We start from the raw sequence: 288,358 nt of genomic DNA on the forward strand, positions 1-288,358 counted from the left end.
GGGTGATAAAGGATAAGGATGGAAGTGTTTTGACAGGTGCCAATAGTGTGATGGGAAGATGGAAAGAGTACTTTGAAGAGTTGATGAATGAGGAAAATGAGAGAGAACGAAGAGTAGAAGAGGTGACTGTTGTGGATCAGGAAGTAGCAAAGATTAGTAAGGATGAAGTGAGGAGGGCATTGAAGAGGATGAAGAGTGGAAAGGCACTTGGTCCTGATGATATACCTGTGGAGGTATGGAAGTGTCTCGGAGAGGTAGCGGTAGAGTTTCTGACTGGGTTGTTCAACAGGATCTTAGATAGTGAGAAGATGCCCGAGGAATGGAGGAGAAGTGTGCTGGTGCCCATCTTTAAGAACAAGGGAGATGTGCAGAGTTGTGGCAACTACAGAGGAATAAAGCTGATGAGCCACAGGATGAAGCTATGGGAAAGAGTAGTTGAAGCTAGACTAAGGGCAGAGGTGAACATCTGTGAGCAGCAGTATGGTTTCATGCCAAGATAGAGTACAACAGATGCAATATTTGCTTTGAGGATGATGATAGAGAAGTACAGAGAAGGTCAGAAGGAGCTGCATTGTGTCTTTGTAGATCTGGAGAACAGAGACAGGGTGCCCAGAGAGGAACTGTGGTTTTGTATGAGGAAGTCTGGAGTGGCAGAGAAGTATGTTAGAGTGGTGCAGGACATGTATGAGGACTGTAAGACAGTGGTGAGGTGTGCTGTAGGTGTGACAGAGGAGTTCAAGGTGAAGGTGGGACTACATCAGGGATCAGCTCTGAGCCCCTTCTTGTTTGCTATGGTGATGGACAGGATGATAGACGAGGTTAGACAGAAGTCTCCATGGACTATGATGTTTGCAGATGACATTGTGATATGTCGTGAGAGCAGGGAACAGGTGGAGGAGAAGCGAGAGGCATGAAGGTTTGCCCTGGAAAGGAGAGGAATGAAGGTTAGCCGCAGCAAGATGGAGTATCTGTGTGTGAATGAGAGGGACTGTGGTATCTGATCTGTTACATGTATTACTTATTAAGTTAGTAGTATAGAATCTGTTTTGTTTGTTCTAGTATTTGATATGAGTTGCTTGTTATATGTAGTGTTTGCTCTGGTGTCTCTGACCACAGATGGAATCTGCATTATATTCTACCCATGCCATGGGAAAGTGTTCTCCTGTTTACAGAGCCCTGTTGGAGGTGTTTTTATGAGGGTTCTTCTGTCTAAAATACTGATTTAGGGATTCTTCAGCTGTTGTAGACAAGGGGGTTTGTTTGGGGATGCTCTCTGCTTTCCCCATATGGTAGGCAATAAAGAACCATTTGTTTTGACCCCTCCTATATGTTGAAAACCTATAAAAGTGATCGCTGGCTATTGTCAAGCAAGGAGGATTCAATTGGCCGGCTCCTTCCAGGCAGGTTCTGTCTGTACTGATGCTGCTCTTTCTTTTAATAAAATACTTTTAAAGAAAGTCAGTGTCATGGACATTTTCTCCTTCACCTGCACATCATGGACACCAGAGAGAGAAACAACGACAGGACCCAAGTGGAAGAGTGAGGTTACAGGGAGAAGAGATCAAGAAGGTGGAGGATTTTAAGTACTTAGGGTCAACAGTCCAGAGCAATGGAGAGTGTGCAAAAGAGGTGAAGAAGCGTGTACAGGCAGGCTGGAACGGCTGGAGAAAAGTATCAGGTGTGATGTGTGATAGAGTTTCAGATAAAATGAAAGGAAAGGTTTATAAAACTGTGGTGAGACCAGCCATGTTGTTTGGTCTGGAGACAGTGTCCCTGAGGAAAAGACAGGAGGCAGAGCTAGAGGTAGCAGAACTGAAGACGCTGAGGTTCTCTTTGGAGTGACCAGGATGGATAGGATCAGGAATGAGTACATCAGAGGGACAGCACATGTTAGAGGCTTTGGAGATAAAGTCAGAGAGGCCAGACTGAGATGGTTCGGACATGTCCAGAGGAGTGAATTCATTGGTAGAAGGATGCTGAGTTTCCCACTGCCAGGCAGGAGGCCTGGAGGACAACCAAAGAGGAGGTTTATGGATGTGGTTAAAGAGGACATGAAGGTAGGTGGTGTGAGAGAAGAGGATGCAGAAGACAGGGTTAGATGGAGGCAATTGATTTGCTGTGGCGACCCCTGAAGGGAAAAGCCGAAAGGAAAAGAAGACAACTTCTTCTTCTTCTTCTTTAGTCTATCACATCATTTCTTTAAAAAAAGAACATTACAATCAGTTACTCAGTACTTGAGTAGTCTTTTCACCCAATTTTTACTTCTACTTGTGTGATATTATTTTGAAGTAACATTACTCTTACACAAGTACAATTTTTGGCTACTCTACCCACCTCTGGAGTAACGAAATAAAACACACACACACACATATATATGCTTGTACATACATATATACACCCATATGCATATGAACATCGATAGAGATGAACAAAATAAATATATAAATCAAAGTGAAGTAGTGCAGTAATATATATATATATATATATATACATATATATATGAACAAGGCGAAAGCGAACAGGATATTGAATATTGAAAAGAGGTTGCATGTAGATTGTCTGTTGAGTATATTTTTTCAGGTTCAGCAGGTGGACAGCCTGTAGGAAGAAGCTCCTCCTCATCTTCTCTGTGTTTGCCATCAGGCATCAGTGACGCCGCCCTGACAGCAGCAGAGAAAACGGTCTGTGGCTGGGGTGGGTGGGCTCACTAGCAATCTTCCTGGCCTTTAACCTGCAGTGTTTGTTGTAAACGTCCTGCAGGTTGGGAAGGGTGGTTCTGATGGTGCACTCAGCCGAGCGGACCACCCTCCTCAGGGCAAAGAAGCCCTGCTCGGTGCTGCTGCCCATCCAGGTGGTCATACTTCTCAACAAAACACTCACAATGTGCCAAGGAAGAGGCCGAAAACGAGAGACAGAAGGAAAACCACTGTTGATCTTCAGGCAGAGATTACTGCGTCTGGATCAGAATCTGAGAAAGTCTCAAGAATGACCATAAGCAGACAGCGGTAGAGCTGGGTGTCGTCAGCACAGCAGTGAAACTGAATGTTGTGTTTATGGAAGGGAGAGAAGACAAATGATGAAGAGAATGGGACTGAAAACAAAGCCTTGAGGAACACCGGAGAAGAGGGGAGATGGCTGGGATGTGAATGTTTTTAATTGAGTGCAGCCAGAGAGATATGATGAGACCCAGTTCGGGGTGTGCATGATAAACTGCTGGATGCCAGTCTACGGAGGAGGATGGGATGGGAGATGGTGTCAAAAGCTGCACTCAGGTCAAGGAGAATGAGAATGGAGAAGTCCAGAGTCTGTTGCCATCAGGAGGTTGTTGATTATTTTGAGTAGGAATGTTTCTGTGATGTGGTGGCAGCAGAAACCAGAGTGGAACTGTTTGTTGATGTTATTATCAGACAGGTGAGAGTGGACTTGACATTTGAGAGGAATGGCAAGTTTGAAATAGGACAAAGCTTATTGAAGCTGTTGGGGTCTGAACCAAGTTTCTTGAGAGTCGGAGTTAGTGCAGCAAATTTGAGAGGTGATGGGACAGAACGAGAGGTGAGGGAGGAAGTCTCCCCAGAGGCATCCAAATTAGATGGCCAAACCACCTCAACTGGCTCCTTTCGATGCGAAGGAGCAGCGGCTCTACTCCAAGCTCCCTCCGGATGTCTGAGTTTCTCACCCTGTCTCTAAGGCTGAGCCCAGCCAATTCAATTCAATTCAATTCAATTTTACTTATATAGCGTCAATTACAGTCAAATTGTCTCAAGACGCTTTACAGAACCCATATGCCTGACCCCCAGAGCAAGCCCAAAGGCGACAGTGGCAAGGAAAACACCCTTTTAACAGGGAAGAAACCTCGAGCAGAACCCGGCTCTATATAGGGGGGACCCATCTGCCTGCTGGCCGGGCGGGTTGAGAGGGACAGAGGAGGGCAAGGGGGAGGGATGGGAGAAGAGGGAGGGGTGGGAAAGCAAGGAAAACACAACACACATTTGGATACATGTATGACAGGATATGTGACACAAACAAAGTGTAAGCCAACATTGAAAACTGACTCACAGTTTACTCTTATGATGTACGGCTCTGACATTAAACATACTCCATATATAGCTAGCAGTAAAATTCAAGCAGTATGTAAGTTAGCATAACAAATACAGTGAAGGCGATGCAGAGTTGACTGGTGGAAAAGGGGAGTTGGAAGCAGAGGGCTGGAGGAAGGTCAGCGGCAGCATCCCACAGTGGACATGATGGAGACTGGACCAGTTGGTGGAACATCAACCGCAGATCTGAAGCATCCAGCTCTGGGACCAGGGACACTCAGAGAAATAGCACAGGGGGAAACAGAGTGAATGTACTGCAATAACGGTATACATATTAAATGTAAAGGTAGATAGAGAAAGGCTCAGTGCGTCAAGAGAAGTCCCCCAGCAGCCTATAGCAGCATGACTAGGGGCAGAACGAAGGGACGTCCAAGAGGGAGTCAGCTGTGCAAATGAAGACACAAGCCGAACCCCTGTGGGTCACCCAGTCAGCCCTAACTATAAGATTTGTCAAAAAGGAACGTTTTAAGCCTGGTCTTAAAAATAGAGAGGGTATCTGCCTCCCGAACCCAAACTGAGAGCAGGTTCCACAAGAGAGGCGCCTGATAACTGAAGGCTCTGCCTCCCATTCTACTTTTAGAAATTCTAGGAACAAGTAAGCCTGCAGTTTGAGAGCGAAGAGTTCTACTAGGATAATATGGTACTAACAGATCTTTAAGATATGATGGAGATTGGTTTTTAAGAGCTTTATATGTCAGAAGAAGGATTTTAAATTCTATTCTGGATTTAACAGGAAGCCAGTAAAGAGAAGCAAGCCACCCTGCGGAGGAAGCTCATTTCAGCCACTTGTATCCGCGATCTTGTTCTTTCGGTCACTACCCAGAGCTCCTGACCCGAGGCGAGGGTTGGGATGTAGATGGACTGGTAAATTGAGAGCATCGGAAAACTTTAAAACAGAAAGAATCATTGGATTTCCAACTATTTATTGTGTAATGTGCAGGTACACTATGAGTCAGAAGTTTGGACACACATTCTCATTTAATGGTTTTTTCTTTATTTTCATGTCTATTTACATAGTAGCTTGAATGCATCTAAGCTATGAATGAACACATGGAATTATGCAGTAAACAAAAAAGTGTGAAATAAGTCAAAACATGTTTTAGATTTTAGATTTTTCAAAATAGCCATCCTTTGCTTTGATTCCTGTTTTGCAGTCTCTGGATGAGCTTTATGAAGTAGTCACCTGAAATGGTTTTCCAACAGTCCTGAAGGAGTTCCTAGAGATGCTGAGCACTTGTTGGCCCTTTTACCTTCACTCTGCGGTCCATCTCATTCCAAACCATCTCGACTGGGTTTAGGTCAAATGACTGTGAAGGCCAGGTCATCTGATGCAGCACATATGGATTCTAACAGTTGTTAAATTGGGCTGTCAACTGTGTACCAGCCAGACTTCCGCACAACACAACTGATGGTTTGAACTTCATTAAGATGAGAAGGCTAGAAATTCCACAAATTAGCCCTGACAAGGCACACTTGTGAAAACTATGACTACCTCATGAAGCTCATCCAGAGAATGCCAAATGTTTGCAAAGCAGGAATCAAAGCAAAAGGTCGCTATTTTGAGGAATATTTAAAACATATTTAACGTTATTTCACAATCGTTTGTTAGAGCACCCTTGTTTTCTTCAATTTCTTGTTCATTTTAATGCCTGGTATGACTAAAGGTACATTATATTACCTGAAGAATACAATGAACATGACAAAAAAATGCAGCCGATTACATAAAAAGCAGCAATGCACATGGAAAGGCCTAGTGGTTTCCTGCTTACATTCAAGTTGTAGCACAACTCAGAAGTTGTCAGCTCTCACATAATGCCGAAAACAAAAGAATTATGTGAAGCCACAAAGGCAGCCATCTTGGCACTGCTGGAAATTGGCACAAGTGAGAGACAGGTAGCGAAAAAATTGAAGGTCTCCAAGACAGCCATTCATTACACCAAGGAAAAACAAGCCGAACATGGTACTACCAAATTGCTAGCTGGTCGCAGCAGGAAACATCTTCCTACTAGGGCTGGACCCGAATATCCGAATATTCATTCGCTACGGCACTATCCGGATATTAATTTTGGTATCCGAATATTCGCCGCCCCCCACCGTCGGACCTTACCGGGCGGAAAGAATATGCAGCGTTACTGTCTTCCCTCCGCCCCACATCGGCTCATCACGTCCTGTGATCACATAAACATATACACATATGTCTATAACATATACACATATGTCGATGTGATCACCCCCTCCTCCCCCCAGACGAAAATATTCGGAGCTCGTCTCTTCCCTGCGCCTTCGGCCCATTTCGGCTCATCCCACCGTGTTCTTCGGCTCATTTCGGCTCCTCCATTCGTGTTTGTAAACACCACCCGAATGGTCGGGTGACTGCCGACTCTGAAGTCACGCTTCACTTTGTTGCATAAACACAAGACAAGATGCTGAAGACCGGTGTTTAGGAATTCTTCAGTTTAACTAAATACTAAACGAGGGCAAAATGTGAACCCGGCAGACCAGACGAACGGATCTGACTATTCGGGCTGTCTCTGCCACTGCGGAGGCCAGAAACCACTATTCGGGCCAGCCCTACTTCCCACCCCGTGAGATGACCGTGCACTTATCCGTTCCTGAGTCAGAAATCATCGTCAGACCTCCAGGGACCTTAAAAATGAGTGGGCACTATTGAAAAACGTGACTTGTTTGGCGAAGACAGTTCAAAACCGACTTCCTGAAGCTGGTCTTAAGTCACACAGGGCACAGAACAAGCCCTTCATCAATGAAAGGCAGAGGAAAGCCCAGTTACTCTTTGCTGGGGATCACAAAGATTGGACTGTTTATGATTGGGCTGAGGTTCTCTTCAGTTGATGAATCCAATTTTCAGTTGATGCCCACTCCAGAAACTTACTGGTTAGGAGGAAGTTTGGAGAAGCCTACAAACCAGGTCAATTAAAGCCTGGATGGAGAACCAGAACATTTGAACCATGCCTTGGCCTGCTCAATTACCAGATGTAAATCCAATTGAAAACTTGTGGAAAATCACCCAACGCAAAAGTAGAGAAGCACAAGCCCAAAAACAAAGCAAATTTGTTTGAATTTGTGCAACAGGAATGTGCTGCTGTGACAGCAGAACAATGTCAGAATGTGAATGAGAGCATGCCAAGATGCATGGCTGCAGTCATCAGAAACAATGGTTATGCAATCAAGTACTAACTCCTGTGTGTATCATGAGACTAAAACAGGCAGAAAAGAAAACAAGGAAAGCCTAAAAGCACTGTTTTTGGCAGTACAATGTCATGGCTATTGATTTAAGAACTTAAGTGATTTTGGTTACGATCAAGAAAACCATGGAAAATGGCTAGATATCAGCTCTAAAATTAAGCTCTTGAGCCATTTTTGTTATCATTATATTTGCCCAAACAAATGTACCTTCAGTTGTAGCAGGCATAAAAATGAACAAGAAATTGAAGAAAAGAAGGGTGGTCTAATCTGTGACATCCCTACCAACACTTCAAAACTCAATTTGTTTCATAGGCAAAATATTTTTAAATAAGTACGTCACTGACTTTCATTCTTCATGATGTAATGGCAGGGACATCAAAAATAGCAGTTTGAATGGGTTCCCATGGGCACATTTTCTTGTTTACGGTCTGGAGTGTAAATATTACACATTATAATACATGTATGTACATGTATACATTATGGGAGCTGAGGTTAGAATTAAATTTCCCCCAAAATAAACACGTTTACCAAATGTTATGCCACATGCATTAACACAGCCAACATTTAACACCACAAAAATGTTCACATGGTCACTTGAGGGTTAAAGCAATGTGACAATAAAAGATTGAAACAATACTAATGCAGATTGTTATGGAGATGCAACCCTCTCTGTTGAGCTCAGTCAAATTCAAGCCCCACGTTAACCCTTTAAGCTTCAGTCAATTCCAGCCGTTTTCAGTACAAAAAATCGCTAATATTCTATTTTTAAATAAAAACAATTACGAAAAATACAGGGAATATTGGACGGGCATCGCGAGGTGCATTTCCTTGAAAATGACCGATTCGGGGATTTTATACTGACTTCAGGACATGTTTTGGATAAAATAGTTTACTGGCTTGTGTCATCTGGATGTAAAAGGTTGGATTATGGCCGTTTTTTGTGGAATCCTTTTTTTGTGTGTAATAATGAACCCGGAAATGTGAGTCGCGCTGTGTGCGTTGAAGCCGTGTATAGAGAACGGATGGATGAATATTTGTTTTTGTCGGACAAATGTGTTTTTCTCACCCGCTGTGGTAATCACATCTGAAAGTGGTTTATACCGGTGGATTCATGAGAATCTAAGCTTTCCATCGGCGTATAGTGTTTGTATAATCGTGTTTGCAGCCGTCGGACATTCTTGAAATTCCTATGCAAATTAGTAAGTGTACCGCCGGCGGTACACTGAAGCTTAAGGGGTTCCACTCACAACGCGAATGCAGGGTTAAGACAGTGGCGGTTGGAGACAAGGAGAAGGGAATGTAGAATATATTTAAAACAGCACCAACAGCACCTCCTGTTTGGTGTAAATATGATGGTCTCCAAGTAAGGACCTGAATTTTTCATATAATTGCTAGAAAGCTCAAATCAGCAGTATGGTGCTTGTTTTCAGCATTACATGGAGGTTGGTAACACTCAGTGCCACAGCATTTTTGTTTCTTGTGAGTCTGTCACTCTTCAGCTTGTGTCTTTCTTCCATATATCATATATAACAAACACCACACATACCTCTACTTGTTTCACAGTGAAAGGTGTAAAAAGGGAACACTATACACTCCCCACATCTGCACCTTCTGTGACATCCTCTTAGCATCATGCTCTTCTCAATAAATGTCTCTTCCTGTGCATGGCTTCAGACAGACATGTCTACAGTGCGCTCATCTGTGATCAGAGGTTGACTCTTAAGATCTGGAGCCATCTCCTGCATCTTTACTAGTTCAGAGTCAAATATACCCTTCCAGCAGTCTTGAGCACCTGCAAAGGACTTGGTGATGTCGGGCTGCTGCAAGTTGGAGCTGCCTCCTGTAGAGTAAACTCCAGAGTCTCCACTGCTGCTACCGCTGCCCTGGCGACTGTGTCTGCCACTGGAAAAATTGAAAGGAGGGGACATTTAGTCTTTCAGTTTTCCACAGCGATGTACTATCTTTTAAACTGTAAATGAAGATTTCTAAGTAAGTATTGTCTTTGGGAAACAACACAACAAAAGTATCATTACAAACTCTTTTCAGAGATGCAATATGCAACATTGATGAATAATAATATTTATTCTTCTTCTTATAATTATTATTACAACATTTTTATAGGGCTGGACCCAAATATCCGAATATTCGGTCGTGACGGTGGTATCCGAATATTAATTTTGAGATCCGAATATCCCCCTTGCTCCACAGATGGGCACAAAGAAAACAATGCAAAAAATCTACATGGTCCCACTTTCTGTAAGAATTTTTAACTCAAAAATAATGCTACCTATGACCCCAGATTTTACACATGGTCAACTCAATCAATATTCAGTGCTTTAAAAAATCTGTCAAATTGAAGATGGTCAGGTGTGAACTTTTGTTAAAATTTGGTCAACTGAGGTGAACTGACAAAAATAAATTACAAATACGTAATGAAGTAACTGCTGTTGTTTCATGTGGATAAATGTAGGCAGCACTCTCTCTTTGGAGACACTCATATGGATTCTGCTGCTGTTTGATGCTGCAGATATTTAATAAACTCAGAGGAAAGACTCAGACAAGTAGCTGAAGCAACAAACAGCTCCTGTTAATACATTCAGTATTAATCTGACCTTTTACTCTCTCTCTTGATCACAGCAGTTTTCTATTCAGTTTGCATTTTAGTTTGTAATAGAACTGTGGAGCAGAAGAAAAGACAAAGGTGTTCTGTGGTTTTGGCAGCAAACTGTATCTTTAGCTCTCTGTGATGTTTTTTGACCAATATTGGACCTGAAATGTGGAAAAAGTCTCCATTATTGAGATGGTACAGTTCAGATGTGTGTGGTGAAAGAGATACAGCACTGATACTAGGTTCAACCTAGTGAGACTGCCATTGTTGCTTTTACAGGAAAATGAGCAGAGTTCTCACTTAGACATGAAGTTGGAACATTTAGAGGTCATCAGATTAACAGAAAAGAGTGCATGTCTGAAAGGGGTTAGAGATTAAAAGTGACCTGCTGTCTGACTCCGAGCCTAACGTGGGTATTGCAAAGTCTTCAGGTGGAGGGTTATGGATTTCCAGGACAGCTGGCTCTGGGCAGACAGTCACGTTATCACACAGCAGTTCTGATTCTGACTCCGGTGTGAGGAGGCGCGGAATGTCAGAACCCGGAGAGTCACACAGGTACTGAAGGAAGGAACAGAAGAGAAAGACTGAGATACTGAGACATGCTCAGGTGGAATTGAATATGCAAGTGAATTGTAAACAGTCCTTTGAGTATTCAACTACTATGTGCTCTATCATTAATTGTGAATCACATCAGCCAAAACTACATTAATAAGTTACTAAAAAACATAAGCTATATTTGACTTCTTCGAGCATATAGTCAAAACTGCGATTACACAAGTAATACTGTTGCATGCTTGACAGCATACCTCCTTAAAGTGTGTGGGCAGCTGGTTGGAAGGGTACAATATTGTCTTGAAGGTCTTGCAGCACCAAAAAGAGCCATAGAGTGAGAGCAGCATGACGAGAAAGCAGACAACAAGAGAGCCCACGAAGCACACAAAGATCTGCCACCATGGAGTAGCACCTGTTACAGTGTACACAAACACACAGAGACAGAAAACACGCACATCACGCATTATATAATATATAATAATATCTTAGTATAGTTTCATGGTCTATCTGCTACTGTTCACGTGTACTTGACCAGTTACATCCCAACACAGAGCCATGAACGTAGAGTTTCAAAGGGTTGGTTGACTGTCTGTCAGTAATAGACTGCAGGACCCATTGTCTGATCTTTTAGGGATAAAGAAAAAGTTTAGAGATGACCAATGCTCATGTGGTCACTGTTGCTTGATCGACACGATTCGCCCTGTACAACATCAGGAAGATCAGACCTGTCTGAACATGCAGCAAAACTCCTGGTACAGGCTATCGTAATATCACGCATCGACTACTGTAACTCCTTACTGGCAGGTCTCCCCATATGCACGGTCTAACCTTTGCAGATGATACAGAATGGAGCAACTTGTATTAAAATTTTCCACTCCTCATGTCAGCCTCTTTAAGTCCATAGTGGGGCTGGGCGATATGGCCAAAAAATAAAATCTCGATTTTTTTAGTCATCTTGGAAGATTACGATTTTAATCGATTTTTGTTGTTTCTTTGCGGTCTGTTTGCTATGGCTAGTGCTAGCCATAGGGTTGCCACCTTTCAGAAACAAAAATAAAGGACACCACCATGACTCCTCGGGGCCACAGTTCAGTAAAATTGAAAAGACATTCACAGATTCAGACTTCCGGCATCAATAACTCATTAGACATACATTGTCAAAACATAAACGACTCCTCTTTCCCATCGTTGTAAGGCAGACAATGTGCTACAAGCCCAGTTTTATCAAAGTAACTGTCTATCAAGCTGCAGGAATAACACTGGTGTCAACTGGAGCCAGTTGAAGGCAGCAGTGATTCTGTTGACACTACAGTGTATCAGAGTGAGGTTATTGAATATTTGTGTCTCTCTTCGCTGTTACAGCAGTTTTGTAATTTGCAGGCGGTCCCTGTTCACAGCCAGCTGCTCATAGACACCAATGTTATTTCGGCAACTTGAAAGACAGCTACTTTTGATAAAACTGGGCTTAGAGCTCAACATCTGCCGTACAACGATGGAAAAGAGGCATCGTTCATATTTTGACAACCTATATCTAATGAGTTATTGATGCTGGAAGTCTGAATCTGTGAATATCTTTCCAACTTTACCAAACGCGGGGCCACAACCACCCAAGGAGTGGTATATTTAATTTTGAAAAAAGCATTTAGTCATACTTAAAGTTTTAAGTGCTTTATTAACACAAAACTAAGAGTTTTGTATTGTTTTATGATCACAGGTTCTGTCTGAAAAGATGTGGCATCATTTTAAACAGTGAAACCATACTAATAAAATGTAATGGCCAACCAGTGTGTAATACTGGATTCTGCAAAAACTGAATGCAGAATACTGGACAAAGAAATTCTCTACAGATATTTTTCCATCTAAATCTTTTCTTAACACAATGAATGTATTAACTTATTTATGTGTGTATGAATGTATTTACTGACTTATTTATTTAGTACCGTTAACATATCAGAGTTCTGAGTGAGTTTTTCTTTAGATAGGCAAAGGCCATTTATTGATCACATGTTGGCTATTAAATAAATGATATTTTAAAAAAACAAAAGCATTTAAAATATTATTAAACAACTTAGGCATTTATTGAGTCACTAAAATACTGTAGAGTCTACGGCCACATTAGTCTGACTATAATCATCCTCTGGTAAATTCACAACCATGTACTGATGTCAAAAGCTGAAAAAAAATGCTGCTTTTTACAATGCGCTTACAAATGCATCTTAAATAATTAGAATATGGTGGAAAAGGTTGAATGTTTTTCATCAAACATTGCTCAAAGTCAAAAATATATATATGAGACACAGTACACAAACTTTTATTTTCAGCCTTTATTTGTTTTCACTTTGATCATAGCTTGCAGCTCATGCAGCCATAGACCAGTCGGGGTGTCCATGATGACCCCTGTGCACCACCAAAAGTGGACATGTGAGCATCAGAACTGGACTATGGAGCAATGGAAGACGGATGGACGGGTGCATGTGCGCTTACCGGGGGAACACATGGCACCAGAAAGCACTATGGGAAGAGGACAAGCCTCCGGTGGCAGTGTGATGCTTTGGGAAATGTTCTACTGGAAAACCTTGGGTCCTGCCATCCATGTGGATGTTACTTTGACACGTACCACCAACCTAAGCATTGTTACAGACCATGTACACCCTTTGACGGAAACGGTATTCACTGATGGCTGTGGCCTCTTTCAGCAGAACAATGTGCCATGCCACAAAGCAAAAATGGTTCAGGAATGGTTTGGGGAGCACAAAAACGAGTTTGAGGTGTTGACTTGGCCTCCCAATTACCCAGATGTCAATCTAATTGAGCATCTGTGGATTCTGGACAAACAAGTCCAATCCATGGAGGCCCTATCTCGCAACTGACAGGACTTAAAAGATCTGCTGCTACTATCTCAGTGCCAGATACCACAGCACACTTTCAAGGGTCTAGTAGAGTCCACGTGTCGATAGGTCAGGGCTATTTTGGCAGCAAAAGGGGGACCAACACAATATTAGGCAGGTGATCATGTTATGCCTAATCAGTGTATTTCAGTATGTGTGTAATGAGTCTAGAATTTATACAATTTTCACTTCGAGCAAGGTCTGATGAAAAATATTTAATCTTTCCATCATATTCTAATTTCATGAGATGCAGTTTATAAGGACAAAACTAAGACTCTTTCGTTATGTCGTTTTTACAGTGTTTCTAATTGGGCAAGGAGCCCTTATTTCTGTAACCAAGTGCAAAGCCAGCCCAAAACCTTTGCAGCAATATCAGCTGTTGTACAACTAACAGATTCAGAAGAGTAAATATCACTTTTCCAGTGAAATAATCACTGTGCGTGCCCTCACTATCTTTTGCAATAACCTCTTTTAATCACTGTTGTCTAAATATAATGTAGCTACACAGGTTGGGCATTTATACAATAGATAACAAAATCTATGGCTTTATTATTTATAGAATGATTGTTAATTGTACTGTTACGCAGTGCCTTTTCAGCTTTTGGCAGCATAAAAACCTGGTGTTAATTAGAGTCTGTACAATGTGGCACTTTTTTCGAGTTTTAATGGTGTAAAAAGTGCCATTTCAATGTGGACTGCATTCAAACAGAGGTGAATTACAGCACTTTCTACATTCCAAACTTACAAACACGCCTGTAAACATGATGATATTTGATAGTTCAAATAGTTGTACATCAGACTCTATTATTGTTTCTATGATGGCTATTTAGGTGCCAACCTAATCAGATAAGAGCATGCTGTGGACAAGAGTTGCTATACAGAGACAAGATCTGAGGGTTGATTTTAGTCTCTCCTCAAACGGTAGAGAGTTCACAGCTGAGAGAATGAAATCAACTTCACAGTTTACTCAGCTTAATGACAACAATGCTCCTTACCTAAATATGCAACAAAATCTGTCAGTAGGTGAGACAATACAAACAATTTACTGGAACAAGTACTAAACATAACCTGCACCATCTTCACGTTTAATACACTGGTGTTATTAACCACAACATGATAAAGTAACAAATAGGTAACTGAAATAAGGCTATGTCCACACTAACATGTTTTCATTTTAAAATACCATTTTTAAACAAAAAAATTAGATTTTTCACCGGGTGATCCAGTTTCCTCCCACAGTCTAAAGACATAGTGAGGTAAATTCTCAATTGTCCATAGGTGCATATGTGAGTGTGTTTAGTTGTCTGTCTCTCTGTGTGGCACTGTGATAGACTGGTGGCCTGTCCAGGGTGTACCCTGCCTTTATCTTAAGTCAGCTGGGGTAGACTTGAGGCCCCTAGTAACCCTACAAATGATAAAGTGGTGTATAGAAAAATCATGAATGGATAGACATTTAAAATAAATTAATGTATTTCACTTGACAGTCAAAAGCCTTTCTAAATATTTAGTAATGCACATTAAAAAAGTTGTCAAAGTGGAATTTTTCCTAAATATCGTAAATTTTCCAAGAGAGCAATAACAGGTAGATTTCTGAATCCCTTCCAGTCAAATATAAGCATGTTATAAATTGTGTTACCTTCAGTCTGCATGCAATGCGGTGAGGTAAAGTTGCTGCTCTTGTTGTAGAAGTCATAGCGTGTCTGCACGCTCACACAGTACCAAGTCCAGGGCTTCAGGTTTGGCAAAGTCACCACATTGGCATTGCTGTTTACAAGCTGGGTTCTTGAGGTCTGAAAGACGAGGCAACGTAAACTTCAGGGGAACTACTTCATTTATGTATCAAACATCAAAAGTCAATAAAGTTTGAAACTACATTTTGGCCTTCCGACTTCTATATAAATAAACACAATGCAAAGTCGAGGGGTTTTGAACCAGCCAGTGACAGAGTGTGACTGAGGATGGTTACATAAGCACTTGAGTTTTGTTTATCTTGGTCTCATATCCTGATAATTCACATATTCTTCAAATGACTACATCAGTATAGATAAAGAATGTGTCATCTGCCCAAAGTAGATCAAAATATCATCTGTTTAGCATACCATATTTTGATCTACTATGGACCCTGTTCTTGGTTTTAAAAAAAAAAAAAAAACTTGAACAGGGCCCAAAGTAGATCAGAATATGGTCTGCTAAACAGATTATATTTTGATCTACTTTGGGCAGATGACACATCAGTATAGATAAAGAATGTGTCATCTGCCCAAAGTAGATCAAAATATAATCTGTTTAGCAGATCAATGTATGTCCACGACCATCTATAGCAACCCCCTTATATCCTTGTTTTATTTCACTGCTTTTTATCCCATTTATTTTTTATTTATTTTTAACAATGATTCATTTTATTTATGTGGTGTAATAATTAATTTTCAATAGTCACTCTTTACATACGAGATGTGTTATTGTTAGCTTCTCAGTCATCTGTCAAGCACTTTGAATTACACTAACCTGAAGGACAGGTGCTATACGAAGAACGTCTGCCTGATTAATCTCTCTGCAGTATGTGCAATTGTAAAGTTGTTGGGGTGTTCATATAAATCACTTTACATTTGGTTAGTTCTACATCAGCCCTGGAGTATTTTAATACATACTATATTAGCAATCCTCTCCTGCCTCAAACCAGTTTTCTGACAGACCTATTTCTTTCATTTAAAAAAAGGCTGATGTGTCTCAGTGAGTTGCTCAAGTAGCTGGTGCAGTCTCTGGGCTTCAACAGGTATCTTTAGAGAGTGAGGGGAAAATAGACAATAAAATACAACAGCAGCATGGGTTTTTAAACTACGAAGAGCTGCTGTACATACACAGTTGTACAAACACAGTCTGAGAAAGCTCTAACGTAGATTCTGCATGCAGTATAAAAGTTGGTTTAGGGTCATACTGGAAACATGGACCTAGTGATAGTCATAAGGAACAGTTTCCTACCTGTCTGTCTTCAGAGTGTTCCCAGTAAAGAATACGGTAGTATAGCTTGGGAAGAAGTTCCTTCATTGAGCTGTTGGTACTTGTCAGAGGGTCAGAGATGAAAACGTCCAGATCACTTCCAGCAGGAGCAAGGTTAACTTTGGTTGGAGCTCCCACAGCAGCTAGCAGGAGAAAGATGTGAGATACAACATCCAGGAATGGCTAGATTAGTGGTTGTGTTAGTGCTGACATGAAGTTTAAGATTTTTCTTTTACTTTCTCCAAAACATCAGTGTTACAAACCAAGTTCTTAATATTAAAAAATATATATATTTATGAAGGACTGAATCTGGTGCTATCACCGATTAAACTCTTCTTCATGCGTACTTGTCACAACACATAAATGAGCAAATATGGCAGGCATCCACGCACCCATAGTATGTGTATACAATGTTGTTCCATAAAACTTAAAATATCTGCTAAGGGACTAATACAACCCCTTTCAGCTGTCTTCATCTCACCCCTTCTTCTTACCATCTTTATCAGGACAGAATTCCTTCTGCACCCAGGTGGAGTGAAGCCCATTCATGTTGGCTCGCACACGAAGCATGAAAATACCGAGGTAGTGCAGGTTGCATGCTGTAAGATCGCATGACCTCTCTGACGTCTCCTCGCATGACGTAAACCAGTTCAGACTCTTCTTCTTGAACTTCAGCTTGTACTTCCTGGGAAGATGATGAAAAGAAAATGTAAGACCATTAATCATGGTAACTTGAAACATACTGAAGCAGACATCTTCTAAATTGAAACAAGTAATGACTGTTATAACTTTCTTCCTGAAAAAAATATTCTCAACCTGAATTTGTGAAGGTTTTTATTATACTTTCATTGCAAAGCTATCATATTTAGAAATCCGGTATTCTTAGCAGGGATGTCATAAAACCAGAAATTTGGCAGTCAGTAGCAAGATCACTGCCACTGGACATCCATTTTAAATGTTCACATTTCACCATTTTGGATGAGAGGTGAAGTGCCTTCAAGAACTAAAAGAGACGTCCAGGGGCTTTTCCATTGAGGCTCCTAGGATTCCAATGGAAAAGTTGGGTAAAATGTCAAGCTACATTCATTTTCTAAGACATCTAGGTTTTAAAATATTTGAAAATGTAATCAAAATCATTGTACGACACAAAAAAACAACTAAAAAGGTGTTTTGATGTTCAACAGTTGTAAATTGTAATAAAAACTGTTCTTCAAAAAACAAACAAAGAAGTCTTGAGATCAACACATGGCGTGAGCTGTAACATGTCACTTAACTACTTAAAATGAGGTGTGCTTCCCACAGAAATTTGGTTTGAAAAATGTTTCTCCTCTAGTCTGACAAATCAGGAGAGTCCCAGAACATGTGCTAAATTGTATGGGGAATGAATATGCTCCGGTTCCTGCTCCAAATCTTGTATTGTGGATGATCTTAATTTGGCATATGATCTGATTTTCAAAGGCATTATACAGGCTGTGTCATTAAGGGTGCTATTTCTAAGCAATTTTCTTTAAAGGTTCAGTTGATCTTAACCAGCTAGTCCAAGTCAGTCTACTTTAGGCTTAAGCTAGAGACAGTCTTTCCTATATGACAACTGTATGACAAACAATGCTCAAGGTGAGTATCTGAAGTTAACAGTTGTTCCATCCATCCATCCATCCATCCATCCATCCATCCATCCATCCATCCATCCATCCATCCATCCAAATACCCATATTTGAGCAAGCGCATTGCAACTCTCTGAGAAGTCAGAAATTAATCAGGAATAACATACAACGACTTAAAATATTTTTATGCTCATGAATGCAAGCAAATAACTGTAATGTGGCTTCTCAATCAAAAAATTATGTGTTTTACTATATTTTCTGCTTTCTTGTAAAACAGTAAATTACAAAATTCACGGTTAACAACCGCAATTATATTTTAGAATTAAAGATATGTTTGATTAAAGAGCTTGCACGTACTGGCAGATTAACCACTACAGAAACATGAATAAATATTTTGGCAATTTGAAATACTGTTAATTTAGGGTAGCGGTGACAAACACCTTACACTGGGTGGTAGTCTAATAAAATTGTGAAGCATTGTATTTTTGGAAGCTTCTATTTTCTTAAATGACTTTTGGTCTTTCGGTGACATCATTACCTGTTGATTCGTGCTCATTCATCAGTGGAGGTCCCACTGAGGAGAGGTTAGTTCAGACTGTTGTCTCTGTCATCACAAGTGAAAATATGCTAAAAGTGTGCCATAAAGGCTCGAAGTTGATTTCGTTACTAACAGGACGCTGCTTAATCACCTCATGTTAGCTGTACTGGAGTGTACAGTCGATTTAGTGGAGGACAGCACTTGTCTGCAACATGGTAAATTACAGATTTCAAGCTAGGTTGCTGTAGCACGCAAGTGGTTCCTCATGCAGCTCACTGATTTTACCTCTTCTACACCATATCTCAAAGTTTGTTCTCCCCACTGGACAACATGTTTGATTGCCACCAAAATGGGTTACACCTGGTCAATAAAGTACAGTTTGGTTGTTGTCTGGTCAAACTGTCAGGTCCCAGTATATAAATTTCTAGCTTGGCCAAAATGCACATGGACGTAGCCCCCCAAACCATACTAAGGGCACTGAATGCACTTGCTCATAAGATGGTACATTTTCACAATCATCTGTATAGATATGGTTGTTTTGGCTGTTGGGTGTCGGAAATAAGTAAAGAGGACATTCATCAGAGAAAATCCAGTTCTCCCAGTCTTTTGAAGTCAGAGTTATGTACTTCTTTGGAAAAGCCAAGCTCTTTTCCTTTTGAGGTTTGGGGAGTCGTGGGGTACGTTGCCTCTTGGAAGCTTTCAGCCCCAATGTTTCTATTAAATAATGATGCACAGCACTCTTGGAAACATCTTTTTTTTGATGCTCAGCTTTTCAAGTATGAGGAACTACTGACTGTAACTCAGTTTCTGTTTCCTTTTGTCTATACAGCTTTGTGTTACTTAGGTTGTTTCCTGTATTTGGTTTGGATTACCCAAAAAAACCACATACTCCTGCGGGGGAAATGCTGAAACTCTCAATACATTAACTGATGTCACCAGACCATAGGAGATGTATTATTTCTTACTGTAGCATTCAGTTTAACAAACATGACTGAAGAAAAACAAGACTGACAGTGTACAGCTATGCAATTGTGTCTCTGAGGATGTGACGCTCAAAGTAAAGAAAAGCTGATGATAACATGAAAAGAAGTTGAGGTCATTAGCAGTCATGGGGGGAATGATTACAGTTCCTCCTGTAGGAAACAAATGTTTGTACCAAATTTTGTGGCATTACAACTAACGCTTGTTAATGTATGTGAAAACACATTTCACATTAGAGAAAGGCGGCGGACTAATGACAATAAACACCCAAATGTTTACCTGGGAATACCGTTAGAGGTAAATGAATTAACTGGAGCTTTAGAGGCAAATCACTTAATCACAAATTCACTTTACCTTGTCACAAACAAACTTGCTACTTGAGTCTCAGTATTGCTGGTTTCTCTCTCTCATTATGATGCATTTGTGAATGTGTGAGACTTACGCAACATATTGTGTGGTGAATGTGACATTGTGAGAGCCTGCAGCACTCTGATCCCAGTCCCAGCTCAGTCTGTAATGGGTGTTCATGGTGATCATCGTCACGTCCCTTGGTGGGGCAAGCTCTGCTTCAGCTGATGGAACAAAAGACAAAGCCCACATAAAAACATAGCCTATGCCAACTGCTGCAAATGTCATAATAATAAAAAAATGAATTGTAACGAGCAATGATTTAATAAAAAAATCTGGCTACTTATAAGTCATTGAAACAGAAGTAATGAGTGCACTTGTTGCTGACTATTTTCAGTGTTGGACTGACAAAAATTTGCCAATCTCCCTAAATCTTTGTGTAACACGGCATTTTTGGTGCAAATCAACAACTACATATTGACGAGGACTATGTCATCAAAAATAAAGGTATGTAATGGAAGGCCATAAATATTAAAAAAAATTAAAATTTGAATCTTAAGGAAGGTGTACTGATTTGAGTTGTTATTTTGGAGTCAGTATTTTTATTATAATAATCTAAATAGTTTATAATGTAGACATAAAGTAATACAGTTATTGAGTTGACACAATTTAGGATCTTTTCATATTTAAGTGATATTTCACAGAGTTGTTGCTACTTCTATTACATACTGTATCAGTAACAAGTATACAGCACGTACTAAACAGCTGTCACTTTGGTTTATTTTTTTGTTGTTTGTGTATCATGTATCTGTTTTATATAACTTTTACATTTTGTATGGCTGCTACCTTGACCAGTTCTCTCTTGTAAAAGAGATTTCTATTCTTAATGGGACTTCCTGGTTAAATAAAGGTAAATAAAGAAATTAGTGAGATTTATTCAGTGGTCATTTGGCTCTGCACATGGATCAGGCTATAAACTACAAAATTACAGAAAATATTTTTAAAAACAACTATCAAAAATGTAGCATGTCATCAGTCCCATTTCTTAAAGCTTTGATTGTTTAGAAGTGCACAACATGTAAGGATCACATTTGTGTCAGTGTGAAAGAGGAACAAAACCACACAGCACGAGAAGTACAGTAACAATTTCCTGCAGCTTGAGGGAAAAAAAAGTCCCAGCTGTTTCGAAAAATATGCATTTAGTAGATGCACTCAATAACCAAAATAAACAGATAAACACAGACTATATGAACAAGAATATTATTATCAATTATTCGATACAGAAAATGAATAGGTGACCAAAGTAGAGAAGAAGTATGCTAATTTTGTCTTTGTCTGCTCTAGAATGAGAAACAAAAAGAGGAACAAATCAAAAGCTAAACCAAATCACTGCTGGCTGTTCAGAGGCTAAGACACCTGCATGCTTGGTGAAAATCTCATCGTCTGTATTGCAAGAATATCATAAACTCAAGCAATCCAACCTGTGAGTTTAGAACAGGGGAAAGACATGTTTGCAAACATATGAAAGATCTCAGTCCACAGTCCTCCTTTGGCCCCACAAGAACAGAAACGAAGTAATCACTAAACTATGAGCGATCCAGAACGGTTTGTTGTAAACTAGAGGAAAGACAAAATGCATCCTATGACATGAAGTAAAATTTGACAGATACACTGAGTTGTAGGACTTAATATCCGAATCCAACCAATTATTATTTTTTGAGTCCTGCATCTTATTTCTCCTTAGAATATTTTTTTAAAACTAATGTTTGCCCATACTTAGTTCTAAACGTGAGCACATTACATCTGCTAATACTGTTGATAAGGAGTGTGGAAACTTGGATATTTAAAAACGAGAACTAAGATACTTACTGAGCAGGACGTTTGGTACAGTGATGCAATAAATATATTTGCTGGTGTCAACAGGGCCCCTGACTGTGAGTGAAATGGTCTAATATGCAAGCATTTTTGGAGAGTTGGCAAGTTAAAATTTCTCATAGTTGCATTTGTACAAGTGTATGATGATCATCAGGCTGAACTGCATACATTCCAGCTATCAACAACAGATTTCCCCTCGGGGATTGATTAAGTATTTCTATTCTTGCCATTTTATTCTATCATGAGCAGCTACTGTGTCATTTACTGTGACAGAAAGTAGTACTTCTTGTTCTTTATCGGCTCAGTCAGTTTCTCCCTGCCTGATGTGTGAGAATTCCACGTCAGACATACCTGATGATCAGAATGCATGTGCAGTAGTCAGGGAGATTTTTCCTGAGTCAGAAAAACAGAAAAAGGAGCTCACTACACTCAATCCTGTTCCCTAATGCAGTGCTAGGGCTTTAAAGTCAAGCGATCACAATTTTGCTGCACGGTGGCCCCACAGCTAGAAGATCCCAGGTTCACATCCTGGCCTGGTCCTGGATCTGTCTGTGTGGAGTTTGCATGTTCTCCCTGTGCAGCGTGGGTTCTCACTGGGTTCTCCAGCTTCCTCCCACAGTGCAAAGACATGCTGATGTTAATTGGTGATTCTAAACTGGCTGTTGGTGTGAATGTGAGTGTGCTTGGTAGTCTGTCTCTATGTGCAATGAACTGGTGATGTGTCCAGGGTATCTCCTGCCTTCACCTTGAGTTAGCTGGGATAGGCTCTAGCACCCCCATGACCCTACAGATTATAAAGCGATGTATAGATAATAGATGGACGACAATAAGTGAACATCATCGCCTGCAGTACTGCCGTTTAAAATGCAGACTGCTTGTATGAGAGTCCACTCACAGAAAGCAGTCCACTTAGACAAAATCCCGTCAGGTTGGCCAAATCTAATAGTAGAATGCGATATTTCATTCTCTTCCAACTATTTTGCAGGCTTCACGTGTGCACAGAAAATTGAGCGAGAAGCAGGAAAGTTATAAAAAAAGCTACTCTGTCGGCAGTGTTCTGCAATTGTTGCCACTACACAAGGCAATACATTTGTTTGACCATTTAAATCAGCACTACAAAAGCTCTGTACAATAAGAGCAATGCCTGCTCTGAATGTCGTACAAAGCAAAAAACTATTACTGAAGCTATTACCAGTGTTGCACCATATGAGAAACTCCAAACAGCACAGAGAATATGTGATAACTTTTCACCTTACAAAACGCACATTACTAATAGTCAATTACCCCAGAGAGTTTTAAAAACATTACCCAGTCGCTTGACAAGCTATAGGCAATAGCACTACACACGTTTTCTCCAGCTGAAAACCCCAGCTGCCATTGTGAAAACAATGGGAAAAAAGGGACAAGCTGAAACAGAACGATTACAATAAATATTATTTAGCTACCACAGATTTGTGATCTGGTCGGACAACAGAGTCCTACATAAGCCCCCCTGTCCACTTCCTAATCAAGGCTTTAAAATGAAAAGTCAACCACTGCAAACAGCATTTTTCTTAGATGTACTGCAGTTGGGATGAGAAAAGGGTTGGCTGCTTTAGGCCTTGATGAGCTACACCAAGTCTGTATAACAAAAGGCAATGTGGTAAACATGGTGACAGCTCCAGACTGCATCTTAAAATCGGTAAGTTATATCTATAGTGCATTTACTGTCAAGGTATATACTACAGATAAACAAAATGCTGCAACATCAGTTCATTTCTGTTGTGCAGTCATTGTTTTCATCGGCCCTGAAAAAAAGCATGTAGCTCGAATCTTTCATCACCTCTCATACTGTCTAAACTACGCAATTTTAAGCCAGTCTGCTTTCAAGCATGATCCACCTTGTCTGATTAAATGTACGAACAGAATGTTGCAAAGTACAACTGCTGCTTTTCTTGGTGGAGTAGTGGTGGCTAAACGGGGTCACTGATAGGAAAGTCGGGGGTTTAAGCCTTAAGAACTGCCAAGCTGCCACTGTTCTGTCTGCTCCAGGGGCTGGATGACCCTGCGCTCTGCCCATAGCTTTCTAAAAAGCTGGGATATGCGGTAAGATTGTTGTTACGAGACGCTGTATTTGAGCCTGAATATTAGCAAGCCTAACCACGAAGTGAATTATGAGCTTGTGTTGACTCCTAAAGACCTCCTAGGCTGAATGTTTAGACAAAAGACATTTTTATTTATTTAAATGTGGCAGTTATACGTATACTACTATAAAGGTAGCCAATATCAATAAATGCGTGATATCGAAAGTAACAGATGACTAATGCGCTCGCGACTTACCGAAGACTTAGGGTATTTTCCTTCATACCTTCCATGAGCCTACATTGCACTAAAGGAGAAGCCAATAGTATATTTTTTGGCCTAATTCTTTGCTAGGTGTAATGTCGGTTTGTAGCTTCTGAAGATAAAATGGACTAAACAGCTTCACCGTAGTCTGAGACACAACCCGATGAACGTTAGCATGATGCTAACTTCGTTATCTGAAAAACTTACCAGCGCTGTTGTGGAGGTACCAAGACAGAATACAGACACAAAGAGCAACGGACATGGTTGGTATTTTAGCAGGTCCTGACAGTTAATGTTTCCAACGAGTTAATCGTGTGATGATCGCCAAGGAACTCCTCTGGCGGATTTGGAGTCGGCTCTAATGGGCTGCATCTGTAAGAGCGATCTGGATATACTAATCCGGCTGAACTTTCAAAATAATAGCAAGGTCGAGCCACCACTGAAAGCATTTGAAGACTTGATTGAAAATATTTTTCTTTAACACGGGATCGTCATTAAAAAAAATAAAGCCAACTATTTGAAATAAAAAACCTAACAACAGCCACAAAATAAGTTTAAAAATCCTGTAAGGAAAGGTTTTATCTTTAGTTTTTCATACCCACATAAGTGCTGTATGCTGTCACATTGTATCAGCAAACATCATAGGTTAATGTCCAACATATTTCTTTTCCTATTAATTAACAAAACAACAACACAACATTGTACTTGTCAAGTAATTCGAACCAACAGAGGTTATGTTGCTGTAAAGAAGAGTGTTTAAAAGTCATTCACACTGCATTGTCTCACAAAACTTATCACTAATTCTAAAAATAATTCTCAGTAGTGTTAAATTTTACACTTAATATACTCTTTAGGGGTGTCAACTTATCACTTAACAACTGTTTTCAAGCAAAAAAACAAAAATCATTACTAAATCAAAATACTGCTTTTAACAACTTTATTTACAGTTTGTCAGAATATAAAAAAAATCATGGAAAACATAAGCACTTAAACAGACCTACCTTGGCATAAAATGTCTTTATGGGACAATATACAAGGAAGAATCTGTTGTGTCATACCTAATTTGAACATCAAACTGTTTGAAATGACACAGCTCATTTATGTTCAAAACCTTCACAATTCGAGTTAACCAGATTTTTATTTCAGTAACGCAATTAGTGAGGGAGGTGGGCAGGAGAGTGGAGGATGGTTGACTGGTGAGGTAGAACTGGGTGTCATCCGTGTAGCAGTGGAAATGAATGTTAAATTTGCAGAAGATATTGCCAAGGGCAAGCAGCTAAATGATGAAGAGAAGGGGCCCCAGGACAGACCCCTGGGGCACAACTGTGGTGACGGGAGAATGGATGGATTTAAATGATTTGAGTTGAGTGAACTGAGCGCAACCAGAGAGGTAGAAAGTGAAACAGTCTAATGGAGTCTGGGAGATGCCAATAAAAGATAGTGTGTTCAGTAAGCTGGTGTGACAGAAGGTATCAAAAAGCCAAGGAGGATGAGGATGGTGAGGACTCCAAAATCAGCTGCCATAAGGAGGTTGTTGGCAAGGGCGTCAGTTTGTTTTTAAAAGTGGGGGGGATGGAGACCACAGCACTTTGAGAAAATGTCGAAGAACGGCGGCAAAATGCCACAAGCTGGGCTTGAACTCACAACCACCGCATCAAAGGCAGAGGCTCGAGCTGTTGAGCTATCGGTATGTACGGGTAGAGGGGTCTGTGGGCCGCTATAGTACTAATTCTCCCGGGCCGAAATTTTGCCCCTGCACGCCTCTGGTCGGAGCTTCCACTTGGCACAGGCGCAAATTTAGCATCTGAGCGTTTTTTTGTTTTTTTGTTTTTTTTTTAACCTCAGGAAGGTGTGCTGCGTGTCTGTGCCACTCTCGGCCGAGTGCGGATGGTGCGTTCAGGAGCGTCGGAATTTTCTATACTGCTGAAAATAACTGGGTTTACAGCGGCTTACATGTGAAGAATTTGAATGTGTTGGAGACAAAATGACCCCTGACAAAAAGTGGGGGGGACACGTCCCCACCGTCCCCCCCTAAACTGACGCCTATGGTTGTTGGTGATTTTGATGAGTGCTGTTTCTGTGCTGTGGAGTGGGTGCGAAACCAGACTGGAACTGTTCATACAGGTTATTGCCTAACAGGTGAGAGTGGAGTTGGGAGGCAACTATTTTTTCCAGGATTTTTGGAGATGAAGGGTAAACTGGAGATAAGATAGTAGCTATTGAAGTTGGAGGGGTCGGCACCAGGTTTTTTCAAGATTGGGGTGATGGCAGCAGTTTTGAAGAACAAATGATGAAGTCACGTGTTTTATGCACTTAGCAGAAAACACACTGGTAGAAAATGGAACTCCCAGTTTTAAGGCACTCTCTGGGCCTTCTTTCAGTTCAAAAAGAGCCACCATCTTTCCTGGCCTTAAAGAAGTTTGGATTAACCTCTGCAGACCTGCCGTCCACATATGTGGGCATGTTTTTGTTTTTTGTTTTATTTTTCCAAAAGAGCTTATTGTTAATACTAATAATAATACTAATATTACGACTTCTGTTACTAATACTACAGCAACTACTAATAATAATAACAATAACAATGTAAATCTAGTAAAATGTAATGTAAATGTAATAAAGATAATAATCAGGTATTAGATAGTATCCAATTATTATATTTATTGGTTACTCCTTATCCCAAATACCGAGAAAAGAACTAAAAAGCAAGCCCAACAAACACTGGGTCTTAGGAGGTTAAGTTTCTGTTTTGTTTAACAGAACAAGAGGTAAGACAATACAAAAAGGGAAACCAGACTGAAAGGGAAACAAAACCTAACTAAATAATACAAAATATGCAAAATTAAGTATTCATTCCAACACCACAGTCCAAAGGAAAAATCCCAAATAATAAAAACTACACCAAGCAAACAGAGTACTCACAAACCAGGAGAGTGAAACTAAAGGGCCAAGGAAGCAGGGTATCCGAGAAGAGACTCGACAGGTGAAGAACAGGTTGAAGACAATACTGGCAGGAATCTAGTGCAAAAACTGGACCTGTGGAACTTCAACAAAATTCATTGTATCTGCACTGACTGACAATTTTTTTTTACAAAGTACGCCCAAACTACAGAGCAAATTAAGATTGCAAACACTGAATTAATCTAAAGCTATATCCGTATTATAACTGAGCAGCTCACCAGACTCATCATCTGATTCAGTTACTTCTTCAGTACAACTGCCAGCAGGAGTTCTTCCAGCTCATTGACAGAAGGGTCATTCCAGGTGAAATGACTGGATATTCCTTGGGGGTGTTGCTGCACCATCTTCAAATTAGTCCTAAATTTGCATGCCATTAGATAGTCACAAAAGTACTTTCGATGCAAAATTGTAGGCCTGTAGCTCAAATAGTTTCTGAGTTGTGGGGGTCTGAAATTTTCAGAATTTGAGCTATATAAAGCCTCGCCAGCGTTTTTTTTTGCATCTTTAAGTGGTTATTTCTCAGCCTCTAGACATACCAGAGAGCTGTGAGTTGGTCAACGTAGATGGAACTGTCTTGTAGAGAAATTTGGGGTCTCTGGTACCTGTCCCACACTAAGATTATTGCCACCAAAAATAGCCAATTAAAAATCTCGTCCAACTTTGGGAGCTCATATTTTCCAAACTGAGGTACCTAGAAAGCTCCAGTTTGCTAAGTTATCACCATAGACTGTATATAAAGTGGACGTAGCATCTGGCTCCAAAATTGAAGCCCACCTGGAAGTGACAAAAACTTGCAATATCATGCCGTCTGCTAGGGTTGGCTCCAAAAAGCTTTTGCTCCATAGACCCCAATTCATTTTTGGAAAAAATAAAATTTGATCGACTGATTTTCTACAGATCAGGATTTTTTTCCCGTTAGTTTTCATGGTCAAAATGAGAGATCAGGTGGCTGATCTTAAAATAAATCAATACTGAATTTTAAATAAATCGTTAAAGTTGGCGGAGCCAGGGGGCGTGGCTATACTTGATTGACAGTCCCATTGACTGGTCCTGCCCCGAGTTGCTCTCCGGTCCAGCCTGTTTGATGACGCTTTTTACGTCACTGGCTCCAAAAAATCCAAAATGGCGACCAGGAAATAGCAAAATCTGGGCTGCATTTTCTCAGCATTGAAACCAACGGGTGACGTCATGGTTAGTTTACGCCTGGTTATCACACAAGTTTGTGTAGAATGGAACCCAGGGGTGTTAGAACACTTCTGTGCAGTATTTCTAGTACTTTTAAGGTCCCAAACCCCACTCGTGAGTAGGTATCTCTTAATTTTTAGCATTTTTAGCAAGCCCCCATGGCCTGCAGCGTGTAGGGAAACACCTGGGGGTGTTTGTGGGGCACTAGCTACATGCAGAGGCCTTGTTTACCAACTCACAGCTCTCTGGTATGTCTAGAGGCTGAGAAATAACCACTTAAAGATGCAAAAAACGCTAGCGAGGCTTTTTATAGCCCAAATTCTGAAAATTTCAGACCCCCACAACTCAGAAACTATTTGAGCTACAGGCCTACAATTTTGCATCAAAAGTACTTTTGTGACTATCTAATGGCATACAAATTTAGGACTAATTTGAAAATGGTGCGGCAACCACCATCTGGTGACACCACAAGGAATGACCCAGAAGGAAGCTTTCTATAATGTTGCATGATCTTTCCCTCAAATGTTGTTGGCCACCTCTCCAGAAGTTTCACAGATATGTCCTCTCCAAACATTAAAATGAAATCCTGCTCAACCTGAAAATAAGGGGAGAGGACAAATTAAGAATTTTCTATTGTCAAACAGTGTTTGCAACTGTAAAGCAACTAAATCAGCATCAGGATGCCACTAATATCCTAAATACTGCCACTGCCAGATATTTACCAAGCCTTTAACATCTCTGAAGCTGGAAAGTTCGGTAGTATGTTACTTGCCTACTAGGGCTCAAGGGCCATTTCGCGGCAATCGGCAAACGTCAAATGTCAAAGTCATCTTCTTCTTGACCGTGCCTTCATCAGTTGTGAATCGTGATTTTCATCTGTGCTGTCCGTGACCACCCCTGCTCATCCACTTGCCACTTGGTTCGCCATGCTATTCCCACACCGGGCCTGCACTGATTTTCGAAGCCAGCCCAGCTGTGACACCCCATCTGCCACACCACACCATGCTTCTTCCACAATCCCTCATCTCCTCTCCTTACCTGGTTGCCAGCTAAGTAGCCTCCCTCTTGTAATTGCTCCTTTCTTTAATCATTCTGTGTACCTATCAGGGTATTCTCTGTAATTGCTCCACCTCCACAGCATTTCATAATATTATTCTTGTCCACACCCTGAGTACGTTTGTTCAGTCAGCTCAGCTTTCCTAGCTTAGTTGTACCAACTCCCAGTTAGTCGTTAGATCGAGTAAATCTTGCTTTTAAGATCTAGTCTGTCTGATTGTGTGAACAACTGTGCATATTCCAGCATTATTCCAGTTTTCCTGTTACCCAGCCTTCAGTCAGTAGTTGTCACCCTCTAGTATTGTCTGTCTGGTTGCTACTCTTTGATGATTGTCACTTCCTGTCAACCTTTTACTATCCCCTTGTGTATTGATGTAAATACTAGAATTGTAAATAAGTATTGTGTTTCGTCATCCTGCAGTTGAGCGTCTGACCAGCTCTGTAACAGCACCTGTTACAATTCATTTTGTGTGAAGAAATTCATAGGACACAATATGTGGCAAAAGTTGCCATTTCAGCCTGCAGAACTCTGTTTCAGACCATGATTAATGGCATCACTGCAGTTTTTGAAAAACAATGTTTACAAATATGTTTTGGCTTAACCGTGTGTTCAAATATGTTAAATCTGAAGGCAACAGCGGTTTCAAGTCACTTTGTGTGAGCCAATTCAAAGTACACATGATATGGTAAAAGTGGCCTTTTCAGCTCACAACACACTATTGTCGTGGACACAGCTTGGCTTTCTTTGTTTGTAGTGCCAAGGAATAAGTCAAGCTATGTTACGAACACCACATTTGTTTAGATTCTAGACCTTCTCCCACAATAAAACTGCCACCTTGGACACTACACATCTTTATTTTTGATTTTACTGGGCCATATGTTGCAAGGGTACCTGTCCTGGGTGTCCCCTGCCTTCGCCCCAAGTCAGGTGGCATGGGCTCCAGCCCCACCGCGACCCTAATGAGGATTAAGCAGTGTATAGATAATGGATGGATGGATAATGGAGAGGCCATATGTGGTACTCCTTTGGGGTATGCTGTCAGTCCCCTATTCTAACCTCCATTTTCCAAAACAATAAAATATTGCCAATTGAGCACCAAAGATCATACCTGTTCATCTCCTCTCCTTGTTACTTAGTTGTTGGTTGATATCTTTGCTCCTTGTCTTGTAATTCATATCTATTCAAATACAATGCATTGATAACCAGTCCCTTTTTTTCATTATTTATATCATTTCAGTTTTTGTTTTTTGTTGTTTTTTTTTCAAATATCCTTTTATGTTGGTTTAGTTTTTATTTCTTCTTTTTAGTAAGGTGTTTTTAAACCTCACCAGGACAAAGATCTGTCCCAATTAACATCATGTCTCATCGAGCCATGATGCACATCCACTAAATTAACCCTGTAGTGCCTGGTCAGTCATCTCATTTATTGTTAAATCTACCTACAGTTTTCTTTGTGTGGATAGTACTGAGTTCTGTTTGTATGCAACAGTGGAACTTTGTAGAGTTGGGTACTTGTAGCAAGGGGATTGTTTCACACAAGTACACAGGAAGCAGACGGGATAATCAAATGGCCTCTTTGTCAGATTCTATTTACAGAAACTAAAATAAATACAACCATTTACCATTTACCATTTACCAGAAACTAAATGAAACCCTCCACACACATCTTTCTTCGACACTTATTATGAAACCCACAGACAGAACAATCAAGACGGGCTCTAGTCCCATTTCTACAAAATCCCGTGGAGAGTTCTAAAATTCTAAGGTGAAATGCACATGAACTCCAGTCCTGGGTAATTTGGCTTGGACCGATTTATTGGTAACTATTTTTCAGAACAGACACTTCTCCAAACAGGTGAATAAATGACAGCTTTTGCCTTATCTCATAGAGGTACAGGCTCCAACAGACTGAACACATCAGGATAAGCCATCTGGATCTTCAGCCTGGACTCAATTGCCTTGCAAAAATTGACTGCAGGGTGTTTTAAACTTAACCTCCTACATTTCTTTGCATTGTTTTTCAGAAATATTACATGGCCTCAATTTTTTTGAGCCACGAGATGGCAGCATGAATAAACTTTCAATGTAGAAGAAAATCACAGTGTTTGAGAACAGAAGGTGGTCCTAAAATGAGAGGAGAGTGAGGCTGTGGAGAGGGGGACTGGGAGGAAAGAATTAGAAAAGAGTAGAGAGAAGGGACATTGTATTTGGCTTCACTATGCTGTTGCATCTGACAAAAATACTACAGTGTTCAGAAAGTACGACCTCTTACTGCTCTTCTGTACTCTTTCTTCTCACTTTTTCCATCTCTCACCACCTCTCCTTGTCTTTCTCTCTGTCTGTTTTCAGTCAGAGAGATGAGGTTTTCTAGTAAACCTGCAGACAGATTTGGAAACTGCTGCTTCTCTCACCACATAAGGAATCTGGATAGATCAGCCTGGAGCCAAACTACAGCTGCATGCCACCTTTACAGGCACTAAGTCGTCTACGTAAGTAAACTATTGAGATATGTGCTAAAACGCTTGCTTCAAACAATTTCTGTTCTATATATACAAAACCCATGTGTGCTATTGATATCTCTTACTCTGTAAACAAACTGTAAATGAAGATTTTTACACTGATTGATATTCATTTTCATTTCTTAAGTGGTGGCGGTAGAGATCTTCAGATAATCAGTTGAAAATGAGAAAGCTGTAATAACGGAAAAACCAGCAGACAGCTGAGCCATGATGTAATCTGTTAGCCAACGCCACATGATGGCTTTTGCTGCTAGATAGGAATATAAACAGTGTTGTTGTCCTGCTGCCTAGAACCACAGTGCACAAACCACTCTAACTACATTACTTAACATGTTTACTAAATGCCTGTAACTTTTAAAGGAGTAGTTCACCCAGATGATCTCTCTCTCTCTCTCTCTCTCTCTCTCTCTCTCTCTCTCTCTCTCACACACACACACACACACACACACACACACACACACACACATGTTTGTACTTCTATCTTAGTGAGGACATCCATAGGCATAATGCATTTCCTAGAGCCTTACCCTAACCTTAACCATCACAACTGATTGCCTAAACTTAATCCTTACCCTAACCCTAACCAAACCTCAATTCATACCTGTTCTCTAAAAACAAGTCTTCACCCTCAAAAATGGCTGTTTCAAAGTGAGGACCGGCCAAAATGTCCTCACTTTGATAGTTAAATGCAGAAAATGGTTCTCACCATGTAGCAAGTACAAGAACACACACACACACACACACACACACGCACACACACACACGCACACACACACACACACACACACACACACACACACACACACACACACACACACACACACACACACACACACACACACACACACACACAGTACTGGGACTTACCATTGACTCCCATTCATATCTGGCCCCTAACCCTTACCCTTACCCTAACCTTAACCCAGACCAAAACAATGCCTAACCCTAAAGAAACGTTTTTGCACTTTTACTTTTTTCAGTAACAACAATATGAAAAACACTGTTTCCCCTCATGGGGACCCAAATGAAGTCCCCACAAATGACATTTCTTTTGGTTTTCCTATGGCTGTGGGGACATTAGGTCCCCACAACAATAGCCACAACCTGATCACACACACACACACACACACACATCATTCATTCTTCTTTTTTTTCTTCTTTTATCTCAAACAAAAGAGGAAATACATTTGCATTAAATCAAAGCACTATCATATACAGAGTGAGTCCTGTAGTGACCACAAAGAGAAGAAATATACATATTGAGACCACATTCTAGCATAATTACCACTAGAAATTACACTGTGCACATGCATGATACACCTGTTTTGTGTAATGTTTTTGCTATGAATTACTGTATACTGTTTTCAAAGGGAGTGACACCCTTATGCAATATCACTTAATGTAAAATATTTAAAAATTGTATCACCTCACAGTAATTGTTTGCTTTATTAGTAATACAGGCCCCAGATATTCGGCTGTTGACCGTTTTCACAAGTCTGAAGCATCTGTCTGTTTTTCTAAAACTAGACTGTGCCAGTAGTGCACTGTCTGTGGCACCATTTTAAAAGGACAGCCACTGAAGCTCTGATCTCAGGTTGTCGAGCTTGTGTGTCAGTGATGACAGGTTTGTTCACCTTTGTTGCATTGGTTTTCTACTTTCAGACCTATATTTTTAAAATAGTCTTTTAAAGGAATTTGTTTTTGATTGTTCATAGGAAATTTCTCTGTTTATGTAGAAGGAATGTATTCATTGAGAAATAACAATATTTAGTATTTTTTAACATTTAAGTGATTTTGCATTGGGGTATATAACAGCTGTTATATACTGTAGGTTTTATGCTGGTACCTGATATGATTTGAGAATATTATCCTAATCAAATCTCAACTGTATTACAGTATCTGTGAGACCACGACACTGTACTGTGTTCTGACCTAGAAAGATGCAGACTTTCAAAAGTCCTGTTCATTACTGAAATACTGCTCAGACCTGGGAGAAAGATTTTGGGAAAATCACGTTTTGCTCTCATTCTATCCAACTCACCAGAGTGATCTGGAGCCATTTATGAGAACCTGGTTTTTGTTTTATAGCGCTCTACCATCTTTGTGTTGCACAAGAATGAATAAAAATAAATTGCTTGCAGTCCTAATACCAGAAAAATATGTGTGTGGGGTGTCTTCAGCAGCTGCCTCTGTAAATAAAAATGATTTGTATACATTTTAGGTGAAAGCCTGAGAGAGGGTTATCGATACACCATACATTACATGGTCGTCCTGCTGGCAATAGTCATTAAAGCACAAGATGTGGATCAATCTGCCACTTAAAACAGTCCCCTACAAATGCACCATTTCTTCCTGTTTGAGTAGCATTTGCCTAGGACAACAGTACCCACCTTTTTACTGTTTATGCATATAAACACATTTTGACAATGAAAAAAAGGATTGCTCTTGTTAAAAAATGAAAAGAATTATCAGTATGAAGCTCTTGCAAGATTTGTGCAGCTTTCTAGTGAGTTTTAGTTCATTATTTAGCTGTCTCTACTATAATTTTACTGTTCTGGTTCATTCTCACTGCTCAGCTCCAAATGAATGATAATGTCAAGTGTAACTTGTTCCTGCTGCCTCAAAATGGCTGAAAAAAGATATTAGCTTGAAAGAAATATGCTCAATTGTTTTGTTTTTACAAGAGTTAGTTGAGGAATTCTCTTTAATGCTTGTGCATTAACTACAGAGCTAGTTCAGTGAAGCATGTAGCTTAGTTTTGCACCAATCAGTAGAACCCCAACTCACCCAGGACCAATTCTGTCCTGCTATTGTATATTAGGGTGGGCTGGTAGAAACAATAGATGGGCAACTTGGGAGATAGGAAACTCACAAGTTAGACAAATATATTTCAGACCTGAAGGTTTCTCGTTTGACATCAGATGCTAGTATCTTCTTCTTTCTCTTATACTACTGTTTTTGTATGGCCACTGACATTCATAAGAAACTTAAGAAAACATTTAAACAAACTTAAACATTTAGATTGTTAATATGTTCCAAACCATGCACAAATAAGTGCAAATTGGGGCACTGAATATCATACAGTCCTTGAAGGAATATTGTAATCTAATCTTTCCACTTTTTTTATTATCGCTAAATGTCTGCTAAGAAGGATGAAGAAGGAGTGAGAGACTGAGTGAGAGAGATAGGAAGAGGAGCTGAAACAGTGGAGAGAAGTCCACTATTGTGGCTGGAGGAAGCTGACAAGGCTATGAAAGGTATGGTGCTATATCGTCTGTACAGTATTTAGCAGGTTCTACAAATTTTACTTACAGATTTTTCAATTAACATTCAGGTATTTGGTGTGAAATCCATCACTATGGGGGTTTAGGATTAGGGTGGGTGCCTGCAGTGGAGCATGATGTCAGAAGAATGCACTGAACCTCTCTTAAAAAGCTGAAACTGTGTTGAGCAGAGGCCTCCTTGCATTCTTTCCCACACACAGACCCACACTTTCACCCCATTTAACTTTGTGTCACTTCCTGTCTCAACTTCTGTCTTTCGTCTCACTCACTTGGCTGCAGTCTTTGGCTTCCATAAGATCAGAGTCAAGAAGGTTTTGACAGTGTGACATTAAATAAAATTAATAACCATTTTTATTCAACTCACATATGCTTGATACATTTCAGTGATATTACGGTACAAAAATGTTTCATTAAAAAAAAGACAAATGCATAAAAAAATTATTTAAGACCTGTGGAATGTGTTTTTATTGGTCGATTTTCAGCTTTGTTTAACCCTCCCTCTCAGCATCCGGTCCTGCAGCTGCAGCTTGTTGCAGCGATTACAGAGAAGGAGATGTAGGAAAGGGAAGCAAAAGACAGAGTAAATGAGGAGGGGAAAAGCAGTGGTAAAGGGAGCAAGGGCAGACAGATGCAAATAGAAGGAAAGTGACTGGCCTAATATGTGGGACAGCCAGACGCTGGTAACAGCAGTGAGGTAAGATGTTAGAGAATGGAGAGAGCATACTGTGAGTACAGAGAGCAGTTGCTACTGTAAACCAACTACACTCAAGTCACATTTATTTATAGCAGCATAATCATGATACCAGAAATGTGACTTGAATGGCAAATTGTGGTTGAATTTATGTTACAAGGAATCAGAGACTCAAGCACAGACAGGAACCACAACAGGCCAGAGTTAAATAAAAAGAAGTTTATTTCACAAAGAATAAGCACAGAGCAACACAGAGAATTATAGCGACCTCTGGAGTGAACATGAGGGATAATATAATCAATGGGGTAGTACTAGATAAAGACCTATGCCAAAGGCATCACTAACCAAACTACAAAAACTTGATAGAAATTGAGCACGAGGTACAGGGTTTATCTAATGCTACCATTAACAAGAGAATGAGGTGGACTCTACTTAGCTGGCAGGCAGAGGTAGGGAGAGCGGTCAGGAGTTCTGTAGACAGAGGTGGTTTGGGTTTGTGTGCCAGATTGTGGGTCCAGGGATGAGCATCTAGTGATGATTATCCAATCAACAGCCACGCATCCACACAGAGACACTTCACCCACACCCACATGAGGGAAAAAGGGAGAAGGAAGGCTGCCAACTGTGCCGAGATGGAGGGCATGACAATTTAACCTCTTAACAATAACTTTTTCTCATTTTGTTTCCACTTCAATACCTCTAAAGTTGTTAAAATAATCTTATTTCACACTACATGTCTGTATCTCCCTGTTCTAGCAACACTGAAATTAAGTAAAATACAAAAGATTGTAGTTTTTTTTTTAGTTTTTTTTTTACCATGTGACATCTTGCACCTCGCAAGCTTGAAATCTATGTGGGCAAGTGAGAAAACTGTGAATTGTGACCTCATATTATTCAATTAAATTAGCATTTAAATGCATTTCCACATGGTGTAGTCACATCCAGCTCCTGTTGTCAGTTGTTTAATTTATTTCTTGTTTTATTTTGGCATTTCCTCTTATGTGTTTGGACTCACCCTCTGTCTCAGGTGTCTTTACTTGGTCTTTGCTTTCCAGCCTGTGTGATTACTTGCCCTGCCCTAATGTGTTCCACCTGCATGTGATTGTGTTCTCTGCCGCAGTATGTATGTACAGTGGTCGAAAAAAGTTTACAGACACCCCAGGCATTTGTGAAATATTGCATTAAGAATCACTCTTAGGTCTTCAAGTGCAATTTCTTTGAGTACACTCACTGCCAAAATATTAAACAAATCCTAAAAAAGCCATTAGAAACGTAAAATTGATTGGGTCCATAAAAAATACATGAGAATTTTTGAGTATTAGGTCATTTTGGTACCAGTGGTCTACTAATGAAGGTCGTGCTTTTTATTAAAAAATGAAATTTTTGTTGCTGTGCTTCGTGTCTTTATAAAGTCAGCACATTTGAAAGCTCTTCAGGGACAAAGATGACTAAAACAAGGAACCTAACCCAGGAAACACATGTGAAGATACAGATTCTCAGCCAGGAAGGGTACAGTTACTGCCTGATAGCAAGGAAGTGCAAATGCAGTCCTTCAGCAGTTGATATACTCTGCAGAAATACAGATGAACCAACAGATTGGAAGACAAATTAAGATCTGGGTGTCCAAGGGTCTTCTCACCAAGAAATGACTGCATCCTGCGCTGCACGTGCAGGGAAAACTGCCAAAGAACATCACAGGAGCTTCAGCAGCAGTGGTCAAACCAAACTGTTGTCCAGGGTTGCATTCACACTGTACGTGCCCGATTTTTAGATAATGACTTTAAGGCCCTACAAGGCTGTCAAGAAGCCCCTGATCAATGAGAGACAGAGGTTAGCCTGGTGCTGTTGGGCCCAAGCAGACAAGAAGTGGACAGCCAGGAATTGGAAGATTTTGTGGTCAGATGAGTTCCATTTCCAGCTTTATCGTCCTCCTGCTAATGTGAGGGGACGCAGAATGCCTGGAGAAGCATTCTCTCCAACATGTACAGTATATACTGTCAAGCATGATGGAGGCAGTATCATGGTTTGGGGATGCATGAGTGCTGCTGGTGTTGGTCATCTCACTCTTTGTGATGGCACATTGAACTCTGGCAAGTATTATGTCATTCTTGAAACCCACATGCTCCCTTCTGCATGTGCATTATTCAGCTGAGGTCAAAACTGGATGTTTCAACAAGATAATGCCCCTCGTCACACAACCAGGGCCAGTAGAATTTGGGTCCAGGAACACAGTATCCAGGTCTTAGTAGCCATGAGCCCCATTGAAAATCTGTGGTGGATTATCGAAAGGTCTGTTTCAAATCATAAACCAAAGAATTTAGAAGAATTAAAAGCAGTAATTCAAGAAGAATGAGACCAGATTACCCCTCAACAGTGTGAAAGGCTTGTGGGGAACATGCCAGCCAGGATTAGAGCTCTACTGCATGCTAATGGCAAAACTACTAAATATTAATTTAATGATGTGATGGTTTATTTTTTGTTCAGTTTTGAAAATATTCTTTGTTATTTGTTGACTTTGATACCGATAATTTTGAGAACTGACATATTAACTGTCATGAATTTAGTTTTGTTAGTTTTTCTTGTGAACAATAAACAAAAAAATCATTGTAATTGTTTGTGTCTGTCTAATGCAGCCACACCTTTTAAAATGCAAAAAAGATTTTTCCACAAATATTTCAAGATATTTGAGATTGTATAAAATTTTAAGGGTGTCTGAAAACTTTATTCCACCACTGTATAGTCACCCCTTTCCCTCATGTTCTTTGCTAGTTTGTTTTCTGTAACATGAAGCCAGATTTGTAGGTTAGTGAGGTATGTTGAGGCTTTTATGGAGGATGAGAATAGAGAATAGTAGTGTTGATCACTTCCACCTGTTCATGCACCAACTCAGGTGATTGTGTACTGGCAGCACCTGTCCGCATTCCACACACCACTGCAGCGGACTGAGTTATTTCAGAATAACACACAGAGAATCCAGAGACCCTTTCCCAAAGCTATAAATTTGGTAAGACACCATTTCAGAAGACAGCTAACCCAAAATTTACATCCAAATGGAGCATCTGCTGATCAGATGTTTACTAATAAAGGACCACTCACGGTTCTCTTAGAGACAGCAGGATGCCTCCTATCTTCACCACAGTCTGATAAGGGTCATAAAGCGACAGCTGTGAGGAAAACTCTACCTCTGGAGAAAAGGATCTGCATTCTTCATGGTGACCTTCTGATCACCCTACCTAACACACAGAACTTGCTATGCAGGAATGAATTGAACAGCTTCAATGAGAATGTTAAGGAAATGCAGCATCAATAGAGTGATGATCTGGACTCAGTCTCTTATACCAGGTTGATCAGGAGTATGGAAGAAGAACATACTGAATCTGAAGTATCTGGAGAAGCACACACAAGACATCCACAGTCCCCTTCTCTCTCTCATAGACCACAACCATAAAGGCAGAGAGAGCCTTTTACTCTAAATATGTATATTTCTTAGGTCAAATTTTTCTTATTATTGAATATATATTATTGAATATATATGTTTATATTTTTAGCTGTGTTCGAAGTTTATAGTCATGTAGCCTAAAATCTACAATTTGTCAGCTTATTCTTAAGTGTACACTTTTATTATTATCTCAGGAACCATATGAGATAAATATATATTTGGTGCCATTCTAATCCCCTATTCAATAGTATTTTTAGATCTGTGATCATCATAGGTATTTATGTTTAGGTAATGAACTAAAAGTAAGTTCGAAAGGTATTTGGCCTCTGGCCTCTCCTGGACAGTAAAGCTCAATACCACCTCTTGGGAGGAAGACATCCATGGTTGGTTAGACGCTGGTTTGAGTTTGGCTCCAAAACTTTCTATGCAGAGGAAAGTCACCAGAATGCAACTGGCTTGAGAACAAAAGAACAAAGAGAGGAGAGGATCAGGCTAGAGAAAAAAATGGATGTTAGAAACCGGCTTTTTCATGAAAACTTAAAACAACTACAACAACAAAACTAAAGCAAAGGCTGAAAACTATGTTCTTTAATGATGGCTTTAAAAAATGAATAGCTTGACTTTAAACTAGGGCTTTATTTTTCTACATTTTAATTAAAGTTGGACTAAAGTTAACTTCAGCAATGCAACAGCACCACTATTGTCTGTACAAGTAAGAGCTTAGAGTCTTAGCATTTTTACTTCAGCACATTTTTGCAATGCAAATTTGCCAAAGTTTCTCCTTGTCTCTACCTTCCTGAACCAACTCATCCAGCAGATCATCACAGCTTCACATTGTTCAGTGGCCTCCCTCTCCCTCCTACAAAGACTACACAAGTATCATTTTCCTTCTGCTAAACAGATTAATATTCAAATTACAATTGGTTTTCCAATTTCAAAGTGATTCTAAATTCATTAACTTTCTACCAACTGCTTCCAGTGACAATCACAGGTAATTAGTATGTTTATATCCGTCCATTTATTCACTGTCTGTTGTTGTTTATTGTTTGTTCACAATATTAGTTAAAAAATGTTTGTATGTAATTATTGTTGGTTCTACAGTGTATTTCTTTGTTTGGGGAACTGGAGGCCATTGAATTGGAACTTAAAACTTTCAAATAACAGACTGATCAACTTTATTTCAATGAAAGATGTAGTCTAAAATCATCATTTTCTTAGTAAACTGAGCTGAGATGGTGCCCCTAAATTATCGAGTGCAATTTTAAACATAAAGAGTTACTTCTACCGTTAGGTGTTTTGCAGCCAACACTTTCAACTACACCACGCTCACACCTACCTAGGGAGGGAAAAAGGGAGGGGGAATGGAGAGACTCTGCTACCACCTGGCATCAGAGGTGGAGGGTGTGACGGGCACAGGAACTTTTATTTGCAGTCCTACAGCATTCACAGTAGCCTGGGGCCTGGAAAGACTTCTCCCCTGTAACACTGGAAAGCAAGACATAAATAGCTCAATTATGCATGTGAGAGAGAGAATGAGATAACTGGGTTGGACTGGAAATAAAAAGCTGGACTGAGGTGACTGTTGGTCTAAAGTTGGCTGCTACATGATGTGAAAATGCAGATGCAAAGCAGCTACGAAAGGTCACTGAGTCAACAAGAGAATTCCTTTGAGTGTATATGTGTTGGAGTGAGTCATAAGGGGTGAGCTTTCTAATGCTGCTCTTATCTGGTTTTTACTGAGAGTTTGTCTCAAAATGTAAATTCTCTGTTTGCACAGCTGTCTGTCTATATACCAGTAACTCTTGTATTCACATATTCACTGACTTTACTTCTGTAATTTTTGTGTTTCCAGGTTTGTCCATCACTCTACATTCAGCTCACTCCACTTGGTGAAGATGTAGTCTCTTGAATTTCTATGGAGATGTCTCTGAACACCATCTCCTCAGCCTTGCTGCCATGGTCATTGTGCTTGCTGTTCTTCCAGACCCCTTCCAGTCAGGTGACAAGCTCTGTCCCAACATATGTCACTTCTCTGCCAGTCAATACCACATTGTTGTTCGATAGCGGCAACCTTCGTAATTGTAGCTGCTCTACACTGGTTCGGGACTGTGATGAGACTCTAGCCAACTCGATGTGCAGATGCCACACGGTTCTACGCTCCTCCCTGTCCCCTGCTCAACTCAGAGAACCTGGACAACTCACTGTCTGGGTAAAGGAACTCTGGGTCCTAGAAGAGCTGCTAAACAGCAGCATGGTTGGTCATTTATGGTTATCATTTTGTGGAATAAAACCAGTAAACAGTCAGTTTTTGGCTCTGCTAGGTCTACAGACTCTCAGGATACACAGCACAGCACCAAAAGCTTCCTACCCCAACCAGGAAATTATCGTCTCTCCCCCAGCAGGGGTTGCAGCAGATCTGGAGGCCCACTCCTTTGACTTCCTCTCCTCCTTTCACATGACCTTTCTAGATGTAGCAGTGCTCAATGGGCTCTCTGCCCTGAAGGTTTACAGTGTGGCCGGACCACTTGCCTCTGCCTTCTCCCAGCACTTCCCCCACTTGGCCTTGCCCTGCTCTCTGTTATACTCTGCTGCTTCTGATCCTGTGGAACCCAGTGAGCAAACTGCAGAACCTCTACAGGACTTGCTCATTACATTTGTGTACTAACAGCTACTCATTTAAAGACCAGGTCAAGACCAAGGCCAGTTCTTCAGTTCAAGTAACAAAAGAAGTGCAGGAATTATATTTTTGTTCTCCTTTGCAAAGGAAAAGTTGCACATCTGTGTTTGTGGAATATATTGCATTTCGTATGACTGGATGCTCTGCTGTCATTCTGGCCTAAATGTGGAATTGACTTGTGATTCAGGAGAGGCTGATGTATTTGTCTACCTGATGCATTATTATCAAGGAAACAACTGACTTTGATGTTTTACGTGTGCTACCTTCCTGCTGCTGTGATTCTATCCATGAGCGGAATTGCTTTAGAAATTTCTACACCTAAAATGTAGATTGGCATAAGGTTTAGGAATGTTTAAACCGGCTAGTTTTCTAATATGTCAGATCACAACAGATCTGATCTGATTAGAATCACATCTTTGCTTGTTAACTTTCTGGAACAGCTGCACTTACAGGTGTATTTACATATACAAAACATTATCTCATATTGTTCTGACAGTTCCCAGTGACAGAGGAGTGTTATACATGCACGTTCATGTTCTAATTTCAAAGGTTTGTTGCACTTGAGGCACCCAATAATTTAATTTAACGAGTAAATTTCTTTTTTAAAAATAGAAGAAGTATAAGTTGTAACTGATGGCTTCATTAAATGGTTAAATTAATTAGTCTAAATCCAGTCCTTTTTAGATCACTTGGAAGCTATTAATTACCAGTAGTGGTTTGCTAGATTGTCAAACAAGTCCATTTGGCAGATTGTTAATAATGCTCTTCTAAATATTCATTATCGACTGCTTAATGGGATCCCACTTTTTAATTAGTTACTGTATAAAGCATTAGAAATTATTTAGTGGAGATCAATAAAGCCAAAAATAACAGCTCAGACACCCTGTATAAAAGGAGCCTCATAAGGAAATTGCATCAAATAGGTCACTAACAGCCAAACATATTTTAACAATCTGGCATCCCCTAACTTTTCATTATTAGTAACTTCAAACTGAAACATTAGCACATGATTTATTAACCACAAATAAAATCACTAATTACAAATGCTTTATAAATGGTGAATTAGAATTAGAAAGTGGTACCCATATATTTTTGGAGACACAAATGACTGTGTGGAAAAATAGATATAGTAAAAGCAAATGGTAAATGGGTTGAGGTGTCACCATGATTCATTATTGGCAAAATCCAACTGTTGCTTCAGTTTCTCATAGTCTGCTCTTAAATGGAGTACTTCTTGTATCAATAATCTGCAGATGTCTTTGTTAACATTACTCTTTGTGGATAATGGCCTGAAAATATTTGTCAACTGTTTACTGTCTCCTCAACCTACATTTGATCCAGATGACAGGTTGTGAGAAGAAGCTGGTTTTGGCAGACCTGAGAAAGTACCAAAAATCTGCACATTGTCTGTTTCTGAACCTTTCTGATAATGGTCTGAGGACTGAAATTTTATTTAAAAATGTACAAGTGATCTCCAGTGAGCAGGACTTTGTGATCTTTTTCACAGTTACAGTCTTTATGAAGACTTCCAGGAGAACAAGAACTATATGTGTTACTGAGTTACCAGCATACTTGTCACCGAAAATTGTCTGGTATGATGAGATATCAATCAAACATTTGATAAATGATGGCGTAGTGGTAAGCACGTTTGCCTTGCAGCAAGAAGATCCCCGGTTCAAATCCCGGGGTGGGCCTGGGATCTTTCTGCATGGAGTTTGCATGTTCTCTCTGTGCATGTGTGGGTTTTCTCTGGGTACTCCGGCTTCCTCCCACAGTCCAAAAACATGCTGAGGTTAATTGATGACTCTAAATTGCCCGTAGGTGTGAATGTGCGAGTGATTGTTTGTCTGTATATGTAGCCCTGTGACAGACTGGCGATCTGTCCAGGGTGTCCCCGGCCTTTGCCCCGAGTCAGCTGGGATAGGCTCCAGCACCCCCTGTGACCCTAGTGAGGATAAAGCGGTGTATAGAGAATGGATGGATGACTGTAAATGTATCAGCACAGCTGTGCAGACAGACTATGCTCTGATCTGCCTTCTGGAACAATATCTAAAACAACCCACATGCTTGTTTTCTGTGAAAGATGAGATGTTTAATTCTTGCTGTAAAGTGGGTGTTGGCTCTTTCTCCTCTGCTCTCATTCAGGTGTTGTCACATATTACAGAACACCAGGATAGCACTGACAGCAGGGAGGAGGCCTTTGACTGGACCTGGAGTTGAGTTCTTATACTTAACATGCAGTAGACCTGACTATTTCAAATTTTCATACCTTTTTTGATAGTTAATATTATGTTTTAATTAAATGATTCATTGTTAAATTGTGTTATTTGAAATTATCAAAAATTAACAAAAATTGCATCAAAGGGTAGCATTGTTTCTGTGACACATTTGAGTCCATCAAACAAGACTATATCTAATGAAAAGTGAACTTTACATAATATGCTCTTTCAGTAACATTTTGTGCCTTGTGTTACACCTGCTACATGTTAAAATAGTATACAGGACAGTGCAAAAAAGCAGGGTGTACTGTGGCAGCTGACTGCAGTGAGGGCTGGCTAGAACACTAGTAGAGAATCTAAAGTTGGGTCAGAGCCTGCACCAGAGCTGAATAATGCTATTTTGTCTGAGAGGAAGCTCTAGGTGCTTTGTATTTTAAAACATAAATTATAGTAAGTACTGACTGTTGTCAAGATATAAGAACAACAGCTGAAAAAAACATGATTGTATAAAAAGAAAAGACAAAAATAGAGAAGACAAGGACTGTGTCAGTATGCTGTGGTATGAGCCAACTGAGAGGCTCAGTAGGCTCACTGTTATGAAGACTACATTCTGCTGCTGCGTTTTTCCAGCTGGTCTTATTGAATGCAGATGGCCTAATAAAACAAGCTGTTTTGAAACAGGTTAAAATGGACGCCCAATGAACAAGAGTCCCACAGTTAGGATCCTCTGTTACTCAGCAACAAATCTTACTCTGTTTGGATAAATATATTAAAATGATGACTGTGACTCTGTTGACCTGGATGAGTTGTGCAGTTTTTAACCCACCTAAAGCAATGTTAGTGGGGCTCTGTAAGGGAAGAGTGGGACATCAAAAGAGGTATGCCCAAAATCCATGATTTAGTACAGCTGGTTGTCAGAAGTTCAGGAAAGAAACACGTTTTTGTTTTAAAGTACTCTAAGCAAATGAGAGTAGAGTTGGAAAATCATTTGGGAAAAGAATGCAGTTTTGCTCCTCTATGATTTCAAGCTCTTACTCTTTCTCATGCCCTGTAAGAAGGTGTGTGTGTGTGTGTGTGACCTGATCCCTGGTAGTGGCAGATACTTCTCCCTTTCCTCCTTCTCTTTCCTAGGTGGATGTGTGTGTGAATTGTGGTATATGGACAGGTGCTGCCAGTTGCAATCAGCAGAGCTGGTGCACAAGCTGGTGGGAATGATCACTACACTTATCTCCCATAAAGAGCCAGACACTGCCACTACTTGTTGCTGGATTCTAATGATACCTCATACCAAACTCCTGCCTGCTAGTCTAGTCAATTCTTCTGCACCTGTTAACCTTGGATCACTGGATTCTCTCCTCATTGCTGCTTCACCGTCAAGATTCCTGGCTTTCCTGCATCTGCTGCGGCACCTGTCCAATGACAGCGGCTACAGCCTTGCCGCCCGGCACCTTCGCCTGCCTCACATCTCCGGCTCCCCTTTCAGCTATGTTTCCCACTCACTTTCCGAGTCTGTTAAGTCCTAGTACTCAGATTCCTCAGTAGTCCTGAGTTAACTACTGTTTCTGTTTAATTTCATGACTTGGTAGCACCATGTATGGGTTAGTTCAGTTTTCTATCCTAGTTTTGTTATACTAGTCTAGTTCTCCCCAACAAATCTCTGGAGTGAAAAATCTGCCAAACAAAAGAGTGAAAGTGTTAAATTAGTGCAGTTTATTTTTTAACTCTAACTCCAGCTTGTGTTGACTGATGCTGTCAGTATGTTTCGGAGTGCATTCGGTGGGTGTTCAGGAGCCTAATTAAAAACCCTCCTGGAGTTCATGTTTAACTGTCCATGACTCCAACCTGCACACAACAAGCTGAAACTAAACTTTGTAGTGAGGTAAGACTGAGCCTTTTTTTTTTTGCACTTTTTCTTAACTCTTAAAAATTTGCTAGGTACAGCTTGCATAGGGTTTTTGTTGAAGTTCATACACTAAGTATGCTTCAGGGCCATGCAGAGGCCTTTGGAGGGGCAGGTGCTCAAAGATAAAGGGGGCACATGGAGCACAAATTTGAAACATCCCTTACAATATAACTGGCTGAATTGTAGTAACCCATATTCACATAGTATGTAACATGGAAACAGTGGCACAAGGGTTAAGTGTCTGGACTTACTGATCAGGAGGTCAGTAGTTCAAACTCTGATGTGGCCATCACCGATATCATCGGCCCACTTGCATAAAACTCTTCAACTAGAAGCATTCATATCCATTAATGAGTTTGAGAGTTCCATAAAGAATATAGTGGAGGGGGAATGTCAATGTTTATCTTGAGAGATTGCTGTCAATTTGTTTTACTGTTTATTTGTGTGTCATCTGTTTAACATAACTTTAAAATTTTGTATGACTGCTTCCTTGGCTAGGTCTCACTTGCACAAAAGTTTTCTAATCCCAATGGGACTCCCTGGTTAAATAAAGGTAAATCAATTAGTATAGAAAGTCTAAGTGGTTGGTTTTTAGTTTCACATAAAAGCAAATACCTACTACTCATCTTAGAAATAATGCAATATGCTGTAATGTGATACTAAAGAATTTGACATTAAAGTGATATTGCAAATGGTTGTGCTCATTTCTGTTGTATACTGTATATGTAACTGGGATATCTTTCTTCTCCCCTTAATACATTTTTTTTCATTTTCTTGTCAATGATACATAAAACGTTTGTTTTCATTAAAATAACTGAATTTTAGTCCCTCTGGAGCCGTTTAGGAATATTTCTGGGTCTGTACTATTTGGTGTGCTTCTGAGTCATTCAACAAATACCTTGATGTAATGGAACAACAGGGAGCTGCCGAGAGCGTTTAGTTTTCATGTCAGTCAGCGCTCCCTAGCGATGAATAGTCAGAAGTGCTGGTCCAGCAGACACACCCTGCTCCAATGACGTCATTGCCCTGCTCGGTCCAACCGGGAAACTCCGGTGACGTTTGGTAAGTATTAATTATAAAGTATTAGCAACTACATACGAAGATACAACATTTCAACATAGAAGTGCTGTCGGGCCGCGTGTAATTTTAAGTAATTGTATATCAAATTAAAGTCGTTCACAGGAACAATATTAGTTAGTTCTGCTCCATTCTTTTGGGTCTGCATATTTTTTTCGACTTTCACAATTATTAAATGTTGTGATTTATTTGGTAAAATATCGAATTTCTTTCATGAAAGAAGGAAACATTCTCTTCAAGAAATGAGGATGACTGAGAATTTGTTGTGGTCATTAAAAAAAAACTTTTTTTATTGTTGAAGGACATTTGTTTTGAAGGACTGCTTATATTTTAAAAATTTTAAGACGATAATATGGTTAGATTGAGTCACTTCAATTTCACTGCAGTGGTTCTAATCATACAGTCTATGTTCTGATACTGCAACAGGTGTTAAAACAGTCAGACCTTTATTCTGAAAGAGACGCGGTAGGCAGCGGCAGGTTTGTTAACAGCAGAACAGTCATGAAATATGATTTGCGTTGTTTGGCTCCTGCTTGTGTGACACTGGAAGGACTGCTCCAGGCTGTGTGAGATGGTAAGTCACAGAACAGTACATACAGCGCCAAGTTGTATATGTTTCTTTTTTACCTGGCAGCTAACACTGCTGTATAATTGAATTAAAAAGTTCACAATTTCTCGGTTATGTAGGCGCTGTACCGTAAATGTGGGCACAGTGAGCTGTAGTTGCTTCTGCTTGTGGTGTTAATATTACGAAATGGCAGTTTGTTAACAAAGTCCTAATGTCTGTACACGGTGTCATGCTCAGTTTTATCACTCCACGGCTTTAGAATTCATATCAAGTAAAGCCAGTTCCGAGTGGCTCGGCTATGCTTGTCTATAAAATAAGATATCGGTTAACTAGTCAAGCTGTTAGTTTCCGAGCTCTAAACTGGTGCTGGTTAGCATGAGAATGATCACATGAGCCTTGTGTAATTGACACCATTGCGTGGGCTTAAACACAATTTAAACCTAAAAGTTTAAAAGTGTGTTGAGCGTAATATGTCATCAAACCATATCATTTTGACCCATGTTTTAATTTCGCGGTTATCGTTCACCATTTAATTTCAGGAGCATTGTTGTGTTTGTAGACCGTGACAATGCCCAGTACGAAGACCGAGACACTGCCTGCGGCTTTATGAATCCGAAAGGATGAACTGTTTGCTTCTCGTTCTTCATCTTATTTTGCTGCTTCATTCTGGTAAGTGAGCGACGTTTATTCAGAAAAGTTAAACGAACCTTTACAGACAGTTGTGATTTGGTCAGTGCTTGAAATGTCATTCTGTCCAACATACCTACTCACTGGTATCAGTTTCCTGTTCACTGAAGGGCCCTCCCTGCAAAGTGTTTCTGTGTCTTGTGCCCAACCTCCACTGTAAGGCCAAAGCACTACAAGCACACAGACTTTGCTAATATCAGAGGTAAAGTACTCGCTTCACAATGATATGTAAAAGAAAGAATGAGAAACATTATGGACAGCACACAATAATATTGCTTGGAGGCGATTCACTGACATTAAAAACAAAGTGAATCTGAAGTTGTATTTTGATGAAAAAAGATTTCAAAACGATAGATAAAATTAGTTTTTAAGTTAATAATGAAATATGTTCGTTTTTATTTTGTATTTTGTTAGCAGTTTGATCAGCTGCTAAGCTTAACACTCACTTCAAGACACTGTAATGGGTATACATTTTAGCAAACTACAAAAATAAAGAAAACCATGCTGTAATCATATACAGACATGAGTAAAAATATAAACAAGTCACGATAAGTCACAAAAGTGCAATAAATAATCACAACAGCAGGAAAACAGATGCTGTCACTTACAGATAGACTTTGCAGTAGATTTCTTCCCTGCACCATCTGTGCTTGGTTTATGTCCATTTTGTGGAAGACGGTACACCCACATATGTGTCCCCAATTCCACCGTGAACTATGAGCAAATCCCTCAGGAAAGTGTGTAGGTATGTGGATGTGCGGTGTGCAGAATAGTTTCACAGTCAACATCACAGGCCTCAACGCACTTGACCAACAGTGGGACAGCCCTGAGCCTTCACACACTTAGCAGGAACAGTCTCAAAGTATGCAAGTCTGTGAATGTGGGGATTGGGATTGGGCCTTTGAGTCAGGCTGCATTACTTGAACTTCTTGTTCACACAGCGGTCACCTTCCTACCTGCACCAGTCAACGTTTCTGTGGATTCTAAAAACTTCAGGCATATCCTCCATTGGAACCCTGGGCCTGGCACTCCACCAGGGACAGAGTACATAATCTCCAAGAGGTAATTTCTCTATCTACCATCTTGTTGACTGTCTCATTTCCTACAACACAGGGCATGAAAAAATGTCCCATGAAACTGTACTCTGTAGATTTGATGCTGCCCACTTTCCCACAAAGCTGTATATTGAATCTCAACAAACTTTTTCGAGCTGAAGCATGTGTGCGTACCACACTGGACACGTGTAGTTGTGAACAGTTTACATACACTTGTAAAGACCGTAATATATACTCCCCTCCAGAAGTACTGAAACAGCAAGGCCAATTCCTTTATTTTGCTGTAGATTTTCCAGGTAATTACATCTGGATATAATACACAACTTAGAAAACAGCACCTTTTGTTTGAACTCACTCATTTGACTGACAAATGTGTTTTGTTGCCCTGGTGTGTCCTATTACATTATATGTATTATATATAATATTAATAATAATATATAATTTATATTATTAGTGCTGTCAAACAATTAAAATTTTTAGTCAATTAATTATATGGTTGCTGTGGATTAGTATCGATTAATCACAATTAAATATTCATTTTTAATCTATATTAATCACATTTCATTCATTTTGCATGTACAAAAAGACTCAAGAAAGAAGAGAATAACTATGCTCTTAAGGTTTTTATTAAATACCTTTAAAGCTTCATGTTAGAATCCACAACTAATGCATGCTTTGCGCTAATGTAGTATTTCAAGCTGGAAACAGGAGATTAATTGAATCTGTATCATCCAATTCAGTAATAATTTAAATAGCTCTTTTTTGTTGTATGAAAGATGTAATTATATAGGTTTTTAGGCATTCCCTCATATTGTCTATCAGCAGGTGATACATGGAACAATAAATGAGCAGTATGAAACAAAGTGTGATGATTTAACTGGTCCTCGTTTAGTAGTGAGACTGGCTTTTATATATTTGATATTGGATGATTGATAAATATTTCATAGGATAATTTATGATTTACTGTAACACCCACAGATTTAGATTCATGCACATTTGCATTCTGCAGTTTATCCTCATTTTAACATTTGTGTTAATTACCCAATGTCCAAAAATGATAAACTTTGTTTTGCTTACATTCCCTTTTTATCAGTCATTCGGCTATATTCCAGTCTTTGTAGGAGTTGTGTGAGGAAAAACAAAAAAACCCAACCTAATGGAAAGATTTTTTTTTTTTTACATTTTAATCCTCGCTCCTTCAAATTTCACCCTGTCACCACCAGGTCTGGTAGAGAATGTTATTATATCTGTGAATTCCTTATATGTTTGTAACAATCATTGAATTTTCATTTTCATTCTGTTTGCAGTTAGTTCATCAAATTTATTGGTGAGTTCTTTAGCGAAAACAAAAAAGTAATTAATTCAGGAGAAGAAAAATGGTTAGCTTTTTTAGGAAGAAAAACTGGAGCAAACATTAAAATTATTTCTCAAATTGTCCCTCGTAGGCATTAACCCCAGTTTCCAGACCAACGCTCTGCTTTAACTATAAGTTGGCATCCCAACAGTTCTGTGGAGTCAGTAGCTTACTGTGCATTGAAGAATTTCGAGCTGTGACAGCAAGTCAGTTATTTGATTCGTCAATTAGCAATACATTCATTTGCAGATATTTCTATAATTGAATAATGGTTTTAATCATTGTTTATATTGGAAACAACCATCTAAGGACAGACTGTGTTATTTACTATGAGGTTGTCCATTTTGGTAGTTTATGATAAAAGCTAACTAAATTGAATTGGCTTTGAACATTTATTTCAGGTGGAATTCAAAACGGGTTTGTATTTTGTGTGTGGACTTCACCATGAATTCCAGGGTGTTGGATGGTTATTTTTCAACATTTTTCTGATATTTATTGATGAAATGTGTCATCATGAAAACAATTTGTTGAAAACTCTAGATCTAGCAAATAATTGGACTCTGAACAGGGATTGTAAACAAAATAACAATAATCCCAGTTTTTCTATTTACTTCCATCATCTGTGGATGTAAAACCTGTTGAAGCACTTTGTATGCTGTTAGAAAATATACTTCGGGACATTTTGAGCTTTTACTATGAAGACAGTAGAGCGATAAGGAAGGTAGGGAGACATGTAATAGGAGGAAAAAGGAGACTATACTTAACATTCAACAAATGTACCCCGCTGGACTGTAACCAGTGGCATTTGAGTTCATGGTTTGTACTTTAACCCTGTAGGCAACCAGACACCCCCAGCTCATCCTATGGATGAAGCATTACAGGAAATTACATACTGCGTATTTTAAGGTAAACATCAGATATTGCTGTAAACAAAAATCTTGCCAGCAAAAGTTGGTAGAAATGTACACACAATTAGACGATATTGACCGTGTCTTAAACATTAGAGCTATGCTGCTTATTACACTAGTGAGAGATACAGCCAAATTGTGGAAATGATTAAAATACTAAGTTGTAAGATATCTGGATTGGAATTTTCGTGAGTAAAACAGACTGTATTAATACATACACACGTGGACAAAATTGTTGGTACCCCTCAGTTAAAGAAGGAAAAACCCACAATTCTCACTGAAATCACTTGAAACTCACAAAAGTAACAATAAATAAAAATTTATTGAAAATTAAATAATCAAAATCAGCCATCACTTTTGAATTGTTGATTAACATAATTATTTTAAAAAAAAAACCTAATGAAATAGGGCTGGACAAAAATGATGGTACCCATAACTTAATATTTTGTTGCACAACCTTTTGAGGCAATCACTGCAATTAAACGATTTCTGTATTTGTCAATGAGCATTCTGCAGCTGTCAACAGGTATTTTGGCCCACTCCTCATGAGCAAACAGCTCCAGTTGTCTCAGGTTTGATGGGTGTCTTCTCCAAATGGCATGTTTCAGCTCCTTCCACATATGTTCAATGGGATTCAGATCTGGGCTCATAGAAGGCCACTTTAGAATAGTCCAACGCTTTTCTCTCAGCCATTCTTGGGTGTTTTTGGCTGTGTGTTTTGGATGGTTGTCCTGTTGGAAGACCCATGACCTGCGACTGAGACCAAGCTTTCTGACACTAGGCAGCACATTTCTCTCCAGAATGCCTTGATAGTCTTCAGATTTCATTGTACCTTGCACACTTTCAAGACACCCTGTGCCAGATGCAGCAAAGCAGCCCCAAAACATTACTGAGCCTCCTCCATGTTTCACCGTAGGGACAGTGTTCTTTTCTTCGTATGCTTGGTTTTTGAGTCTATGAACATAGAGTTGATGTGCCTTAGAAAAAGCTCCAGTTTGGTCTCATCTGTCCAAAGGACATTCTCCCAGAAGCTTTGTGGCTTGTCAACATGCATTTTTGCAAATTCCAGTCTCGCTTTTTTATGAGTTTTTTTCAGCAGTGGTGTCCTCCTTGGTCGTCTCCCATGAAGTCCACTTTGGCTCAAACAACGACGAATGGTGCGATCTGACACTGATGTACCTTGGCCTTGGAGTTCACCTTTAATTTCTTTGGAGGTTGCTCTGAGCTCTTTGGATACAATTCCAACGATCCGTCTCTTCAATTTGTCATCAATTTTCCTCTTGCGGCCACGTCCAGGGAGGTTGGCTACTGTCCCGTGGGTCTTGAACTTCTGAATAATATGAGCCACTGTTGTCACAGGAACTTCAAGCTGTTTAGAGACGGTCTTATAGCCTTTACCTTTAAGATGTTTGTCTATAATTTTTTTTCGGATGTCCTGGGACAATTCTCTCCTTCGCTTTCTGTTGTCCATGTTCAGTGTGGTACACACCTTTTCACCAAACAGCAGGGTGACTACTTGTCTCCCTTTAAATAGGCAGACTGACTGATTATGAGTTTGGAAACACCTGTGATGTCAATTAAATGACACACCTGAGTTAATCATGTCACTCTGGTCAAATAGTTTTCAATCTTTTATAGAGGTACCATCATTTTTGTCCAGGCCTGTTTCATTAGTTTGTTTTTTTAAATAATTATGTTAATCAACAATTCAAAAGTAATGGCTGTTTTTGATTATTTAATTTTCAATAAATTTTTATTTATTGTTACTTTTGTGAGTTTCAAGTGATTTCAGTGAGAATTGTGGGTTTTTCCTTCTTTAACTGAGGGGTACCAACAATTTTGTCCACGTGTGTATATTGTACAAAAATAGGGATTATTATTATATTTGACTTAAATCCATGTGAATTTTTTCATGTATCAACCTTGTCGGTTTTTAATCAGCCTCTCTGCGGTCCAGGATAAAGGTGACCTTTGATTTTTGTCACATTTTTAGTCAGAGCAGAGACTGTCTGACAATATGTGGCTTAGCTAAACATCTTCTTTGGTGGAATGTCTGACTGGTGGTACTTTTCTCTCCTCTGCTTTCTCTGACTTTTGCTTCTCAGTGGGTTTTATTTCCATCAAATAAGCGTCTAGTGTGTGCCTCATGTCTGCTTGCATGCAGCGCAGCTGTGACCACAGAGAGGATCGCTGATGCTTTTAGAGGAACCAGTAATTCAAGCACTCTCATTAAAAGCACCTAGGATGGGGTTTGGGTGTTCCAAAGCGTGTCTTTTCAGTTTCAGATGATCTAATATTTTCTTTTCACAGTCATTGTGGAGGTTCCCATTTCATTTAGATTTGCTTGCCAATGTACATTTAAATGACTTATTAATCATTTGTCATAAGTGGTAACACATGATTTACCTTGGAAGTAAGTTTGGTAATATGTTAAAAATTAAAACACTGAAACACAGATTGGGGAAAAAACACAAAACCAATAATTGAATCCTGTTTACTTCAATAGATAACTATGTTTTTCCTCTGGTGCACAGCTGGATTCCATAATCACATCTCATATTGACATAATGACGCAAAATGTATGTGCTATAGTTTCTTGTTATTTACCACAAATCTGATGAGCAAATGTAAGCTAGTATTCATACTCTCAACGGACATGTGACAGTTGGTTAGCTAAATAAGATTAACTACATACTACTAAGAGCATTGTAGACATTAACGAAAGATCTGTTTCTCTTTATTCCGGGACAGCTGTGAGGAAAAGGAAAGGCAACACAACTCAACGATAACGTCATTTAACTTGAAGCTACGCCACAAGTGCAGATATTTTCTGAAGGTCCAGGCATCTCACAACCAAACCCTGTCTCCATGGTCCTCCCATGTCACCTTCACACCTTACAAAGACAGTATGTCAGCATGAGTTTTTTTTAATGTGCATGCTTGTTGACTTGGATTTATACATAGTGTGTTATAATTTGTCCCGAGAAAAATCAATCATTGGTACAGCAAATACTTCAGGTTTGGGTGGTGCAACGGAAATATAGTATTTTATAGCTTTTATGTATCTGTTGTTCTAGGTATTTTTGCTCAAATAGCAACACTTGAACTAAGCTAATTGTTACTGGCAGAAAATTGGCAGCTTTTGTTATCTTTTTACCTTTCTTTCCTTTTTGATACAAAAAATATCTGCTGTTTCCTACAATTCTACATTTATCAGACTCTTTTATTCAAAGTGTCGTACATCTGAGAGTAGATACAAACAAGCAAGGATCTTGAAGGTTCCAGCTTCTGCTCTTGATTTTAAATGAAAATAGCTTTGGGTTTTGGGCAATGTAGCTGTTTTTTCTTCATTATTTTCACATTTTGTTGCTATGAAAATGTCCAATTCTTTTCCTTTACTCTGAAAGTAAAATTAAGTGAAAGAAAACCAGACCATAGCACTTGCTATGATAACCAACAACATAATATAGTTCCAGGATGAAGCACCACATGAGCATTTGAATCTAAATAAAATAAATTATTATTATTGTTATTATTATTAATAAAGATGAATTGTAAATAGGGTTGCAAAGGGGCGGAAAATTTCTGGTAAATTTCCGGTAAATTTCCAGAAACTTTCCATGGGAAGTTAAGCTGGGGAATTTTGGAAATATTCCAAATTAGAAACTTTCCATGGGAATTATGGGAATTTATGGGAATTATTGGGAGTTTATGGGAATTAACTGGAAATTGGGGGTAATCATATCCAAACATAAATGTAAATATTTTTTGTCATAAGCAGACATCCATGCATACATGACATTTCAACAGATTTATTTCAGTAGAACTTTAGTTTTTATTCTTGTATGAACAATTACTTTAATGAACAACCAAAACATGAATGTTGAGTAAATACTCACCCACTCCCCCACCCAATCAAAAAGTAAAATGACCCCCCCCCCCCAAAAAAAAGTCCCATTCAAAATGTTAAATGAAAGGAGCCTCACTCCCTCCAAAAAAGTCCCATTCAACATGTAAAACAAAAGCCTCTTCCGTCAAGCTTCGCAAGCCTAGTTTCTGCATGTTCTGCATTTTTGCCAAAACCTTTCAGGCAATGGCCTCTTCCTTGGCCTCATCAACATCCTCCATGTTCACCTCCTCAACATCTGACTCCAATGACTCCTCTTCAGTGTCACTGTCCAGCCTTGTTGAGGATGGCTCTGTCAGGTTCAAAGAGCCTTAGGTTTGCCCGAATGGCCACCAGTTTTTCCACTCTCACGTTTGTGAGCCTGTTGCGAACCTTTGTGTGTGTGTTCCCGAACAGTGAAATGGTCAATGAAATGAAAAATAGCTTTCATTTACCACCTAACTAACCAGCTAGTTAGCTACCGTATTAATACATTTTTATTTAATATTTGCAAGTTAACAGGGCTTGGGTAAATATATTTACCCCATGATATTATCAAAACTTACTTGACTTTATATAGTCCGCAGGCTCAAATGTGTGGCTTCAATAGTCTTGTGCTTTGAGCTCAAAAGTGTGGCCTCCAGGCTTCAAGAAATCACCTGTGCATGTGATGGAGGAATGCACAGTGCATGTAGGGGGCGTGGCCTCAATAGCCCTGCAGTAAGCAGTGTGTTGTGTGCATGTGATTCAGGAGTGTACTTGCATTAAATCTGGTTGTTTTAGTCAAGACTATGCTACAATATATTCCCCCCAACTATATTTAAGTTCCCTGTTAAGGGCCAACCTTCAATGTTGTAAATTTCTTATATATTCCCGTTAATTTCCATGGAAAGTTTCCAACTTTGAAAATTCCCGGAATTTTGCAACCCTAATTGTAAATCATTTTTCTGGTTGAAAGTGTGTCAATCCTGCTCAAAATGGTGTTAAATATTCATGAAAACTCAGCAGCTGCTAAATAAACCTAATATGTCTGAAGTGCACAGGTTCAGATCAAATTAACACCACATGGTTTCTCTGCAACCCTGTTCACACTTAAATGTCTTAGAAAGCAGAAAATGGCTGAATTTAAAAAGCTTTTTTTCCTTCTTGTGACAAGCCATAATAGGCCCTCCAGAACTCTCACTGGCTGGATGTGGGAATTGCATCCAGGTCAACATTTCACTGCCTAAAGCTAAAATTGATATCCAGAAATTCTACGATGCTACTTTCAGAGTCTCGTGGAGGAAAACAAAGGCAGCAACATCAGAGGTAATGGATGGATTTTATACCTTTGTGAAGCCACAGATTTCTTCTTTTGTTTTCTCCTGTATTATCTATGATGAAGTATACAGTTTAATGTTCTTCCTTTAAAGCTGTATACGTATGTTTAACCATATTACTACAGAGTTCCATACACAACCATAATGATAAAAATAAAAACTTCCCCACAGCAGGTCTTGCCTTCAAAGGCATTTTCATGATCCCATAGATGTGGTCAGACTTCTTGAACAATTAAATGATTGTTTCAGGTGAAATCATATCTTGTACGGTGGTTAAATCAAAGACTCCTGGGTTCGTAGATGAAAATGATCTTAACCAAGGTATTTCTTCTTTCATCTGCAGGTCTATAAAACACAGAACAAGAGTTTTATTCTTAGCAACTTAGAAAAAGGAGCAGAATACTGTGTACAAGTAGAGGTGGAGACTGTTGTGAACAGAAAAACTGAGCCGTCTCCTTGGAACTGCACCTTTACCAGCCATGTTGAGCATGAAAATGGTGAGCTGAACTGTCAGTGGATTTTGATACTGTTTCAATAAAGTTAAAGTATTATTAAGATGCTGAAAAGTCTTGAAAGTTCATGTGTACTGTTTTCATGATTTAAAAGGTGTTTCTTGAAAAGCAGCTAAGCTGCAAGTACACTTGTGGCATAAGAGTGTCAGTGAGGTTTTGGTATTTTCCTTGCTAGTATTTTCCAACAACAATAATAATAATAGTAATAATAATAAGACATTTTATTATAGGCACCCTTCAAAACACTCAAGGTCATTGTACAAAGTAAAAGTTAAAAGACATTCACAATTTAAAACTGAAAGATGTTAAAAGATTAAAAGAAGGAAATTTTGCAATTTTAAAAACAAAAGAAAAAAGAGGACTGGAAGTCAGATTGAGTATGCTTGTTTGAACAGGTGGGTTTTGAGATGGGATTTGAAAATGTCCAGCGTGTCAGTGTTTCGGATGTTGGGTGGGAGGGCGTTCCAGAGGCGGGGGGCAGAGTGGCTGAAGGCTCTGAAACTCATGGTGGTCATATGGGCAGGAGGGATGATGTGAGAGTCCGACTAGGAGTGTTGATGTGGAGGAGTTCAGTGATGTACGGAGGGGTGAGGTTATGGAGGGCCACGAAGGGTAGCAGGTTGGTTTTTATAGATGATGCTGTTTGTGATTGGGAGCCAGTGAATTTGTTGGAGAACTGAGGTGATGTGGTGAAGAGATGGTGTCCTGATGATTATCTGGGCTGCAGCATTCTGAACTAGTTTATGGAGTGACTTGAGGGGGAGACCAGAGAGAAGGGGGTTGCAACATTCTAGGCAGGAGGTGACCAGTGAGTGGACGAGGATGTCAGTGCTGACAAGGATGAGGGAGGGATGGAGACGGTTGATGTTATAGAGCTGGAAGTATGCAGACTGAGTGATGTTATTGATGTGAGTTTGGAATGATAGAGTGCCGTCAAGGACGACACCCAGACTTTTGACCTGCAGGGAGGGGGAGAAGGAAGAGTTGTTGATGGTCATGGTGAAACTGTTCGCTTTTGTGAGAGTGGATTTAGAGCAGATGAGGAGAACCTCAGTGTTGTCACTGTTGAGTTTGAGAAAGTTAGAGAACCAAGATTTGATTTCCTGTAGTCAGTCATAGAAGGAAGTGAGAGGAAGGGTGGAAGTGCGTTTGGTGTAAAAGTAGAGCTGGGTGTCGTCCACATAGCAATGAAACGGAATGTTAAATTTTACGTAATAAATGGCTGAGAGGGAGAAGACAAATCATGAAAAGGATGGAACCAAGAACAGAGCCTTGGGGACACCAGAGCAGAGAGGAGATGAAACCTGTAGTTTCAAAAATGAAAGCAACAGCTGAAATATTCTGTGCATGATGTACCTTTTTAAAGTTGAATTCATATTTTTAATATTTTCATGCTAACACACTGTTGCTTTATAAACAAGCAGTACATAGACTTGGCAGACTCATGAATTCATACCAAAGCATCACAGTGAAGAAGTAAACTTGATGCATCTTTGGTAAATTGCCTGTTCACTAGTACAGTGCTACACTTGTCATCCTTCACCTGCACAACAGTAAATCCCCATATGTTCTCACATTTTTTTGTTCAAGAGCAAGGCATTAATGTTTACAAAGTGAGGGATTACTAATATGTGTTTTTTGTCTTCAGGCACTTTTCTTTTAGGTGCAGGTACTGCTAGTCTGATTTTGGCCCTAATCACCCTGACGATGACCACATATTGCCTCTACTACACTGGATTTCTTTGTAGACTGCCGGCAGCTGTGCCCAGGGCAATAATTGTAAGAAATCAAATCCATCCATCCATCCATCCATCCATCCATCCATCCATCCATCCATTTCCCTGTGTTTTCAGTTATCTGCACACTAAATGCTTATGTTTACCATACGTGTTCAGCTTTCTGTTCATGGAGCACTCATTCACAGTTCTTTAGAGTGCACAGAAGCTTCAGTTTAGCTGTCAAGTTTCACACGATGATTAGCTACTAGACTATTTCCAGCAGCATTATTTGATTGAATGAATAGAGGATACCCAGCTACATTTAGCAAAGGCTGGACATCTCTGTGTTGGTATGTATTCTATTATCTCACTGTCAACTCCCCCAATTGTTACATATCATTCTCCCCCTCCTCTTGTCTTTGTTTTCTTGCTCCCTCTTTGCCACTCTAGACAGCCCTGAATGCAGGCTACATCCTGACCCCAGAGAGGACAACCCCATGCCAGATCTCCATTAGCTCAGAGATGGGGAAGCAAATGAAGTATAATCCTGCCATATCACTTCAAGCCACTGGAGAAGCCAACTCAGAGATGAGGGATGATGATGATGAAGATGAAGATGACGAGGACAACATACACATCTACTTGGACAAAGACAGAGAGCTTTCTTCAGGGGATGGGCCTTGCCAGGACTCTGGTAATGTGTTAGGAAAGATCAAGCCAGCTCCCTTAGGGGACTCTGGTAGTTTGATGGTAAGGTCATCAGTTGAGGTGGAGGCACCACACACAGACTTTGATCAAGATGAGGATAAAGCTGTGGAAGCAGAGGTTTCTTTAATGCATGGGGGGGATCAAACTGGAGTCCAGGGAAAAGCCACAGGTGAGGTGGACGAAGAGATAATGAAGGAGGTGGTGGAGATGCAGGACTTCTCAAATGTCAATCTGTTCTCGGTCACCCTTGCTGCACTTGCAGAAGGTGATGAAGAGCAGGAGGAAGAAGAGCAGAGTACAGGCGACTCTCGCACAAACTTTTCCAAAGTGCCCACTCAGGACCATTTACTTACTTCAGACTCAAAACGAATTTTTAATCCCACACACTCACAAACGGAATCAGACAATGATACACTTTTGTCACTGCAAACTACGCATACAGACATCACTGTTACTGGATATGAGGACAGGTGTGCTCATATTTTGATGCAGCATGAATCGACAGAAGAAGAGGAAGAGGATGAATTCTCTGGGTATTTGGGACACAGATGATATGTTGCTCTGACGTGTGCTTTTCTCACAGTCGGTATATTCTTTTTGTAATCAAGATCAAGAATCTTTTAATGCAATTTTTCTAAAAATCTGTATACATAATGAATGTAATGAAAAAATGGTCCTCACCAGTGTAAACACTTAAAACTTGCACTGGCTTGCATAAAGAAGCTGTTTAGCATCCTGCTGGACCTGCAGCAGATGCTCCTGTATCTCTTCCCTGAGTGCAGGAGTGAAAACAGTCCATGAGAGGGGTGGTGGGGTCCTTTACTCTGGTGCAGGCTCTGGGGATGCAGTGCTGGTGGAAATTTTCTGTCAGAAAAGAGTGGGGCAGGGGGGATGTATTTGGATGTAATTCAAAAGGTTAATTTTGTTGTGTTTATCAATTCTTAAAGACACAACACATCCCCCAAAGCTGTGATGGCACTTGTGTTGCCATCTGCATTTTGGCAGTTACTGAAAGCCGAATAGATGTGTCATGGTGTCACTTAACTCATCCCACAATGTTATCGTATTGACCATTTATATTTGAGTATTTATAGAGAACATGTATTTACACCAGTTTATTTCAGAGTGAGCTACGTTTAGACTGCAGGGCTTAATGCTCAATTCCGATTTTTTTGTGAAATCCGATTTTTTTTGCTAGTTCGTTCACATTTCCAATTAAATGCAACTTGTATGTGATCTCCTGTGTGAACCTCACACCGACCCTAAAGTGTCCCGCATGCGCAGAAGAGGACACAACAACGACACGCAGAGAGCGTGTTCAGTGTTTACGGAAGTAAGCATAGACGCTAACAGTAGAGCATGTCTGGCCATTTTAAAGTTGTTGTCCAGCCGGAGTCAGCATATTTATAACTTAATCATTTTAAGAAGAAGGTCAAGAAGGAACAGAGCCAGGATTTTGGCCCTGGCGTTTTGTGCGGCAGTGGCAGCAGCGTCTGTCCAGAGAACTGTGTGGGTGCGGAGTCGCAGCCAGGAGTGGTGGGATAGTGATGTGAGAGGCGTCACAGATGCAGACTTCATTCAGAATTTTCGAATGACAAGGGCGACCTTTATGTACATATGTCAGCGCCTCTTTTTAACACTCTCATGGCAAGACACACGTCTTCGGCAGCCCGAAGACGTGTTTTGCTTGAATGCAGAATAGTGACGTTTGTCGTGTACCAATGACGTATTGGTCGGATAAATGCGACCTGGCCGTTCACTGAAGTCGCATGGCAAAAGATCCGATTGATTTTGCTACTTCCTGGTTGCCATTTTGGATTTTTTGGAACAGTGACGTAAAAAGCGTCATCAAACAGGCTGGACCGGAGAGCAACTAGGGGCAGGACCAGTCAATGGGTGGGCCAGACTGAGAGCTGAAGACTCTCTTACTTGATAGACAAGACTGTCTATCAAGTATAGCCACGCCCCCTGGCTCCGCCAAATTTAACGATTTATTTAAAATTCAGTATTGATTTATTTTAAGATCGGCCACCTGATCTCTCATTTTGACCATGAAAAATAACGGGAAAAAAATCCTGAGCTGTAGAAAATCAGTCTATCAAATTTTATTTTTTCCAGTGATGAATTGGGGTCTATGGAAAAAAAGCTTTTTGGAGCCAACCCTAGCGGATGGCGTGATATTGCAAGTTTTTGACACTTCCTGGTGGGCTTCATTTTTGGAGCCAGATGCTACGTCCAGCTTTATATACAGTCTTCATTTTCTCGGCATTGAAACCAACGGTTCATGTCACGGTTAGTTCACGCCTGGATCCGATACGTATCGGAATTAGGACCACATATCCAAGTGGCCTGGGTCGCATTTGAAAAAATCGGATCTGTGTCGTTCAGACTGTCATGAAAAGGTCAGATACAGGTCGCATAGGGGCAAAAAATCGGATTTGGGTCACTTCAGCCTGCAGTCTGAACGTCAAATGTCTTTTTAGCTTCAGCTATCCATTTTAGAGTCCGAAGGATGGAAAAAAGGCAGATCGTTTGATTTATTATTGGAAAAGCAACAGGGATCCACCAGCAAACAGCATGACATGCTTTATAAAATATGAGGTAGTTATTTATACAAGCCTTGATTGTAGATTCTGCGTGAGCCCACAGTTCTTGTATTAACTGTTGTAGAACAGTGTTCTTGTAGTCTTGTTCAAATATAGTTTACTTATGCAAATTTCCCTGGCTGACAGCACACTATATTTACATACCTATTTTACTCTTGATCTTGATAGACCTTCTTCACAACACGCATTTTATAGGCGGCAAAACTCAACTTTGACTAACATATATAGCAAAGTCATAATAAAATGATTGTATAGCATTATTTATATATTGTACATTGTGTTATTATAGCTGATTCTGCACACCCGTTGTTTTTGTCCACCCATCTTTTTTGTGTTTTTTCTTTCTCTTGCTCTTTTTTAATGTACTGAGCTTTTCCCATCTAATTGACCCTCGGGGATAAAGTTTTTTATCTGATTCTGATTAAACATGGTAATGACACTGTTGTATAAATCTTAGTAAGTCCTGACAGTCAGCTGCAGTGCAGTGCAGTCAATATCCTGAAGTGGAAGCAGCTAAATTGAATTCAACCACCACTTTTTATGTACACCAAATATACAGGTTTGTATACTGTACATAATTCTAAACAGTTTTCTTGTGACCAACTTAAGTCAGTATAAATACTAAAACATATTTGACTTGTGAATGTAAGGTTGACGCACACCAGCACCTGGTAGTAGAGAAACAGAGGGACTGCAGAGTGGTACTTTGGCATTTGATTTTGTACACTGTTGGACATCATCAGTATGATCTCATAGTACATACTGTAGCCATTATTATGTGATATAGAATTCCAGCACAGCCCACTTAACCTGGCTGGGCAAGGTCCTGTATAGGATTCTGATGTGAATATCTCTGATGCCATGCAATGTTAAATGTAAATTTCATACACGCCCTTAAATGAAAACGGTACACACTGAGCAAAAGCGCCTCCCGTCCTGTCTGTCTCCTCCTTCTGCTAAGTCACATGATTTCCTATCAACAGCTTCCTGTGATGGTGCCTTTAGGAACCATCGGACGTTTTACGATTATCTCTACATGCGATATTAAAGGCCGTAGAAAGCGCAAAAAAAAAAAGTTGCACGCCTGACTTGAGTTTTGTATGTTACTGGGAAACATAGTAGCAATAGTTTTTCTTGCCGTTTGCCTTCTGTCTTTGTACGTTGTTTCTGTTAAACTGTAAATGTCAGATTTTTCCCATTTCAACAAACTCATACGCAATGCATGCTTGTTTTGTTGGTTTGTTTTTACCACTGTAACCATGAATTAAAGCAGTCTCGTCAAAAAATGTTTTTAATGTTATTTTGTCACTATTAATTCCGAGTCTAAATGTCAAAAAGTCGCATCAAATTTGGAATGGGGGATTACAACTTTACTAGAGGTCAGTAAAGACATCAGCATGGCTTGAGTGCCTGACGTGCATCCCGCTTTAGGTCGATCAATGTCTGCTGTTGTTCAGTTTGAGGAAGGTGGAACTGTCTATCTAACTTACTGGTACAAGTTCTAGAGAGTTTATAGCTTTTGCCTTAGAACTGCTGTGACTCGTAAGCTTGTTTACATGCTCACAACATCACTGCTTGTCTGATAGTTAGCTAAAGATTGATACATTTCCGGCGAGTGGGCGTTGTGACAGAACACGAACTCAATCGTGAGAAGGTAAAGTAACATTTGAGTCTTCTAATGACAGTAACATTTAGCTGAATGTTGTGAGGTAACTGAGCTTTAACGTGGTCAAAGTGACGGCATTTATAACTGTCGGGCTTACATTATAAGAGCTAACGTTAACAATACAGTGTCAAAATGTACGTGTAAGTTGTCATAGGAGCTTCAGTACAAATCATCTGGATTTCTCTTGAAGGTTCTTGAAGACGTTTCGCCTCCAAGAGGCTTCTTCAGTTCTAAGTGTCTAATGGGGACTTACAGAATTTATAGTCGCTAAAGCTCACGTGGCTAATGGCCCATTAATGACCGAGGACACCCATACCTTAAGGTGTTAATTGTTATGAAATCAGAACCATTGCTGTCCTCAAACGATGCATTGGACTGCATATACAACGTTGCTCCTCCGCGGAGGAGGAAGCGTAATGGTCTGGGGCTAGAACCAGCGTCAGTGACTTCAACAGACTGAGAGGGGAATGAAACAAAACGGCTACCACAGCATTCTGCAATACCATGCAGTACCCTCTGCCCTAGTTGGTCAGGTGTCCATCCCACAGCAAGATAATAACCCAAAACATAAGTCCAAGCTATGCCAGAACTACCTTAGGAAAAAAGAACCAGATGGGAAGCTTGAAAACATGGAGTGGACAGAAGAGTGAAAGCAAAACAACCTACAAGCGCCACACATTTATGGGAACTTCTGCAACAGAATTGGGAAGAACTTTCTGAAGAATATTTGATGTCCATTGCGGAAAGAATTCCGCGAGTGTATTCTTCTGTTATATCTGCCAAAGATGGCTTATTGATGAGTCAAAAGTTTAAAATACATTTTGATTTCTAAATTGATTTTTTTTTAAACTTCATTTATTTGCACCTGTAATGGAGTGATAAGTTCTCTCCCCAGAAAATTTCACCATCTGTAACATCTTGAGTCATTAATGGGCCATTAGCCATGTGAGCTGGAGTAACTCCCCATTAGTCAGCTGGAACTGAAGAAGTCTCTTAGATGGGAGGTGAAACAGTTCCAAGAATCTACAAGAGAAGTCCAGTTTATTTGTACTGAAGCTCCTACGATTACCTTGACCTGAACAACTGAGAATCAACAAAGACATAAGTTATTCACAGACCTGTTTGCAGAAATAGTTTAGCTTTATACCCAGTTGAAATGCAGAATAGCAGAGTAGAGTGGCTGTCTTGCAACCGGACGGTTGCCAGTTCGATCCTCGGCCCGTCGCGCTCATGTCGAGGTGTCCCTGAGCAAGACATCGAACCTCTAATTGCTCCTGATGGGTCGTGATTAGCCCTTGCATGGCAGCTTCCGCCATCAGTGTGTGAATGTGTGTGTGATGTATCATGTAAAGCACTTTGGGTACCTTTCAGGTATAGTAAAGCGCTATATAAATACAGACCATTTACCATTTACCATTTGATCCACCACTGTAAGACATTTAACTGAAAATAAAGGTGACAGTCAGTCTAATTGCAGATTTGTTATGTCATACTGTGTTCATAAGGAAAGTGAAATCAGCTGCAGAGTCCAGAGAGGTGTGGCGACTGCTTGAGTGGCCGATAACATGACAGTGCATTGGAGGTGGTTTGAATGTCATGACTGCTCTTGTTTGGATGCTCTCATGGCTGCCTCTGGTTTTGCCAGGTAAATACAGAGTCAAGTGATATTACCTCTTAATTAGTGTCAGAATCCTGCAACACACTTGGAAGTGCATGTTCTGGCGACAATGCAATTCATCATTTCATGAAAATGCACATGAACTACTCAGTGTGGCTTAGCACAAAATAAGAATTGTATAAAATACATGCTGTAAGGCAGACACTCCTGTATTTTTTAATTCAATTTAATATGCAGACTCTTTGTATTTCAGCTATGAGTGAGCTCCCAATGCCTGTCAATGTTACCTTGACCCCGAGCCACTTCAGTCATATTCTGAAATGGGAGCCTGGACCAGGGACACCCACAGGAGCCTACTATCTTGTCAGGATTACAACAGAGAGGTATGTTTAATCTGTGTTTTAAGGACTGTTGTGTGTATGCCAACAATAACTCCAGAAATCTTTATAAAATTAGTCAGTGGCAGCCTATCTGCTGCAGGCACTTTTGGTTTGGGTTACAACAGGAGAATGATTGCAGATGTTTGTCAGAGTTTTTGCCTAAAATAATATAACCTAAAATAATATAATCTCATGATATTGTGTGTGTTTTTAAAATTTTTATTAGAAAAAAAGAAACATTTAAGAACAGAATTGATATTAATTTATTTACTAATTTCCTCTTTTTCACATGACTCTTTTGACATGACAATTTTGAATGCAAGATTTTTTCTTAATAATAAATTTTACTGTATGGTAACACTCAAGAAAAACGTTTTGAGCATGTCTTCTGATGCTGTCAATACCAATATTAGGAAAGATGAAAGTACGGCACCTCAGATTGATGAATATATCCATACCAAAGGAAAAAAAATCAGCAATCATTAGATGTCTCAGCAGATTGATTGTATTTCTTGTCTTTCTCTTACATGCAAAAAACTTGTGAAAATTCAAAGCATTAACTCTCATGAACTGTAACCATACCACTGAAGGTGTGTGTGTGTGTTAGCGAGTGAGCTGCACAGTCCTTCAGCATGATAGCCAGAGCTGCCACTAACATACAGACTTGGAGAGAGAACTGTTTTGGATTAGAAATAGCCAAAATACACGACAGACGAGTGACTTAATCTTCCTGCAAATCAAGAACAGAGTTAGTAAGATAAAAAGTCAAAAGAGAATGCTTATCTAGCAATAATAAACTGAGTATGTATTTACTTAATTTTGCAAGTTATGAGAGTACAGCCTATAATGACAAAACTTACTGCTACAAAATTTTTATTAATTTTGCCCCAGGATCCATTTCATACCAGTCTCAATACCCATCTCTAGGTTAGAACAAGTACATCTCATGTAATTACAAAGTGGTTGAAAAGGTTCAATAATTTTCATCAGACATTGTTCAAAGTGAAAAGTATCTTCTAAACTCTAATACACATCAACTAACATTACAAGTCTACATTTGTTTTAACTTTCATGCTGACAGCTTACAGCTCCTGAACACACACCCCCATCCCTAAAATGTATCTCAAAATATTAGAATATCACATTATCAAAATATACACTGAAAAATATGTTAATGCATGTTCTGTAAATAACTGACCAGGGCTCCCTTTGCTCAAATTTCTGCGGCTGTGTGGTGTGGCATGGAGGCAATCAGCCTGTGGCACTGCATAGGCATAATGGGTGCTCAGGTTGCCTTGACAGCAGTCTTCAACTCTTCTTTATTGTTGCGTCTGATTCATCCCATTCTCCTCTCGACAGATTTTCTATGGAATTCAGATCTGTTGAGTTGGATCTACGTGCTCAATCCAACTCAACAGATCTGAACTGTTGAGTTCAGATCTGTTGAATGAGAAGGTGTGTCCACAGCAGTCAAGTGTGGACACACCTTCTCATTCAATGGTTTTTATTGAATTATTTTTTTAAATTGTAGATTAATACTGAAGACATCAAAAACTAGAAAAGCACTCAGAGAGTGCAGACCTCCGCCAAGGATAGAGAGGAAAACAGGAAACCCATGCAGTAAAGGATCATGAGCTGGAATTGAACCCGTGTCTCTGACACAGTTCTGTTTATGAATCACCTTCGTAACCCCTTAAGCTTCAGTGTACCGCCGGCGGTACACCTACTAATTTGCATAGGAATTTCAAGAATGTCCAACGGCTGCAAACACGATTATACAAACACTATACGCCGATGGAAAGCTTAGATTCTCATGAATCCGCCGGTATAAACCACTTTCAGATGCGATTACTACAGCGGGTGAGAAAAACACATTTGTCCGACAAAAACAAATATTCATCCATCCGTTCTCAATACACGGCTTCAACGCACACAGCGCGACTCACATTTCCGGGTTCATTATTACACACACAAAAAAAGAATCCACAAAAAAACGGCCATAATCCAACCTTTTACATCCAGATGACACAAGCCAGTAACCTATTTTGTCCAAAACATGTCCTGAAGTCGGTATAAAATCCCCGAATCGGTCATTTTCAAGGAAATGCACCTCGCGATGCCCGTCCAATATTCCCCCTATTTTTCGTAATTTTTTTTATTTAAAAATAGAATATTAGCGTTTTGTTGTACTAAAAACGTCTGGAATTGACTGAAGCTTAAAGGTTTAACCAGTTGAGCTATCTGGACACCTTGCTCCAATTTGTTGGACAAAATACTAACCTATGATGTTTTTGTCCTATTTTGGACCACATACTAAAACATACAAAAAAATTCAAAGTGATCCAGAATCCAGGATCCTTTCCGGATTGCCACCAAAATTAAATCAGCTCTTCCTCTTGCCATAGTCTACAGCCATGGCCATAAGTTTGGACACAAGTACCATGACGCTTGTGAATCTTACAAAATACCACAAAATTGTCACTTACAATATAAATACCAGTCATAGCCATCAACCAAAATGAAATATTTCATTTTGGTTGATGGCTATGACTGGTATTTATATTGTAAGTGACAATTTTGTGGTATTTTCTAAGATTCACAAGCGTCATGGTACTTGTGTCCAAACTTATGGCCATGGCTGTACATTCCCTCAAAATTTCATGTGAATCTGCCCAGGCATTTTTGAGTTATCTTGCTAACAGACAGACAGACAGACACACAAATGCCGGGTGTCACATAACCTCCTTGGCGGAGGTAATGATACCAGTCTCATTTATGCACTCACTCCAGTCCAGTAGGTGGCGATAATTCACCTAACGTCTGTTTACCAGCCATGAAGAAGGTGCACAGGATGCATTGAATGAATCAGCGCAAAAGAAAGTTTGGTCAGCAGTGATGGAAGACCAAGACCGCATTGAGCATGTTGGGCGGAATGTTTTATTTTGAAAAACTTCCTGATGGTTGCTCGAATAAAATTGTGGTTGTGTGCAAGTTGTGCAACGGAGAGTTTACTTATCGCTTACAGCCAATAGTATTACCTCAGTGCAAAACATGTTGCTGTGAGCACCAGTGCCAACATTAACTACGACAGTCCTGGTACAGGCAAACAGTGTGACCAGCCCATAATAGACCACTCTTCAAGACACTGAATGTCCTTGAGATTACAAAAAGTCTTAAAATGTAGTAGAGAGATGAAAAATGCACTGATGGCAGAGATGGCACAGATATTGAGCATGCAGTTTCTGCATGTGCTTCATAATAAATGCACTTAACTGTGAAGGCAGTGGTAGGCATTTAGAGTGAAACTAGAAGTGCTAATAATGAATTCCACAGTCAGCGTTACTAAAAACAGACTTTTGTATCCTAATCCTTTACACATTTTGGTAAATGAGATTAAAACAAAGACTTGGTGGCTGTTCTGACCCCTTGTTTCCCTTCTACTTTGCTACTTTGTCCCTGTCTACTTTTTTCCCTTCTCTCTATTCTTGAAGGGGAACCTGGATGCCTGTGGCAGGCTGCGAGCGTGTCCAGCAGCCACTGGTTTGCAACCTGACTGAGGCATTCTCAGACCCACTGAAGAGCTACATGACCATGGTTAATGCTCACAACAGCTCACAGTCAGCCATCATTTCAGAATATAAACCCATTAGTAAGTGGCACTGTATTATCAATACAAGACATTGAATCTAAAGGATAGAAAAATCCAAGCATCAAACCAACAGTTTTTACCAAGCTGATGGAAAAACAAAGCAAAATATGCCTTTGCTGTTAGTGAATCTTGAACTGTAGAAGTAAGTATGCTAGTTCAGTGTAAACATTACTTATTAATATGACACAAGACAGGTCTGAATAGACAATTTATTGGTAGGATATTGCACTGTGGAAAATGTGATTCTCTCTCTGTCTCTCTCTGTATGTATGTGTATATATATATATATATATATATATATATACACACACACACACACACACACACACACACACGTATATCTATATGTATGTATATATATGCATATATATGTGTATATATACACACGTGGACAAAATTGTTGGTACCCCTCAGTTAAAGAAGGAAAAACCCATAATTCTCACTGAAATCACTTGAAACTCACAAAAGTAACAATAAATAAAAATTTATTGAAAATTAAATAATCAAAAACAGCCATTACTTTTGAATTGTTGATTAACATAATTATTAAAAAAAACAAACTAATGAAACAGGCCTGGACAAAAATGATGGTACCTCTATAAAAGATTGAAAACTATTTGACCAGAGTGACATGATTAACTCAGGTGTGTCATTTAATTGACATCACAGGTGTTTCCAAACTCATAATCAGTCAGTCTGCCTATTTAAAGGGAGACAAGTAGTCACCCTGCTGTTTGATGAAAAGGTGTGTACCACACTGAACATGGACAACAGAAAGCGAAGGAGAGAATTGTCCCAGGACATCCGAAAAAAAATTATAGACAAACATCTTAAAGGTAAAGGCTATAAGACCATCTCTAAACAGCTTGAAGTTCCTGTGACAACAGTGGCTCATATTATTCAGAAGTTCAAGACCCACGGGACAGTAGCCAACCTCCCTGGACGTGGCCGCAAGAGGAAAATTGATGACAAATTGAAGAGACGGATCGTTGGAATTGTATCCAAAGAGCCCAGAGCAACCTCCAAAGAAATTAAAGGTGAACTCCAAGGCCAAGGTACATCAGTGTCAGATCGCACCATTCGTCGTTGTTTGAGCCAAAGTGGACTTCATGGGAGACGACCAAGGAGGACACCACTGCTGAAAAAACTCATAAAAAAGCGAGACTGGAATTTGCAAAAATGCATGTTGACAAGCCACAAAGCTTCTGGGAGAATGTCCTTTGGATAGATGAGACCAAACTGGAGCTTTTTGGTAAGGCACATCAACTCTATGTTCATAGACTCAAAAACCAAGCATACGAAGAAAAGAACACTGTCCCTACGGTGAAACATGGAGGAGGCTCAGTAATGTTTTGGGGCTGCTTTGCTGCATCTGGCACAGGGTGTCTTGAAAGTGTGCAAGGTACGATGAAATCTGAAGACTATCAAGGCATTCTGGAGAGAAATGTGCTGCCTGGTGTCAGAAAGCTTGGTCTCAGTCGCAGGTCATGGGTCTTCCAACAGGACAACGATCCAAAACACACAGCCAAAAACACCCAAGAATGGCTGAGAGAAAAGCGTTGGACTATTCTAAAGTGGCCTTCTATGAGCCCAGATCTGAATCCCATTGAACATATGTGGAAGGAGCTGAAACATGCCATTTGGAGAAGACACCCATCAAACCTGAGACAACTGGAGCTGTTTGCTCATGAGGAGTGGGCCAAAATACCTGTTGACAGCTGCAGAACGCTCATTGACAAATACAGAAATTGTTTAATTGCAGTGATTGCCTCAAAAGGTTGTGCAACAAAATATTAAGTTATGGGTACCATCATTTTTGTCCAGCCCTATTTCATTAGTTTGTTTTTTTAAATAATTATGTTAATCAACAATTCAAAAGTGATGGCTGATTTTGATTATTTAATTTTCAATAAATTTTTATTTATTGTTACTTTTGTGATTTTCAAGTGATTTCAGTGAGAATTGTGGGTTTTTCCTTCTTTAACTGAGGGGTACCAACAATTTTGTCCACGTGTGTATGTCAGGGTAGAGACTGTGATTTGGTAGAATTGGAGTCTCTACCAGTAGAGATGGAACTTTAAATCTGACCCCTGCCCTGACCCCTGACCCTAACCTTAACTGACCCTGACCTTTTAATCTAACCCCTGCCCTGACCCCTGACCCTAACCTTAAAAGTTTAACCTTAGCCCTGACAAATCTCTACTGGTAGGATTGGAGTTTCTACCGGTAGAGACTCCAATCGCAATCTCTACTGGTAGAAACTCCAATTCTACCAAATCGCAGTCTCTACCATGATATATATATATATATATATATATATATATATGTATATTTATAAATATACTATGTGTGTATATATATATATATATATATATATACACACACACATATATATATACATGTATATGGATATATATATACATACATATATATATGTATGTATATATATCCATATACATGTGTATATATATATATACATGCATGTGTATATTCTGATATATTGATGGTGTCATGAATTCATAGATGTACTGCCCTATATTGAAAGACAAAATATCACTCCGTGCCCTTGTTTGTCATGTACTGTCATTCAGAAGGGGAAAGTGATTCAGTGACCAAGTAAACTTTAATTTCACAAGTTTTCATGTTTTTAGTTCTGCTGTACAATGCACAAAATTGCAAAAAACACAACAACCAAAAAGAACAAAAAATGTGTGCATGTACGTGTGCACATTTGCCCAACGATCTTTGTGAGAACAGTGAAGAGTTAAGTGATTACATTTTGGTTAGTCTACAGTTTGTCAATCCTTTAAGTGACTGCTTTAGGTTTAGAACTTTGTTTTTACTGTAGGGTTAGAACTAGGCTAGGCTAAGGCATTTTATTGCGATTTAGACTGGGTAATTGTAGCAATCATGTATAGTGTCAGTGAATGTCTTTGCAACAGAAGAAACCTCCATGTGGCTACCACAAATAAGCATTTTTATTGCATTCTTATTGTCATATTTAGAGCTGATGCTCAACATTTTCATTGATTCCTTATTTTCAGCCCTTTATTAGATATTAGTTGCGTGACAATTTCTGTCATGAGAGGAAAATTTTACTTTATGTGACTAACATGTTAAGTTTGCCATTATTTTTGTCTGTTCCAGTGCACCTGGGTCTTCCACTGCTGACTGTCAGGAATTGTGGCAGACATCTGTGTGTGGCTCTTCAGCCTCCCAAGGAGCACCTTCGTCAGGCCTTTGATAGTCTTAGTTACCAATTAAAGATCAGGAGCAATGATGGGAAGGGATTTCAGGTACCTTACATTCACAATACTGATTTATGTGCTTGTACCACCATGACTGACATGTTTAGGAAAACATTCAGAATAACTCTGCTTAAACAATGCAACTGGCTGTTCTACCATGAGGGTGCTTGATGTGGATTTCTTGCTCCAGAGACAGGTGAGAAGATACCCTGAAGAAGTCAAGTTTTAGCAACTTGTCAGTATGTAGCATGTGTGTGTACTTCAGTTCAATTCAGTTTTATTTATATGGCATCAATTCACAACTTATGTCATCTCATAGCACTTCATATAGTAAAGTGAATACTTGTCCAACCATCTTTGTGAAAACAGTTTAAATTTTGATTTGGTGCTCTGAAACAGGTACAAAATTCACTCCAGAGCCTTCCATTTGGCTCATAGTCTGCAGTTTGCTCATGGTCATATACCAGTGATTCCCGACAAGTGGTAGTTGTATTCCAGGGGATACAGCTACAGTTTCAAAAAGGTACATTTAGACCAACTAACTTTAAAAAATCTGAAATACCAATAGCTGCACAGTGGATCAGCAGTGAACACTGCAGTAGCCCTGTTAGCGCATTTATACCAGCCGTCCCTGTATGTAGCTAAATAATGGATAACATCTCAGTAAAAATGACTAGATTAATTATAACACTAAGTAGTGGAAATGGTTTTAATAGTTCAATTTAGGAGATGAAAAAGTAGTTGAAAAAATTTGCTAAAATAATGGATAATTTAAAGAAGCATCTATTGGTGATGGGAAAATATAGTTGAATATTTATTAAATGTAATGATACATTGCTAAAACAGTTGTGCTTCAAAATGGTTGTACTAACTGATAATTTGCCAGTTCAGCACTTTATTGTCATTTTCATAGTAACACAGCAATAATAGCAAGATTATGTTTAAGCTTTTTAATACTGTCATAGAAAACTGTCAGAGGGCAGCACACAGAACAGATGATGTGCGGAGTGATGCTGATCATGTGGGATGTTATGAACATGGCATAGACAGCGGGTGGTGTAGATGGTGCTGATCTCTGGAAGACTGATCCCGATGATATTCCCTGCCGTTTTCACCACACTCTGGAGAGCCTGCTGTTCAGCCTTAATACAACTGGAGAACCACACAAAGAAGCCGTACATTATTGTGCTACCAATAGCACAATGGTAGAAGTTCACCGTGAGCTGCTCAAGGATTTTAGCACTCTTCAGTTTCCTCAGATCACAGAGATGGTGTTTCCTCCAGCTGAGGTGGTGTTAATGCCCCAAAGTCCCGCATCACAGTCACACCCAGGAACTTAAGTTTTGAGACTCTCCACCAAATCGCTCTCAGTGGAGAGTGGAGTAGGGATGGATCGTTGTGTTTCGTGGAAGCCCACAGTAATTTTCTTGGTCTTTTTAATGTTGATGGCCAAGTTGTGGTTTTCACACCACGATGCCAGAAGTTGTACTTCACCTCTGTAAGTTGACTCATCGTTGTTGGTGAGCCCGAGCACCGTGGTGTCATGAGCAAATTTGACAGTGAGATTAGTTGGAAAGGAGGCACAGCTTGCTGGGACCCACAATGTGGACAGTGACGTGATAGATGTTGTTGAAGACCTCCGTCAGCTCAACTGCACAGTCTTTCAGCAACTGTCCCAGCACTCCATCTGGTGAGGCTGCTTTCTTGGGCTTAGTGTTATGCAGACTAGGGCTGCAACTGTCGATGAATCAATGTAAATCAATTAATTGTCTAAGCATGTTACGGCATCAAAAGCAGAAGTAAGTGCGCTGTGCAACAGAAATAACTGTTCAGGCGGAGCGTGGACAGTTATTTATATGCATGATACAGTGCAGATGTCTGTCCGTGTTTCACCTGGACGGTTATTTCTGTTGCATACCACCCTCACTTCCACTTTTGAAGCCAAGACTACTCTAAGCCACACAATTGCAAGCTGAATATTGAAGTAATACATGCCCAGACAAAAAATCATTCTGAAGAAAAGGAATTATATAGAAAGCCCCACCTTACAAGTTGACAGGATTGGTTCCTTGGATTTGTTGCATATGTAGTACTGCATGAAGGTCTTTAAGGGTGTGTTCTTCACTTGAGAACACATGCATGGAGTGGTGCATAATGTATTCTTTTAGCTAAACAGTTACACTCGCCCCCATACAATAAAGTCCTATGCGCTGACACGAACCAGACTCTGTGTTAAGCTGTAAACCTGAATGATTGCGAAAGGTTAAACATAGCATCCCCATAGTATACTATGTGGAAAAAAGGCGATGTTTTTCAACATGTGGTAAGAGCAAAAGGAAACTCATTGGAGGATCTCACTAGAATAAGTTGCATGATTTCCTATTTACAAATTGATACCTTTTACGCAACCACTTGGCAATCCCATTGAATGTCTTCTCTTCCCTCACCCTTCACCTCAACCAGATCCCTCTTATATTTGGGCCAATGCACCAGTTTATATGTGCTGTGTTATGATGGCCAGCAGTTTGGTCAGCATCCTCCACACAACTCGCTGAGACGAGGAGGCCTGATGCGCTGTGTCGATCCCACATCTGTGCCCGCATTAGGATATGTATTTTCTGGCTACATTAGCTAACAGTAAGGACACTTAAGGCTACACAACATTTCCTGGGACAGAAACAAAGACTTGTTTTTAACCAACAGAAAATCGCTATTGCCCTGTGTATTTCCTCTCCCCCATCTCCCACTTTATTGGATAATGAACTGTTGTAGAGCAAGGCAATTTTGCCTGGAGCTGTCATCAACTAACCAGCAGTCACCATTTTCACTGGAAACAGACATGTTCAATTTCAATTATGATTTGGATTTTTATTTTTTGTTTACTTTTGGAAAGTGGAAAACGACAGTTTCTCTCCTTCGTCTCATCCAGAAAAAAAAGAAAATTTCTGCTTTGATTTTTGTCTGTCAAAATATGTGTCCCAGCCGTCAATCTCCCGCTAATCTATGACGTTTGTAGAGCAACATGCTATACGAAATATGGCATGTGAGGGCTTTAATTCCTGCTTTCTCACAGTCAAAAATTACCCATCCGAATTTATGCTAGGCTTCTACTCCTGGTGTCTCCTGCCTTCACTTTAAGTCAGCTGGGATAGACTCCAGCCCCCTGCGACCCTAATGAGGTTTACAACAGCTGTAAAATTATACTGCACAAATTGCATGTAGAATCACTGCATTCTCAGTCATAGCTTCTTCTGGTTCAAATTATGGGAGTAATGTATCTTTTGCTAATCTCCTATCTCTCTGTGTTCTGTGGGCAGTTTGTTAAAGACACCAAGTCTCTGAAAGGAGAGAATCTGACGGAACTGGCACCAGGTAGACAATACTGTGTCTCAGTTCGCTTCTCGGACGAGCTGGAGGCCAAGAACTCTAACTTTAGCCAACCTGTGTGTGCATTCACCCCTGGCATCTTCCCTGCAGGTATAAATCATGTGTGTGTGTTTGTCTCACTGTTCCATAACCATCTGAATTTAAAGGCTTTGCACGACCACAATAGTGTTTTCAGTTACCCTGACTAGTGAAGCCTCCAGTCAGGTGGAAGTTGGGTGAAAAGGCTAGGACCTCAGAAGTCAGTCGAATGGCTTTCCCTACCCTACACTGTATTTAATTTTTTCCTTTACAAAATTGCTGCATTCATTCTGTACCTTCTAATTACTGCTATAACAGTGTCTCCACGAAATTTTAGTTGGTTGTTGATCTTCCTGGGCAGTTCTTTGTGAAGTCTCACAATTAGATTAGACAGTCTGAGTTTGCTGATGCTTGTAATAGTGTTTCACTTGTTCTTTTTATCTTTTTCATCTGATTCCTTGGGTTTAAATTGTGTCTAAGCTTGTTTCTGTTTTAATTTTGTTATATTTTCACAACATATAGTGTGCACATGTATACTACTCCATTGTTTCCAGCTTTGAAATGAGCCGCAGTGATATCAGTCGTTACTTGTCTGTCATATATGTCTCAGTTTTGGAGAGAACAAATATGTTTTCTTTCTCTGAACTGTGAAGTATAACTCTAATGTTTTTCAGCAGTAGTGATGATGAAGGAAATCTCTCTCTGGATTTATGTGTGAATTTTATATCCTCTTTGCAGACCCATTGATCTCAGTCTTCTTGTGCTTGTTGGTGATCGCTGTAGTGATTGTTGTTGCCCTGCTGGCGGGTACTGGTTACATCTGTTTGAAGAGGAGGCCACTACCGACAGCCCTGGTAAGTACTGCTTACATATAATTGCAGTGTAGAATTTTGTTGGGGTTAAGCAGATTGAAGGGTTTTTCAACAAGTATTTTTATTGTATTTCTGTGGAAAATGTGTCTATAATCTGTGCTGGAAAATTTTGGTCAGTTATTGTATTTACAAATGTACTCTGACCTTTAATATACAATAGATTTAAAGCTGTCCATGTGAATCACTGCTATTATTATTATGATTGTTAGAGACACTACTTTAAATGTTTTTCATGTAAACTCGCTGATAGCAGACTAAAAGATATACAGTTAAGGACCGTATTAGCAGAAAAAAAATTACAGTGTTGTAGTGCTCAAATATTGGATAGATCCACCACACTGACAACCCTAGCTGTCCGAATGATATTGACACTTAGTTATAAGGATTGATTGTCTGAGGACAATAGGTGTCTATTCAGAGTTCTCTGATGGACTTCTGGTGATGGAGGGCTTTGTGGGTAAGGAGAAGGATTTCGAATGTTATATGGTGTTTGACGGGCAGCCAGTGGAGACTTTGGAGGACGGGAGTGATGTGTTCACGGGTGTGGGTGAAGAGACGAGCGACAAGAATTCTGAATGAGCTGAAGTTTATTGAGGAGTTTGGAGAGTAGACCATAGAGGAGGCTGTTGCTGAAGCTCAAGCACTGTCTAGCCCTGCTCAAGCTTACTATGGATTGCTAATACTGCCACCCCGTCATTGTGGATGGGGTTTGTCTGTGTAAGTGTATCCTGTGGGTGTTGCTTTGTTGAGTGAAAAGTAGTCCAGTGGTTTGTGCCATGTTTCAGTTAAGCAAGGGAAGTCCAGATTATTGTCCAGAATGAATTCATGGAGGATGAGGCTTTTGTTGGTGAGGGAGCGGGTGTTAAACAGAGCCAAATATAGGTAACGTGTAGCTGAGGGTGCGTTGGTGTGTGGACCGGGGGAAGTTGGTGTAGATTGGTCAGATTCACCTGTTGCTGTTTGTTGTGATGATGTAGTCACAACAAACAGCGCTGGAAGTGCGGTGGCACCGGATGGATGGAATGGAGTATGGAGATGAAGAGTAGTAGACAAACATTTGGTCATAGCCCCGTGTGCCAGGCAGCAGGTGTGGAGCATTCTGGCTTCTTTGAGAATGTCTTGGCAGTCCAGGGGTGGTTGAGGGAGCGGAGGTCGGAGGCGAAGTATAGCGGCAGCATGGTCTGGTGGAGGAGAGCTAGTGCAGGGCTAACTGGAGCCAGAGTAGACTGGGGATCAGGTGGGTGAGGAGGCAGCGGTGAGAAACTCATGAAGATCGAGAGCACGGTGCCAGCAGCACATGGAGTGGAGGAAATAGAGGCAAGCAGTCTGGAACCGGGTGGAGGTTGGGTGTCCTGCCTGTCAGCCACCTCGGTGGGAAGAATGCCTATATGGAAAACAGGAGGTTGTGTCGGCTAAACCATACCAGGATGGAAAGACCGCAGTGAGTTAAGCTGTTTTGGTAGCAGCTGGTGCTGTGACAGGCATCCAAAGTTCTTAGACTGCTGTAACTGAAAGTTGACGCTGGACGGCTAGTCTTGATGTTGCCAGGAGGCTAACAGAACACGCACCTCTTGGCAGGTAAGCTTCAAGTCTATCCATGTCAAATTGTTAGTGAATCACAAAAATTCACATGGAAATCTGGTGTTTCAGAGATAGAGTAGAGAGACAGAGTGGCATACAGTGTGTGACAGCATTCACCAACTTCTTTTTGGTCCCTCATTCTTCAGATGCAACTGAACTGCTGAGTCTAACCCTGAGGTGTTGGCTCTCCTGTGTTAGTCCATAGGCTTTTGATTCTGTTGTTTAGTCTCTCCTATGTACAATGGGTTTCCGAAACGATTATATTGTATTATATTATTTTTTGTCATTGTATAAACATACAATGAAATATAAGTGTGCTGTGCCCGAAAAATATATATCAAAAGTAGAAAAATAATAAGTGGAACATGTACTGTAGAAAGATATTGACAAAGTAATAAATAGCACACATTTTGCACACGCATACTCTCAGGCTGACACAATACATATTCACTGTTCCCTACACTCACACTGCCATGGTATGAATTGCAGTCATTTCATTATTTGTGTCCCTAATGAAGTTCTGTAATGCAAATTTATATATTTATTTTATAGGAACAGTGCACATTAATGAACGTCTATTTAGACAGCAATAGACGTAAATACTGTACGCCGGATTATAGCAACAATGCTCATTTACGTCCACAGTCCCTAAGCAGGAAAAAAAAGCACAACAGTGAAACACAGGACAATAGGTCACAGTAAAAGCACAATAGAGTGTGTTTCGTCTCCGTTCCCTCTGCGTTGGAAGGAACATTCTCAGTCTGATGTTTTAAGATTCTGATGACTCCCAGTTTATTTTCCAGTGGGTATTTGATTCCCACAATCAAACAACAGATATTGGTCTGTCTGTGTCAGTTTCCTGTAGACTTCAGTGTTGAGACGTCCATTCTCTTCAACATGCACAGCACAGTCCAAAAATTTGGAAACACTGATAATGTACTTCATGGTGAAGTAGGGACTTCTTTAATGTAGCTGGTAACCCAACAGTAAATTTTCCATTTACTATACATATCTAACTCGTAATGCACAATATTAATCTTTAAGTATCATCTCATACAAGTTAAGAGTTCCAAAGGTGGAAAATGAATGATGTTTAAACACAACTTCAAAATTCTAATTCTGTTGTAAAAGTTTACTATGTGATGTGATTACTGATTAATGCACTGAGCATACAGTAAAATGTGCTGTTGTTCTTTGTGGTTTGACAGCAAGCAGCACAGTTAACGTTTTCTAAGAAAAATAAGAGGAAAGAACAGCAAGCGGAAACACACTGAAGCAAAATATACGTACACACGCCGCACACACTGTATACATAATTCTTGTGAAATTCGTCATGACTGTGGTTGTTCTGTGGTCTAAGAAGAAAAAAGTCAATGCCAACCATCAGCATTCTAGAGGCATTTCCTGGATGGCTGATGTACTTAGTCGATCTTGTCTTTAGTTAAGGTTGAACTCAGCTGCCAGTGGTTGTGTAGTGGTTCAGTGGTCAAAAAGTGGCATATATCTATGGATCAGAAAAAATACCTTTTTAACGTTCACTAAATGTGAGTTAGAATAAAAGATGAGAAGTGAAATATAGAACATGTGAGTACCTAGAATGCATGTTACATTGTTCATATATTCATTTGTGACAGTGGTTTGGATGAGTGATTGAGTCAGATGCTTTTTCGATAGGAACAGGTCAAATGTATATAGGATATGATCACTTTTGAATTTGGCAGCTGCTTGTAATGCTATAATGATTCCACCAATGTGATACAACATCCTAACCTTACATACAGCGGTCATCAAGGCTAGCAGCCCCTAATCATGCAGCATGCTGCTGTGGGAAAAAATAACACACACACACACACACACACACACACACACACACACACACACACACACACACACACACACACACACACACACACACACACACACACACACACACACACACTTGTTTGTACTTCTATCTTAGTGAGGACATCCATAGGCGTAATGCATTTCCTAGAGCCTTACCCTAACCTTAACCATCACAACTGATTGCCTAAACTTAATCCTTACCCTAACCCTAACCAAACCTCAAGTCATACCTGTTTTCTAAAAACAAGTCTTCACCCTCAAACATGGCTGTTTCAAAGTGAGGACCGGCCAAAATGTCCTCACTTTGTAAAAATGTCCTCACTTTGATAGTTAAATGCAGAAAATGGTTCTCACCATGTAGCAAGTACAAGAACACACACACACACACACACACACACACACACACACACACACACACACACGCACACACACATATACACATAGACACACTTTGCTCGGATTTGACTCGAGAATGATGTTCTTAATTTACTTTGAACCCATTAGTCTTTCAAATCAAAACATCAAACACTGTCATCAAGATTAGCATGCTGATGCACAGAATGGAATAAACCTAACTTAACCATAACCCCATTTTAGTTAAGGAGAAGTAACATTTTTCTTTCTTAAGAGCAAAGATTACTCTGCTAAATGGCAATCTCTAAATAAACAGCCCAGTATTTTTGTCATAGCGTTGCAAAGTGGGAAGAATCCTGAATCCTGAACTAGCTCTCGTTCTGACGAACCCCCCACCCACTCCTATGCTCTCAAGCTACCGCAAATGTCATGCAGTACCGCTGACTGCATGACATGCAAGCAGTGACACGCAGCCATCCGTCCATCCATTCTCTATATACCGCTTTATCCTCACTAGGGTCGCGGGGGGTGCTGGAGCCTATCTCAGCTGACTCGGGCGAAGGCAGGGGACACCCTGGACAGGTCGCCAGTCTGTCGCAGGGCTACATATACGGACAAACAATCACACTCACATTCACGCCTACGGACAATTTAGAGTCATCAATTAACCTCAGCATATTTTTGGACTGTGGGAGGAAGCCGGAGTGCCCGGAGAAAACCCACACATGCACAGGGAGAACATGCAAACTCCATGCAGAAGGATCCCAGGCCCAGGCCGGGATTTGAACTGGGGATCTTGTTGCTGCAAGGCCAGAAGATCTCCACTACACCACTGTGCAGCCCAGTGACATGCAGAGACTACAAAAATGAAATCTAATTTTCAGTTATGTTTTCTTTGTTTGTTTTTTATTTGTTCAGAGTTTGATGTCTTGGATAGATTTTGCATTCATTTCAATAGACTGTTCTCAAAAACGGAAGTGTGGCTTTGTAGCAACCAATAACATAGAACGGCCAATAACATAATACCTGCCAATAATGTAATATTTTTGGCCATTGTAAATGTAGTAAAGCCAATAGCGTAATAACAGAAAATTCAATCCTATTTATGCATTATTACGTTATCGGCTGAAATTATTACATTTTCAAAGGATTTTTTTAATGCTAGGCCATTGACGTAATAACCAGCCAATAATGTAATAAGTTATTACATTATTGGCAAAATGTTACTATTTTATTGACTTGTAAACTATTTTATTGAGTTGTTATTACATTGTTGCAAAGTTTTTATGTTATGGGCTTTAGTACATTTAAAATGGCCAAAATTATTATGTTTCTGGCTGTTATTGGTTGCTACACACCTCGGTCAACCAGGGTGATAGAGCAGTACTGTTTGACCTAGAGACTGATTCCGTAAGTAATAGAATTTTGTTGAATAGGTTATCTTCCTAATTACTGAACAGACACCGCGTAGTCTAAGTCCTACCCATTTTTTGACTGGGGTATCCAAGGACAGCATCCACGGTATATTATTATTTCTCCTGTCCATTTATAACTTACAGTCTGTGTTGATCACTGATCCAATCAACAACCCGATGAGGTTGGTCTGCAAGAATGTTTAGGAAGGTGGTACCTGTCAAAATGCCATTTACATGAATGTCAGTACCCAAGGTTTCCCAACATAACACTGCACCAGTAATTTTTATGTGAAATTTGGAAGGAAGTTAAGGGTATTGACCGCTCACCAAGTTTCTTTTCCAAAACAGTTGCACACCCAGCACTTTGTTAAATCTCACTTCCTTCAGTATGATTCAGCAGTGTTTCCACTGGGGGAAATACGTTGCTTGAAAGTATTTGGAGAAAATGTGTTTGTAAAGTATCAGAACATACTTACAAAAATGTTCACCTCCTTGGAAGTTTTACCCTTTCATTACTTTTTAAACACTGAATCGTGGTCAATTTAATTTGACTTTTTTATTTTTACTCACAAAAAAGACCCTTTCATGAAAACAAATGTCTACAAAATAATGTGAGTTCATATAAAAACATAAAATGTAGAAGTGGTTATATAGATGGTTCACCTAATTCAACACAGAGGTGTAGCCAGTTGGTGCTGGAAGTCACACAGTTGGTGAAATCAAATCACATGCCTTTATTGTTACTGCATATATGTATACTACATACCACCATCTTGGAGATCTGAGCGCAGTGAATGTGTCTCAGTGATTGTATTATAAAGACACCTGTATCTCCAATCACTGATGAATCACTACTCCTGACTATAACTACACCAGGAAGACAAAGAACACTCCAAACAACTCTGTGAAAAAGTTATTTAAAAACATATGTCAGGGGATGAATACAAGAAAATGATCCAAGTCACTAAATATCCCTTGGAGTACTGCTATATCAGTTAAGAAACAAGAATATAAGACAATATGGCACTTGTGTAAATCTACTTACAGCAGGCCATCCTGAAAAACTGACCGTACAAGAAAAAGACTAATAAGCGAGACCAAGACACATATGACTCCTATGAAGGAGTTACAAGTGAGTATTTCACACCATGCTTCATGGTCCGGATGTTGTGCGATGATGTGCAGTGTTTGGTGTTCAAACATAGCATCTTGTGTGATTGTCAAAAAGCTCAATTGTAGTTTCAACAGACAAAAGAAGCGCCCTGTAGTCCCAATTGGCGATATCTGCATTGATGTTGCTGTCACTTGGAATTGCTACATCTATCACTTGACCACCACACCGTCTGGTCAATTAGCCACCACCAGTTTGTCAGTCTCATTGTTGGGTTTCTGTTGCCTGAGATATTCTCATAGCATGGTCAGTGGCTCTGGTGCTCATCAGGCCTACTGTATCTCCTTCCACTTTGTGTACAGTCTCAGGGTGCTGGACTTGAAGTGGAATGCTCCATACGTTGTGAGAAGCTTCCTTGTCTTGATATCAGTGGCTTCTGTCTCTTCCTGTGACCAGATTATTATACCCATGAGATATCTGATCACCAGTAGGGCATTTGTATTGATAGCTCCTATCTTCTTCTGTCCATTCAGCTGACTTTTCAGGACCTGTCTCATACTGTAGGTACTTGGCTATGGCTGACTATGGCTGATCACCTTTTGATTCCATTTGTCTATAGAATTCCAAGGTATTTGTAGCTGTCCTGAACATCTGCTATGTTACCTTCTGGAAATTCAGTCCCTTCAATGGTGATCATATTGCCCCTCTTGGATATCATCCAACCACACTGGTACTGTCTGTGTTACAATCTAATGTCCTTGCTGTAGATCCAGGTGATATATATATATATATATATATATATATATATATATATATATATATATATATTCCGTCATACAGTTTAATGTCATCCATGTAGAGGAGGTGACTGACGGTTTTTCCACTTTGGAACCAGTCTCCAAAGCCAATCTTTGTGAACTTCTGGCTGAGGAAGTTGCAAAACAGTAGGAAGGGGGGAGGGGGACAATATTCACCCATCAGTTCATGACCTAAAGCTCAAGTGCAAATGAGGTTTCAGCATAACAGTGACTTAAAGCACCTAAGCAGATTCACCTCTGAATGCCTCAACGACAACAAAAATAAGGTTTCTGAGTGACTAAGTTAAAGTACAGACTTGAATTCAATTGAGATGTCGTGTCAAGACCTCAAAAGGGCAGTTCATACTCAAAAAGCATTTATTGTGACTGAATTAAAACTGTTTTGCAGAGAAGAGTGGGTCAAACTTTATCCATGGTGATGTAAGAAAAGCTATTGCAAACGTGTAGTTGCAGTTGCTGCTACAAAGGGTGGCTCAAAAAGTTATTAGGATTGAGAGGGCAGTTATGTTTTCACAGGAATAATAGAAGTTTGCAATGACTCTTGAATAAATGCATTTATTCATTTGTAAAATCCTTGGCTTGACAATTTTAACTACAGGTCAAGCATATAACGTATATCCTGTACTACAGCCTTTGTGTTTGACTCTTTTTTAGCTTTCTCACTATCTTGAAGCTACTGATGTGTGACATGCCATTCCATAACAAAGCCTAACAAAGGCATGAAATGATAATATTTTGTCAATATCACCTTATTCTCTGTCTCATTTTAAAAATTGATAAAAAGAAACCATAATAGAGGGGAAAAAAATCTGTGCTTCTTGGTACAACTGTTAAGCCAGTAGGAACCCATACCTGTGGGCACTTGGAAAAATGTTGTTACGTTTGATTGATTGATTACGTTTTTAAAAAAAGATTTTTGCAAATAAAATAGTCAGACACTCAGCCAAACAATAACACAGAAAGATGTCAGTTTTAGCTTAGCAAAAGTTATTTAGTTTTTGTTTTTTACTGTTTCTGTTGGATTTTACAGTGCAAAGGATTAATTTGTAACTGTGTTATAAACAGCAGACTGATAATAAGTACAAAATTAAAAACAGATAAATAGTCACAGTTGTACAATTAACTTTTTATTATATAAAATTCCATAATGTTGTTTTAAAGTAAAAACATGCCTAACAACACATCATATGATGTATTTCACATTGCTAGATATTCACTTTAGAATAGTGTAAGATATCAAATGGAACAAAAATAATACAGAGCTTTTTAAACCAATAAATGTCAGTTCTTACATGCTAAAATACAATAAATGTCATAGTTTTTTTCTGTAGACAAATGGTTTCATGAACATTGACTGACTTGTCATTTTCATTTATATATGTAAACTGATCTGACTACTGGTTTTAACATCCCTTTTTCTGTCTATCTGTGTGTCTCAGGCATCCATCCATCACATGGAGAATGTTCTGGTTGTTACGACTCTTAGCACACCCTTAACTTCGTTTTTGAAAATCTGGCCAACGGTGCCCTCTCCAGGTGAGAAGAGGAGCAGGTTGTCATTATCTGATGAGAGTGATGAGGAAAGTGCAACAGAGATCACCGGTGGGAGCACAGGGGGATGTTATAATGTACGGCCGGGCGCTAGCCTCCTCTCTTCCTCCTCCTCTTCCTCATCTTTATCCCCTAAGCCTGAACCACCGCCCGGTCTATCCTCAGAACAGCCATTAGACTTCTTCAACTCACAGCCAACAGACACTCATTCCAGTGCTGGACTGAAGCCCTCACTGATCACAGGCACAGACAGTTTGACTGGAGAAGAAAGCAAGGCAGATGAGACAGAGCACAAGGCAGTGGAACAGGGGGACAGCCAGGATGTGAACCTCCTTACATTAACGTTTGGCCGGCAGGAGGAGAACAAAGAGGAGGAGGGGAAGTCATACCGCTGCATGACAAAAGTGGAGCAAGAGTGTCATTCTTCTTCCGAGGACTGCAGCAGTACTGAAGTTTCACAAACTTCGGGCTCCAAGGAAATTGCCACAAAAAGAGTTTCCTGGTGTGTTGATGAAGAGGAGGAGGAAGATATGGTCAAGTACTCTGGATATATGGGGCGCACATGTGCCGATGTATGATATGATTTTATGTAGAGGTTTGAAGGTGATAATTTTGTGCTGTTTTCATAATATGTGAAAAGCAGTGTTTGAAAGAAAGGCTGAGGTTGTCATTACACTTCCCTGATCTAGATTTAGTTCCATTAACTCACTGAGGATGCCTAAAACAGATTTTATATAAGTAATTATCCTTGTGCTTATTACTGGCCATAGTACACCAACACCGAGTCAGTGATGGAAAAGAACCTGAAAGTTTTAAGAACAGTCTGAAGGGACACTAAATGACAGCATCCTTCTTCCATTTAAAGTGACACTTGAGGCTAGGGATGGGGTTAGACAGCATCTTATCAGAACTGAATATGCTTCCTTGATATACTTTCTTCAAACCAGATCCAAACTGGACTTGCCTACTTGTCACACTTTCCTGTTGCAGTCTCAGTCCTTTCAAATTGAAATAGCTTCTTAATTTCTTGGATGAACACCATTTTTTAGAGCAATTATCTAAATATTTTAAAGCAAGGGGCCTCGTGCAAGAAACTGTCAGCCTTGATTTTGAGTTGATGTTGAAAAAGTCATGCACAGATGGTCTGCCAGTGCCCGTCTTTTCATTATAACTTCTTGTAAACTCCGCTATCATCACCAGGCTCTGCTTTGCAGTGTTCAGATGACATCATCAGTCACAGATGCTCTTTATCTCAGCTAAATCATTTTCACTTTCACAAACAAAAAAACAGCATGTGCTGCATTTAAAACATGAAGTTAGAGACTTCACATACACAAACTGCATCTAGAAAGGTTTCTATTAATTCAAACCCCAAAATTTCATACTTCCAGTAACCTGCCAGGCTGAAAAAAACTACAATGCAGCTTGACAGTGGCTCTAACACTCCATAGAAACATGAAGAACATTTTTGGTCACACTCGTCTGTGTGCACAAATGACCAATTTGCAGCTGTGAAACCTACATTTTCAGTGTGACTGCATCTATGATCCAAAGCCACAAACCAACCAGTTTACATCAAATTTATGGCAAACACAAGAAGGCGTACGTAAACTAAAATATTGAAAGCAGAAGGAAAAAAAGAAGACACATAGAGAAAGCTTTGCAGAGCAATGTTACTAGTCACTCATACTTGTCAACATAAGCTTTTGATGTTGTCCTATTTCTATTTTACCTATTTCTGCTCACCAGACAGCCTCAAACTGATACTACAGAGTAATAAAACAGATTTTATTAGACCTGAACCCTTAGTGTAACATGCAGTAAATATCATCGTTGTTTTCATGTCAGTCTGATGACTTCTTCAGTTGCATTATTTTGTTGAATGTTCTGATCCATCTAATAGGATTGCTGACACTGCTTACAGGTATGCAGTTTTCCTCTGTAGACATTGTAAAGTAATATCTTTTGAGTACAATGTGCTAAAAGTGAAAGCTGATATAATTATGGCAAATCCTGTTAAACTGAAGAATAGAGTTAAGACGTATGTATGAACTGCATAATAATGTCAGTTCTAGTAATCACTGATGTTTTGGTGTGGTATGTGTCTGTGGAGGACACACACACACACACACACACACACACACACACACACACACACACACACACACACACACACACACACACACACACACACACACACACACACACACACACACACGACTGATTCTGCTATTCCCATGGGGACTTACCATTGACTCCCATTCATATCTAACCCTAACCTTAACCCAGACCAAAACAATGCCTAACCCTAAAGAAACTTTTTTGCACTTTTACTTTTTTCAGTAACAACAACATGGCCAAGAAAACACTGTTTCCCCCCGTGGGGACCTCATTTTTGGTTCCCACCGTGACACGAGTCCCCACCGAGATAGCAGAAACAAGTACACACACACACACACACACACACACACACACACACACACACACACACACACACACAGCTAGAAGGTCACAAAGTATAACCTGGAACTTTGGTGTGAAAATAGGTTATTTTTAATAATTGATATATGGAGTACTCAGAACATAATGGTGTAAACTTAGCACAGTATAACTTTTGAAAGAGGAAAACAACAATACATAAAAGTATAATATGCATGAAGTCTGTCTCAAAATAACAGGGCAAACTTTGAACATGTCTGGTCATGTTCTCTGTAAAACATGACCTAATGACAACTTAATGACCATGTCTTCTGTAGGGAGAGCTCTAAGAGTGAAATATGATGACCTGACGTCAGGATCTGACCAATAGATTTAGAAAAGTCTGATGGTATCAAAAGTGTCACTCCTATCATACACTCTATAGGCATGGAAGAATGACCAACTTTCAGCATAAAAGACGGTGCACAGCTCAGTGTCTTTAGTTTTTTCTTGGGGATTTAATCACTGCTAAGAACTACTCCTGGATTTTTGTCGACAATAAGTCCTGCTGCCTCGGAATGCTGACTTGTAGATTTTTTTGAAGATCTGTAACATTTGTCCATGGTCAAGTTTTAGACTCTGACCCATAATTTGTGACTTAGATTCCACTTCATCAATATGTAGACAAGAAGCTCCACAGTGTCAAGCTCTGATTTTATTCACCCATTAACAGCAGTACTTGCCTCTTAGAAAGCAGTTTAATTATTTTGTCAAAAAAAAAATCCTCATGAACCATCAGTATCCATCATCATTATTTTGATCAGCAGTCTTGCTGTATCTGTTTCACTGATTGTGAAGTCTGGCATTTAGATTTTTTCAATTCCTTTCCATGTGGGGCCACGATGTAGATAGACACTGCCCGTAGATCCAAAACTGAGAAGGTTCTGGTGTTGGCAGCTCATTTTCTAACCATGTTCATGCAATTGGGCTGATTTGAAGTCGAAAGTGTACCCAGTTTAGTCTCAGTGATTACACAATTTTCTAGCTTGTATGTCAAATTTCTGCTTCGAGGCCTGTGTTTTCAAAATAGTCCTTCAAACAATCATTGTAACTGTGAGAAATGATACAATTGTGAATAATTGTAATAAGGTGTACTCATTCTTGTTGTATACTGTAAGTAAGGGAAGTTTAGGTAAAGAAAATGTTCTTGCATGAGGCCCATTGTATTCTTCACCATATGGTTTACAGTAAATGATGCAGCTTTACACATTAGTGCTTCCTCTGCTTTCTAAAAGGTCTTAAGATCTAAATCAAAACCTAAAGAGGACTTCACAGGAAAAATTCACATTTCGAAATTGCTATTCTGTTTAATTTAGCTACTAACCCTAATCCCCTGCAGGAAGTTGGCCGGATGTGACAACTTTTATGGTAAATTTCAGATTTTAAAAGCGAGTAACACTTTCTTCAAAGAAGCAGCAAACTTCAAGTGTCCTTCGACATGCACTGAAAACTGAACTTGTGAACATACAATAGATTAGAAAAACAGAGTACATAAGAAATACTGTATTTTTATTAAAAGCCATTGTATGCTTAATGACTTATGAGTGGATATTCACACTGCTATGCATAATTTCTGAAATGGAACTATAGTGACTGAATGTGAAACTGACTGGCTTTATCTCTCTATGTTTTGTACATGTATGAAGAATGGAACCACAGAAATGCACGTTATTACACTTTGCAACTTTATTTCAACAGTACAGTATGAAATCGTATTTGTGTCATTTTGGTGTATTTATATTGACTGTAACGTCTTGCCATACATTAGCTCATTTTTGCTACTCAGTCATTTTACTCAGCGCTCAGCCATAGACATGTACATGTATTTTAGAGCAAATAGTCACATTTTTACTGATAAGTCTTGTTCTGTCATGTTTATTATTGCAATAAAAACTGAAACAATAATTTGTCTACAAATTATTCAAGCTGACATTACAGAGCGACTGTGTACCAGTAACTGTGAAACCTCACCTAGTTAAACTGCAGGATAAGAAGAGTAGCCTGGGAGGGACTTCAGGGGAAACAGAAACTCAGCATTGTGTTGTAAAAGTGTTCATTTCCCAACCCCCACACCCATACCCCCAGCTCCCTCCCATCCCTTCCTCTATATGGTGTGTTCTCTAACTTTAAACCAGAGCCTTTTCAGCTTGTTCAAGACATTTAAGTGTGAGCCGTTACAAAGTACATGGAGAGACGATGGGGCTGTGGCTGCTGCTGCTTCTTCTGCATTTTCAACTTGGTAATGCTCCCTGGAATGAGGTTGGGGAGGGGGGTTGAGAGTTTGTAATTGGAATATTGTGACATGTTAGCACTGAAATGTTCATGTATCAGTGAGCTTTGTATTTTGTGAAGGTACATTTACTCTGAACTGAGATGTGTGCATATATTATGGCATTATGTGTATGTGTGGATGTTGGCAGAAGTAGTAAGTGCAGATCAGTTCCGTTAAACTTTCTGCTGTTCTTAGGTCACAGATAGTCATTTAGCTACTGGAAATTTGGTTTTGTGGGGAATGCAGATTTATAAAAGAAAAACAAAGACAAAATGTTGCTGCCAATTTAAGAGAAAATTTTGAAGTGTTATTCTCTCTCCTTCTTCAGTCTTGTGTGTTCTCCTTCCTGCACCTCTCGACGTTTCCATCTCATCTTTCAACTTGGAGCACACTCTCAGCTTCCTGCCAGGTCCCCACACACCTTCAGATGCCAACTTCACTGTTCAAGTCCTGCACTCCAGGTATTCAGGGAAGCTTGGACAGAGAGGAGAGAAAGACTTAGGACAATTATTTATGACATCCCAGTTTGTACATCTTAAACACATGCACTGTTTTTTGTAGAAACAAATTGACAGGATAATTGTCAGAATAATCAAGTGGGATCCTCTTCGTTCTCATGGCACATTCTGCTTAAAGGAACTTGTTGCTGTCTCACAAAGTGTTTTCATTGTAGCTTGGCATCATTCCCACTCTGTTGACCTGGCTCTCAATTCAGGAAACTGCAATTGACTAGTGCACCAGATTTGTGAAATGCATTACATGCTAAATGGCCTGTGAGATTTCTGATTTGTTAATATTTTTAGTGGTGCTAAAATAATAATATACAGTCATGAAAAACAGGATAATACCAGCCTTGTTTTCTTCAATTTCTTGTTCATTTTAATGCCTGGTACAACTAAAGGTACATTTGTTTGAACAAATATAATGATAACAATAAAAATAACTCATAAGGATGTAATGTAAGTGCTGATATCTCGCCATTTCCTATGGTTTTCTTGATAATAACCAAATTCATTTAAATTCTTACATCAAGGTATTCCATGTTTTCTTTTCTGCCTTTATTAGTCACATGATACACACAGAAGTTAGTACTTGATTGCATAACCGTTGTTTTTGATGACTGCAGCCATGCGTCTTGGCATGCTCTCCACCAGTTTCTGACATTGTTCTGCTGTCACAGCAGCCCATTTCTGTTACACAAATTCAGACAAATTTGCTTTGTTTTTGGGCTTGTGGTTCTCTAGTTTGTGTCTGATGATTTTCCACAGGTTTTCAATTGGATTTAGATCTGGTGATTGAGCTGGTCAAGGCACGGTTTAAATGTTGTGGTTCTCCATCCAGGCTTTAACTGACTTTGCTGTGTGACAAGGGGCATTGTCTTGTCAATTGAAAATTGGATTCATCACTGAAGAGAACCTTTGCCCAGTCATAAACAGTCCAATCCTTATGATTCCCAGCAAAGAGTAACTGGGCTTTCCTCTGCCTTTTATTGATGACTTCAGATCAGCGTCAAGAACTCAGTTTCCAACTGTCCTTGCTGAACAAGTCACTTTTCTTGATAGAGCCCACTCATTTTTAAGGTCCCTGGGAGATCTGAGGACGATTCCTGACACAAGAACGGATAAGTGCATGGTCATCTTGTGGGGTAAACAGAAGTTGCCTTGACTAGCTAGCAATTTGGTTGTACCATGTTGGGCTTGTTTTTTCTTGGTGTAATGAATGGCTGTCTTGGAGAGCTTTCGTTTTTTCGCTACCTGTCTCTCACTTGTGCCAATTTCCAGCAGTGCCAAGATGGCTGCCTTTGTGGCTTCACATAATTCTTTTGTTTTCGGCATTATGTGAGAGCTGACAACCTCTGAGTTGAGTTCCAACTTGAATATCAACAGGAAACCACTTTAGACCTTTGCATGTGCAGTGCTGCTTATGACATGAAATGGCCTCTTATTTACCCTTGGAATACAATTAAGCTTAAGCATGTCAAATAGGACAGAAAGTACCATGTAATCAGCTGCATATTTTGTCGTGTTCATTATATTCTTCAAGTAATATACCTTTAGTGATACCAATGAACAAAAAGCTGAAGAAAACCAGGGTGGTCTAATATTATTTCCATGACTGTAAATGTGATCAAGGGAGTATTTACTAACAAGGCTTTGATGCTCTGGATTTGTTCTGTTCAGGTCAGGTTGGGATGACAGATGGAGTCCAACTCATTCAACTCAAGATTAAATTTTGATGAGAATTCTCTCTTGCTGGCACTTCGCTGTGTAGAATGGTGTGACAGCATCCCACTTTTATTCTGCTATAAATGGAGAAAAACTGGCTTGTTTGTATTTCTGTTAACCTATCAGAATCGTTGTAGTTTCAGTGTTTTGGTAGACCATTTGCAGCAACAATGCAGGACGCACTGTCATTGTCACTGTCACAAAAAGTAGCAGGGCTGCTATACTCACTATCCAAATCTTCAGCAAAATTTTCCATTATCAGTATAGTAGGTTGCTGCTTGGAGGTTGTTGTTGTTTCTTGTAGTGATGGGGATTTTGAAAACAATAATACGTGGATGTTGCAGGGGCAGGCAAAAGGTGCATGAAATGCCCGGCCAGGGCAGGTGTATACTCACAGCCTACATCCAGTGAGTTACATTATTTGTATGAACAAATGTAAACTTTGACTAGAAACTGGAGGCATATTATTGTCATAGATAAAATATTGGTATTCTTTCCATGTGGGGCCATGATATAGTATTCTTTATGTTGGGCTTACCAACATAAAGCATGAGTCTGTGAAGGTAAGCTGACTCAGAACATATTCAGTCCACATTTTATAGGGATGATCAGAGGGTAGGGAGGAGGTTGTATGTAAATACAATGGTGAATAGTGGTTAATTTGCATATGGCTGCTAATCAGGGACAGAGGTAGCCTAGCCACGCTAGACAACCCACGGCAACGAATTTAATTCTCTGCCAGGGTGGGTCTAGTTACCCTCCATAAGGCTCGAGGTTGGATGCTCCTAAATCTGGCCGGACGAATCACCATGAAGTGTAAAGTCAGAAGGCGGGTGTAACTAAGTGAGGACAGAGGCGCGACGATTCTGACAGAAACAACCTGAAACAACTAGCCTAGGCGCGCTAGACAACCTACGGCAACGAATTTAATTCTCTGCCAGGGTCGACAACAAAAACGACAACAGTCGTTGAGCTCCATTAGCACCGACTCTGAATAATCTTTCTGTTAACATGTCTGTAATATACTTGAGCTTCACCCATTGACTGTATAAATAAGGCTTCACCGAACTACCGCATCCTCTGATTTCCGGCGCTCTAGGAGCCTATTCGTTGCGCTGATTGGTTGTATACCTACCCAATTGCTGCAGAGTGATTTGATAGACAACCTTTTAGCCCGCCTCCCTCCCTGTCAAGCGTGCCTAGACCCTTGTGTCTTCAGAGCATGGGTCTAGCGCGGCTAGGCTAGGACAGAGGGTAATACAACAAAGAACAAAAGGTAACTGAATCAAGAGATCTGCAGTCAATTGCAAATAGCAAAGGTGTGATAGCAAAAGGTAAGAGGGGGATCTGACAGAGAGTAACACAATATAAGATAAAAGAATTGTGGATAACTGTGGAAAATAGAGTGAAGGAGTGACACATGACATTAAAAAGCATCTGTAGCAAAAGGTGTACAGTTTTCTTCATCAACACTAATTTGCCTTTTTTCTGTTATTAATAATTCCTTTTTGTAAGTTGATGCATGAATCTTAGCTGTGTTTAAGTGTGTTTTCTTTCACATTGGAGGAAGAACTCGTGGAGGCCAGTGGCTGCTTGTTTGGAGCTGAAGGCAGGACAAATATGTAACCTAACCAAAACATTCAAGGACCTGTTCGATCACTACCGAGCCCGTGTCCAGGCTGTTACACCCAACAAGACATCCAACTGGACTATGTCACGATGGTTTCAGCCTGTGTCAGACAGTGAGATATCACCATTATTTTGTTATGTAGAAAGTTAAAAAGAAGGAAACATTTAGTTAAATTGAAAAGTTTAGGAGTCTTTTTAATAGCACATAGAATGCAGTTTAATATTTGTTTAATAATAATGATAATTTTTTCCATATTAGTTGAGTGAAACTTTCCACCTAGAGTACCCTTGAGGTGCAAGTCCAAATGATAGAGAATCACTATTCATTCCTGTTCTCAGTGAAACTGAAAAGGGGAATGTAGTAGCTAATGGTTTCCTCACTGTCAGCCATCTTTGCATCATTGTAATAGTGTGTTTTGCAATTAATGTCTTTCCAGTTGACTGAAAATGAATTCATTTCTACCCATAGCTGTATTGGGACCTCCTGATTTGTCTGTCTCTGGCTGTGGGAACTGTTTGATCCTCCAGCTCAGACTTCCTGCATCTACAGTGCTCAGACAGAACCTGCAGCTGAAGGACCTCTACAGAGAATTGGTCTTCCATGTGCAAAGAACCAGGGATGGAACACAGGTATGTGTCAGTGAAAGCTGCACTATTCAATGTTTTTAGATTTATAATGGATTCAATAACTGTGCAAAACGAAAAGGACCCAAGTCCACAAATTCCTGTCACAGACAGCACATTGCTTCCCGTCCTTCTTTGCAGGTTCTCTTGGTCCTCAACAGAAAGGGTTTGTAACTAGTGTTCAGAAATATTGTTGTCCAAAAGTGAACAGTTTCTTGTAAAGGCATTACACTGTCACAGTCATGCATTTATTAAAAAGCTATTCAACAATGTCCTTCAAACCGTTGTATAGTTGGAACTTTGCAGGAAAATGACACCTATAGCATCAAGGTTTATGTAAAATGAGAATTTTTTTCCGTTTTTTTGTCACTAGCTTTCTCATTATTTTTTGTACAGTAGCCTTGTGATTTTTCAGAAGTTGTCCAATTAAAAATTTAACTCAGCCACACCTCTAATCATCAGACCCTTTACAATTTCTGTGTTTTTGGTAAGTATAATCAAGGGAAGCTTACCCAATTTCCTTCATGATTACAATTTTGACACTGATAGGTTTTGCAATTGAACATTTTTAAAATGATGAGATAATTAAAATAGGGTTTAAAAAAAACATGATTTGATGCATGGTCTTCTTCTCTTCAGTGATTAAACTCACAAGACTTTCTGCACATCTGCATGTTTTTTTTTGTCTTGAGCTTACATGTGTTTAGGTGATACGAAACTCAGCAGTGTGGAATACCAAGAAATGAAAACGGCCAACCCACAAGTCAGTTCTACTGTATGTCATGGATAGAGTCTAGCAGATCATATTTGTGGAGAGGCGCCAAGTTCTCTCACATAGTTAATGTTTTTTAGTGAATGTGGTTTTTGCGCACGTCTTCCTCTCACCATCATTTGCCTGTGTTCAAGGAAATGCTCGGCTTGATGAGAAATCAAAGAGGATAGCTTGTAATTGACAGTGTACAAACATGCAGTTATCAGAACAAACAGTGGAAGCGTAACTCTTAAAAATCATGTTTTCACATTAAGTTTTAAAACATGACAATAAGTCAAGTTGCAAAGTAGTTTTAAGTGCGACATCCAAAACACATTGGAAGCAATAGGGTTAACATAATATAACAGGCTTACTGCCATTTTTACACCATGTCATATTATGTATTTCCTTTTATGTTCTCCTGTTGTAGCAGATCATTCTTGGAGTGAAAATTCAAGAGGCAGGAAATGAAACTCATCACTTGTTATTTCTGTAACTGCAACAATTTCTTGTATATTTAAATAAATGGGTAGTTAAGGCAAGTAGTGACAGCTGGGCAAACGAAAAAAAGAATGCCACCTATAGAAAAAAACTGAAAGTTACAGTAATCATAGTACTTTGCCAGTTACAGGTTTGTAAATCCTAAAAGAGATGACAGGACAAACAGAAAATAAAATAAGATTAACATAGGGCAACGCACATACACACACGCACACACACAGACATTCCACAACCTCATGCATACTCATTGTTCTGCTGTTTTGATTGACATTCAGGGGGGTTGTGAATTTGTTCCCCTAGGAACAGACTGCTAACAGCAAGTTGTACAGTAACATCCTGAGGTGTCCAATGCGAAAGACCTGACTTGAACGATCGAAACTGGTTGCACATGCCAATTTCCTAACACTTGCCCAATAATAAGTTTAATTTAAAAAAAATAACAATCTTTGGTTGCACAAACCAAAAACAATCATCGCTCCCCACCCACCTTTCTCTCCAGATCTGTCTCCCTGCATGTTCAAACAGTGCATAGGTATTTTTTTAAGAGTGCATCCCATTGATAAATGAGTTTTTGAGTGACACCTCAGTGTCCTGGATGTTGTCCAGTAAAAGTATATGTGCTGTGTGAGAAAAAAAACAAAACAAACTAAAGACACTTTGTTGTTTCTAACTTTCTCCCCGAGTGATCATTTTATATTGCCCAAGTACAGCTGTCTTTAATTCATGTAGCCTATATGGTGATTTGTGCCACAGACTTAGACTCTATCAATCCCCAGAACGAAATTCTGTTGTTGCAGCGGCTGGGTATTCAACAACAAGGAGGTAAACAACAAGATTTGTTACAAGTTTCTCAGTTACTTTCTAAATGGAACTGAAACAATTGTCAGTCAACACAATGCCGTGAAGTCACCAGTTCACACCTGCAGTAATTCAGTGAGAACTGCTACAGTTTTTTTTAAACCACTATTTACATAAAATGCGTTTTCTGATTCTGGAAAGATTTGAATGTGAGCATGTCCAGCAATGAAAACCGCATAAACTGAAGCCAAGTATCTCCTCCAAAAGGTCTTCATACACTCACTACATACATATGACAATCGTTTGAAAGAGATATTTGCTATTTGCACATGCTTCTTGTGTCATCTATTGTATTCAAGCTGGGCTTTTATGAATGCATCAAATCAACAAACTGGGGTAATAATGTGGATCTCAACATTCAGAAAATTAGACTTCATCACTGCTACCTCACTACTATATTCTGCTTCATAAACGCTCAGGGAAAAAAAACGGTTTAATCTTGTCACGTACTGTGGGTCACATGGAGTACGTGTTTTCCCTTGTAAACATTCCACAGAAAGTGGGACTCTTCTAAATTTGCTGCTTTAATCAACCTGCTGCTTTTGCTGTGTTTCAGTTCAGACTGAATCTACCTTATGAAGAGGAGACTGTGATTACGTACCTGCAGCCAGGTGTGGAGTACTGTGTGACTGTCTCTGTCACATCGCTCTTTAACTCCAATACTGTCCCCAGTAAGCCTCAGTGTGCTTTCACCAGCCCTCCTTCATCCAGAAGCTCATGTACGTCACACTCAGTTTTGCCTAGATGAAATACACAAGCTATGTTTTTATTCTTTTGTGCAGTCAACTTTAATCTGTTGGTTAAGAAAGCTCTTTGAGAGTGTTTATGTGCATCTTACATAAATGGGATGGAATTTCTACATGTATGTCAGCATATCATTTCCTCTTGATTTAGTCAGAACATTTTAGCCATTTAACATTTAACAATTTTTTTCATCTTGGAATAAGAAACACAGGGAATGAAAAACTAAAAAAACAACAACAACCAAACTATAGATGAGCTATAGGTTCTCCTGTAAATGAAATCAGCATGATCCAAATCCTTGGCGAGGCTTTGTATTTTCAGTGTGTAGGTTACTATCTGGAATCTGTTCTTGTTGTTTCGCATTGTAAAATGAACTTTTTGAAAACAGTTGCATGTTGATAGTCGAGGGGAAGGAGAAAGAGATGTGAAATGCATGGCAGTTCGAAGGCTAATACCTGCAGCCTGCATCCCATGGGTCAGACTAATGTGTTCATCAACCAATCTCTTTCTCATTACAAAAATTTACATACTGCATAATATATGTAAATCAAAATACTATATTGTAGATTACTAAAGGCTGAATGAGAACTTCATTTGAATTGTAGCAGTTTCTTTCAGATATAAATGTGCTGAAGCTGCTGGATTTAGAATCCTCCACTCAGTGCGCTGCATTAGCAATGGCTAACTGAATTTCTAGACTTTCCAGTTGTAATAGGCTCGCTGTATACATGGACATTCCAAGCAGCACAAGTTTGGGAACCTGATGTATGTTGCTGTGTTTCTTGTTCACAGTGCCTACGGTCTTCAGCCTGATGGGTGTGTTCTCTGTGCTGGCGTTCCTCTTCCTGGGGCTGGTTGTCTATGGCAGTCAGCTGAGCTTCAAATTACTAAGACGGCGCATACCCAGAACTCTGGTAACACACCCGACGGTGTCTGCTGGGACTTGTAAAATCAAATGTTCATTATCACATCAAAATTTACTCTAAAAATACTTTAGTATGCACAGAGTACATTTGCGTCAACATATCTGACCCACTTATGTGAGTAGTTGAATGAGCTTGAACTAGCTTAAGGAATTATTTTTTAAAAAAAAGCATGTTTAGCCATATAAACCTTTAAGTACTGATTAAGAGATCACCCAGTTAATAATTCAGCTGAATATATTTGGAAAATGTTAATCAGTTTAAGCTAACGATCATGTGTCAAGGCATCCAAGTGTTAAAACAGCTTTTGTTTCAAAATAATTTGCATCCACATTAAACTTATGAGATTATCTTTTAGAGACTCCAGCCTCCTGAAAATATAAAAACAGCTGAATTTCTGCTTTTTGTCGTGTTTTCATTTGACCAACAACAAAACTGCATCACATCTAGTAAAGAGTGGGACCACTGACTGCACTGAAACCAGCTGGTCAAAATATTAAGAACTTAATTGAAAAACTGCACTTGGGAAAGGTTTAGTAGAATTTTTTAAGTTTGACAGGTCAGTGTGGCTGCTTCAGCCATTACCATCTTGGCAGTGCCTGACTTCCTGAAGCCTAGCTAGTCCACAAAGAAGCAAAGAGGTGGAGCATAAGTGGAACTGAGGCAGACGATGAACACATATGAGCTATAGACTGTCCTATGACAGCATCCACCTGCCACTGCATAATTTTAAGCCCAAATAGATTGTTCCCTACTTTAGACTTTTCTTTTGGTTCCCTTTCACTGCTTGCTCACAGATAATCCAAAGGCAATGTTGCATTGTTGGGTTTTCCATTCTGTTTATAATTCCTAAGGTCTGTACCTTGCTATGCTAAATGTTGTGAGATGACAAATGAGAATTGGCATTATATAAACTGAATTTTAAAATGAGTCAATTTACATTGAAGTAACAAGTAAGGTATGTAGTCCTGTGCCATAGAGCTCCATTGTTAGATTTTACTGTAAGCACATCAGTGAATCACAATGCTGACTTACATATTCCTTTATTGCTTTGGACTGTCATGGGGTGCTGGACCCAGGTGCAGAGACAGGTGGTTAATGCACAGAAAGGTTTTTATGAACAAAGTAAATACAAAACAATTTGAAAAGGGAGAACTAAACAGGAGGGGAGAACCGACAGTGACTAAGCAAACCCTGAAGGGACTTGTCCACAGGATCCGTCAATTTCCCACATCCCATTTATTGTCAATATGAAACACATGCTGGTTTCATTGCAGTGAATTTTGAACTGTGATCCAGTGCACCTCCCCACAGCTCATTTGTTTAAAGTAGACTTGATTTCTACTTAAAGCAAATTTGGTGTGGCAAACGGAGGTCCAACACATCGTGAAACTTTCCTCAAACTTTTAAACTAGGCATCACTGAACTAAAAAGAGAACAGATTGAGCAACTGCACAGGTTATTTCTCGCCTTAAATGCTTTCAGAAATATTTGTCGCTGAACTGTTTTAGCGGTCAGGGGTCCAGGTCCACTTCAGGAGAGGGGTCCAGATTCACTTGCAGGCCACTGGGTCAGATGGAGCAGACAGGGGGCGTCCAAGTCCATTTAGGACTGACAGGACGGAGGGCTGCAGCGGTGGCACCACAGAGCAGGCAGAACCGGACAGTGGAACTGTGGGCAGAGCAAACAGGTATTAAAACAGATCAGACAGAGAACTTAGCAAAAAGTGCAACCATGGCCTGACCAACAGCAAACTGATGCTGAAGCTGACACTATCATCTCACAGGGAATGGAGTCATAAGCTGGGTTTTATGGAGCTGGTGATGAGGCAGGTGTCTCTAATCCTGGTGATTTCATTAGCTGATCCGTCACAGTCGCAGGAGAGCAGTGCAGACAAGGAGAGTGAGCAGAGTGGTGAGGGGAAAAAGAAGGAGGACAGAAAGAGGGAGAGCAAAAGAATGAGGGGAAAAGGGAGGTAAAAGGAGGCCAGGTGGGGCCATATGCAGAGAGTGGGGAGGGGGGTCCTGACACTGGAAGAAGCTTCCTTTGGGAAACAGACTAACACCTTTGTGTTGGTCTTTTCATGAAATTGTTGACAATAAGGAAATTATACAGGAACACCAGGCTTATATTGAAAAACGGTAACAGACATTTTTTCTCCAATATTTGATATTAAATATACGTTTAATTATCTAAAAATACTGATAATATTTATTCATTTTGAATGTGGGGATAAATGAACAAGCTACTAGTGTCCAGTAAAGATGTATTTATAAACAGACTACTCTTCCTGTGGTAATAAATATTCTGGACAGTTTACTGCAGGTTTGAAAGGGGCATAAAGAGCCCAAATGAGACTTTAAGTAGAATATTATCAGCAGCATCTAAGCATGACGGTTTGACTCTCTTATCTCCAGTCATACATCTTCCAGATCCGAAGAAGTGCGCCACCTGAATGCTTAAATCAGAGCTCAGCCTACAGAGGCTTCTCCGACTGCCTGAGGTGGAAATCAGAGGGACCCGACTGAGGCTAGAACCCAGAAGAGCTTGTTTCAGTGGAACTATGGCTGACTAGTTGTGAGACTTGGGGGTTAAAGTTGATGTATAAGTATTAGAGGGAGATGTTTTTATAAGTTGTTACAATCCAGTCAATGCTTTGTGTTTTCTCTCACTCTACATTTATTGAGGTGGATTACTGTCTGTTATAAAAGCTGTTACTTGACTTTTATAACCAAGACAAAGCCTATACCACTTGACCAGAGCAAAAACAAGAAATCACAATGTCTTATAAATAATGTCTTAGTGCCTAAGTTCCATTTCTGTTTGAGGTTACTGTAAAGTATTATCTTTATTTCTCATTAACCATGCTCAATTAGCAAAGGATGATATTCTTTATAACCTTGTTACTTATAAGGTTATAGTCTTGCAAAATGAAAGTGTGACCTTTAATTCCAATTCTGATCAGGATGACAGCTTCATTAAAGTGGAACACCACCCTCATGAATGCAAAGACATTTGGTGTACATATGTGACATTTAATTTCAATCTGATGTTCTTTGAACAGAGGATATCAAAGAACCTCACTGTGTGTGCATTGTCATTGAATTCCAGTTCTTTCTTAATCATTTTCTCAATAAATAAAAAAAAAGTCAGTAAACCGGCAACGTGGACATTTACTAACAGTACTCAAATATCTTTTTTTTTTTTTTAATTGTTGAAGTTTACTCGTAGAAAGTATAGAAAATACCGGCATAGCACCTGTGATGTCACCTTAGTCTGCGTTTGTGGAGAATGATTTTGAAGCCTCAAGTTTGGAAACTGACCGTCATTATCTTGCTCTTCTGAATCTGGATGTAATGAGCAAGATAGACAGATAGACCTTTAGGGGTGGATGTGATTGAGAACTCAAAGACATACTGAATACAGCTAAATACGTGTATTTCTAAGTAAGACCAGCAATTTCAGAGTATAAAAAGAAAAGCACTCAGAGAGTGCAGTACTCCGCCAAGACTATTTGTGTATTCAGAAATCACGGCGACACAGAATCGGATCATTTAATATAGCCTCGACCGACCCACAAACTAACTAACTAAATAAAAAAGTCCCTTGCGTGAGCACAGGCATGTGTTGTGCAAACGTACGTTATGTAGGACAGATGCCGAACTGCGTGACCGAAATCTGTCTGGAGTTTTACCGGAGTCACCTGTAGCAACCTGCATGAACTGGACAGAGTTTAGAAAGCCCCACACCTGCTCATATATCACGCTGCTCGTCAGAGCAGGAGCAAAGTGAGTCTGAGTAGAATTTTGTAATAGAACTCCAGCAAGGCGCATAGGCTATATGTGCCTTTTTACAGCTCTCATTTGCACAGCTTTGAGTGCTCCCAGGATTACAGTGGTATCAATGACCGCGAAATAAAAAAAAAAAAATGTTACCAGCTGAACAGCTCAAATACCTTTCATGTACAATTATTATTATTATTATTAATAATAATAATAATAATAATAATTAATAACTATTATTATTGTTGTCAATGTGATTTGTACTGGTAATGCCATGCCGAGTCAAATGAGGAACACTGATAGGCTGTTTCTTTGAAGCCTGAAACGTTTCTGCGCAGACGACAGTTTCGTTTCCGCGGACTCCCCCGCCTGTTTGTCATGAATTCTACCAGGAAACACAGCGAATCACAGTGTGTTCCAGGAACACACTATTAAGCCGGAATACATCAGACATTGAACCAAGAGCTTTTTGGAAAACATGTCAGCTTATATTTGCGTCGTTGTCCTAACAGTTTCAGCTCTCGGCAGCTCCACAGGTATGTTTATTTGACAGTTATTCACCTGGGCTGACCGCATGTGCGGACTCTTCCTGGAAGAGGAGTTTAGGAGGAACTGTCCTACCTTTTCGAAGGACCACTCAGCCGAATATTTTAGCTTGCTTTTGCTCAAAAATCTTTACAGCGAATTTGCTTCAAGGATGTTTGTCGCTTGAGCTGCTCATTTCAATGAAATGTCTGTGAGTTAATTTGGAATCGAGTGTTTTGTGGCTTGAAGGGGGATCAGCTGGTAAACTGTGCCAGGTCCAAATAATCAATGTTAATATATATATACATTTTTGAAAAAACACAACAAAAATCCTAAAAATCACGGAGTAGATTGTTACTTAATTAAGAGGAGTAACTTTGACACCACAGTATAGGTAAGAAAAAAACAACAGCATGTGTATAGAATCACAGTGAGCTTGTGTTTGGATTTGAACTGTACAGTAGCATCAGAACTGCTCAAGAGACCCACCAATGTCCGCTTGACCTCCCACAACATGAACTTGGTGCTGAAGTGGGACCCACCTGAAGGAACAACCAGCGGCATGGTCTACACAACTATGTACAGGTGAGTCAACAGTACTCCAACCCAGCTATTAAAGTCAATTTCAGTTAAAGGTGTAGCTGATTTTTAGTTGTGGATTGTCTTCATATTCGATTAAATAGAATAATTATTTCGACTATTGTCAGAACTGTCCCACTGTTTTTCAAATTGCTTGTAGTGGTCAGCCCAAATAGTCCCAAACCCAAATACATTCAGGTTAGATTTAGGTCAGGCAAAGCAAACCAACAGATATTCACATTTCAAAAGTTGCAGCTCAACAATTTCAGGTATTTTTTAGCATTAATTAATTCTTTCAGCCTTACTGACTTCCAGTACTGGAGAAATCACAAAGAGGACCAACATTTTATTTTTTTAAAACATGCAAATCATATTTGAGTTGCCTCAAATAAATGCAGTGACTCCAAGCTCATGAAGTGCTACTTTACGATATGTATAGACTATGCCTGCCACTTTGTCCATGTTGTTCTGCTTCTCTGAAATGCTGCAGTCAGGTCACTTACAAGCAAAAACAAACAAAAAAAACATGTGCACCTCCCCCACTGATCCATTGTTGCATGTACTTAATCTCTGTAAGTTCATCTTAATGACTGAAAAAAGTACTTGAATTAATGCAGATTGAGAAGTTGTTAAATTGGTACATTTGTGAAAGTTTTGCTGTCAAGCTGTACACACAAAGGATTTAGGTCAGGGGTGTCAAACTCAGTTCCTGGAGGGCCACTATCCTGCATGGTTTAGATGTTTCCCTCTTCCAACACACCTGATTCAAATGATCAGGCTCGTTATCAGGCTTCTGCTGAGCTTGATGATGAGCTGATTATTTGAATCAGGTGTGTTGGAAGAGGGAAACATCTAAAACATGCAGGATAGTGGCCCTCCAGGAACTGAGTTTGACACCCCTGATTTAGGTCAAAAGACATTTTCCTCTTACTGACAACACTATAAGTGGTGTTGTTCAAAAATACCCCTCTCTTCTGGGAAAGAAATGATATGAGAATACTGTGACTGTTTCATGTAAATGAGCAAACACACGTGTGTTCTGACACACACTTTAGACAGATTACACCATGAACAATGTGCTCTAGTTTTGTCAAAATTTGCAGACGTTGACCTACTTGATATAATACAGGATTAGAAAGTTATAGCTGAGTGGGACAACATTGTCATATAAACAGTAGATCAAGTGAAAGGCGTTGCCTGTTGTGTCTGGCAACCATGATATTATAAACCTAGACATATGTCTGAGTAAAAGAAAACAAAACCATATAACCAATTAGCTAGAGAATAGTCCTCTACGGTTGCTGCTCCTCTGGTGTTTTAGTCTATTTTGTATAGTTGTCTGGTTTTCTGGCCTGTACCTTCATCCATCATCACCTTTGCTAATGTGGCAGCAGCAGGCAGTCATTTTCTGTTCAAAACATGCTAATAATAAAAAAGTAAATTATAATAATTGGCCAATAAAATACAATTAAAACTGTGCTTATTTTTGTATATGAGCAGTGTGCTCATTGATTATGTGTATTTTGAAAAGTTTTACTTGTAAGTAGATCCCCACATATCATTTTAACTCACCTCTATGTTTATGTGTAATTTGAAATTACAAACCAACATGAAATTATAAGCCAACTCTGGAATTTCCTTCATCAAACAAATTTCCAGCAAAAGCAGGCTTTTTTTTTTTCAATGAACAAGCTCTAATGATCGTTTGTGGACTACCTGCTGAGTGCAAAAGATGCACAGAGTTCTAGATTTCTTGTGAACATAGTGGATCATTTAGCTGACAGAGAGCAAGATATTTTTCTCAAGATTAAATAGTAACACATGGGACATAAGACATTGTTTGCTAAGATGTGTTCAATAGTACAACAGTATGAGGTGTGTGAGTGAAAGTAATGTGTTTTATCCCAATTAATGTAGTTTTAGAAATAGACACAATTTCTGAAGTGAAGTGGTTGGCTCTTTGTTTTACAGCAACAATTAATTAAAAATAACTATGCCGCACTGCCATGACCTTTTGCCTCCAAAGTATTTACATATAGAAGCATACTTGCAAATACAAACCCACACTGTCTTGGTATAAAGCCTACAGTTGAACATCAAGGGTTTTTCCCGCTGTTGTTTGTCATAACAAACACGTGCAACGGAAATTGCTGTTACCAGATCTGTAATATCAGTACTGTGTTTTTGTCACAGAAGCTCAGCCACAGACTACAGAATTGGCTGTAGTAACATCTCATCCTTCGAATGTGACTTCACCGCCTTGAAGATCAGTCAGTATGGAAATTATACAGGAAGAGTGCAGGCACTGCTTGGGGAGGAGAGTTCCAACTGGGTGGAAAGTAACTACATCACCTTGGATACAGACAGTGAGTTGAAACTTAGCTATTCGGTGGAAAGTAATTTATCACAAAAATGAACAACACTCATTCAGAAAATTATCATCTCAACATTCCTTCTTAGTTTTGAAAGGTCTATTGGGGTGCATGTTTTGGTTTTCTGCCAGATGGGCTACAGTGTTTGAAGTCTGTATCCTTGCTAAGTTGCTGAGAGAGTCATGGGAGTCTGACCTAGCCTAGCTTAGCTAGACTGTATTCCCGTTATAAGGGATATACGGGAATACGGTCTAGCCCTCCTCCATTGACACATTTTGACAGGTTTTCAAGCTCCGAGCAGATCAGACCGAACCAATCAGAGCACCAGAGGCGGGAGTTAACGATGCGACCTCAACAGAGCGAGGTTTCTCTCGTGCGCTTTCCTCTGTTTTGCACGGGCTGAATTTGTCCTTAAAACCTCAACAAGAAGCAGCTCTTAAAGCTTTTCTTTTTAAAAAGGATGTATTTTTAATTCTGGCAGGCTGTACGATAGAATGTGTAATGCTGCCCTCCACTGTTGAAAGGGAGAGCTTAGATTTTCCTCAGGACCCCTGTACGGCGAAGGAAGCTGTTAAAACTACAAAACATCATGGCAGAAAGGCAATTGTGAGTTCGCTTAGTGATTGCGTCACACATGTGTTACGCTGATTGGCTCTCTCCAATTCAAGCTGTGATCGGTAGTCCCGCCTCTGGGCTAGATTTGGTTCAATGGAGCAGTTCCAGACTGACTTTATGTGTATTTGTAATACACAATATAAAGGCTGTCTGGTCCCCAGGCAAAGTCTGACCATCCAGTCTACATGCATTTTGTGGCCTAAGAGGAAGTCAGTTATACTGTTCCCCAGGGAACTCTGAGGGGTACTACAGGAGTACAAGGTACCAGGGCCTTGCTACAAGCCATCTGGTCCTTGTACTACCAAAGTGAGAGTAAACCTGTCCATTTTATGCTCCATGTTTCACATTGAGATGCTGACAGCCATCCCGTCCACTTCATGTCAAAACTGATACTTGAGCAAACTGCTCAAGTGCACTCCGAAGGTCACAGTTTGATGATATCAACAGAACCACAACATCTGCTTAAAAGGAGATGTAATTAGGAGATTCCTTCCCTTGGCTGCAGCTCCATATCCTGCCCATGGATGTCATTCAGTGCCTTGACATAAAAAAGGGAGCGTGAAATAGACAGATGTGTTAGTGCAGTATTAACAGTAATATAAGCGCTGTTTCAGACTGGCTTGGTGAAAATCGAGCTGAGACAGGAGGAAAAGTGCTTGATTTACCAGTCAATCTGTTTTCTACCCTCACCTATGAGCTCTGTGTTAGTGACTGAAAAAATCACATTGCAGATACTAGCAGCTGAAGTTTCTTCCATAGGGTGGCTGGACTCGGCCTTAGAAACAAGATGAGGAGCTCAAATTAGCTGTTGTTCCTTCATATCTATAGGAACCAGACAAGGTGGTTTAACATCTGATAACAATACATATCCAACTGATAGGAGATCCTGGGGTAATCATCAGAAATGCTCTTGAACATGAAGTGTGGTTTTCTTTCGTACCAGAAGTCATTACAGTGGCATTGTCAGATTATTGATTTTTTCTTTATAATTTTCTTTTTTTGTGTGTCTGTGTGTGAGAGTGACTCCTTGCCATCTTCAGAATCTTGCTCAAAGATGAAGCAGCCCTTGGTTCTTGCCTGCATACTGCATTAAAATAACTCGAAATTTACGGAAGGACTCTGAACTGTGAAATGTGCATGCTTCAACACAACTTTCTTCTGCTGCATAAATTACCTACCAGCTATAATTTGGTGAAACGTTTGCACAATCTACCTGCATGTTATTTTTAAGAGCTATCACTTTTTTTTCTTTTTTTTTTTTAGCACTATGGACCATATTTTCTGTCAACATTTACCTCTCTGCTGTTTTCTTCCTCAGCTGTCATTGGTTCTCCCACTGTGTCTCTCTCCTCCAATGGTCCAACTCTGGAAGTCACCATTCAAGATCCAGTGCTCAGTATCCTTACACTGAGGGATGTGTATAATGGAGTCACCTACAACATTACCTACTGGAAGAAGGGCCAGAATGAAAAGGTGGGATATGATGGTTTAACTACTGTTTAATTAATACAGTTATGGCTATTGTGCAGCATACTGGGAAGAGCAAAACATTATCAATCATTAACTACAAATGACTAAAATATGTGTACTGACTGAGCTTTGAGGGAATGTGAATGACATTCGTAATATTCTATGACATTAAAAAGAGTAACTTGTTCATGTTTCCGTACAACAAGTCTTGTTTTGAGTTCCTGGTGCCAGTATACCAAACCAAAGTAAAGTTAATGCTTGAATACATTCTGAACCCCTTTGTTGAATCAAGTCACAAAAGTTAAAATTGCAGTGATAAAATAATAAAATTGAATAATTTTAATCTTATTGTCATTTTATTTGTATCATATACTATTTTATTACATATTTAATAATTTCAGTGAAAATTCTAAAGATAGATTGTTGTTAGTGTTTCAATCATAATCTGGAGCCACATTAGTTCTTATCTTCACAGTAGCACATTCTTCAAACTGCTGAACTGCTGTCAGATTTGCAATCCCATTGATAATGAGGGTTTCTGATCATGACAGGCCTTTTCCACTGCAGGAAATTGGAGATTGTTTTAGGGTAACCCAAATCTCTAAATATGCTCTGAACACAAGAACCTCCCCTGTAGTACCTCTTTTAGAGCCATTTTTGGGGAGTAAGTAAGTACCAAAAATTAGAATTAGAGGGCTATCCCTGTACATCTTTGATGCACTTTGTCCCCTTTTCTGCAGTGGAAAATAAAATAAATGAATACATTAAAATAAATAAATAAATGAATAATCTCATCCTCATACGCATTAAACAAAGAAAGCAAATACAACCCAGAGGTGCATGGTGGGCAGCCAGGGCAAAGCTACCACACCACATTGAGGTTTTCCAGGTTCAGAGTAACTAGCCTGGACCAGGTCTCATTGTATGAGAAAGGGGAACCTCCATGGACATCCATACACTCCCAATATCAAATTCGTCTGACCTTGGAGCAGATCACAGGTCCCTGCCAGCTGCAGCCTCCACCATGGGAGGTTTACAAGCGCAGACAGGAGTGACGAGAAGCCCAAGTAGCCACAGACTAGTGCATCTAGGGAGCTGTTCAGCAACCTGCAGCTTCAGAGGCAAATGCTGCTCTTCAGCCCGTTTGCTGCGGCTCCCCAAGGCTTTGACCCAAAACAAATAGGAAAATAAATCCATCCATCCATTCTCTATATACCGCTTTATCCTCATTAGGGTCGCGGGGGGTGCTGGAGCCTATCCCAGCTGACTCGGGCGAAGGCAGGGGACACCCTGGACAGATCGCCAGTCTGTCACAGGGCTACATATACAGACACACAATCACACTCACATTCACACCTACGGGCAATTTAGAGTAATCAATTAACCTCAGCATATTTTTGGACTGTGGGAGGAAGCTGGAGTGCCCAGAGAAAACCCACGCATGCACAGGGAGAACATGCAAACTCCATGCAGAAAGATCCCAGGCCCACCTCGGGGTTTGAACCAGGGATCTTCTTGCTGCAAGACGAAAGTGCTAACCACTACAGCCCACTGTGCAGCCCAGGAAAATAAATATTGAATTAATTTTCTTTTTTGCACAGTGGACATCTTTCAAACGGAACACCTTATATCTTGATGTTTAAGGTGATACTGAGTCACTGAAAGCAAAAAATATTTTAATATTTTGTCGACTTAAATGTGCATCACAACCTCTTACATTGCTGTCAAGCGCCTTTCCCTGCAGGTGAGTAAGCATGATTTGCAGACCCCGCCATTGGTAAACCAACAATGGACGAGTCCTCCAGAATAAGCACACAGCATTTAATGAATAATAATAAGCTCCTTCAAAAAGCACAGCTGATAGCTGTCATTTACTTGGTGGTGAAGGATAAGATTGTAGGCATTATTGTTTGATCTGCTTGTATCTCTCTGTCTCCTCACCTCATTGTCACTGTGATGTCCTGTAGCTGTTGCCGGCCATCATGGGTGGATTAGATCATACATTCTGTGTTTCCTGCAGGCCAGAAGCATCGCCAACATGCAACAGAACCGGGTGGTTCTAAATGACCTGGACCCAAGGACCAAGTACTGTGTCCAAGTTCAAATCAACACAGACAAGAACCGTAACCCCAGTCAGCCCAGCAACATTACCTGTGAGAGCACTGCCAATGGTAAACATGTTTTGCTAGCAACCAGTAAATCAGGAAATCCTGAATCTGTTAATCTTGGTCGAGCATAGAAGGGATTCAAGTCTGAAAATCATTCCTGTATTCTTATAATCACAAGAAATTAGTGTAACGAGAGTTTTTAAATTCAAGTTGAAAGCATGTTGGGTGTAAATTTAGGAGGCTCATGTCACTACACTGCACAGAGACCCATTCACAGAAACAGCAAATCCACACAGAAGAACAAAATGGGTAATGTGCCACAGGTAGGTGTGGGGGGAGCTAAAATATGTGAGGTACACAGGTTATCTTCTCCTGTGAATGTAATGCTGGAGTGTCTGAAATCTCAGTCTATTCCTCAATATGGTATAAACAACAATGTCTGTAGGGATGGGGCAGTAAAATGATTTATGCCTAATGTGATACACAGTAGGCCAAATCAATACAATCACAGTACAATTACCAGTTCATCAGTGTATTACCCAGAACATATATGCTGTATTTGACTTTTTCCATTTCCTGGCGCTGTTCTGAATCATTAGGCAAAGTGCAAATTAGTGAAATAAAGTTTAAACATTTTGTTTCTCTGTGTAAAGTGATGGAACTTGTAGTTTTGGCTGCAGCACCACAGACAAAAGCTTTCTAAAACTCTTGCTTTCAATGACAGAAAATGTCAGTTACCAGCTGACATTTTAGTAGTTGTGTGGCTCTGTTTAATGGCAGAGTATTACTAAACCTTTCTAGTAATGGCGTACTGTACAACACTTGTACAGTGTAGGAAAGGAAAAACACGTATCATTGACTATGGACAGCGACTGATATTATGAAAAATAATAAGTAGCCAGTATAATAACACAAAGACTACACCACCTATATGGCACGACCTTGGAATACATATTGTCACATTTTTGTAGTGCAGTATATAGAATTGTGATATACTTCCATTTTACACAGGGAAAAGGAAATCGGTTATTTTAGGGTGACCATACGTCCTCTTTTGCCCGGACATGTCCTCTTTTGAGGGGCTGTCCGGGCTGTCCGGCCGGCGTTTATAAAGTCCTTCAAATGTCCGAGTTTTTGATCTTGCCTAGCTTGAGTGCGTCACAGACCAGTGTATTTATCATTCACGTTGAATGGTTCCTTTGGAAACACGCTCTGAAAGGCGGAGTTTGAGAATTGAAAATTTTCCGCGTGCGAGCTGGAAGTGTGTCCTCTTTTCAGAGAAACAGAATATGGTCACCCGAGGTTATTTAAAAACTGATTTTGGAACCTTAACTTTATTCCAAAATGGCATGTCATAAGTCTAACCTACAGTGCTCTCACCGTATGTATGACAAATTAATTCTGAATATTGGAATGTAAATCACAGGTGTACTCAGTTTTGATTCAGTGATTACAGGTTTTCTAATTTGTCAACAATCACAGGTGTTTTTGTTTTCACTTTAGTTGCACCGAGTTTCTACTTAGGGGCCTCTATTTTCAATTCATTCTTTCAAAAATATTTGTTTTAATTGTTTATAAGAGGACATACTCTTCAGTTTAACTTAGAAGTGATGCATTTTTTTAAAGGTGCCTCAATTTTGAATAATTTGCCATTTAAGTGATAATTCCCAGAGTGTCCTCACTTCTGTTGTACACTGTGCAGCAACACCAGTCCTCACTCACTGGTTCTTCTTTGCTGTGCCCTCAGGAAGTGAGCACCACTCAACAACTATGTTTATGTTTGATTGTTACACAGTGGTAAAGTAGTGCATGTGCAATATGCTGCTTACTGCTGGTTAGCACAGATCTTCTTTAAACTTTAGCTATGTTTGCAAGAAGTGTTGAGTCACACAGAGAGTGGCTTATAGCAACCAGAAAGTCACTGTGCATTTAACTGACAGCAGTTTTGATATTAATACAAGGGGCCAAACCAAAATTCACTAGATAGTACAAGTTTTTAAATTAAACCTAGTCACATACCGATGACTTTTTCTCTGTCTCGATCTGAATCATTTTGCAGAACAAGAAGCTCCATGGGTGGCAGCCCTGGTGGCGTTTGTCATAATGGCAGTGGCAGTGGCTCTATTGGCGGTTGTGGTGGTGTATTGGAAAAGTATCTCCCAATTTCTCTGTCCAAAAGATGCACTGCCTCCACACTTTGAGGTGTGTACGTTTTTGTGACCGTCTTTGTAGATTTGCATGCAGATGTTTCACTTCATTTGAAATCTTTCTATTAAAACAAACCCAAATCAGTTTGCTTTTTTCCTGCTTCCTAGTCTCTGCTGGCACATCCCAAATCAAACATTTACCTGCAGCTGAGCCCGGCTGAGGAGATCTGTCACCGATGTAGCATCATTGCAGGTGATAGGACTGTGGAGGAAGGGGATCCTTTGGAGGCAGCAGGGAGCAGCTGCAGCCAACAGCCTGATGTCATAGTGGAGGAAAGATAAAGGGAAAATGGAAAATTTACGACTTCTGTGAAAGGCACAGAAGTAGTAAAAGGAGTAGATCTACACACTCTGAGAAACCGTCACATATTCAAGCTGGGCTTCAGAGTTAAATGCAACAATTTCTGCTGTAGTCCATCAATATTACTCAAAGCATGCGCTCCTGTAAAATGGTGTCTGGCAGAGCCACAGACCTGTGCAGGTGCAATACTGATACATCATTCAGGTGATGTTATTTTTGTGCTGTAGAGTTCTAATGTTGCTGACACTATTACCAAATATTGTATTTACATGAAGAAGCATTGCACGGCCCACTCTGAAGAATGCTGCTATGGTGCTACAAGATGTCCATTAACTATACTGTGTATATTTTTTGTGTATTGCCAAAACACAATAATCCATAAACTGATCTTTTATGGTATGTTTTGTGAAGCAGGCAAAACTGAATTGCCGCAATGTGGCAATGGTTTATTCTTAATAAAAAATAAATTAAGCCAGTGGTGAAGTGAGAGCTGCAAAGTGTTTATTGCAGAACAGGGTAGTTTACACATTGATGAATAAAATGACTTGAACTTGAATAAAGTCATGTGCAATATGTTGGTGCATCCTAATTGGTTCCATTTGCCTTTCTCGTGACATGAAACAGTATATACACACAGCAGAGTTCCATACTTTCATGCCAACCTGTAAATAATTAGAAATTTCAAGGATTTAGAAGCATTTTAAAATAGAATTTTCTACATGTAAAATGAGGAAATATTTCAGATACTGATCTATTTCTGCTATACTTAGCCTCCTGGCCTGGGCTTGGGATCTTTCTGTGTGGAGTTTGCATGTTCTCCCTGTTCGTGTGTGGGTTCTCACCGGGTTCTCTGGCTTGCTCCCACAGTCAAAAAAATTGCTGAGGTTCACTGTTGATTCTAAATTGTCTGTAGGTGTGAACATTAGTGTGCTTGGTTGTCGGTCTCTATGTGTAGCTCTGTGATAGACTGGTACCTGTTTAGGGTGAACTCTGCCTTTGCCCTGACTCAGCTAAGATAGACTCCAGACCCCTCTCGACCCTACAGACGATTAAGCAGTGTATAGATGATGGATGGATGGATGGTCTATTTCTCAGTCAGCAAATTAAACTGAAGCAGATGAGTAGTTGCTGTCCAGTCCTGTATGAAACCCCTTAACACTGATCTCTATGTACTGTACTAAAACTACACATTTTGTATTGTTTTTTAAATTTATATATATTACTATGCAGTGTATGAATGATATGAATTAAATTTTGTTATATTGACAATGACAATAAAAGATTGAATTTAATTGAGATTGAATTGAATTTCCAAGAAAATATTCCCTTCACGCCTTAAAATGTCCGTAGTTACAACTTTGTGCTGTTTCTTCCTCTAAATCCTGCCTCTCCACCCACCTCTTTTCTGTTGCTGCTGCTAGAGCACACAGCTCATCTTCAGTTCTGCTAAACCACTAAAATTACTCTATGCTACACAATGCCAAGTTGTACTGTTGGAGTAATTCACCCATACATATCCAAGCTAATGTTAATGTAAAAAGCTGATAGCATTTTTGAAGCTAATGGGCTAAGAAAAGGGTATATTTTTGGACATATCCTTCCCTTATGTCCTCTTGTAGCCTTAGATTAAGTGATCGACTCCAGATAATGTAACTGATTCACATCTTTGCACACAGGAAAAACTAAAACACGAAATACTGCTTTTCTACAGCTCAGGATTTTTTCCCCCATTAGATTTCATGGTCAAAACCAGAGTTCAGGTGGTCGATCTGAAAATAAATCAATACTGAATTTCATATAAAGCATCAAAGTTTTAGTGACATCATGGGGCGGAGCCACTTGATTGACAGTCTGGTCTGGAATGATTGACAGGTCCTACGGATGAGGCAGCCTTGACACTTATTTATGATACCCAACAAACCCAGCCTGCTTCACAGTTTGGAGCCAATGATTTGATCCATTCGCATCTCTATCACTATTAATAAAGCTAATCGTTTTATTTTGTGATGCAAAAAACAGTGCACAACCAGTTGTGCAATACCCTGTTTGAATGTTACTTGAACGCCTTGACAAAAATCAGGAAGCCTTCACATAACATTCATCGATAGCTTCCTAAAGGTCTCCAGAACGTTTCTCAAGATACATCTTAGTGACCCAATAGTAACCATCAGGGAATATTTTGAAAGGTTCCGGAAAGGTTCATTGTTTCACAAAAAATACATTATCCTTGAAAGTTTATTTTTGTAGAACCCTTGGAGAATGTTCCTTGAAGGTTACAACCTTCGGGGAATTTTCTGGGAACATTCACTGAAAATTTCTGTTTACTGGGTGGCATATCAGTTTATCAAATATATTTACTGAAGATGAAGATTGAAAATTTAATTGCCATACTATTACACTCTGTCCAAAACCCAAGTTTCATCTTGTTGCACAAAAGGAATGAAATAACAACTCCATGAAATCATTTGAATTTAAAATGAATAAATAAAACAAATTATAGACTTAAAAGAGATACAGAACAGGCAAGAAAGTACTTTAACGTTGCTTTTTGGTGTGACTGAGCTCACTTGTTTATCTTAACCTTCAACTTCTGGCAGTGACAGTAGAAGAGAAAGGGGGCTGTGATGAGGACTCTTTGCTTTGTTTTGTCAACCAGGTGAGCTGTCAGTGCACACTGCAATTAATTTCCTCATTCTTTGATCGAAATGAAAAAAATAGCTTCTTGATGTGTAGTACACAGCTGTTTTGGCCCCGGGAAACATTCTATACCTTCAGAAATGTATTCTATTTTGTCAGGAGCCAGTCACATAACTATTAACTCTCCACTTTGATCTTTCTGTCACGGTTTGTGTAAAAAACTAAATAAATGCAAAAGATCCACAGAAACACAGAGCCCGTGTGTCCAGTAGATGTCGCCAGAGGTCGACTAAGGTTCAGCCACAGCAGCAGGGTTTTTCAGCACTGCCGAATGCCATGCGACAGTTTTCCAAGTGCCAACATCATCCCTGGATCCACTGCGCATGCGCACGACGATCCCATTCTTGTCCTGCAGGCAGCATTCCGGGTGGAGAGTGAGAGAAAAGAGAGACAGAAGAGATTTGAGGCCGTGGACTGTACGTGTACACCAAGAAATACGAGCTGTATGTCCAAATCAGCGGCGAGGTTTAAACAAGATATGGTAAGTAGAAGAATGAATGATGCAGCAACACTTTCTCGCCTCCTGGTCACATTTTCTTGTCTTTGTGTTGCCTCTCTGTCTGGCTGTGAACTGACGTTTCATTGAAAGGAAGGGCTTCGCTAGGGGCTAGCTTTAGCTTTTATTGCCTTACACACCTTACTTCGCCTACTACAGTGGAAAGCATATACTGCCGTTTAAGAGATAAGAGAAAATGAATAGTGTGTTTTATAGCCAACGGTGTAAAACCCGAGGTAAGTCTTTGTTTCACGTTCGCAGAGTGTGGAAGCTGTCAAGAAGCTCCTGCGTTTGGCAGGGTTAGCAGTGATGGTCAGGCTCTGAGCTAGCTGGGGCTCAGCTAACGTTGCACAAAAGCAAAAGGCACTGTGCGTTTGTGTGTGTGGCAGAAAAAAACAGAGACCAAGCAAATCTGTTTGTCAAGAATGAGTGGATTGTCAGAAATAAGACTGAATTCGGTGTAAACTGAACCATTAGGTTTTTAGAATTAAAAGAATTTACATGGTGCTATAATGGAATGCTGTAACAATTTCAAATGTTTCATAGTTATCTGTTTAAAGAGCCTTATGATGACATACTTAATACATTAGTGCTGAAACGCATTGCATTCAGACGAGTGCATCTTTTTCAAGATTTATTTACACACACTATCACACACACGCTCTGTCTCTCAATTGTTAATGCATACACAGCCAATTACAGTCTATAAACACACTGACACATGTCATGCACACTGTCTGTTTGACTGGTCCTGATGTCTTTATCCTGAATCTGTTTTTGTCCAATAATAGAGTTGCAACTAATTACTTTTATTGTTTTTGAATTTGTCAATTATTTTCTCGATTAATAGGTCAGTAGTTTGGTCTATAAAATGTCAACAAATGGTAAAAAAATAAAGATCCTTTGCCTGTTTCCCCAAGCTCAAGATGGCAAATATTTTGTGCTGTCCACAACTCAAAGCAATAGGAAGAACTGATACGTTTTGGGGCCTGCACAGTGAGTTGGTGGTTAGCACAGTTGCCTTGCAGCTAGAAGATCCAGCTTCCTCCCTCAATCCAAAAACACGCTGAAGTTAATTGGTGATTAGAAATTGTCCATTGGTGTGAATGTGAGTGTAATTGTTTGTCTGTATATGTAGCCCTGTGATAGTCTGGTGACCTATCTAGGGTGTGCCTTTCCATCATCCTAAGGCCCCCCTCCCCCCGCGGCTCTAATGTGGATTTAGCGGGATATAGATGATATGTTTTTTTTCAGGGCCACTATCAGTTATTTGAGATCAGTAACGAATGTTTGGAACCAATATAAATTTGCTTTTAAAATAAAGATCTTGGTGCAGACCATAGAATAACACAACCTCCAACCCAAAACTTCTTTGAAGTGCTTTTGATTTTTACTTTTAACTTAAAGAGACCATTTAACCTTTAACTTTCACTGCTGATAGGCTATTACGAGTGATGCATAACTATTCAGAGAGTGCTGTGGTTCTACCATTGCTTGAGACCACAGAGTGGTGACTACAGATAGGGACTCGGCTACATTAGAGCCAAAGTATTTTTGCATTTTAGAATTAACTTAATGGAAATCTGTTACAGTAGAACGCAATTCTGATAATCAGGAAAATACAAATTATAATATTTGCTAACCAGCCAAACAGATAATTGATAATTTAAGAAACTGGAATCAGATAATTTATACTTAAAAAATAGAATCGATGAACTGCTTAATCAATTCTAAAAATAGTCGGTGATTAATGAAATAATTGACTACTATTTGATAAATTAGGCTTGCTCTATCAACTAATTTGTTCTGATGTTTCAACAGAAAATGAATCTTAAGCAGAGACACAGGCCAAAATATAAACAAACACAGAAATCTGTCCATTATTACCATGCAAAAACACAAAGTTCTGATATTATTTATTGTTTGAGAAAATACCTCACACATTATAGCACCATGCAGGTCATAGTCCAGTGAATCAGGTCCATATGTGGCCTCTACAAAACAGGCAGGGTTAAATTTCTCCTCCCAGAACAAAGGCCCTCACCTGATAGAGTTTTATTCAGCATTCCTGTCTGTCTAATAATCTTGTCACAAAACAAATAATGATAAAAAAGTCCCTGGGGTTATTTGAACGAGAGGGACCTTCAGCATATGATTAAGCAATTTGGAACTGGAGCAAATAAGCCTCAGTGACATCCTTGTGTCTTCTTCATTTGGAGGTCATACTGAAGCACAGCCCCTGTGTTTCCATGACAGTGGTAGCTTACCAAGCTGAGCATCTGAAGCTATTAAAGAGGCATGAATGTGGTGTGACTGGGAGGATTCATGCCATTTTGCTGATTTCCATTCCCTGGGAAGACTTTCCATATGGCGTTGAAACTTGACTGCAGGAGCAACAGCATTGCAACCAACATCGGGTGATGAAGCTTGGCTTACAATCTTGTCCATCCCATACTTGTTGGACAGAGTTGAGTCAAGTTCTTCCACATCGAATTGGCAAAAAAACATTTCTTTATAAACCTAGCCATGCCCACGTAGACATTGTTCCGTTGAAATAGGGAGTTACCGTAAAGTGTCACACTACTGTCGAGAGTGTAAGTAGTCATTTCATCAGTCAATCAAAACATAGCTGGCATTTATTTAAAGGAATGACTTGCATTTTGTTTATGCCATAAAAGCCAGCTAGTTTCAACCTATAAATATCATGTGTTGCATTTCTTTGCCTATTTCAGGATTTGAGGAGATCAAAAGTGGCGCTGGACATTTTAGGACCAAATAATTGTTTGCAGAATTGATTAGCAGCCTGGTAGTTGTTTAAAATAATACGGTCAATATAAGCTCAAAGTGTGAAATAAATGTAGTAGTGTGATGACTTTTAGTGATATTTGTGTACCCTGGGGAAAATCAGTAAGGTTTGTTGTAATTAGTGTTATTAATTCCATACTGAAATAACTCTTCTATTGCCTTTTTTGCTCATCTAGGCCAACCCAGGGCAGATTCAGGGAGAAGACATGGAGCTCTAAGCTAGCCTTCTCCATCCATCTCCATTTGCTGCCTTGCCCACTGCTCGCCAAAACCACCTCTTCTACTCTTGCCGTGGCGGTTTGGCGCAGACTCCTCTAGTGAAGAAGAGGGGGAAAAAATCCAAGTGGGAGGGAGTAGTAAAGTTTCCCCAGCTGCTGTCCAGACACACACATGCTGCATTGCTGCCATTCCTTAAGCCCTGCTCCATCTATCCCTAGGGCAAGGCCACTAGCTTGCTAGCAAGCTAGCAATTGGCAAATAAGAAGGCCTGTCCTGAGGGATAAAAATACAAGCAGACTGTGTACAGTGACCTTCTCTTGTTTTCTTACTTTTCCGGGTCAACTAGCCACATACTTCCCAAGTGCGGCTCCTTTTGTTACGCTGCCATTCCTGCTGCTTTGAGCACTGGAGGATTGCTCGTAGCCGGTCAATCTACAGTCGGGCAGACTGAGGAACCCAGAGGGAGTGGTTATCAGAGGCCAGGATGATGGAGCCCAGCATGGAGAACTGCCTGGCCCTGGTCCTGCAGAAGGATGTGGGCCGACGGCTGCAGGTGGGGCAAGAGATTATTGACTACATTTTGGACAAGGAGAAGTCCCATGACTTGGAGCAGGACCAGACAGCGCTGGACAAGATGGTTGATGGGATTGCCAGCTCCTGGGTCAATTCTAGCAACTTTAAGGTAAACTTCAAATCAAAGGGATTGTGGGACTGTATTTACTTGTGGAATGGTTTCCACATATCCACAATTGCTCAGGTTTCAGCCTTTGTTACAGCCAAACAACTATATTTTTCATCATTTGATGTCTGTTTTATAGAAAAGAATATTAATGCACTCATGCATCTTTGTATATGCCTCAATTAACAACCATTTTTTTACCCACTGAAATTTTCTGTCGTCTGTTGATTGATAGTCTTCCCAGAGAGGTAGTGTTTTGTTCAACAGTATGCTGAAAGTGTTGTTTTGTGTCTTCATTAGGAAGAGCCAGTTATGATATATTTGACTGTGAGGTATGCTCATGATTGAAATAAAACAACTTTATTGTTTAAATCTCCAATTTAAAATATTATCAGTCGTTGAGAAGAGATCTGCTTTCAAGTGTCCAAGAAGTAGTCAATGCTGACAGTTTTCCTTATCCAAATAATACATACTAGAGCTATATGACTCAAATAGAGCAAGTAAAAAATAACACCCAGAGTAAGCTTGTGTCTGAATTCTCCATTTCTTTTGTGTACACACTACACTTCCGTACTATTGTAAGGCCATGTAATTGGCTTTTGTAGTTTGTTTAAAGAGGAATTTCCAGTTTTCTTACTGTTTGCTGTACAGTATTGGGAAATTTTGTCAGGCAGACAAAGGCACATAACATTATTGTTTCCCTTCACCATAGAGCTGGATCACATTTATTTTCTTCTATCACTGGTTGTGCTTAATTGTGGTTTTTAATCTAGGGCACAATTTTATCTGACTGAAAAGTTATTGCATCTGCAGTTCTTTCAGTGCCACAACACTGTCTCCTTTCTGTACCATAACTCTAAGAACACATTGTTTACTAAAGCTCAGATTTCACGTTGTAATATGCTGCTTTTGCTCTCTGTGGACCTAAAATGTCAGACATGTCTCCCTGAACAAAGCCAAGCCTGCACCCAGCGCCCTACATTTGGCACTGGAGTTCATAGAGGACAGAATGTCTCTGCATTCTCAATGCCCAGTTGTGCCTGTGGGCTCCGAATTACTACTTGTTGCACTGCGTGTTTTTGGTATTGGCAGTCTGGCACATGCCTGAGAGAAATGGTCATGAGGGGCTAGGCAGAGTTAGGAAAGTGAGTTTATGGAACAAGAGAGTGTTTAATTGGATCTGGCCTGGTTACAGCTCATATGAAGGGGTTCTGGGAGGTCAGAGGTGGCCAACATGGGGCTTCACAAAGAAGAGTCAGTACTTTTTGGGGTACTGACAAACTTCTTTACATTGAGCCAGACTAAAATTTTGAGCACCGCTTCAAAAATCCGAAGTAAGAAACATACCTTTTTTTGTCTTATTTTTGTTTTCTGTGTATTGAAAAGCTTGCCAAAGCTCAAATGAGTCTTGTGATGATGTATACTCTTTCAAATGTCTTGGACTAGCTGAAAGACATGCATATTTTTAACACATCTACTTTTTCAGTTTCTCTAATCGAGTTGTTAGTTAGTCAAACACAGGCAGTATCCTCAATACAGGCCTAGCTGATCACTTGGCAACTAATGTGGAAAGTATTCAGTTTGAGCGAGAGGGGTGATGGATTCATTTGCCATAAATGGAGGTTTAGGGGGATGCCTCTAATACCAAGCAACTGTGTAAAGAATGAGCGTTACAGTCTTTCCCAGTTGTCTGACTTCAACTTTGGTGCAGTCTTTAGTCATTCAGTGTATCCATTTTTGCTACACAAACCTGTGTTTAGATAACAAACTTTAGATAAGTGTAGCTGTCAACAGTGATTCCGACTGGTGGTAGTGACACACCCAAGCTGGTTTTTAGCTGACAGGTCAAGGTTTGGATGAACTCTTTTAGAAGAACTCAGCCTCATACGTATATCACAGATTAGAAGAGCTTGAGCATCACTGTAAGGGAACAGTACTGTTCAGAATAGTGTCACAGCACAGGATAGATAAAAAATTGCTCTTGTTTTTTCTGGAACAAAATTAAATTAGTTGAGCAACACAGGCATTGTTTCTTATGTGAACATAGGCTCTACCAGTTTCCCTGAGAGAAAAAAGTACAGTTTGGCCCGTTTTGCAATTTCACAGCATGTTTGCCTTAGTTAACTGACAATATACTAATGAACTTTAGTTTTTCGTTGCAACTGACTGTGATGGAGCACTGAATTTGAGCATACTTGTTTTTTCGTGCCATGTGATTGGCAGTGTCTTGGAAATGCCCTTCGTACAGGAGCAGAGAACATGAACATTGATGGCTGTTACTGTTCGAGCTGTTTCGATACCCAGGGAGTTCATGATTCATGCACATACAATTATACAGTAAATGAAAAATTGCATGTGGTAGATGCACATGTCTTGATAGCTGTTGCTGTTTTCCAGAGCAATGTCCTTTTGTGCGTCCTGTCCATCTCGTGGTGTGTCAAATTAGGAGTCACCTCTCAGCTGTGGTTTCAGCTGCTGAATCAACTTGAAACAAATGAATGATTGGCTCCATGCAGAGGTGTGATGCAATCAAGGAAGCAAGACAGAGTGAGGTTTGGCATGTTTGCCAGATCACACTGAATATTAAAAAAAAAAAAAAAAAAAAAAAAAATCTGCAGTCTCTGGATCATATTAAATCGAGTCTGATAGTGTCTTAGTGTGTTCCTGAGCTCATCTACTCGTGCTGTATGAACAGCCCTGCTGAGCATCTGAAGTGTTCTCTGTCTGCTCTGTAATTGCTGATCCATGCTCTGCTGTGCCATGCAGAGACCACACCCACCTCTAGATTCTTATTGTTGCAGTATGCCATGAGCACTTGTGTGATCACATTCAGCACACTTTTGAGTCACATGTCTTTGATTGATTTCACTTACATTTCATCACATTTATGCTGTTTTAAGCTTAAACCTATATATTATAGGAAACACAGCACTTCACCATGCCTCAGTCACCATGCCTTCAACCCTTAATGACTGCATGGTTTCAGCTGGTAGATTTAACAAAACAATCATATAATACTTTTTGTAGTTAAAAATTCAGTAATGGTTACCCTCCTCCAATAAGAACCACAACCCTCACACTTAAATTAGGACTTTATTTTACATTTGCTCAAGTGCATTCTATGATTTCAACAGAGCACAAGTGTATTCTTCCTTTAATTAATATTGTCTTTTAAGAGGTTATACCTTGAAAGGACAACAGAAATGATTACATCACATTTTATCAGCTTTATCATTCAAACACCAACCTGTGTGACAAAGGCAATATTGGGTGTGTCACTACCACCAGTCGGAATCACTGTTGACAGATTTTGTGCAACATTCCACTCACAATGATGCAGAAATGCAAAACAGTCTGAAACAAGCCATAAACAAGGATGTGATTTGTACTTCAGTCACCCTGCCATCCCTCATTTTTCACACCTCCTGCTTCCCAGAGGCCAGTTAGGGTCTTGTCATTAACCATCCATCATGTCACGTTTGCAGTGCAATGTTTTCTGCCTGTGCAGAGCTGAGCATGAGAGCTGAGCTGGTTTCCTGCTAAATTGATTCAGGCTGGCAGGACCAGTTTCCGGGTTGACAAGCCTTAAAGTGATAGCTCAGACAACCTGGTGCCACCGGTAATGTCGTTCAGCTATGTCTGGGCCTGGTGGGCTGAGCAGACCACAGGCGAGACATTAACAGAATCAGTGCTCATGTAGGTTTTGTCTTCGGTCAGCAGTATGATACTGACAGAAATTGTGCCTAGAAGAGGTCTGCTTAATTTGGGGAGCAGCGTTTCCATTATTATCTGAATTTTAATTAATTGATTCATTGATTCTAATCCGCTTACCAATCAATGTGGATTATGTGGCATTATTCAGATTTGTGTGTATGAATTAGGATGAAAATTTTAGTTGTGGAGGGCTGCACAGTGGGCTAGTGTTAGCACTTTCGCCTGGCGGCAAGAAGATCCCCGGTTCAAATCCCGGCCTGGGCCTGGGATCTTTCTGCATGGAGTTTGCATGTTCTCCCTGTGGGTTTTCTCCGGGCACTCCGGCTTCCTCCCACAGTCCTGAGCTTAATTGGTTACTCTATATTGCCCGTAGGTGTGAATGTGAGTGTGATTGTTTGTCTGTATATGTAGCCCTGCGACAGACTGGCGACCTGTCCAGGGTGTCCCCTGCCTTCGCCCGAGTCAGCTGGGATAAAGAATGAGCGTTACAGTCTTCCTCACCCCCCGCAACCCTCGTGAGGATAAAGCGGTGTATAGAGAATGGATGGATTTTAGTTGTGGACTTTCTGGCCTCTTGTCCTGACCACAACCAAGCTGTTTATATTCTGTCTGCTTAGTAACTCCATTTTCTGCTACTTCACAGATGCCTAAGGAAACTAGCATGACTACCCATGCTTCTTTTTCCCTAGGTGGCTTCAGTCAGCAATAAGTGTTTGTGAATTGTGTCTCAGATTGTGTTTTTCAGACTCTGGACAATGGACTTGTGCTGTCTTTGGGAAGCTATTGAGTGGCTGGCTTGTAGCTGTATCTCCTCATATAAACACCTTTTTCTCTTCTGTTGTTTTACTGTGTGGTTTTCGGACAGTAATGCCAGTACTTTTCATTCCCTCAACTAAAATAAGCTGTTTACTGAGTGTCTGAGTGAGCAAAACAAAAATAAACATCATTTTACTGCACATTGAGCAGTCATAATAGAAAACCAAACCCTTGTACGTCCTCAGAACAAACAGAACACAGTGGAGTGTCATGTGTTGAAAATGCTTCAGGCATTAGCTGATCTGAATCATTGTGGTACATTAAGGCAAAGGTGCTTCATGGGGAAAAAGCTGCATGAGAAGAAGAATGAACAGATAAATCATAGTCTTTGAGATGTGTGTGGCTCTTGTGTCTTCTGAAGAGAGGACTGGCAAGATGTCATCATCAAAGACGAGGCAAATGATTGGTTAGAAGGTAAATAATTGCGTGGGAATGTAGCTGAATGACATCAATTTGAAGTTGTATTAATTTATATTGCCTTACCGGGGCGATATTGTCTCAACAGGATATTTTCCAGCAAATCATATGGCATATTAAGACAAGAGAGCTATTTTCCTCTGGCGACATTTTATGTTTTTACATTTTTCAGCTTTAGTGAAGGACACTTCTAAATGCAAGCTGACACAAGTGAGAGTAATGGGGAAGCAGTCCAATTTTAAGCTGGAAATATGTCTCTTCGGGCTATATGTAGGTTAACAAGTATTGGGCCACTTCTTTTTTACTTACCTGTAGTAAATTTCTTGATTTTAGTTTCTATTTTGAATGCTGCACTTTAGGGCTGGGCGATAAATCGAATTAATTTGATTAATTCGCCTTTTTAAAACCTGACGATTTGAAAATTTGCCAAATCGTAAAATCGAGGCGAGCTTAAATACATAACAATACAGATTCTTCTTCTGCCTTTCACGACTTGTGCACTGGCGCTTGCTTCCGCCTCTCATCTCCTTCCGCCAAACCCCCCCCCCCCCCCCCGCCCCCCGTCAAGGCGGACACAACACAACAGCAGACGAAGAGTTGGTCGCGAGAAAAGGGCCTCATGTTACATCGATTATATGGAAGTGGTTCGGCTTTGACAAGACTGACACAGAGCAAACTACAGTCATGTGCAAGGTTTGCAAAAGTACTGTGAAAACGAAGAGTAGCAGCACAACTAACCTCTTTCAGCACCTCCGGCAGAGGCATCCTAAAGAATGGGAAAAGTGCTCACAGCTACGGGAGTGCGGCATGGCTAGCACTAGCCATAGCAAACAGACCGCAAAGAAACAACAAAAATCGATTGAAATCGTAATCGTCCAAGATGACTAAAAAAATCGAGATTTTATTTTTTGGCCATATCGCCCAGCCCTACTCCACTTTGCAGTAGTGCAACCCACCAGTAATGTAGGTTGAGTAACACATTTCTATGTGGGTTTGTGTATCTTCCGAGAATATTTTGAGCTTGATTGTCAAACTTTTCAACCCTGAAAACGTGATGATTTTATGGTAAAAGGTTTGCTTCAGCACCCCTTGCTCTATTTCTTTTTGTGTGTTTTTTATCTTGTGTGCAAAAAATAGGTAAATGTAGAGTCTTTATCTGAATCTGTTCATTTAATCCTAGCCCAAAGCTGCATGCAGCACTGGAATCGCTTAATAAACCTGAAGCCTTCAAAATCTTTTGGTTAGTTTTGGTTGAAAATCTATCTAGGTTTCCAAGTTTAGATTGTGACAAATGTCAAAACTACTTATGTTTAAGAACTAGTATTAAAAATGCTTCTCCAAAAATGATAAGTCTTTTAACATACATATTAGGTGTCTATATAGATAAATAATGGTCAGAATATTGTGCTATTTTAGAACCAGCTTGAAAAATAAAACCTTAATCAGAGGACATGCCTTGTAAGTACATCTCAAGCAATGTACAGCAGTGTGACAGAATATCACTCAGGTCTGCTAAAGTGCAATTACATGGCAGCAAATCCCTCGACACACAAATCATGCGTGCTGCTGACTGCTTCATTCATGACACGCTGCACACACACACAAACCACCTGACTTTATGCTTTAACCATAAATTCTCACACTACCAGCCCTTCCCCCACACTCTCCTTTTCAAACACAACACGTCTTTTATGTTTTGTATATCACCCAAATGCCATAACAGAGGTAGAACATACACGCTCTGCACCTTCTTGAAGGCCTTCTGTCATCACTGCAGCAGAGCTCTGTGTTGCAGCTTTTCCCTCTGCTCTACATAATTCTCCGCTGTCCCAGGGTTCACAGAGTTATCATGGTCTGAGATTAACATTTAACATGGGACCATGCCAAGGAACCAAAGTTCTCTTTCATGCTCAAGTGACCAGTTGAGTCATGACTAGGACCTTGAGGTTGACCTGGTGTACAAGCATACTTGGTGCACATGAGCTCACACTGTAAACATGCACAAAGAAGGAGTAAAATAAGTCTCTTATAAAGATTTCCACTGACTTTGCTGCACTGCTTTGCGTAAAGCAAATCAACCTCACGATAGAAGCTATGTTTCTGTCTAGTGAGTATGTGTATGTGTTTTTGTGTGTACACACTCTACTGTTCATGGTCAGTTAATCCAAAGTATTAGCACTAGCTTTGGAAAATGATTACAGAAACTCTTCTATGGTTTTGCCACTGTCACACAAACTGAAAACATACACTACCAGTGAAAAATTTGGACACACCTTCTCATTTAATGTTTTTCTTTATTTTTATGACTATTTACATTGTACATTTTCACTGAAGGTATCAAAACTCACATGGAATTGTGTAGTAAACAAAAAGTGTAAAATAAGTCAAAACATGTTTTATATTTTAGATTCTTCAATATAGCCTTTGCTTTGATTACTGCTTTGCACACTCTTGGCTTTCTCGGCATGAGCTTCATGAGGTAGTCACTTGAAATGGTCTTCATTTCACAGGTGTGCCTTGTCAAGATTAATTTGTGGAATTTCTTGCCTTCTTAATAAGGGCTGGGACCATTAATTGTGTTGTGCAGAAGTCAAGTTGGTACACATTTGACAGCCCTGTTTGACAACTCTTAAAATCCACATTGTGGCAAGAACCAGTCAGCTAAGTAAAGAGAAATGACAGTCCATCATTATGTTAAGAACTCGAGCTCAGTCAGTCTGGAAAATTGCAAAAACTTTGAATGTATCCCCAAAATCCATCAAGCACTATGATGAAACTGGCTCACATGAGCACCTACATGCTTTGGTCTGATAAGTCCAAATTTGAGATCTTTGATTCCACCTGCCGTGCCGAAGAAAAGGAGAATGGATGGTCTCTACATGCATGGTTCCCATCGTGAAGCATCTGTTTAGAATTTATTGAAAATTCAAGGCACACTGAACCAGCATGGCTACTACAGCATCCTGCAGCGGCCCGCCATCTCATCCGGTTTTCGTTTAGTTGGACCATCATTTATTTTGCAACAGGACAATGACCCCAAACACACCTCCAAGACTGTTGGAAAATCAGTTCAGGTGAATCCTCATGAAGCTCATCGAGAGAATACCAAGAGTGTGCAAATCAGGAATCAAAGCAAAGGGTAACTATTTTGAAGAATCTGAAATATAAAACATCCATCTATCCTTCTATTGTCTTCTGCCTATCTGGGCCGGGTCATAGAGGCAGCAGACGAAGCAGGGCAGTCCAGATGTCCCTCCCCCCAGCAATACTTTCCAGCTCTTCCTGCGGGATCCCGAGGCGTTCCCAGGCTAGACGAGATACATAATCCTTCCAGCAAGTTCTGGGTCTGGCCCGGACGTGTTCGGAAAACCTGCAAAGAATGCCTCCCTGAAGGCATCTGAATCAGATGGCCAAAACACCTCAACTGGCTCCAAAAGGAGCAGCGTCTCTACTCCAAGCTCTTTCTGGATGTCTGAGCTTCTCACCCTATCTCTCAGGCTGAGCCCAGCATACATATGGAGGAAGCTCAATTCCCCTGCTTGTATCCGCGATCTTGTTCTTTCAGTCACTACCCTGAACTCATGACCATAGGTGAGGGTTGGAATGTAGATGGACTGGTGAAATCTTTACCTTGCTTCTTTGCTTCCTCTTCACCACTACGGTTTGATACAATGCCCGCATTATTGCTGCCACCGTACTAATCCGCCTGTCCATCTCAAACTCCATTTTCCCATCACTCGTGAAAAAGATCCTCAGATTCTTGAACTCCTTTGCTTGAGGCCCACCAAAAGTCCTTCTCCATAGCTTCTCCAAACTCCTCCCACACCCTAGTTTTTGATTCCGTGACTGCCGCAGCTGCTGCCCTTTTGGCCAACCAGTACCGGTCAGCTGCTCCAGGAGACCCCCGAACAAGCCAAGCCTGAAAGAGCTTCTTCTTTAGCCTGACTGCTTCCCTCACTGCTGATATCCACCAGCAGGGTTTTGGGTTGCCGCCACAACAGGCACCAATGACCTTCGGGCTACATCCCCTAACAGCCACCTTTGCAGTGGAAGCTTTGAACCTGGCCCACTCAGATACCATGTCCCCAACCTCCCCCGGGATGCAGGAGAAACTCCTCTGGAGGTGGGAGTTGAAAACCCCACGTACAGGGGCTTCCGCCAGACATTCTCTGTTCACCCTCACTTAGGGGTGGGTATTGCCAACAACTTCACGATACGATACCTATCATGATACAGGGATCACGATACGATACGTATCACGATACGTGTGTATCCCGTTACAAGCCTTTCAAGACAATAGGTATCTCGTTACATTTAAAAAAAAAATTTGTATTTATGTACCAAATTGATATTTTATTATGCTGAGTAGCAAAAATACCAGGCACTCAATGCTCGTAACATCAGAACAATAATGTGTTATAACATTTAACTTTTAGCTTAATTCCAGGTGTCAGCAAGTAGTACTGGTTAATCAAAACATTCAATCAACCACCTGTGGCAGTACCACTAAGAACGAATAAGAATGTATAAATCTAATTTTAAATGCACTCTTAGCTAGCTAGCCTGCAGAGACTACACTGTTGAAACAAGAAAATAAATAAAATTAAATAAAATAACAAACCTGGCCTTCATTACCAGCCTGTAGTGCAATTACCGTAGCTGCCTTCGAACATGACAATGCATCAGTGTTAAGAAAATAAATAAACGGAAATAACTTAAAACATCTTTCTCTGCTTTAGATGAATTCGAACATGTGATAAGAAAACGGAAGCTGTCTGTGACAAACTTTAACCAACATAGCATTAACAGTTATTTGAACAAAGAATCAATCAATATGATTAACCTATTTCTTTTGGTGTCTTGGCAAGTTTTTGTGAAGGAATAACAGTTGATCTACATGATCTGATTTCAACACGCTTCTCGGAGCAGTAACTATGTCACCAGCAGTGGAGAAAACTCTCTGCTGCTACACTTGTACCTGGAATGCAGAGAGTATTTGAAGAGTTCATTTGCAAAAACAGGTAACTCCGTTTTCAGAAAACTCATTTTTTTATTGTTTACTTGAGATAATAATAATAATAAAACTAATAATTGATTTTTTTCTCTATTTTGTCATGTATTTTTCTACTGAGTCAAATCCACTCAACTTCAGTTTGATTGATATTATCTCAAGTAAACAACAAAAAAAAGTTTTCTGAAAATTTATCAAAACTGAGTTATCTGTTTTTGCAAATAAGCTCTTCATTTCTAGCCAGATTTGACAGAAGATCGTAAGCACCTTCATGCTTTTTCCACCAACTCAGTGGATTATCAGATAGCTTTAATGGCTCTGCCTCTCCATATGCCCTGAGCTCACTCATTGCCTGATCAATGGGAGATGTGATGTGACTGTCCTATCACTTTGGGTGCGAGAAAGTCTCTCCAAACAAATCTGATAGAGCACAGTTCTTTTTGCAGGGTGGGGGAACTGTTGGATCATCTTCATTCCTCTCTTCAGCAACAACAGGCTCCTCTTCATCAGAAGCATTCTTCTGAAATAACAATAAAAACAATTAGTGCAAAGTTGTCATTCATTTACAAGTCACTTAAGTTTGCATCATTAGCATTTTAAGGTCATAGCTGGGTTGACAGTAGTGGTAGTTATTTAAATGTTAATTTCCTATACAAGCTTTAGATAGAAGCAATAAGAGAAATACTAACCTCAAATATTCGGGTTGCCTCTGCTCCAACAGTGATGAAGATGTCCTCTCTTTCATCCTCTGTCGTAAATCATTGCCCTGAGCTCTCGTAGGAGGCGGTCGCATTTTTCCTCTCTCCGTCTCTATCTCTGTTCTTCTCCCCACACCCTCATGTTTTCTGCTTGCTGCACTTTTGTCTCGTCTCGTCGGTCTGACTTGGAGCGATCACTTGGCACTGGACCTTCAAAACACCGATCATGGAATTGATTAGCTGGTCTCTCAACACAATTTACAAGATTGTCGCCACAAACAGCACAGGCCTAGGGGAGCCTACCTGCCCGGATGGGAGTTTTGCCTCTGGTTACGTGATCGACGCCTGGGGGAAGTGGAAGGGGATCATGTGCCTGGCACCCCTATCCGTGGAGGATGCGGAAGATGTTTATGTATTCAGATTTGTGATGACAGGCCTGCTGATAATTGGCTTGTTCACGGGCCTGAGCTTCTGGAAAATTAGGATGACCGCAGATAGAAAAGACGTCCACAATCTGCTGGTCTCCGCAAACGATCGGATCAAGGCTGCTGGTGACCGGAATGACGAACTCAAACGTAAGATGGACAATTTGCTTGGTGTGACTGTTGATTTGAGTCGCAAAGTGGATGCCATCAAGGTGAGGATCGCCACAGCTGAGGTCTCAGAAATTGAGAGCAGCCAGGGGGAAGGTGAAATTGCTCCTCTCCCCTGCCTAAACAAGAAGGATACTGATTACATTCTGGCGCCCCTGGAACGATAACAAACTCTCCTGCAAGTTTTTCATGGCCAAGAGATAGCTCTAGTGCAGTACTGCAGTACTTTCGTTCGGCATTGCTTGCATACTGCGTCTGTTATGTCCAGATCCTCCGTTCCTGGTGATTTCAAAAATCCATAATGTACCCAAACTTGAGCCTTGTATTGCGCTGATGGCGAAACTAGCTTCTCACTCCCACCGTCTTCCTCCGTGTTGGACTTTCTTCTTCTACTGTTTCCCATGCATCCTATTTACTGCCGGGCGCGGCGGCTTTCAAGACGACGTTTTTTTTAAATATATAAATTAACATGCCATATCAATACCAAATCTCAGAATCGATTCCTCAGTTGCCCTCGTATCGAAACGTGCATCCCCAAGAAGCCCGCAATGATGTATCCCTGTATCGATTTTTTGAGCTCACCCCTACCCTCACTACACGTTTGGGTTTATCAGGTCTGTCCGGCAGCCTTCCCCGCCATTGGATCCAACTCACCGCCAGGTGGCGATCAGTTAACAGCTCTGCTCCTCTCTTTACGCGAGTGTCCAAGACGTACGGCTGCAGGTCTGATGACACGACGATGATGTCGATCATTGACCTTTTGCCTAAGGTGCCTTGGTACCAAGTATGCTTGTGTGTTACCTTATGCTCAAACATGGTGTTTGTTATTTCCAGTATAAGTCCAATAACAAAACACCACTCGGATTCAGATTGGGCAGGCTGTTTCTCCTAATCACCCCCTCCAGGTTTCTCCCTCACTGCCCATGTGAGCTTTGAAGTCCCCCAGGAGAACTATGGAGTCCACAGGTGTTACCCCTTCCAGGACACCACCCAGAGACTCCGAGAAGGCCAAAAACCCCTTGGTGTCCCAATGCTTGGCTATCAGGTGCTCTCTAGTGAGCCCCCCACCCCCCACCCCGGCTCCAGGAAGTGACCCCGGCTCCCCTGATCCACACTAGGTGGTGGCTTTCCTATTTGTTGTTGTCAGCAAAGTTTTCAGAATCGCTCTTTGTCTGGTCCCTCCCCTAGGACCAGTTTGCCTTTGGAGAGCCCACCATAAGCTAATGCCTTGGACAACATAGCTCCCAGGATCACAGGGACACTCAAACCCCTCTACCATGATAATTTGGCAATGCATTGGGAGGAACATATAAAAAATAATAATATATAGAAAACATGTTTTGACTTACTTTACACTTTTTCGTTTACTACATAATTGAAAAATCTGTTCATTTATTGTGTTGATGCCTTCATTGAGAATCTACAATGTAAATAGCCATGAAAACAAAGAAGAAACATTCAATGAGAAGGTGTGTCTAAACACTGGACTAGTAGTGTGTGTGTTTCAAGGAACCTTATACTCAAATCCTAATGCACACATTGATGATGTTTTATACAATTATCTGCATTTTGTAGGCTGTTGTAGTTGGATCAAATTCATAAATCTGTTGGGCAATCATAATCATATTATGACTGACTGTTCCTGAAAATTGTCTTTCATGTAACTATCTGATTGAAGCACATAGTCATTTTCAAAATGCTGTCACACTATTGATTTTATTACTGACTGTATTAGACATTGTTCAAATCGTTCAGGATCAGTCGACTGTGTTTCGTGCACTCCTTAGGACATACTTTAAGTCTGGGATTAATGGGTGGAATTATCCTCTATATGATATTTGTTACAGTTGTAGCATTGCCATAATTGGGTTAAGCTGCAAAATCCAAGCTAGGCCAGCACAACATTTATAAACACTAATTTCAGTGATGGCAGAATCTGTTTACTACAGGAGAGCACTGTTAAATCAGTCTGATTTTCTTATGAATCTACACAAAGAGTCTATTGACAGAATTCTTATTCTTTTCTAACAGTATAGGGGTACACCTGTTACACTTTCTCATGTTTTGGATTGTTGGAGAAGAAAAGGGCTTCTGGAAGGAAACCCTGCAGACAACATGCATTGCATTCCATCTTTCAAGTAATAATTAAAAAGTAGAGTAGGAAAATGCTGCAGCGTCTAATTTAGTAGAATGTCAGATCCCTTAAATGTTAACGATGTGGTTCCTAGTGAAATGTGTGATGAGTGGTAAACCTCCCTGCCTGTGCCGTGTTTGCAGTGAAGTGCTGTAGGAGCAGAGGTGCACAGTGTAGAGCGGTTTGTGTGTGTCTGTCCAACAACAGTGCAGCTAACTTGAAGACAGGGCTACGCCATGATGTTAATGACGCAGCAATGGATAGCGAGGGAGGAGCAGAGCGAGAGGAGGAAAAGGATTGCAGGACAGAGTGTAGTGCTAGACCTGCTGTTAATGCTCAGCCAGCCAAAGTTAAAGCACCTAAACCAAATGGCCTTTTTTCTATTTGCTGTCCTGTTTTAGTCCTTCCACTATCATTGTGTTTGTCGTCCTTTTTATATGTTCATATATCTGTCTCTGTGGCTTTCCTCACTCAGTGAGTCTTTGCCACAGGCATACTGTTATCTGCTTTCCCTTTCTCTGTCCTACTGTCTACAGATATGTTAATGTCACCTAATTTTAACCCTGTGGAACTCACCTTATTTGTTATTTCTCTAAAGGAATGTAATCTCTGCTATCCCGGCATATTGAGAGCTTGCACTGTGTCACAATTACTGCGACCATCTTTGTCACCAGCAGCTGCAGCTGTAAATCCTCATATCCTGGTGATCCTCCCACATCACTGCCAGTAAAAAAAAATCTGTCCATTGGTGGGACCCTATGTGACACAGACCCCAGTCATAATCTGATCTCTTCTTTAATCTGATCAGCCTCTAGGATTTTTCCTCCCCCCCCCCCCCCCCCTTTTAGGCTAGCATTTAAATGTGTGTTGCAATCCCCCACTTTGTCAGGTCTCCTCATGGCATTTGATGCACGCAAGATGTAGTCTGATTTTAATCTCCAGCACTTTCAGACAGTCATGTATTTTTATGTTTGTCCACATGTCAACATTTTGGGAAAAGTAAAATGTGCTTTCTCTCTTAATCTTTCTAAATCGTCCAAGTGTAAATTGAATTTGAAATTCTACCCATAAAACAATTAGTTGGCAGTTATTGAGCAAAACAGGCTGACAGATGGAGAGAGGAGATTCAACTTTGCCTAAGTTAGTCTGTTTCTGTCCGTTGACTCTGTCATTACAGCTCATAAAGAGATTAATGAGAGACCAGTAACTCCTGTCAGCACTTCACCAGGACCATAACAGGCATGACAGTATGATATTTTGAGGTGGCTTTTGTTTTGAATATATGCCAGCAGTTTGTCTATGTGGTTGTGCTTGAACATGCTTTGTTGTACATAGGTGGCATTTACAGATGTTACACATGAAGACAAAGACTGTGTATATTAGAGTCACTTAGTGTCTCAACCTAAGGTGGAGGATATGTTTCCTGTGGCCATGAGAATGAATTCAAAATAGTACAAAAATGGCACAACTATTTGCTTGTCTATATTAGGGCTTCTAATTGAAAAAAGCAGGGCTGCCTTGTGTCCATGGAGGTAGATGTAGACATATTATAGCCAGAAGTTACAGTGTTTTCAATCCCAAGGAAATGTAAGTGAGGGAGAACTGCTGTCTTGACTAACAATCCATGTATGACACAAATATCTAATGGTATTGTTATTATATTATTTATTGTAGAATTATATTATTATTAAGCATAACTAAAACTATCCAGTAACAGAATTGTGGACACGTGCCATGTATATAAGCCAGGATTTGCTCAGAAGCCACATTTGCAACAAGGGAAAATCAGACCCAAAAACAGACAGGCAAAAATCTGAAGAATGGAATGCAGAATTGTGATCATGTTGCAATTCAATTGTGCCTTCTGCTGCAGAGAATCTGGTGAACTCACACTACTTGTGTTTCCACAACATAACTGTTGTTCTTTTGAAACGTTTATAGAACACGTTAATGGAAACAGCCAAATTCATAAAAACGTCCTCACTTCAGCAAAGAAGTTTTTGCTCTTCCTTGAGGTGGTTTTAGACTTTTCAAAAAAGAGTCAGTCTTTCCTTCTTTCTCTCATACACTGCCAAAGTTTAGTTTGTTTCTTCTTCTTTTCCAGGTTTTAGCAGCTGACAAACAGCTGATTTTGGTTTCAGATTCTTCTTCTCTGTTTATAAAAGAAATGTTTCAAATAGCATATACTGCCCCCTTCTGATGACACCACACAACCTAGCTTAATTATTCCAAGACGGTTATTGGAAACGAGCCTAATTCTCATTTTCTTTTTTACATTTTCTTGTCAGTTCAAATTTGCTGAGCAGTTTCACATGGCTACTGAGGGCATAATCACACCTGAAGCCATACATACCTTGTAATTCAGTCACTTAGAAACATTTTGTCCTGCTGTAGTTGTACTAAACTCTCTCTCCCTTCAGGAAGAAGTCACGGCACATTATAGCTGTGAGAATAGAGGTCTCTTAAACTTCTCTGTGTCTTTTTTGTGTCTCTGGATATGCCTGACAAAACATCTTGCAGGCTTTGTTCAGCTGAGTGTCGGTGTGTGATTTTTTGTTGTTGTGCTCTTTTCAGAATACTAGCTCTGCTTGTGTCCATGTCATAGGGAAACTGTACATACATTAAATTGTACACCGTTGCCTTTTTGAAGGCCATTGTGTTCTCATTTTGGAACAAACCTGGTCTCTAGCACATTGGTGTTCTACTATAGGTGTGTATGCTTCTTTGAATTTCTTAAAAAATATAAATCACAGTCGTAGCTAAGCAATAGCAGTGTTTCCCCTGGGTTGAAATGGCTGTGAGGTGGTGGGGTGTTAGCAAGGGCCAAGGGCCCTTGCATCAGTGAGCGCTGCAGGTGCGAAGGAACTAGGGAGGTCCGTGTGCATGCCCCCCTGGAAAAATTTTGAAAATCAAGATGCAAAATGGGGCATTCTGGCACAATTTGGAGCACATTTTGTTGTATTTGTAGCCATTTCCAAAAACTAAATTAAATAAAATTTTCATGTTTCTTTTCTAAAAATTAGTGATAGGGAGAAAATATGACAAATGTAAACCCTCTTGTCCTTGTGATCAAAACATGTCAACTAGTCCAGTCTATTATATTCTGGTCAGATTTCCACAAGCCATTCCAAAATGCCACATCAGTACTTATTACAAATTTGAAAAAGATGACAAAGGACTTGAATCTGGAATCAAGTGGTGACTTTTACTTTTTTTCTAAAAACAACTACATGTTAAGTACCAAATTCCCACTTCATTTTTATTTAGAATAAAAAGGTTATGTCATGACCTTCATTTTACTTAAAAATGTGAAAGAAAACTTCAACTCTGGGTTAACAACTGGTTTTCTGAAGGAGTTAGTTCTGTTTTCAAAACTGTTACCTTTTTGAACAAAGAAATAACTTCTTTAGAATACCAGTTGTTATCCTTGAGTTAGAATACATAATTTTGCACTGTGATATGTGTCAGGTAGCTGAATTAAAGACTTTAAGTAAACATTCTTGAAAACACAAACACCAAATTTGAACACATGCTCTCTTTATTACATGAGGCAAATCAAATATAAGTGGGGATTAATGTTGATCAATCTAAGCTTTCCATGGGTGTATAGTGTTTCTATAATCGCGTTGGCAGTGTCGTTCTGTTTTGAAAAATGCTTATGCAGATATCAAAACGGTCCGCCCACGGGCCGCTGAACCGTTGAAATTACAGAATTTGTTTTGCCATTGAATGATATAATTTCGGGCACTCTATAAATCATTTTATCAAAAGAAACTAGGAACTTTATATTCCGTTGAAATCATTTGTCTCGTTCGTGAGAACGGGTTTTGTCTTGCCTAAATGTTTTAACTGGAGCCATTTTTGCAGTCACTGTCAATTCGTATCGCCGCGGACAACAAAACAGTAAGCAAACTCAGTAAAGGAAGCGAGATCAATGCCTACACTGCGTTGCTCACTTTATTTTGATGACATGCGATAGTTTTGATACTTAATTTGACATATGTCTGTGATACACACCTGCTTTTTGCCCCGAAAAACGAAACCATGGAGCGCTGCTGCTTCTTGTCCGCAACGGGGATGCGCCTTGCTGTCTTCAGCCACGGCGAGAAAAGGCTGCCATTCTGGCTTGTTGATTTCAGCAGTGAATATACCGGACTTATGTGTCAATGCTTTCTAATATTTTGCATTAGGCGGCAATGTCGGCAAAATTGTAATGAGGCGGTGGCCTATACGAGCGAGGCGGCCTGCCTCGTCGGTCATATAGGAGGGGAAACACTGCAATAGGTACTGCTTCCGATCACCGATGTTTTAAGTTTTTTGCTGTGGTTTTGTTTCAGTGTTGAGTATTGATTTACAGTCATGAAAAAATATTATTAGACCACCTTTGTTTTCTTCAATTTTTTGCTCATTTTAATGCCTGGTATCACTATAGGTGTATTACCCCAAAAAGTACAATGAACATGACAAAAATGCAGTTGATTACATAAGTTCTATTTGACATGCTTAAGCTTTACTGTATTCCCAGGGTAAATAAGAGGCCATTTCATGTCGGAAGCAGCACTGCACATGCACAGGCCAAGAGTGGTTTCCTGCTTACAATTAGGGGTGTGTATTGGCAAGCATCTGGCAATACGATACATCACGATACTAGGCTCACGATACGATATATCACGATACTGTTAACAAGGCGGTGTTTTTCTTGTAGTTAAAGATTATTTCCTGAAAAAACTGAATTACACCAGCAATATGCACTTACTAAACACATTTTTATTTGATTAGAACAGTATCTAATGCTGTATCACAAAACTTTCCTCTGTAAAAACTTAAAGTGCAGCATTTGGATGATTAATGTTTTAACATCTGGCTTTAAAAGTACAAAAAAAAAACAAATAAATAAAATTATGTCTTACAGACATTACAGTTTAAGATCCTGCTCAAATGTTCACATTCCATTAGCTGTGAAAAAATGCAGAGTATACAATCCCTGACTTATCCAACATCACAACAGTATTTTTGTGGAACAAAGTAACTAACATCAGCAAAAGTCAGGCTATACCAAATATTTTCATGTCAGTGACAGAAGGATATTGAGTTAAAACAAATGATGAAGTGCTCATCACTATCAGAACGTTACATGCCAAGCAAACATGACAATTAAAAGCATGAGGAAATATGTCTGTATTTCGTTCAGTAAATGTGCTAAACGCAGAGAATGCGTAGTTGAGACAAAACATGTTCTTATTTCGATATTAAGGTGCACTAGTTCACATAAAGGTGTAGAAAAAGTAGTGACTGAGTTATAGCAGTTAGCTGACAGTGTTGGCAACTTCACAAGGTTTAGGCGCCACGTTAAAGCCATCTCCCAATACACTGGAATATAATGCAAAAACACACTGAAGTTACAATTAAACACAACCCAAATATTGTACACGCTTTCATTTTAAATGCTTACCTTGTTTTTATTGCTCAGTCGAACTAACAGATAGCAAAACAAAGATTTGTCATATTTAAAACTTTGTCAAAAACTTTGAAAAATGTCCTCAACTCACCATGTTCTGATTTTTTCCCACATTAATTAGTTTTATCCCTTCGCAGTAATGTTGTTAAGTGCTTTTAGGATGCTTGAAATAACCATTATTTAACAAAATAGTGTTATCAAGTTGAAAAAAACCCTGCAATATCACAGTACTACTTTTGTAATATACAAACAACAGGGCAAAAAAACATATATTAATGAAAAGAGCAAAATACCCATATATAAATAAAAGAGCTTGCAGGATTCCCCAAAAATATCTAAAAAAAAAAAAAAAAAAAAAGTTAAAAAAAGAATTCCAGTTTCAAGAAAGGCACAACCTCAAACATTTCTATATGATATTCCTCATTTGTAATATTGAGGTTTTTGTGGAGGAACACAAGCTGATCCACATGGCCAGCTTTCAGAACACTTCTTTGTGAAGTAACAATGTCTCCTGCACTGGAGAAAACTCTCTCTGCAGAGACGCTTGTGCCAGGGATGCACAGGTAACACCTGGCCAGTTTGGATAATTGAGGGTACTCTTGTTCATTGTCCCTCCACCAGCTGAGAGGATCCCCTGACAGAGGCAAAGGGGTTTCATCTCTATATCTCTTAACCTCAGCTGCAGCAAGATGTTGTGCAGATTTTGAGGAAGTGGTGTCTTTGGTACAGCTAAATGCATCTCCAAGCAAGTCAGCCAGAGCAGACGAGCACTTTAGGTCTTAGTGGGTGGGGGCTGGAGGGTGGGAGCATGGTCATCCTTCTCGTTGTTAGGTAGGTGATCAACTTCATCTAGTTTCTCCTCCTATTTCTGCTGAAAAACATCAAACTACAATTAATATTTCAGCTATCAAAACTTCATCTTATTGTACATCTGCATTCAGCATGCATATCCAAGTACAAGTATTAAAACTAAATGACATCATTATATTTAGTTAAATATCTACTTACATTCTGCTGCTTTTTTATTGCAGCCGCCACAGCATCGGTCAGTCTGGAGTAGGTTTCACTGCTCTGTGCTTCAGAGAGAAAGGGTAGCTCCTTGAATCTGGGATTGACAGCTGATGCCATGGACAGCATCTCCCTGTCACTGGAATATCTCTTTGCTATATCTTCTGCTATAGCAGTTTTAATGTCTTTCACAGTCTGTGTGTCATGTGGGCTTTCCTCTGTGCCCATGATAAGCTTGGCATGAAGGGGAGCAAAGATGGACAGTGTTGGCATGTTTTCCTCTGACATCACCAAGGTGGCATCCTTCATGGGCTTAAGTGCTTTTAGCACTTCCTCTGCTCGTTATATCAGCCTCAGTCAGTGTAAATATTTCTTTTTCAGACTTTCTCACCTCTGTAGAAAGTAGTGCTGCACAGATGGCTGGTTGCTGTTCTAAAAACCTCTCAGTCATGTCATAAGAGCTGTTCCACCTTGTGTCAACATCTATGATCACTTTGTGTTTTGGTAGCTGGAGCTGTTCCTGTTTGATCTTCAGTTGGTAGCTAGCTATGGTGCTGCGTCTGAAGAAAGCTACAACACGCCTGATCCTGCCTAGTAGTCGTGCCACAGTTGGCAATTTCAGTGCTTTCTGCGAGGCGAGATTCAAACTATGTGCAAAGCATTGTATGTGACTCATTTCTGCCAGTCTAGCAGCCACAGCCGTCACAGCCATGTTAGCTGCATTATCTGTAACAACTATGGGATTTTTTTCTACCAGTCCCCATTCATTCACAGCCTCAGGGAGTACCGTGGCTATGTTTTTCCTCAGTATGGCTCTCATGCATGGCTCGTGTTTGCAGTACATGGGATGCTAGTTTCCACTCGTCTGTTACCTGATGAGCTGTAATGGTTACATACGATTCAGTAGCCCTCGAAGTCCAAGCGTCGCATGTCAAAGCGACTCTCCCTGCTGAACTGACAGCATCCAACACTGTAGCTTTAACTTGTTTATATAAGTTCGATAAAGCGGTGTCCGTGATGTGTTGTCGAGAAGGTATTGTGTAGAGGGGCTCCAAAGTTGTTAGCATATGATGAAACCCGTCATTCTCCACGATACTAAGAGGGGGCATGTCTTTGCAGATTAAATATATAACTGACTGTGTTATCTTCGTTGCGCGACTCGAAGTTGGTGGAAGCTTTGGTGACTGCATTTTGTCAAGAGTTAGTTGGGAAGGATTCATTCGTTTAGCATTGCTTGCTAGCGGCAGGTTCTCATGGTGTCTCGCTAAGTGGGCTCACAGATTTGTCGTGTTTCCCGAATACTTTATTTGGGCACGACACATTTTACAAATGGCATGGGTTTTGTCAATTTCTGCACACCCTACTTTGTGTAGAAATCCAAAATGTGCCCACACTTCAGCCTTGTACGCCGCAGGGGCCGGTGTTATGTGCTCGCATTCTGCCATGTTGAACTGTGTTTATGTGTGAGGCCGTTTCTCTCGTGAATCTCGTTCCACGTCCTTGCTTCAATTGACTACGTAAGTGCTGTCACCTAACGGTTGGAGGTTTAAATTACAATCGGAAATGAACCTCTGCCGTGTCTGCAGTTGAATAAATACCTAAAAATATCGATATCATACTTTTTAATATTGATACAGTATCATAAAACGAAATATCACGATATATCGCCGAAACGATATTTTCTTACACCCCTACTTACGATCAAGTTGTAGCACAACTCAGAAGTTGTCAGCTCTCACATAATGCCGAAAACAAAAATAATTATGTGAAGCCACAAAGGCAGCCATCTAGGCACTGCTGGAAATTGGTATGAGTGAGAGACAAGTAGCGAAAAAACTGAAGCTCTCCAAGACAATCATTCATTACACCAAGAAAAAACAAGCCCAACATGGTACAACCAAATTGGTACTCACAAGATGACCGTTCCTGTGTCAGGAATCGTCAGACCTCCAGGGACCTTAAAAATGAATTGGCACTGTCCAGAAATATGATTTATTCGGCAAGGACAGTTGGAAACTGACTTCTTGAAGCTGGTCTGAAGTCACACAGGGCATGGAAGAAGCCCTTCATCAATGAAAGACAGAGGGAAGCCTGTCTACTCTTTGCTGGGGATCACAAGGATTGGACTGTTGATGTTTGGTCTGAGGTTCTCTTCAGTGATGATTCCAATTTTCAGTTGATGCCCACTCCAGCCAACGTATTGGTTAGGAGGAAGCCTGGAGCAGCTACAAACCAGACTTTCTTGCCCCTACAGTAAAAAATGGAGGTGAATCAGTGACCAGGTGTTATTTCAGTATGGGTGGAACAGGGCAAATGCTATTGCGTGAAGAGCGAATGAACCAGGTCATGTACAGCGCTACTCTTGAAAACAGTCTTCTTCCATCAGCTGGAAAACACTTTCCTATGTCAAATGACTGGATTTTCCAAAAAGACAATGCCACTTGTCACACGGCAAGGCCCGTTAACACCTGGATGGAGAACCACAACATTCAAACCATGCCTTGACCAGCTCAATCACCAGATCTAAATCCAATTGAAAACCTGTGGAAAATCATCAAATGCAAAATGGATAACCACAAGCCCAGAAACAAAGCAAATTTGTGCTACATAAATGGGCTGCTGTGACAGCAGAACAATGTCAGAAGCTGGTGGAGAGCATGCCAAGATGCATGGCTACAGTCATCAAAAACAATGGTTATGCAGTCAAGTACTAACTCTTGTGTGTATTATGTGATAGAACAGGCAGAAAAGAAAACTTGGAATGTGTGAAAGCACCGTTTTTGGTAGTACAATGCCATAGCTATTGATGTAAAAACTTATGTGATTTTTATTATTATCACGAAAACAGTGGAAAATGGCTAGATATCAGCTCTTAAACTCATATGAGCTATTATATTTGTCCAAGCAAATGTACCTTTAGTTGTACCAGACATTAAAATGAAAAAGAAAATGAAGAATTCAAGGGTGGTCTCACTTTTTTCCCATGACTGTATTTAATTAGGTATCATGTGGAAGTCAGAATTTAGGTATCATAACATTATACACATTAGCTCTCTTGTTCTCTGATTATCTGTTGAACTCTCTTAAATCGGAACTCTTTGACACTTGTCCTATAAACCAAGTGTAAGAGTCCTTTTGTCCTCAACAGCACAGTGCTTTTAAGAGTGCTTTTTCTGCACTTTTAAAAAAAAATTCTTTGTTTTACCAGCTAAGCTCAGTTGAGAACAATTTCTCATTTACAGTGATGATGTGACAAGAGACCACAGCAGGAAGAAAACTTTTTTTTGTAATCAACTTTTTATTAACTTTTAAACAGTAATAACAACAGAGATACAAACCAGACGCACTCAACAAAACAAAACAAAAAAAACAAAAACAAAACAAAAACCCCTTTCACCCTACCCCACCCCACCCCACCCCCCGCGGAGCACACAAGACGACATAGGAATGTTTACAAAATCAAGATCAAGACGGTTGGAGAAAAAATAAGTAAATAAAGTAAACAAAATAGAAAACAGGATTATAAACCAAACATAAAATTACCACAAATGAGCCTCAGAAGTCATAACAGTAACATTTTGACATCCTCTACAGCTTTTTTCCACATCTTCAATGTTCGTGGCTCAGAACTATTGATGCGAGCTGATGACCACTCCAGGTAGACCACCTCAAGAAGAGCTTGTAGCCAATGTTTAATTGATAACTGGTGTGGTGGAAGCCACTTTAAAACTATAATTTTTTTGCTGCAGTCATACCAGCTAGCCAGAGTTTACGCTGTACCTCAGTGATCTTGAACCTGGAGTCATCATTTAAGAGAAGAAGCGCCGGTTCCAGTGGTAGTTTCCTCCCTATCAAAGCAGGCATTTTATCCACAACTTCAACCCAAAACCTTTGTACCTGTGGGCACTCCCACAGCACATGCATCAATGTACTCAGAACACCCTGACTGCAGAATGTGCTATAAGGATCGGGAGCTAAACCCATCAAATGCCTTAGCAGGAAGAAAACTTAAAGAAAAGCCTACACTAATTTCAATGATGTGACTAGACACAAAGATTTAAAGGCATCACTCAATTCTGTAACTTATTACATATGAAAAACATCCTCCCAGTCAGTTATGTCCTATTCTCTTTATCCCCGTTCAACCAGAATGCCTCCCCCTCATAACATGCTTGCATGTGAGCTTTCACTAACCTGTCAGTCAGTGCAAACTTGGATGTCATCAGTGCAGCTCCCTTTCTTTAAGTGCCCAACAGTTTACCACAGTGACTGCCGTGTCTTGTATCAAGGCACGTGTCCTTTATGGCACATAACACTGCAGCCTATCCTTTAGGAACTGGATTACATCAGTAGTGCAGCACCCAGTCAGCCCTGCCTTGTCAGAGGGGACACTGCCTCGTCTCCTGCCCAGTGAATAAAGTTGACAGATGACTTTTTGACACAGTTACTTGTTTGCTCGTGTAAGTGCTTAATACCAGCTAGACAGGACTGTAATGTGTAGAAGCGGATCAACATACAGGAGCTGACCTTTCTACTGTATAGGAAACCAGAACTGGTTCTGATAAAATACATCCTATTATATGCAAGCAAACTGACACAATAAAGGAATCTGGGAAAAGAATCATTGTGACTGTGACGCTCGACACTGGTCCTGCTTATATCCTTGCAGTGCCATCTGCAAAGTGTTAGGAGGCTCTTTTAGTAATAATGCTTTTCCTGGATGTATACACACTGACCAAACAGTGAGTTGCCACTGGATTTCGATGTTGTTGAAACTCTTGTTTTACACTACACATTTTGTACCACAGTGGAGCAACACAGTGGCTGCAGAGGTGCCAGAGTGTGCAGTCTATGTTCAATTTAGAGAATGACTCAGCTGGTGTACAGACAGAAAATTAGTCTGCATGTGTGGGTGTTTGTGGGGGCCTGTCGCTTCAGGTGCCAGAGAGACAATGAAATATGGTCTAGGACATCTGGTTAGAGTAACAGGTCCAGAAGTCTGATGGCTTATTAGATGACAAAGCATTGCAATGTAGTTTATAATTCCTTGAGAAATGATGTTAGCCATCACAGGAGCAGTCTTTTTAGCAATATGTTTAGTTGATCAATAGAGAGTGTTACCAGAAGACATCATGATCAAAGTTAAGCCTGCATGACATTTTTTCTGGACCTTATGTCTGACACACCAAAATGACAAAGCAAGACAGTTACATCGCTTATTTTTTTTAAGGAAATGAAACGACATTGTGAGTTCCACCATGTTTCTGTAAACACAGGTGGAAACACTAGGTAATTGGAATTGGTGTAATTGTGTAATTTTTCTCAGTAAATATGCGTATGCTGAATCCTTTGTGACTCTGTAAAGGTTGTGTCTGAAAGCAAAAAAAAAAAAACATTAAGAAATAGAATTTGTGACTTGTTGACTATACTTGGAGTGATCAAAAAGTACAGAGTGGCATGGGTAGGGTTAGGGTTAAGGTAAGAAGATCCCGTTTTATGTCTTCAGAATTTTAAATAAAGATACTAAACTCTTTTGTGGTTGTTGTAAATGGAAAGTCATGTATTTGTGCAATAATCAATAAAGTGTGCTTGAGTGGCACTGACTGTCTCATAGGTACGTATATATCACTCAAAAAAGAATGTGTGATGATGTGACATCCCAATAATTACAATAATTAAACTGCTCTCCTCTATGCCAGCCCAGTGGAACTTGTGGTCCAAAGTGAGCATTGTACATGTATGATGTGTTATGGAAAGAAGAGTGTATTGTGCAGTACAGAACTATCTTTGCTGAATTCATAGTACAATAAAATTGGTTGTGAAAAACTTTTTTTTTTTAAATTAATCACACAGAAAAATAGCAGCTTGTGAGAAGTGAACTATGACGTGATGCTGGGTTTAATTAAAGGATTCTCAACAGCGTGGTTCATCTGCTCCTTTACTTCCTGGATATTGTTGAGAATGCTCATAGAAATATGTTCAGTGCTGGGCAATACTGTTAAGTATTTTTACTATATTAACAGGGATATTTTGCAGTTCCTGAATTGGGTCAAAATACACACGTGGACAAAATTGTTGGTACCCCTCAGTTAAAGAAGGAAAAACCCACAATTCTCACTGAAATCACTTGATACTCACAAAAGTAACAATAAATAAAAATTTATTGAAAATTAAATAATCAAAATCAGCCATCACTTTTGAATTGTTGATTAACATAATTATTTAAAAAAACAAACTAATGAAATAGGGCTGGACAAAAATGATGGTACCCATAACTTAATATTTTGTTGCACAACCTTTTGAGGCAATCACTGCAATTAAACGATTTCTGTATTTGTCAGTGAGCGTTCTGCAGCTGTCAACAGGTATTTTGGCCCACTCCTCATGAGCAAACAGCTCCAGTTGTCTCAGGTTTGATGGGTGTCTTCTCCAAATGGCATGTTTCAGCTCCTTCCACATATGTTCAATGGGATTCAGATCTGGGCTCATAGAAGGCCACTTTAGAATAGTCCAACGCTTTTCTCTCAGTCATTCTTGGGTGTTTTTGGCTGTGTGTTTTGGATCGTTGTCCTGTTGGAAGACCCATGACCTGCGACTGAGACCAAGCTTTCTGACACTAGGCAGCACATTTCTCTCCAGAATGCCTTGATAGTCTTCAGATTTCATCGTACCTTGCACACTTTCAAGACACCCTGTGCCAGATGCAGCAAAGCAGCCCCAAAACATTACTGAGCCTCCTCCATGTTCAGCCCGATCTCACGAGGATTCGTGAAACTGTCACGTAAGTTTTAGTTTCGGTTTCGTGCGCACCAACACGATTTCGTCATGTTTTTCGTGCCGCTCACCACGAAATGCGCACCAATGTATTTTAAACGGCGGACTTTTCGTGCCACTCAGAACGTATTTCAAAAGAATGTGTATATTATGTTTTTAATGTAAAACCGTGGCGAATCCAACGCTATATTTTGCATGACATCGTCCCTAAACATAACCCTAACCATAACCTAACCATAACCTAACCATAAGCCGGTGGTACACTTACCAATTTGCATAGGAATTTCAAGAATGTCCGGCGGCCGGCGGCCGCAAACGCGATCACACAAGCAGTATACGCCGATGGACAGCTTAGATCGTCATGAATCCGCCGGTATAAACCACTTTCAGATGTGATTACCACAGCGAAAAACATTTCGTGGTGAGCGGCACGAAAAACATGACGAAATCGTGTTGGTGCGCACGAAACCGAAACTAAAACTTACGTGACAGTTTCACGAATCCCCGTGAGACCGGGTTGCCATGTTTCACCGTAGGGACAGTGTTCTTTTCTTCGTATGCTTGGTTTTTGAGTCTATGAACATAGAGTTGATGTGCCTTACCAAAAAGCTCCAGTTTGGTCTCATCTGTCCAAAGGACATTCTCCCAGAAGCTTTGTGGCTTGTCAACATGCATTTTTGCAAATTCCAGTCTGGCTTTTTTATGAGTTTTTTTCAGCAGTGGTGTCCTCCTTGGTCGTCTCCCATGAAGTCCACTTTGGCTCAAACAACGACGAATGGTGCGATCTGACGCTGATGTACCTTGGCCTTGGAGTTCACCTTTAATTTCTTTGGAGGTTGCTCTGGGCTCTTTGGATACAATTCCAACGATCCGTCTCTTCAATTTGTCATCAATTTTCCTCTTGCAGCCACGTCCAGGGAGGTTGGCTACTGTCCCGTGGGTCTTGAACTTCTGAATAATATGAGCCACTGTTGTCACAGGAACTTCAAGCTGTTTAGAGATGGTCTTATAGCCTTTACCTTTAAGATGTTTGTCTGTAATTTTTTTTCGGATGTCCTGGGACAATTCTCTCCTTCGCTTTCTGTTGTCCATGTTCAGTGTGGTACACACCTTTTCACCAAACAGCAGGGTGACTACTTGTCTCCCTTTAAACAGGCAGACTGACTGATTATGAGTTTGGAAACACCTGTGATGTCAATTAAATGACACACCTGAGTTAATCATGTCACTCTGGTCAAATAGTTTTCAATCTTTTATAGAGGTACCATCATTTTTGTCCAGGCCTGTTTCATTAGTTTGTTTTTTTAAATAATTATGTTAATCAACAATTCAAAAGTAATGGCTGTTTTTGATTATTTAATTTTCAATAAATTTTTATTTATTGTTACTTTTGTGAGTTTCAAGTGATTTCAGTGAGAATTGTGGGTTTTTCCTTCTTTAACTGAGGGGTACCAACAATTTTGTCCACGTGTGTATTATTAGAAAAATCTGCAATGTATGATAGCATTGTTTTATATTGCAGTGATGATATGATTTGCGATAAATGACAGTTATGTTTATTAGCCATACAGTTCCTGTGTCTTTTTGCTTTAATAGGCAGCATTCCTAACATTGTCTCCAATCATTGAATAGTCTTATGCCCAATGTATAAGAAAATGAAATACATTATGTCAAAATGGCACGTGTACCCAACCAGTTAAACAGAGCATTTAAAAAAACGATATTTTAAGTATAATAAAGTATTTCCTCTGCTACACCTTTTTAAATGATTTCTATCTCCCATTTTGTTCCTTCTTTACTTCTTTCTTAGCCATCGGGCTAGCTGACCTTGCAGTTGGCACCAAAATGACACCAGTTGATCTGATGGTAGCTGATGATTGGCACAGCCTTCATCGAATTGGCCAGATAGTCTGAATACATGTGTGTTCATGCCCAAATGATAGGTTAAATATTGACATGCTGAGTGTGAATGCAAGGTGCTTGTGAATATGATGATTTTTCTCAGTGTTTTTCAAAGTGTTTACTGTGCATATTCATATCAAGTTGACAATTAAAATCTGATTCATCAGTCAGCACTAATTTGCATGTCCAAAGCTGGATCGTATGGCAGATCAGGTTACACTGTTATGCATTAGAAAACACAAAACTGTTTACTATATTTCAAATTTCAATTTTACTTAAGTATAGAACAACATACGATTATGCCATCATGGAAGGATTTCACTGTCTTTCATGTTGGACAACTAGCCAAGATTTTCCAGTGGATTCAGTCTGTCTTGGTGCCTTCTGTCTTCATGGAATTCCAGACTAAATGCAAAATGTTGAGAGCAGGGCTCTTTGACAGTGATGCCATGTGTTGCAGGACTTGCTCTTCTTCTTCCTTTTCATAGGACTTATTCCTCTTGCTGCTGTAGATAGTTTTTTATGACTGGCTAAATGTTTGAGGTTGTTTTCATGCTGCTGCATGACTTCAGGACCAGTCAGACTCACTGATGGTACAGTATGTTGGATAAGAATTGCAGAAAATTTTTGCAGTGATGCATTTTTTTATGGGGAAAAAATGTGGTTCATTTTTTATTTTTATTGTTTTCTGAAGATGAACACAACTAAGAAAGTTTAAAGGCAGCTTCTAATGGCAGCCCCAAGCGACTACTGCCCTTTTCAATTCTGTATTGTTGAGTGTGCAGAGTCTTATTATGATACCCTGAGTCAACTTTTCTCTGCATCCATTTCCAGTTGGTTTTGGTAGCCACAATAGTTTGCTGCCACTGTGACCGAGGCTCTTCTCTGCTTGCAGACTGATGTCCACCTCTATATTTTGTAGCACTCAAAACAGTATTGTTATTGTGTGTGCTCTTTAAGGCACATCAAAGCTGTTAGTATTTGTATGACGTTCTTATCAAACGACATTTCATTTGTGACTTGTAAAACTTATTTAGAGTTGTTTCACCTGTAACGGCTATTACAATATCTTATCTGTTGTCATTGTTCTTCTCTGAGTGCGAAGAGCTGTTGCTTGGTTAGCTGCTACTGTTTTTAGTCATTTGCCTGTGGCAAACAGGACTCATAAGCACCTCAGCTTACGTCACTGCCGTCCCGTGGCTGCCGTCTGACAGGCCACATCTCTACCTCTAGGACACTGAGTTAGCTGCACTGAAACAGTTTCTGTTCACTCAAGATTAAGGCAGAAAAGCTTTGTTTGTGAGAGTCAACAGTGGCTGTTTCTTCTTATTTACACTGTTAAATTCATTTCAACTGGTTTTCCATAAACAAAGCGTTAATGCTAACCACAGCTACTGGAACTAGAATCTCCCTCTAGCACGGTAAAATCATAAAGGGATTCAGCTGTGTTTACAGTTACACAGGATCCAATGAGGCTTCTAGATTGTACAATAAAACAGATCAAGAACATTTGACCGTTAAATTTGAGATGTAACACCTGCTGGTCAATTCTGACCACTGCTTGTGAGATATGAACAAACTATTGCAAACTTTCTGTGAAAAGGCTCACAGTTATGAAAACAAACTTATTGTAATAATTTTCTCTTGGAGAGGGTATGCTGCGGTGAACAGAACTGTTAATAAATGTTTCTTTCTGTTTACTATTGGTGAAGTTAGTGCTGGTGATCAACACTAAATGATCTGTCTCCTAAATGTCTGTTTATATCCAAATACCTTGGTTTACTGAATATTAGGACATAGAGGTTATCAATGTATCACTAACTGCCTGCCAAGACTGTGAACATCTTTAGCATTTGTAGTAGATTTGTAAAGTTGTTTTCAGCCCCTTTGGAGAGGAAACCAGCCTTTTTTGTTAAAAAATCTTTCCGACTGTCATTGATCATCAAACAGGTGTCACTCTAAATTAAAAAAAAACATTTTATGCCAGGATCTCATTCCCTTTCCCATATGCCAACTCTTCTGGCAAAATTATTTAGGTTGACATAATCTGTCTTGCCCCCAGCTCCATTCTCCGCTTTTTGCAACTTGCTGAGAGACCGCTCTGTGCTGCAGCTGATATACTTGTTTTCTACTACTGTAAGGTGTAGCTAAGGCTGAGGCTGTGCTTTTACTTCAGTGATTTGTTGAATTATTATGCTGTATGAGTGACATTCCCAATAGCTGTGTTGTGTTCATGCATCATCAAAAACTCTATTTTTGTTTATGAATTTGGATTTGGGTTTTGTTTGTGTGTTGGACATGCAGTGCACCATTCTTATAGAGACTAGTAGGGTATGTTAAGGCCAATTCATATTTTGAACATCGGCAAGTCTGCAAGGGACTGTGTTACGAATTTTGTGAACATCTACATTCAGGCCAAAATTTGCGACAAAATGGTCTTTGTGCACTTTAGAAGCGACAGCTGCGAATGTGCCAGGAAAAGGAACATTGCTTAAAACAAATGCTTGTTAAGAAGAGTTGCTGTATGAGGCGTATCGGGCTCATCTTCACCTTTATAATTTGTCAGCAGTGTGGAGATACTGTCATTTGTGCATGCTTTCCATCCATGGTTTCCAAATCTAGTGGGAAGTTCAACATTCTGCAGAAATCTTGTCAAAGCCACCTACTGTGCCTGTGGGACAGAAAGGCAACAGTGTTTATTCCATATACCTCAGGGATATTCAGTGAAATGTCTCTAAAGGCCAATCTGCTGTTAAATCCAGTAAAAAGTGTCATGGCCAATCTTTCATGAACATACACAAGAGCCCTGTGTGTTTTTCTGTGTTTGATATAAGGGGTAATGCAATTGTATGCAGAACAGACTGATGCGTACCTTTTGTTGTCTGAATAGAACCTTAAGCCTTAGTCTGACACATCAGCGGGCTTGCTGTGCTTAGTTACATCTGCTAAGCGACAATTATAAGGTCACTGCATTAAGACAAGTTTAAGGTTCAAGGTCAGCGGATAGAGGGTGGTGTTATGAAATGAAGTACATTTAGGCACATTTGTGATTTTGGGCTAAATAAAGAAAACACAAAATGAAGGAATATTATTTTGGAGGAAAGTTGTTCATCGTTGAAGTGGGTTTCAAAACACTTCTCTGCTAGCCTAGCCGTGCTAGACCCATGTTCTGAAGGCACAAGGGTCTAGGCACGCTCGACAGGGAGGGAGGCGGGCTAAAAGGTTGTCTATCAAATCCCTCTGCAGCAATTGGGTAGGTATACAACCAATCAGCGCAACGAACAGGCTCCTAGAGCGCTGGAAATCAGAGGATGCGGTAGTTCGGTGAAGCCTTATTTATACAGTCAATGGGTGAAGCGCAAGTATATTACAGACACGTTAACAGAAAGATTATTCAGAGTCGGTGCTAATGGAGCTCAACGACTGTTGTCGTTTTTGTTGTCGACCCTGGCAGAGAATTAAATTTGTTGCCATGGGTTGTCTAGTGCGGCTAGGCTAGTTATTTCTGGTTGTTTCTGTCAGAATTGTCGCGCCTCTGTCGTCACTTAGTTACGCCCGCCTTCTGACTCTACACTTCATGGTGATTCGTCCGGCCAGTTTTAGGAGAATCCTCGAGCCTTATGGAGGGTAACTAGACCCACCCTGGCAGAGAATTAAATTTGTTGCCGTGGGTTGTCTAGCGCGGCTATGCTACTTCTCTGCATCAAAAGGCATGAATCTGCTTTGGAGGTTTATGTATCGGCAAACACTGTGCTTGAATGCTTTTTGTTATTTTCCCTGTAATTTGCATTCATGCAATTACAACATGAAGCATTTAAATGTTTGAACTTGAACAAGTAAGAGAGCAGGAGTGACATGCATTAGTATCAGTGGCACTATGTCTGGAGGAGGATGCTTCCATTTCAGTGTTTTCAGTGCAGCAAGTCAAGCATGAAGCATCATCTCTGGAGGAAGTGAACTGTAAAAAAGTCTGTTTATGTGTATGTCTCTAGCTGTTGTTGTATGATAAATTTGTGTTTGTAGCTATGTGTGTGTTTATATGTGCTCTGGATTAGCACAGTTGTTTTTTTTCCTCTAATGAGTGCTTACTGTACATTCCATTGTCAGTTGCCACCCTGCCTGAGGTCCTGAGCGCTGCTGAATGAAGCTGAGTCACAGTGCGGTCACTGCTGGCTAATCGCCCCTCAGGAAACTGATAATGCTACCTCTTAAAACTGGCATAACATCACAATCACATTCATTCCATTACTGTTTCTGAATCCAGTGGATGTTAGAATCTGTTTGGATGTGTCCAGTCATGTCCATACGAGGTTGTGGTTGAACTGGGTAGCTCCCATTTTGCTTCTCTGGAATACGATCATGACAGTGTTGCTAGAGAGTTTTCACACTGCTGACTTGCTACTAGGGAAGTGTAAAGACTACTGGAAAAGCAATAAAAATGCTTCGGAACTTGCAGGATACTTCATGGATTGATTCTGTGTTCCTCCAAGCATTGTTTTTAGTTGGAAAAGATTAAGTCAGTAGATGTCCTCAACATGCTGGCTAGAGTCAAAGCATGCCGAGACTCTTATCTCTGGAAACAGTTTGTGTATTGCCAGCCTATCCTTGAGTATGTATTGTATTAAGCCCTTTTCAACTTTCCACAGTGTCCCAGTGTGTCAAGTCAGTGAACTGGCATTCACAACATGAACCTTGTACGAGCTACATGGATTGCAGTCGTTATTAATTAATCGTTATTACCTTTGCTTTTCTGGGTATGACATGTAAGAATATGAATGAGAAAAGTAGATTACCTCCACATAGTCAGACTACCAACCATAGATTGTGGGTAACAAAAACCCCAATGCCCTAAATGTAGAAATGTAAACATATTTATTAGTCTTATGAAGGACCTCCCTCTGTGGGCATATATAAGTCTGCATATCTTTCCTGGGTAAACCTAGGCATTCAAAACATTTGATTTTGAACTGTATTTGTATAAAACAGTAGCTGTCTTTGTTACAGTTTTGAACAAAAGTTTACAAACACTCGTAAAGACCATGTATATCATGGTAGTCTTGAGTTTCCAATGACTCCTGTAACTCGATTTTCTGAGTTGAAATACATGCATCTTTGCCACAAAAAGCCCCCAAAACAAACAAACAAAAACAATCATGCATTGTGTTTTATTCATAGATTTACATATGTCTTCTGGGAATATTACAAAAGCTGTTTGGTCAAAAATATAGCAACTTCAGTGAGAATCAGTTTTGGAACAAAGTTATGTTGATCAAATTTTCTTAGTAGCATGACCTCTTGAGTGATGGATGATTACAGTTGACTAGAGCTGCTGACTTCTCTGAACCATTTTAAATAGGATCCATTTGATACATTCATTAGTCGCAGCTACAAACACCACAGTGGGAAAGTCTAAGGAGCTGTGTACAGATCTGAAAAAACAAATCCATGACTTCAGCAATTCAGGTAAGTCCCTTGGAGCCATTTTAAAGATGTTTCAGGTCCCAAAATCAACTGGGCAAACTGTTGTTTGTAACCATGAAGTGCATGGCAAAGTTGTGTCACTAACGCAGTCAGGAATAAAACACAAGTTATCACCTGCTGCTGAGAGACAGCTGGGCAGGATGGTCAACAGTCAACCAAGAGTCACCAAAACATCTTTAACCCCAAGAATGCCAAACTCTGCCATCAAGCATGGCACTGGTAGTATTATGCTCTGGGGTTATTTTGTTGCCAGTGGAACTGGTGCTTTACAAAATGTAAATGGAATAATGAAGAAGGAGGAATACTTCCACATTCTTCAGGAAAGCTTAAAATCATCAGCCAAAAAGTTGGATATTGGATGCAGTTGGGTGTTCTAACAAGGCAATGATCCAAAGCAGACATAAAAAAATCACAAATCCTCAAAAAGTATTATCAGTATTTTAAATCAGTGCATGTTTTTAAAATAACATATATTCTTCTTCAGCATTACTGTGTAATTGTTGCATCATGACATCAGAGCTGTATTCCCACTTACCCTGTTTTTGTTTGTTTAGATAATTTTCTGTTTTGGGAGTTAGACACCTACAACATAGTAACTGTAAGGTAACCCAGTAAAACTACATATTAACCAACAGTCACTTTCAAGCTGCTCCTCTGCACCACTTAGAAAACTTTATCACCACAGCATTGTCTGACAAACTCACCATACACATTAACTATAGACAACTGCAATGTAGTGAATTTGTTTATATTTAAGTCTAAACTTCTACCAAAGTAAAAGGACAACTACAAAATAATGCTTTTGCTGATCTGTACTTCTAAAGCTATATCCATGTTGCATTTGTTTTAAGATGTGTAATATACTTTCATTTGTAAGCATTTCTTTCCATTTGGTACTGTGCTGCATTATAGAACAGCATACAGTTTGTCGACATAAAATGAACTTAACTAAAATAAGACAAATTTAGATTTTTTTTGGAGGAATAAGAATCGCTTGAATTGATCAGTATAATAGTTGATCGATTCATTGATTGAACAGAAGCCGTGACAGCTCCTGTGGCAGCAAGCAAAAAGCAGACATGTGAGTCAGTTGAAGTTCAAAAATGGTCTTGAAAGAGACAAAACCTTACGTTTATAGAAAACCCATTGGAATCCAGTTATGTAGCAGGAAGTATGCTGTGCATAATCACAGAGCTGTCTGCAGTAAACTACAACTTTCTGTGCATAAATGTCATCTGCTCATTTTAAAGAAATGTCTTCCACAGTTTGTCTTTTTTCCCTTCCTTTTTCCAGAGGTTTGTTGGTCTCTTTAAAAGCTTGATTTTGAAATGATGCAGGAATGTGTGTTTGTTTGTTGAGCCACACACACTATTGTCGTGACTTAAAGAAAATTAGTGCAAACGTGGTGAAATGTTTCTGTACTTGTCTGCTGCTCATTTTGTAAGGTGTGTGTATAACTCCTCGTGTAAATGTTTTTACTGGAAATGAGATGGCACTCTTGGTAGAAAGGGAAGAAGCGAGAGAGAAATCTTTGATATAATTTAAAGGCTCCTCCACATCAGAGACTGATGGAGGAGGCTGTGGTCTGTTGGGTTTTTCTAGCAGATCTCAGGAAGAACAGTGTTCTAGTGAGTGAGGTTTGATCAGAGATGGATCCCTGAGATCAGAGAATACTTGTCTGGAATAGAGATTTTTTTCTGTCACGTGATTCTGTAGTTGCTATATGCTACATTGGGGAAAAAAGTCAAAAACAAAACATTCCAAAGATAATGGAATTTGATTGGTCTTCTAATCACTGTGGCAAGCATACCGATTACAGTCCACTAGCTGCATTTATGCACATTTATTACATTTAATTATCTACCTGTTTTAATGATGACAGTGCATTCCGACAAGAGAAGTTTTTTTTTTTTTTTTTGGAAAACCTGTTGAAAAGTATAATGGTCAAGAAAAGTGCTTTACAGATTCTTACATGATACAGTTGCTCTCACAAAAAATGCTCAGTTGCCCACTTGGAGCTGGAAGCGTACATTATGTGCTCAGTTCAAGCATTACCGACAGCTTCAGATTGACTCAAAGGCAAGAAACAACCTGTCTCTTAGAATCTGTCTGAACACATAATCAAATTTCAAACCTGACATGTTTGCGTGTATTAGCTTTTAGGCTATGATTGGATACAAGTGTCTGAAATATCGTTTTTCTGCCATGCAAAGAATTTCACTCTTTACAAGCATTCAAAATATCACATGTACTAACTGTCACCAAGACACGTCTACACTTCAAAAGATGACAACTACATCAACATGTACGTATTTGTTTATGTTGTTAGGCAGTCAGGTCATGCTTTGTTTATTCTTTTAAATAGTACTCTATAAAACAAAGACTGCGTATTTAACACTAATTAGTGGGTGTGAGATGTTTTCGTTGTGAGTTTGAAGATAAATTTGAAGCGAGTTTTAAAATCTTAACTGTGAGAATTGCAAACCATTGTCAGAACCATGACAGCTGCCAAAACCGTTCTGTTTAAGCAGCTGATAAGTCTATAAATGCATTTATCTGTACTCCATGCACTTCCTGGATCATATTTCATGTCTCCCCAGTACATTAAACAACATGCCTCGCTAGTGCAATTCATTGCTAACCTGTAGATATAGTTCCACTTACTATGCTTCATCAGTTAAGAATTAAATTTTAAAAAATGACACTTAAATATCACAATCAGTGAAGGAGTATAATAAACTAAACAATGGACAATCGCTCTTTCATCTGAGCCAAAAAGAAAGTCCAACTATCTGCCCTAGTTTTTTGGTTTATTGTCTTCTCTCACCATACCAGAATTCAAAAGACGATTATATAGTCTGTATTACTGTTGCCTTTGAGGTTGTTTTTTTTTCCAAAAATATTCTGATCTGTGGTTCAGAATGAAAATACAACGAATCCAGCACATAGGCCTCACATGTTTTACGTGGTCAGGTTATGGAAAACCTCAGGCTACAGGTTTTCAGTCTTCTGAATTAAAAAGCAAGAGGCACACAAAAAGTGACTGTCAGAAGTGAAGAAATCCTGGATGACCTCTGAACATATGTATCATCCTGGCAATTTAGTATTTGTTTCCTTTTTCATGTACTATGTAGGAAGGGTCGTGTCCGCAAGAATGAAAAGAAAGGTTTAGAAAACAGTGGTGAGACCAGCAATGTTGTCTGGTTTAATGACACTGAGGAAAAGACAGGAGGCAGAGCCTGAGGTAGAAGAGACTAAAATGTTGAGGTTCTCTTTGGGAGTGACCAGAATAGAAGGATCAGGATTGACTACATCAGAGGAACAGGGCATGTTAGATATTTTATAGCCGAAGCCAGAGAGGCCAGATTGAGATGGATTGGACATGTACAGAGGAGGGATAGTGAATATATCAGTAGAAGGATGCTGAGTTTTGAATTTCCAGGTAGGAGGCCTAGAGGAAGACCAAATAAGAGGTTTATGGATGTTGTGAAAGAGGACATGAAGATAGTTGGTGTGAGAGAAGATGCAGAAGATAGGGTTAGATGGAAGCCGATGATTCACTGTGGCGACCCCTGAAGAGAAAAGCCAAGAGGAAAAGAAGATGTAAGGGTCAGTGTAGAGACATTCAGATCTGTGTTTTTTTCCCAATGTGGTTATGTGTTATTTGATATTTAGCATTTGCTGACACAGCCATCATCTCTGCTATAGTGAACAAAAACACTGGAAATAAGAAGAGTTGAAGAAATCAGACCCAAGCATGTCAAGTAGGAGGATTTGGGAATTTGGAAAGGATAATGTCTGTGAGATTTGGGTCCAGGGCTTTGAGGGGGATTGTGTGTGTGTGTGTGTGTCTGCTTTGGGGTGTCTGGATGTGGTTGACAGCAAAAGAGAGTTAGCCATCTGTCTGTAAAGAGGAGGAGCCTATCTGTCCTCATCTACATCGGACTCAACTGTGTTATACAGTGTTTCCCTTCAGTTTAACTCACACTCAAACGCAGGGTGCAGTTGTTGCCATGGTCCCTGTGTGAGTCACTTTTTCAAGTCCAAAAACAGGACAGAAAAGTGTTTACCTCCAATTGTGACACTTGGAAAGGTTAGAAAGACCTCCTGCAGTGAGCATACCTGAGAGGAAGCTGAATCTAGATTAGATTAGACTGTTTCTGTGAGGTTTCCACCATCTTAAAAGTCTGGTGATTCTGCTCAGAGCTGTCATTCATTCGTAGTTAGGGCTATGTCATCAGTAATTTGAGTAATTCTCTCAAGTTGGAGAACAAAAGAAGTGATGTGAGGATTAGGACATTGGATACCAGGCCTTCTTTCTACGAGGACACACATTACCTGTTTCTTCAGTAGAAGACAAGACAATATGTGATAGATCACTGAGTAGATGGCAATAGAATAATGAGCAGTATGTTCCAGCATAGAGTGGGATGAAGTTGAATGGAAAAAAAGATATACTTGGCTGTCCTGGCATGCTAAAAAAGATCTTTTGTGTTGCCTGAGAAAGGAAATATGTGTACTGTTTTGTATTACTACACCTTTTGTGGCTGACTGAACATTTAAATATATAGGAGACCACCAGATGGCAGCAGAGCCATTTTTCCAAATTCAATGAATACATCTTTCTCCTTAGTAACATATGTAGTGATTCCCAAAAGTGTGCCATACACTCAGCAAAAAACCCAAATGATGCTTATGTGTAGCTGCATGGCTATTCTCAATCATTGAGCAGCTCTCAAACATGTCAAGGAAAGCTGCAGGAGAAAGAGCCTGCATATATCCATCAAAGTTTAACCACAAAGTGTACACTTGTGGTGCAGCAAAGAAACTGTATTTTATATACTATTTGAGTTTTACATATGTTTTAGTTCTGTGCTTTGAAAGTTGTAGTGCTATTCATAAACACAACAGAAGCTAAAAATCTAAAAAATGTTTACCAATACACAACAGAGCTTTTTTAATCTCATCCTCCACCTGGGCTTGTCCAGGCCTGTGGCAGTGGTTTTTCATAAATTCACGACAATCATTTATATCTGGAAAAAAATCTGATGTGTTTTTTTTTGTTGTTGTTGAAATCTTTTAAAAACTAATTACATTTAGATACATTAATATGTTTCATTGTGTCTTCGCTAGGTGGCTCTGCTCGGCTTGGACCTCTTATCTGCCTTAGTGACAAGGTTAACGGAGCGATTTAGGGCACAAGTGGGAACAGGTAAGATTCCGTTTTTCTAATCTTTTAGAGTTCAAGTCTCTAATAAAGCCAGTGCTTTTTGGTTTCCGATATCCAAGCCATAATCTAATCATCTTTTTGATAGGTTGCTTTACGTTTTATCTTCTTGATTTCAGTGATTCATCTATGTCATTGACACAACAGCATTGTTTTGCTTAATAGTGTTTTATTCCACTTTCTCTTGCTATTTCTGGAACTTGCTTTTGTACAAAACCGTTTTAACAAATTCTAGGATATCTGTTTCACAATTTAGCATCATTTACTTGACCTCTCTGACAGCTGGCTGCCTTCTTCCTCTAAATTTGAATGTCTGAACAACTTATACCCTGGGTACTGTCTGTTTTTATTCTCTTCTGTACTTTAATAAGAATAGCAGTGTAGGAGTTGACAGATGTTTTTTTTTTCAGGGCTGATACCATCAAAATATAGGAAAACTGAGCTTTTCAGCATGTCTTCAGTACTGACAAAAACTGAACAATAAATCTATTTCAATGAAAACCACAATTTACAGTTGAAGGCTATTACACAGTGTGATTACTGTCATGGTTACTAAAAGCTAGAGAGGTGGCGTTTTTAAATTCATTTATTTTGTCTGAAGTCAATTTAAACATACTGATGCAGATAATTGCAAAAGTGCTGAATATGAGTTTGTGTCTTCTAGGGCGATAGTTGGTAGACGCCTAACATTACAGATTGTCTCTGCTGTCTTTATGTTGTTGTGAAAACTTAGAAGTTAGGCTGTCGAAAGGATACAGAATGACCTTCACATATTTGAGTTCTCGTGTTCTTCTGTTTCGTTCACTGTTTTAAAGGGATCTGTGATCTTTTCCTCAGTTCTGCCAAGCCTTATTGATCGATTGGGAGATGCCAAAGACCAAGTACGAGACCAAGACCAAACTTTGCTGCTAAAGATCATGGAACAAGCTGCCACCCCGCAGGTACTACCACACATTAATCTGTGTGCTTTTGTGAGAGAGATCACCTTTTCCATGAGCTTAGGATTTCAGCACATAGCCTGAATTAATTCTAATGATGACTGAGGTAGATTTGCTGCCAGCAATATTTTTTTTCCCCCATTTTTGTGTTGCTCTTGTGTGCTCCTGAGAGAGTGCATAGTCTTAGTCCAGAATGATTGAAATTAAATAATTGTTTTTCCTCTTTAACAAAACTCACCAGTGTTGCCAGTGACAGCAAGCCTTTGGAACTGTGGTGCACCACAATGCACTTCTTTTAGTCAATATTCCCCTTGAAATGTATCAACAGAAACAGTAGCAAGCTGAGCAATTCACTTATTAATATTGAAACATTTCAGTGACCAGCTCTTTTTTCAGGACCGTTTGTACAGTGCAAGGTATTATCAAAGCTATATGGATTGTATAGGATGCCATCAAATTATAAAATAAAATGGTATAAAAAATAGTGGTTAGCTGGCTAGTTATAATAAATACGTATCGGTTAATGTTATCTATCTGTCTGTCTGTCTGTCTGTCTGTCTGTCTGTCTGTCTGTCTGTCTAATTGTATGTGTCAGCCAATAAGTGTCAAGAAACTGCAATACAGGATTGCCATTCTAGTAGTAGATCTGTATCAAGATTATGTCATTAATAAGAGAAATCACAAAAAACTATTAGAAATACTGTTCCCTTTTTTAAAAAAATATTTTTTTTATGATCTTTTTTTAAAAAATCCAATATCTCTGGCTAATTGTTTGCTATATGTTGTTGCAGTATGTATGGGACAGAATGCTGGGAGGCTTCAAACATAAAAACAACAGGACCAGAGAAGGAGTGTGCCTTTGCCTCATCGCCACACTGAACACGTATGCTGAATGCCTCCATTCAATTTCATATGTTCTGATTGTGGTGGTCGATAGTAGGAAATCCTCATTTTCATGTTACTTCATATGATTTCATCTTTTAGATTTAGTTCTACAATGTTTAGATGTTTATAATTCTTGTGAAACATAAAGGATCCAGTGTTTTAAATGTGTCGCGCTAACTGAGGACATTACGAAAATCACCTGTGCTCTCAATGGTAAAATAAACAGACTGTAATTTGCTTTATTTGTGGGAACACAGTGGCATTTTGCACCTTGACTTAATTTTACTATCCTGGGTGTAAGTGTGTGCTCATCTCTCCTTGTATGCCTCCTACAGTTCATCTATTCATGGGACTGATTTAAAAAAAAAAAAAAAACTTTTTCTTTCAGATATGGAGCTCAAGGCTTGACTCTTAGTAAAATTGTTCCTCATATATGTAACCTCCTGGGGGACCCCACAAGCCAGGTAAGCCCAGTCATGCTTTTTCACTGTTCTGGTTGCTTTTGTCAGATGTGTTATTTTGTGTCTGATCTTTCCACATACTGCAGAACTGAACACACTGATATGCAAAATGTTTTGGGCTTTCTTGTGTGTTTGCTTTTCTTTGGTGTGTCAGATTACACAAAGCACTCTATGTTCAAATACAGACAGGCAGTAGGCTCAAACACTCCCTCCATGGTGTCCCCCTACTGATAGGATAAAGTAGTGCACTCTGAGGACGCAACAATATGCTGTGGTTGAATGATGTGTTTGTCCAAACCCAGTGAATCTGGGATAAATGGGGGAAAAGGCATTTAAAGAGATATCACCATTTGTTCTGTTATTTTTGTATTTTACTGTGATCATCAGGTACGTGATGGAGCTATGAGCTGCTTAGTGGAGATCTACAGGCATGTTGGTGAGAGGGTGAGGCTGGATCTCAGCAAGAAGGGCCTGCCACAATCACGGTACAACACCAGGCACCTGCCAACCTGTCACTGTCTGTTTCACTACATCTACCTTTATCCCTTTGAACAATTTTCAATTGTCAATTTCTCAAGCACACTGCACTTGTGGCACAGCTGTAAAGTGGTGAGAACAAGATTACCTTCCATGTTCAGACACAAAGAGGCTGCAGGCCTCCTTCATACACACTTCTCCCCCTGGTGGAATCTTTAGATATTACAGTTTTAGAAAAGGGAAATTTACTGTACATTTTATTTTTTTCAAGCAAAGCCTTGTCTTCAAATTAAAATGGTCTTCATGAATTTTATCACAGTATAATTACAGCAGTTTTCACACCAAGTGCTTTTCGATAATGACAAAAATGAATGATGCGTTCACATTTGAATGCTGTTATGTAATTGGATTGATTAATCAATTAGGTGTTAACTATTCAGCTACGCCTCATCCATTTTACATTCAGTCAGTCTGTTAGAGTAATTTTTTTACTCTAATTTTTAAAGAAAACAGTCTAAATGATCTAATTGTCTATTTATTCCGTCCTGGCAGAATACCACCCGTATTTCCAGACAGATCGCGAACAAAAAAGGAGACCCAGCAGGCTCGTCTGAGATTGAGTTCTGTTTACTGAATCTTCTTAGCCTTTCATACTATTGTAAAACTGCAACACAAATACAAGGGAAAACATGTTAGAAACAAATAAATATGTAAACACTCTTTACAGACTCATCCTTTACAGGTTATGGATGAGGTAACTATGATAACTTTACTATGTCAACAAAATAAACACAACAAGCTAAACTAGCCGTAGCAGCTTAACTAGCAACATGCTAGCTTTTACCCTCGCGGTCAGCATTAGCATAGTTACCACGGTGTCTAAAGTTAAAATAAAGACCAAAAAACAGCACATTGAAGCTCAGTGTCTCATACAACTTAAATACACAAATAGCAGTCATACTAGTAGTTCCACTGCAAGGCTCAGGCAGTCAACTCTGTGGTGTGGAGCACTTGACAAGCATGAACACTGGTCATCTTCATCATCAGAAGCACCACCAGGCGGGACATTTGTCAGTTAATGGCAAGAGTCAGAACAATACAGTGGTCCCTCGCCATATCGCGGTTCACTTTTCACAGTCTCACTGTATCGTAAATTGCATTAGGTATCGCAGATTTTTGGCTATATTGTGGGATTTTGCGATATGTAGTTATTTTTTTGTACATTTATTATTCAGCTAAGCTGCACTGAAGAACAAAGCTGGAGACAGGATGTTTGCCTTTTATGCAGTCTGCAATTGGCAAATGCTTTTATTTAGACACACACAGAGAGCAGCACTGAAGAAAATGTGGCACAAAGTCATCAAAAACACTACAACATAACACTTAACCGAACTAACTACGCTGACTAAACCACAAAAAACACAATAAAAGACAAACACTAATAACACTGTAACACTAACATAAACCACAATAATGGCATTTAAACCCCCAACACCCCGAAGCCCCATGGTGCATTGCAGCACAACAGTTCAGTCATAGGGACTGGCTCTGTAATCGTGACATTATTTTAATTATTTTTGCGGTAAAATAAGCATTTTCGAGCCTAAAAAATTGAAAACAATATTAAAAAATATAAAAAACAACAACTAAAACATATGAAAAGAATATTCAATTAAAATAAAATGCGCAATGTACAGCGCTGTGTGCTGATTGGCTCAGCGACCTTAGCATCAGACTCCTCTGTCTCCCGTGTGTAGCATGTATTCAGCAGTTCGCCTTGTCCATTTCACATAGATGTCTAATCGCTGCGCATAGTGTTGCTCTACAGTGTTGTACGGTGTGTAGGGAGAGTTTATAAAGCCTTATATATAAATAATAAAATAAATATGGTCGCAACTTCGCAGATTTTTGTCTAGGGGAGGGGGTCTGGAACGTAACCCCTGCGATAGATGAGGGACCACTGTATTCTTAAATGTGAATATGGTTTTGCTTCCATCAGTAACAGTAACATTAATATCTTGAATATAATATTGGAAAGATTAATTATCAGTGACAATTATCATTTGTTGCAACCCTGTTATCGTGTCTGTTTTGTGTATTGCACGTACCACACACACTTCATGTGGTTTCTGTTTAGTATTGCATATTGTGTTGGCACATTTCTCAGTGTTCTTTAAGAAGACCTGATTCATTATCATTACAAAGACTCATCCAAGCTGTAACACATTTTTGTACTATAACACCTATAGCTCAAATAGGACAACTGTAAAACTGCAATTTGTGACACATTTTTGTAAGAAATTAGTGCAGTGTGTGTGAAATTCTTTTGTGGCTATGAACATGTCAAATAATTTTCTAATGTTGTCTACTTTCATACTCTTATTTCTTTTGGTGAAAATGAATGTTGTTATGATTCCTCATCTGCTACCACATATTTTTAGAATGAAGTTGGCGGTCTATGAAATTTGAGCTGAACCAAATTGCACCACATTGAGTAGGGTGTAAAGCTTCCAATTCCTATGAGAAAAAGGTTACTAAGGATTCATTTTCTACTCACCTCAAAGAGAAGGTGTTGCTTGATGCCTTTTTCATTCTTCATTCCCTGTACTTGATTTGTTTGACTTTGTCTATTGTCAGAACACCCAGCAAGTTTTTTTTTTTCTGCCACTAAATCAGATTTTTTTTTCATGTTTTTTATAATCAGTTCCTGAGAAAGTCCTTTAAAAAAGGCCTTAATGTCATTGGTTAGGTTTGGACAAGCTATGTTTCTTTCTTTCATTTTCATATATCACATATGTCCAGGCTGTTTGTGGTATTTTCTTTCCTTTTGTCCTGTTTTAGTCTGAACCATATGGAAGAATATGTCGGCATTCCACCATTACCTCTCTCTCTCTCTCTCTCGCTCTCTGGCCCCCTATTGCCAGTTAGTCATCTGTGTGGTGGTTTTGGAGACTGTCTATTTTGGTCTTGGCCACCACTGCTGTACAGAGCGGAGAGAGAGCTTCTTACCTCAGAGGTGATGGTACAGCTAGCAGGCCATCTCTCTCTGCTTCTATTGTTTAACACTGTTGTTCTGATTTTTTTTCCTGTTTATATCCACTTTTATAGGTTGAATGTAATCTTTAGCAGATTCGATGAAGTCCAAAGATCTGGGAACATGATCTCATCCTCCGGTTCAGGTAAGTAATTCTCCTTTGTGTCCTTCTTCTTCTTCTTCTTCTTCGTCTTCGTCTGATATCATAATCTTAAATTGCCCCCAGAGGACAAATAATTCTTTCTGAATTGAAAGCTCCTCCTTCAAGCTGTCTATATCAACTTTGCTCACATTTCTTGGTTGTGGCATTTTAACTTTTTGATATGCTCCCTTCAACCAAATATGCCTCCAGTTTATTATCAAGTGAATATCATTCAGAAAAATGTATCATGTCTTTTAATTTCACTGCTGGGTGCTTTATTTCATTGCACAAACATTGTTTTTCTTTATTTCCTCCCTGGTAGCATCCAGTTTAGTTGGAAATGGAGGAGATTCACTGCAAATATCAGGACTTTTGTAGTCTCAGCATAACATGGAATTGATTGAGGCTCTGGAACAGCTTGGTGGTAGTTTGTAATGTGGTGTAGGGTGGAGTTCAAGAGTTATGTGTGAAAGTGGAGCACTATGATGACAGAAACAGCAGATTTGTGCACTGAAATCCTTATTTTCACCACATTGTCATTGTCTTTCAGCCAGCTTTTCCTCTCCTGTGCTACCGCTCTATTTTTCTGTCACACTCCATTTGGGCATGTCAGCTGCTGTTAAACTGTACTCTCCATGTTGAATGTGTAATGCGTGTATCGCAATGATGCGAGGAAAGGAGGGAGTTTGCAGGCCAGATGGACAGCCTGGGGCCAGAAAGGATGAGTTTTAGCCACAGGAGGTTGGCATCCACTGGAACTTTCAGATACCCTTCTTTACAGCCAAAGACATAACAGTAATAATAACATAATTTATTTGTGTAGCACTTTTCAAAATACTTAGACACTTTACATAGTTACATTATAAAATCAGCAAACATTAAAACAGAGGAACATCATAAAACAAGTCATATAACACATCCTTCCACAGGCTTGAGAGTCTCTCGCTTGTCTCTAGCTTTAGAAATGTATCAAAATAGCAAGGTCAAAAACAGAAAAGAGACACAGTTACAATAAAAATGCAGATGGATGGATGCTTTGTATGACAGCAGAGTTGTGACCTTAGTGCAGGTGGAGCTGCTCAGACACACTCACTGCTGACTCTGTCCCATTACAGCTGACCACACTGCATTTACAGGGAGAACAGCTGAGCTGAGGAAAATAGTTAGAGTGGGATCAGTGTTTCAAAACAGTTTTTAACATCCCTTCTCAGCTATCACTCTGCATCTCATGTGACGCTTAACAGTCAAGATGAATAAACTGTGCTGTTCACAAGCAAAAGCTCTGTGATACCGGCCAAACTGTTAGATGTAATGAATTCCATAGTTTTCTTTTTTGGACTGTCCACTGACTATTGGGTTAATCAAACCCTTTTACAACATTTGATGATGATCTGGACAAGAACTCACTTTTTGTGGTGAATTCAGTCTTGATGTAAATAGACCTTTCTGATAGCTTATACTAGAAAGACAGTTAAGCTGTTTCTTGCTATTTTTTGTCTGGAATTTATTTTAGGAACATATTTTGATGTGACAATATCCTCCTCAGTAGATTTCTTCTGTTTTACTCGTGACACTGTGTACTTGTCATGAGAAATATTTTTCAGGGTGGGAACAGTTGTATAAAGCTTGTGTGTCTCTCAAGAAAATTCATTGGGGTTATTTCTGGCTGAGAGACAACACATTTTTAACAGAAAGCCTGTGCTACTAACTAAGTTAATTAACTAATTTCCCACAGCACGGGGAGCAATAAAGGATTATCTTATCTTAGCTGTAGTTGGGAGGCATACATAGACATTCATCAGACGGAGGTCTAACAGAAGATGCTACTGAGTTGCATTTTAATGTTTTTGGAAACTGACGCATACTAAGGCTTGTAAGTCAGTGTATCCCTGTTAGACAGATGTGTGACCCTTCTTTTTTAAAGCTGTCTCTAATAAGTCAACACTAATTATTTGAAATAGATATTTTATCACTAAATGAAAGGGAAGCAGGTATTCTCACTGCACAAACATGGTGACTAAATCTCTCTTTGTCCTGTAGTTTAAAATCTAAGAGTGTGCTCTGAGGCAAAGTCAATTGCTTGATAATCTGCTGTAGTAGAATGTTATATTTAGAGTTAAAAAGAGCATTCTTGAATATTAGTCCTAAGGAACATGCTGTCTGTCCCAGTCATAACAGTTGTTTTCATTTTGCCCAGTACAAAGTCTTGCAAGTTCATCAGAAAGGCTAAGTGAAAAATAGAAACATGACTCATTTTAATAGTTATGAGCTAGTCAGTCAGTATATCTATCATGATCAGCTGCTTGGCTCTACCTCTATTTCACAGCTGCACTGAAATTGACTTTAGAACTACAGATGACAACTCGTTTTAATTTAATTCCATTTGTCTCAGAGCTGACAAGGAGGTCGGGAGATAATATGGGCAGGGAGTGAGCTGCATGGGGAAATATTTAGACCTTCAGCCTTTTTTGACTATGATTTTACAGCTCTGAAATAAATTCTGTGTACAGGGAAGAGGCATACTTGTAAAGAAACAAGCGTTAGGTACAGCGAATGTAATGAGTTAAAATTGCACTGTCACTCTATGATCAAATGTGCTCCGTACTGACAGTAAAAAAAAACCAAACCCTTTCAGTTTTAAGAAATGTTTAAAAAAACACTGTAATTACAGATCTGGCTTTGTGAGCAATGGAGGAGAAGAGGTGGTTCTGCTCTTGTGCTGTTGCACAGGCAGAGAGAAAAAGGGATGGGAGGAGGAAGTGGGGGGATTAGTGAGAGGTAGGGGCAGAGAACAGGCAGAGTGTAGAGCGATGGAAAGCAAAACAAAGCCGCCATTTCTGTAGCACCACCAAGAGGTAAACAGTGGCAGAAAGAGATACATAGAGAGAGATTTAGGGCAGAGACTGTAGAGAGGGCTTAGCGATCAGCTGTGTAGCAGCATTCCTCTCAGGCTTCATTGCTGACGGCAGCTTTGCACCATGACAGCTGGAGAAGGTAAGACTTGAAATAGAATAGAGTTTTCAGATCACACACGTATCACAATGATTTAAATGTTACATAGTTTATCTATCCTCCTAGTTGTGTTTGTTGTGTGCATGTGAAGGGAGAGCTATCTGATTAAGAGAAAGTCACAGTTTTAATTCTCTTATATAATCCTTTTTTTCACTTGCTTTTTTTCTTTTGGCTTTCTGCTGCAAAACAGTATGACTCAATCTTGCTAAGTGATTATCTGGTAGTTATTGAGGAAGCGCGCATCTTCTGTACTTCCCTGATACCTTAAGCAAGAGAATCACTCCCAAATGAATCCAGTCAGTAGTGGTTGTTTTTTGCTGTATGGCAGCAGTGGTTCTTCCTGCATGCTGCTACTGTGTTACATTTTGTTTATCTCTGCTGTGAAAGCAGTCTTGCCTCCGGTCTCCTCTTAGTGCCTTCAGAAACTGTGTCTGAAGCATCCCAACACTTTTATCCTGGTCCAGCGCTGGCAAAGATGATGAAAGATGAGAATTACCCTCAGTATGTAAACTGCTACATATGGCTGTCTATAATTTGCCAAATTTGTTACGCAATCCATTTAATCATCCCTGTATTTCTGTATTATGGTCAGTTTTATGGGAAGACTTGTCAGAGAGTGCCGAGTAATTATTCACTTCATTCTAAAATCGACCTCTGTTGTTTTGAGTCGGTAAATAAACATTATGCAGCTGTGATAAACTGTTTTGGACTCTGTGTTTGATGCATTATGGGTGCAGGTTTAAAAGGCTTATAATAAGCTTGTTCTTATTCTATTATTTGCAGAGTCACTGCCTCTGCTGTGGTGATATAAGCAGAAAATGACAATAGATAATGTCTTTCCATTTTTCCTTCTGTCCTTTTTAAACCAATTTAAATTGGACCTCAGAAATGCGTACTTCACCATCTGCTGTCATGGGTCAGAGTATGACCTCTTTACCAAAAATTTAGTTGTAATAAATTGCTTTCATTGTAAGCCTTGTACAGTAATATTCTATGGCTAAAAGCCCAAAATTGGAAAAAAAATTCTCATTCTTTAGATCTCAAAAGCAAGTATTTCATAAAGTTTTCTGGTTGGTTCAGATTACTGATCAGAGTATTTATTAGGACTGCTTATATTGGCCTAAGTTGTATAGAAACAAATGAAATGGATAAATGCAAATCGGTGAACATACATACATACAATACATTTACTTTTAGAAAGGAGCTAAGTATTGATGCATTATGGACAGTTATGCACAGTATTTGGACGGTTTGAGGTGTTTTCGAGTGTCACTTTACCCTCTGAACCCCAGTCATTTTTAGATATTTGTTTCCATTACATTTTCATTACTGTGGGCTCATTTTTCACTGCAAAATAAAGTCTTGTGTCTTTACTGGAAATACAACACTGACTAGGAGAGAAAACTAATAAGTGTCTTTTGTACAGTTTGACACAGTTCTAAAACTGTAAATCAGAAAGTTGAACTTCTTTCATTATTCACTTAAAGCTTGTGTCCGGAATTTCCGTTTGTTTGCAATTTATGTATCATTGTTTAACAAAGCTTAAATGTGTTAGTCTAGTTCGATACTATAATATAATGTTAGTATGACGCGATATGAAAATGTATTCCTGAGCTCCGCCTTCCTCTCATAGACCCCCATGTTATTCCAAAAAGCGCCGGTAGCTGCCGACCAATCAAGTTCGAGCTTCAGCTTTGTCATGCTGTCAATCAACGGTTACGCGCACAGCAAGCAAGCCCATGCAGAGGTGGGCGAGCTACGCACTACGCAACCGCGCGCACATTTGTTTTGCTTGTGGAGGAGAGAGCATCAGGGATCAGCAACTTCCAGAAAAGTTACCAATCCCACGGCTTGTCAGGCCAAGAGACTGCAGGACGTTTTTTGGCTCGGGGTGCTCGCGTCGCTCCCCGACCACGGCCTCCATAGCCCGCCTGACGGCTTCGTTTAGATGCCCGACCTCTGGAGGAAGATGTTGGGGCGTCTGGGACATACTCTTCGTCAGAGGAGTCATGCAATTCTGAACTCTAGATAGAAATAAATAAACAATGTAACACATATACACGCGTAAATGCACTAAGTTTGATAAACAACGTCATCGAGAGGGATACATGAGTGTAATCACATATTGAAACTTTACTCGTTCGTCCTAGCAGATTCATGTTATTTTGGTGTTAGGACAAGTTAGACTCAATACAGAATTCTAACGTAATTCCTTTATTATTTACTAAATGTACTAAATGTAGAAGAGTGGAAAACAGCAAAATAGGCAAGATGCTGCAGCACTCCGGGCACTCCTGTCAGGTACTGCGCGTGCACAAATAAAGGGGCGAAATCAGAGGGAGGGCGGGACCAACAGTGTTTTGGGAGATGCTGCGATTCAAACTCCGGAGACGAGCTTTAACAGATATTTTACATATACAAAATGCAAAACAAATGTGATTACACACTATAGATATTTTAGTACTTAGATTTTACAACAAATTAGGCATTTTTAACATTAACTAATGCTAATGTGCACATCAGCTCAGTCATTCATAGTTTCTTGGTTGCCCTGAGAGGGCCTGAATTTTTAGTTTTTTTTTTCCCCCACAGTAAACACAAATGTTTTTTGATGAAATATAAATTTTTTTAATGTTAGATTTGATTGTTTTTTTTAACTGAACCACACATCAAATATGACTAGTGTCTGCAAGGTGAAATGTTATCACGTACAAAAATAGCTTCTAGTTATGAAATTGGCATTGTAGATTCAATGACATGGCTAATTGTACATTCTTTTTTCATAGATGCATACGAATTAGGATCATCCAATTTTTCAGTCTTTAAAATTAAAAGCTCGATCACAAGCAACGATGGGTGAGGAAGAGAAAGGAGTGTAGCCACTTAAGCTTTGTTTCTCATCAGTACCAGAGCTCTGATTACTTTAATTGCTTTTTTCAGTAGAACTGTCATGTTGTCAAGTTTTACCGGCAGATGGGCCAGTCTGTATCAGTATGGGTCCATTTAGAGTAGATCAATGCATAATGCAGACTGAAGCTTCAAATAGAGGCAGTATTTATAACCACAGAGGCGGTTAGCCAGCAGCCACGTCTTAAAACAGGGAAAACTGAAAATGTGTGGATTGTTTTAACTACAGTGGATCAGCCAATGGGTTTTCACTTTCTTCAACACAATCACAGAACGCCTTTGTGGTTGGCTGTAATTCCAAGGCTTTTTGTGTGTGTGTGTGTGTGTGTGTGTGTGTGTGTGTGTGCACGTGCATACAGGCTTCCTTGTGCATCTTCAGTTCCAGCACTCCGCTGTTACATAAACATTGCCGACATTGCAAATCTGTCTTGTCAGCTCTGATAAACTGCAAACTGAGAGCAAAGCAGATCTACATCGGTCACCTTCAGCCCTGTCATGTCACTGGATTTAAGTATTTGCAGAGACACACCCCACCAACTCTATTTTACCTGATAAATATGAACACAAATGATAAGAATCATTATTTTTGATACTTTTTAATGTTCATTATGTGATATCATACTGGAATCCATTAGTACAGTTCTGGTATGACTTGATTCTCAGAATTATGAAAGTGAAAATTGGTTCTCAATATTATTACACCATCAAAGCCAAATTCATGTGTTAGCAAAGCCTGCTGGGTAACTCCATCTTAAATCATCAGACTTTTAGAATAAGTTCTTCTCAACCATCGTAGATATACCAGAATTATTTATCATAAACTATGGATATGTACAAAGATATTTGTTAAGTTTTACTTTGATATATCAGATATGTTCAGAGGTAACATTTCAAAAACTTTCTGTCAACCGATCTGAGGCACATTTTTGGGCATTGAAATTTGAGGCTAAGTTTTAAAGACACTATTCAAGATAAAAGATTATTTTCTTTATTCTTTTTGGAGAACTGTTTTGAAACTCCAGAACTGTGTTCTACTTGAATTAGGTTATCTACCAATATTTTAGTTTTTGTTACAACTTCTCATACCTGCTCAATCAGTTGTATGAGTTCAGTAAAAATAACTTTCTTTTTGTGATCAAATATTTCATATTAAAAAGTATTCTGTGAGATTTTTGTATTGTGTCAGGTACAACTGTATGTGGTGATGAAAATATCACTAATTGACATCTGCATTGTAAATATTTTTGTGAGTGTGAACTAAGCTATTGCAGTTTCTGTATCAGTGGCTAAATGAAAAATAATGATTTTAGGCTTTTAAGTTTTTAGTTGCATAGATATTGTTGGTCAGAACATTCAGGAAGTGGATCGACAGACAGTTTTATTGAAAATTAAATCACGGAAAGTATTTGACATATATGGCTAAAATAATTTAAAGCAAAGCAGAGATGGTTGAGCTGGTGACCCCTGATGGCTTGAGATGGAATAGCCTTGCTAGTTTCATTGATGGTAGTTGCTAGAGGTACGGACCCGTACCCGTAGCCTGTGGCCTACGGATACGGCACTTTCCATTTGCCAATCAGATACGCGAGATCTGGTCACGTGACTCCCGGTAGACGCTAGAGGTACGGACCCGTAGCATCGGTACTACAGGTACGGACCCTAAACCTAACGCTAACCATAACCCTAACCTTTGCTTACCTTTCAACAGTTTGCAGTGGTTAGCAGCTTCTTGACTCGCGAGACTCGCGTACGGGTCCGTATCTGTCTGGCAAATGGAAAGTGCCGTACCCGTAGGCCACAGGCTACGGGTACGGGTCCATATCTGTAGACACTACTACCTTCATGGATTCAGCATGACACCGGTGTCACCGTGGGTATTGGAGTGTATGCATGTGAGTGTGTGTGTGTGTGTCCAGTATTTTGTGTTGCACCATGTCGAAATTAGTCAACACCAGTGGCTGAGGAGGAAAAAGGAGGGATGAATGCTGAAGAAGGAATTCTTTTCTCAGGAAGCCCTTTGATCATCACATGCACAGACTTGCAAAGAGAGGGAAAGCACTGCTTTGCAGAGAGCTTATTGTGCATGTTTGGGTTCTGTGTGGGTGTGTGTGTGTGTGGTTATACATCTGCTGCCATTGGCTGTTTCATAGTGTGGAGGAGGCTTTAACTTTACAGCAGTGAAAAAAACCTTTTCTATATTTAGTATTTTTTTAAATTCTGGGTGTTTGTGTTATTCGGATACATTAATTTTCAGGGTGAATACCTGGAAAATAGAGAGTAAAAAATGATGTATGAGATGCTCCTCATTGTGACAGCAAAAATGATCCCGACACTTAACTTTATTCCTGAATATTTTCAAATGAATGCAAATTAAAGGATACGACTTGTGTTTTTTTGTTCTTCAAGCCATTACATGAAAAACCACATCAGCCTGCCCCTCACACAATCAGATGTTTCATTTTGCCATTACTTTAATATATGTAACAAAGCAATGCGAAACTTCACCTTTGCACTATCAGTATTATATTAGAAGACAGAAGACATTAATCTCACAATTGTACCATTTAATTTTTTCAGATCGTGTCAAAATTAAGTGGAGTGTGTATTCATAGTAAAGAAGGAATGCCACCCAGTGTAACAGTTTGACTCACTGCTAAGTAATTAGCAGGTTTGAATGAATAACTTGTATTTAGCATATTGCATCTGTTAATAATTAAACTGGTGTTTCCATTTTTGCTAGTTACAAAAATATAAATCATATCTAGTCTTATCCTTTAGTATCATCAGTGTTATTAGTGGAGATGGGTATGGTTCTCTGTTGAAAGATCAGAAGAAGCTGATACTCCTTACTCTGGTTTTGTTAGTCAATACACAATTGAGAGAGGCAGTAAAGATGAGGGAGATACTGTGTGTGAGTGAGAGGAGATGTGGGACTTGACATGCAACAAAGGGCACAGAGATAGAGAGACAAGTATGAACTTTGGCCGGCCTACTGAATGAAGGGATTGTCTTCCTCATGCTCTCTGCCAAGTGAAATGTGCAAGCAACCCCTCTGTCCATGTGACTGAGGGTTAAAGGGACTCTTTGCTGGGCAAAATAATAGACTGCTGTAGCAGTGGCCCCTCTGCCTGGACACAGGCTACGGTTATCTCCACTAACTACACTGGATATTTGTACAAGTTGATGCAAAAAAACAGCTTCAATTTGTGTGACACAAACTCTGATTTCAGGTTAGTTCTGTTTCTGTCCATCTGCTAAATTTATGCAAATCTTTTGTGACCATAGGACTGTTGAATAAGTTTTTGATGGCCATCAGGACATTGAAGAGAGCCTAGCATACAGTTTCTTTAAGTATTTGGAAGGATGGTTGCTTTAGCTATCTTGGAGAACTACCCACAGTTCCTCTGTGGGTTTAGGCTGTCTCAATTGCTTCTGTCACGTCATGTAATCCCCTATGTTTGGACTAATACTACAAAATGAATTTGAGATGGATAAGCATTCAGGTCACATGTGGTCTTGCAAAAGACGAATGAGAGAATTGTGACTGATACATTTTTATTTGCAATGTTTTTCCCCAGAATTTTTAAATTCAACATCAATGAGAAATCGAAGAATAAAGCTTAAAAAGAGTGTTTGTATATACAATTTCACACTCACTGCTGCTCACTGATAGATAGCAGATTTTGAATGAAATAGGCAACTGTTGCCATTACAAAAGACAGGATTGGCACAAAAATATGTCTTTTAGGCTGATTAAACCTCTAACACTGCCGATGAACCATCTTGGTTGACGGCAAGTCATAAAATGACAGATTTTCATCAGCTGGCATGTGCTGCCCAAGCATTTGCATGTGTGACAGTGTGATCCAAAATTAACAACATGAGAACTGTTGGAGTAAGTTGTCTTGATAGCCAGTTACTGTATTTGTGTTATTGTTGCACATAAAGATCAGTTTCCACAGCATGCTTCTTTCTAATGAGGCTTACTATTCTTAATCTTTATTATTGAATTGTGGGAAAATTGTCTAATAAAAAGCAGCAGCCTCAACTCAGCTTGGTTTCAGTTGACTTCATTAACCTGTGGTATACAGATCATTCAAATAGGACTGTCAACTTTGTACCAACCTGACTTCTGAACAACACAACTGATGGTCCCAACATCATTAAGAAGGCAAGAAATGCCACAAATTAACCTGTGAAATGAAAACCTTTTCAGATGACTTCCCCATGAAGCTCATCGAGAGAATGCCAAGAGTGGGCAAACTACATAATTCCATATGAGTTCATTCATAGTTTGGATGTCTTCAGTGAGAATCTACATTGTGAATAGTCATGAAAATAGAGAAAAACCATTGAATGAGAAGAGGTGTCCAAACTTTTGACTGCTAGTGTAATTTCCCATCTGATGCAGAAATACCGATTAATTTTATATCGGTCAACAATGATTGGTTTTCCAAAGCTGAAGAGGGGAACAAAAATAGCCACAGAGTACAACAAATAGGAGTATAGCTTAATACATAGGAAGCATCTAAGAAGTTTATGATGCTCCATATAAAAAAGAAACTCTGCTTTCAGAAGGAGGATAATGGTAAAAAACAAATGCCTCAGGACATATTTATTTATTTTGTGTAGTTTGAAGTTGTGTTGCACAGCAATATTATTCTTTCTTGGCTCAGTTGTTGTGTGCATATGAGATCAAATAACATAATCTTGCCCGTTGGCATTTAAGAATTGAGCAAAAATAAGTGAGTAAACGAAAGCTTTTTCTTTGTGAAAGCCCACGGTCTCAGATTTTGAAAACCCCTCCTCTTTGATGCCATTTGCACTCTGACTATAACTTGTCCCTGATCATCTGACTCAAACACTTAATATCTCTCATCATTTTCCCCAAAAGTTGCTGTAAACCTATTGCTACACCTGCACTTTCTGCCACAATTCATCACATTGCTGTCCCGTATCTCATGCATCCCCTGCCTCTATGGTACTTAAGGTACCTGTGATACTGGAAAAAAAAACAAGAACTGTCACGATGTCAGAATTCTTGCATGGACTTGGTCCCAAAGCATTTGGTACTTAGACGTCCTTAGTTCCAAATGTAGAAGCTGAATATGGCATCCTGAACCTAGGATGCCATATTAAGAATTGGCAGTGTGATGCATTATCCTGTTGTAGTTGCTTAGATCCAGTGTCGTTTCAGACAAAGTTAGTGATATGTAATGGTGATAAATAACTGTATGGAAGAGACAACAGAGTAAAGTAGGGAAGAGGAGCCCAGTGCATCATGGGAATCCCCTTCCAGTCTAAACCTATGGCAGTATAACAGTAACAGGACTGCAATGACCTCTGGGGTCAGCATTACCTTTGACTGGCCAGTTGGCTGGCTGTATCACATAGACCTACAAACTGTGATGTCACGCTTCACTTTGCCCGTGTTTCTAAACAGAAGACAAAATGCCAAAGACAGAAATATCTATGCTAATGCTAACGCTGTCAGACTCAGACGATAAACATCCCCTTCCCCCCGAATGGGCCCGCATATCCGGAGCCCAGAAATTGCTATTTGGACCAGCCCTATAAAGCGCACTCAGAGAGTGCAGTACTCCGCCAAGGCTGCTCAGCCATTGTATCATTTCTGATAGATGAAATCCTTAATAAAAAAATGGCCTTGCGGTGAGCACAGATGTGTTTTGTGCACTTGTACGTTATGCATGATATCGAATCATGTGACATAAATATGTAGCAGAGGACAGGAATTGATGGGACTAGAAAACACCCCCACAAATTAATCAATTGTTCCTTTTATGATTTCCAATCGATAAGTCCGATAAGTCCACAGCTATCTATTTGTAATAGGATCACAATCATGTGATCTTCCACAGGCAACTGATGTAGTGTTCACTTGTTGTCATAGTTACAGTGACGCTGTGCCGCTATCTCGTAAGGATACAGAAATCTTTAACAAATCTGTGGATCCAGACTATATACGACATCACTGCCAAAATCTTATCACTTGGTCCTTGAGTCATTTCTGACCTTTCCTGAAAATTTCATCCAAATCTGTTTGTCTATTTTTGAGTAATGTTGCTAACAGACAGACAAACAGACGGTCAAACGTATGGCGATCGTCACATAGCTCTGCTGAATTCCTTGGCGGAGTAACAGCGTTGCTACAGCACACAACCAGAGTTCCCTTTGGCAGTGGAGTGAACTCCTCCCCTGCTTGGTTGTCAAAATTATGCTCTCAGAAAGCAAGAGCTTAGTTCCCTTCCAGACAGGCCATCTGACAGACCAAATTTTGTCTGTGTTAAATACGTAGAACAAGATTTCTCAATGAACAAAAGTCACATGCTGTACATTGGAGTAGGACAAAATAAAATGAGATACAACATTGCAGTTTACTCAAAGATGAGTAAATTGCAGATTTCATCAAGACGGAGCTTGTAGCGAGGTGGTTAGTTTTCTGCTGTGCCAGAAGTCTCTCTGGTTTGTCAGTGAAACAAGATGTCTTTATTATGACATAACGCTGATCACCATCATCTGTCTCTTATGTAAGTCCACAGGCTAAACCACAGCAGGCCTGTGTGATAGACATGCCCTGTAGCGTGATGGAAAAGCCCGGTAGATTCCCCTGAGCTCCAAAAAGCCCAGGAGGGGACCATGTGATAGGCACTGAACAAGTGTGACATATACAAGAAATTAAGAGAAATGAAAGAGAAGCGACTAAAAAAAAAAGAGAGAGAGTGTGTGATGAGGAAGGGAGAGCTCGGAGGACAGACGAGGTTAACAAGAGAGAGTCGCCCTCTTCTGTGTCACACCTCCCGAGGCAACTCAGAACATGATTAGAATTAGTTGACTCCCTCATTTTATGAACTTTACTTTGCAGAATGTTTTCTTAATCCCCCATGCCTCTGGGCTTTTCTTCATTTTATAAAGAGTACAGCGAGAGAAGAGTAAATCCTTCCTATTATATGAATCTGTGCTTCAGAGGCAGATTACTGGTGACTGTGCTGATGCCTGTGCAGTTTCAGCAACAACTTTGAGTATTTCAATGTGTGGCACATTGCAGTTTACAGTGTATTCTGACACCTAGTGGACCTAAAAAGTAGCACATCCTTGATTCCTAAGTCATCCATTCATCCATTTTGTATATATACCACTTAATTCTCTGTAGGCTCGAGTGTATCCCAGCTGACTTATGGTGAAGGAAGGGTTCACCTGGACAGGTCATCAGTCTATCTCGGGGCTATACAGAGAGACAAACAAGCACACTCATATTCATACCTCTGGACAATTTAGAATTACCAGTTAACTTCAGCATGTCTTTGACTGTGGGAGGAAGCCGGAGTACCCAAAGAAAACCTACGCATGCACATGGAGAACATGCAAATTCCATGCAGAAAGATCTCAAGCTGAGAACTGAACTTTTACTTTACATTTACAAACAAGAAAAGCACTCGGAGCACAGTTCTCCACTAAGGCTGTTCATTCCTCAGTTCAGAATCACGGCGACATAGAATCTGACCATGTACCATAGATCTACCCACAAACTAAATGAATGAATAACAAATTATCTTGTGGTAAGCACAGGCATGTGTTGTACGTTATGTATGGATACCGAATTGTGTGACCGAAATATGTAGCGGGCTGCTTAAATTGATGCAGACAGCTGACATAGCGTTCAGTTGTTGGCATAGTTACAGTGATGCCGTGCTGCTATCTCGCAATGATACAGAAATCTTTAGCAAATCTATGGATCCAGACTATAAGCCACATCACTGCCTAAATCTAGTGAGGTGGTACTTGTGTCATTTTTGACCTTTCCTGAAAATTTTAGCCAAATCTGTTAGTCCGTTTTTGAGTAATGTTGCGAACAGACAAACAGATTCACAGAAGGACAAACGTACGCTGATTGTCACATAACTCTGCCACATTCCTTAGCAGAGTAATAAATACATTCACAGACTCTTGCACACAGTTACAATATCATCAGTTTGCAAAGTGTATCATTTCAAGAATGGCCATCTTTATTCAACCTGATTTTCATCGGCATACCTCCCGGACATTTTAAGCATTACAACTTTGTATTATGATCTACCAAGACCACTGCACTCATAGCAAAAAGTCATTCTTTATTCCTCTAGGAGTGCTCCTTCTGTGATTCTTTAGTATCACAGCTGAAAGTTGTTTTGTTCTTAAAAAAATCGTAGGAGACCATTTTATTAAATTAAATTCATCACCAAAAGCTCACCCAGATGTCCAAAGGCCAGCATTATAATTTGCTCACACTGTTCTTCTCTCTGTATCTACAGTAGGCATTGTTGAAGAATAACTCAAACTTTCACTGAACAAGTTAAGGCTGTGAATTATTATTTTAAGTCAGAAATGGTCTCTGTCATTTCTCAGCCCTTCTTACCTTTCCTGTTTCTCATGTTTTCAGTACTCCGTGTACATGTAGATAGATTAGAGACCCTGGCATTTGGAAATGGGTGTGGTCAGCTAAAGAGTCATCCTGTTGCAAGTCATGGCCCTTGTATGCTTGTTATATTCTCATAGAAAACTTGCCTGAGAAGAATCTCATAGAAGACACAAAATTTACACAGTAGGTTGCTTCACTTAAACCCTCCCTATCAACCAGTTCCTGCAACTTACTACTGTCACCCCTATCTTTACCTTTAGCACTGATTATCTGCTTCAGGCTGTAGCATACAGTCCTTTGTTACTTAGGTAACTGTGTGCATGCGAGAGTGTGTGTGTGTGTGTGTGTGTGTGTGTGTGTGTGTGTGTGTGTGTGTGTGTGTGTGTGTGTGTGTGTGTGTGTGTGTGTGTGTGTGTGTGTGTGTGTGTGTGTGTGTGTGTGTGTGTGTATTACCCATCTCAAGTTGCATGCAGCTCTAATTGCTCCCCTGATACACAGATAAATTACCTCGGTATTTGTGTCAGCATTGGTGACAACAGCTACTCTGACAGCTGTAATCAATACTTTTCATAGTGTGACAGGGCACTGTGCTTTCTGTTAAGGTTTTTAAGCTGTTAGCTTCTGTGTAAAGGTGGGGATCAGGCATTGTGAAGTATCTCACATGTCTGTTGGTGCAGTTAAATGGTAGTTATTTCTTTTTCACTTTAAACAAAATCAAGGGTGTTTGGTTTAGCTACAGCTATGTCTTTGTCTATTAAAAGCCATGTTGATGTCTCTTCCAGCTTAACCGTGGTGTGACTGCAAGATAATCGTTACTGGTTATTTATTCTCGTATTTAGTATTTTAAGGAGGAGTATATCATATTTGAGATGTCAGTTGATTATTGACAGGCATTCATAAACTTGTAAATTCAGCTTGCTTTTGAATTGAATTATGCTTCGCACAGAATTGCTAAGCTGTGCAATGCCAGTGGGGAAAAATTGCCTGAAAAACTGCATGGCTGTTGTGCGCAAACTTTTGGTACCCAACTAGTTGCACTGTTGTTCTTATCATGTAATGTTTACTGATGAATCAAACTATTATTTACTTTCTCTATAAGAATAAAGACAGACACTTTATTAATCCCGAGGGAAATTCAAATGTTCAGCAGCTTATATACAACATAAGTAACCAAAAAGGCTGGACAGGCAGGTAACATTAACATTAAAGATTAGTATATACTCTCAAAATGTTGCTGTACAATACTAAAAAAAATACTTCTAATTTGAAAATCTTTAGAATACTCTAATTAAAATTCAGTATACAATACTTACACATTTTAAGGCACAGTGAATTAAAGTGAATTTGAGTGATTTAAGCTGACAGTTTTATCAAACTACCAAAGTTGCATGGACATTTTACAATCACATTGGTTCTACTGTGATTATGACTGTAACCCCCTCTGACCACTCAGTAATGAGTCGTACAGTCTGGCCAGGGGGACAAAAGAGTTACTGAGCCTGTTAGTGGAGCAGGTCAGAGAAGCAACCTGAAGCTGAACACGCTCTCCTACCTGATCACAGTTCTGTGCGGAGGATGCTGGGTGTTGTCCAAGATGGAGAGAATCTTCTCCAGTGTCCTCCTCTCTGCTGCTGAAACCAGAGAGGCCAGCTCTGTGCCCACCACCGAGCCAGCTCTCCTCACCAGTCTGTCCAGTCGTACAATGTCCCTCTTTTTAATGCTCCCTCCCGAAACAAAAGCATAAAAGAGAACACTGACTGGTAAAACATCAGTAGCACTTTCTTGCAGATGTTAAAGGACACCAGTCTCCTCAGGAAGTACAAGCGACTCTGTCCTTTCCTGTACATGCTGTCAGTGTTGTCAGACCAGTCCAGTCCAGCTGCAGTCCCGGGTACTTATAGGTCCTGACCACCTCAATGTTCCCGATGGAAATGGGCTGGAAATGAAGTCTATTCCTCCTGAAATCTACCATCATCTCCTTGGTCTTGGAGGTATTTAGCTGCAGCTGGTTTGAGCTGCACCATCCCATGAAGTCCTCCACTAGGCCCCTGTACTCCCCCTCCTGTCCACCCTCGATACATCCAACAGTCACAGTATCATCTGAGTACTTCTGCATGTGACAGAGTTCAGACTCATACTGGAAGTCAGATGTGTAGAGTGTGAACAGAACAAGATGTGCAGCCGCCCAGTCTGACAAACTGCAGCCTATCAGTGAGGTAGTCCCCAATCCAGGAAACCAGGTGTGAGTTCATTCCCATGCTGCTTAGCTTGTCTGTCAGAAGGATTGGCTGGATGGTGTTTAAGGTGCTGCTGACATCGAAAAACATCATCCTCACAGCGCAACTCCGTCCAGGTGAGAGTGAGCCTTGTGCGGCACGTACAGGATGGTTCCTCCATCCCCACCAGCAATTTCCTCAAATTGTACACAATTGTAAATAATAAATGAAATCATGGCTTATGATACTTTCAGGCTCCTTGTATTGTGTAAGATGATTCACTGTTATACTGTCATGGCTTGCTGGGATTCTTGAATAGAAAAGAGCTATCATTCGTCTCAGCAGTAGCACTTGAGATTTTCCAGTTGTGAAAAGTAAAAATGCTGCTATGAACAAAGACTCTTCTTGACCAGAATATGTCTAGTTGAGTGGTACAAGTCAAAGTAACATCCACATGAATGCCATTACCCAAGCCTCTCCAGCAAAAATATAGCATTGTAATAGTTAACCAATGTTATTCACTTCATCCTTGAATGTTTTTTAATATTTAGGGTATTCTGTGAATATGCTGGTTTGCATATCGTTCAGCTCTTTTTTTTTTTAATGTCAGGCATTTATGAACCATAATTTTCTCAGCAACTTTTTAAAAGCCAACGCCCTGGCAGACCCACCACCTGCTGGGATCTGCATAGGGGTCAGGTGCAATGTAGGCCAGGTGACAGATGTAGGCATGCACAGGACGTACTGACCCCCAGCATCAAAGACTGGAGGTGTACTTCGTTTTTTTTCAACCTGGGGTCTGTTTTCATATGTCATTTCATTTCAGTGTGGGGAAAAAAAGCACCTTAGGGCGGACTTTGACGCGGGGGGGCAAGTTGCCCCATACTTTTCGCTAGCTGAGCTGCTAGCTGAGTTGCTAAGCTGCCTGCCTGGCTAAATACTGGAGCCATGTCGAAAATTCATTTCTTCATCACTCACATGTATGAAATGACATATGAAAACCGACCCCAGGTTGAAAAAACACAAAGTTCCCCTTTAAGGTATTTTGTTACTTGCTGGTCATCAGTGTCATGTGCCATTTTTAGGCCAACTGGATCAAACTAATGCTTGCCCAGTTGGATTTTGCACTCTTTTCTGAGTTTGGTGTCACCGCTTAATTGCTTGTATATGTCCACAAATTTTCAGCTAAATCTAGCTAGGATGATTAAAAATGCTTGTGTGGGTGTGCTGTCAGACTCTTGAAACTGGGGCTGAACACTGTAAAAATATGTGTGCGACTTTTCTGATTTGCTTTGCAATATTTAATCAGGCTTTAGTTCAGCATTCTCTAAAATACTGAAGACGCGATGGCACATTCACATCAGATGCCATCAAAAGTTTGACAGTCATACAAGCAAGCTGGCATTGATTTTTAAAACAATTAACAGAGCAGTTTAAAATACACTGCAAATTCTATGTCCTGAATTGCAGCCTTTGCTATTTGCTAAATGCATTGTTTCAAATTGCAGTTTTGATTTAAAATTACTTAACTGTTAAGTCCTACCAATGCCTATCATTTATTCAGTTATTCTAACAGCAGTTTCAGTGTTTGTAAAGAAATAAAGAAATGCCTCTAGGGCTTTTCATGAGGCTTTCAGAAATTAGATGTAACACACACAAAAGAAAGAAATGATTGACCTTTTCCACCTCTTGTAGTGAAAGATTTAATATTCGTAACTCACTGAGTATTGAGTAGGGAAATATAAGTATTATAATAGTCATTTATGTATATCCCTAAAGCCTCTTCTTCGTGCTTCATCCCTTTGTACTTTGTCAGGTCTGCGATAGTGACATCATTCTGAGAAACAGCATTGACATTGGTTTGAAATATAGTAGTAGTAATATTTAGTGGTTTTATGTTAATTGTGTTATGAGAAATGTCCTCAATAAACAGAAAATCTGTGTCATCCCAACAGCAGGCCCCTCCCATTTTTATCACGGGAGCCTCTACAGTCCAACAGCATCACTGGTGCTGGTACTGTGACACACACTGCTGGACATCATTGCACACACACTGTCTACTGAGCTGAGAGAGAAGGCTTAAGGGGTGGTTAGTCTGGCACTATGTCACAGCCCAGCATGAAATAGAGGCACATGCAGAGCACACACACTCAACCAAACACACCCTGTTTGACAGAGATGCTTGACGAAAAAGAGAGAGCGTGTTAGAGGCTGCAGCAGAGACATGCTGAGGAAGCTGATGTGCAAGAAAATCTGCGCTCGTAAGAATGCCTTTGTCTCTCCTCTTTCTCTACTTGCTGTGTTTGGCTTCCTGTTTTTCTATGGAATATGGTTTTTGCCATTTTTCTGTCAGTGCTCTGCTCTCTCTGTCTTGTGTTTCATGCCTCCACGATTTCCTCTCACAACCTGTTGCTATTTCTTCTTGTTCTGTTTTGTGTTTTTCTGTCTGATGCAGTGTCATGGTGATCATTTCAAAAGAGACATCTATGGAGCTGTTTTTTGTGTATTAGCCTTATCGTTATCTCTGATTTTTTTTTCCATATATTGGTTTATGTGATTTGACTCCATTGATGAAACAAATGTTGCAAGAAATATGCAGTTAAGAAATTAACTTCATTCCTACAAAGCTGGTTAATGTAAGGCTGTCTGCAAGCAGACATTTTTTTATTTGATAGCTTTGAAATCAGTAGCATTTCTCTAAATGTCCTCAGAAATAAACCATGATCTAAGCTGCAAACGCTCCCTTTATCACCATGCCTTAGCTGATGGAAACCACCCAGCACTGTCATATCTGCCCCTGGCTAATCCCTTGTGTCAGCGGTCACGTTGGGCAGGTGATAGTGGGCCATGTATCCATGCATAGCTGCCAAACCAGATTAAAGTCAGATGGATGGATAGATGAAGGTTGGATGGATACATACGCGCAACCTGACAGATTTTCCGCATTTCATTTCCCTTTGGGCAGGCAGAGACGCAGCAATGACTCAGGCCAGTTTAATAACCAGAGAATGATGGTATATGTCACAATTGACCTTAGTACCAGCGAGGATGAACCCTATGTGGTAACACTGACTTCTGAGAAAGAGCGATGTGACTAAATGATGACTTAATAATGATTTATTGATCCTTACTGGTAACAGCCCTTACACAGTTGTCCAACCATTAAGTGGATAACATTTGAATTTACCAACATCCCAATGAGCATTGAACCAACTTAATTTAATGGTTACTTTATCCATTTCCTATTTCTCCCCTTGTGTTCCAGATAAGAACTTTGAGGATGAGGACTCTGTGGATGGAGGCCGGTCCTCCTCTTCCTCCTCCTCCAAAGCACCCCCCAGTGGCAGGAGGACTGTAATGAGCTCAGTGAAAAGACCCAGCTCAGCCACCACTACAAAGGCCCCAGGTGAGGAAAACATTCTGTCCACCCATATGGACACAGTTATAATGCATACTATACTGTACAGTACTGATAGTTCATCGGTCAATGCAGTTACAACTGAAAGTAATCTTTTTTAAAAATCTTATTCATACTACTGTTATATCTTTACATGTGCAGAAGTAGCACCACTATTAAAGCAAATGTAGAATCAAGTCATTCCTTTATTGCTGTTAAGAACCTTCTTCAGAAAAGTTGTTAAACATCTGTGGTTTTTTTAAAGGTAAAGAAGCAGGTGCTGGTGCTGTTGATGAAGAGGATTTCATTAAAGCCTTTGAAGATGTGCCCTCAGTTCAGGTATGTTGAGCCAGTGTTGTCATTGTCTCTCTTTGTAGCCTGTTTGAGATGTCTTTCAGCCAAGTGGTGGTGGCTGTCCTACCTAGTAGTACAGTCAAATCATTTAAGTGATTGGTTCACATCTTTTGTCCAGTATTGTTATGGCCTCTCAAGAATGCATCCTACCTACTGAGACTGATATTTTTTGTTTTTGTAGGAAAGAAAATAGTGTACATATCCATTTTTACTGGACCATAAATCCAAATGATTTTTTGGTGATCCCTGATTTTATATCAAGTAGGTCAAAGTTTCGGCTTCTTCACTTAAGTAGGTTCATTCTGCTGTAGGTTGAAAACACTTTTTACCGCCCGGCAAAACTGCGTTTGCCGGAAGGTATTCTTTTCACCTGCATGGTCTTGCTTGCTTGCGTGTTTGTGTGTAACACTTTGGTTTCCGCGCGATAACTCCATAAAATATTGATGTAGCCTCACCATATTTGGTACACAGGTCTACCATAACAAGACACAGGTCAAGTTCGCATTTGGTGACCGTGACCTCATTTTCAAGGTCACAGGGGTCATCTTTGTTGCCGGGCGGTCCAAGTTTGGTAAAACTTCTTGTTTGTTTGTATTTCTTTAAACCAATCATAATTGTCTCTGCCAGAGGCAAAGGCCAGAGTACAGTGATGATACTTGTGTAAATTAGTGATGGGGGAATTATTTCTGTGAAACTTGTGCTTGCACAGGAAGGTGAGCACTGCCATTACTAGAGCCAGTTCACTGAGAGAGCTGACTATTGCGCAATCCAAGTCCTCTTCAACACTGACCATTTTCAGCCTGTCGGTTGCTTTTTGAAGGGTTTTATTGTTGTTTGCAGATTGTAAATGGCAGCAGAAAGCTGTGAGAAATGTACAAGAGAAATGTCAGGCTTTCACTTAAAGTCTACATCTAGTGAGTCCTACTACAGAGCTGTGAGTGTGGCCACAGACTTACAAATAGCAGCACAAAGGGGAATAAGACAGAGCGGCAGAATCCCACAAAAATCACAGCTCTGCAACATCATTAAATAAATAATGATAACTATATGTCCCTCTTTGTCCAGATCTACTCTAACAGAGAACTAGAGGACCAGCTGACAAAGATCAGAGAAGTGCTGTCTGATGACAAACATGACTGGGAGCACCGAGTGGTCGCGGTAAGCAACATTTATACTGTCTCTCACACACACGCATATGGGGTACAAATGCATATACTCAATGGCAATATACCAAAATATGTCTTTGCCTCATTCAACTTCTTTTCTGTCTTGTTCGCCAGCTGAAAAAGGTCCGTTCACTCATGTTGGCGGGAGCTACTGAGTATGAAGGTTTCCCTCAGCAGTTGCGGCTTCTGGAGGCTCCCTTTAAGCTGTCAGCTAAAGACCTGCGCTCCCAGGTGGTCCGTGAGGCTTGTATCACACTCGGGTAAGGAAGGAGAATGTATCATGTTGTCAAGTCTTTTGAATGCTTTTGGAAAATAACAATTAGTCCCATATTACAGTAACTCTTATCTAACATAGAAATAATTTCAGTTTGTACTGTACATTAAACATATGTAGTTATTTCAGCTCCCTGACAAATAATGTCATAAATTGTTAAAGAATTAGAAGATCGTCATCATGTCCACCCCTGTTGATGACAAATACATCTCCATGCCAAAGACAGTAAAATTGTCCTCTAAACAGCGATAAAGGAGTGCTTTTGCGTAACACTGTGCCCTGTTGGAGTCTCCAGTTTTATATGGTTTTTCTACTTTGTTTAATTTTTTCACATTATTAAAATTCGTCTTAATATTTTAGTCCTTAATCTTCCATTTGAGGTAGTGTTTAGGCTGAGATTTATTTACATTGAGGTTTAAGCCATAGGTGGGTGTTTTGGCCAAAACATATGAGAATTTTGCTGGGCAGAATCATGATCTGAATTGGAATTCCAAAATTATTCACAATTGTCCCACTTTGTTTAGGTCATACAAAGAAGGAAAATGGACATTGCACTTTTATATATTTATTTAATGACCAGACAATATGTACAATTCCTCAAAAAAAAACTCATCATTTGACAAATTAAGACTGTCTACAATATAAAATCATTAGATCACCCTCCTCTGTTTACGCACAGTAACAATTGCAAGACACTGCTAACAAAATACCTGTTTTCGGTCAACATTATCCTGTCTGCAGCCAAAATATTTCTGTGCAAAGTAATTCTGTAAACTTAACATTTCATTTCTTTTAGCAAACACATCTTCCTTTTCAGTTAGTCTCTCCTGTTAGTCAGTCATTTGGCTGTGTACACATAGAGCCTACATTTCAACAAACCTTGTGTCTAATTACCATTTTCTCCAAAACTCATCCAAAAACCCTTAAATCAGAGTAAACAATGGTCTGTCAGACAGAATTCTCTTGTAGATGTGTCATGGATATAGTCAGAATCATATGAGTTTTCTTTTGTATCAAGCTGCAAAAACAGTTTGCAGTATGATGTGAATTTGCCTTACTTTACAGCACACTTCCTGCAATATAGTCTTGTTTTGTCGGCCTACTCTGCAGAACATACAGGCAGGTCCATAAATAACTGGACATTGACACAATTTTCTGTATTTCAGCTCAGTACGCCACCGCAGTGGATCAGAAATGAAGCAATCGATATGTGCTTTAATTGCAGACTTTTGCATTGCATCTTTCTACTATGAGGGAAAAAATAGTGGCTGGTTCGTTTTTCTTTAAATCAATTACAGTCATCATAGATGGGGCCAAGCGAAGGATGCAGTTTCGTTGTTAGGCTGTTATATATATAGTAGTTCCCACAGTGATTTAAATGGACAATCCACAACAAAAAACAAGCAGACCTTCAAGAGAGTGCCAGCTGATTTTACCGACCAGTAGCAGGCTTATACCCACAACCTCCAACCTTCAACCTACACAAACTACCTGCAATGTGACTTGGAAATGTGTACATCACAGTGTTGATGCTGATACGATATACACACGTGGACAAAATTGTTGGTACCCCTCAGTTAAAGAAGGAAAAACCCACAATTCTCACTGAAATCACTTGAAACTCACAAAAGTAACAATAAATAAAAATTTATTGAAAATTAAATAATCAAAATCAGCCATCACTTTTGAATTGTTGATTAACATAATTATTTAAAAAAACAAACTAATGAAATAGGGCTGGACAAAAATGATGGTACCCATAACTTAATATTTTGTTGCACAACCTTTTGAGGCAATCACTGCAATTAAACGATTTCTGTATTTGTCAATGAGCGTTCTGCAGCTGTCAACAGGTATTTTGGCCCACTCCTCATGAGCAAACAGCTCCAGTTGTCTCAGGTTTGATGGGTGTCTTCTCCAAATGGCATGTTTCAGCTCCTTCCACATATGTTCAATGGGATTCAGATCTGGGCTCATAGAAGGCCACTTTAGAATAGTCCAACGCTTTTCTCTCAGCCATTCTTGGGTGTTTTTGGCTGTGTGTTTTGGATCGTTGTCCTGTTGGAAGACCCATGACCTGCGACTGAGACCAAGCTTTCTGACACTAGGCAGCACATTTCTCTCCAGAATGCCTTGATAGTCTTCAGATTTCATTGTACCTTGCACACTTTCAAGACACCCTGTGCCAGATGCAGCAAAGCAGCCCCAAAACATTACTGAGCCTCCTCCATGTTTCACCGTAGGGACAGTGTTCTTTTCTTCTTATGCTTGGTTTTTCAGTCTATGAACATAGAGTTGATGTGCCTTACCAAAAAGCTCCAGTTTGGTCTCATCTGTCCAAAGGACATTCTCCCAGAAGCTTTGTGGCTTATCAACATGCATTTTTGCAAATTCCACTCTCGCTTTTTTATGAGTTTTTTTCAGCAGTTGTGTCCTCCTTGGTCGTCTCCCATGAAGTCCACTTTGGCTCAAACAACGACGAATGGTGCGATCTGACACTGATGTACCTTGGCCTTAGAGTTCACCTTTAATTTCTTTGGAGGTTGCTCTGGGCTCTTTGGATACAATTCGAATGATCCGTCTCTTCAATTTGTCATCAATTTTCCTCTTGCGGCCACGTCCAGGGAGGTTGGCTACTGTCCCGTGGGTCTTGAACTTCTGAATAATATGAGCCACTGTTGTCACAGGAACTTCAAGCTGTTTAGAGATGGTCTTATAGCCTTTACCTTTAAGATGTTTGTCTATCATTTTTTTTCGGATGTCCTGGGACAATTCTCTCCTTCGCTTTCTGTTGTCCATGTTCAGTGTGGTACACACCTTTTCACCAAACAGCAGGGTGACTACTTGTCTCCCTTTAAATAGGCAGACTGACTGATTATGAGTTTGGAAACACCTGTGATGTCAATTAAATGACACACCTGAGTTAATCATGTCACTCTGGTCAAATAGTTTTCAATCTTTTATAGAGGTACCATCATTTTTGTCCAGGCCTGTTTCATTAGTTTGTTTTTTTAAATAATTATGTTAATCAACAATTCCAAAGTGATGGCTGTTTTTGATTATTTAATTTTCAATAAATTTTTATTTATTGTTACTTTTGTGAGTTTCAAGTGATTTCAGTGAGAATTGTGGGTTTTTCCTTCTTTAACTGAGGGGTACCAACAATTTTGTCCACGTGTGTATGGTTCACCCCTAGTTCATACTGTGATAAACCGACGAAAATGAATTTGAAAAACCATTTGGAGTTTAATAGGAGACTCATTCAGTTAGCACTAATTCATCAGTGCCAGGTCTGTTCCTAATGACTTTGATTTGGCAGCAATGACATTAACTTAAATCTGTAACTCATTAAGCTGTGAGAGCAGTGTGCTAAAGCATTTTTTTTCGCACACTGAAGCAAATAGAACGTGTCTTGCACTGGTATGAAACTGGTAAGATGCTCTCCATGCTAAAACATCTATCATTGGAATTTTAATACAACCCTGATGAGGTGGAACAGAGCAGAGATGGACTGAAAGAGCAGTAGGTTGATGAATAGATTGGAGCTACACGGATCCTGTCATCCCTTTTAATGTCATTACCACAGCACGTCTCTGTCCAGCGCAAACATTGCCCACCGTTAGCCAATCACAATCCTTCATGTCATATTTCTGCCTGTCTCTCCATTTTCTCTTTTGAGGCTTTCTTTCCAAACTAGCCGACTGCTGTCTTCATAATATGAAACCTGCATTTAACATCTCTTTCTGAAAGCAATTTGCATTTAAAACCTTTTTTTAACTACAAAATGTGAAATAAATCTGTATTCATGTCTTACAGTATACTTCCAATTACACCTGTCTAAATAGGGAATAAGAAAGCACATCACCATGTCTTTTTCTCTTTGTAAGACATTTGTCATCGTTGCTGGGGAACAAGTTTGACCATGGAGCAGAGAGTGTCATGCCCACACTGCTGAACCTTGTGCCCAACAGTGCCAAAGTCATGGCCACATCTGGGGTGGCTGCCATTCGCCTCATTCTGAGGGTGAGAAATCTAAAGTTGATATTTTTGCTCTCTGCAAATATTTTCATACATTTCAACAACAGTCTGAATCTTACCTGGCACAAATAATTTTCAGTGCTGTTACGTATACTCTCAGGTCACAGCAGTATCATCATATGAATAAAAACAATGTTTTGTACAAGAAATAATGCAGCTTTACTTTTGTCCTCCTTCCAGCATACACACTATCCACGTCTTATCCCCATCATCACCAGTAACTGCACCTCCAAATCAGTTGCAGTCAGACGGTAAGACAACCTTTTTGTTGAGTGCTACTACATATGAATAGGGCTTCTCTTCATACAGTGACTGCAGGTCAAAAATGTAGGCAACACAGTTGAAATTATTAGTATTTGTTACTTGACTTTTTAGGAATAAATAGAATTTATTTTGCATTAAGCACTGATTTGTTTTCGATATAACTGCTTCTACATGACATAATTTAAATACATATATTTGTTTATTTGTTGCTTTTTTTTTTTGGAATCTCTTTGAATGATCTGAACCTCAAGTAGTTTCTTGTTCATGCCACATTTTTACTCACTGTGGACTGTTTTGTCACTAATATAAAGTCCTGCACCTTTCTGGAAACAACACAAGCATTGTTAGAAGTAGGAAAACTAAAATGTCGTTGGTGCAGTATAACTGTTGTAAGGGGCAGTTATAATACCATTAATCACAACAAAAGAATAATAAAAGTTGAGGTTCTTTGAATATTTATTTTTGAATCATCATGTCCCCACAGATGTTACCAGTTTTGAGAAAACATAGGGCTGTACATGTGATAGATATTTTACTACGAACATTCAAATTTTTTTCCAAATACATCTCCTGTCTGCTCTGTGTAAACTTAGCCTGTGTCATTCCCTCAGGTTTTTTTTTTCGCGAGACAGTTGGTTGCAGCTGTGGCAATAATGGCTTCTCACTTCCATCAAGGAGCATAGATTTTCTTATATTAAAATGATCTGGTGCTAACTTTTTTCTTTTTAAAATTTTTATAATTGAGTCTTAAGAATAGAGTAATTTTGATGAATGATTGCGATTTTATGCTTAGATTTCGTTAATTTTACAGACAAAATGGAAGTTATAAATGATTAGTTTTGGGACAATTCACTGTTTCTGGCCCTTTTCAAACCTACCAGTAGGTTTTGGGGTTCCTCTTCTACAGTCATAGTTTGACTTGCTTGAGTCACAGGATCTTGATTAGTTTAACATGTCTGCATGTTCTTTGTAATACCTTCTTAATGCAGGTTTTGTTTCTGTATGGAATATCTCTGGTCACACTTTTGCACATTGAGGATTTGTTCATGTAAAATTTGTTCCCTTTCCAGACGTTGCTATGAGTTCCTTGACCTCATGCTGCAGGAATGGCACACTAATACACTGGAAAGGTAAGCTCAGTATCTGCAGTTTTCTTCAGAACCACCAAAACAGCTGGCAAGCGTCAACTTGGTGTCTGGACAAACTGATAAAATGTATTTTCGTTTGGACAGAATGAATGTGCAATAAGTGCATTTTGTGGGTGTTGGTGTAGTTGAGGGGATGCAGACATACTTCTTCTCTCTCCTCTCATCTGGCATTTGAGTTCGCTAACATTTGAGTTAGCTAAGCATTGGTTGTGTGCACCACTGATGAGGCCCATTAATTTGATGGATCCTGAGAGAGCTGTTATTATGGCTCTCTATGGTAAGGCAACATTACATCCCTGTAACCATGACAACCATGGTAGAGACTTTAAAAAGCGTGCGAAAAACCCTGTGGGTGGTCACATTCCCTGTGGATCACCAGAGGAATAGAACCTGGAAGAGACAGGAAAAAGAAAGGAAACAAATACCCTGGGAGTTTCTGTATTCTTGTTTTTGATAATACATACCTTATTCATGAGTTCTACCTGATCTATCTTGAGATTAGCTGTGTCCTCCTCACCATGTTTCCGTACTATCCCAGACATGTAGCTGTTCTGACTGAGACCATCAAGAAAGGCATACATGATGCAGACTCCGAGGCCAGGTCCATTGCAAGAAAGTAAGTGTTCCTTATTGGTTTTTGCATTTATTCTTTTTTAGGGCTTTGTTTATATGAAAAACAAAGATTCCTAATTTTATTTACCCTTTATCTGTAGGTGTTACTGGGGTTTCCATGGCCACTACAGCCGGGAAGCAGAGCATCTGTTCCAGGCGCTGGAGTCCACTTACCAGAAGGCCCTCCAGTCCCACCTGAAGAGCTCTGACAGCATTGTGTCTCTACCTCAGTCTGACCGTTCCTCATCATCCTCACAGGAGAGTCTCAAGTAAGAAACCGTAATTTTCCAGGAAACTAAGTTTTCTGCTTTTGTTCTTATTCTTTTCTCCATTTTTTCACATCATTTTTCACTTTGTTTCCTCAACTCCTGATTGATGTGTATCTAAGATTCATCCACCTTCCATTGCCCTCTTGTATTTCTCCTTCATGTCTTACTTTTTCTCTGACCTCAAAGTTTTAGCACATAAGTGTAATTTTATTAATTGATAGCAAACCACTAACACATCTGTTTTGTTGAATATGATTAAAAATATCAATTACTGTCAGATGGGCAGCAGACGACTGAGAGCACAAAACTCTTGAATCGATTGCCATCATTTACCCTGTTTATAGACTCCCTGCAAAGCACGTTTTCTAATGACCTCATACTCAGTCCATTAGGACTGCAGCTGTTGTGGTCACCAGTATTTGTGTTTCAGGAGGTGAGCTCACTTTTCATTTCAGATTCTTTCCTTTTTTTACAGGAAGTAAAAAGTGTTTCATACATGACTCATGACCAATAACCTGCAACTAGCTTGTTAAACAGAACTCTAAAACCAAGTGGTGTAAATTCTGTAAAGGAGCATATTGTACTGTACTTGTAGCATTTATCATGAATAATTAAATTGCTTTCTAATACAGGTATTACATAAATAATTTCATATTTATTGATTTGACATGAAATCTAAGAAGACTCTTGCTTTTTGTCTTTTTTTATAGCCGACCGCTGTCTGTGAAGAGTGTCATTGGAGGGAGCATAACTAGGAGTAAGTCACTTTCTATTCTATTCTTTGGTGAGGAATGTAAGAGTATATCAGACATATGGTGAAGTTCATACACAGGCTGCAATTGAAAGTGTTCAGGTGAAAATTCAGAATTCATTCACTTTGAAAGTGCTGCTTGAGCAGACCTTGTATACATGCTGCCCCGCACAGTGCTAGACCAGATCTCACTGGTTAAAATAACATGAGATGCAGAGCACAAATTGCTTTGAAAATGTATATGAATAGCAGTTACAAGTTTGGTGTTAGGGCTTCACAGTTGGCTTTTGCTGTTGTCACAAATGTTGCTGCATATTGTCAGTGGGTGTGAACTCACTTGAGTATACTTACTTGAATATGAAAAGTAAAAACCTATGTAACTTATTCATTTTGCACTTGTAATAAACTGTATGACAGTGTCAGTTTATGCCTCATCTATGTGCTGTTCCAGGTAAGCTAGTGGGCACCAGGGTGTCAACTACACCAGGTTCCCTCCAGCGCTCCCGTAGTGATATTGATGTAAATGCTGCCTCCAGCGCCAAGTCACGTCTTTCCACTGTTCCTGCCTCCTCACCGTTCAGCACTGCAGCTGCCCTCCCCCCAGGATCCTACGCCTCATTAGGTAACCCATCAGTCATCTCCCTCTAATCTTTCAAACGCCTGAAGACACCCCTGCATGGCAAGAACAAGCACGACTTTTTATCATTCAGCACAACCTGCTTGTGCTAGATTGTAAATACAAACATACTGACAGAATGTTCTGAGTAACGATTAAAGTAGTTGGAGGACTAATGAGTTTTGCCCATGTTATATATACACACGTGGACAAAATTGTTGGTACCCCTCAGTTAAAGAAGGAAAAACCCACAATTCTCACTGAAATCACTTGAAACTCACAAAAGTAACAATAAATAAAAATTTATTGAAAATTAAATAATCAAAAACAGCCATTACTTTTGAATTGTTGATTAACATAATTATTTAAAAAAACAAACTAATGAAACAGGCCTGGACAAAAATGATGGTACCTCTATAAAAGATTGAAAACTATTTGACCAGAGTGACATGATTAACTCAGGTGTGTCATTTAATTGACATCACAGGTGTTTCCAAACTCATAATCAGTCAGTCTGCCTATTTAAAGGGAGACAAGTAGTCACCCTGCTGTTTGGTGAAAAGGTGTGTACCACACTGAACATGGACAACAGAAAGCGAAGGAGAGAATTGTCCCAGGACATCCGAAAAAAATGATAGACAAACATCTTAAAGGTAAAGGCTATAAGACCATCTCTAAACAGCTTGAAGTTCCTGTGACAACAGTGGCTCATATTATTCAGAAGTTCAAGACCCACGGGACAGTAGCCAACCTCCCTGGACGTGGCCGCAAGAGGAAAATTGATGACAAATTGAAGAGACGGATGGTTCGAATTGTATCCAAAGAGCCCAGAGCAACCTCCAAAGAAATTAAAGGTGAACTCCAAGGCCAAGGTACATCAGTGTCAGATCGCACCATTCGTCGTTGTTTGAGCCAAAGTGGACTTCATGGGAGACGACCAAGGAGGACACCACTGCTGAAAAAAACTCATAAAAAAGCCAGACTGGAATTTGCAAAAATGCATGTTGACAAGCCACAAAGCTTCTGGGAGAATGTCCTTTGGACAGATGAGACCAAACTGGAGCTTTTTGGTAAGGCACATCAACTCTATGTTCATAGACTCAAAAACCAAGCATACGAAGAAAAGAACACTGTCCCTACGGTGAAACATGGAGGAGGCTCAGTAATGTTTTGGGGCTGCTTTGCTGCATCTGGCACAGGGTGTCTTGAAAGTGTGCAAGGTACAATGAAATCTGAAGACTATCAAGGCATTCTGGAGAGAAATGTGCTGCCTAGTGTCAGAAAGCTTGGTCTCAGTCGCAGGTCATGGGTCTTCCAACAGGACAACGATCCAAAACACACAGCCAAAAACACCCAAGAATGGCTGAGAGAAAAGCGTTGGACTATTCTAAAGTGGCCTTCTATGAGCCCAGATCTGAATCCCATTGAACATATGTGGAAGGAGCTGAAACATGCCATTTGGAGAAGACACCCATCAAACCTGAGACAACTGGAGCTGTTTGCTCATGAGGAGTGGGCCAAAATACCTGTTGACAGCTGCAGAACGCTCATTGACAAATACAGAAATTGTTTAATTGCAGTGATTGCCTCAAAAGGTTGTGCAACAAAATATTAAGTTATGGGTACCATCATTTTTGTCCAGCCCTATTTCATTAGTTTGTTTTTTTAAATAATTATGTTAATCAACAATTCAAAAGTGATGGTTGATTTTGATTATTTAATTTTCAATAAATTTTTATTTATTGTTACTTTTGTGAGTTTCAAGTGATTTCAGTGAGAATTGTGGGTTTTTCCTTCTTTAACTGAGGGGTACCAACAATTTTGTCCACGTGTGTACATACATAGTATGTAACAGTACTATAGCTAATCTTGACTGAATAAAAGACAGAAATTAAGAAACACTGCAGTGTACATGTTAAATGTCACTGTCTACAGTAGTTTAGCAAAGCTTAGTTAACAAGACATTTTCTCAATGGCTGACTCAAGTGGTTATTATTCAATGTCTCCTGCCATTGTGAAATATTAAAACATTTTCTCCTGTAATCACTGGCTTTTTATGGACCTGCCTGGGAGTATTAACGACGACTGATGTTGTCATTAGACTGTTCTGTCAACAGGAACTGTTTAAATCCTACGCTGACAAATTTGACAAATTGATTTGATGAAGCTGAGTGGCCCCTAGTGTGATGAAAAGCCATAAAACTTCTTAAGGATGTTTTCATTGCCATGTTAAGCTAATGGGGGATGTTTAAGTCGCCCCCTGCCCATAGGTCTGAAATTTACGATAATCTTTTTCCCATGCAGAAACTCCTCTTCCTTGTCTTTTCTTCTCCAATGGCTCCGTGGCTCGATAATGACCATTACTAATAATGAGTCCCTTTGCTCACCCGCTCGTTCTTGTTCCTGCTTCAATTGCTACTAATGTCTTCCTCTACACCTCTTCTCCCACTCTCTGCTGCACCGTCTATCTTAAATGCCCAAAAGATGGTACTCCTGGTAAAAGCGATGGTAAGAATTGTGTGTCTGTGTGCTTGTTTGTATTTGTGCAACTGCACAGAGTGCAAGGAAGTGAAGATGTATGAGTGTGTCTCTTGTGTCAGATGTCACAGACTTACATGTTTACATTTTCTCTTCATCCGTGGTCTTTTCCTCTCTTTATCTCCCAAGTGGTCTTCAGTTATGTGGAACTCTGCATGGACTGCTTGCATGGATTTCCTCCTCTTACTGTAAACCTAACAACCATCCACTTACACAGCTATTAAATCCAATGTTGCGGTTTTGTAAAAGGGCTGTTTTTATTTCAGAGGAAATTTTGTTTTCTACTTCCTTTTTTGTTGTTTCTCAAACATTGGTGTACTACTGTAATAGATGGTGCATTGTAAGATGTTACAACTAAATAGGTGCCAAATTGGCATCCTGTGTCCTCAGGGTTGCTGCATCCTGTCCTGTTGTATGTACAACACAAAGTCACAAGACAAATAACAGGCATTCTATTCTGTGGTGCAGTTTCTTGCTTTCATGCTATTTTATTTGTCATCCACAGTACAAATCAGCTGTCAGCTTTTAGGATCCCAAAAAAAAGAGAATGGTTTAGGAAGCAAACACTGATGGAGTCAATAGGGATGCAGTTGAAACTGAACAGTAGATCAAGTATAGCTAGAATGTGGTCAGTCTTGATAAAATGATGAGAAGCTCATGTGCACAGTCTCAGCCTCACGGAGACGTTTTTGTAGCTTGCTATGTAATTCTGTCAGCTCATTCAAAGCACTATTGTTAACTTGTTTTGTTAAAGTTTACATTAGAAATAGTAGTTGAAATGACCTTTACCAGCAACTTACCATAAAATCCTCTAAAAAAATTGCAGTTTTGCTCATCGCAACAGTCTTCATTTGTATCACACTTTGCATTTTACAATGGAGAATTAGAAGTGAGAGTGATTAGAAACTTGTTAGTCAGAAACAAACATTTTTAAAACTAATTTGCCTTTATGATGTTCTAAAGGACTGCTGCTAATTTAAAACCTTCAGAAGATAAAGATTAAAATCAAACACTGTTAGACACACTGAATTAATCAATTAATTAATTAGCAGCTGAATGTGTTGGCTTCATGACTGAATGAGCACCCTGGTAATTTTTTATGTAAAGGTCGTGATGGTTATCTCACTAACTACTAATGAGATAGTAACATTTCTGTGTCACTTTTAACAAGGCTAAAAGTACAAACTACATACATTTGCATCAACAGATGCACAAGTGACAGAAGTTTGAATTGTTTGATGCCATTTAGGAAAGGTTTTCTCCGACATTACAGCACCACTATTGATCTACAGACATCACAGATAGTGCCAAAGATAAATCCACTTTTCACATTCAGTTTGGTCAACAGTTTTACAAGAAATGCAATAAAAATGTTCATTTATGATCTTTCATGCAGTGAAGACCATGTGTGTCTGAAAGAAGTCAGATTAGTGAGACTTATGAATAATGAATATGATTCAGGGTTTAACCATATGTGAACAGGAATTGAAGTTCATTTTGTTGCTTCCAGCAGTTTATCGGAGTCTTATTAGCAGGATTGCAGCAGTGGGATCCATGTGAGCATCTCCAAAAAGAGAGAGTTGTGGACATGAGACAACAGCAGCAACTTCATTAATTACTTAGAATTAGAAACAATCCCCCACACACAGACAGAATTGTTTAGGATCTAACAGCATTTCATTTCAAGTTGTCTGTGCTTACAGTGATGAAGTTGCTTGTCCTATATGACAAACACCTTTTGACCCACTGCATGTTTTCTATATGCAGTTGGTATACTTGATATATTAAATTTTGATGCCTTACTAGGGAAATGTTCTGTACATGGTATGTGTGTCCCTTAAAAACAAATTAGCTTGCTGTATTTTGCATTTAACCTAATCGACATCAGAAAGCTAGCATTTTAGCTTGCTGCTTAGCATTACCAGGAAATTACAAGGACTATTAATGTTGAAGTTTTTTTATCTTCATCTTGTGAAATTGTAAATAATAATGTCAGAGTATTTTTTGCAGTTGCAGGTTTTTTTCAAGCGTAACATATGGGTAGCTGCAAAGGATATTTAATGTTTGTCCTTCTTCAGACCTGGATCAAAAAAGTGCAAATATTTGTTATTTGCTAGTACCAGCATAACCATGCTTGCAGGGCATATAACAGTAAATTTGTCTCAGTTTTCAGTTAAAACCAAACACTGAGAATTATTCGCAAATACTGATGGACCCATGCTTGTCTGTTTTCCCCTCCATGTTTCCAATGGTGGCGTTCCTTCATTCAGGTCTTCTTCATTCTGTCTCCCCAGACTTTTCTTCTCCAGCATCTGTGTCCAGGGTTGGGTTGATCAATGACAAACCATTCGTATCTATTGAACTTATCCCTCTGCTTTTTTCCCCCTTCCCTCTCTTGCTCTTTTCCTTTTCATCCAGGTCGTGTTCGCACAAGGAGACAAAGCTCGGGCAGTGTGGGAGGAGCCAATACATCAGTTGTGGACAGCAGGGGGCGAAGCAGGGCCAAAGTGGTCTCCCAATCCCAGCGTACGTGAACACCCTTGTCACAAACTTCACACAGTAAAGTTAAATAAAAATTCAGCTTTTCATAGCTATAATTGAGCATACTGCATACAGATCTGTCGCTGTCATATACAGTGTTATCATTGCGTGCTTTGGCTTTGAGATCACATTTGCTGTTTGTTGTGTGTCTGTGATCTTTCAGTATTCTGAAAAAATACTGCCCATCACTTACTAATCTTTTGTGTGTGTGTGTGTGTGTGTGTGTGTGTGTGTGTGCATCCATGCATGCACAGTATGTATATATGTATACTGTATTCGTGTATGTTTTCGTATCTCTACATATTCTTGAGATCTGTGAGTGATCAGTACACAGCTAACAGGTCCACAGCCACCCAGAGTGCATGCTAAGTAAAAACCGATAAACATAATCCCTTCTGTCTCATTTTGACCGTTCTCGATCTCCACCCTGTCCTGCCTATTGCTTCCATCACCCAGGATCCAGATCAGCCAATCCCATCAGTGGTAAGGTCTGAGCTTCATCCAATCACAAGCCAGATGCCTCATCCCTTTGTCTGCTCTATTAGCCCACAGAGCATGTCTTTTTGTAGCCTTGTGCATTTGTTCCCCACGTACAGTGTTGGCATGCTCCACTCATTGTGTTTAATTGTGATTACCTTCCACATCACAGTTTGGAGTTGGATATGTTTGACGTCAGCCATTTTGTTGTCTTCTTTTTCATTGTTGAAGCATTATATGTTCCCACTGGTGACTGATGCCACAGTAAATGTCTACCCACAGCATAGTTAGTTAGAACACGGATCCACCCACCTCACCCTGCAGTGTTTAGGATCTATTTCATTGTTTAAAGACTCTCATTTTCTGTGAAGTTTTGTTGTCATTAAACAGTGTGTATTCACCTTTAAATGTTGGTGGCATACAGTAGGTTTAAACTTGAAGTACAATAATACACTCTAATATGATAAACTGCCTCATGTTACTGCACCGTCTCCATAGCCTTGTGTCTGACGATACAGAGCTTGTGAGATTTAACTGAACAGTTTAAGTTATTAAAGGTCAATTACCTGACCCTTATCCCATTCTGTGTCTCACCCTGAATATTGTTTAACAATGGTATGTGTTTTTTGTGTTTGTTGGTCTTTTTCCTCTCAACAGCTGGCAGTCGCTCCAGCTCACCAGGAAAGCTTCTTGGACACAGCAGTTATGGGCGGATTCCTCGAGCCACAGCATCAGCCTCCACTACTCCAGCGGATAAGCGCAGCAGGATCCCTCGCAGTCAGGGTTGCAGCCGAGAGACCAGCCCCAGCAGGCTCGGCCTCGGTAAGACCAGGACTCAAACACATAGCACTCACACAAATCAATGTCTTCTGCAGAAACAAACTGTGAGTCTGAATGCCTACTGCTTACGTGGTTCAAATCTGGAATGTTGAATTGCTATAAAAGCCAAAAGAATTTGTTGTGCATCACATTGTTCCTACTATTTGATGCTCCAAATAATAACTCGCAGTTAATAAATAACTCACTGTTTTGGCAAAGCTACCTTTATTTAGTTTATTACTCTGGCATATTGAGTAAAAACAAGAAATTGAAACACATGGATATCACACAATGTATTGACCCCTGCAGGAACATATGTGATAAGTGTGATGAGTGAAAATGGACTTTCCACTCTGAACTTCGTGATAGAGATAAAAGTTGTTTCTGTTGTGTCTTTGAAGTACTGCGGCACTCACATTTTCTGTGACTTTGACCATGAACTTTGCACACGGTTACACAGATTCTTACTGTTGATCAAAAAACATTTCCATTGTTTCTTTTCAGTCAGAACACATCACAATATCATCTACATTTATGGTGGTTTTCACTTTGAGTTCTATTTTCATCACGTATGCCTTTTGTCCTCATATATTTATTGCGGTGTATGGTTAGTTAAGAGATAGCTGTCGATCTGGGTGTTGTTGTAGATGGCATGAGATAATATATGCCCGATAGATAGTTATGTAAAACTGAGCTCGAAATATCATAGTAAAGAATATAGTCATTGTTTGGTAGTCATCAGCATTAAAATTCAAAAGGGTGGCTGGCTATTGTTGGTCAGAAACCCAGTGCCATATGACTGTCCAGCTCTGTAAACCTAGCATGGGATGCAGATGGCAGGCAGAGTCATATCTTACCTGACAATCTGATTCAACATGCTTTCCTCTTTGGTCTTCTTTAATGGACACACTCTACTGTTCAAAAATGTGGGGTCACCCAACCGATTTAATGTTTTCCATGAAAACCCACATTTTTATTCATGTGCTCACATATTGCACAAAGGTTTTCGAATCAACATTTAGCTTTTCAAAATGATTAGCTAACACAATGTGCCATTGGAAGACAGGAGTGATGGTTGCTGGAAATGGGTCTCTGTTCCCCTGCGTAAATATTCCATTAAAAATCAGCCGTTTCCAGCTAGAATAGTCATTTACCATGTTAGCAATGTCTAGACTGGATTTCTGATTCATTTAATGTTATTGTCATTGAACAAAAGGGCTTTCTTTCACAGACAAGGATATTCCTAAGTGACCTCAAACTTTCGAACGGTAGTGTATGAGCCTTGTACCTCTTCTGAGTGTTGTTAAAAAATAGCTTTACTAAAAGGATTTTTTAGCATTTTTCCAATGACTTGCAGAACCTGTAGTTTCATTTAAAACGTCTGTAGTTGAAAATTTATTCATATTCACAGGTTTGTTACGGTAAGAAGATATCATTTATGTTGCTCTGTTACTCATTTTTTAAACACAATTTTTCATGTTACATTTACATATCATGTAAGTTTTAAATCCAGTAATGCTTTTTTAAAATTTGTCTAGTGTCTAATGTTTCTCACAAACTAACAGTCAAGAGCTTGAGTTGGTCTTTGACATGCGACTATCTAACCATAACTAGCAGTGTGCTGTTTGACCAACTTTCTCACTCTCCCACTGCTGTTTTCTCTATTTTAGTGTTTGCTATTTCCTTTACTCACTTCATTTTTATTCTTCAATCTCTCAGTCTCTTTCTGTCTCTCTCTGTCAGTTAGTTAACAGTCAGTTGATTATCTGTGCTATTCTTTTTGTCTGTTCGGCCCAAACAAAGCATTTCTGTACTGGCAAGGCTGTTAAAAGTCTGCTTTTAGCTATGCAAAATCCCCAGTGGATCAACTCAAATGATTTATGCGACAATTCAAATGCCTTCCCTGTTGACATCAACGCTATTTTAGTATCTTTATACGCAGGGCTTTTAGAACAGTAAAGTGATTTTCTTAAGACCATTCATGCCATTGATTATATTGAACATTGCGTTGTCTCAGGGCGATATCCAGGGATTTCCATTGCCCGTTTTTCTCTCTTCTTTTCGTTGATTTCACATCTTCGGGTCTCACACTGTCATTCCCCATGAATGCACACTGACATTCCCACCTAACTTGTTGTCCTGACAGCCAGCCTGTGTGGTAAAGCTCTTCTTCCTGCTGCTCTTCCCTACCGCACGCTAGCCCGGAGCCGCATTCCCCGTCCCAGCATGAGTCAAGGTTGCAGTCGCGACACCAGTCGCGAGAGCAGCCGTGACACCAGCCCTGCTCGGGGTTTTGCTCCACTGGGTGAGTATCGCTGAGCTAATAGCTGTCTCGGCTATCTTCCCCAGCGAGCATCCCAGCCGGGCAATCTGTACCAGATGATTACACAAACCTTCTACTCCCATCTACTGTCTGTTACTGGCGTTCTCTGCAGTCTCTTGTAGCAATTCTACCTCTGCCTGTCTGTTTCTGAGCATGCACTAACTGTGCTTGTCTGGGTTTTGGGAGCATTACTGTTCTATTTATTGAATACAGGTATTTTTTTCCTCAAGTTGAATTTTTGTTTACTTTTTTTAGGACAGTCTCAGTTTTCTCTCCCTTCTTTTGGCCTGTTTTAATTTAGATTTATGTCTTTCAATCATTGCTAAATGAACGCATGTACATAAGAGATGCTTTTAAATCCACATGTTATCATGAAAGGATTTAACAGTGTTTGCATTAATCAGAAAACTTAACAGAGGCATGGAGGCAGGATTAAAACCACAAGAAGCAGGAAGCAATCATTGCAGTAACAATTATTGTCCTAACTCAGCACAGCACTTGTAGTTTTAGCATCTATAAAGGGTCTATAAAGTATGAGCACAGTAGTATGTCAGTATAGTGCTTTGGACCAAACTTAAACTTAAACCAAGACCCAAACTGTCAGTATAATTTTCGTTTTGTGTTGACCCATCAGTTGAGATGATGGGATTTTTAGTGTTGTTTTTATGTTACTGTAGCACATGCAGCATAGTGTTTTTTTCCTATCAAATCTGTCTCGGCAGTAAGGAAGCCATGATGAAAATATTTAAATGATCAGGCTAAATTCAGTTTAGCAGCAGCAGTTTAGGGGTACTGATATTGTGCTTGTTGGCTCACATGGCTCACTGGGATTCTGCAATAGTAGATATAATAGCCTTTGTAAATAATATTGACATCCCTTGCACTTCTTCTTTCATGACAAGTCAAACTGTTTGCTGTATTCTGCAAAGTTACATACCGGTTCAAGCTCTATGCAATTCTGGATTTTTTTTATTTATCATGATTGACATGAGGTGGATTGCCCTGCAAGCATCGGTCATGGGACAACACCCCATACTATACATTCTACCCAAATGTAATCAGTGAGTCATCTTGATGTGACCTTTTTTATACTCTGCTGAACTGAAATTATTGTGTGAGCTAAGCTACACTGCCTGCCCACAAAAAACATTGCCACCTGGATTTAACTAAGCAAATAGGTGTGAGCCTTCCCTTGGATAATTGCTGCAGTAATGAATATGTTTCAGCTGGCAACAGCTTATTTAACCCTACCTGATGCAATCAGTAGCCTCTTGTTTCTTACACAACTACCTTCTGTTTCAGAAGGGTCATATTATTGGCCTGCATCAAGCAAAGAAAACAACTAAGGAGATGTCTGAAACTGCTAAAATTGGTTTAATTACCATCCAACGCATCATTAAAACCTGAAGGATGGTGGTGAACCATCATCTTCGGGGAAGAAATGTGGTTGAACAAACTCTTGGACGATCGTAATCGGAGATCACCTATAACCGTTGATGAAATCATATCATATAAGAACTCAACAGGTGAATTCACAACTATGTTTAATAGTGAAAGTAAGAGCATTTCCACATGCACGATGCAAAGGGAACTCAAGGGATTGGAACTAAACAGCTGTGTCGTGATAAGAAAACCACTGATCAGCGAGTCTGATCAGAAGGAGGCTTCAGTTTGCTAGGGAGCATGAAGATTGGACTCTGGGGCAGTGGAAGGTCATATGATCTGATGAGTCCAGATTTACCCTGTTTCAAAGTAATTGATGCATCAGGGTAAGAAGAGAGGTGAATGAAGTGATGCACTCATCATGCCTAGTGCCTACAAGCCTGTGGACGTTAGGCTTGTGATCTGTGGTTGATCAGGTGCTCACATTGTGAATGAGTGGATCAGGGAGCATGAGACATCATTTTCACACATGGATTGGCCTCCACAGAGTCCAGACCTCAGCACTACTGAGAATCCTTGGAATGTACTGGAGAAGACTTTGCCAGTAGTCTGACTCTCCCATCATCAATACAAGATCTTGGGAGAAAATGAATGCAACTCTGGACAGAAAAAAATTCTGTCACATTGTAGAAGCTTTTATTGAAATGATGCTACAGCAAATGTGTGTTATAGTCAGAGCTCAAGGCGGTCCAACAAAATATTAGAGTGTGTGACTTTCTGGAAGGACAGTGTACTTTGTAAGCTTTTCTTTCGGTTTAAAGTGATAGGGGAAATAAAACTTAGAATTTTAAAAAGCAAACAAAAAAACAGAAGAGAGCAGTGCAGCAGAGTAAAAATGGATTCTGAGTCTGTCCTTAAACACAGGTGTTTAACCATGAGCACCACTAACCCCCTGGTGTGAATGTTGCCCACCTCTCCTGTCCCTTGCAGCCTCCCGACGTCACTCCCGTTCAACCAGCGCTCTCTCCACAGCCGATCCCCACGGCCAGTCAGGTGACCTGCATGGCCAGAACCCCCAACCTCCTAGTCCCTCTCAGTTTTCACCCAAATTCTACCTACCAGCATGATTCTGTGGTTGTGTTCAGTGACGTGACTGCAGGCAGCATCCATTGTTCCATTGCTCTGTTTTCCCCCCACAGTATTTTAGAACATTTTATTTAGTCTTTTATTAAACAACAAAGGTAAGAATAGTCCGTTTTAATTCATTAATAGTTGTAATTTCATTTGCTTGACCCTTAGTGCCTTATATATACTTGTTCATTTTAGCTGGGATTTTATGAAGTTCCAATCACTCCTTTTTTCAGTCATCTCTCGTTTGGTGGCTTATAGTTTGTTTTATAGAGTTGTATACATTTTTTTTCTCTTCTCTCCAGTAGAAGCCTATTTCATTACCTACATGCTGTTAATGCTGTTATCTGGTTTTGCCGACCTGAAAATGTGTGCCTGTTTTAATTTTGCACGCACAAGTTCATATTTGTGATTTTACATCTTTGGTGAATTGTGGGTGCTCTATATTCTTCATCTCCCAGGGAAATGGCATACAATGGCTGTAATGCATGCCCGTGTATTTTTTCCAAAGAACATGGTCATTTGCTGTTTGCATTTTCTTTTGCAACATGTTCTCTGGCATTTTTATTTCTGGTGGTTGGAGTCATTCTCTTCAGTAACCTTTTCAGCTGTTAATTTAAAGCATTGTACTGTACGTTGACGTGTCGAAAGATACTAAATGCTTCATGTTAATGGTTTAAAAAAATAAGCAGGTAAGTTAAGGTAGCCACATATATTACGCTATTCAGCTTCACTCACCAATTTTCTCTCTACCTTTTTCTCTCCCTGCTTTGTGTTTAGACCGGTACGGTTTGATTCACCAGGCAAGAATTTCTGCATCAGTTAATGCCATGAGGGTCCTTAACACCGGCACTGAGGTGGAGGCAGCAGTTGCTGATGCACTGGTAGGTTTATGTGGAAGAGGCACAGGATAATGAAAATTTCTTGTTTTTGGGAGGGGAGAAGCACAAGTCAAGATCATTGATAAAGGTGTTTTAAATTGTTTAACGTCTCTCTCAGAGTCAGGCAGCAAACCACGTAGGACTGAACAACTTGGTAATTTCAACTTTCAAGCAATTTGAAATAATGCAATTGGCGTGTTGCAAAGGATGGGTCTTAACAACTGATTGTTATTAAAATCGCAGTTTGAATACAATTAGCAAATTGCTATATAATAATAATAATAATAGTAATAATAATCATTATTATTATTACGTATTTTGTTACTTTATACAGCAAAAACTTGCTTGACTACTAAAATAGGGAAAATTAGTACTTATGAATAAATATGGCTTTGGTGTAAAAGATGCATTGAAATTTTCACATATTCCTTTATTTTGACCTTCAATCAGACTATCAGAACCATTAAAATCTTGCACTTGTAGATCAGCTGCAATATCAACAGTCTAGTCACATGTCTTTTGCATACCCAGAAAAATTGTACCTGTTCTTTATTCCTCCTTTAAACCTTCCATCTCTCCTCTTTCCCCTTTGGTGGTTTGTTACCATTTCAGCTATTAGGAGACTCCCGGAATAAGGTAGTTGGTCATTTTACATTACTGTTCATTTATCCATGCCCTCACGCACTAATGACGTTCAGACAACAATAATGCAGCTTGGCTCGTTATATTTGCTCATGTTTTACCTTGAATGTTTATGTCCACCGCATCCCAGATGTGTGCATCTATGGTACCCAAGCAAAGATTGTCTTTGTGATATGAATATGCTGAACCTCATTGTTTTTAGTACATATTTCATATGGGTGTAAATAAGCTCTTCTGTTTTTACATGTTCCCCATTGCACTGCATTTTAGTCCTTCAGGCCTATGCTTGTGGCACTGCTTGACCTGCTTTTGATATTAAAACAAACAAAATGATTTCTTTAATTTTTAACACAGGAATTGTGCCCCACATATCATACCCATGTTTGTAAAAAAAAACAAAAAAAACCTCCTCTTAAATATCCAGAGAATACACCTTGATTTGTACATTTCATAACGCTGTAGAGAAAACTGCATGGCTACCAGATGCAAGTGGCAAACTTGTATCAAAAATTCTTGTCACATGACAGTTTGTTCAGAGCTTGGTTTATTTTTAGATACCATACTGTGTGTCTGATATGTCCCCTATGCTCTTCTTATCTTCCACAGAGGAAGCCGTTGAGGAGGAGGTATGAATCACCGGGGATGTACTCTGATGATGATGCCAACAGTGATGCATCTAGCGCATGTTCAGAGCGCTCATATGGCTCCCGAAACGGAGGCATTCCTCATTATCTGCGCCAGACTGAGGATGTGGCAGAGGTCTTGAACCATTGTGCCAGCTCCAACTGGTCAGAGAGGAAGGAGGGTCTGTTGGGCTTGCAGAATCTCCTCAAAAGCCAAAGAATACTGAGGTAGGATTAAGCTCATAAGTCTATAGCTGTTTTCACAAATGTACTGGAGCCCTGAATTTCTTCAGGCATTACCCAGAGGAACTGTACATTAGACCACAAATGTATAAATCAGGTTTACTGGGCGCTAAACAGACTTTACCCTGCCAGCTACATTTTACAAAGTCAATTTAAAGTATGAAGTGTAATGTCCAATGAAGAGAAGGTAAATCATAGCAAGTGTGTTTGCATGCTGATGTGTGTTCTGCCTCCTGCAGGCTTCACCCCTCTCTGGAAGTAAAGTGTTTCAAGTAGTCAAGTAGAGTAGAACTCATCTCACATGGACAATCCCCTGTTGACTGCTGTATGTGTAAAAGGGCAACTGTTCTTTGGACATTGAATCACGTCCAGAGTCATGTCTGGACATTGTCCGGAGTTCATGTGTATAAACAACTTGTGTAAAACATAATACCTGGCTGAAACTGTGAGCTTTGATATTCTGTGGCCAGTTTTTAGCAACACACAGTGGACTCTGGCCTGAGTCTAGTTACTCTTTACTGTAGTCAAGGAGCAAAGATGAAAACAAGTATTACAAAAATGGAAAAATTACGGTGATAAGAAACATTCTTTAAAACCTCATTCAGACAGGATTAACCTTATAGGAGGAATTGTGCAATACAATATGTATTGTTGTCCTATAATTTAACTAGTTGTTGGAATTTTAAGGATTGTGAAATGCATGACATTCTGCAATACACAATCTGTTATGCAAAGCCTAAAAGATGAGCAGTACTAGCAGTAGCTCACCACAGCTACTGATACAGTAACAGTCCATATGATGAGCGTGCAAGGTCATGCTGTTCTGATTTGTTGTGTTGTGCTTTTTGTTCACTTCAGCCGAGTGGAGCTGAAGAGACTTTGTGAGATCTTCACAAGAATGTTTGCAGATCCACACAGCAAGGTATGAAATATCCACTTCATTAACTAAAGCAATGGTTTGAATCAACAGTGACTTTAGTTTAAATGCACGGTTTCCAAAACAAAGCAATAAATGATGGATCTCCTGTACATTATGCTTGTATGCTGTGACTTATTTGGTACTAATGAATTGTCTCTTGTCGCATGGTCTGCCTTGCTGTGGATTTAACAACAGAGAGTAAGTGTGTCAATCAGTGCATATTCTAGACTCAGAGACATGAACCAAAGTCTGACTAAAAATACATGCTTTGGTTTTGTTTTGTTTTTAAAAAAGAGCAATGCTTTTAAAGTAAATATTTCAACTGCACCCATATTCTCAGGTGTTCAGCATGTTTCTGGAGACTCTTGTGGACTTCATCACAGTACACAGAGAGGATTTGCAGGACTGGCTTTTTGTCCTGCTCACCCAGCTGCTCAAGAAGATGGGAGCAGACCTGCTGGGATCAGTCCAGGCCAAAGTCCAGAAGGCCCTGGATGTCACAAGGTCTGAAAAGAAGCCAAAGCAAGGCTGTTCAGGGCACAGAGAGGTGACAGATAGCAAAGATGACTGGCTGTTCATCTCCAGTCGATAAAGGGGCATTCCCTGCAACAGGAAATTGGTGGATGTATTTGGTTAGGATGAATTGTAAGCTTGAGTTACTTGGTTAACCCATGGAGGGATATATGTTTGCAAGACACTCATTCAGTCAGTTGTCAATATATTTTATTCATTTCCAGCTCTTTAAGTAATCTTCTAGCAGACAAATATACAGGCTAATATCAAGGATTAAACTAACTTCTCTTGTCTTTGTCTGTCTTAGGGAGTCTTTCCCATTCGATCAGCAGTTCAACATTCTGATGAGGTTTATTGTGGATCAGACTCAGACACCAAACCTCAAGGTAAAGCAAAGAGAAGAACTGACTGTTTGAAGGCAAACTGATTTTGATCAGCCAGTTTAATTGTTTTAAGTTATGTAAGACGTGACAAAAAACTTGTTGTCCCTGCAGGTAAAGGTGGCCATTTTGAAGTACATAGAGTCCCTGGCTCGGCAGATGGACCCAACAGACTTTGTCAACTCCAGCGAGACACGACTGGCAGTATCTCGCATCATTACTTGGACCACTGAACCCAAAAGTTCTGATGTCCGGAAGGTAGGTCAGCTGTCTGTGTTAAATCCATTCTGACGCCAAAACTTTTGGGCATTCTTACAACAGGTTTGGTTTGTTGTAATAATTAATAATTGATAATGAAGAGGCCTTTGTTGCATCAACAGTATGGCATTTCCATGAAAATGTCATTTATCCGACTTTTCTCATACGTCATTCTTGTTATTTCATGTTAACTTTACTTTTTTATCTTAATCTTTGAAGTGATCACATAATACAGATTTGTGACTTGAGGTTTAGGTCCAGTAAGGTATAATACAGGCTGTATTTGGTGCACATTGGATCTTAAATTTGGAGCAAACTTTTTTTTTTTCTCTGACCCAAGTTATGCTACATTCAACTGTTATAATAACTTTACAAGTGGGTAGGAAAGCTTATTGCAAAGCTTATTCTCTAAGACTTAAAAGCTGCAATTAACATTAATTTGATTGTAGAATATTTATTTGCAGAATCAGTCCATTGTCCCTAAAAAAAGATGTGAATTTCCTTGACAGCTAATTAGAATTTCCTGGATAGTTGAGGGTATGCTGTATCCCTCTTTTTTTTCTTTTCATTTCAATTCTTCAGCCTGCAGTGTGTGTCTTGCAGCAGTTGTAAACTTTGATAATAGGCACTCTCCATGTGGATGGCCTTGGGTCAACGGCCCATTATCTTTCCCTTGTCTGATGCGCATCATATGTTCTCCCTCTGTGTTCTGGACTGTTTGTTTTTCCGCTGATGTTCTTCCAAATGAAATCCTCACTTAGTTTGAAATCAGGGCCACGCCTCCTTCAGGAAAGCGGTAAATACATTTATAAGAATAAAATAGATGTGTCATTTTCTGTTTAGACTAATCCACATCATAATGGACTGTATCAGGTTGCTGTCAAAAATTGGTTCTGTATTCATCCACATGTGATGGTGGAGAAATTGTGTCATGCTGTAATGCCCATTCTGCTGTGCTCCAGACCCTTCATAACTGGGTGAGTGAAGAGCTAGCTGGCAGGTCCAGTACTGCAGCCTTACTGTCCACTGAGGGCAACCAGGAAGAAAGGTGTAAGCAGGTAGAGCCCACTCCAGTAGCCTATCACAACACAACAAGCACGCAATGTCCTGCCTGCTCGGTGCTAACCACCAACCTTCAAGACTGTGAAAACAGAATCTAGCATCTCTCACTCACCATTTATGCTCCAACTGTTTTGCTGTAACAAATTAAAAGCAGTGTTTGCCTTGCAAATTGATCACTCACCAAATAGGCTGAGCTTGTTGTACAACCAGGAAAAACTTGAGTTTAACCTTTGGTATTCCCACACATTACAGGAAGGCTTGTGGCTTTGAATTAATTTGTATGTTTTTTTAATTTTATTGGTCAACATTGATAGGAATGCTTTTTCTTTCCTACTGTGTGCCTAACACATTTTGTCTGTTTGACTCACACTAACAACCTGTCAGCCACCTGCATATCTGCATGTTTTTCTTTTCCTACAGGGGAGATCAATAGGGATCAGGGACACTACTGTCAATAACATACATTGTGTAGACACTACCAGTGAAATCAACGTCCAATGAGTGCAAACTCCATGACACTAAGAGATGGATGTCACCAAATAACTGAACTGTATTCCTCACAAATGGACAAATAAAAGCTTGTTGAGTGCTACAGCACAAGTGTTAAGTATTTTGATTTACCCATTTAGCTTTTCAGAGCCATAGCTTAGTCACCTAACTTACTCAGGTTGCAACATAAATCTTTACATTTACACCACCTTTGGCAATATGGGCAGCCTTATGGCGGTCTCAAAATGTATTAATGGCAGAAGAAAGCAGAAAAGGAGCAAACGACAGACGTTAACACATTTCTATAGCTTATTGAAAAAGTGCTCTGGAGCCCTCACATGTCGACTGAAACATCACATTTCAGACAAAAACTGGTTTTAGTTTATGTTGTTATAGAGTAATGGTCAAACTGTTATGAACCAGACTTTATTCTGTTGGGTATATTCTTAATGTCCCTTTCCCAACCACCATAACTACTACTTTCTAGAGGTTCCTTTAAGTTGATCTGTACTTACTTGCATGCTGTAACATTGGTATAGCAACAACATCCTTGAAGACTTGCATTTTCCACTGAATGCAGCTTTGAACATTCACCTTTGTACAAGTTTTTTTTTCTACAGGCTAGTGTGTACGTTAGTCCACCAAGCAGTGCAATGTGGAGCTGAAGAGTTGGTTCCTGTGGTTTTAGAATTGTGCTGGCCTCTACTGGCGATAAACTTTGCTTGAAATTAGTCTTCTGTGGTTTCATTGATGCTGACCATGTAGGAATCTGTGAAATATTACAGCAAATCATTGTTTAGTATTTTTTTCTTCTTTCAAAATATGAATCTCACTCTGGTGAAATTGTTGTTTGCAAAATATGGCCTAAGAAACTCTAAAACCAAAGAAACCATCTTGAATTTTCTCAAGTCTTGTGTGCTCTTTGCTAACTTATTGTGCTACACTACATGCAGGCAGCTCAGGTGGTGCTGATCGCCTTGTTTGAGCTCAACACTCCAGAGTTCACGATGCTGCTGGGAGCCTTGCCCAAAACCTTTCAGGATGGAGCCACTAAACTGCTGCACAACCACCTGAAGAACTCGAGCAATACCAGTAGCAGTGTGGTAAGCGAAATTTAATTTATGATTTCATTCATGCAGTAGCCCAAATGGGATGAAAACAGGGCTACACAACACTGGCACTGCATTGCACTCATGTGCTAAAGTCACATGGCAGGAGCATTAAAGTAAGGCAGATTGACTCAAACATAACATATTACAGCTTTTTGCTGCTTGAAATAAAATGAAAACTTAGATGGTTTTCATTTTTGACACCTTTTAAAAAAATTATTTTGATATTTTTGATGCATTTGGCTCCAAAATTATACCAGTCATTCTAGAAATGTTAGTTCTTTCTAATTAGAGATGTTTAAGTCATCTGAAGGAAATTCCTGTGTTTTTTTTATAGCACAGTATATATCGCAGAAAACCAAATAATGTAATGTCAGTTCTTATCGATATCATGCAGTCCTCGATGAAGAATTATGTACCTGTCCTCCAAAGGTGATCATACAGTAGTTCTAATCTGCCATTAGTTAAGTAAAGCCATCCCATACTGGTGGTAGCCATATCTGGATTTTATTCCCTTGATTTCCAGGGATCTCCGAGTAACACCATTGGTCGGACGTCACAACGCCACACTCCCAGCAGAACCAGCCCCCTCACCTCACCAACAAACTGTTCCCACGGAGGACTGTCTCCAAGGTAGCAAACCACTGTACAACACAGCTGTTGTCTTAATGCATGACTAAGGTTTAACTGAGGATACGGCTGCTGTCATGATCTTTCACTTGTATTCATACTAACACAGGTGGGTTGGTAGAAGTGTCATCCTGAGTGAGTTGCTCCAAAACAATTACAACATATACTTCATAAATGTTACTTACAAAACTTTTGTTACAGAAAATATCTGACAATTGTTGCTGTCAAACAGTTGACAAGCGAGCCCTTCGACGTTGTCACATGTCAGGCTCTTATATCAGAGTACTGCAGACAGATCTTTATAATAAAGTTGAATTATTTCAGAATGAGCAACTCATTCAACGGACTTATTATGCCTTTACCGTCCTTTTATCTGTTAGCAGAAACCCATAAACACTAATTCAGAAGTTAGTGTATCTCTGACTGATTACTGTGATTGAACATTTTGTGTTGAGATAATTCTCCAGAAAATGCCCTTCACTTATTATATAGAGAAGTTTAATTTTTAGAAAAAGCCAACTTTGTGGGATTCTGCTACTTTCCAGTGCTCTCCTTTAAATTAACACTTTCCCTTAACCTCAAAGCTCAGACTAGTTTCTTTTTGTCTCTTCTCTTTCCGCACACTTGTTTTTCTCCTTTTCCTCCTCTCGTTTCTCCTTGTGTTGCCCCACTCTCTCACCCCTGTCTGTCCATCCTTCCCTCCCGGCCGCGCTGTGGAAACAGTCGGTTATGGGGTTGGGGTGTCGACGGACTGTCAAAGCACCCCCCTGCCCCTCCTCCTCCTCCTCCTCCGCCTCACTCCACCCCTGCTGCCCCCTCCCTAAGGGTCCTGCGCAGAGCATATTCACCCAGGTAATGAGGCGGTCTGAGACACAGGAGATTATGCCCTTTACAAAGCCACACCCTGATCCTTTTCTATATCCTGTCTCCCTTTGTCCAAACCAGTTGAGCTTTTTTTTTTTTTTTAATTTGCTTGCATGTCAGTTTCATGCTGACCACATATCACGGCATAATTTCTAAGAAGATTTAAACATCTTACAGCATTGAGTGAAATCCATAAAAAGCCACACTTAAGGTTTACATCAGTCCAGACCTTCTGCGCTCTCGGTACTAATCTGTTTGCTCAAGCAATTTGCATGTGTCTTTGTGCAAATTCATGCTGTGTTTCTGCTTTTGATCCACATTTTATATTAATGTGTGCATTTCTTTCTGTTTGTGTCTCTGTTAGCATGATGGAGTATGACACAGAAAACATGAATTCGGAAGAAATCTACAGCTCACTCCGTGGTGTCACTGAGGCCATCCAGAGCTTCAGCTACCGGAGCCAAGAGGACCTCAATGAGCCGGTCCGAAGAGAGGGCAAGAGGGATGATGCAGTAAGTCGCGTGCTTGTCATCCAGGACCATTTCCTGAATATGTCTCCTTGCATTGGGAAAACAGCACTTTGCATTCAATAATTCTAATTAAATTTATTCATTTTAAATGCAGTCACTGTGTTTTGGAATTGCACAAAAGTTAGGAAATTGTCAATTAATTTTCCCTATCTGTATGTTAAAGTTTGCATTCACAATTTTTTCAAGCCAGACTTAAAACAATGCTAAACTGTCCTTATTAACTCTGAGGCAAATAATTAGAGGAACATTTCTTTATTTTACTATTACTCCACTAAAGCCAAATGAGTTCAGAGTTGTATGCTGGCCTAAAATTTCCACTTGCAGGACTGTGAATACCACACGGGATGTTTGTATCTCATGAATACAACCGCATTTGAAGTCACCATTAGTATTATCAAACTAGATGAGCAATAGCTATTGCACAAGTCTCCTCTAAACCACCCTGTTTACTGTCGACTGATTATCCATGTCACTGTGATTACTGAAATGGGCACCTCTATATGTTCTCAGGTGTGAAGCCCCCTGTTATGGAGATCAAATGATTTAATTGTTACTGGTGTTCTCGCTCTCTCTCTCTGACTCTCTGTCTTCCTTTCACTCTCTCCATAACGCTCTTATTTATTGAGTGTGAAGGCAAGTACCTACATACTGTAGGCTGCATTCATATTTTTATAGTCATTTGGAATTAGAACATGTACAAGCTCTGAATGGTAAGAACCTTCTGTTATTGATGAAGAAGATTGAAACCTACTAATAATAAAAATACCTTTGTCAACCCTTCTCCCTCCTCCCTACTTCCTTTGCTTCTTACAGGCAGGGAGAGAAGGAGTAGCATCATCTCCAGGTTCTGATGCCCGCTTGGGTTTAGACATGGTGGAAGGGGGTCGCACCGCCTTGGACAACAAGACGTCACTGCTAAACACACCTTCACCGCGCTCTTTCTCTGGGCCACGAAGTCGTGAGTTTGCCCCATATGGCTATGGAGAAACGATCTGCACCTATGACAAGAGTGCCCTGAAGGAGGCCGTCTTTGATGATGATGTGGAGCAGTTCCGAGACTGTGAGTGATATCATGACCAGAACATGATGGGTTTGCAGCAGACAGATGTCAATATCACAATGTACTTCACACAAAATTATATCAAACCCAATTTTTTGAAGTTTTTGGAACTTTGTTTGTCTAAAACAAAGTGGTTGATTGATTATAGTGTTGTCTTTGACATGCGTGAAATGTGCTGAAACTGTCTCACAAATGTTCCTTTAATTATGGTTTCAATACATAATGAAAGATAATACTGTTGGACAGCTTCAGTATGCAAAATTTCTTACCTTAAATACTGAATTGCCCTCATAAACAACTCTAAATTGTTATTAATTTTTCATTTTTATTGATTATGTATTCCTGGAACTGAAGACATAGATCTTTTTTCTTTACAATTTTTGTGGAAGTTCCATTTGTCCTCCATCCTGCAATGACACCGTAAAAGAATGATGTTGAGAGCGGAAACAAGAAATTTCCTCCGCCACCAATGTGTCCAGTATTATGTGTAGTCTTCTCTCAATGAGAACGCCAAACATTGTCTTTAAGCAAGTTAGCACAAGTTTACACAAGTTACAGAGCAAACAGGTGAGACTTCCTCTGCATATGATGTTCTCCGCAAACACGGGTGTATGTGAGCTCCTCTGTTAGCTGATCTATGCTTCAGTTGTTGTCATCACATCCTTTTCTCTACACCCTCCTGTGTCCCTTCTATTCCCCACCTTCACCTTCATCCTACACCTCCCCTCCTCCTCTCCAGGCCGCCGTCAAGAAAGTGGCGAAAACAAGATGACACTCCCCAAGGTCTTTCCTGGTAAAGATGCCGACCCTTCCTGACTGTCTGAGACTTACTGACAGACCTGATAACTTTCTGACCGCACCTTCATTCCACTGAGCCATTGTCTGTGTTTGCATTATTCACATGGCTCTGTCAGTTCCCCTCATCTTTTCTTCATGGTCTTCTCACTTTTTTTAACTCCACCTAATCCCCGAGTGTTGACTAAGTCCAATCTATCCTGCTTGCACTGCAGATCTAGCTGGCAGGTATATGTTTTTACATTTATAGTGGTGGCATTCTCTATAGAGAATTAAATGTTTGGGTGATTATATTATGTCTAATTCACCTGAAGCAATCTAGCTAATGATAATAAAGAACATATTGTAAAGAACTAAATATCTACACAGCTACAGATTCAGAACACATTAAGTAATAGCTGCCTAAACATACTAACATCGATAGCACAGTGACAAAGTACTTTATGTCCAGCCTGACATCTGGCAACTATTGAAAATAGAAATTAACTTCATGGCTAGCAATAAAGTCGAACATCAATCCTCTACTGCATAATTAGAAATTAATTTTATCTGGCACAAATTCTTACTTTCTGTGTCAAATTTTAATTAGAATTTTGGGCTGCAGGACTCAGTTTTAAAATTACACATGTATTGCCCGGAGTGCTTCAACTTAACGCATTCATTGCAACTTAGCCGTAAGCTTTACTGGGCATGCAGAGCTGTGTTTTCATCTTAGAATGCCAAGCCATGTTATATTCACTCTCAAAGGTGCAGTTTCCTCTAAATGCATAAAACTCTGTATTTTTAAATTGAAATTGGTTGTACGTTCTATTTTGATAGGATAGTCACCTTTCTGGTAGAATTATGTAAAGTAGAAACTGGTAAATGCAGTTTATTTTCTTTCAGTGCTGACAAAATTGAAGACAGATTGATAATGCTGAGACTGGATTGTTTTTGGCCTTTGACAGTAGTCGGTAGCTGTGTTTACTTGAAATTTCTGGTGCAATTTGATATTTCATTTTTCCCTTTTGTCCTCTCTTGGTGAGCAGTTGGGCAGGACCACTCAGACCTGGTGGCTGATCTGCTCAAGGAACTGTCCAATCACAATGAGCGCTCTGAGGAGCGCAAAGGTGCCCTTGTGGAGTTGCTTAAGATTGCACGAGAAGACAGCCTGGCTGTGTGGGATGAACACTTCAAAACCATCCTCCTCCTCCTGCTGGAGACACTGGGTGATAAAGATGTATGTTGTCTGATGGCTCAAATGACTGACTGTGGGTAAACTATTTTAGAGGTTTGATAATTATCAGACAGTTATACTCTGTGAATATTCATGTTTGGAGTATATTAATTATGGTTCTGTACTAGAGGTACGGACCCGTACCCGTAGCATCTGTACTAGAGGTACGGACCCGTTAAGGTAACTAAAGAGCTGGCACCGGTTAACTACTATTTGCTGCACATTACAGGCAGTTTATATGAATGACTTTGACGGCGAACATTGTATAATTTAACCAAAAATACACCATCTCCTCTCACACTTTAGACAATGTAGTTTTTACGCTTTTAGACGCCGTGTCTAAATTGCTTGAAGTCCAGTTCCTATTAATTAGTTTACCGCGTTCAGTGGTGGAAGCGGCTGACGAACTCCATTGCAAATGTTCCCATTTAATTTCGGACGCTAATTTAGAAGATAAAGTTAAGGATGTCGAATATGAAACAAACACTCGTGAATGGTGAGGAGCAGCTCTTTAATTCGGCATGAATAAAAAAAAAACACAAACTCGATTTACTGTGATATTGTGAGATTTGTTTGTGGTTATGTAACTTAGCCATTCAACGGAGTCCGCTAACATTAAAGTGACTGACGTGCAGTGTCTGTGTTGCCAGACGTAGAAAATACGTCAGGGTTTTGTTTAGGTTGTTAATATGTAATATGTAATATCTCCCATTGGGAGACGCCAGCGTGTCGTCATTTGCTATGGTCACGTGGTACAAGACTGCTACTGGTTGGCAAGAACTGGCAGTAACATAACGGCTTGCTACGAGAACGGTATCGGGTTTGAAACAAATACGTAAATTTATCGCTTTTCATGAATGAAATTGCACATGTATTTACCACAATGGTAATATCGTGTGTAGTTGTTGGTTGTACGAAGCGTTTTGAGAAGGGATCAGGCTTGGAATTTCACCGAATACCGATGTCAGGAGAGAGAAGATGGCCGTGGCTTCAGCCATCAACAGGAAAATTGTACCCCAGTAAGCAGCAGAGATCGTGTTTGTGGCTCCCACTTTTCTTTGGGTAAACTATTCAACAGTTTAGCATGTTTAGTATGTCCAACTTTGAGCTTATTTACCAAAAGATATTGATTTAGTGTCGCATCCTTCGCGTGAAGCGATCTCTACACTTTCGGTTTGGTTCAGTGTTGTCATGTGTTACCGATCGCTTTTTAGGCGATGAAAGTGCACTAAAGTCGATTGAAGTATATTCAATAACATCTCCTTAAGCCAGCAGCCTCCTATTTGTAACCACATTTGTTTCTGTATGCGTCTAGCGATCGTTTTTTTTAGAATTGTCCTATTTTCGATCACCAATGCTGTGGGTCTGTTACTGTTACATAGAAGCCATACTGCAGACAAAAAAATACAGCAACGTATTGACGTTTCTTTGACATCTTGTTGAAGATTAACAGAAGATGTATTATTTTTAATTCATAATTATATATTTTTGGGTGGGTGAACTGCCCAGCGGTGTCAATCAAGTAAAAATAAATGTCGGTGAAGGAAATGTCCGGCCAGAATGAAGGATCGTCAACCCACACAGTCTTCAAATTGTAGGGATCTGGCAAGGTTTTACTGTTTCCCTGATATCTCAGCTTACTCACGTATATTTGTCGGGCCTCAGGTGATAAGGATTGTGCATAATCGGACAATTTCACGGAAGGATAGTTCGCATCAGCCATTGTTCCTCTGGTTCCTTTTGCCAACCAGCGCGGTAATCACGTGACTTCGTGACGTCACTGTTTGTAAACACTGGCGTCTCCCTATGGGAGACTGTCGCTACTTTTGAAGGTAAAAAAAAATACTTGTAGTTTGCTGGCTGTTAGTTCCGCCATTTGTTTTGTTTGCCGTTTGTGCTTTATTAGAACAGGGTCACGTGAATAAAAAGTTTTGCTATTTTTAATAGTAGTGCTGATTTCAACCCCCAAATCGCTGTCCGTGAAAAAGTCAGATAATGATATTTATAAGACATTATGCATGATAGAAAAGAGAACAGCAGATGACTGACATGACAGGCTCGGCACGCAGATTCACCTCGAATCACGGAAGCGCCTTCATCACTCGGATTACCAAACCGGCTCGTTAATATTTATGTACGTCGGATTACCAGCCAATCACAAAGCGCGTTCATCAGCCGGCTCATTAATATCCATGTGCGTCTCATTAATATTTATGATAAGGGAAAGTGCCGTATGCGTAGGCCACCGGCTACGGGTACGGTCCGTATCTGTAGACACTACCTTAATTATCAGTGAGCTTAGCAGACACAAGTGGGAATCACTTCTGTGTGATATTCTGAAGAATCTGAATTTATGTGTTTTTGGATATTCAGCAAAAACTGAAACGGTAAGTTGCTTGCCTTTTTTGCTTTTAACTGACTTCTTGTGCTCCTGTTTCCTGCAGCACACCATCCGAGCCCTGGCCTTGCGTGTGCTCAAAGAAATTTTGAAGAACCAACCAGCCCGCTTTAAGAACTATGCTGAGCTAACTATCATGAAGACACTGGAGGCTCACAAAGACTCTCATAAGGAGGTACACAGCTTCAGCATCAACACTGGAAATACTCTGTTGTAGTACTTCAGTTTTTTTCACTTGGACCTAGCAGAGCAAGCTACACACTGACATGTTCATAGTATGGATGTTGTGTTTCTAAAGACAGTATATTGATATTGAGCAACACTAGCATTTCTTTGGTGTCCTGTGTTCACCTGATGAATCTCAGTTAAATATTCACTCACTGATTTGCTCTGTTTTTGGTCTCTCACAACTTCTAAGAAAAATAGCTGGCTCCTGTGCTGCTCCACTATGTCATCCAGCAAGTTGCTTTGCCTGACCACAGTTTGGTGCATTTAGTATTGCATTAATGACAGTGAGTTAAAATGGCTAAATGACTAATTTGAGAGCAGCAGAGTTGGTCACAATTCTTTAAGTATTCATTGGCACATGTGACCACTTCCATTGTACACACAGCCATATGATTCATTTTTATTTTGTCAAAAAAATATTTGTGAAGGTTTAAGTAATAGTGGGATCACAGATTTATCTCAAAGGAAAACAGAATTTGACTATGTTAACACTCTGAACGATGAGCAGTCCTGCACCTCCATAAAAAGGCACAACAATAACTGGAACTAGAGAGAACTCAAAAATTTCTTCTGTGCAGCAAAGCAGTGTTATACAGCTGTAAGTCCTAAAAAAGGAACAGACAAAAGTAGATTTTATTTCTTATTTTACAAAAATGAAAAAAGCCTGGAAATCAGTACATACATTTTCAAGTGCATATGTCTCCAATAATTAAGAAATAGTAGCTCTATATAGCATAGATTTTTTTACTGCTTTACTACCTTTTTACTTCTTTGACTCCTCTCTGCTCTGTGTAAACTCAGCCTGCAGTTCATCTGAATAGTCCCTGAATTTTTTGTCACATGACTTTTTGTTGCAGCTGAGCCACTCATGACTTCATGGTTGCATCAAGGAGCACAGAATTTTTTTTTGCTTTTGCGGGATCTGGTGAAAATGGTTCATTTTTGGTAATTTATGTATGATATTTGTAGAAAAAAACTTTTGGATATAACCTCAATTAGGAGCTTAGATTTGGTTAAGTTTCCCGATGGAATGATGTTAGAAAGTTGAAAATCTAACAATTTTTTCTGTTTCATCATCTGGCTCTAAGGAATGATGTCATTTTGACAGTTTTTGTTTTTTCTATATATATATATTTTTTTTAGACAACATGCCTTTCAAACCCGCCAACAGGTTTAGGGTTCTTGATTATTAGTAATTAGTCATTTTTCCATAGCTGTATGACACACATGTTCCTCTGTTATTGTGAAAACTCTTAATAAAACCTACTGTGGTGAAAACATAATAGTTGGACAAAATAATCATTCAAAATGCAAGGATATGTGCAACATCACATACATGTCAATTTGTGACCTGCCTAACACATATAACACTATAAAATAGTCTGGAGCCTCATCACTAAAAAGTTTACAGTGTGCTTGTCACTATGAGAATAACAATAGCTGAAGCAAATATGTCCAACCTTTGACTTTTAACTGAGGCTCACACAGGAGAAGCCTTATGAGTTACTCAACTGAGAAATTCTCCTACCATGTTGGTCAGGTGTGCAGCGGGGTACACAGAGTAGGTAAACAAAGATCACATGCTGATAACAAATGGAACATAAAATAAACATCGAGACTAACCTGCCAGATCATTAATAATCCACAGAAATAGAGTTCAAAAGCAGAGAACAAATTAAACTAATCCACAACAAATGCAACATCCTGAGTACAAGATTTATTCAGGGTCATCCACTTGATGAGAATGAATAAAGTTAGCCTGAGGGATTCCAGTGAATTCCTGCTGAACCTACAGGGATACAGGTGCACCTTTTACTGTGTATAATTGTGTATAACGATGAGCTCACACAATATTAAATATCCTGTGAATGTGCCATTGCTGGTAGGGAAATTGCTTTACATATTAAAGCCTGTTAGAGGTTTGTCAAGGACGAGCCCACTTGCTATTTCCAGGAAGACATCAGTTGCCACCCACCAGTCAGCTGTCTGAATGACAGAAACGCAAATATCTGTATTTTTTGCCACACATTACACGAGTAATGCTAATGTGTATCTGACATGTGCTTTAGGTGGTGCGTGCAGCTGAGGAAGCGGCGTCCACCCTCGCCGGGTCCATCCACCCTGAGCAATGCATCAAGGTGTTGTGCCCTATTGTGCAGACGGCCGACTACCCCATCAACCTGGCTGCCATCAAGATGCAAACCAAAGTCATTGAACGCATCGCTAAGGACTCATTACTGCAGTTGCTGCCCGACATAATCCCTGGACTTCTGCAGGTCTGAGTCTAAAACAAGACCTAAGCTTTTAGTTAAGACTGTTTTCAAAAAAGTTAGCCAAAAACTATGTTATTAAAATAGTTTTTTAAATTTTTGCAAAATTATTTAATTAAAACACGCTTTTAAGAAACTGCCTTAACATGCCTTATTTAAATTAACTGAGAAAAGTTACAAGTAGTAGTAAAGAACCAAAATGCATGATTGTTTTTTGTGAGAGACATATGCTTCTGTCATTCCATCATAGAAAACTAAGAGTTGTTGGAGTCATTGGGAACTCAGTGATATACATGGTCTTTACAAGTTTCTGTAAACTTTTGCACACAACTGTTCTTTGCTAGATAGCAGATTTAAATGCCTTTGCTCGTTTATAACCCCTAAATTAAAGAAAAGCAGGGCTTTTTTGAGACAGACAGGGCAGCAACATCCTCATCAGCTCCAACAAGGCATATTTGGACAATGTTCATATTTGGACACTGGGAATTATTTGCCTTATTTGTCCCTGGAAATGTTTGCGTACACTCTGCACTCTTTGCAACTCCTCCCAGGTCCGTGCCGACCACGCATGTGTGTCTATGTATGTGTACGTGCGTGTGTGCGTGAAAACTGATGCTGCCTTGTCTGTCTGCAGGGCTATGACAACACAGAGAGCAGCGTTCGCAAGGCCAGCGTGTTCTGTCTGGTAGCTATCTACTCTGTGATTGGCGAGGAGCTTAAACCCCACCTGGCACAGCTCACGGGCAGCAAGGTATTGACCGCTGACAACAAGTCTTAACACACACACACACACACACACACACACACACACACACACACACACACACACACACACACACACACACACACACACAGCTTCTTCAACAGACGCACAGCCTTATCATCTTCCCATGTTGTTGTTTCTCAGCTTGTTCCAACCAGTTGTCCAATTATAAAGCGCAGGCTCGTATTTGCCCTACTTTTACTGCATGTGTCCTTGAGTTATGTAAGGGTTGAGGTCTGAGGGTCAGCTTCACCTTACTGGAGGGACCCTCCCCTCACTACCCCTTGTCCCACCTGCAATCTATATACATATGGTAGCATCTGTAGCATCTTCAGGATGCACTGTTGCGTTCTCAAGTTATACTGTGAGATGTAGTCTTTGTGCAAGCAATAAGTTAGACTGGATATAACAAATATTTTAAATATTCTTTTCTTATGAAATTTTCTAAAATTGCCCATAAAAAGTCTCCAACTAAATACACTGGACTATAAAAACTGGCAACTGTTACTAGGCCATACATAAAGGCAATGCAAAATATCCAAACATCAAATATCAGTCCAATTATTTTTAATTTGAATGATGTTATCAATGTAAATGTCAGAAGTCCTGTTTCCATAACACATTTTATGACATTTTAAAGTATTACATTACAAATACTTGATGGAAACGGCAAAATATGAGAACAACTTTAGCAGTTTCACTAAAAAGTGACTCATTTGAAGTAGTTTTTTTTTTTTTACTTTGTTGCACAGAATTATAATTCTGATATAACTGTAAATTTAATTCTAGTGAATGGTGCAGACCCATTTCCTGAAAATGCTGTGACATAGCGAACAATGACAGACTCATGATTGAGCAGCTGTTCTTTCGTTCTCTCTTTCTCCTGACAACAACCACGGCCAATACCAGCTGACATGCAAGAGTAATTACAACCTTCTCCAATGATAACAATGCCTGAAGGTGGCCAACATTTTGTTTTCCTTCTTCTTTTAGATTCTTTTGATGATTTACAAACGGCTGGTTTTGTTTTCAGTTTGCAGAGTCTTCTATTAACTACAGCCGTACATATCATAGCCAGTACTGCCAACTTGTGATGACCACTTTGTTTAGTCATTCCAAAGCACTTAATGGAAGCATGCCTCATTTTGTGGGTTTTTTTTTTTTTTTTTAAATCTTTTCATATTTTCTTTCCACTGAAATGTAAAAGTCTGGCATTTTACTTTGATCACTTGTGTGTATTTGGAAAAATAAGACAGAAGTCAGAAAATGAAGTCATTCTTGTAGCAGAAATGAATAAATGTGATAAGTGGTCACAAGTATATTGTGTCACTTTAAGTGTCACATGCCAGTTTTCTCTGTTACCACTAGTGAACAATACAGGATAAAGTTTATTGTTTGCTTCTTATCGCCTGGTTTGATACAACACACTTAATAAGTGTTGCTTTTTCTAAACAAGGTTATTTTACCTTAAATCTACAGCTGGAACGGACTTAACATCAATTTTTTTCTCCTCAGCTTACATGCTTTCATTTGCCGAGGCAAAGATTAACATTTCATGACTTCATTTGTTTGCAGATGAAGTTACTGAACCTGTACATCAAGCGTGCCCAAACGACCAACAGCAATAGCAGCAGTTCCTCTGATGTCTCCTCTCACAGTTAGTATCGGGAGGATTCATGTGGAAACCCTGTGGATGGACGCCAATCAAGGATTTCCAGGACAAAGCTGCGCTTCTTTCAGACCTCTCCCTCTCTGAGCTTCCTCTCCCCATTATATTTCAAGTTCTGCCGTGCTTTTCTCCTGTTTTAAAGGGATTCTGTTAAATGAATTTGTGTTTAGTTCATTCCTCCAGCCCGACTCTGTTCTAGAAACTTTTGAATGTAACTGCTGTATTGGTCTTAGACCGGCGAGGAGGGAATCAACACGTTTGGAGTTTTTTGGAAATGGCACTTTCTCTTCCTCCATGATTCCCACCTTCTCCAGTTCAGCTTTTGTCATTGGAAGCCTGTTTGTCCCTCAGCGCCCAGATTTGTTAGAAGTTCACACATGATATTATGAAATGTTCACATCAAAGTGGAGGAATGTTGTCACACAAAAATTTTTGTCAAATCAGTTAGGGATGAGATGTCATTTGGCTGGTCCAGTGATGGTAGCAAGCCCATAAGTTTTGCGATGAATTCTGTTTTAGGGCGCATAAAAAACAAATAATTCAAGAAAGAAATGTGACAGAAATATGAAAGTACTGTATAAACATTTTTAGTTAATACTTAGGTTTAAGATGTGGCTCATGGGAAGCCTGTCCATCGATTGTAAGAGTTTTTTATTCTTATTTGTTCTTATAAGTGGCTTAATATATTAAATCCCCCTTTCACAAGGTCCTTGGTTTACTCAACTTTTCAGCCACATAATTGACAATCCTTCAAATTGTGTGCAGATCTTTAGTTTGAGGTGCAAAACATGAGCTTGCTGTTTAACTGCACAATGAAAGATGGCTACATTAGGCTTCAAATCACAATCAGCAGACCAAGTCAAGTCGAAGCTGAGCCCATGAAAAGTTGTTGCCTGTATTTATACACTAACGTTTCTGCATTAAGTTCGGAAACTTTTCGAACAATTGTCATTTGTTGCCAATCTGTGTCATCTTCCCTGTAAATCTGCCAGGCCTCTGTTCAGTCTGAGCACGTTCAGGTACTCCCTGTGTCTGAAGAGGAAGTCCTTTGTAAATACCACAGATGTGGAGTTGGGAGAGAGACCAGCGCCTGAGAACAGTCGAAAAGACTTTACCAAGCCTTATTCACTTTACACACGCTTGTGTTTGTTGACTGGACTGCGGAGAGTGAATGGGATGTACAGCACTGTATCTGTTTGCTCTCAAAAAAAATGTGAATCTACAGGAAAACAGACTATGGCGGCGTTCTTGACCTGCAATGATGCAAATCCAGTATTAGCTGTTTCCTCTGATCTCCTTCAGTTTCCCTTCATGTACACGGCTTCTGCAATAACCGCAAAACAACCGATAAAGGTATTTTGTACATACACTTTTCAACTACTGCTTCACAAGGTTTTACATAATGTCACATAACGAAAATCGAACAGGTTGACTATCTAAATTTTTTGCACGTTAGCAAAATAGCTTGCATGTAACCTGCAGCACATGTCAACTTTGTGCTGTTTTGAAGGGCCCAGGTTTTAGGCTGATAAGTGCACTTGTAACATCATGGAGTTACTCATCTCTAATTTCATGTTTCTGGAGAGGAACAAGTCACATTTGATCATATGTAACAGGTACAACATGGAGCTAACACTGTTCACCAAACCTTTGTTTGGTTTATTTAAGTACTTAGGTGGAGAATTTTTAAAAAGTCTTACCTCTGGGCACGACTTTAGATTGAGGTATCATAAAGCTTTAAAATGTTGCATTCCTGCTGAGACGCTACATGGGTCCCTGACTAGGGACAGTTTCCCATAATTACTGGATATGATTTGGTTTATCAGGGTACAGTTAATCTCCCGTAAATTCTCTTCTCATCTGCTGACTTCTAGCAAATTAATAATAATAATTATTCCTGATTTTGCTTGAAAGAAGCCTGACTGTAATGTGGGACTTTGAGTTACTGGGTGTTCTCATTTAGGTAGTTCACTGAGAATGGGCCAATTATGGTTATTTAAGTAAATGAATGTACAGAATTGACATGCTTACGTTGTAACTTGCTGTTGGAGTATTGGTACTAAAAACAATTTCAACAATATGCCGCCCTGCACACTCTGTAAAATGCCTCCTGACTTTTCTTTCACCCAGTTCCCCTCAACAACTTCTGACCCATTAATCAGCTTAGCTTACTCCAGTTAAAGCAAATCTGTGAGGAAAAATTTACCAAACAAACTATCAGTCACTATGAGGAGGCTGTGCTCACCCTGGTCCTACAAACAGACAACATGGTATTCTTTGCAAACTGTTCACTATGCATGTTCAATAGTACACTTTTTCTTTTGTGTCAGTCAGCCATGTAATATTCATACCTGTATTTATATATTTTATTTTCTCTCGTGTTAAATTGTACAGAAGGGTTTTTGTTAACATCCACCTGTGATAGATTTGCAACAATGTAAAGAAACTGTTTGCTCTAGAAATAAACAAACTGAGAACCGATCTCACAGTTTTCTGACTGTTCTCCCAGGATTTCATGTTCGCTTGACAACTCAGTCTTTAAAACGTCGATCAGAGCTTGTATATCTCCTTCTTCTCCTCATAGGTTGAACCTTTTACTTCCACAGGAGGACTGGTAGTAGTTTTGCTCAGTTGTCCATCCATTTACAAGCTCATTCATCCGAGTGCTGAGGTGTTCTTAGCTGCTGTGTATAAACATTAACCTGAACAGACTTTGAGGTGACCTGTCTCTAATCTCTGTACCTTTTTGAGGAGCTGTGAAGAGACTGGACAGCAGCTGCAGGGGTTTGTACTCAGCCCGTTTGTTCACATGTTAAAGTAAGCATGCAATCGGTGACCGATGTGTAACCAAAGGAATTGCTTTAGCATTCACAGCAGTCTTTTTGTTGTTCTTTCTTTAAGTGTGAGATTAGCTCCTTACAAACTGAAAGTTTCCGCTCTATGGCTGTTCTCAGACATGTAGTTCCACACAGCTATGCATGGTCATTTTAGTCTTGTTCATCTCAAAACTACATTCCCTTCTCTTTCTTTCCTAACACCCGAAGCCACTCCTCTGTTTTCACAAATTTTCCTCCAAACATTACCTCAAGTAAGTCCAGCTTTAGTGCCTTGCTGTTGCCAGTGTCAACAACTGATCAAGTGAAGCTGCTATTAATGCATCAACCAAGCTCGATGTCGGTAGTGGGAGGTGTGCCTGGACACTCCGCCTCTCAAAGGTCATCCAAGGTATGCTAATGACCCTCATGACATCACCAGGACGATATAAGAGGCGGGCAGAGAGGTTTGGCCGCAAATCTCTGAGCTGAAGTCTGAGGAAGCCACCAGGCGCAAACTAGCTCCATCTGTCTCCACGTCTACTCTGTGGTCCCGGGATACAAGAAGACACCGCACTGGAAAATATGCTGTTCTGCCATTCCCAGCCTGAGTCCTACCACCAGCACTCTGCTAGTTACATTAGGTAAAGCACAGCCACGTAGACAAGCCTCAGAAACGTGGATTTCATGCGCTTGTGTCTGAAAAGGAAATGAGTTAATTCTGCAACATGTTCAGTCAAAGTACAAAACAGTGATCTTTATTTGCACAAGAATATAGGAAGATACTCAAAATGGTTCATATGACTTCATTTCTTCATTTTGTAGATTTTCAGTAATTCCGGTTCTTTGTACTTTTATGTCAATTATTAGGCTATTCACATCAAACGTAAAGGTGAAATTCACATTTTAAATGCATTTGACGTGTTAAAGGAGTGCTTTTCTCAACACTGAAAGTGACAGACCACCTCAACAACTTTTTTTTTCCTTTATCAAAACAATACTCTTGAACTAAGCATGTTACATGAGGACTTTGTATTTTGTAACATCAACCTTTGGCATGTTTGTTCCTGTGATGAAGTGGTTAGATAACAGACAAAACGGAACAATGGCCTTTATCATCCCCATGCTCATTTGTTTCTCTTTTGGTCTCTTTCAGAGAGGCCTTGGCGCCTTTCTTGAAGAACGAAGAAGCCAGGCTTATGGCTGAAAGTGGTGCCAAAAGGAGCCCATTCCAGCACATTCTGTGTGCAGCCACTTCACCAGCTGTGAAACAGCAGGAGGAGACTCTCACTTACCTCAACCAAGGTGGCTATCTGTCCTGCTAGTTTAATGTCGATGATCGCTGGACTGGAGCTCATTTTGCCACATACAATCCCTGCAGCAGCAGCAATGTTAAAGTCAAACCTGCTGATGTAGGATTTCTAATTCATTTTAAGTCAGGGTTATACTAAACACAAATTGTTTTAAACTATTATCTCTGCAGTCTTGAGCTCAGCAAATAATATGCACAGCTGTTGCTCAATGCCAGAAGGCAGACAACATAGACTTGTGTCCAAAGCCATTAAGATAAAAAAAAAAAAGCTTTATTCTACAATAGTATAACACATTATGACACAGATTAAGTCATTTGCAGAGATTCCCTTTATTGATTCTTTCACAGGAATCTTAGTTCTGACAGCATCAGAACCTCAAGTCTAATAACTGAATCTATAAAACTGTGGAAGCAAAGAAATGCCAAAATATGAAGAGGTCTTTGAAGGAGCCATGGTATAAGTAGTTGTTAAATTAACCCAAGACTGCAACTAATGAGCATTTTCATTATTTATGTTTTGTTTGTTAAATCAGATAACTCAGTTAATCAGTCGCTCAATGAAATAGAATGTGATTCAAAGCTTCTCAGAGACTGTGGTAATGTTTTAATTTTTTTTTTTTACATTTATGCATGACCAACAGCCCAAATTTTGGGATTTGCATGACCAAATGCCAATTTGTCACACTGGGGTTCCATCTCCAAAATCAGCCACAGCTGAATGGCTAATGTACTTAATATTTATATTTAGAATATTACATTATTTTTTCTTAGAAAACAAACCTAAGAATTAGATTGATGTGATCTGAATTCACATATTTGAAGTTTTCTTCAAAACTTGCCTGTCCAAAACCATTTTTTCAGTTAAAAAATTAATCAAAAGGTCATTTTCAAGATTTCCAGTCGCTCACTCAAATTTGTCTGTCTTGGATCATGTGATTGATAGAAAATATTCTGGTACGACAGAGAGCTGATTGATTCCATTCAGGATAAACTGATGCAATGCTGTCTGAATTATCTAATCCAATACAGTGAAAAGTAACCAGATTTTATTTAATCTGACTTCATTTTTTGAATTGCAGTTTACTCAATTCATATGGGTTTTCATCAATTCAAAATAAGTTGTTTGTTTTAATATTGAAAGCTTGAATATTTTATTAAATTGTGTGGACCCTTAACAAAACTGACCTTGAGTTTTGTAAATCAAGACATTTACAGTGAGACTATAAATTCCTTGTGATATATTTTGGCTTGAAGTATTCAATAGTGATTTTGTTACGCAATTAGTATCCAAATTCTTATACAATAGAGAATTTTGTATTATTTTTGGCTTATTTTGACTTCCATATTTACTGTCTTTAGTAAGTAATAGAGTGGACTGGAACAAGCAGATATTTTGTAGGTGTAGTTACATTCATCATCCTCTGTGCCTTTTGAATATTAAAATTTTAGTAAGATTTGATATATATTGTATTACTAAAATATAGGCTTGCCATTAATTGAATGATTCATCCAAGCAACATGAGCTTCTGTCTGAGTACTAGTTTGTCTGACTTTCATCTTATAATCTGATTCACCCTCTTCTCTTTCATTCATCTTTTTGCCTTTGTACTTCATCTTCTGCTTCACATCAGTTTCTGGAACCTTCCGATTGTTTCTATCGCTTTTGTTGAACAATGACATTTTTTTTGGTCTGTGCTTCATTTACCTCTGTCTCTACAAGTTTGCCCTGCTTATCTGCTCTACTTAATTTGTTTGGAGTAAAACCACAATGAAAGTGAGCTTGCTGTAACATGCAACTTCTAGCCATCAATTACATCATAACGTAAAGATGGCATGTATTGATTATTAGAAGTTAATTGCCATCATGGTCTGTAGCTTACTTTTATGCTAAAGACGCACTGATAGTTAGCCATGTAGTGTCCCTCAATGGCTATTTAAATGTGATATTAAACCTAATGCATTATATATGATCAGGATGGAGATATGGAACAGTTTTGTAGTGGCTGGCCTTGATATCTGGCTTAAGAGGCTTCTAATTTGATTCAATTTCTACCTCCACTGCCCCTCTTTTCTGATTGACTGATTTCACATTTTTCAATTTTAATCAGGTTTTTTTTTAATGTTTTAAAATGTAGGTCAGTCCTACGAAATCCGTATGCTAAACAGAAAACTAGTGGAGTATACAGATATAAGCAGCAAATATGTAAAGGTAGGTATAAGGTATTACGCATGTCTGTTTTTGACTTTCATGTGACTTCTTCCTTCTCTCTTTTCAAGTCTCACTTTCCGGGTTTGTCGCAGGTCCCTCAACCCTCTCTTCCACTTCAGGGGTAGGGTGTGGACTTTGGAGAGCTTGGTACTATCACCCAAACTTATCTTTTCTCCTCCCTTATTTTCACATAGGCTCCTTACAAACATGCATTTCATCTTACTTTCATGTTTTCAGAATACACACACTCTCTGGACTCATTTTTCTGCTTTTATCTGTATTACTGGGTTTTTTCATAAAGATGTCGGCATCTTTATACCTTTATTATTCCTAGGAACAGTGTTCTCTCAACTGAAATCAGAAAAATAAATTGGTGAATATTTGATGCCAATACTTTCTGAGTAAAACCCATTAGCAGCCCAACATTTCCATGATGCCACTTTTGTTTTCATCACACAGGTTTTTCTGATACAAAAGTGACTTTATTCATTTAAAGAGTCATTTGTCAGCATGGCCACTTAAGAGTGAGGAGAGGTCATTTTATTTGATTTCTGTGTGAGTGCATCCTCTTGACACATCTCTGTTGTCAGGCTGCTGTTGCTAAAGACTGTAATGTTAGCTGTAGCATCCTAGAAACACAAGAATAGGACAGGTGGCATCTAAGCAAACACATGACGTGTTGGATCCAGAGCTGTTTGAGTTGTGTTGCTCAGCCGTGCATGAGCCTCCCTCCATAAATATTCTAACGGTACATGGTTTTAAATCTTGTTAATATCATTTCTTGATTAAATTCATGCTCTGGCGACATTTTTAAAACAAAAGCTGTTTTTGATTCTTTAGGCAGTTGAGTGAAATTGGACATGGATTTTCTCTGTTCCCACATGCCATAAAAACTGTCTGAAGTTTGTGGACTTTGGGAGAAATGGGTCTTATGAGTTCTGAAAAATCAACACATGGTATTGACAGTACTTTCTGGCTCTCATACTAAAGAGAGTCGATATATCAGACTGTTGGGTGTGGCTGGGTGGAGCCAGGAATGTCCCTTGTTAGACCTGTAACCACATACAGTGAGTACATCAGTCCATCACTTTAGCAAGGTGAGACTTCAGACAACTGGTGGTCAGCAAAATCTGAACTTTCAAGAGCTGTTAAGTTGCTCTTTTGGATTTTTCTTCAACCTGGCTTGATCATGAGGTATCACAAAGACCTCATGTTGACTATGTCACGTTCCCACATCATTCATTCCCACGTTATTCATAAAACATGATCCCAGGTCATTCATTAGTATAGTATAGTATTCATTAGTATTTAAAAGAACTGTAGTTGACCACAGAGAATCTTATTCAACTGAAATCATACTTTCTCTTCAACCTGTCAAATAGTCCCCCCCAAAAATAGTATGTTATCTCTAGATGAACTAAATGTTCAACAGTGACTGAGTACACTCTACTTCCTAGCCTTATTAGCCTAAATGAAGCAAATCAAAAATCTGATATGATTTGAAAACTGTTGTTTACAAAGTCTGTGCTGTAAATGTTAGGCCTCACATTCTCCCATTGGTTGGGCAAATTCAAAGCTGTATTTGTCACATGTAGTCTGATCATCCTGCTGCCAAAAATGATAGAATATTCCTGGAAATCTGTAGATATAGCACTTCCATTCTTATGAAAGTAACACTGGTGATTGTTTGACCAATGAAAATTAGTTGGTTGGAAGTATATTGACCAACCGATTGAAAACTTGACCTGGATGCCATAGCTCTGCTATTTAGAAAAGTGCAATAGTTGAAAACTTTGCACAGGTGGGATGTTGCAGTTGCACACACTGGTGCATCCTGCAGTCACATGTAAGGGTTAAGAGTTATTAAGTTATTTAGAGTTAATAGTAGTTGTCCAACAAGCTAATGTGTCCTTTTAAGACAAACTTTAAACCATGTGAGTATGGGAGCTGTTATACAAGAGGAAAGTCACTGTCGTTATTTGATCTCACAGGTATTACATGTAGCATCACTGAACGTAGCTCCTATTCCAGGATGTATGTATTTTAAGTATGACTACTGTATAGTGGGCATGAATGGAGCTGAAATTCCCTGTGAATTTCCAACTCCTTACTCTTGCAAAAAAAGACCTGTTACAGTTTGTCTGAATAAAAAAATGAGGGGATCCTCTTTGCACTTTGCCCAACAGTCTGACTGTTCAGCTTTGTGCAAGGTGTCCCACTCAAGCTGTAGCTGAACTCTGGCCAGAAGCCTGATCCTGCCTTCTGATCCTGTTCACAGAGCATTGTGAGAGTGGTGTTTCATGACCGTCGACTGCAGTATATGGAGCACCAGCAGCTGGAGAGTTGGCGGTGGAACAGACCTGGAGACCGAATTCTGGATCTTGGTGAGCTAGTTGTAGCAAATCACCCAATATGCATACATCAAACTTTGCCCACATTAAAATTTATTCCGTTTGATGTAGCGCCAATTCAGAACATGAGTCCTCTCAGGGCGCGTCATGTAGTAAGGTGAAGACCAGCTCTTTGGTGGCGGTGAACAGTTAAGCCCCCTTTAAACAGAAGGAAAACCTCAGACAGAACCAGGATTAGGGAGGTTGGCAACCTGCCTTGACCAGTTGGGTTAACTTTAAATGAGAGAGAGAAAAGAATAGCAGAGAGAAAACATACAGATATCACGTCAAAGAACAATAAGCACTGAGGAGCTTACTGAAGCCAGTAACCTCTGACAGAAACATATAGCTCTGGAGATGATAACGATTAAAGGTTGCTGACTCCAACAGATGCACTGTGCCCCATAGACTGTGCAGAATCACTAACTTATGTCTGCTCTGATTATGTGTATGTTTTTTGGTGCCAAGTCCTGGGAAAGTGGTAATCACTAAATTGTGAGGGTTGATGCTCTGGGACCTCTGGGAACCTTGAATATCTGTAGCAAATTTCATGAAAAGTCATCCAGTAGTTGTTGGGATCCTTCGGTCTGAACAAAACCAAGAGACAGATGTTGTCACTCACAGACAATGCTGCTTGTCTGTCTGTGGTTTGATCAAATTTGATCAGTGATCTGCCAGCCACAGCAAACTAATATAACAATACAATACATAAAATAAGTAACAATGTTTTTTATGTCCTTTAGCTGACTGACTGGCTTATTACTTTCAGATATCCCACTATCAGTGGGCATACTGGAGCCTCGTTCACACCCTCTGCACCTCAACACCATCGAGTTCCTCTGGGATCCTGTCAAGAATGCTTCTGTTTTCATCCAGGTACAGAGAGATTCTGGTCAAATGTCTCGGGAAAAGTTATTGTTTTTGTTTGATTTAATTTTTTAGTTTTCTCTTGTCTCTTGAGGTCAACTGCATCAGCACCGAGTTCACCCCCAGGAAGCATGGTGGAGAGAAAGGGGTGCCATTTCGTATCCAGGTGGACACTTTCACCACAAACGAGCACGGGGAATACATGGAGCATGTTCATTCATGCAGCTGCCAGGTCAAAGTCTTTAAGGTATAACACCTCAACATGTTTTCAGCTTGCTTGCTTTTTCCTACAGAAACCCACCTAACTTCCCTACATCTTGCTTTTAAGCCTAAAGGAGCTGATCGCAAACTGAAGACAGACAGAGAAAAGATTGATAAGAAGGCCCCTCAAGACAGAGAAAAGTATCAGTCATCCCATGAGACCACCCTGCTGAAAGAGGTGAGGCATGCCGTCCTCTTCCTTGAGTCACAGTGCTACAGAGCAGAAGGCTGTACTATGAAGCAAGATTAATGGGAAGCCATGTATGTTGAGCGTACACCCGGAGTTTTTTAGTGTCATGAAGGGGGCTCTCTTTTGACCTGTTGGATCTCCACAATAACTTTTGCTGCACACTTACCCTGCTCTGGAGGAGGTTCTGTTTAGAATTTTAGATTTGAATTAGCTGTAAGACATTTCTCATGGGAGAGAATGTGTTTTTTCTGCAAACCTTGTAGTTGTACAAAGTACAGAGATGTAGATTAGGTATGAGAGAACAAAGACATATCATCACAGTAGGCAGTCTGTATGTGTCATTTGCCACAGGAAATTATTCAGTTGGTGATGCAGACAATGCATTAATATATTTTTGTTCTTGGTCCTGATTTTAAGTCTGTTTTACAATGATAGTACTGCAGCTAACAGAACATTATAAAATTGATTAGTCTAATGTTGCTGATCACAGAGAATATTGTAATTATGGGACAGTGTTACAATAAAATGCACCTAATTGTCTCAAACTTTAAGTTTCAGAGCTCTAATGTGCAGCTGTCACATTAGAATTAGGCGGCTGCATTGAGAGTGAAATGATGGCTAAAATTATTATTTGTTTCATTATTTATTTTTTTCAAATGGGAACGTTCGTATTAATGTACATTTCCACGTACATACGAGAGATTGTAGCCATATGGCTAATTTCCATCTCAAGTCCCACTGGCAGATCAAAGATAAAGAAATTACAAATTATATATCATATTAACTTACATTCTTAAAAATTGTCTGCCAGCAGCCCTATTTGGACTTACTTTGAGAAACAGAGTTACTCTTTGTCATAATTATTTAATGTCTGTTGGTTTGCTTTCAGTTTGTCAGTACTGCTGTAACTTTATTGACCCCACTGGTAATCTCTTGTGTTCCCTGGATGTTTATCTTATCTAAACAGAGGTAAAGCCATGCAGTCAGCTGGTCACAATACTTGTGCTCCTTTACGCTTTGCTTCATTTCACACATCACTAGTATTGCATCACAACATGTTAATCTGTGACTTATTTGTGAGTCTTTCTTTTTGTTCTTGTCTTGCTGCTGAGTTTGTCAATGATTGGTTCCCTCTGCATCGCTTTACTGTCTTTAAACATCAAGGGATTCAGCAGGTTCTGGTGTGTTATTCATGTGGATAAAAAAAAAATCCAGAGCAAAGCTGATCCAAGGAACCATTACTTTGTAAATGAAGTAATGTTAAATAAAACTGGTAACACCACAATAGCTTTGCAAAGTGCTGCATTTAAATTTGTATCTTCTTTTCATGAGCTAAAACAGACCAGATGTCTCTGTAGAACTGACGGGAACTGTGAACTACAATCAACAGTTTCACATTATATACAGACACTGCATTTTAACTAATGCAGCTTTAATGTTACATGTTTAACATTTCAGTGTGGATTTCTTTAGTGTAAATCCATTGTCACTTCTTCTTTCTGTCTGTCAAGTGTTCACCATGGCCTGAAGCTCTAACTCTTACCAGCCACAGCAGCAGCAGCAGCACTCCATCACCGGTTTACCACAGCTCACCAGCATCCTGTAGTTTCACAGATGAGTGAGTCACCATTCACACCACGTCACCATTTAGATTTGCACAAACCCTCGTCATTTTGGTTAGAGCTCTGCAAGAGAGCTGTAGTTTAATGTCAAGGTGGGCTAGAAGTGGCTTTGGCTTCCCATTAATAATAACTGAAACATAGGTAGCTTTATTGATAATTACCTACACTAGTCTCCAAATTCAGTTTGTAAGGCTGAGGCTGATCACTGTACCAGAAGTGTAGTACTAACAGTGGTAATACTGCCCTCTGGGGGTGCTTACTATGAACATACAGTACAGTGAAAAAGCATTTGCCTGATTTATTTTGCATGTTTCTCACACTTAAATGTTCCAGATCATTAAACTAATATTTATATTGAATATTGTGTAGCGACAACCCTCAGAACACAACATGTAGTTTTTAAATGATTTATTGAAAACGTATGTCACGTTTGTGAAACAGTAAATGCCCCTGTTAAACCTAATACCAGGTTGGTAACTTGGCAGAAACAATTTCAATTAAATGTTAGTAATAAAATACTCACCAATCTACTCTATTTTCCTCATGTACACATTTCTCTAGCAACTGTTCTCCAAACCAGCAAGGAGAGCTGTACATGCCTGGCTGCTCTGATGTAAGTAACAGAGAATGTGCAGAATGTTAATGTTGCTCTCTTATTCCTTTTACACCATTTTTTTAGAGATGGTGGATGCTGTGCTGCTATACTCATTTCAAGGGCTCTTCTTCTTTTTAACATGTAGCACCTTCTGCCGTCATCCTCGCTGCAGGACACACAACAGTGGCTTCAGCGTCACAGGTTCTCACCTTTCTCAAAGCTCTTCTCCAGCTTCTCAGGTAACTTGGGTAAAAATCACAACAGAACACTCACTGGAGTGGATGGAAAAGTAGATGCACAGAATATTTAATGGCTGAATCTGAAAAAGAAATGATTTCTGTTGATGTGTCCATTCATCCAAGCATCATATCAGATGGCAGGAACACAAACTGTAGAGCAGAACAGCAAGCAGAACCTGATTTTCTGCTGTTGCTGCAGGTGCTGATCTCTTGAGGATGAGCAGGGAGGATTTGATCCAGATCTGCGGCCCAGCGGACGGCATTCGCCTCTTTAACACCATGAAGGGAAGGTGAGGGGCCACTTTCGCTGTCTGTAGTGGCTACGGCTGTTTGATGATAGTTTTGCTTGTAAAGAATGCATCCAGAGATAGAAAAGTTCACGACTTTAATTACGCAAAGCATGTCGATGTGCAACCTTCAATAAAGGCCTGCAGACACAACTTTGGGCTGCAAAAATTACTGAGTACAGATTGCAGTGTTATTCATCTATAGATTAACGAATTAATTAATATAGAAGGAAATAGAATAACATAAAGTGTCTTAGTGAGGTGTTGGGCCACCATATGCCAGCGGAACAGTAGATTCTCCAAGTTTCTGGAATTCTGCTGGCAGGATGAACACCATTCTTCCAGAAGATGTTCCCTTGTTTGGTGTTTTGATGATAGTGGTGGAGAAAGCTGTCTGACATGTTGACTCAAAATCTCCCATAAGTGTTCTAGTGACCATGAACACGACAGCATATGATTCACATTGTTGTCATACTTGTCTGTGGATGGGAGCATTATCCTTCCATAAGAGTAGAGGAGACCACTTCCACCAGGACAGGAATGTTTCATTATTGGACAAAGGCGATCAGTCAAACCTACTCTCTACTGACTAGCAGTGACCCACCAGATCCTCTCAAAATAGAGGACATGGGTTTAGGTTTTAACTTTAATTTGTCATCTGTCTGTATGTTCTGCATATATAGATTTGAAAATAACATGGTTGACTCCATGTATTCTGAAGATAAAATAATAATAAAGATATTGTAAAAACACAACGTTCCTGATCGCTGCATTTAAATCCTGAAATTCTGTGTTTAGGTAGAAAGTGGGGCTAAAAAAGAAAGGTCCTGAATTATGTTAGGCAGTAATGTGGTTCAGCTAGTGATATTACAGTCTCTGCTGTATATGTTCCAGGTGTATACAGCCCCGTCTTACCATCTATGTATGTCAGCAGCAGGCCAGGAACCAACCTCCCATCAAGCAAGTGGCTGTAGACAGTAAGTGTTTATACTGACATTCTGACCATCTGCACATGTGACTCTATAACTACACTTCATTCTAATCTATCTTTACAGTCCAAAAGAAAAAACAGTGTCTTTTTAAAACTGCCACATGTGGTTAGTTTTGACACTGTCAGAAAACCTAACTTCTTAATGCTTTTTGAAATTTTTCTTGACTTCAATTACAATGGTACAATTTGAACTTGCTGTTAAACACTCATCATGTCAAACAATGATAAAAAATAAGACCACTGATCAAACGACAGTTAAAGTTAATAGTCAAGCAGTTTGAAAGACTCATTCATGCATTCAGGCATCAGTCAGTCTTATTCACACCCCTTCAAATAAAGTCATAGCCCTTTTTATACACCTGTATTTATTCAGGATAGGTTTGCTTAGAGGTAAGCCTTTACTTTTCTGTCCTCCCTGCAGTCTACCATGCTCTGTACCTGGAGGAGCTGACACTGCTGGACCTGTCTGAGAAGATTGCTGTGCTATACAGCATCACTCCACAACAAATTACACACATCTACAGACAAAAGCCCACTGGGATCCACATCTTAGTCTCTGATGAGGTATCAACCCAACACTAACTCCTCATTCCTTTGAACTATTTATGAATGAGATCTATTTAAGGGGTCAGGCCTGTAAGTGCTGCAAAACTGGAGTTAGATCCAGGTAACTTCTGATTTCCCTTTATCCTTACTAAAATGAGACAATAGCCATACAGTCATCCTAACAAAGCAGTCTCTCTTTAGCCTTTATGTCTCTTTAGCTTCATGTTTACTTCACAGTCAATATTCTTGACTGAATTACTCCGATATTACAGCTGTCCATTGTGTAGTCTGGAGTAGTTTTACAGTGTTTTAGCAGAGTTGTAGGTCAGCTGGTATGCTTGAGCTACAGTGAGTGGTGTGCAGTGGGCAGAGAAAGAGATAGGGACTTTCTAGATCTCGACATAGAAGAAGCAATAGAAAAGAGTCACATCTAAGCCATTTTAGTTAAGGAGATGATTTTCATGGGAAAAAACATTCTAAATGTAGAACTCTGATGTGCAGAAATGTAGTTTTAGGGGTTTAATCTATGATCAGACAGTGACCTAAAGCAATATTTTGAATTCAAGGCTTGTGGTGTTGTATTTTTACATTGTTACCTCCGCCAGGAGGTTATGTAATCATCGGAGTTTGTTTGTCTGTCTGTCTGTCTGTCTGTTTGTCTGTTAACAGCATAACTCAAAAAGTCATGGAAGGATTTTCACCAAATTTTTACAGGATGTCCAGAAGAGCAAAAGTAACAATCGATTAGATTTTGGAGGTGATCCGGATCACCGTCTGGATCCAGGATTTTTTTGAAGGACTCTGTACAATTGAGAGATGGCCGCCAAAATTTGGTGAAAATCCGTCCATAACTTTTTGAGTTATGCTGTTAACAGACAAACAGACAGACAGACAGATGGCCTGGCGGAGGTCTGCGCTCTCCGAGTGCTTTTCTAGTTGTATTATTATTCTTACTTAAACCTGCAGTGTTTGTCCTTCTTCTGGCAGTGACAGTAATTTCTCAAACACTGTAAATATTTCTGGGGTTTATTGTCTCCTATGTGCTGTAAATGTCACAGATGTTCATTATATAAAAGTCCTGCACTGCAGCTTCAAGTGAGGTATATGAGGTCTTCTTCCAACACTGAAAGGCATAGACACTTGGATTTTTTTCAAGTATGATGCTCCATAACTATGTCTGGGACATTGTCTGGGATCTGAATACTTGTAATATTAGGAGATGGTGAAGAGAGGTTTCACCGTTGCTCAGATCACATTTATGAAGCATAGCTTATATTTTGTCCCCTGCTGGTTTATTATTCTCATCCTCAACAAAAGCTAACTACAACACATGCACTATCACAGGATGGATCTGGAGATTTCTCTGTTGCTATGGAATACTTCAGAAGTCAGCTGTGTTGATGCTGGTCAATGTATCTGTTTCAGATGGTGCAGAACTTCAGAGAGGAGGCAAGCTTCATCATCAGCACTATAAGGGGTAATTATTTCATCTGCCTGTTAGATATTAAATATCTGTTCATCCTGTGTAGTTTCATTACGGTGTTTTTAAATGATGTCTGCACTGTTGTCCGTAAAACAGATGAAAACACTGATGGCTACCACATTGTGTTGAAATGACCAGCGGGAGCTGAGGAGCTTCAAAATTTCATCCATGAAATTGTACAAGTTGTAAATATGTGTTTCTACACTACAATGTGTGACATTCATTTAGACTAGAAGTACTTTAAAATATTATTTAGCTTTTGTTTCCATCGTGATTTTGTGGTCTGTTTAGTTTTCTTTAATTCTCCTGTTTCATTTGTACTTTTGTTTAGTTACTGATTTACATTAGATATAGCTTGTAATTCTCTGTGAACAGTGCTGTATTACTCCTTCATATGTGTACTCATTCTTGTTGTAATATATAAATGTTAGTGAATGACTTTCATGTCAATAAAGTAAAAAATAAATGTCATACATCATCATAGAGACAAAATGAAAGGACAAATGAACAAAACTGTACGATGTTGTTTCAATAGGAGTGATGTCCCAGTGTCCCTGCTAGTTGTTTTCGTGGCCCACTTATGAAATGTTGACATTTTCCATGTGACGAGGAGCAATGTTGCTGTTTTAGAGCTTCATATTTTCTAGATGAGGCTATATGCGATATATTAACTGTTTCTCATGTTTAAGCACAGACATCTTCTGATTGTCAAAGCAGCCAGTTTAAACGGGGACATCAGGCTGAAGTTCACATCTATCACTTTAACTTTGCTGTATATTTTCCTCAAAATAAAATTGGTACTTTTCTCTTTTGCTGGTTTTAAGTGGGCTGAAAAGGAACAAGAGGATGTCAGATTGTACCATCAAGATTTAGGAATATTTGATTGACTATGAAGAACAACCTCTGACACTAAGCCCTGGGCACGACACTAACAGCTTCTTCTGTCAGTATTTCACTAGATACTTACATGCTTGGTCAAATTAACTGCTTCAAATTAACCCCCCTGCTTTTCTCTTCAGGGGTCGCCACAGTGAAGCATCTGCTTCCATCTAACTCTAATCTCTGCATCCTCTTTTCTCACACCAACTATCTTCATGTCCCCTTTCACTACATCCATAAACCTCTTCTTTGGTCTTCCTCTAGGCCTCCTACCTGGCATTTCAAAACTCGGCACCCTTCTACTGATATATTCTCTATCCCTCCTCTGTACATGTCCAAACCATCTCAGTCTGGCCTCCCTGGCTTTATGTCCAAAACATCTAACATGTGCTGTCCCTCTGATGTACTCATTCCTGATCCTATTCATCCTGGTCACTCCCAAAGAGAACCTCAACATTTGAATCTCTGCTACCTCCAGCTCTGCCTCCTGTCTTTTCTTCAGTGTCATTGTCTCTACAACATACAACATCACTGGTCTCACCACTGTTTTATACACCTTTCCTTCATTCTTGCTGATAATCTTTTATCACACTTCACACCTGACACTCTTCTCCATCCATTCCAGCCTGCTTGAACATGTTTCTTCACCTCTTTTCCACTCTCTCCAATGTACTGTACTGTTGACCCTAAGTACTTAAAATCCTCCATATTCTTTATCTCTACTCCCTGTAACCTCTCCCTTCCACTTGGGTCCCTCTCATTCACACACGTCTTCTGTCTTGCTGCAGCTAACCTTCATTTCTCTTCTTTACAGGGCATACCTCCACTTCTCTAGATTTTCCTCCACCTGCTCCTTGCTTCTCGCTTCTCACTACAGATCACAATGTCATCTCCAAACATTATAGTCCATGGAGACTCCTGTCTAACCTCATCTGTCATCCTGTCCATCACCATAGCGAACAAGAAGGGGCTCAGAGCTGATCCCTGATGCAGTCTCATCAGTCAACTCAAGGTGCAAACTGTCTCTTTTGCTCTCTCTGTGGTGATTATAGATGGGTAATCAGAGTTTCAGTTTGTGAACTTGGCCTACCAGAGGCACCACTGAGCACAAGTTGTAAAATGATAAGTTGCTATGTTTTAGGAATGTCACTGGCTCTGGCTGTACCAAATACTGACAGGTTTCAGCATGCACTGAATACACTGATTGCAAATAACAAGAAAGGGTGCAGGTATTTCTGGCACCCAGGTAGTCTCTCATCAGGCCTCCCCTTGTCTACTACAGCAGTGGCTGCAGTTGCTGTAGTGATAACGGTTGTCAACAAATATAAAAAACTAGAATCCAGCATGGTGTGATACAACCACCAGTGTAGACACACAGATCCTGCTGCTGTGTGATGCTGCAGCTAGTTAATGAAATCAAAGAAAAGAAGCCAAACATTTGTTAACTATTAGAACAAAAGTAGATTTCAAGAGTTAGACTTGGTATGTGAAACTGTAGGAGATGGAGCTGAGCTCCAGCAGGATGTAATCAGAGTCAGGGAGGTGGAGCTCACCCCAGTGTGCTCCAGCCCAGTGTTAGCGGTGTTCAGTGACACATTTGTTTTTTATAGTTCTAACCTGCAGCTGTAGTGTGTGCGCAGTAACAGTTTAGCTGAATGAGCGTTGTGTTGAAGCTGCTGTATTCCTGAGCTGTGCTTACAACCAGCAACTGCATGCTGTTGGAGAGCAACCTTTTAAAATGAATGATGAGCAATAAATTAAAAAGTCCCATCATCTCTGCAGAGTGTTTCACTAAACTGGCCGTGTATAACCAGACAAGACCAACTGTTCATACAGGGGTGTAAAGCACATTGCAAGGTAACAAAATCTTTAAAGGTCCCATTTTGCTCTCCTTTAAAGCAAAGATGGTTCAATTTACCATAACCCCTGAGGGCTAGGCCGTCACAGCCAGGTTTGTAGGTTAGTGTGGAATGATGAGCCTCAAGTCTTTTAACCTGGCTAGATCGCCATGGTAACTTAATGGTTACATTCCCAGTTTTAGATTTAAATCGGCTGTAAGAAGCACATCTATTTGATCAATTCCTTTCCTGACGATACATAAAATCTGCAAGCCTCTTGGGCTGCATTTTACTAATGTCATTGAATGAAGTCATGCAGCTTAAATATCACATACTGTATGTGTTGCGCTGCCATGGGAACCTACATGCATTTAATTGGTGGTGTAGAAATCACATAAATATGTTTTTGTGTGGTTCTGATATCAGCAGTTTATGTGGATATTAGTCCAGATACACTGCTGGAACACCAGCTGATGGAAGATAGAGATACAGTGGTATGAAAAAGTTTGGGCACCCCTGATAATTTTCAAGGTTTTCCTTTATAAATCACTGGTTTTTCGGATCAGCAATTTCAGTTAAATATATCGTATAGCAGACGAACACAGTGATATTTGAGAAGGGAAATGAAGTTTATAGGATTGACAGAAAGTGTGCAATAATTATTTAAACAAAAGTAGGCAGGTGCATAAATTTGGGCACCTTTGTTGTTTTATTGAGTTGAATAACTTTAGCACAAATTACTGGAACACAAAATTTGTTTGGTAAGCTCACTGACCCTTTACCTACATACACAGGTGAAGCCAATCGTTAGAAAGGGTATTTAAGGTGGCCAATTGCAAGTTGTTCTACTCTTTGCATCTTCTCTGAAGAGTGGCAACATGGGAGCCTCAAAACAACTGTCAAATGACCTGAAAGCAAAGATTGTTCAACATCATGGTTTAGGGGAAGGATACAAAAAGCTAGCTCAGAGATTTCAGCTATCAGTTTCCACTGTGAGGAGCATAGTGAGGAAATGGAAGACCACAGGTACAGTTCTAGTCAAGGCCCGGAGTGGCAGGCCAAGAAAAGTTCAGATAAGCAGAGGCGAAGGATGGTGAGAACAGTCAAACTCAACCCACGGACTAGCTCTAAAGACCTACAACATGATCTTGCTGCAGATGGTGTCACAGTGCATCGTTCAACTATTCAGTGCACTTTGCACAAGGGGATGCTGTATGGGAGAGTGATGCGGGAGAAGCCTTTTCTGCGCACATGCCACAATCAGAGTTGCTTGAGGTATGCTAAAGCACATTTGGAGAAGCCAGCTTCATTTTGGAATAAGGTGCTGTGGACTGATGAAACTAAAATTGAGTTATTTAGACATAAGGGGCGGTATGCATGGCGGATGAAGAACACAGCATTCCAAGACAAACACTTACTACCCACAGTAAAATTTGGTAGTGGTTCCATCATGTGGGGCTGTGTGGCCAGTGTAGGTACTGGCAATCTTGGTAAAGTTGAAGGTCGCACGGATTCCAGTCAGTATCAGCAGATTCTTGCAAACAATGTTCAAGAATCAGTGACAAAAGTTGAAGTTGCGCCGGGGCTGGATACTTTAGCAAGACAACAACCTTAAACACTGCTCAAATTCTACTAAGGCATTCATGCAGAGGATCAAGTACAACATTCTGGAATGGCTATCTCAGTCCCCAGACCTGAATATTATTGAAAATCTGTGGTGATTTAAAGCGGGCTGTCCATGCTCAGAAACCATCAAACCTGACTGAACTGGAGATGTTTTGTAAAGAAGAATGGTCAAAAATACCTTCAACCAGAATCCAGACCCTCATTGGAAACTATAGGAAGCGTTTAGAGGCTGTTATTTCTGCAAAAGGAGGATCTACTAAATACTGATGTCATTTTTCTGTTGGGATGCCTAAATTTATGGACCTGCCTATTTTTGCTTAAATAATTATTGCACACTTTCTGTAAATCCTATAAACTTCATAACACTTCTCAAATATCACTGTATTCTTCTGCTATATGATATATTTAACTGGAATTGCTGATCTGAACAAGCAGTGATTTATAAAGGAAAATCTTGAAAATTGTCAGGGGTGCTCAAACTTTTGCATGCCACTGTAGAGAGTATTCTATTGGTATTTATCATAAAGAATCCTCGATCAGTTGCATAGATTTGGCCATAAACTAAATGGTCTCCATGCATCCATCATTGTATGTGGAAACCATTTAGTCATTCTGATGCCACACAAAAAAATGATTTCAAATGGGTGAGACATAATCACTTTTTGGCATGTGGAAAACTGCACTATACAAGTTCTAATGGTTCTTTATAGTTATTTTACCAGATAAAAGTGGCTAACCTTGCCAGCAAGTTGATTTCTCGCGATATTTGTGAGTTCACAAATCTCTCAAGAAAGCATCTTGCACCGCTCCCGCTTTCACTGTTCGGACAGAGCCAAGTTGGCACGGGCCAATCACGCAGCAGTATTCGTGTGTGGGGCGGGATATCCGGGTGTGAAGATGACACCAAGCGCCAGTAGATCAAAACAAACATGGCAACGGAGGACAACGATCGTGTAGATGCTGCTATTAAGTCAGTTTTAGCCGAATCTCCTATCGCTTCTTTGTAGGAAGAACAACGAGAGGCGCTTTGCGCATTTCTGGATGGTAAAGATGTTTGTGCTTTTTTATCTACGGGTTTTGGTAAGAGTTTAATCTACCAATTGGCTCCGCTCCTTGTGAAGATCCCGCGATTGGCTAAAAACAAACCTGTCAGAGGCGGGACATACTGTTGCATTGTCCAATCCGTGCCTCTTTCCTCCGAACGGATTTACATGGAGCGGTCCCAGATTGATATAGTGGAGTACTATCAAGTACTACACAATTATTAATCTGGCTATTGCCAGGTTAAAAAGTGGCCTCACATTTTTAAAATAGGACCCCATGAATGAAGTCAAGTTTTGTTTTTTTGTTCTTTTTATGCCTAAAAGAACTTTCAGACTGAAGGTAGGAGGTGTAATCACTTTTGGGCATGTTAAGCCGCATTTCGTAATAACGGTGCATTTTGTAATAAACGTCCAAAATGTTATAACTTTGTCGTTTCATTTCGTAATAAAGCCGCATTTTGTAATAAACTGCCGCATTTTGTAATAAACTGACCCAACGCATTTTGTAAAAATTTTTGCCGCGTTATGTAATAAGTTATTACATTTTGAGAAAATTATTACAAAATGCACTTGCAATCTTTTGATTTTCTGGAAAAAGTAATAAAATGCACCTTTTCTCTTAGAACACTGTCTATGCCTCACCTTTCTGTCTGTCCTGTGTTTGTTTTATGTTTCACTTGGGTGTGCACAGCCCTCAATGGCATAATGTAGGAAACAGCTTGAAATAAACATGATTGGTTAATTTGCCATGAGGGCCGGTGATGGTCACAGTCACAAAGAAGAGAAAAAATTGCACATGAAGCTTAGGCAATGGCACCATGAGTGGTTGGTGTCATTTTTTGAGCGGACTTGCAGACAAAAAAATAAATAAATAAAATAAAATAAAATAAATAATGCAAAAATGCACAATCATTTATTTTACATGTAATCCATCTTCATGTTATTTACAGTGTGGTATTCAAGGACAAACAAGACAGACATCCCAAGCACATAAACGTTGTAAACAACACTAGTATTGCTACATAAAGGTCCTGTATGACTATACTATAAACTGCAGATCCTTCTTAGTCACTACCCTAATCATTTCCCTTCCAAAAAACATGATAGATTCCCAGAGTTACACTTTGCTATCACCATGTACACACAGTTTTCTGTCTGTTAGCTGTAGATAGAAGCAATATGAACACACCCAACTTCTCCAGCTCCAACTGGATGGTGACGCTTTAAGAATCAGTGTGCACTCCTGCTGTATCAGTGGTGAAACACTGGGTGCAGACATGCTCACATAAACCAGCTTAGAGATCATAGGAAAAAATAGGTGATGTTTACGTCAGGAATGAGTCTTTCACAACGTGTGTCTTCTGTGAATTCAGCAGCACTGAGAGCTTTGCTTAGGTTTCATTTCCTCAGACTGCCCGCCCACCTCTCTCTCCTCCTTCTTCCTGCTCTTCTCTCCTCTCTGTGAATGCAAAACGGTCTTTGGTTCCTTTTTCTCCTGAACTCTATCACATCAGTCCTTCTTTAGATCATCAGCATTAAACTGAGACGACGTCAGACTAAGACGAGAGTCCTGAATGAGCTGTCTGGTAAGTGTTTATTGTCTGTGTGTGTATTTTGGTGATCGGAGTGAGAGAGTTAATCTGAAACTGAAAACCACAAATCCTCAGTTTTATGATGCAGCTGAATGAGTTTGAGTAGTTTTTACATGTGACTTGGAAAATTTCACATTTGTTTGATCTTTATGTGTTGTAGAATTTAACTTATTGTTTCCTGAGGTATACAGTTCTAGTTACATTTGGGTGGTTTGTCAGTAACAATGGACCTCCATTGCTGCCAACACGGAAATAGGTGTGGGCTGCACAGTGGGCTAGTGGTTAGCACTTTCGCCTTGCAGCAAGAAGATCCCCGGTTCAAATCCCAGGGTGGGCCTGGGATCTTTCTGCATGGAGTTTGCATGTTCTCCCTGTGCATGCGTGGGTTTTCTCCGGGTACTCCGGCTTCCTCCCACAGTCCAAAAATATGCTGAGGTTAATTAATTCCTCTAAATTGCCTGTAGGTGTGAATGTGAGTGTGATTGTTTGTCTGTATATGTAGCCCTGCGACAGACTGGCGACCTGTCCAGGGTGTCCCCTACCTTCGCCAGAGTCAGCTGGGATAGGCTCCAGCACCCCCAGCGACCCTAGTGAGGATAAAGCAGTGTATAGAGAATGAATGGATGGATGGAAATAGATGTATTAGTAGAACTAGTCCTGTTAAAATACATTTGTTTTAAGGTCCAGGTATTATCACTACTGGTTACTGACAAGCTATGACACAGACTAAACTTTCTGGCTGTGAGCACAAGAATGAATGTAGGTCTTTCCTGACAATAAGGTGCGCTGGTTAGCTTTCTGCTGGTGCTCAACTCTCGCTCTGTCATGTTCCAAAATTGTTCGGGTGGCTGACATTGGCCTCGTTTTTATTGTAGCTGGCAATAGAAACTAAATGTTTTGCCGATTTATGTTATCAGTCATTTCACATAATTTGTCTCCATGAGAGGACTAGTGTTTGCAGCAGCATGCAGGTCACCTTTACTCCTATTCACCTGGAAGCTTACAGTATACACCCAGTGAAGTACATCCTTCTTCAGTATCGCCTAAATGTCACATTAGAGTGAAGGAAGATTTGTGACCATTGAAGTATCAGTGGTAACACAGTGGCAGCAGTATTTAAGAGATACAGAATAAGCCATAGTACTGCTAATCAGAGCTACAGTTGCCATCCTCTTCAAATGACAGCAATGACCGTGCACTCCTGAAAAACAGGCGGGTAAGTGCTTCAGACTTGGCACAAGGGATATCAATGGAAATGAAAGTTCCTGTGACAGCTCAGATCATGTGAAGTGCACTGCATGATGTCAGCCTCTATGGGCAGTTTCCAAGAAAAAAAACACCCTCTTCGTGGTCACTAAGACTTAAAACTGCAAAACTAAACTTTGCAAAAGAAGATTAGTTTTACATATATATATATATATATATATATATATATATATATATATACACACATGAATACTGGGAGCACATTCTTCTGTCAGATGAAACCGAGATAATTAGGGTCAGAGCACCGAAGGGTGTGAAGACCCTGTTGGAATGTTAGAGTTATTTGTTATTATTCTTCGCCTGTCAAAACGACTGCATTGTAGAGGGCCTAAACATGCTCAAAAACTCATGAAAATTTGCACATACATCAGAACTGGTGAAAAATTTGATATTTTATAGGAATTGTGGAGGTGTGTGGCCTTTTCGAGGACCTAAACATGCTCAAAAATCCATGAAAATTTGCACACACATCAGAACTGCTGAAAATTTTTATATTTTATAGGAATTGTGGAGGTGTTTCGCAAAATGGCTCCATAGCACCCCCTACAAAATTGAAAAAAGGGGTCACTAGCAACAGTATCTGTCTGCAGGTTGCAAGAGAGAGGCGTGTCGCAAAGTAGGCGTGTCGCAAAGTGACGTGTCACTTTGCGACACGCAATAATAATATGTATCTCTGTCTCTGTTCAACTGTGGGGATTTTTTTTATTAAAGTCTAGATCTCAGTTACTTCTGATATTATTTCTAGATAGCCCTTGGTCTCTGATCTGCAATGCCGATGTACGATTTATAATATTAGTGTAACTGTTTATTATTGTGTGTCAGGCTTATGGCCAGTGGTTCAAACTTACTAATAAAATGAAACAAAGGACAAACATGACAAATACTATGGTGTGCTTCCTAGTGAGACCATTCAGTGGGCCTTAAACCAAGGCTGCCTGTTATTGTTATTGGTGACAACACTGTCCTTTGAAGAAGGTCTTAATTACACATACATGTAAAGTCGCCATATTATATCGCTATTGTCACATATTCTTACATCTGTGTCTTCATCATCTGTTCTTTTCCGCTTCAGTCGGAAAACAGGGGAAAGACGGCCAGAAATCATGTCCTTTCCCTCCTTAGTGAAATGGGCAAACCTTCTCCCATGCCTGAAGAAACAAAAAATAAACTAAGAAAAATAGTCATAATACTTAGAGGGCCAGCTAGGGATACAATATAACAATATTTTTATCTAACAAAGAAATCTAATCTCCTTTGTTAGATTTTTTTGATCTAACAAAGGTTAAATCAATCATACCCTTCCAGGATTAGGTTTTCCAAAGTAACGGAACACCACCATCTCCGCAGAACTGGCATGCCGTCCTTATAGGAAGATCACATTCCACAATGATTAACTTCATGTACATGTATGTTGCTGCTACTTTAAATATCCAAACTAGTTTGTCAAACTTACAGGAACTGTAACGATCAAATTATCGGTTCAACTTACAACAGTGAAGTCAAATGGAGCACCAAGAATGAGGTACCAGGCGTACTGTGTCAGAAACATTAAACAGGTTAAGGTACTGAAAATATGTTCAGCTAATTTGAAAGTTCCATGTTTGAAAGCTTACCATTGTCATAAAAATGCCACAGTCATTTGCATGTGTCTGTCTCGGAAGCCCCTGCACCACAATAGTAGAACAAATATCAAAATGTACCTAATACAATTTATTTTAAAAAGCATGGTATCATGATGTTGCTTTGATGGGCCAAGTCAGTTTATATGGGGTTGTATATTAATAATAAAAAAAGTTCTGAGCAAAATAGTTACAATATTCACTGCAGGCCACCCTCTTTTTGGGACACAGCAACAGAGGACACTTGATTCCCATAAATGCAGTTGTATCTACTGATGAAGTAATGCAATCTTGAAGACTGTTACCTCTATGTCTGCCTGTTTTTTTCAATCCAGGGACCTGGAACGAGCTGCTTTGCAAGATCACTGTTATTTAAAGAAAATACGGTTACATAATGTCTCTTCTGTATTAGCATATCAACTTAAAACAAAATAATAGCTCTCTTTTCAAGTCTTACTTGACAAATAAATACATAATATGAAATAATGTAAAAAACATATATCAAACACCGAAACATACGGACTGAGCACAGTAGAGAATTTACACGAATTTATAAAACACCCTTGGTACACATAGTACACATATCCAGACAAAAGAGAACGTTTGGTCACCCTATTACAACACACATTGCAACGTTCAGTCATTCTTTTTGTGACGTTTACACAGCAACAGGCTGGTGTACTTCTGTTTCTTCAATGAAATAATATTACATACTATAATATCGCCTATCACCATAGCTATGAAACAACAACATGCAGCAAGTCGTTCACATTTATTACATGAAATATGCTAAAACTTACGGTGTGGACACGACCCGCCATGGTTGAAGATTCAAATCTCATTTCTCGCGTGTTTCTCCGTGACGGCCGGTGAGAGGCGTGTCGCAAAGTAGTCGTGTCGCAAAGCTTCGCGTCACTTTGCGACACGCCTACTTTGCGACACGCCTCTCTCTTGCAGCCTGCAGACAGACCCGTCTCGTCACTAGTCCAACTGGGAGGATATTTAATCTACAACTACAAAATTTGGAAGGCATATGCAACACATCAGGAAACACAAAAAAGTCAGTGACAGCCATGCTCTAAGCCCAACAGGAAGTCTGCTATCTTGCGTTAAGTGTGAAAATTTTGTGATGAACTCCTCCTAGTGGGTAAGTCCTAGAGACCTGAAATTTGGTCAGTACATACAACAGACCTTCATAATAAGGTTTGGCCATGGTGGCCCCCTAAACTTTGATCCTTCGCCATGACACAGGAAGTACTAGTCTAACTCTCCTGTACATTCCCCAATCTGCCTGAAACTTTACATGTTTGATCAGAGACCTGCCCTGATGACATCCTTCTGGTAATAGTCATTCACAGTCAGCGCCACCTTGTGGTATCAGGACAGTTGACATTTTTAACACTTTGATATACTGTTGTCAGCCCGTTCGCCAGACTCACCTCAAACCTGGTGACATAAGCCAGAACACATTGATGATGAATCACAGAAACACTGTTGACGTGTCGTCAAAAGGCGTGTCTGTGCCAGCATGGCAAATTTTGATGTTTCGCCATGAAAGTTCAAGTGCTTATATCTCGGCTGAAAAAGATCCTATGTGCCCCAAACTTCATGTGCTGAACGTCACGTTCAATCTGAAAACATCCACACTCAAAAATTTTGAAATAGTAATAGCGCCACCAACTTCCAGCAGGATGTTTAGGCATTGAATTTGCTCATCCCATTGCCCTAAACTTTGCCAAATAATTCTGAAAATTGGTCAGCTGAGTCTTCACACCACGGCCATGCCACAGTGTGAAGATTTTGACTTTTCATAAAATGCTTTTGCCATGGCAATGCAAAGCTGATATGACAAACAACGTACCTTTGACAGCTTACGAATGATTAAAATATCACCAAAATTTGCACACACATCACCACCAGCCAAAGGAAGGACACTGTATGCATCTGGTAACTGCACGTGTTATAGTGCCCCCTGCAGTATTTTTAACAATGAGCCCCCGAAGCATGTTTCACCTACGTCCACAAAATTTGGGAGGCATATCGAGCACATCAGGATGCACAAAAAAGCCTTATGGAGCCATGTCCCAAACCCAGGAAGTCCACCATTTTGAATTAATTGGACAAATTTTGCCAATTTTTTAAATATTTGAGAATGAACCCTCCAAAGGATTAACTCCTAGAGACTTCAAATTTGACCAGTATATACACCACAACATCTTGATCAAAAATTTTCGAAAGGTTCCTCCAAAGTCAAAGGGTGTGGCCGTGGCAACTTCCAGAATTTTGATGCTTTGCCATGAAACATCAACTGCTGGGTATCTGCCCTCTGTATGGTCCAATCTGCCTCAGACTTCACATGATTAATCACAGTCCTGCCCTGATCACATCCATATGCCAAAATACATTCACAGCATGTTCCATAGCGCCCCTTGCAGCATTTTAAAAAATAGCCTACACAGCAAGTTTCACCTACCACTAAAAAATTTGGTGGGCATATGTAGCATGTCAGTCCAAACAAAAAAGTCTCTTGGACTCATTCTCTTAACCCAATAGGGAGTTCATCCATCCATCCATTCTCTATACACCGCTTTATCCTCACTAGGGTCGCGGGGGGGTGCTGGAGCCTATCCCAGCTGACTCCGGCGAAGGTAGGGGACACCCTGGACAAGTCGCCAGTCTGCCGCAGGGCTACATATACAGACAAACAATCACTCTCACATTCACACCTACGGGCAATTCAGAGTTATCAGTTAACCTCAGCATATTTTTGGACTGTGGGAGGAAGCCAGAGTACCTGGAGAAAACCCACGCATGTACAGGGATTTGAACCGGGGACCGGGGATGCTGCAAGGTGAAAGTGCTAACCACTAGACCACTGTGCAGCCCCAATAGGGAGTCCGCTATTTTGAATTAAATGTCAGATTGTTGATGTTTTTGGTCATTTTCAACAATTGATTTCGCACAGGTGATAACTCCAAAACACCTGAAATTGGGAAAATATATACAACACGGCTTCAGGTTGAATATTTGTGAAAATTGGACACAAAATTCAAAGGGCATGGCCATGTTGACTGAACTTTGATGTTTCGCCATGAAACAGGAAGTCTTGTGTAAATCCCCTGTACATGCAGCCATCTGCCTGAAACTTTACATGTGTGATCAGAGTCCAGTCCTGATGAATTCCATACACCAATATATAGTCACAATGGGCCTCATTCATGAACGCGTTCGTAAGAACGGCTTTAAGAACTCCCAAGAGAAAAGTACGTCGGATTCACGAAGCGTTCTTGACAAGCCAAATCTGTTCTTAGGAGGGAGATGCGCCAATTCAAGAACAGTCTCTACGAACACCCTCCCCTCTCATTAACATGACATTTACATTGTATTGACTTGTAAATGTAAAAGGTACACCCTCTAAACTTCCTTATAAGGCAGCAGCAAGAGCGTGTTTGAGACACGTGAGCACTGGAGTGCAGGTGAAACTCCGCCCACCAGAGTGATGGTCATTTCTGTAGATGACAGAGCTTCAAACAGACAATAAAGTCTGACCTGAGACAGCTAAACTTTTATACTCAGAAAGGGTGTCTGTCGTAATAAACACCCTCTGCCTCTGCTGCAGTGATAGGTAAAACTGCCCAGGCCATGTCCGCCTTGTCTCCCCGGTCAGCGCGCGTGCACACCGGGCCGTGTGCACGTGGCGGCGGTCAGCGTGGTGGATATTACATGCGCACGTTGCAATAGTTATTGCGCGTGCACGTGGCGGCGGTCATCGAGCGTGCACGTCGTAGTGGTCATTGCGCTTATACCTCCCACAGACCTCCAAACACGTTAATGTGACCAAGTGCAGCTTCAGATCTAAAATCTGATTTTGAGTTTAACTGGCACTGAACTATAAAACCATTGATCACTAAAATTCAATTGAATAAATCTAGTTTTAAATTAAATAATTTGTGGTAATATTTGAATCATTTTAAGAAAGAAATTCAAATTTTTGGATCAGTTTGACTGTAACAAAATTCTAAAAGAGCAGATTTTTTGTGTGTAAGAGTCCTCCTGAGTGTTCTTAGAATTTGTTCTTACTTTTAAGAACAGGTCAGTTAAGAACACGTTCGTGAATGCCAAAATCTTCTTAAAAAGGCTCTAAGAACAGATTTGTTCTTAAGAACGCTTCATGAATGAGGCCCAATGATAGCACCACCTGGTGAATGGAGCCCTAGTCACATTCATGGGCCTAGATACACTGTCAGTCACAGCGCCACCTGGTGGACATGCTTGGGTTTGCTAACCAGCAAGGATGCGAGAACCTGTTCAACGCTGCTTGCAGCTTTAATTTTGTTTGGTGTCAGTGAGTGGGGTCCAGTATGTTTGGCCAGGACTACAACAGTAATGTAATGCTGTTACTCATACATTTTGAGCCACTTGAAATTCGGAGTTTTGTGAGGATCAGCGTACATTTGTCCTGTGAATCTGTTAATCTGTGAATCCATCTGTGCACAACATTTCTCGAAAATGGAACAACGGATTTGGATGAAATTTTCAGCGAAGGTCAGACATGACAAAAGGACCAAGTGATTAGATTTTGGCAGTGATGTTGCTTTGAAGAGTTTGGATCCATGGATTTGTTAAAGATTTCCCATTGCGGGATGATGGCACTGCGTCACTGTAACTATGACAAGTGAATGCTACATCAGCTGCCTGATGACGATCATATGATTGCGATCCTACTACAAGTTGACCAGGACTTATCCGTTGGAAATTATACAAGGAACAACTGATTAAATTATGGGGGTGTTTCCGAGTCCCATCGATTCCTGCCACTCGGTACATATTTTGGTCAAGCAATTCGATATCCGCACATGCATAACACACGCCTGTGCTCATCGCAAGGTCATTTTTTATTAATAATTTCATCCAACGGAAATGAGACAATGACTGAGCAGCCTTGGCAGAGTATTGCTCTGTCTGAGTGCTTTTCTTGTGTTACATTTGTGATTGAGACACAAGTTTGTGTCAAATCAAAATGACAAACAACAAAGGTCAGGCTCCCTGATTAAAGTAATGAGGTTCAGCACCTATTCCTAAATATGCTCAGAATCTGAATCTGCTCTGAAATTTGTCTGGCACATCAGTTTAATAATATTTCTTCTTCCTTTTGCAGCAGTAACTGTCAAAATTTGTGAAGAGTGAGCCAGCTGCCAACAGAGAAAATTAAGGTGAAGCAGAAGATTGCTTTAAGATGATTTTGCGTCATTGAAAGTACCACATCCAGTTTCCTATTGGTAACTTCTCTCTTTGAATGATTTTTTTTTAACATCAGTGATCTGTGTTTGTAAAGAAGGAACCAGTGCTGTTATGGCAGAGCAAAGTGAAATGAAAGTAAGTAAAAGTTAAAGTATTCACCATTTTAGTAGAAGATGCTTTTATGCCATCATCCTTAAACTATGATTGAAGATCAAACCAATAGAAATTTATAAAACCTCTTCATTTTTTTAGAGATTTACATCTAAGCTTAAGTTGTGTAGTGTTACACTTAAATACTGAAACATTTAATATGATAGTTACATAATCTACCATGCAGTAAATGAAGTGAAAATATAGAAAAATTACCAGAACTTTTTATTTCAGTGTGTGGAGGAGGATCTGTCAAGGATCATCAAGGATTGGACTAAACATCACGTGAGAGAATGGGCTCGCAAGTTGGATGGTGTGGATGAAGCAGTTGCTGAAAAGTTGTTTCAGCAAGACATTAGTGGGCCTAGTCTTTTGATTTTAGATAGAACAGACTTGAATGAAATCAATGTGACTTTTGGACCAGCAAAACTTCTCATTCATGCCAGAGATGAATTAGTGAAAATTAAGAAAGAAGAACCAACAAGCACTGCAAACCAGCCTGGAAAACCCTGCAAGCCTTATCCATTTTGTAGATACCATGATACATTCAGATACTTGGAAAGCAGCTTTCTTGATATTATAGAATCAGGTGCCTCAGACTTGATTGAACCTTGCCATGAATATAAACGTTTCACCAATACAACTGATGAAACTAAAATGAGCAAGTTCACTGCGGAGGTCATTCGTTTTGCAGCTGCCTGCATGAATAGCCGCACCAATGGTACTATACATTTTGGAATAGGTGACACGCCAGACTTCATCCATGGTAAAGTGTTGGGAGTGCTTGTTCAGGACAGAGAGGCTTACGCAAAAGAACTAAAATCTGCCATTGATGGTCATTTTGAGTACAAGCACAAAGACGCTGCTCAGAAGTGCATCAAACCTCCCCGATTTGTTCAAGTTCTCAATAAAAACATGACATCATCTGACAAATTTGTGATAGAAGTGGACGTAGTTCCAGATTCTACAATCTGTGAAGAAAATCTCTACCACACTTTCACTGTAGACACAAGAAAAGCCAAGAAAAAAGCCAAAGTTAAAGAAACGGAGTTGCAACCTTCAAAGTGTTTTCTGGTGCGAGATGGTGGCAGCAGCAGAGATCTCCTGGCAGGAACCAAATCTGACAAACCCTCGCCAGAGTACAAACAATTTGTTGACAGTATTGCTCAGCAATCACAACTCAGAGAAAAAGCAGAAGAGAAGCAATTCAGTGTGATAAAAAAAGAACTCAGGGCTCAAGATTAAGTTACATGATAACCGGTAACTCCGAATCCTTAGATAAGTCACACTTTGAGCACTATGTGATAGTAACTAACAAATCACATCCAAGCCAGTTTGAATCAATGAGATTTCTTGTAGAACTCAACCCTACAGCTGTCTTGGACTTTGACCCGGAATCAACTAAACATGGATTACAGTGTCATTTTAGCCAGCAAAGCACAGTCAGTGTCCATTTACCTGCACAGTATAAAATCACAGAAGGAGTTGAAGACATTGCAAACAAACTGAAGTTAACTCGAAACACCAACTGGATATGCTGCAATGGAGGGGTTGAGAATGAAATGCCCTCAGACATTGACCAGTGGCTTATGGACAAAGGAGCCTCCATTAGAGATGTGATTTCTTTCTTGTGTCGGAAAGATGTGCTTCCAAACAAGAGATTTCTGGTCATTTTCTTGCTTTTGTCAACAGTGAGTGAGAAAATGGATCCCCTTGTTGAGACTTTCAGGACATTCTGGCAGGAGCTCAGGGGCACAGATCAAATCCTCTGTTTATGTGACAATGAAAACACCTTTAACTCCTGGAGGGACCTAATTGAGTCTCGGTGTGGAATCGACATCTCAGGTAGATGCATATATGAGCTCAGCTTTGCAGAAGTCAATGGCACCGTTCTTAGTCTTTGGTCAAAGAACCGCAGATCGAGTCGTTTCCTACCTTGTGGTGGGGGAAGCAAAGTGCTTTTAAGGAAGGAAGATGAGCAAAGCCTGAATACTTTAGAGATCCTGTGCGTTAACCAATGTGAAGGAGGAAATGAGGACAAAATTGTCATTGAGGAGAACTTCTACAAAGGAGGTAAAGTGTCATGGTGGAATTTCTATTTCTCAGAGCAGCCTGGATCCATGCCATTTATCAAACGAGACAAGTTAGACTACATCATGAACACCGTCATACCAGACTTGTGCTCTCTAAGAAAAGCCTGTGTGTTGCTCAATCTAATGCATGTACCTGGATGTGGTGGGACAACTTTGGCTATGCACACTCTATGGGCTCACCGGGACAGATTCCGCTGTGCTGTCCTCAGGAGCAGCAATGCTAACTTTACTGATGCAGCTCATCAAGTGGTCAAACTTTTAATGTATGACCATAATGAGCAAGTACCAACTGTCCCTGTGTTGCTGATGATTGATGACTTTGATGATATGGAGAAAGTGTTTGACTTGCAGCAGTTCATTGAAAAAGAATGTGGACAGAAAAAAATTCAGTCTAAGTCAGCACAGGTAATTCTCCTGAACTGCATGAGATCAGAGTCCTCAGAAGTACCCGAGTCAACAGATACTGTATTCATAGGAAAGAATCTTTCAGAGAAGGAACATAGAATGTTTGAGGAAAACTTGTAGAAATAGAGAAAACACACAAGAATGCTGAAACATTCTATGGTTTCATGATCATGAAGAAGAACTTTAAGTCAGAGTATATTCAAGGAGTAGTTCACAACACTCTGAAGAGCTTCAGCATGAACCAGAAACCTGCACAGCTCCTGGCTGTCTTAGTTCTGCTGCATGTTTACTGCAAGGGTGCTTCTCTCTCCATTTCTCTCTGTGAGGACTTTCTTGGCCTTCAGCCAAAACCATTTTGTGGAACCATCAAAGTTGAAGATGCATTTGGGAAATTTTCCGCTTTCATTGTCAACTGCTCAGTTGAGGGTAAGGTAGTATTCAAAGCTGTGAAAATTATCCATTCAAGTATTGCAAGCCACTGTTTGAAGGAGCTTACAACAACACACAATGTGAATAAAGCTGATATTGCTGACCTTCTTCTGACCACAAACAAGCTTTATGAGTGCACACAAGGAAAAGACAGTCTCCTGCAAGATGTTCACTACATTTTGGTGAAGAGATATTATTCAGCAGAAGAGGAGAGTAAGTTCTCTCCACTTATTCAAGACATTGCCCGTGAAACACCTGGACTGGAAGAAATGGTGCTAAAGAATGCGTCAATAAGATTTGAGAAAGATGCCATTGTCTCTCAGTTACTGGCCAGGTATTATTATCTCACCAAGAAGGATTTCTCAGAAGCAAAATTTTGGGCCGATAAAGCAAAAGACCTGTCCAAAGACAGCTCCTATATTGCAGACACATTAGCCCAAGTTATGAAGCATGAGCTGAAGAATGCCATTGCAAACTACAAGGATGAGCCTAGTCCTGAAAAACTGAACATGTCTCTCAAGCTGGCTCAGTCAGCAATAGAAGCATTCAAGGAAGCACAGAGCCTAGCAAAAAAAGAGTCAGTTCAACGATTGCAAATCAAAACGGACAACAGTCCTTTCAATACAGCTGGGTGCCTGGGAGAAATCCAGGTTGGAGTACTGGTCATTGACATGCTGGCAAAGACCCCCATATTTGCCTCTGACAACGTCCGCCATGATATAATGAGCCAGGTTCTCTCTGGAGATGTTGACCTTCAAAGTGTAGCAAGAAACGATCCCCGGAACAACAAAAACAGATCCTATTATGACAAGCTTAGACAGTTTGAGGATGTACTTTACAACCTCAAATACAGAATGAGGGTGAACTTTGACTTCCTTGAAAACTTTTATGTGAATCTGGGCTCCAGATTTGGATTGAAAGACATCCGTGAACAAGTAGCCCAAAAGGAGCTTCTCAGATGTTTCAGTCTATATGCAAAGCTGTTCTGCCAGACAGATTCTGCTGCTCTGTTGAGGAATAAGTACATGCATGCTGGGCTGAAACTACACCAGTCCAAACAGTTCTTGGAGAAGGAAAAAGCTGATACCTATTCTGGGATTCTGAATTTTCTTTCAAATGGCATCTCAACTGAAATGATGGAGAAGATTGCCAGACAGTATCTTCTTCTTTGTGCACCTGACCAGAAGCCAAATACAGCAGAGAGAATCAACTACATCTATGCCAATGTTGTGCTGAGCTGTATCAAACTGGAATCACATCAACTTCAGCCACACCAGCAGTTAATTAACCTCCTCTGCAAACTTCTGAATGAGCAAATTCCATTAGATGACAGATTGTCACTGTTCTTCATTGCAGTTGTGCTGCTTTGGCCACACCTGGACAGTCCATATTGTAGAAATCTGAGAAGCTACATCTCAGAGATGAAAACCTTATATGACAGAGCGATGAAGGAAATGTACAATGGCAAGAGTCCCGTTGTCCATTTCCTCTTGGGGAAAAAGCAAGGCTATGAACGGCTGGTACACAGTGGAGAGCTCAAAAAATGCATCGTGTCTGAGCAAGAGCAGTTTGCCTCCATGTGGGGAAACGGCAAAATATGGAAGGAGAGGAAGGTTAAAGAGCTCCTTTGCAGGGTCACAGGTGAGGTGAAGGGTAACTCCATACTGGCAGATACTTGTTTCCCAAAACTAAAGCTTGAAGTCGCTCCAATGTACCGAAGTCAGATTAGTGGGCTTGCAGAGGGGTCAAAGGTATCATTCTTCATTGGTTTCTCAATGAAAGGCCCTCTAGCACTTGACATTGATGTATAACTTTAAAGAAACCTCTACCAACATGCTATACTTTTGGCTAATCATGGCTCCATCAGACATATTCAGCCTTGAGTTACTTGTAACTAATTGAAATGTTGTTTTCCATATTTTGTGGTTGTTGTCACTGCGCTTAACTTTGTTGATACAATTTTGTTTTGAGAAAGCAGGAAAATAGGTCAGTAAAGCCTTTAAATCAAGCCTGTTAAGCATCTTTTCTATTAACATTTGTACTGGTGCTCATTAGTCACTGTAAACATGTTGAGAATTTTTTACAAAAAATAAAATTGAAAAGTTGCCATAATGGAAGTGTCTGACATTTGAAACTGAATTTAACTGTCTTCTGGATGCTCTGAATAAATGTAATCTATGGCAACTTTCATAATGGACCTGTATGTATTAAAATAATCTGCTCTGTACATTTTATAATTCATTTGCATTTGAATAAACATGGTGAAGTTTTATTGTTTCACATTACACAACAATGTATTTGATCCTGTATGTTCCATTGTTTGTGCAACTAATTTGGTTTATGTAACCTTCGAGTAATGTTTTATTTAGTTAGAAAATTGTTCTCTTTTATTTAGAGGTCAATAGATTTTTTTTTTTCATTTTCTGATTGTGTCTGAACTTTGAAATGTGCAGCATTCCATATTATGTTACTATTGGGCTTTTTTCATAGAATGTGGGGTTTTTTTGTATGACAAGCAGCAATGAACACTGAGTTTTGTAATACTTTCACTTTCTAATAAAGATGTACTGTAGCGTTATCTGTAAGAATTTATTTTTAACTCACTGCACATGCACACCAAGATACACGTCAATATGCTGAAAATCAGTAAATAGAGCATTTTACCAGGCTTTTTAAATTAATATATATTGCATGGATGTTAATTTAGTTATAAAAACAACATAAAGGTTATTAAATACATATGAAAAAATATATATTTACAGTATTGCACACAAGAGGGCGCTATATGGTCAGAAATGAATAAACTTTTGGGTGATGAGTTTAACTGTTCGTAAGAGATAGAACATTTAGTGGGATGTTGTGCACTAGTGTCCAACACCAATAAACCAGGTAAGGGTTGCTGATTACATACAAGAGGAAGTTGCTTTGGATTCCATGTCCCTGACACTAATCCTATGAAAGGAAGCATGGCATTAAACATGTACGTAATAAAAAAAAATTTTGAACAGCATATATGAACATAGCATATGGTTACTGTTTGATCATTGTAGTTTTATGTCCTGTAAATCAATATGTATGCTCACTATGAGAGTAAAGTAAAAAAAAATCCTCTTCACGGTTTCCAATCCATTTTAGAATATGAAGAGTTCATTTGCAAAAACTCCGTTTTGATAAATTTTCAGAAAACTTTTTTTTATTGTTTACTTGAGATAATATCAATCAAACTGAAGTTGAGTGGATTTGACTCAGTAGAAAAATACATGACAAAATAGAGAAAAAATAAATTATTAGTGTTATTATTATTATTATTATCTCAAGTAAAAAATAAAAAAATGCATTTTCTGAAAATGGAGTTACCTGTTTTTGCAAATGAACCCTTCATATCCTCTTTTCTTGTGCTCATAAAAAGATGGATGATTGTAAGAGAGGAAGATAGCAATAAACAGTTGCAGGGTCACAACACAGATAAAGTCCCTAGCTGCTGGACATTGGACAGTCTAACTTGCAGTGCCACCAAGGTTTGAACTGTCAACACAGCACTGCTGCCCTCTTTTAGCTGATTCTCATTTACCCACTTCTATACAGATTTGCATGCATATGCTGAAGGGATGCCGCAGATGCTGTGTTACCATGTGGGTCATGATGATAAGTGAGGTGTGGAGCCTGTTTCTGAATATGTATGCTGCTTTTGTTTCAGGCCTCTCTGAGTGTAGATCAGGGCTAGTCTGTGTCACAGTGATGTCAAATCAGCAGATGGCTCAAATGACAAATATCCATGAGAGATCATATACCTCGATACAATGCAGAACTACATATCATGTACCACTCTGTCATTTCTTCACTGAAGGCCGTAATATGTCTAGATTTGAAGTCTTACGAAATGGTTGTAACCAGCTGACTGTGCTCTGTAGTATGCAATGTTTCTGTCTTTCTGCTTTGTCAGCCAAGATGGAGTGAATCAGATGACAGCCTTAAGTGGCCCAGCAACACATGGCTGAAAACAATCTTCAGAGGGTCATCTTTTGGGGTCAAAAGGTCTTTCTGGTTATAAGCGTGTCCTTTCTATAGCATATTGTAGTGAAAGGGAGCTGTGTGGCCACACGTAGAAGTAATTTCAGAAGACAGAGATAGACACAGTATACCTTTCACCTCCTGATAAAGAATAGCCATCTGGCATTCATTTGAGTATATTTTGTTGAATTTTTTTTGTTACTATTGTGTGTTGGTTTTGGTGACCAACAAATGAAACACAAAGCGTCATTTTGCTGAACAGTGCTGTGCACGTAGTGCGTCTCTGTGATTTGCTGCCACTCACACAAAAGTGAAACAGGGTCAGCAAGGTCCAAGTGAATATGAAACATTCTGTTCTTGCTAAACCTATGGTGAAATTTAACAAGTACTTTGAAGAGCAGTAATTAGTTTAGCTCAGTGCTCTTAGCAATTTATTAATATTGTCAGACTAAATTTCATAGCTGAAATCAGTGCAAAAGAACCAAAGATATAATATGTTTTTCCACTTATTCAAACCTGTAGCTTATATAAAGCAACATTTACCTCAACCACCAACCTGGGATCTTTTTTTCCACACATGCAGCAAAACCACAACCTGATACTTTGAAGCACTGATAAGTAAATTCATGCATACTGTGTCTGTGTTTGCAAGGGTCTTCATGTCAGAAGTTTTGTCATCTCCCCAAATAGGAAAATATATGCAAGAACATGCTTCAAACATGTGTGTGCCAATCTACTGCAGATGTATAGAAAGGAGTCCTCCTAGTGGAATAGAAAGTGGCATAATAACCATAACTGCATGTTTGTGGTGTCAGCAGCTGTCTGTGTGGAGTCCAATCAAGGCCAAACCAGGCTTTCTACATCTATGATCCCAAGGGGTACGTGTACGGTAAATTTTGTCTACTCAAGGTCATTAGTGTCTGTGCAAACCCCTCGGTGAACCCTTATGTGCAACCAAAAATTTTTGTGAACTTGAACTGTCCATAAATGAGCGCTCCAAATGCACATGTGCCAAGAAAGCAAATGGTGCCCAAAGCAAATACTTATGAAGAAAGATGGTATGAGGAGAGTTTTGATTGAAGTGCAGTGGTTTGGTTTGTAGCTATGCTTTCTGTAGACAAAGACCAGACACAGTAGAAAGTTTTAAATTCTCCAGGTCTTCTATGTTATGTCTGATCATTGCATTCAGCACACTTCAGGAATAATCACCAACATGGTGCTACAGATGCTATCTGCTATGAGAAATACAAAGTCACATTCAGCCTTTAGAAACACACACAGGAGCCTCGTGTCAGCAGACAACAGTTCCCTGGTGTAGTAAGAATAAAACCATGTGTGTGTCCTCTTTTAACATCTGCATTGGTCAGTGCATGGAGATGCAGAGACCATGATTTGGCTTTAACAACTACACATCCATGATGTGCACCACTGCAAGGAAATGTAATGGCAAACTAAAATGGAGTTCCCCCGTTTAATGGCAGTATAGTGAATTGTAATATTTCAGGTTGACGTCTTTAATATTTTTTAATTGAAATCAAATCAAACTTTATTTATATAGCACTTTTCATCCACTTAAAATGCAACACAAAGTGCTTCACAAAATAAAAGAAACAAAATATAGGCCTATTGGTCATAAAGGAGCCCAGATGAGAATGTACAGCAAAAAAATCGACTTATTCAAACAAATTTCATAGTAATCACTGAAACCCACCTATTGCTCCGACTTACAGTACCGTAATTGAATGCATAGCAAAAAGATAAAAAGTCAAATTTAATGGCATACTTTTTTAAGCTGCAAACTTTAGTTTTATGGGTAGACAAAATAATGCTGGTATCACCCTATGACTGTGTGTAACAAAGTAAAATTTTCAGTTTATTTGATTTAAAACTAAATTCAGGTTGAGATAGCTTAATGAAACTGGCATTACAACCTAATTTTTCTTCCCCTTCATGACAGATCTTCAAGTTTCCGACCCTTTCTGCTTCACACAGAAACATATTAATTTTAGAAACTTAAAAACTTGTGTTCAAAGTCATGGTAATTCAGTTTATGTCACTGCTAATTGGAATTCTAATAATTCTAATGACTAAACTTTTAAAAATGTGTTTATGCTACCGATCCTTTAGCTAGCAGTAAATAAAAATACTTTTGATTGTAGAGGAAATGATAATCCCCTAACTCTTTGTAGTTTGTTCAAGAAGCTTGGTGCAATTAATTTTTTTCTTTCTTTTTTTTTTCTGAGTCTAAACATTATTTTGGAGTGGATGACAATTTTTTTCTAGATCACACACATGTTTATTTTGAGTTAATCTCACATTCACAGGTGTGATATCTTTATATCTTTATGGTCCAGGTGCCATAAAGCTCATAAACACATCAAGTGGGAATTATTCTGCAACAGAATATAGTCCTTAACAAACGGACCATTAAGTTACCTAGACTTGGGCCTTAATTAGATTTGCCGACACAAACAACAATATAGACTATTTTCAGCACATGAAAGAACAGTCACACATTATTTAGAATGTAACTGCTTTCCATGCTAAGGTATTACTCGTAAAACACTACTCATCTCTTATGATAATGTGTAAACATGCAATATCACCTGTTTGGGGCAATCCATCTCAGTTTAATTGACAAACCCAACAGTACTGGTTTTTATCGTTCATGTGGTAAATTCACTATTAGAAAGGAATAAGAATTTAGGCATTAGGATGGAAGAACACTGAGTTACACTGTAAAACTTTCAATACATGCTGCACAATATTTGGCTTGTGAATGTGTCAGCGACAAAGTACTTTCTCCCCTGTAGAGAGCGTATCAGAGCTGTTTGACACTGATCTTAGCTCACTGTTCAGTGTGACTAAGGCCTTTGTTTGTGTGCGTGTGTGTGTGTGTGTGTGTGACATTGAAGGATCTCTTGTGCTGTCTGTCTGTCTGTCTGTCTGTCTGTCTGTCTGTCTGTCTGTCTGTCTGTCTTTGGCAGCCTAATGAAGTTTTTATTTTTGATGAACTGAAAAGCTTGTGTGTTCCCTCAGCGGTCAGCAGGGATGAAAATAATCCTGATCATCTTGCACCGTTTTGCCATAAAATGCAGCTGTTCGCCCTACATTAACACATCTGTGAAAGGCTGAGCAGGCTGAAAATTGGAAGAAAAACTCACAGACAGCCATGCCATCACAGATTTTGCCCTCACAGATGCATTTCCCACTACAATAATGCATCCCATTCACATTATATTATTGGAGTGATCATAAACTGGATTTAGAGGATTGGAATAAACATTTCTGTGGTTCAGCTTTAGAATAGCATACAACAGTGAGCCGTGAACAGATTCAGCTAACACCCTTTCTCCACAAATAATGTCACTCAAGTTATAGTAATCACAGACTTTAATATATGGATTTATAGAACAGTTTCCCACAACCCCCCCCCCCCCCCCCCCCCCCCCCACCCCCAACAGCTCTGATCCAGGCTAAAATACAGGACCTTGTTGACCTTGTTTCCAAAGTCTATTGCCACCCATCCCTACCTCCCATCTCTGTCTGCTCGCATTGAATTATAACCTTTGCACACTGGAGGGAGCACAATGTGACGATTGTGATTGTATTTTAATTCTAATGCTGAAGTGAAAAAAGATAGCTTCCTCTGAGAGTGGACTAGATTTATGGGCCCTGTCCTGGCTGCTGGCCCCACATCCTCTCTGATCTGCTTTTACTCCGGTGACCCCTCGACCCTTGGGGGTCATTAGAGAGCCCCGGAATGGTCCGGCTGGCCGCCAGCCCATCTCACACTGCTTGTTTTCCAATCAAATCACTATATTTAACGGGGACACGAGTCTAGGGCCAAGTCCAAACAGACATCTGTTTGAAATTGCTCCTCGCAATTATTTCACACAGAAGTTCTCCCTCTGCACCCCCCTTCCACACTCCTCGCCCCACTTTGGTCTTTTGTTTGTTGTTGTTTGTTTTCAGACAAACCTCCCCCTCTGGATGGCTAATGGATAGAAATGAGAGGGGGCAGTGGGGGATTTTCAGGGCTGGGAAGTGAGGTGGTGGTGGTGAGGGTCTGGCTCCTGGAACCGCTGTCACACAGAAATGCAGCCAGAGGAGAATAGCAAAACCAGCGAGGGCTTTTTGATTCAACACAAAGCAGGTTTTTCACTCAGGGGCCTGTACTGCTGCCAGCTCACATGACGTCTGCATCAAGACTGTCAGTCAGTGGCTTTTTATACCCCGGTGGCAGAATGGATTATAAACAATGCTAATCTCATAGAGGAAAATGCACTGATTATTATGATTTTTTGTTTGTTTGGTTGCACTTTCTAGTAAAGAATATTGTTAATAAGAATGCAAGCTCTAAGTGGTTTTTAGGTGTCATCAGCCAATAAAGAAATTAAGTTGTCTGATTCACCATGTAAAACCAGATGGTAATCTCATGAAATGCCATGTTTAATAGAAAATTCAGTCCTTTAAAAAACAAGCAAAAAAAAAGCTGAATATGATTTTTGCACAAAACAATTTCATTATGCCTCAGCTCATTTTAGCACTGAATAACTGGCTAAGGACTTTAAGAAGATTTTACTCCAACAGTGGTGCAAGGTAGACCAAGATCAGCCTGTCGTCCCCTCAAGGATGCTGTAGAGCAATAAAAGGTCACATTTTGCCATGCTAGCAGCTCAGTGAGGAATACTAACATCAACATGAAGCTCAAATTCAGTAAGAAAAGTCTGTTCACTCGTATTCTGTCTCATTCCTCTAAGGAAAAATGGGCTTTTCTTGCTGCACCATTATTCTTGCCAGTTCTGTTTTCACACACCATCAAAACCACTTCACATTTTATCTCAGCATCACTCCACTCTTTCAACCATCTATCAGCCCACACTATTTGAGCAAGTCAGCCCATAGACCCTGTTCTTTAAATTCATTGCACTTCTGACACTTTTCCTTCCAGCCCCCTGGTGGTGCTTCCCTCCTTCTCCCTATTTCCTCTTTTCATCTGCAAACTGTGTCTAGTATGCTCATTCCTGAAATAAACCTCTGCTCTTTACTTTCAAATCATCCCTCCTTACTGATAAGTTCATCCTTACAATGTTGGCCTGATGATATTCAGCAGGTATACTATTTATCACACTAACCATTAACCCACAGTACAGCGGAGACTGGCAGGAATGTGATTCGTTTGGCCAATGTCAGGCAAATTTTAACCTCATGCTCACGGGTCATCGGAGCGATCCCAAATCACCATGAGAAAGATATCATGGTGTGCACAAAATTTCATCATCATTCTTTCAGTAGTAATTGTTGTATCACAGCCCTTTTCTTTCTCTTACAAAAAGAGTGTATGGATGAGTGAAAATGGAAACTGTGTTTTGTTAAAGTAGTCTGCTGTCACCTCCTGAAATAAAGGCTCTAAATTTCATGTAACGTCTGAATCTACATTTTTAACAACAGTAAAAGCTTATCAGACTTGTGAGATGTGAAAAGTGGCATAATGTTTGTGTGTATGTGTTGACATGAATTGCAAAAAGAGGGTCAGGAGGCCAAGGTGAGAGAATGTTTACTCAAAATGTTGTACTTTCAAAATTGGTCTTGCCCTCATGTTTTGTTTTGTTTTTTTCCCAAAAAATTAATTGAATAGACCATTTAAGTTCTGACATGACCGCTGGCGTTGGGAAACCTTAAGTAGAAGAACTCTCTGAGGCAATAAACATACAGTATGTAATAGAGAAGTATGTGAGACAATTATTCCAGCAGACTGATATGTTTTTATTCACATCTAAGATTCCCATGGGTTCATATGAATCCAGAACAAAACTGCCAACTGGGAACTACAATATCTACAGAATAAAATGGCATCTTTCCTGGATAATTATGGTTAAGTGCTGGATGGTCAGAATGCTAAATGGTTTTGCAATACTGGAATCGTAGATTACTGTTATCTGATGCACATTTAAGCCTGTGAAGTCAGTCTGTGAGAGATGGCTCAGAATAGCTGTGCAGCTGTGTGGGTTTTGATGGATATTTAAGCATTTAACAAGAGTATCCTGTTGGATGTCAAAATGATGTTCTTTGTTACCCCCACCCATGTAGCTAGATATTAGATGTGTGATAATGCTTTGACGCCTATAATGGGATTTTCTGACACTTTGAAGTGCTAAAAGCAGACATATCGGTGAGGACCACGACACTGTATCTGAGTTATACTAAAAGCCAAGTAATAAGTGGATTTCTTTAGCAATTTGGCAAAGATGAAACTAAAAAAAGAAAGAAAATGAACATGATGTACTTATATACATGGTTCCTTATTTGCTTTCATGAAGGATTTTAGATTTTATGTTGCAAAAAAACCCAAACATATTTAAACACTTTTAGATCATACAGGTAGTGAAAAAAATAGAAATTGCTGTCAGCTGTATGCACATGCATGTAAAAATTACCTTTAGAAAGGCGTGAAAAACCCAATTTGAGAATAATGCACATGAAACACTGTGATAACACAAAACATTTGATGGATCATTTTGATGATTAAGGGTTTAAAAAAAACAAATTAAATAAAAATGTTAAAAATCAAAACACAATAAAATAGATAACATTTCTTTTTTCCCAATAACTTTATTTCTCTCTTAGCAAAACAACGGTAAATAGTGCACTTGCTGGGGACTATTTTCAGCTGTGCGTTACACATGTCTTACTGTAGTGAGTTTTTCTAGCAGCAGGATGGCATATATGGAATTGAGTCAAAATAAACTGCATTAAACAGTGTATAATGTGATAATGAAGGGACGTGTCACGCAGTGGGCGTGTTTGTTTGTTGCCATGTGACCAACAGTGAGGCCCATACATGTCTTTTTAATATTTTGGAGCAGCGATGGAGCTCTTTGGTACAAAGGAATAATATATCAGCCTTTGGATACACACACAAGACTTGTTAGTAGGGCGCTTTCATTGTTGGTTTTGATCTTTTCACAGGATTTTGACATGGGATATTTAAGGCATTTTCATCACCTGGGAACATGTGTCAGAGCACACTGATAACGACTTGATGTCTGAGCGCCTTTTCTCAAATTGCTGACATGAAATATGCTGCTAAAGAGGCTTTGCTCTTGTCAATTTTTAATGTGTGAGAACCTTTGATGCTTAGAAAAGTAAGCAAAATTACACCAGCCTGAACCATCTATCAGGCAGTAGTTTAAGACCTTTGAGTCTACAGTGATGAGCACCTTTCTGTGTATTTTTAGATGTAGTTTATGCAAATTTAAGTGGTTTAAAATGATGCAAGAAGATGATACTGAATGAAAGAAGGAATCCCCGAAACATACAAAATCCCACTTGTTGGCATTATGTCTGGGATATACACTAGTAAACACTTGGTTCTTCCTTTAAAGAGCACCACAGGGTGTTGACGTTCTGTACAAACCTGATGTGTGTCCTAAAAAGAGGAATTTTATTTGGACATTGGTCCATTGTACATTGTGAGAAAAGAACTATGTTTTGTCTGGGCTGATTTTTTTTTTCTTTTTGCTGCATCAGGACCCCTTTTACTGCCTCCATTTCTGGGGGAATGAAGGGTGAGTATATGATATGTATGAAATGTTCAGGCTGTATGCTGAATGCAACTCACCAGGTGGAACTTAATGGAAACTGACCCCAAAGCTTCACATACCGGGGTTGATTTCTCAGAAAAATCTTATGGCACCAACCCCCTCATTTGCTCCCCTGATTTATGATGGTATGAAGATTATCTCAGTGTTGGGTTCTTTTAAGTGGTTCCAGGCCTATATGATTAAGAAAAACAAATATGTTAAAATATCTGTTTGCAAGGTTTAAAGGCTAAATTCTACTATAAAGGGCTTATTTTGAAACCCAGTCATTCTACCGTTTCTCTGCTGTGCTCAGCTATTCAGACTACAGCAATGACATTTCCACTACATAATTATAGTGCTGTGGATGTGAAAATACTAGCCCATCAAGATTAGTACAACTCAGGTCTCTCAATCCCTGAACAGGTTAAGAGTTCAGTTTTAGGGTGGGAAACGTCCTTTGGCCTATTGGTGCATTTGCTCCTGAAGAAGAAAAAAAAAAGGTCCAACGATTAGCTTTATTGCAGTGTATGAGAACTGCTTTGGTCAGTGCAGCCTGGATAAAATGTGAGTTAGCCAAACTAAAGGAACATTAGCATAAACAGATAGGACCATTCTCCTGGAGTATTTACTTAGTAATTTTTTTTTTTGCCACAGTAACAGATCTATCTTTAACTTTATAATACATACAAGGATAACAGAGACAGCTTTCTTTCAAATGCAATAGCACTCAGCAGGCAAATGAACTATTATGCTTCAATACTCAGAATGGCTTGTATGTAATGGCACACCATTCATTTCAAAGGGAGAGAACAGCGGATGAAGGAGATGAGTGGGTGTACATTCTTTGTGCCAGTTCCAACCGGAAGAGCAAAAGTGTAGAAAGCTTAAAAGAGGAGCCAGAAATTTTGCTGAGCAAGAGCTAAGACAAGGTCATCCACTCCTTACTCTCACTCTCTCTTACATAGCCCTTTATTGAGAAAATCCCCCGGACTTCAGTCAAATGATGGCATTCCTTTGCATCCTACTCATAAGGAGTTTCTCAGAGTATCTGACCTCGAGTCTGTCTGGTGATAGAGGATAACCTAGCAGAGGCCATGATCCGGGTTAGGGACTGACCCTGGCCTCTTACACTCTGAAGAAGGCCACAATGCTGTCCTTTTTCACAGACATCCCCTAGGCTCTGTGCGAGCTGATCATAATTCTTGGACTTCCAGAGTCGAGCAGGGCACGCTCTGCCCTTGGGCCAGCAGCAACAGGATGGACTAAAGTTCTATTGGAGCAGTAGGTAACCCTGACTCAGAGATGGGTCACATCCCTCTCATCTCAGTAGGCACAGAGCTGAACGCAGGAAACCTTTGATGTGAAATTGAACAAAGCCTGGGGAGAAAGGCACAACAGTCCCTCAGTCCCTACAAGTGCATCAGTTTATTATGATGACCTGGCCTAAAAGGTCAAAGAGGAAAATGTGACACTCCAACAATGTGTGTGTGTGTGTGTGTATATATATATATATATATATATATATATATATATATATATATATATAGTTGAAACATGTATTATAGGAGAAGATTAGGTGCTGTTTTGTTGGCAAAAGGGGGTTGCTCAAAGTCTTAACATCAAGGTTGCTAATAATGATGGCACACATAATTTGATGTAAAAAAAATTCCTTAATGTGTGATTTTTTCCTCACTGAATAAATGCACTTGAATTAAAGGTTGGATTTTCCTCTTTTTTTCTTGTGGTCCTATATTATTTAGAAAAAAAACTGAATTTATTAGAAGCTAAAGAACACATCTTAACCAGTGGTGCCAATCATTATGGCAGGCGCTGTATATATGTGTATATATATCCATCCATCCATTCATGATCTATACTCCTCTTTATCCTCACTCGGGTCACAGGGGGGCTAGAGCCTATCTCAGCGGACTTGGGCAAAGGCAGGGGACACTCTGGACAGGTCGCCAGTCTGTCGCAAGGCTACATATACAGACAAACAATCACACTCACATTGACACCTACGGGCAATTTAGAGAAATCAATTAACCTCAGCATATTTTTGTCATGCCCCTCATGCACCCGTGCGCTGGCTCATCAGCTTAACAATGAGCGGCTGTGCTGAGAGCTCAGTGCAGCATATAAGCCTGACTCTCTGCACAGCTCACTGCTGGTTCATTGCCACATCCTTCACGCCAAACGACGCACTCCACTACACCGTTCACCATCTCCTGCACGTCGCTCCCCGGACTCTGTCTCCCCTTGCCTGTTTCCCTGCCACCGCCACACTCCCTTCATCGGCTCTATCAGTTCTGCCCCTCTTCCGCCTTCCAAACGCTGGACAATTTGTGAGTCACCTTCCCTGTTAATTTAGTTTAGTTTTATGTTTAGTTTTACCTCGGCCTTCGGGTCCGCCCTCTGTTCAGTTTAGTTTAGTTTCTCCACCCTGTTATTTTTTCCCGTTTTCTTGGTTAAGAGTTTTCTGTTTATATATTTTATTTTATTTTATTAAATCATTATTAATTCACCCACCTGTCTGTGCCTGCTGCTTGGGTTCTCACCACCACTGGTATCGTGACAGAATGAACCAGCCAAAATTGAACCCAGCAGGTTTCCAGGTCAGGCCCATTTTCCCCAGTCACCATGTCGAGTTTTGACCTTGAGTCTCCATTCTGGAGAACCCGACTGGTGATTAAGCCGCCTCCCAAGAGGCAGCATGGTCCCCGGAGAAGAGGCACTCAGCCCCCACTTTATTCCATCTCCTCTCAGGACTTATGTGATTTTTTGTTAGACCGAGCCCTTGGTTTGGACTCCCCCAGCTTCCTATCTGACAGCCAACCCAACCCCATCTCCCCGCCAGCTGCAGAGCCAGCCGCCAAGCGACCTGCCAGCCGGAGGCGCGATGCCAGGAGGTGCCGTGGCTCCCTGGATCCCGCTCCAGAAAGGCCCCACACTGACCCTTTGTTTCCTGTCCACATGGGGGCCATCTTCCTGTCCTCTGTCCCCCAGAACCAGACCCCAAACCAGCCCTCAGTTCTCCAGAACCAGACCCAGACCCAGTCCTCTGATCCCCAGAACCATCCACCCCTGAACCCAGCAGGCAAGACTTTTTTTTCTAAATGGCCCTCCGCCATCTCCGAGACACTCGCAGCTGCCACTGCAAAGACAGAGAGGATGGCCGAGAGTCTCGGAACAATGGTGACCGAAGCGCCCCCCGCGGCAATTGAAGCCTTTCAGGCCGCACTCGCAGGCCTAAGGTCCCTTAGGGCTGTCTGGGCCGACTCTGATGGGCCCCAGGTTCTCTCAAGATCCTGGGGTAGCGAGGGAGTTCTTTAAGGGGCTGGAGGGCGCCTCCTCTGCCCTGGAGAGGCTCGCCGCTCCCTACTTTGTTGGCTTCCCAGGCAACCAACTGGAACCGATTTCCCCGCTGTCCACAGCGCCCCCAGCACAGAAACCTGGCCGCCGTAGGTGCGGCGCCAGGAAGCGCTGTGGCACCTCCTCGGCAGCCTTGAGGGGGCATAGCCCCTCCTCGGCAGCCTTGAGGAGACGTAACGTCTCCCCCTAGCCCTGAAGAGGCATACCGCCTCCCCTGAACCCTTGAAGGGGCGTAGCACCTCCTCAGCAGCCGTGGGGAAACATAGCTCCTCCTCGGCAGGCTTGAGGAGGCGTAGCGCCTCCCCCCAAACCCAGAAGAGGGTTAGCGCCTCCCCACTAGTCCCGAATTGGAGTCATGCCACGGCAACACCAAGTGGCGCCCCTGCAGCGAACTTCCCAATTGGTCCTCCTGCAGTGGTGGTCTCCTCAGTCCCGTGTCCAGTCCTGCTCCCTGAGAAATTCACAGTTCTGCCCCCCAAGGGGTTTCCCGTCCCACATTCAGTCCTGTCCTAAGTCCAACTCCCCGAAAAGTCCCCTTGTCTTTGTATAGCTCAGTTGCCTGTTTTCTTGTTTGGTTCAGTCCCCAGTTTCGTCCCCTGAAGGATTACCAGTACCTAAGCCAGTCCAGTCCAGTTATTGTCCAGTCCAATTCGAGTCCAGTCCAGTTCTAGTTCAGTCTAGTTCTAATCCGGTCCAGTTCAAGCCCAGCCCTGTCCCGTCCATTCCTAACCCAGTCCCGTTCCAGTCCAGCCCTGTTCCAGGAGGGGCCTTCGGCTCCGTCCCTACCCTGGGAGGAGCCTCCGATTCAAGTCCTACCCCTGGAGGGGCCCCCGGTTCCGGCTCCAGCTCCGCCCCCGGAGGGGCCGCCGGCTCCAGCTTCGCTCCCTGAGGGGCCGCCGACTCCAGTTCCGCCCTCGGAGGGGCCGCCGACTCCAACTCTGGAGGGGTCCCACCATCGCCGGTTCCCAGACCGGCCCCTGGAGGGCCCTCGTAGGTCCAGCTGCCGGTTCCCAGTCCGGCCCCCGGAGGGTCCTTGTCGGGCCAGCTGCCGGTTCTCAGCCCGGCCTCCAGAAGGTCCTTGTTGGGCCCGCTGCCAGTTCCCAGCCCGGTCTCCAGAGAGCTCCCGTCGGGCCCGCTGCCGGTTCCCAGGCCGGACTCCAGAGGGATCCCGTCGGGCCTGCTGCCGGTTCCCATCCCAGCCTCCAGAGGGACCCCGTCGGGCCCACTGCCGGTTCCCAGCCCAGCCCCCAGAGGGTCCTTGTCGGGCCAGCTGCCGGTTCTCAGCCCGACCTCCAGAAGGTCCTTGTCGGGCCCGCTGCCAGTTCCCAGCCCGGCCTCCAGAGAGCTCCCGTCGGGCCCGCTGCCGGTTCCCAGCCCGGTCTCCAGAGGGATCCCGTCGGGCCTGCTGCTGGTTCCCATCCCGGCCTCCAGAGGGACCCCGTCGGGCCCACTGCCGGTTCCCAGCCCAGCCTCCAGAGGGTCCCTGTCGGGCCTGCTGCCGGTTCCCAGCCCGGCCTCCAGAGGGTCCCCGTTGGGCCTGCTGCCGGTTCCCAGCCCGGCCTCCAGAGGGTCCCCGTCGGGCCTGCAGCCGGTTCCCAGCCCGGCCTCCAGAAGGCCCCAACCGACTCAGCTGCCGGTTCCCAGTCCGGCCGCCGGAGGACCTCCATCAGTTCCCAGTCCAGCCCCAGCCTGTCCAGCACTCAGGCCGTCCTCCGGAGCAGTCCCTTCAGCCTGTCCAGCTCCAGCCTGTCCTGTCTCGACCTGTCCAGCCCCGGAGCGTCCTCTGGAGCGGTCCCTTCAGCCTGTCCGACTGCAGCCTGTCCAGCCCCTGGACTGTCCTTCAACGTTGTCCCTCCCACCCGCCCGGTCCCAGCCGGCCCGTCCCTCGGGCCGCCCCCTGGGACGGTTCCTCCTGCCGGATCACTGCCGGTCCAGAAGTCACCCGCTGGCACCCCGGCCGGTCTGGTTTGCGCCAGGGTGCACCTTGAGGGTGGGGTACTGTCACGCCCCTCCTGCTCCGGTGCACTGGCTCATCAGCTTAACGATGAGCGGCTGAGCTGTCGCACGATTTCGGAACATATCTATATCTATATCTATATATATATTTATATTTATATTATATATATATATATATATATATATATATATAAAGAGGTCATTTCCAAAAACAGAGTCATCCAAACACAGTCATCAAATCCAGTTTGCGGTGAGTTGGACCATCATTTATTTTTCAGCAGGACAATGACCCCAAACACACCTCCACGCTGTGTAAGGGCTATTTGACCAAGAAAGAGAGGGATGGAGTGCTGCTTCAGATGACCTGGACTCCACAGTCACCTGACCTAAACCCAATCCAGATAGTTTGGGATGAGATGGACTGCAGAGTGAAGACAAAAGGGCCAACAAGTGCTCAGCATGTCTGGAAACGTCTTCAAGACTGTTGGAAAACCATTTCAGGTGACTACCTCATGAAGCTCATGGAGAGAATGCCAAGAGTGGCTAAAGCAGTAATCAAAGCAAAGGGTGGCTATTTTGAAGAATCTAAATATAAAACATGTTTTGACTTATTTCACGTTTTTTGTTTTCTACATAATTCCATATGTGTTCATTCATATTTTTCATGTCGTCAGTGAGGATCTGCAATGTAAATAGTCATGAAAATAAAGAATAACCATTAAATGAGAAGGTGTGTCTAAGTTTTTGTCTGGTAGTGTATATATAAATAAAAATGAGAGGTTCACCTGCTAGATGATCAGAGCAGACAATCACTAGTAATATTGCATGTCTTGATGGACAGTTTTTCAGTCACTTGTCCATAACCTTTACAGACCAGTGCAGATTCTCCTGTGCTTTCAACCCATAAAAATCATTGTTGATGCAATATACAGTGAAGAGGACTTCACAAGCTATTTTAAGGCATTATAGATGGCATTTGTTCTATGTGACTCAACTCAGGATAGCATTGTTTCATCCAGTTGACCCTCTCCTCCTCTGATGCTTGTTGTTTTGCCTGGAAGTGGTTGTAGAGCAGGGTGCAAAGGTCTCTGAACAACAGCTGACTTCCCCCGAATGCCTTCTACTTCTTAGACAGTTGTGTTGTAGAGTCCTGCAGTGAGATGTTGTCTGACTTAGGGACAGCTGAGCCGACAGAAGGCGATTCTACAGAGAATGGATGCTTCACTCTCCCTTCCTCCCTACACGTTGGAGATCTTGGTTAACAATTAAACTTGCATGATTGTGTAACTTTAAATGTGAGCTGGATTCCAAGTGACAGATGTAGTTGACAACAATGTTTAGAACACACTAAAAGGGAGGTTAAATTTAAAACAGCAGATGTGACTGTCAGACATGTGTGGCCCTACAACTATGCAATAGAGTTGCAATGCTTACACTGATTAAGATTTATTTTGTAATTTCTTCATAGTAGTGATCTGGTCGTTGTAAAGACACTATGTTAGGCTTTGTCACTGAAAGATGTTTTCTTTTCTAAACTCTTCTGACAGACGTGACATATTTTATGGTCTCCAGTTAAAGGTGGAGTAGACCATTATTAAAAAACAGACACAGCCCTCCCTTCAGTGCTCCTTGAGAAGCCCAGCCTTCCAAACTGATAAGTGTGCATTGATAAGGCAACACTAACAAGTGGTCTAGTGGACCCAAAGAATAGTTGAACCAAAGCACACTTTATAGTATTAAACTTCATCGAACAAACAGCATCTAAAACACAACCGACTAAAAATTACAGAACTTGTTGTTTGGGGTATTTAAATGATTGTCTTAAATGATGTCTTAGATGATTTTGGTCTGCTGTTTCAAAATCGGTCTGAAAAATTTTATTGAAATGACAGCCACTTTATCACATGTAAAATCTAATCCAATCCAATCCAATCTAATCCAACAGCTTTGTCACAAATAAGCTTCTGCATTTTAAGTGTTTTTTGGCCATTGTCAAAAAGGTGGTGATTCTATTTTCTTATTGAGGTCATATAGTGAACGGAGGTGATGCACTGAACTGCATTAGATTTAAAAGTGCTTCTAATATTCAACTCCCTTCATGTATGTTAATGGGGTGGATTACATACTAGATAACACCACAAGTTGCTAATGCTACAGACACCGGGACAGTAGTATATTTGAGACACATTCCAATGTAATGCAGTAAACACAGCAACCTATATTATGACTTTAATAATAAACAATACTTCAAAGAACACCTCTTAACAAAAACTGAACATTCTAAGCTTCCTAAATTGTACAACTTGTGACTGAGGTGCTGTATTAAAATGGCCATTGGGTCTCAGGTAAAGTTCTGATAATGCTAATCATTTAATTATATACAGTTTATGTATACTGAAATACTCATATATCAAAATATGACACTAGGGCTAAGCCTCGGATCTCCACTAAACCTAAACTACCCCTGACTGTCAGCCAGCTGGGAGTGCACACAACTATTCTGAGTTTCTCAGAATCTGTTCACTCACTGCTTGGGTTTTTTCTGAGGCGAAATTAACGGCTAGTAAGTACACATAGTAAAACATATAGCAACTTCAGAGCCTGGTGTCTGTTTTAGCAGTCAAGAAATCAAAACTGAGCTCAAGAGAAAGTTAATATTGGACTTAGATCAATAAGATAAGAACATGATTTGTATTTAAAATTGGGGGGTTACGTATATAAAACATAAACAAATAAAGACATTTCATCATAGTCTTTGTTTAAAAAAATCTATTATTCTGAACTTTGACACTAAGATATTATTTATTGCTGCAAATGCATATTAGTTTTGAGTATCAGTTATTGATCTTCTTGAGTACTACAAGTAGTCAAGAATGTTCAATGCGACTTTACAAACTGAGGCAATGAAGTCCTTACTCTGTCTTTGCTTTAAAGAACACATTTTGTTTGACTAAAACAGGGGACCCCTGTACTTTTCCATTGTACTATGTGTTCTATTACTCTGTTTACAGTATGAAACTGTATGCTTCAGAGGACACCATCCCTCCTCATTTGTGAGCTTTGTCTAATCATCCATTTCTACTTCACTAACCTCTTGCTCTTCTCACTGGTGAGACACTTACCCTGGGGCTATTTTTCTCCCAACCTCTCTCTAAGAGAATAAGGAATTCCAGTGGCAAAAGCAATCAGTGGACTCTCCTTCTAGCCAGTCCCCAGCTGAATACGCTGTCAGATTAAAAGTAATTTTTTCTCTCTTCTTTTAGCACTCTGCATCTTTTCTTATGCTCCCAATTCATAATATGTAGTCTCATTTATGCTGCCCACCTCTGCCTGGCTTTGTTCTATACTTCTCTACAGTGGCTCACTCTTTACCCAAGGATTTTTCATCTCCATTCTTGTGCCACTTTTTTTCTTTCTCTTTTTACCTGCTTTATGTTGCCTTTAGACCTATTTCTTCGGGGACAGCCTGCTTCTGTTAATTTTGGATAGCATGCCATCTAACTTTAGAAACTGCTCTGTATGCATTTTGAGTGTACAAAGTATCATTTCACTCCTGAATTTTGAGACTTAAGATTTTTCCCTTTGCTCCAATATGCAGGGTGGAGAATCATGGATTAAAGCACCCCTAAGAAAGTAATACAATATCTTTTTATTAGCAGAGCTGCAAAGAAGACACTGATACATGAAGAGGAGAGAGAAAGATTGCTCCTCTTTACTGAAACATAAACAGTACAGCTTACATGGCGTGTTAAAATTTTTTTGTTGTCATAGTGGTCTGGTGTTTGCTATCCTCTGCAGCCTTAACCAATCAACATTTGTCTTGCCCAAGTTTACTGGTGGTCTATCTATCTATCTATCTATCTATCTATCTATCTATCTATCTATCTATCTATCTATCTATCCATCTATCTATCCATCTATCCATCTATCCATCCATCCATCCATCCATCCAGCCATCCATCCATCCATCCAGCCATCTAAACAATATTTCATATATAGATATATAAAATCAGATTTACAGATGTACAGATGGGGAACAATGTACAAAATAGGTGCTGGGCCACTTTGTGCTGCCAGAACAGCGTCAGTGCTTAGTGACATTTATTCTCCAAGTCTCTACAATTTTAAAGGAGGAATCTCCAGCCCTATTTTTAATGTCTTTCCCATTAGATCTTAATATAAATGTCATTTTAATCCCTGTTCCTACTGAAACACTAGTTGTCAGCTGAGCAGTCTTTGTGACTTCAATTCCTACTATCCATTCCTCACCAATGAACTTTCTTTCAAAATCATTTAGATCAGCTCCTCTTGCCCTCTTCACATGAAATCAAAATCAGCGTAGCTTGCTCAGAATTTCTATACATTTCACAGAATGTAACTGTCTATTAATTGCATTATTCTCACATGAAGTTTACCTGTGTGGGAGCACCTAAATGTACTATGCTTCTCCACTCATATATTCAAGTTTTTCCTTTAGTTTGTCACTCGGATATATATCATACATAGTTTGGTTTATGCATTCGTACATGCAGTATGGTCACAGGAAAGTGTGTTTACCAGGGTTCCCCCTAGCACAGCAGTCTGAGAACATGGCAAATGTGATTTCACTTGGAACATACTAGCCTTGCTTTAATGTGCCCTCCATGGACCATAGACCACGTGATTTCAAAGAAGACATAACGAAGGAATTTAAACAGAAAAAAAGGAGATAGTTTATTTGAAATGTACAAAAGCTATGTACACACACACAGACACACAGACACACACACACACACACACACACACACACACACACACACACACACACACACACACACACACACACACACACACACACACACACACTGAGCATAGTAAAAGTGGATGGTAACATTCACACAAACATTCGAAAGGCTACTTAGAAATTCAACAAACATAACAAAACTGAGGAATCTGCAGACCTATTTTGCTGATCCTGTCCATAACAGGATTTTTTATTATCAAAGTCTGAGTCCCTTCCCGGACTCCGCAGTTCAACTGGAACCCTGGGGAGTAGTGGGATTCAGTGAGGGGGTATGAATGTGTTAATTAGGACTGGATCTCTACCGAGAACGCACAGAGGTACTTGTATATTCTTTTAGAGAATGCTGCTCATCAGATACACATGGATTCATGCGCCCTGATGGACTAACACAGAGGCATATCCTTGTCCTTTTCAATCATTTACCCTTGTGAGATGGGACCATAGAGAGCTAATGTCTCTGATCCAGTCGGCAAAAAAGGAAATCAGACTTTACAGTGCCATCCCCAAGAGCTCTGGCCATGATCAAAAAGCACTTAATATCTGTGGATCATAATGTTGTACAACCATGTGTTTAAATTAGGGCTGTCACATACTGAATTTTGTGAATTGCAATTAGTTAAAAATTTCTTGTCAAATGGATTAACTCCATATTGAACTTAATAGTAAAAACATACACATTCACTATGTTTAACATAAAAATTGTTTATTCCAAACTCTAGGGGTAGTTAAAACTCAGCAATGCAAAACAAGTTTTGCACAAGACAGGTCGCTACAATAGCACTGAATTAAGGGCATATATAAACTGCGGCTGCAGTTATGCTTACAGTTTTTCTTTTAGATGGTCATGCATGAGTTTCTACATGACAGTTTGTTGTTTGGCTTGAACTATGTTCAATAATATCAGTGCTTGGAGTGTCTTTGACCATTCAGTGATGAACTTAAACTGCAGTTCTTTGAGAATTTGTTTGGAAGAAAATGTACACTTTTTCCATCTGGACTAAGTGATGATGTTTCAGACCTTGTTCCAAAAGAGCGCACATTTCTTATTAATTTTCATAGCATACAATTGTGTTCCAAGGTGTGTTCCAGGTTAGCACATTGCCTTTTGGAACTAATAGGAAGTGTCCATATGTCAGTGTAACTTTGACAGCCCTAGTTTCAACACCAAAAGTCTATAGTATAACTTAAAGCAAGTACCACACAGTAAAATCTACACACATAATGTTTGTCATGAGAAAATGTTATCCGATATCTACATGTCATGTCCATTTCCTGGTAAGTGTATTTCATGATGTACTCAGATACTCAACCTTGATGTCCTTAGCAAGGCACTATGTGAACTGTTGTCAGTGCACCACTTTGTAAAGGCCTATTACACCAGCAAATACTGAATGGCAATTGTGTTTGATACATTTATATTACCCTGGGCTATCATAGATTTGAAGCTAAAAAGTATGGCTTTTTTTAACAAATGATGATAGAAAATGGTCCTTAACCCTAGCTATATTTACTATTAACTTTTTTAAAGTAACATATTATAATCTGAAGCAAATATTACAAGATAAGCATATTACAATGGACAATGAAGACCAAGTGTATGAAATAGCCATGTTTGCATTGTACAATCAGTGCGTTCTTGTCTTGTCCACATGTTCCTGACAGACATGGTAAGAAGGGTTGACAAGTTTAATTGCTCTCAGCTTATCATATTGAGAAACTTGCTTTCTTCAGCTAAGGCTGTGAGCATTGAGTTCATATCACCAATGGCCATGTTGCCAATCCCTGCTGGTACAGACGCAAGGGTGACAGAGTTGCGGGGGGTGGTGAGACGTGAGGAACTCTGAGAGAGGCTCTGCAGAAGGCCAGGACTCAGGGTGCCTGACATTAGGCTGGAGTGGTCCCCATCATCAAGCATGGTGTCAAAGTCAATCTGGGCATGCTCTGTGCCCGCAGATCCAGCAGTGGACGAATCCACTGTACTACTGGAGACCTGGTTGACTCCTGGTGAAGCCATGTTGGCTGCAACATTGTTGTTGCTGGCAGGAGCCTGGCTGACACATGGGGACATGGGGGCATCATAGCTAACAGAGGTTGGCTCAAACATATGAATCTGACCTGCGTAAAACACAGCAGAGTTCTGATTTTCTGAGTTGCTGTTGTGGGCCACTGACCCACTTGGTCTCTTTGGACTTGCCTCAGAGGTGTCATTACCATGACTGGGGCTCAAATCAGAAGACTTGGAGATGTGGCTCTGTTCAGTCATGTTCGACCCCGTGTGTTGTCTGGCAACAGACTTGGGCTCTGTGGGGGGTCTGGGTTGTAACATTCCTCTCCCTCCATTTGGATACTGTACTGCTGCTGGGAGGGAACATTGTAGTTCTGCTGATCCACTTGGTTCATATGAGAAAACCCATCAGTCTGTGTTCTCGCTCTGTAATTTTGCAATTCTGAATCTGCCATGTTGTTGCGGGTAGGTCTCATGCTAGTGCTTCCAGATATAGTATTTGGGATTGCCTCTTGGCCATATCCTTGCTGAGGACTCATTTGCGCATTAAAATTCACATTGTTGCACTGCCTCTGTTGCTGATACTGCTGGAGGGACATGTTCATCAGCCTCTGGCTGCTATAGTTGGCAAACCCCTGCCATAGATATATTCTGGCTCATAGGCACAACCTGCTGGTTGCTGCTCAGACCCTGACTTTGCGCCTGGAAGGACCCAAAGTTGTGCCTCTGCTGCACAACAGCTAGGTTCTCCCTAAGAGGATGCTGCTGTTGTTGGAGAGTTTGGTTGTGGCATCCACTGTACCTGAGCTCACCTCATTCCACTGCACTGGCATGTTATTCTTTTTCATGTTGTCTGATGGGGGCGAAAAGGGCTGCTGTGAGACACCGGGACCAATCTGGCAGGACGGCATGTCCTGATTGGAGTGAGACATGGTGGCATCCACCATGGCCATCCTTCTCTGCGCATATAATGATGCTGGCGGGGTCACACCTATCTGGTAGCCCTGAGTCTGATTGTTGGAATTATTGTCAACTTGCCCCCAAGTTGTGACCTGATGGGCCCGAATTCTGTGACCTGAGGTATTGCACCACATCATCTGGAAGCACCATATCCTCCTCTCCACTTTGCTCACCCCCAACCATTATTCCATCAACTGCCATGTTCTCCATGGCAACATTCTCAGAAATGCTAGGTGGTCTGGGAGCAAATGGGTAACGTTGCAGGCTTCCATCAGAACGAGTATAACCCTGCATAGCCAGTGACTGGTGGCGTTCTGCAGCGGATGCAGTGTTCATGGGGTTCATACTATTCATGCTATTATAGCGCTGCACCCTGGGAAAGGACAGAGGGTCCAGTGAGGGACGGCGCACTGGGTCACTGGCACGACGTGGAAGGTTGTTGGGCACTTCATGGGGCATCATGCTCTGCGTGCCATATCCAATATCACTGCATCGCCTGGGCACAGTTCCACATGGTGGCTGATGAAATGAGTGTGAAGAGCCTTCTTGGGAGTCACTGTAGAGGGCCATGCGTGTCCTCAGGCTCATTCGATCCATATTGGGAAGAGGAGTAGGTGGAGCTCCGCCAATGGCAGCAGCGTACTTTGCCTTGAGCCGATAATGCTGAGCTGGCGTAAGACTGAGGAGACTTGGAAGGCCTCCTCCGCCACCTCCACTTACCCCCCCACCCCACAATGGCTGGCTTCACTGGAGCGGCGAGACAAATCAGTGGAGATTGGGTCATAGGAGTCAGCTGAACTGATATTGTTGTGGCGGTTAGCACCAAACTGAGATGCCTCACTGGAGCGACGGCTGGAATAACAGGGTGAAATACCGGAGGAACGCCGACTCAAGGTGTAAGCTGAGCTGATGGTGCTGGTGGTGCTGTCACGGCGCTCATTTAGCTGGTTCAGCAGTGTTACCTCACATGAAGATAGGTCACCCATGCGTTGGCTAGGGTACGAACCACTCAAGTTGCTCATTATGTTGGAGCTTTCAAGCAGGGAACCTGGCAGAGAAGAATGATAAAAAGAAACATTATTACATAAGGACAACAACTTATGGCATATACCGTATACATAATAGTTTGCAATTACAGACTGAGCATTACTGATGATGGCTGTTTCTCCATTTGGACTTGCTCTACTATGGAGATGACACTCGCCATCTTCAACCTTCATTGTACAGTAGAGCACTTAGCCTTTTAAACATGACAGCAAAAAGATTTCCTCAGCAGTTTCTGCTTACCGACTGCAGGTATGGGAGGCAGTTTCATGCTGTTGCGTTGTCCCTGTGGCGGCTGTGGTGCCGAGTTAACCCAGGAGCAGGAGTCCCTTACTGTCTTTAGCTTTTCCCTCTTTATGTTTTCCAGCTTAATGGTTACTGCGCCACCATGACCTGCAGCTTTCCTCAGTTGAAGTCCCACCCCAGCCTGCTGACCCCCAGTGGGAACAGTGGAGTCAACCATGGGGCACTCATCCTGCGCACTGATGTCCCCGAAGCTGCCCCCGCTGTGCATGGCCATCTCTACCCCACTGTCGTTGTTGTTGGCACTGCTAAGAGGTGACGGCTCACTGCTACATGACGAGTGGCCGCCAGGACTGGACTGATATGTCTGGAACGGGACAGCAATCAGGAATTCAATAAGCGTAGTGAATCAAATTATAGCAGGTTGATTCTAAATGAAAGGGGTTCATCATTCAATTTTCCAGTAGTGAATAAATATTCTGCCAAAAGTAACACTCACATCAATTTGCTCTTTGAATATATGATGTGAAGAAAAACAAAAAGGGGATAAAAAGTAAGTGAAATTAAAAATTAAAAATGAATATAAATGAGGGAAAAATATAAACTATAGTCTCATGCCAAGTTCAGAGAACACCATTAGGCATTCTTCACTATTAAATAATTACTATGGTTAAAAAATTCAGATTGTAATAGTGTTTTGTAATAACTAATGCAGGCCTATAATTCCACAATTGCATTAAATATAGAATAGATTGATTTATTTACAATAAGAAACACATTCTGTGAGCAACAGTCCAGCAGCAACAGTAGTTCACTCTGATTTAAAATGAACTAAAGTCTTGATCACAGCACGATGGTAGCAGTACTTGTTCAGCACCCATGCTTAGACAGTCCCAGCTTTTGAATATTAATGTGACAATGACTTCTATCATGGGTTGCTGATCTCGTGGACAGAAAAATACAGTTTAATGACAGCACAAGACTGTGTGCGGAATAATGTTTGTATCTTATATAATGCAGCACATTTTACATATGTTAAAATGGATAATCATGCACTCCTAGTCCAATTTCGTTATGCAGGAATGCAGTGATGTAGCATGAAACATGACACATTTCCCATGCTGAGCTGTAAAAAGACAGTGAGACAGTTTGGGTGCTCACCTCAGTGAAGTCTGTCCATTAGGAAGGTTTTAAGGGAAAGAGATAAGCAAGTTCAAGCACAACCAGAGAGTGGGTTAGAAGGGACGCAGGCAGTAACAGCAGAAAACATTTAGCTTCAAAGCAATGTTAGTAAAGTAGAAAACTGTAAGAAAATTGAAGTTCAGGTTATTGTTGGCTTCTTAACAACATACAATGCCATGAATTCAAAATCATGATCATGTTACATTAACTGGTGAAACTGATTATTATATATGGCTGGGCTCACCACTGAATTCTCCGTCTTGATAGATTTGACCTGCAAGCAGTCTTCCACTCCTCTAGAGGTGTTGTTTGCTTCAATTTTGCCATCCACGCCTCTTGCACCATGCTTGGAATTTGCCTCATTCTCCCCGTTGCCTTTGGGTGGCTGTAGTCTAGGAGGAGCGTCACTTCGCTGTTTCTTGGTGACGTGAGCTTCGGGTCCATGGACTGTCTTTACATGCTTCCTGAGAGAGCTTGGGTCCGTGTAGCGTTTGGTACAGCCCGGGATTTTACACACATATGGTTTCTGCCAAAAGGGATTTAACACGATTCTTATTGCGGAAGAAAGGAATTTTGACTCTCTTCAGATGTGGATGGAAAATATTAGCATGCAATAAAAAAGTTCATCGTCAGACTTTTCAGATTGTCCTATGTGAGGCCTGCATAAATCACCACAGAAATACAGCAGTGACAGCTTTTTGTGATTCCATTATGCAACTCTTAAACAGAAAATAGAACAAATGTGAAGACCTCAAAAGTGATGATTCTGGTGAATGAAATCAGATCAAATGCATGAAATCCTGCCAATCAATCAATCAATCAATCAATCAATCAATCAATCAATCAATCAATCAATCAATCAATCAATATCTCTCTCTCTCTCTCTCTCTCTCTCTCTCTCTCTCTCTCTCTTCTCTCTCTCTCTCTGTGTGGTGTGTGTGTGTGTGTGTGTGTGTGTGTGTGTGTGTGTGTGTGTGTGTGTGTGTGTGTGTGAACATACCTCATTTGAATGTGTGCGGTTTTGGTGCTAGCCCGATCTGAGGCATTGGAGAAGGCCTTATTGCAGCCTTCATGCTCACACACATAAGGCTTCTCCCCAGTGTGGGACCTGAGGTGGGTCTTGAGGTTCTCCAGGCGAGAGTAAGCTTTGGAGCAGCCTCAACTGAAAGAAACAGACAGACAGACAAATGGAACGTGAGGCTGACTGCTTGAGTGCCGTGTTATTTTGTCTGCAGCTGGCAGAGAAAGAGACGGGTAACAACAACAAAAAAGCCGCTGTGTGTTTCAGTTTTTAAATGTAATCTACTTTTGGACTCTTGCCCACCTACTGTGGAGCGCCACACAAAAGCAAAGCCCTGCTACACTTTGGTAAAAAAGGGCTATTATGTGAAATATCTAAACTAAGTGTGAGGTGTGGTAGAGCTCTTGTCTGGTGTGCTTTGTTGAGAACAAAGAGAAGTCTGTGTTAGCCTTTGTATTCACTTGTTAACTGTACAAGCTATAAATTTGGTATTCCCTTCTGAGCAGTCATTGTGAGTGTAATTGACTTTGAAATTAAAAGAGAATCAAATAAGAGAAGCTCAGAAAGGGGATGAAAAAGTCAGAAGATTCTCCCTTTAAAGACAAGAGTAAGGGGAGTCAGTGTTATCAGAAGATGCATGTGGGATTTGTGCACAGAATATACGGCTTGGTCTTAATAAGGACCCACGGCCCCCTGCTTGTCTGCAGATTTTAATTATACGCCCACGCTGTCAATCAACTTTCCTAACTCTCTCCTTCACAAGTCATCTGTTTAATGCATTCACAAGAGCCTGTGATTGAGCTTTGAAGCAAGCAAACAGCCCCCCTAATTTGATCTTCACACAGAAAATAAAGGCTTCAGTGAAACCCCATGATTTACTGTATCAACACTGAAATATCACTGGTGGCAAGTATATGCACAAGAAAATCACATGAACTTTTTAGTGAGTATATTCTTTCAGAGGCAAGAGCAGGAGTGTAGGGATGAGACTGTCTAGCTGCTAATGTGGCCAAGTAACATCTAACTTCTATTTGCATTAGTATTAGTTAAATAATCAGCTCAGCAGTCAGTTAAGAGGGACATTCCAAAGATTTTTCACATGAAGTTCCTTTTGTCAGTCATGTCCAG

The 288,358-nt window shown here is 40.1% G+C and overlaps 12 protein-coding genes across 16 annotated transcripts in view; 9 read left to right on the top strand and 3 right to left on the bottom strand.

Annotated features, from left to right (window-relative positions):
* Window positions 1–5,003: 5,003 nt before the first annotated feature.
* il10rb (interleukin 10 receptor, beta) lies at window positions 5,004–24,420 on the bottom strand. The gene is made up of 8 exons (XM_022202446.2): window positions 24,225–24,420; window positions 19,912–20,041; window positions 16,841–17,031; window positions 16,329–16,489; window positions 14,986–15,139; window positions 10,716–10,873; window positions 10,295–10,467; window positions 5,004–9,203 (listed from the first exon to the last, which is right to left on the bottom strand). Exons 1-8 carry the CDS (start codon window positions 24,277–24,279, stop codon window positions 8,972–8,974), a joined length of 1,254 nt encoding a protein of 417 aa, XP_022058138.2. The 5' UTR covers window positions 24,280–24,420; the 3' UTR covers window positions 5,004–8,971.
* A 6,936-nt stretch (window positions 24,421–31,356) lies between these two features.
* LOC110956750 (uncharacterized protein C21orf62 homolog) lies at window positions 31,357–46,643 on the top strand. 4 transcript variants are annotated; one of them, XM_051958988.1, is made up of 4 exons: window positions 31,357–31,475; window positions 31,567–31,706; window positions 34,885–34,993; window positions 41,003–46,643. In XM_051958988.1, the coding sequence occupies exon 4, from the start codon at window positions 41,066–41,068 to the stop codon at window positions 41,813–41,815; it is 750 nt and encodes a 249-aa protein (XP_051814948.1). In that variant the 5' UTR covers window positions 31,357–31,475; window positions 31,567–31,706; window positions 34,885–34,993; window positions 41,003–41,065; the 3' UTR covers window positions 41,816–46,643. The 4 variants fall into 4 exon arrangements, with proteins under 4 accessions (XP_051814948.1, XP_022058136.1, XP_022058134.1 ...); XM_022202444.2 differs by having other exon boundaries at window positions 34,888–34,993; XM_022202442.2 differs by having other exon boundaries at window positions 31,357–31,706; window positions 34,888–34,993.
* Window positions 46,644–46,961: 318 nt separating this feature from the next.
* Window positions 46,962–62,786, top strand: crfb1 (cytokine receptor family member b1). The gene is made up of 8 exons (XM_051959414.1): window positions 46,962–47,011; window positions 48,392–48,483; window positions 49,223–49,343; window positions 54,350–54,504; window positions 56,641–56,792; window positions 57,147–57,300; window positions 58,964–59,094; window positions 59,484–62,786. The coding sequence occupies exons 1-8, from the start codon at window positions 46,962–46,964 to the stop codon at window positions 60,291–60,293; spliced, it is 1,665 nt and encodes a 554-aa protein (XP_051815374.1). The 3' UTR covers window positions 60,294–62,786.
* A 938-nt stretch (window positions 62,787–63,724) lies between these two features.
* Window positions 63,725–90,243, top strand: crfb2 (cytokine receptor family member b2). Its single transcript, XM_022202439.2, has 8 exons — window positions 63,725–64,001; window positions 65,519–65,658; window positions 65,885–66,014; window positions 69,503–69,660; window positions 72,808–72,956; window positions 76,226–76,385; window positions 77,052–77,167; window positions 85,749–90,243. The coding sequence occupies exons 2-8, from the start codon at window positions 65,610–65,612 to the stop codon at window positions 86,436–86,438; spliced, it is 1,452 nt and encodes a 483-aa protein (XP_022058131.1). The 5' UTR covers window positions 63,725–64,001; window positions 65,519–65,609; the 3' UTR covers window positions 86,439–90,243.
* Window positions 90,244–90,447: 204 nt separating this feature from the next.
* Window positions 90,448–99,250, top strand: LOC110956747 (interferon alpha/beta receptor 2-like). Its single transcript, XM_051958986.1, has 6 exons — window positions 90,448–90,577; window positions 90,939–91,071; window positions 94,402–94,577; window positions 94,934–95,094; window positions 97,755–97,917; window positions 98,735–99,250. The coding sequence occupies exons 1-6, from the start codon at window positions 90,535–90,537 to the stop codon at window positions 98,926–98,928; spliced, it is 870 nt and encodes a 289-aa protein (XP_051814946.1). The 5' UTR covers window positions 90,448–90,534; the 3' UTR covers window positions 98,929–99,250.
* Window positions 99,251–103,009: 3,759 nt separating this feature from the next.
* On the top strand, window positions 103,010–113,397 carry LOC110956746 (interleukin-10 receptor subunit beta-like). Of its 2 annotated transcripts, none has more exons than XM_051958981.1 (7): window positions 103,010–103,183; window positions 103,634–103,757; window positions 105,945–106,117; window positions 108,057–108,211; window positions 110,229–110,379; window positions 112,376–112,518; window positions 112,609–113,397. In XM_051958981.1, the coding sequence occupies exons 1-7, from the start codon at window positions 103,126–103,128 to the stop codon at window positions 112,672–112,674; spliced, it is 870 nt and encodes a 289-aa protein (XP_051814941.1). In that variant the 5' UTR covers window positions 103,010–103,125; the 3' UTR covers window positions 112,675–113,397. The 2 variants fall into 2 exon arrangements, with proteins under 2 accessions (XP_051814941.1, XP_022058128.2); XM_022202436.2 differs by having other exon boundaries at window positions 103,015–103,183; window positions 112,632–113,397.
* Window positions 113,398–115,851: 2,454 nt separating this feature from the next.
* Window positions 115,852–227,562, top strand: clasp1a (cytoplasmic linker associated protein 1a). Its single transcript, XM_051958996.1, has 41 exons — window positions 115,852–116,002; window positions 118,999–119,723; window positions 158,860–158,938; window positions 159,791–159,894; window positions 160,683–160,774; window positions 161,165–161,240; window positions 161,625–161,722; window positions 164,823–164,893; window positions 184,707–184,847; window positions 185,104–185,177; window positions 186,258–186,350; window positions 186,473–186,618; window positions 190,520–190,655; window positions 190,851–190,921; window positions 192,005–192,064; window positions 192,621–192,698; window positions 192,796–192,963; window positions 193,674–193,720; window positions 194,166–194,336; window positions 199,287–199,394; window positions 199,866–199,892; window positions 200,544–200,708; window positions 202,906–203,010; window positions 205,402–205,464; window positions 206,320–206,423; window positions 207,669–207,913; window positions 208,787–208,850; window positions 209,043–209,045; window positions 209,188–209,351; window positions 209,668–209,746; window positions 209,855–209,998; window positions 212,503–212,652; window positions 213,185–213,291; window positions 214,012–214,140; window positions 214,517–214,664; window positions 215,496–215,742; window positions 217,566–217,756; window positions 220,198–220,326; window positions 222,449–222,655; window positions 223,284–223,400; window positions 224,988–227,562. Exons 2-41 carry the CDS (start codon window positions 119,526–119,528, stop codon window positions 225,072–225,074), a joined length of 4,686 nt encoding a protein of 1,561 aa, XP_051814956.1. The 5' UTR covers window positions 115,852–116,002; window positions 118,999–119,525; the 3' UTR covers window positions 225,075–227,562.
* An 805-nt stretch (window positions 227,563–228,367) lies between these two features.
* tfcp2l1 (transcription factor CP2-like 1) lies at window positions 228,368–241,697 on the top strand. Its single transcript, XM_022202435.2, has 15 exons — window positions 228,368–228,538; window positions 229,051–229,199; window positions 231,342–231,415; window positions 233,694–233,799; window positions 234,575–234,681; window positions 234,767–234,919; window positions 235,001–235,111; window positions 236,635–236,741; window positions 237,307–237,358; window positions 237,486–237,579; window positions 237,779–237,869; window positions 238,761–238,843; window positions 239,279–239,421; window positions 240,829–240,880; window positions 240,983–241,697. Exons 1-15 carry the CDS (start codon window positions 228,480–228,482, stop codon window positions 241,018–241,020), a joined length of 1,419 nt encoding a protein of 472 aa, XP_022058127.1. The 5' UTR covers window positions 228,368–228,479; the 3' UTR covers window positions 241,021–241,697.
* Window positions 241,698–257,348: 15,651 nt separating this feature from the next.
* LOC127537123 (sterile alpha motif domain-containing protein 9-like) lies at window positions 257,349–258,758 on the top strand. The gene has a single exon (XM_051958970.1). The coding sequence runs from the start codon at window positions 257,391–257,393 to the stop codon at window positions 258,756–258,758; it is 1,368 nt and encodes a 455-aa protein (XP_051814930.1). The 5' UTR covers window positions 257,349–257,390.
* Window positions 258,678–261,645, top strand: LOC110956741 (sterile alpha motif domain-containing protein 9-like). The gene has a single exon (XM_051958901.1). It carries the CDS (start codon window positions 258,803–258,805, stop codon window positions 260,876–260,878), a length of 2,076 nt encoding a protein of 691 aa, XP_051814861.1. The 5' UTR covers window positions 258,678–258,802; the 3' UTR covers window positions 260,879–261,645.
* A 17,976-nt stretch (window positions 261,646–279,621) lies between these two features.
* LOC127537128 (zinc finger protein GLI4-like) lies at window positions 279,622–283,413 on the bottom strand. Its single transcript, XM_051958985.1, is given in 2 exon segments — window positions 279,622–283,128; window positions 283,131–283,413. Coding segments are annotated over 2 exon segments (912 nt in total). The 5' UTR covers window positions 283,386–283,413; the 3' UTR covers window positions 279,622–282,471.
* A 920-nt stretch (window positions 283,414–284,333) lies between these two features.
* Window positions 284,334–288,358, bottom strand: part of LOC127537265 (zinc finger protein GLI2-like) — a 5,637-nt gene continuing 1,612 nt past the window's right edge. Inside the window, 5 exon segments of the mRNA XM_051959415.1 lie at window positions 284,334–284,788; window positions 285,028–285,394; window positions 286,454–286,735; window positions 287,210–287,238; window positions 287,241–287,366. Coding sequence (XP_051815375.1) covers window positions 284,457–284,788; window positions 285,028–285,394; window positions 286,454–286,735; window positions 287,210–287,238; window positions 287,241–287,366 — 1,136 coding nt within the window. The 3' untranslated portion in view covers window positions 284,334–284,456.

Source organism: Acanthochromis polyacanthus, chromosome 14, assembly GCF_021347895.1.
Source record: "Acanthochromis polyacanthus isolate Apoly-LR-REF ecotype Palm Island chromosome 14, KAUST_Apoly_ChrSc, whole genome shotgun sequence".
NCBI classification, from domain to species: Eukaryota; Metazoa; Chordata; class Actinopteri; family Pomacentridae; genus Acanthochromis; species Acanthochromis polyacanthus.

Coding starts and splice junctions, on each gene's coding strand:
- crfb2 (XM_022202439.2), top strand. CDS start 65,610: ATGACTGCTCTTGTTTGGATGCTCTCATGGCTGCCTCTGGTTTTGCCA. Junction 76,386..77,051: donor CCCTGGCATCTTCCCTGCAG/GTATAAATCATG, acceptor TCCTCTTTGCAG/ACCCATTGATCTCAGTCTTC. Junction 77,168..85,748: donor GGCCACTACCGACAGCCCTG/GTAAGTACTGCT, acceptor TGTGTGTCTCAG/GCATCCATCCATCACATGGA.
- LOC110956747 (XM_051958986.1), top strand. CDS start 90,535: ATGGGGCTGTGGCTGCTGCTGCTTCTTCTGCATTTTCAACTTG. Junction 91,072..94,401: donor GTTCAAGTCCTGCACTCCAG/GTATTCAGGGAA, acceptor TTCACATTGGAG/GAAGAACTCGTGGAGGCCAG. Junction 95,095..97,754: donor GAACCAGGGATGGAACACAG/GTATGTGTCAGT, acceptor GCTGTGTTTCAG/TTCAGACTGAATCTACCTTA.
- LOC110956741 (XM_051958901.1), top strand. CDS start 258,803: ATGATCATGAAGAAGAACTTTAAGTCAGAGTATATTCAAGGAGTAGTT.
- clasp1a (XM_051958996.1), top strand. CDS start 119,526: ATGATGGAGCCCAGCATGGAGAACTGCCTGGCCCTGGTCCTGCAGAAG. Junction 186,351..186,472: donor GGGAGCACCGAGTGGTCGCG/GTAAGCAACATT, acceptor CTTGTTCGCCAG/CTGAAAAAGGTCCGTTCACT. Junction 222,656..223,283: donor TAATCCCTGGACTTCTGCAG/GTCTGAGTCTAA, acceptor GTCTGTCTGCAG/GGCTATGACAACACAGAGAG.
- LOC110956746 (XM_022202436.2), top strand. CDS start 103,126: ATGTCAGCTTATATTTGCGTCGTTGTCCTAACAGTTTCAGCTCTCGGC. Junction 103,184..103,633: donor AGCTCTCGGCAGCTCCACAG/GTATGTTTATTT, acceptor TGAACTGTACAG/TAGCATCAGAACTGCTCAAG. Junction 112,519..112,631: donor CACTGCCTCCACACTTTGAG/GTGTGTACGTTT, acceptor CCTGCTTCCTAG/TCTCTGCTGGCACATCCCAA.
- il10rb (XM_022202446.2), bottom strand. CDS start 24,279: ATGTCCGTTGCTCTTTGTGTCTGTATTCTGTCTTGGTACCTCCACAAC. Junction 10,874..14,985: donor GCATTGCATGCAGACTGAAG/GTAACACAATTT, acceptor ACACTGTAACAG/GTGCTACTCCATGGTGGCAG. Junction 9,204..10,294: donor GGCTCGGAGTCAGACAGCAG/GTCACTTTTAAT, acceptor CAATTTTTCCAG/TGGCAGACACAGTCGCCAGG.
- LOC110956750 (XM_022202442.2), top strand. CDS start 41,066: ATGGAGATGTCTCTGAACACCATCTCCTCAGCCTTGCTGCCATGGTCA.
- crfb1 (XM_051959414.1), top strand. CDS start 46,962: ATGACGTCATTGCCCTGCTCGGTCCAACCGGGAAACTCCGGTGACGTT. Junction 56,793..57,146: donor CAAAGGCAGCAACATCAGAG/GTAATGGATGGA, acceptor TTTCATCTGCAG/GTCTATAAAACACAGAACAA. Junction 57,301..58,963: donor CCATGTTGAGCATGAAAATG/GTGAGCTGAACT, acceptor TTTTGTCTTCAG/GCACTTTTCTTTTAGGTGCA.
- LOC127537123 (XM_051958970.1), top strand. CDS start 257,391: ATGATAACCGGTAACTCCGAATCCTTAGATAAGTCACACTTTGAGCAC.
- tfcp2l1 (XM_022202435.2), top strand. CDS start 228,480: ATGCTGTTCTGCCATTCCCAGCCTGAGTCCTACCACCAGCACTCTGCT. Junction 229,200..231,341: donor TCTCACTTACCTCAACCAAG/GTGGCTATCTGT, acceptor TTTAAAATGTAG/GTCAGTCCTACGAAATCCGT. Junction 234,682..234,766: donor ATGCTTCTGTTTTCATCCAG/GTACAGAGAGAT, acceptor TTGTCTCTTGAG/GTCAACTGCATCAGCACCGA.